Source organism: Mustela nivalis (genome assembly GCF_964662115.1).
Source record: "Mustela nivalis genome assembly, chromosome: 8".
In the NCBI taxonomy this organism is placed as follows: Eukaryota; Metazoa; Chordata; class Mammalia; order Carnivora; family Mustelidae; genus Mustela; species Mustela nivalis.
The window spans coordinates 14491820-14777471 of record NC_139027.1 but is presented as its reverse complement, the minus strand read 5'-3'; the positions used below and the strand labels follow the sequence as shown (position 1 = coordinate 14777471).

Sequence of the window (285652 nt, the reverse complement as noted above, 5' to 3'; positions counted from 1 at the left end):
GTTCTGCCCCGCACAGCCCCAAGCCAGACCTCGAGCCCACTAAAGCTCCGTGTCTGATGTCCAATGTCCAGAGAAGAGCTGCTGGTCACCCGAGCCCGCAGCTTTGTGTGTCCACAGGGAAGGATGAACAGCCTCTCGGGTTTGGAGACTCTCGGTAATGGCTAATGTCCCAGTGGTCCTGCTTCCTTGTCTGCAGGTGGTCACCGTGACTCCTGGGATAGCCGACATTTTCTCCTTGGACATCCTCCAACAGGCCCTCAGTGGAGAGTAAACAGAACAATCTGAGGATTTATGGGTTCTTTTGGAGGGGACTTCAGATCTGGGGGCTTTTGCTACATTGTAGAGATTTTAAAAGACCTTAGTCATCCCTGCTCCCCAACCCCCAGCACCAGTGGACGATTAAGCCTCAGGAAGCAAGAACAGCTTATTCCACTTGCAGCTCAACTCCTTCTCCAAGTGAAGTATAATTCATTTCCACTCACAAAGAATTAATGTCTAATTATTCATTAACCCCTGCTGGCTCCTTTACTCCTGGTGCCAAATGCTCTCCACTCTGGGCCAGGAATTTGGGTATGACCTCACTTACCGACCCTTGGTTTGCCTCGAGCTTCTGGCAAGGATGCGGTTAACCAGGGAGATCTCTCCCAGTAGGAAAGGGGCTCATCCTAGCCCTACATCTCCTGGGGGCGTGATTGGTGAGGATAGGTCCTGTATTTAGCAAGTGAGGGTAGACCTCCCCCTAAAAGGCCAGGAAGAGTCAGGTTTGGAGGGGGTTGCGGGGGGAACCTGGGCAGGTCCAGACTCTGGGGCCCACGCCAGTGTTGGAAGACCATAAAGGGCCATTTGCCCGGCTCCTTCACTGTTCAGTGGGGAAACTAAGTCTGAGATGACAGAGGCAGGGCACTGGCCAAAGCTTAAGAGTAAGGAGACTTAGGTTTTGAGAATGTAGATGTAAGCTCTTAAATAGAGGGCCCTAAGAGAATAGACTCTTTCCTCAGAAAATGTGTATGTGCCCATATACTCCAAAATGTGCATAAACGACAAGGGATTCAGGCTCCTTGAAGTCCATCTTTGTGATCTTAGCTACGAAGTTACGACCTTTACAAAAACAAAACAAAAACTTTTGAGTGACCAAAACCCACCATGAAGTAAAAAGGCAAATGCAAAACTACAAAAAATACTTGGAACTTTATTAAAAGAGGTTAATATCCTAATAAGTAGAGAGATTCTAAAACTAAAGGAGAAAGTGACAATCCCTTTTTATAATGGGCAGAATGGCTATTAAATATATTTTTAAAAACTACTCAACCTTACCCATCAAAGACACACATTGAAACTACCCAACACACCATTTCTTGCTTATTAATATGTTAGCAGAAATCTGTAAGTTTGACATCACACCCTTTGAGAGAGGCTGCGGCATTTTCAGACTTACAGGAATGAAAAGTGTTGCAAGCCCACGGAGGGCAAGATCCAGAAAAATTCCATGAGCATTTATCCTTTGTTCCAAGATTCCTGCTTAGGGACCTATTCCAAAGGCACAGAAAGACACATGCACAAAGCTCTCCTTCGCAGGACGATTTATAACAGAGACTCGAACCCACTCAGGAATCTTCAGGAAGGGGCTGGCTGAATGGACCTTCCCCCGTGCAGGATTAGGCAGCTGGGACAAGGAATGAAGACTATCTCCACTTGTGCTATTGAGTAATATGTGGGCCAGAAGATTAAGTGAAAACGCAAGGTGCTCTGCTGGGTTTATATTATGCTATTGTTTATCTGACAAAGGAAGGATATAAACGTACCTCGACTGTGATCTCTGAGTTCTCTGAATAACAGTTCCCACTGAAAGGAACCAGGGCCACTTGGAGAAATGGCTGATGGCAGGTCTGAGGAAGGAAATGGACAACAAAAAGCTTCTTGTCCTACCAAAGCCGAGCCACTGCAACTGTATCAGGACTCGAGAGCTAGCTTGAGTAAGCTCCCACCAGCTGAAAATGAGATAATTTGAGCATAAATGGGGCGGGGAAACCCCACAATAGATTAAAGCACAGCAAAGATGCTAAAGCCATGAGCTGTCATGGCTGGTGGCCTGATATAGGACTGCTGTGGGAGTTTAGGGACAGGGGAGCAGAGGCTGAGGGCAAGGACCCACACAGCACCAAGGCCCAGGAAGGACTCACTCAAACACTCTGTCTTCCCAGAGCCTCAGGGCATCAGGCAGGAAGACTCCTCACCTACGCTGAGAAGTATTTCCAGGCAACTTCTTGTCACATATCCCAGGTGTCCTCCAGGCCACTTGCAAATCTACTCCTAGGGGAGGGGACAGCCTTGAGCATATTGTGGCACCAAGGGCTGAGGACAGAAGGGAGCTAATGGAAGATGCCCTCATGCCCTTTCTACCACGTCCTTCCTCGTCCTGTCGGTACGGGGTCCCACCTGGGTCACCGGACAGCCTGCTGTGTGTGTGCTTCATCTGGCTTCCTGTGACCCTCCAGGAAGATTTGCCTCCTGATCTTGCCCTTACTCTGCTCAAAACCTCTCAATGTCTCCTCTGCACTCAGCTTCCCTAGCACCCCTGTTCCACACCCTATTCCGGCAATGCCTCCTGCGGGAAGAAGTCGGGCTTCAGGTACAAATGCCTAAGAACTGTGACCATCCTCCTCTCAGACCCCACAGATGCCATGCCCAGTGCCACCTCTGCACTTTTGCTCCCTTTGCCCTTCTCTTCAGACACCCGCCCCCGCTGCACCTGCTCAAAACCTGCTGCAGGGCTGAATGCCTGCCTGCAATGTAGCAGGGGGGCAGCGGTGGGGGCGGGGCGGCAGAGCTTGTCTGCCAGGCCCAGGGAGGGAGAGGCCATACTCAGACCCATTCTGGGGCTCTGCAGCTGCTGCCCTCGCAGCTGTCCCTGCTGCCCGGCTCAGGAATGTCCCCAGAACCCGCCCCCCACCCAACCACAAGTTGAGCACAGAGAAGTAGCCGCTCTTGCGAGAGCTCTCCACACACTCTCCCCACATTGCCCCGCCCTCTTGTACTCTACCAACCACCCAAGCTTTGCTCCAGGGAGCCAGGGAGCAGGATCATTGGCCTAGAAGCCCATGAAGTTCCAGAAGACCAAGACAAAGATTCTATCTGTAAAAAACAGCATTCTGCACGCAGAAATTGACAGACGATGTTATCACATTCCAGAGCAGTTCAGTGCTTTCCGAAGTGTGAGCTCCTGTCCCTGGAGGAGGGGAGTGTTTGTGCCAACTGTTTGACGAGTTTCCACGGAAGCCACCAAATGCACAAAGCTGCCTGGGAGCAGCCAGCTTCTCCACCAGGTACCACGTGAGGCTCCCTCGAGCTTCCTGGTGACCCAAGCCTGGCCTGGCTCTGTCGCCTGGCGGGGGACGTGTACTAGAACATGCTGCAGGAGCAGGCTGGGTCCGCTCCTTTTGCCGGGACATAAGCAGAGCTGGAGGGACACTCTGCTGTATTCCCTTTCTAGTCCAATGAGCTAGAAAGCGAGCAGGTAGTGAGGGAGAGAGAGGAGCTCTGCATACCATCTCCTGAATGCCCCCACCATCAGGCTGCTCCACATCCAGAATGTGCCCACTCACCCCCGAGCGGCAGCCCTCCCCGTGCCTGCAGACTGCTGGCATGTCACTGTGACCATTAGCTAGACACTAAAAGGATTAGTCTGTCATTCCCAACACCTTGGGTCACTGGGCGACAACTAGCTCCTCCACCACAGAAGGAGACCAGGGATCAGGAATTACCAGCTGTTCTTGCTCTAGTGGATGTCAGAATGCCCCGTGCATATTTCCAGTATTCCTCTCTAGAAATAGAAAATGGATGTTGAGAGCAATCGAGTCTCAGAGCCTATCCATTAACACAGGGTAATTCACAAACTCAGAAGTCAGAAGGTGTGGCTCTAACTCCACCTTTTATCTTTACATGCTGTGTGACATTGGGCAAGTGACTCAACTTCTCTGTGCTTAGTTTCCTTATTTGTAAAAGGGGGATGCTTAAGGTTGTCTCAGAATAATTAACATGTTAATATTTAAAGGACTTGGAATGCCGAGCATACAGTTAAGATACGTGTGTTAACTAGCATGGGGTAGGGGGAGGGTTTAGTATAAGAGAAGTCAAGAACACAGGTTCTCATTACTGGAATTTGGATCCTGGCTCTGTCCTCTTTTCGCTGCGTGACTTTGGGCCAGTTATTAAACGCTTTGTGCCTCAGTCTTCTCATCTGTAAAAGGGGGATGATACTAACTAATAAAGGTTAAATGAACTCATGTTTGCAAAGCGCTGAGAGCAATGCCTGACATTCTATAAGCTATGGTTATGGTTTCATGTTGACCGTTGTCATTATTATCATTATCCTTATCATTTATCAGCTGGGATTACTGACAGTGACTACAGGTTGTAACAAGTAGAGGTCCCCGATTTCAGTGGCTGCAGATTATCTGTTTGTGTGGATGGACAGTTCATACTGCGTCTCCTCTGTTGTTAGGCATCTAGAAGTTTCCGATGTCTTGCTTTTTTTTTTTTTTTAAGATTTTATTTATTTGACAGAGATCACAAGTAGGCAGAGAGGCAGGCAGAGAGGAGGAAGCAGGCTCCCTGCCTAGCAGAGAGCCCGATGTGGGACTCGATCCCAAGACCCTGAGATCATGACCTGAGCCAAAGGCAGAGGCTTAACCCACTGAGCCACCCAGGCACCCCCTGATGTCTTGCTTTTATGAACATTTGCCGTTGTGTCTCTGCGCACGTGTGCAAGCATTTCAGTGAGTGCTTCCCAGGAATGGAATTCCTAGACCAAAGGATAGGAAGAGCCACACTTCCCCCACGCTCAATCTCCTTTCCCTGCCTTTTTTTTTTTTTTTTTTTTAAACTCATAGCATTTACTACAAATTCCAGGATAAATTTATTTGCAGATTATCTGGCTTTCCCACAAAAATACAAGCTTCACAGGAGCAGATACCTTATCTGTCTGATTTACTGCTATATCCCCAACGGCCAGATAGTGTCTGGCTCGGAGTGGGGACTCAATAAATATTTGTTGAAGGAAGGAACGGATGAAAAGACATGTATATTTTCCATGTACCTTTTCCATGTTGATCGGTGTTGCCAAGTTATTTTCCAAAATAATTCGTACTCTACCAAGAGAGGAAGAGACTGTTCCCTACACCCCTGACAACAGCGAACATTATCAACTTTTAAAGTAACTTTTCCCATCTAATTGGGGGCAAATGCTATCTCCTCATTTACTGTCTTATTTTATCAATTCCTCCTGAGTCACGCCTGGCGTCTCCCAGTGATGGAGCCAGTCTGTTTTGAGAAGATGTTTGTTTGCGGTAAAGTGCAGGGAGCCGCAGACCTGGAGGTGTGCAGAGAGCCGGAGAACACAGGAGCAGGGGACAGGGCAGTGGGAAGGGCTGGGGACGATGTCACAGCCACCACCACAGCAGCTGTGCATAAATGACTCCAGCCACTCCACACAGGAAGCAGAAGAAAAGCTGTCCCAAGTCCTCCAGAGAGGACACCGAGGCCACTGAAGGGCAGGGCTGGGACCCCACCAAAGGGGATTGTGTGTGGGCAGGAGGCTGCCTGGCCCCAGCCAGGCCCCACGCTCACAGAGAGATCAGAGGAATCAGAGTGGCTGGCCCTAACGAGCTTTGAGTCCGTGACCTTCACCTTCAAAGGATCCTTACCAGAGACTCTGTGTGATTCTTTTCTCCCTGAGGGGCTGGTGGGACCAGAGGGTCTCAAAGCCTTTATTCTCATTTGAGGCCATCCCCTTTGACCCCTCTATTTGTCACAGTGACTCCCAAAGGAGGGACCGCTTCTCCAGGCTTCTGGGCTTCAAAACAGAACACTTGGAGCCCTGAGCAGCCCCGGATCTCTTCAGTGGGAAGTCTGTGGCGACTCCCAGGGCCTCTCTCCTGACACGCCTGCCCAGGTGTGATCTGTGATCGGCACCATCGCTGCAGACGGTGGGAAGGACGATGCACCGTGGGAAGGACGAAGCGGTCCTAGTTTAAATGAGACCTAAGAGATATAATGACCTAATGGGACTCGCGGATCCGCTCGAGCTCTGGTTTAAGCAAACCAACCCTAACATCCATTGCTGAGCCCGTTGTGGAAATCTGAATCCAGGCTGTCAGGCAACATCACAGAACTGTTCATTTCTGTGGGTGAGACAATAGATATTTTGGTTATGTAGAAAACCTTTATTTTTAGAGCTGCAGAGCGAAGTATTCAGGGTAAAATATATGTCAGTAATTTGTTTTAAAATACGTCAGCAAAATGTAGATGAAGCAAATCTAGCAGACTGTTAATCCCTGGTAAGTCTAGGGGATAGGTGTAAGAGGTCTTTTATAGAATCCTCTCAATATTGCCATATGTTTAGCTGTTTTCAGAATAAAAATTTTAAAATAGAAAGAAGAGAAAAGGGAAGGGGAGAGGAAAGGGCGAGGCTGGAGCTGAGCCCGTAGAGCCCGGAGTCAGCATCCGTCACTGAGCACAGTGAGAGCCCAGCCCCAGCCTCAGACAGCCCCCGTTGACCAAGAGAAGCCTCTGGATAAGGTTGCCTATTTCTCTACAAGTTGTAAGTAAACACTGGGAATTTGGAACAACAGGCCTGGTTTCCAGGACTACAGAGCTGGGATGGGGTCTCACTGACTTCGAGCAGAGTCCGCACTCTCCCGGGGAGAGAGGGAGACACCCCAAAGTCAGTCTCGGAGCTGCCATCTGAGCAGGGATGGAACCACAGTCCACAGCTTTGACTGCCTTGTTTCCACGAGCCCCAGCCAGCGCGTGACACAGAGGTGGGGCCTTCAGATGTCGTTGCATCGATCTGGGGCAGAGAAAAGGAGGACCTGGCCCGGCGAGCCCCCCCCAGGAATGCGGAGCCCACAACGTCCGCAGTGCAGCCATGCATGAACCAGCCTGTCTGTGTTTGCAAAGCTTGAGACTGCCCAACCCTTCTCAGAGGTCTTTGGAACTGGCCTGGGCAAGTGCAAGGGAAGTCATCTGCATCCCAGCCCGGGAGCAGGCTTGCCAAGCTAAGTCTTTACAGGAAAAGCTGGGGTACCCCCGACCAGGCCCTAGTCTTAGAGCTTCCTGCAGAGAAGAGGCACTCTCCCCCCACCTTTTTGTCACAGACTATTTTTTTTTTTTTTGTAGCAGGCTTAGTTTCATAGCAAAAAAAGAGAGGAAGGTCCAGAGATCTCATGGACCCCTGGTCCCCACAGAGACATGGCCTTTCCCCCACCCCCATCAGCATCCTCCGCCAGCATGGTCCATCAGTTACAGTCAATGACACATCAGTATCACCCGAAACCCAGGCTTTGCATTTGCAGGGTCCCCCTTGGTGACGTGCATGCTTCGGCTTTGCTCAGACGTACCATGACACGAACCCACCATCACAGTATCAGACACAGCACTTTTGCTGCCCTAAAAATCCTCTGTGTTCTGCCTATTCATGGCACCCCCATCCCAGACCCTGGCAACCACTTTTTACTCTCTTCATCATTTTGCCTTCCCAGAACGTCAGAAATGTGAAATCCTACAGTGCACAGCCTGTTCAGATGGGTTTTTTTTTTCACTGGGTAAGATGCTCTCAGGGTTCCTCCATGTGTTTTCATAGCTTGATACTCTTTTGGTTTTAGTGTTGAATAGCATTCCATTGTCTGGATGGACCACAGTTTATGCATCGATTCTCCTACTGAGAGACATCTTGGTGCACACTCCCGCCACCCGTCCCTCTCCAGCACACCTGTAAGCTGGCCTGGGCCTCCCTGTCTACAGGGCGGGCAGATGGAGTTCCATAGGGGTCCCTGTACAAAGAGCCTGAGGATTAGTGAGAGATTTCAGAGGGGAGGATAACACGTTGCATCCACTCAATAAGCATTCACTGAGCACCTTCTTACTGCTGGGACTGCCCGGTGTCAGGCTGAGGGCCCTAGAGATGACTAGATCATGGGTTCTTCCCGGGGGTCCCACAGCCCAAGGAAAGGACCGAGACAGGCTCAGACCATTCCAACCCAATATGGGAGGATCAAAGCCCGGGGTTCCATTCTGCAGGGCATGGCAGAGCAAGGTACCTCTGCAGCCATGACCGATATGGCCTGGCAGGTCCCCGGGGAGATCGAATAGACCGCATAGGACAGTTACACTCACGGTGTGGCCCCTAGACCAGAGCAGCCGCCACCCCGGGAACTTATTAAAAATGCAAATTCCCAAGTCCTGCCCCAAGCCTACTGAATCAGAAACCTGGGATGGAGCCCAGCAAACTATATCTTAACAAGCCCCCCAAGGAATTCCGATGCATGTTAAAGTGTGAAAACCGCTGGCATGAAGAGAAAGGGGAGTCCCGGGGCACCGCAAGGAAACTGCAAAGATGAGTTTCACCTTCTCAGGCTGGGCAACTGGGCAGTTTTGAGGGGACAGATTTCAGTTTGAGGGAAAAAGGAATTCTCCATCTGACAGGTGCTCATCAATGAACCCAAAAGCCACGGTCACGGTGAATTCCTGTTTCTGGAAGTTTGGAACACAGGCTAGGCATATATTTTTTTTTTTTTTAAACCATACTTTCTTCTTCTTTTTTTTTTTTTTTTTTTAAAGATTTTATTTATTTATTTGACAGAGATCACAAGTAGGCAGAGAGGCAGAGAGAGAGAGAGGAGGAAGCAGGCTCCCCGCCGAGCAGAGAGCCTGATGCGGGACTCGATCCCGGGACCCCGAGATCATGACCTGAGCCGAAGGCAGCGGCTTAACCCACTGAGCCACCCAGGTGCCCCCAGGCTAGGCATATTAAGCAATAGTTGGGGTTCTGGTACCAATTCCAAGGTGGGTGGGTTTCCCTTACCATGAACGAGCAATGCTCCAGACACTAGTTGGATGTTCTACAAGTCAACTCAGTTCTGATCCTATCTAGCCAAAAATAGCATCAGATCCACCTGTAGGGCTCGGACCTCCGAGACCACCCCGCCCCACCTGTGGACAGCAGCTGTCACCTGTACTCCTGACTGACCAGCTACAGACCGGTTTCAGGGAACCCCTCCCCTCTGGGTTCCATTAATTTGGTAGAGTGGCTCACAGAACTCGGAGGAGCATTTTACTTACTGGATCACCGGCTTATTACAAAAGGATACAACTGGGGAGCAGCCAGATGAAAAAGATGCATTGGGCAAGGGATGGAGAAGAGACACAGAGGCTCCAGGCTGTCCAAGAGCGTCGCTCTCCCTGAACCTCCAAATTCACCCACCCAGAAGCTCTCTGAACCCCATTATTTCAGGATTTTTGGACACTTCATTAAAAAGGCATGACTGATTAAATCATTGGCCATTGGTGACTGACCTCAATCCAAAACCCCTCCCTCTGCCCGGAAGGTTGGGCAGTAGGACTGAAAGTCCCAGTCCTGTAGTAGGATTGGCTCCACGGGCAACCAGCCCCCAACCCTGGGTGGCTCAAAAGTTGCCTCATCAACATAGCAAAAGACATCTTTAAGGCTCCATCATTTGAGAAATTCTAAGGAATGTAGAAACTCTGTGTCAGAAATGGGACAAAGACCAAATATACGTATTTCTTATTAGAAGTCCCAACATCACAACCAGGACAGGCCACACCACAGAAGGTTAACGCCCCCCTCCCAAACCTCAGCGAGCAAAGGCTGCTGTAGCTGCGACCCTGTCCTCCGTACACCGTCTGGAGGACCCAAGTGGCTCTGATCCGCGGCTCTGTCACCTCCAAGCAAACCTGCCCGCGTAAGTGCGGAGAAGGGAGAGAAAAAGGCAGAGGCTTTCACTGCCTCCACTCGGAACCCGACACACATGGCTTTTGCTCCTAGTTCACAGGCCAGAAATGCCACTCTGCTCTCCCTAACTGCAAGAGGACTGCAGAGTGGGGTTGCCCACGGCTGCAGGGAGGAAAGGAGAAGCCTGGGAACATCCACCACAAGGACAAGCTTCCTTTCGAGGAGATCATTGCAGGAACGGAATGCGGGCAGACCAGGCCCACCGGGCTGGAAAGAAGGCAGATTACTTTAAAAATCCTTTCCGAACTTGAGGTTCTGTTTACCTCTAATTCCTCAGTTCTGAGGATGCTTTCAATTGCCAAGGCATTCTGTTTCCAAGAGGTTCTAGGATTCCAAGAAAGTTTACTCAGAATACAGCAGCTGACACCGACACCGACGTCACTGCGCCCTGGGGCCTCGGAAACGCGGGGAGCCCTGGGGCGGAGAGAGTGATGCCCTGGGCCAGCCAGGAAAAGGCACAGGGCCTGACACACCTGACAAGGCCTGGCCAGAGCAGTCCAGAGCTGGAATCCGCCTTCTCCCAGGTCCGGCTGAGGACGAGCGAATCCCAGCCAACTCTGGAAACAGAAAAGAAGAATGGGACCCTTCCCACGTCCCTGGCCCCGTTCCAGCCCATGATTCAGGGGTTGTGGAGCAGGGCAAAGACAACCAGGGGCCCAGCGCATAGGTGCCAACAGCAAGCTAACTGGTAGAATGCGACCCCTTAGCCCCACCGCCATCCCTGCCCCCCATCCTTTCAGGGCGGCACCTTTAAATGCACCAAGGGCCCAGCAAACTCCGGGCATGGAGCAGGGGCGGGGGTGTCCTTGCAGCAATCTGGAGGGAGACTGGCGGGGGTGGGGGTGGGGAGCAAGCGAGGAAGAAGGGAGAGGTTAAGCCAATCTGCACAGGCTCCTCTCCTCCTGCCATCTCCGGTGAGAAGGAGGGGGTCACCCCTCGCCCAGCTCTGCTCAGCCCCTGGCTGTGCTGTGTGCCCCCTTACCAGCCCATTTTAGTTCCGATGTCGCCGTTATGGGAGCTCCCCCAAAGAAGACCCTAATGGGGTCAGGGCCCCACCACGGACTCAGAATGCCTCTTTTTTCTCCTGCGGACAGACAGCCCTGATGGCCATTGTTCTTAGGCTCGACTTGTTAAGTCACTGTGTGCTTTGCTGAAAGATAAATTGCATATCTGCCCCGAGGGAAAATGAATCACATCGATAATTCCCTTGCTTAAAGCCCATTTATTTAGGATCCTGCCTGAGGTTGTTTTTTAATAGATAGATTAGGGAGTAATTCAAAAAAGACAAAAGGGCACAGTAATTGGGTTTCCCCTTGGCCTACAAATTTTGTCCTCAGAGAAGTAATAAAAAGGGCCAGGGCTCTCCTCGGTGTGTTCAAACTGTTGCCTGGAAGTCTTACAATGATGAGAGAGAGAGAGAGAGACAAAGAGACCGAGAGCACAGTCCTGCAGCCCAGTGTCGGGCCCTCGGGCATCCATCCGCTCAACCCCTAAGCCAAGCCAGTAGGGGACTTGGGGTGCAGTGGGGGAGGCAGGCTGCCAGCCTCACCGAGACAGAACAGGGCCCCGTTGCCCTAGGCTGCCCAGGGCTCCACCTCCAACTGTGCAGCCCCTTTCGAATTTCAGAAGTATTCTGCCGGCGGCCTGAGCCCCCAGGTCACAGGGGACCCACAACTCACACTCAGAATCCTAGCCACCTTGTGTGCCTGGAGCAAGCAGACCAGCTGGACGGTGCAGTGGTCAAGGCTAGATCAGTGGCTCTCAGCCCCAACCCCGAGAGCTGGGGCAGCTCCACATCCCAGCGGTGGGCCACAGGCCTGGAGAAAGGCCCATCCTAGCAAAACATCCCTCCTCAGTAGCCATAGGCCCTGTGTCCAGCCCGGGAATCGCAGGGCCAGGGAGCTCCTACCCTGATGCGTGACTGTGGGCAGGACCCTTGGCCTCTCTCAGCCTTGGTCTCCCTAGCTGCACAAAACACAGGGTGAGAGGCAGTCTGGAGACGCCTGTGGCCCGCCCTCCCCCCCACCCCACAACCAAAAGTTGTGCCGTGAGATCAAGGTCATGCCTTCCCAACCCAGCCAGCCAGCATCCTCCGGCCCTGCACCAAGCATTTTAAGTGCAGCCCGATCTGCGAACACTTCCTGGGCAGCTTGGAGAGCAGACTCAGACCGGAGTAAGCTCCTCCTCACACAGGGAAGCATCTGCCCGGCCTGCGGGTCCCTCTGGGTATGCCCTCTGACAGGAGCCAAACAGGGAACGGGAAATGGGTATTTGTGAGCAAGGCCCAGTGGGCTGACCAGAGGGACAGGACAGAGGCCCCCCCACCCATGGCTGCAGCCCCTGGTCCAACGACTGAGTGTCCTCCATTTCCCAAAAGCTACCCAAAAACAGGACATCCAAATCCCCACCTCAGAAGCATAAAACAGGGGCTGCCCGGGTGTCCTCAGCCAGTCTTGGGCCAGATCCTTCTCAGATGTCACCATCTAAGCTTCTAGAATCTCCCTGCCTGACCCTTCTCTCCCTCTTCTCAGCTCCCCCCCCCCCCCACCCGCGGGCTCAGCTGCTACAAAGGCAGCCGGAAACAGCCAGCTCACACTCAGCAGAGCCGCAGAAAGTGCCTTCAGGGTGCAGATAGACAAAGGGGAGGTGGAAATCTGTTCCGCAGAGACAGGGGTTTCCATCAGCAGGGAGGGGATGCATCTCCGTATCCGCTTGGGTCAGAAATCCCACAGTGGCCTCCCCCCAGGCTGTGGGCTCCTCCAGGCTCAGTACAGCCCCGGCTCCTTATGGGTGGCCCTGTCCAAACTGCTTCTTTCCGTGACCCCTTCGTTGGAGACCAACTCAAACCCTGGTGCCGGGCCCTTCAGCCTGGATGAACTCATCAGCCAGAAATTCAGCTGTGCAAGAACCATGGGCTAGGGTGACTGGACTCCCCGACAAAGGCCCTGAGGCAGGTCTGACACATACCCAAGAGACTCCATTCATTTCTCCGCACAGCCCAGCTTCCCCAGGAGTAGGACTGAGAGCACGTATCCCCTCCTAAGGGGAAGGAAAGAACTCCAGATCCACTGAGCTGCTCCGTGGCTAGACACAGGCCAGGCGTTCCCACAGACGGAGAGCTGAGTGCCAGGCCAGACACGGGCCCAGCTGCCCATCACTGTTCATCCTTTAATTACACAATGGGAGCTAAAGTGCACGTCTGGACCCGAAATCACCACTTCCTCCGAAGCAGGTTGTCTGAGGAAGTTGCCTGTCTCGGCTAGTCAGGCAGGAGGAGGGGGAAGGCCCGCGACTCAGACGAGAGTCTGGGTTCATTCTGATCCCACCAGCAGCCCCGTCTGCCGCGGAGCCACCTTCCCCGGTGCTTCCGCCTCCCCACAGCTGGAACTCAAACCTCGGGCTCCCTTTCCAGAACTCAGGTCGGAAGACCTGCCCTGTTTTCTCCACCTCCCATAACAGACTGGGCAGCTGCAACAGCGGGTCCTTCTTCTCACAGTTCTGAGGCTGAAAGTCTGAGATCAGGGTACCCCGCAGGGTCAGAATCTGGTGAGAGCCCCCTCCTGGCTTCCAGAGGGCTGCTCAGAGCTCCAGCTGCACCAGTCCCTGTCTGTTTCCAACGGATGACAAGGTCAAGTGCAGCGTGATCAGACACTTGGACTCACATCAGGATATGGGGTACGCAAAGGCAGTTAGCTTTACACACACACACACATGCACACACGCACACACACATATGTACACACACACAAGTGTATACATGGATCACAATTCATTTTGCTAAAAAACTGAACTAAACAGAACTCAGGTTGGTAGGTCCGTTAGTGTTTTGAAAAACATTTTTCCCCGTTTGGGGATTGAGGCCAGATTACACTGTTCCCAGAAAACCAGGATAGGGTCATATAGAGGCTTTTTTTCTTCTTCTTGATTTATGGGTTTTTCTTAAAAAGAAATGGAATTTGGAGTAATTTATTCTCAACAGTGAAAAATACTACTTTTTCGCCCCAGAGTAACTGCCTTGGTTCTGTTCAGTATTTGGAACACCAAATGTACCAAATCTTAAACAGATAAAGGGAGGGGCGCCTGGGTGGCTCAGTGGAAAAGCCACTGCCTTTGGGTCAGGTCATGATCTCAGAATCCTGGGATTGAGTCTTGCATTGGGCTCTCTGCTCAGCCGGGAGCCTGCTTCCCCTCCTCTCTTCTCTCTGCCTCTCTGCCTACTTGTGATCTCTCTCTCTCTCTAAAATAAATAAATAAAATCATTTTAAAAAGAGAGAGAGATAAAGGGAACAGCTTTTCTTTTCCAGCTTGGTCCTATAAATCACATCCCAGAGGACAAGCCATGCAGCCCCCAAAGAGTCCTCCAGGACACTTCCTGGGACCCCAAGCCTGACCCTTCCATGTTCCGTCCTAGTCTTGCTAGCGAGCTTATAGACTTGCGGAACACTGAGTGCCAGAACACATTAAAATGACAGTTGAAGGCCACAATAAAGGACCACCACAAGTCATAGGATTTCTTGTCCTACAAAGGGACAGTAGAAGACCTCTCGGAGGTTAGAGTGATGAAGTCTCAGCCAGTCTCCTACTCCCTCATCAAGAGGTCCCTTCAAGCTGGAACATCCAGGGAAGACTTTAGAGAGGAGGTAAAATGGTGGCTGGCCTATGGGATGTGCACCAGGTAGGCTCGTCAAGAGAAGCATGGAGGGCTTTCCGAGAAAGGGGGTGAGCATAAACCAAGGCGAGGAGAGCAGACTGACCTGAAAGCTTCCCCGAAGTTAGGGTCCGGTGACCAGACCACTGTCGTGAGCACACTACGAAGGCACACGCCCGAGTTCTGTCTTTCCACAGTGTCAGCTTGATTCAATCATACAGCAAAATTAATTCACCATGACAGAGCAGATTTGGGATTCAAGCTCAGTGACAAGTCACCATGTGATTCAACTCGGCTTCTTACACAGCACGCAGAGCAGGACAGAAGACAAGCCGCAACAAACGAGATAACAGAAGGGGGCAGGAAGTGAACGGACCAAACCCGAAGGCAGTCTGTGGGCAGGCAGTTGAGATAAGACCTCGGTCTGGTCCCACTCAGCTCTCAGCACAGACTGCTTCTGATGTGCAAAGCTGGGAAGGCTCTCGGTTCTATTTGGAGATCAATCTGGCAAAGCCTTGCCTTTTTAAGTGGTCAGACATAGAGGGGTCATGTCTGAAGAGCCTGACAGTTTGCTGCCCAAATCCTTCCCTTTTTAAAGGGATTTCATCAGTCTTGGGTCCCTGCAGGTCTCCTCTGGTTCTGCTCGTTATCGGTTCTGGGTTGTCAGCTGACGTTGGTCTCGGGGATGTCCCCTAGCTGCGGTACCTTAACTGCTTGCATCATTGCTTGACATGAGAGACTCCATTTTGCTCTCGACAACCGCAAAGGAAAGTTTTCTAGGACGTAATGGGAGAAGAGGGGTTGGACTTCATCCAGGAGGCAAGAGGGCGGAAAGGGAAGGTGTTACAGATTTTTGAGTAGGAAAGAGAGCAATCGGCCGGTATGTTAGTGCAATACCTCTTAAGACATTGGCAGGGGGCCCAAGTCATGTGCAAATTATGCTCAAAAAGCTTTTCGGTAAAGATCCAGGGCAAATCCAGGGCAGCCCCAAGCCCTGCAGGCTGAGCTGGGTGAGGTCTGCCTGGAGCTGCAGAGAAAAGCGAGCAAATACCTCATTCATCCTTCTCTGTGGATTCGCTCTGGATGACGACGTCTCTTATTTGCCTGTTCGTAATCTTCAGTGAATTAAGTATGAAAATATATTGTTTACTATTTTTTTTCATATAACATTTTAAACCAGAATCTGGACCCTTGAAACTTACCATCATTATATTTTTTATTATGACCGGTTCGATGGCAACCTTGCCTACTAGATAAGCTCAAGATGCAGACAAGGTTTTCTTTATTTCTGTCCCCTTAACTCTACCAGCACAGAGGCTTGTGGGGGCACCTGGGTGGCTCAGTCAGCTGAGTGGCTCCCTTGAGCTCCGGTCATGATCTCAGGGTCGGCATGATCTCAAGCTCGGCATCGGGCTCCGGCTCAACACAGAATCTGCTTGAGATTCTCTCTCTCCCTCTCCTCCTCTCCACTTCTCTCCCTCTCCCTCCTAAATAATTTTTTTTTTTTTAAGAAGAGCTAAACAGATGATGAATTTGTACAACCGGGTAGTAGTATCTTTGTTACCACACTGTTTGCTCTACTCAAGGCATTGTAAGTGACTTACTGTGTTTTAGAGGTTAAGTTACAAAAGAGGGTATATTCCATTTACTTAAAAAAAAAAAAGGCTGTCAGGTCCTGTAATCTGGATTTTATTTTTTTAAAGAAAGTGTTAACTCCTGGATTTCTTGCTAAACATTTATTCAGCAGAGCTTGGTGGCAGAGAATTCTTTGAAATAGGTCAGGTCCTAGAGCCCACTGATTAGGTCCTCCACCTTCAGCCCACACTGACTGATGCCAAGGACACAGGAATGCCTGTCCCTCCTGCTGGGGACACCAACCTCCTCCCGATAGCGCACCTGCTGATAGAAACCAATACGTAAATCTGCAAGCCCCAGCTAATCTTGCAAAACAACCTCATTGCACTCCCCAGAAAGCAGATGGTGACAGTCACAGCACGCAGGACTTTTCCTAAGGAGCACCTTTGGGGTGGTCCTCTATGGGAGAAGGAAGGAAGCAGGGCTGGGCAGAAAGAGAAGGTGGGGAACATGCCAATCACAAGGTCTCAGCTGACCCCACAGGGAGCTCTGAAGTTGGGATGGCCATTCCAGGTTGTCCCCAGGGGGACAAGTGCCACATTTTTATACTTGCCCCCAGTGGCTGGATGTGGACCATCCCCTAGAAGGGGTATAATCTTGAGCAAGATTCCTGTCTTAGGGGGCGAGAGCTCCCAGAGAAGTCAGCTGCCACAGCAGCCCCAGCAACTGGGGGAGAAGTCCTCCTGTCCCGAGTGGGTGTCTCAGCAGGGGACAGCATCTGCCACAGTCTTGACTGGTCTGTGAAGGTACATGGGCGCTTGTAGCCAGGCACTCAGCAGAGAGGGGGAAGAAGAAGAGTGGTTCAGAGACAGATATGGAGCCACATCTCGTTCTGCTACTTACAATCATCAGCTGATAAATAGCAGCAAACTTTTTGAGTCTCAGTTTCTTCATCAGTAAAATGAGAATAATAATATCCACCCTAGAGGGTTTTTATGAAGAACCCAGAAATATGAACAGTTGTCCTGAAGCAGCAGACACTGCAAATGGTGCTGGTAATGGATGGCCACAGTCACTGTCATTATTTTAGCAGCTGGGACAACAGGGATGCTACCCTGGTATTGGTGGCAGATGCTCTCAGGTGGGAGCTATGCCAAAGTCTGGGTCATGGGCCATTGGGTTCATGGACCGCTGGGCTCCAGAAGGTCTGTGACAATGGCTGGTCCTTACATCTCAAGCCAGTGTCCTGCTGGGTCCAAGGACAATGCCACAGAGATAACACCAGAACAAAGAACAATACCGGGAAAGGGGTTTCAGCTGTCCTTGCCAGTGGAACACATGGAAGGTTCCATGTGCCAGGCACCAAGAGGCTGGGCCATGGGGGATGGGGGGGGGCAGTCACTCTGCAGGCTATGGGCATCCTCGTGCTGCTGGCCTGGCCAACGGGCGTGACCACATGACAGATTAGGGTGTCTGAGTTCACTCTTTCCTTGTTCAGTCAGCAAGTAGAAAGCCATCTAGTTGGGATGATTTCTGAGCATTCGGCAAGTTTAGAGTGCAATACCACAGTCTAAGCCACTGTGAGTGGACGCCAGGGCTCCGAGCCTCGGTCTGACTGGGCGCCTCCTTTGGGAGCATGGTTCCGTGCTGAAATATCTCGTTTTCACTGTCCTCCCAGACAGGAGGCCACCCCCCCACACACACCCCGTGGTAGTGCCCGGGCTCTGGAATTAGAAAAGCCTGATTCCTCAGGTTGAATCCTATCTTCATCCTTTATCAACTGTGGACCCTGGCCAAGTGTCCTCATCCTCTGGGAAAACCTCCCACATCACGCCGATAGTTAAATAAGTTGGGTTTGGGACGCCTGGGTGGCTCAGTCAGTTAAGCGTCTGCCTTGGGCTCAGGTAATGATTCCAAAGTCCTGGGATCAAGTCCCACATCCGGCTTTTCCCTGTCCTGCTCCCCCTGCTTGTGCTCTCTCTCTCTCTCTCTCTGTGTCAAATGAATAAATAAATCTCTTAAAAATAATAATAAAATAAGTTGGGCTCATTACTCATTGCAGTGAAGAAGAACACACACTTGGGGTGTCTCGGTGAGAGGGAGCTAGAAGGAACCAATCACGGGGTCTGAGTTCGGCGGGTGGTTTGGGGGAGGGCTCAGGAAGAGGGCGTCTCCTTTGGATTGGATGTTGTTAGAAAGTGGGGACAAGTCTGCAAGTGGGTGTCTCGGTGAACCAGTCTATAAGGAGGGCTGTGACGAAGACCCGGCTGTGAAGAAGCTACAGGCACTTGTTTGAGGGGGTGTCCTATTTTGTGGATGGCATAGTGACTCTGTCCCTGTGCTTAGACAAAAGGAAGTGGCCTTGCTTGGTTCCATCTTACCCTGGCTCAGGTGCCCTTGTGTACGGCTGCTCTCCTGTGAGAGTGTGTACGTCCCGCAGGGGAACACAGGCTAGCTATGAACAGAAGGCCAGGGTTTGCTCTGTTTTCTGTCCTTGTATAAATTCCTCCAACTGTAAAAGGGGAGCACGAAGATGTACCCAGAGGGCGCTTTTGAAGAATAAAGGAGATAAACACAGAGCACCGAGCAGGAGCTCATTCCAGGTCCGTTGCAGGTTACCCCGCTAGCCTATGATGTGGCAGGGCTCAAACACCCCTTTTCCAGCTTAGAAACTGGGTCAGAAAAGGACAGCACATTCTGGTGAAAATCAGAGGTGAAACAGCCATCCACCACGACTGCAACTCAGATCCCCACTCGGGGTCGCCGCTCTGCCCCTCAGGGCTGGCACTTTCTGCAGATCCTTCAGCAGCAGCTAACTGCTGGAGGTCAAAACCAACTTGCAGGTTCAGGCCGGGCTCCACGCAGTGGTGGAGTACTGCCCGGGACCTGGATGGGTGGAGGGGGTGGGGGGGGGTACGGCTGCCACCAGGACCTGGGCATCCCTCCAGGACCAGCGGGTGCAGGGGTCACTGTGGGGATCGCCATCCCTGCGTTTCACTTGGCAATGTCCACGCTGAACTCAAGGAGGGAGGCCTCAGACACCGCATCCAGGGCGTCCCCCCAGGGGGCACGGAGTGCAGCCTGAGGCTGAGCCAGGGACAGAGTCAGAACCAACCGCTTCTGTTTCCCACACATAATCTTGTCTGATAATAGCAGAGGTAATCACAAGTGAGATTTCCAGAATAAAGCCCACCCAGGCTGAGTTGCCCAAATTATACCCTCTCCCTGGTAATTGCAGGGTTGTTTGGGGCTTGCATCTGGCTCGTAACAGCATTTCCGTGAGGACCAGACCGAGTGCCCCCTCTCATTTGGAGGAACAAAGGGAAAATTCCACACTCTGATGGCCCGGCTTCCCCATTTAGGGCAGTAGAAAAGCATCAGATGTGGACTCTCAGGTCAGTTTCATCTCAGCTGTGTGGATCGGGATACATTCAGCCTCAACATGCTTAGCAGGAAAATGGGAATAACAAAGCTGTTCCGTCCTTCCTACCACCAAGACTATTGCAAAAATCGAATGCCACACTCACATGCGAGCACATACAGAGCTCTACAAAGAATTACAATGTAAAATATAAAAATGGTTCTGGGGCGCCTGGGTTGTTCAGGCAATTGGGCACCAGACTCTTGGTTTTGGCTCAGGTCACAATCTTGGGGTCATAGCATGGAGCCCCTGTGTCAGGCTGCACATTCAGCCAGGAGTCTGCTTGAGGATTCTCCCTCACCCTCTGCCCTTCCCCCCTAAAATAAACAAATCTTAAAAATTATTCCTGTATAATGATTTTTGTTTACCAGCAAACAAAACAGATTTGCGGCTGCAACGTGAGAGTCACTCTATGACTAGAGCTCCGTGGCGAACCAGCTAACGCTCTTCCTCGTTATGTGCTCCCAAGGGTCATTCCAGGACTCTGCAATTTTCTAAGTCATCAAAGAAAAGCTATGATGTCTGAGCTCTGCTTACTGAGCTAAAGAATTTGGGTGACTACATATTACTTGATCAATGCATTCAGCAAAGATACACAAAGGGTCTGCTCTGCCTGAGCCTCAGCTCTAGGAGCTGGGGAGTCACGTTGGGAAATAAGGTCATCAGAGAGCCCTGGAACCAATTCCTCTGGCTGCGCCAGGACTCCATTTACTCTGCTCTGGCCCTGACCATCTGTGGCCTAGGGGAGGCCTGCAGACCCGACCACCAGGAATCAATGACTCTGCACCTCAGCAAACAGACCCACTGACGGCAGCCTTGGGCAGAGGGTGGCTGGGATCCAGACAGAGCAGCCGCTCCCAAGAAGGGTCCCCAGACTGGGGGAGCATCCTCACTCTGTCTCAGGCAGGGTCAGAGTTCAGGGGGGCTTTTCAGGGTCAGAGTTCAGGGCTGCCCAGAGCTGGGCTCAGATCTACGGCTTTCCCTGAGAGCAACTCCACAGTTCACCTTCCACAGAGAGAATCTCCCTCCCGATTTGCCCTCTCCCTGAGCAGACAAAAGTGCTCTGTCCCCAGGACCTTCTGCCCCTTCCAGTGTCTCACGGTTACGGAATCTGGGAGAAACCATGATCTCTGGCAGTCTGTTCCGCCATCTGAATTATTTAGTGTCCCTCCAGCCCATGTCACTGCTGGCCCGACAGGATCGTTCAAGTTGGGCTGTTCATCAGCAGGATCGCTCGTGCGGGCCTTGGGCTCTGGAGCACAACATCTGGGGCGTCCCTAGGTCTCCCAGTGTACGGGGCAGACGGCCTGCCCATTCTCTTGGGTCACCAGATGGGTAATGATCAGAGCTCTCTCTCTGTCTCTCTCTCTCTCTCTCTCACACACACACACACACACACACACACCCCAAGCACAAACATTAATTCTCAGTCATTACCGTATGTTGAAGGGTAAACCGCATTTTCCTCCGTGCACTGGGCCTGCCCGATCCCCCAGCAGAGCAGGCGAGCGCCCTATTTTTCGTCCTGCTCTAAGACACTGCCCTGTTGGTGCATAAGAAACAGGACCCATTCCAGGGTCCCCCCCGCACCTGTCATGCCCACCACTTAATCCCCCAAAGACCTCAAAGACCCTTTCCTTTATGTTCCCCTGCACTCACTAGGTCAGGTCACATTCCTGAGATCATCTGTACTCTTGCCCCAGTAACCCCCAGGGGTTCCGCCAGTGCACTTACGCAGGCAGTAAAAGAGTCGTTCTTGCCAGGCTTACGCTGCTGAATATAAATGTTGCCAAAGGGCTGAAAGGGCAGAGCCATGTGCCTGGATGAGCTCATTAAGCAATGGTCCTGCAGGGTCCCCTCTGAAGCATCGGGGTCACACTCCTCCCCCCAGAGCTCCCCCTACTGCTCTGCAGCCCAGCCCAGCCTCAGCCTGGGAGTCTTATCCAGGCACAAGCCAGAGGACCCATGGTTAATGGTCGAGGCTGATAGGACACGCCCCGGGGACCCTACCCCACCCCAGATCTGTGTCTACTCCCACTGTTCACCCATCTCCAGGCTCCCGCGTGACCCACTGCCCTAGGCGGATGTGAGCCCAGAACACAGCGCTAAGTGAGCCCAGGCCTGGGGCCCTGTGCTGGAGCCTACAGCAGAGGTGGCTTGTACTCCAGCTGGTTCCAAAATACTGAGAAAATTCTCTGCCTCCAGCTAGAATTTAGAACTCAGAGAGGAACAGGGCCCAGCTTGGGGTAGGAGGGGGCGGTGCTAAGTGAACCCCTGGGGGAAGAAGGCATATGTCTGCAAGGTGGAGTTTTCAAGGCAGTAGGTAGCAAATCCCACACGCTCTGTGGTTTCCATGCTCCATGTGCTGGGAAGCGTCTGAGGCCTGGGAGAAAACAGCCCTGCTCAGCTTTGCTGTGGTCAGTCTCCACCTGGAGTTTTCGGCTTTTGGTTTTCCAGGAATTCTGCAGCTCGCCCTTTCAGGAGAGCCTCCTGCACAGAGAAGGGTGAGGGTTTTGCAGCTGTGTCTGGGAAGAAGGGCCAAGGCCTGGCCTATGGAGGACGGGCCCAGAGCACAGCAGACATCAGACTCCAACCTCCATGGGGCAACAGGCGTTACGGGAAGAGGCCTTTCCCCTACGAGAGCCCTGTCCGAAGCTGGAAATGGTGCTTTTGCAAGGGAGCATGTGTCCTGTCTCTGGAGGAATGCAAACAGGGGCAGAATATTCTGGAAAAACCCACCCACGGCAAGTTGGAACTGTGTCAACTTGAGGTCTCTCCCACTCAAGAAGCCCTGGGCTCCGAGTCTGGGAGTCTGGGGATGGGCGAGCTGCCCGTAGAGGGAGGGAGGGTCTCAGCCTTCCTGCAGCATCAAAGCCTCCTGCCCCTGCAGGGCATTCCTGAGCAGCTCTTACCGCCCGGCTCTGAAAGGAGAACAACCATCCAGAGCTTAAACCAAGACATCTTGTGGCGGAACCACAGGCTTTGAACACATCCTTGCTCCTGCCCGCCGCCCTGCAAGCTCCCAGGGACTCCCTGGGCTAGAAGATGGGGGGAGGCGGGGAGGCTGGTCTAGTCCCTGCGCCAGCCCCAGCCGGGTCGTCTCAAGCCTCTGTCAGAGGGAGCAGCTGGCATCTGGGACAGATTGCTTCGGCTCCCAGTCACTTCAAACCCTCCAGAACAGCCGTGACTTCCCGGGATTCTATGAAGGAACTACAGGAGACCATGCCACCTCGAGGCCCATCACGATGTCCTCTTAGAAGCCGTGACATTTCAGATGTCGTCATTCCTCAGGGAAGCCCCTTCCCATGTTTCAGTTCCCAAATAAACTCAAAGTTGAAGGAATCCTCTAGCGTTCTGGATTAACTAATTGTGGTTAAACTGCTCAGGGCCTTCATTTTCTCGTCTGACCCTTTATGGGGTGTGTGTGTGTGTGTGTGTGTGTGTGTGTGTGTGTGCACTTGTTTGTGATCTTACATACATTCATTCCTAGACATTTGCATAGAGGCCATCAGCCAACGGGACAGCGAGCTCAGGTCCAGCAATCTGCCTCTTGCTTAAGTTTAACATAAAGCTGAGAAAGACACCTCCGCCTGCTGTGTCTCCTCTGACTTCCAAAGTCTCAGCACGAGATCTCTCAGAGCAGGATTCCTAACTGGAGATGTTGATACAAAGGCCAAGTGATCTCTTATAAAGGAATCTACGGAGGGAGCTTCTAGCCAGAGGCGCAGGTGCACACACACCCACACACGGACTCCTGGTACAAGTTGTCTAGGAGGACGCACACCGTGTTTGATTCTACTTTGTATTCCTAGCGCTGAGCACGGGGCCTGGCACAAGGCGGTTGCTCAGTGAAGAGCCGGGGAGGAACGGATCATGAACAAAAAGAACAAGCAGCTATAAACCCTGCTGGAGCTACTGCCAATGTTCTGGAAACATATGCCCTTCCAGTTACGCCTCAGATCTGTAACTGTGAATGTTTAGTTAATAACTAAAGTATCTGAAGAACTTTTCGTTGGAGAGAGCACCGGGCGGGGAGCAGCCTGCGTTCTTACTTCTGCTCCAACTGAGCTATGTGATGCTGGGCAGCCCCCAGCCCCCATGGACCTCAGTTTTCCATCTTTAAAATGATGGGGTCAGGTTGAATGACCTCTGACCTCCCTCCCACATCCAGTAGTATAAGGGAATGAAAAACAACACCGTTTTACAGAAAATAATAGTAATTCTAATAACATCAGCTTCGATGTAAAAATAACATTCACAATCTTCTTTTTTATATTCCTTAACTTGAATTCCCTTTTTTTTTTTTTTTCCTGTTTGTTTGTTTGTTTGTTTGTTTCCCAAGAAGCAGGAGCAAAAGTAAAGAACTAGCCTTGGCCACCTTTAGAAGCCTGATATGCACCTGTCCTGTTAGAGAGGCCTACCTGAGCCAGGAGGAACATTGCCAGGAACTCATTCACAGCTGCTCCTTGGACACCCTGAGTAAACCTGGAAACTCAGAGAAACCACCTTTTGAGGAAATCGTGAGCCCTGCTTGGTCCATCCTGGGCTCCATCCCAGAGTACCAAGAAATAGAGCAACAGAAACTGAGCAGTATACATATGGGTTTTGGAGTCCCTTTTCCAAAGCCCAGCCCCCCTCCCTATCTTGTGTTCCAGAGGAGAGGAAGGTGGCATTTCTCAGGGTCAAATGTGACTTTACCAGTGTGACTGGTTCATGCTGAGAGACACCCAGCGGGTGCAGATCTCTGGGATGGAAAGATATTCTCCTATGAGACTCTACCACCCACTACCCTATGGGCCTAAAAACTTGGTGGCCTCCCTAAGAGAAATGAATTTGGCTTTGGGCCCCATCCCACCAAGATCAAAGTCCTTCAGCAAGAGGGAGAGAAAAATCAGCCCACCCTGAGAAGGTGCTCCGGTTCTCTGTAAAATCATTCTTAGCTAGAAGGTTCCTTGAATTCAGCCCTAAAGAACTGGAAAGTGATTGGCATCAGCAAAGGGTATTCTAGGGGGCACCACTTAATGTCTTCTAGCCAAGCCAGCAAAATGCCCTAAATTCCTTGAAAGGCTTGGGGCGGGGGCAGGTCATGGGAGAAGCAGGCCGATGAGACCTGTTTACCAAGTATGTCACAGCACGAGTGTCCAACTGGTAGGGAGAAAGCCCTCCCCAGACCAATGACCACATGCTGGCAGTGACAAGAGGTGTGAGGTCATGAGCTATGGCTGCCCCCCCGTCCTTGAAGTCACTTGAGGTCAGACAGAGCTAAGCAAGAGAAACAGCTATGGACTCGGATCAGGCAGGACATAGGAGACAAACCTGAACGGCTGCCCAGGGGTCCCCCAGGAATAGCCCAGAGGCTACAAGGCAAGTCAGTTTGCCAGGTGGGTTTCCAGAGCCAAAGATGCTTCCTTGCTTCTGCGGGTCCCTGTTGCAGGTCGACAGCATCCACTCCTGGGGGCTACATAGCTTAGGGATCCATCATTGAAAAACCTTGGGCTTCCTGTGCAAAAATTGAAAATCTCGAGATGGCCACAGCATTACATGCCCATGAAGCCGGCTCTGGCTCTGAGTCTGTGCAAGTCCTTCTCCTAGCAATTCAGCTTCACAGTCTGAGGACAAGTTAATCATCAATAGCATTTCCATTGGCTCTAAGAAAATGAACTCGAGCAACTGAAATGCTCCCATTCTGCAGATGTGTATGGAGCATTGACCTGGGGCAAGGCACCCAGCGGTGATCAAAGGCGGGGCCTTCAGGGCGCTTACATTCGAGCAGAGGAAGAAGCGTGTTGCTCCTGACCTCCCTAAACCTGCCAGAGATGGCTTGCTGGCCGGCAGACTCCGTGGGAGCTCCTTCATGAAACGGCTGTCCCTGAAAGTCATACAGTTCAATATGAGATTGTTCCTTGAAGGTTTCTCACATACACTGCTGGTCGTCTGCAGAGCAAAGCGAGCAGGTCTCCCATGGTAGGTCCTCATGGAGTCCGTTGTTCAAGTTCATTCAGTGCTTGGGCCAGGCCCAGGTTTGGGTGGCTTGGGTACAAATAATTATAAGATGCGTCCTTAGGCAAGAAACGAGAAATGTTGGAGAGGTTGTGGAGAAAGGGGAACCCTCTTACCCTGTTGGCGGGAATGCAAGTTGGTGCAGTCACTTTGGAAAACAGCATGGAGATTCCTTAAGAAATTAAAAATAGAGCTACCCTATGACCCAGTAATTGTACTTCTGGGCATTTACCCCAAAGATACAGATGTAGTGAAAAGAAGGGCCAAATGCACCTCAGTGTTCATAGCAGCAATGGCCACGGTCGCCAAACTGTGGAAAGAAACCAAGATGCCCTTCAATGGATGAATGTAGTGAAAAGAAGGGCCATCTGTACCCCAATGTTCATAGCAGCAATGGCCACAACAGCCAAACTGTGGAAGGAGCTGAGATGCCCTTCAACGGACAAATGGATGAAGAAGGTGTGGTTCATATATACAATGGAAAATTACGCAGCTATCAGAAAGGACGAATACCCAACATTTGCATTGACACAGATGGAACTGGAGGAGATTATGCTGAATGAAATAAGTCAAGCAGAGAAAATAAATTAACATATGGTTTCACTTATTTGTGGAACATAGGAATAACATGGAGGACATTAGGAGAAGGAGGGAAAAAATGAAGAGGCCAGGAAAATCAGAGGGGAAGACGAGCCATGAGAGACTATGGAGTCCAGGAAATAGACTGAGGGTTTAGAGGGGAGGGGGGTGGGGACGGTGAGCCCGGGGATGGGTTTTGAAGGCACATACGGCAATGAGCACTGGGTGTTACACACAAACAATGAGTCATGGAACACTGCATCAAAAACTAATGATGTACTGTATAGTGACTAACACAACATTAAAAAAAAAAAAAAAAAAAAAAAGATGGGTCCTTAGACTCCAAAAGATCACATTTTAGGTGGGAGTCATGTAATTAATTAAGACTCCACTAAAGAGGGATCAGGATGGTAGGAAAGGCAGAAACAATGTGTCTTGAGCAGAAGAGGGAGATTGAGGAAGTCAGGAAAGACCGATGACATTTGAGCTTTGCTTGGAAGACTGTGTGGGAACAAAACTCAAGCTGTCCCTTCATGGGGGTCTCTCTGAGGAGCACCCCCAGCTCACTCAAGACCCCCTCAGCCCCTGGGGACAACATCAGTGGGGCTTGCTTCCTGAGAGCTCCACCATCTGGTACTTGAAATCCCCCACACGTTTTGGCCCAGAGTCCTCCAGCTGTGGCATGAACATGTTCCACGACAGGGAGCTCATGACCTTTGATTCATGACCTTTTAGACTGTTCTGACTGCTGTAGTATTCTTTTTCTCTTTTGAGCCCAAATCTGCCTTTTGATTTTATATTGGTTCTGCCCCTGAGAATCCCACAGACTTGACCCATAGCTGTCACTCCCAGAAGCACACTGGACACCTTCAGCAACCCAGCCAGCGCGCTGGCACCGTCTCGGCTGCCAGGATCTCACAGGCTGGCACGTGGTTTCTGCAATATTGTGGATAAGTGTCGAGATAAGGATAAGGCGAGGTGTTAGAGGACACACAGAGGGGCCCTCTTACCCGGTCTTGAAAGGTCAAGAGGAGGCTGCCCATAGGAAGCGATGTTTACTTCACAGCCTGCAGTACAACACCCAGCTAGGCCCCAAAGGCCCAGAGAAGCAGCCACTACTCACAAGAAATGGAAAAACTAATTGCATGTTCATTATCCAGAAGCGAATACTAGAGCCTTCTAATTGTGGCAGCCCTGCCCCCTGTTCAATGAATACCCAGATGTGGAAAGGAGTGTCACCTCAGAGAGGTCCCAGGGGTGGGGAGGGTAGCAGGGTGCTCTCCTCTCCCCACAACACCTGCTCATGTAGGACCAGCACACAGTAGGTGTCCAATCCGTGTGTGTGGAATGGACTGCGCAGCCTTTGGGTGATTTCCCAAGCATGGTCCTGATGCTCTCCCACCAGCTTTGCTGTGAAAGTTTGGGGAAGCCAGGGTATGGTGAGGGACGATGGAGAGAAAGGGGAGGCACGGGACCTTCACTTTAGGAAGCAGATGAAAGAGAGTATGCCTTCACATGGTCGCCCTCGCACCAGATCTGGGCCCCGAGCAGCACAGACTTCGGAGGATGAGCTCAGTCAAGATGGGCTTTAGCTCCTAAGGGCACAATGACTATGTATAGGAAGCAGGAGGCTTCCCCAAAAGAGGAAACCCTGGTCATTCCTTGAGGAAGAGCTTTTTAAATCCTACTCAGAGCCTGTCTTTGGGAGGGATCCCAAAAGTTTTTCCTCAGGCCCTGAACCCCATTCCTGGTGGTCCTGACCAGTTGAGCCTCTAGCTCTCTGATTCCTGGACCACCAGGATCTGATAGGCTAGGCCACTCCCTCCAGGAGGCAAAGTCAGATCTACTCAAACTCAAGTGACATTTCAGTTCTTGGTCTGGTCACCAAGGAGGGGCCTGACAAATCTTCCTGTGGTTTGGAGAAGATTGCCCAGGACCCTTGGGGATATTTCCCAGAAGCCTGTTTCCAGCCCCAACTCTGAAATCGACTTTCTGCTTCCAAACAAGGTAAGCCAAGGGACCATGCCTGGCCTCGCCTCCTACCACTGACCACCACAGCACAGTCTCCACCAGCCTAGAAGCCACCAGGCCACAGATCCCAAGCGTGGCCCAGACTCTTCAGAACTTGGCACAGTTGAGTCGATTCAGACCTCTATTTCCAAGTCGCTCGGAGAAAACCTGCCAAAGCCAGCTGGCCAAGTCTCCACTCAGCAGCCAGCCCTCCCCAGGATACTGCCCCACGCCCCATCAAGGTCAGGCATGACCAGACACTCAAGTTTGGGGTCGGCTCTCTGAAAAACCTGAAATGTGGGGAGTTTACCTCTGAGTGACGATTTCCCTACCACTCCCCTGCCCTGGGCTTCTGCCCAGACAATACAAGTTTTGTTCTTATTTAACAAGAAAGTAAAACCAAACCAAAACAAAAACAAAAACTGGAGCCAACCCCAAACAAAGGGCCTCTCCTCTAGTCAAATCCTGCAGTCCAGGTAAGCTCAGCTCCCACCTCCTGCCCAGAAAACCAGTTTGCCCAGACCTAAAGCGATTACCAGCTCCCTTGGTGCACTGGGTACATTCCTGCAGAAACAGAGCTCTGGGCTCTTGCTCTCAGAGGCGCTGTGGTCAGATGATCAAGTCTCCTCATTTCTTTGTTGTGCCTTTCCATGCTGGAGTCTGTTGGTTTTGCTGAGCTCATAAAGGCAGGACCTTGCCTTCTCAGGTTACAAATGCAGCAGCTAACTCCTGGGTCATGCTCACACAGACACACACACACACACACACACACACACAGTATAATGGCTGGATCTTTCCAGCATACTTTCTTGATCGCATAGGCGTTATCAGCATTTTGCCCGGCATTTGCTTCACCTGTAAAAGTTACCAACTCCCCATCCATCTGTGGCCATCCATGTCAGGAAGGTGGGGCTGGGCAGGCTCTCCCTGGCTCTGGGCCCTAGCCACCCGGCTCTTCAGTCTATGTCTCCTTGGTCAACAGACTGATACAGGGTCCATCCAGCCTCTGCTGAGGACTCGTGAACACCGTGCTCCTAGGAAGAAAGCCACCTGCTTCCCTGACCTCCCTCAGCACTCAGGGGCTCAGTTCCCGCTACCGCGTCCTCTGGACCCCCAGTGGTGGGTGTTTCCTTCCTGATGCGCATTCACCCTGTGCAATCCGGACAACCTCCAGTTTATTCAAGCTATTCTTCAATCACTTAGCCAAGCACCTACTCTGTACCAGACCCTACTCGAGACGCTGAGGTTGCAAGAATGATGTGACACCTCGAGGAGGCTACAGTTGAAAAAAAAAGAAACTCTTGACAAACAAGAGTTACTATTATATACTCCCTTATGTAGGACATTTATTCCACCTCTGAATTGGTGGTTCAAGTGCTAAGATGAACCCACTAGAGGGAACGTAACCAAGATTTACTGAGGACTTAGGATAAGCTGGGCTCTCTGCCGAGTACTTGGGTTGATCTTATTTAATCTTCAAAATTATTTCCATCCTACAAATAGAAAACCTGAGGTGGTCGAGAATAAAAGCAATTGGCCCAAAAATGCACAGATGGAGAGTACCTGGGTGGCTCAGTCAGTTAAGGGTCTGCTTTCATCTCAGGTCATGATCCCAGGGTCCTAGGATCGAGTCCCGCGTCTGGCTCCCCATTCTGCAGGGAGTCTGCTTCTCCCTCTGCCCCTCCTCCCACTTGTTCTCTCAATCTCTCATGAGTCAATCTCAGGAGGATGCTGAGCCTTCTGAATTGTCTTGGCTAACTGGTGAGGCTGCTTTCTAGTTGGTCGCTGTGTCCCGGAAGCAGGCTGGACCACCTCAGCCTCCTGGAAAACTCATGGCTTTCTAAGTCTGATAGCACCCCTTTTGCCTTTGAGTTGCTTATGCCTTCCTTGCAGTTCATCTTTGTTCTTTCCAACTTGGCAGGGAACCAACTCTACAGTCTGTGATTTCTACCATTACCCATGAAGTAAACACTTTGGACAATTCTCCCTTGGCAGAGCTAAACACACCTTCTGAGAAACCAGGCTGGCTAATTTATGTTGCTGTTATCTTGTGCATGGAGTCTGGATCTTCATGTGGCCTACGATTCTAGACTTCCTTAGAAGAAATCTGTAGCCACAATATCGTTCAGTCTAGAGAAGGGGATGGGTAGATGGAGCCTCCCATTTAGGGTCAGCCTGGGTATGTGACCAGATATCACCCTTTCCCTTATTTGGCGACTGCTGAAGAATGTGTGTTTTACAAGTGACTTTTTGTTAGCACTTATATAAATAATACTTTTTATTCTGTCAGAGTCCCATTTATAATCTTTCTGCCATTAAAAAGCAAATGCATTCCTGCATTCCTTTTAGGTGCCTCCAGAAGGTTTCAACTGTTTACCCAAAGGTCAAACAAGTTCTGGAATGAAATGAAATCAATCATTAACCAAGTGATGAGAAACTTGCTTCTGGTAACATTTGTTTGTTCCCTTTTCAGGATTCAAGAGAGAAGAAAAACAGCTCTCAATGACAGCCAAGGGACAGAGGTCCTAGAGTCGTAAAAGCCCAAGGTCTGCCTCCATAGCCCTTCGAATTGTACTTTCAGGTCACAGTTTCTAAAATGGAAAACATGGGCCATTCATGCCAGGCTCCCAAACCAGGATCCAAAGCCACCCCTCTTCCTCCAGACCCCAATGCTCGGCCTGCAGTCCCTGCGGTCGCACACATCCAGCCATGCAGGTGGTCCTGGGGAGGACGGCCTACACCCTTGGAAACGCTCTCCTGCCTGCTGGTCCCAGGATCTCTGCGAGTACTTCCCCAGGCAGCTTGTTGAGCCAAGCTTCTGTGGGGGCCTCAGCTGGTATTGTCAGGGCCCAAAGCCCTGCCTTATGGGAGCACTTTCTGAACCTCCCCAGACTCAGCCCCTCCGATAAAAATTGCTCATTACTCGTCACCGCTGCGTCACACATAACTCATGTCAAAATGGCAGTTTCCCTGCTTCCTTCTTCCCAGGCACCTAAGGACCACTGGAACCTCTATGCAGACCCAGCCGTTCTGTAATCACCTCCCCTTGTTCCCCACAGCAGCTGTTCGAAATCTCTGTCATTTCCTCGGGTCTCTTAGAAGCTGGTGTTTCCTACGGAGCATGACCTGATAGCACACGCTGAGGTGGTTCAGTCAGTTAAGCATCCAGCTCTTGATTTCGGCTCAGGTCATGATCTCAGGGGCGTGGTCGAGCCCCACATTGGGCTCTGTGCTCAGTGGGGAGTCTGCTTGAGATTCTCTGACCCTGCCCCCAAAATAGATAAATAAATCTTTTTTTTTTTTTAAAGGAAGTTGGTTGTCCCTAAATTTCTGTCTTGTTTTTAATTTATTCTTTCATTCATTCATTCATTCATTCATCCTGCAGTTCTTTCCAAGCACCATAATGGGCATTAGGGACACAGCAATGGCACAGCAGACATGGCCTCTAGGCTCCTCATGGAGCTTAAGATCTGGCTTCCAGTCTCCTCTCTCTCCACATACTCTTCCTGGGGCATCTTCTCCCTTCTCCAAGACTTCCACCGCTGCCTGGGCCCTGACGGCTCTCTCTTTGCTCAGCTGGCCCATGAGTCCGTCCAACCATGTGCCAGGTGGTCCCACATGGGCATCCTGACTTGTGGCTGGCAATGAGGAAACAAGTCTCCATGCAGAGAAGGACAGTTGACCGTCAGGACCACAAATCTTATCCCAGAATGCTTTTTATCCTGGGGATGCCTGTTCCAATTCCAGATGAAACCACCATGCTAGGGTTCTCAGAAGTGCTGCTTCTCTTTCCCACCTGTCCAGACACAGATGATATTATTCGCAGCAGAGCTAAATCCTGGCTAGAACATTTAGCGAGACTTTATTGAAGGTTCCAAAAGAACAAAAGGGAATTTGAGGAGCTTGGGTGGCTGAGTTGGTTGAGCATCTGACTCTTGGTTTCAGCTGAGGTCAGAATTTCAGGGTCATGAGATCGAGCCCCATATCAGGCTCCATGCTCAGCACAGAGTCTGCTTGAAATTCTCTCTCTCCCTGGCCTTCTGCCCCTCCCCCCACTCATGCACCCTCTCTCTTCCAAATAAATAAATATCTTTAAAAAAAAAAAACAGATGAGAATTTTAACTCACCAGGTGTAACTTAACAATCAGCTGTTGGATATGGCTTCTCCTGAAGACCACTGTCCTGGATGGCCCTCATGGGGTCCCTGCCTAATCTGGCCACCCACCTAGAGCAGAAGTCTCTTCCCCAATCCACAGCACATCACCACCCAGCAAAATCTTAAAATCACCCAAAGCAGTTCTTCGGAAGACAAAGGAGCTCCCCTTCCCTGTTGCCTGAATGCAACTTTCTAAGACCGATCTCCCAGTACTTGCTTTTTCCAAGGAAGGTTGATCTGATGAATGTCTCCTCCCTTCAGGGGAGACTTTCCTCATCCATCTAGATTGCAGCCTTTCCCCAAGACCTGAACAGCACACACTAGTCTAACTGTAGAGGAAGTACATGGATTGTGGTCTGAGAAGGAAGATGAGAACCAGAAAGATGGTGTTCATCCAAAGGTAGCCCATAGCAGGTGCATATAAAACCATACTCAACACGGACTTCCGGAGCCCTGACTCCAGATCAGCCCCTCCTTGCTTATTCTTACCTTAAATAATGGCATCAGCATCCTCAATGTCACTCAAGCCAGAATCCTAGGGATCAGCACGATGCCCCCGACTCATATTCCCATATCTCCTACCTCCTGGATGCCTTTCCGATCTTCCCTCTCTTCCCCATGTTGGTGCCTTGGTTCAGGTCTGGACCAGGACTAGGAAGAAGTCTTCCTCACTGACCTTCCTGCCCCGGCTTCAGTCCCTCCTCCACACTGCAGTCAGGGAGATTGTTTTTCTAAAATCAGTAGCCCACCATATACGTAGTTGTCATCCCAGAGCCAGAGAGCCTGGGTTCAAATCCGTATGAGTTCTGTGACCATGAGCTAGTTGTCTAACATTTTACGGCTCAGTAATCCCATCAGGAAGTAATGATAACAGCACCGCTCTATGTGGTCATAGAGATTATGGTATACTGCTTCTAAAATGGCTCACCCCAAAAGAGAAAAAAACAAAATGGCTCCCAATAGTCCCGCCTTCTGGGGTGCATGCCCTTGGGTAATGCCCTCCCATTGACTGAGCACTGGACCCAGTTCCTCGCTTCTAATAAAGAGATTACAGCCAAAGTAATGGGATGTTACTTCCAAGATTAGATTATGGAGGATTTGCACGGCTGTCTTGCCCACACTCTTCCTTCCTCTGGCTCTCCTCTCTCACCGGCTCTGATAGAGCAAGCTTCCGTGTTGTGACTGCCCTACGGAGAGGCCTACATGGCAGGGAGCTGAACGTGGCTTCAGCCAGTGAGAACGGAATCTTGCCAGCAGCCAAGTGAGGGAGCTGGAGAACAGATCCTTCCCCAGGGGAGCCTGGAGATAAATCGAGTCCCAGCCAACATGTTGCTTACAATTTTAGGAGAGACCCTGAGCCAGACCCTTAGCCACAGCAAGCTGTAGATTCCTGACTCACAGAAACTGAAAGATAATAAATGTTCTGAGCCACCAAGTTTTGAGATAATCTGTTATGCAACAACAGATAACTAATACAGAAATTAAATTAAATGATACAGATGAAGAGCTTAGAATAGGACCTGACGCAAAGCCAATAAATACTAGGTCTCGTTATCATCGTTATTATTACTTGACATCCTGCTAGATGGAAAGCTCTAGGAGGGGATGGAAGATGCCCGTCTACTTGTCTACTGGGTCCCGAGCTCGTGGTATAATGCTAAGCACAGAGTGAGTCTTTTAGCCAACAGGAAATACTGATGAGTAAAAGAATGAGCAGGAAGGAATGAACTGGGTCCTCCAGACTCTCACCACTCAGGCCAGAAAAGGGGCTACTGAGAGCAGCACGAGTGCCCAGGTTTTCCCTCCAGCCAGAAGATGGACCAAGTAAAGTGGTAAGGGACTGTCCCCCAACAGGCTAGAGTATAAACTCCCTTTGTGGTATTTCAGCCTCCTGGAGCCCAGGCTGTATGTTTTCCAGGAGCACAGTCAACACAAAGCTCCCCCTTGTATCCACTCTGCATCCCTGGAAGGCACAGAGAAAACAATGAAACCATCATCATCCAACTTCTCTCCTGGCCTATGTGTAGACAGGGAGGGCAGGGGAGCGGCTGTGTTTGTCTTGGCTGCGTAACATCATTTTTCTTCACTGAAGAAATATATGCCAGAGGGTCTAAAAGTAGAAGGTAGTTCTCACCCAAGTGAACTTTTTTCTGTAGAGGCCAGGCCCCACAGTAATACAAAGAAGCTGTATCTCCTACCTTCACATCACTGGGCCCTGCTTTTAGACTCAGTTAAAATGTCCCCTCCCTCCTCCATGAAGCCCTCCCCAACTTCCCAGGTTTCTGTTGTGCCCTGGGCCTCATGCCTCGGTCTGAGCATGCTGTATTCAAAGCACTAGTGAATGCGTTCCCGGAATTGCCGGGCCCACCAGGCCAAGGATCTTGCCCTATTGGCTTTTGTATCTCTCATCTCAGCAGCGCTGGACAAAGTAGGTGCCAATGTTGAATGAATTACAGAGCGCTATAAGCGGGTTCTGTGTAGTTCATCTTAGAAGGGAGGCTTTTAGCAAGTGCTGTACCCCCTGGGGTAAGGAAGTCAGGACTGTGGGAGAGACCCCCTTCAGTCTGAGGAATTTCAGCTACTTTCCTACTAGACGGCTTCCCTCCCTGTGCATGAGCAAGGACTCTCCCTTATTCTGATCCAGTGGTTCTCAAAGTGTGGTCCCCAGTCCAGCAGGATCACTTAGGACCTTGCTAGAAATTCAGGTTTTTGGACCCCACCTCAGACCTACTGGATCAGAAACTCTGCAGGCTAGGCCCAGCCATCTGAGTTTTAACCAGCCCTCCATGTCACTCTGATGCATGTGTAAGTTTGAAAACCACGATTCCTAAGTACACTGAAAAAGAAGAACACACATGTGAAAAAGAACTTAGAAATACAACCCAGATCAATTTAAAATTAAACGAGAACCCAAGCCAATACCCCTTGCTACCAAATGCCCAGGATCAGTGAAACACCCCACTATTCTCTACAAAACAGCTCAACAGGCAATTAGATGAACTCAGCACATTTATTTTAAATGTGCAAAATGAATTTTCATATCCTAAGAGTAACACCAGATGTTTTACCTCTTTTTCCTAATTGATTTTCCAGCCTACAGCAATTCGTCTTTATATTTTCCAGTTGGATCCGAACGCAGCAAGAAGAGTGTGTTCCGGCAGGATTTAGTAAATGCCATGCATTTTAAAACAAGCATAACTCAAGCCGCCATGCGTCATCTCGGTGGTTGTCTCCCCAAAATACAAGGAAAATTTTAAAAAAAACACAGAAGCTATAGGTACCAGGCAGATTTGAGCAGGCAGGAAACCCAGAAAAGGCCCTTTCAAAGGGCCGGGTCTCCAGGCTCTTGGCTGGTTACAAAGCTGAGTCCTGGGCAGCGAGCCCAGGCCTGAGCTCTTCTCCACAGAGTCCTGCACTCCCTGGTACAGAAGGATTTGCTCCTTGCAAAACCTGCGAGTCAACATTTTGTTTCTCAATGGGAAGTTTTGTCTTTAAAACGGAGAAGAGAAAGTCTGAAGGCCTATTCCCCTCTGTGGGCTGAGGGCCTGGCTGCTCTGGAGGCCCCGATCTGGGCAGGTTGAAGTGGGTGAAAGGTCACCAGCAACCAGGTTTGCCTCACACAACAAAAGCCCTTGGGAGTCTGGGAAAAGACCAGGAATTAAAGCCACAAGCTTTATAGCAAATGACTTCAAAAGGAAACTTCTCTGTCTCTGTGGGGGGTAGGGGAGATAGGGAGAAGCAGCAGCTGAGTGCTAGGAAGCCAGAAAGTGATGATTGCAAAAGAAAAAAAAAAAAAACAAAAAACACATCTTAGGTCATCCAGAGAGGGGGGCACTATTAGCCGCTTTCCCTAGCAGCTGCTGAGAGCTGGCAGGTCTGAGGATTTCAATGTGGTCTCCAAGTAAAACTCTGACTGGACCCCTGCCCCCACTGGTTCTGAGACCCCCTGCCCTGGCTAAGTGTCTGAAATTGGAGCTCATCCTGCTTAAATTTCAAAATATGGCTGCCCCAACTTTAAGGAACAGCCACCCCAAACACCCAGACTTCTGTCCATGATGTGCCCAGTTTCTTAACTTGGAATATAGCATTCTAGCTTCCCTGTAGACACACAGATGAAAATTGGATGATCGAAGGATCAAGTCATGATTTCGACTCTCCCCAGCTTCTACCCCAGAGCTCTGGCCCAAAAGTAACAACCCACAATCTTATGGAGTGCTGTGGAACCCTCTGAGGTTGTAAAGGGAAGCCAGTAACCAGCCTCCTAGACAGAGAGCTTAGCCTCACACCTGTGATTAACAAAAAAAAGGTTACCTAAATTTAAAATGCACAAATGACAGCTTTCTAAGTTTCAAGGAGTAGGAAGCAAAGGCCCCACAGACTAAGACGCAGTGTCTTAAAGACATACACACAGTCCAATTAGGTCAAAAGTTTGGGCACTGAGTTCCTGGGTACACCAGTCATCTTCTGGGATGGGGATAGGACTAACTTGTCCCCCATGCCCACCCAAACCCCACACATCGCCCCAAAGGATTTCAGCTTCATTTACCACAAATGCTATCAGGAAAATGGGAGTAGTGGCAAGAAAGGATCTTGTCTAGCAGGAGTCTCCCTTTGCCCCAAATTCAAGAGGATAAACTTTTACACGCTATTAAATCACAGGAGCCATTTTATAAACGTCATCATCATAGTCTTTTAATATTTTACATAAAAAACTGTATACACAGCTTATAGAACTTTTATGTAAACATCATAAGCTCACCACTTTGTCATTTGTCAGTTTATTTAAAAAATAAAAAAACAAGACAACAATTTAGTAGAAGTACCACTGGGTGGGGAAGGGAGGGTGAGAAAGGCGAGACTAGGGGCAGGTTCATTCTCTGTACAAAGATGCAGAGAAAATTTCACATAGCTTTTTGAGACTGCCTTGTGAAGAGGGGAAAAAAGGGGGGGGGGGGTTAAATAGGTCCCAATACTTGTTACTGCCCTTTATCAAAATAGTGTGCATCCGTGCACAAATAAAATCCCAAAACAGTGTTAACACTTTTTCAAGAAAACAAAACAAAAATTAGTGGTTTCTTTTTCCTCTTTTTTAAAAAGTCAACATCTTTAAAAAAAAAAATCAGAAGTAGATGAGGTTACAGCGTACAAGGGTGGTCAGAATGCTACTGTCTTATGCAAATGACAAGTGCATTAAGTGTCAAACAATAAAACAATTGTGCAAAGAATTATTTCCAAAAAAAAAAAAAAAAAACAAGTTTTAGTTTTTAAATAAATCAGATAACATCAGTTTCTCGGACTGAACAATTTCCACTTGTATGACAGGCACAAAGTTCGCTTATGGCAAAAAAACGACCCAAAGCACTCTCTCCCTCCTCCTGCCCAGGGCTGGTGAGAGGCTCGCCTGGGGCTGGCCCGCGGGAGACGAGAGTCTGGAAGCTGTGTCCACTCAGCCCCGCGGCAGTTGCAAATGTCTTCCCCGGGGGTTGGAAAGAAGGCCAAGTCCTGTTCATGCTTGGATGGGCGCCCGACCCAGGGTGGGCCGGAGCTCTTCTGGAGCCCTGTCACTCCACCCACCACCACCATTAAATAACACCATCCTACCTTCGAAAATAAAATTATATCTATATTTATATAACACCCCATCCTCCCCAGCCCTCCCCTCCCGCAGTTCCCGCGGTCTATGTTACAGACAAGGGATAGCAGGCGCTCGCTGGGTTCCGGGCGAACATCCGATGGGGCGCGGCTGCACCCCGGCGCCAAGCTGTTCTCCAGGGACCAGAGGCGGGGGTGGGGGAAAGTGGGGCGGGGGACTCGAACAAACACAGTCACACGCTCTGAAGAGGCTTGGCTCTTCAGAAATGGGTGCTCAGGGGACCCTTGGCACTCGGCAGGCGCCCGGGCCTGTGCAACACAGCCGGACGCACACAGACACTGGAAAGGGGGCGCCCGGTGCCTCCCACGCCGATTCCCGGCGCCAGGGCCGGAGCCGGGTCACAGCTGCCGGGCCGAAAGGCAGACGTCAGGCAGTCCGGTGGGGTCCTTGGGGGCCGCGGGTCTCCCCTTCTTCGGGCTCGAGGGGGGGGGCAGAGGGTCGGGCCCGAGAGGGGGAGCCGCGCCGGCCGGCGGGGGCAGGCAGGGCGGCCGCGGCCCTCATAGCACCTTGCAGCAGTTGATACAGCCGTTCTGGGAGCCGTAGCGCTTCTGCAGCGCGGCGCGCGTGGCCGTCTCGAAGACCTCGCGCACGCCCTCCTTGGTCTTGGCCGAGCACTCGAGGTAGTCGTAGGCTTGGATGCGCACGGCCATGGCGCGGCCGTCATCCGTGCGCACGGGTTCCTGCTTCATGCGGGCCAGCTCCGTGCGGACGTGCTCGTCGCTGCGCAGGTCTTTCTTGTTGGCCACCAGGATGATGGGCACGTTGGGGCAGAAGTGCTTCACCTCGGGCACCCACTTCTCGGGGATGTTCTCCAGCGAATCGGGGCTGTCCACGGAGAAGCACATGAGGATCACGTCGGTGTCCGGGTAGGAGAGCGGCCGCAAGCGGTCGTAGTCCTCCTGGCCCGCCGTGTCCCACAGCGCCAGCTCCACCTGCTTGCCGTCCACCTCGATGTCGGCCACATAGTTCTCGAAGACGGTGGGCACGTACACCTCGGGGAACTCGTCCTTACTGAACACGATCAGCAGGCACGTCTTGCCGCACGCGCCGTCGCCCACCACCACCAGCTTCTTGCGGATGGCCGCCATGAGCGGGCCGGGCCCGGGCAGCAGGAGGGGCCCCGCGAACGCCTCGCTGCCGTCCCGCTCGCCGCTCACTGCTCACCTCGGGCTGCGCGCTGCGGGCGAGGGTCGCTAGCTGCACCCGGGCCCCGCGGCGGCGCGTTCTCTCGGGGCGCTCCGGCTGCCGCGGCGGGGGCGCGGGGGCATAGGGCGCGCCGTGCGTCTCCGCGCTGCTCCCGGGCGGTGGCCGCTCTTCTCGCCCCGGGCCCCGGGTCCGCGCCTTTGTGCGCAAGCGGCGGCTAGAACCGCGGAGCCGGCCTGGTCCCCTCCCCGGCTTCTATGGGTCTCGCCTGAGTACAGGAGAGCGCTCGACTACAGCCAGACTGCGGTGGCAGATGCGGGCTGCGGCCCTAGCGCCCGCTATTTAAAGAGTTCGGCCACTTTCTTAATATAGCCGCCCAATGGGAAGCGAGCCGACTGAGCTCATCGCTGCGGAGCTTCGCTCTGATTGGGCACCCGCTGCAGCCCAGGGGCGGGGCCGGCCGAGCTTGATTGACGGCCCAGGCCGCGGGGCTGGGAGAGGCGGCGACTGGGGAGTCTGCGCCTCGGCTGGCGCTGCGGGGCTCTGGCCGCACCAGCGTTCCCTCCCTTTGCCGCGTCTGCTGCGCGCCCGGCCGAGGCCCCGAGCTGGCGGCCTGGAGCCTGCGGGGCCTGGGCGAGCGGTTCCGGGAGAAGGCAGCACTTTGTGGGGGCGTTGGCGACTCCCTCCCACTCCAATTGTCCCGCTTGGGTGCAAACTCCCGGCGGTGCCGGACCTGCGGGGGAGGGAGCGGCTCCTTTAAGCGGTTTTGTTTTTAAATAAACACAGGCACACACGCAGACACACACGTTTGTTTCCGGGGAAGGTTCTGTTCTTTTCTTTCAGAAACGGCCCTTCCCTGGTCTGGTCCGCCCCTCCCAACTCCCCCACCCGGGGCTCTTCCTGGGACAGCTCTAGATTTGGACCCCTAAGGCCAAGAGCTGCGTGTGAGCTGGGTGGGCCTGGGTCTAGCCTCCAGCTCTTCCAAGTCCTCTCGCCTCCCCTCTTCCTCCCCACCCTCCACCCACGCCCCCTACTTCTCTAGGGGAAGATTAGGGGCAGGAGGGATGGTGAAAAAGGAAGGTTGGGGCTGTTTGCTGGACTTCAATCCATTGGGAGGAAGTCACAAGGCAGAAAACCGCATCTTCAGCCCAAGATTGAATGATGAATTCAGATCCTGGTAGTCAGGCTGCGAACTGCCTGAAGTAAATTGTACAATAAAACCCAACCACCTCTCACCCCATTGGGCAAGAAGAGGATGAGGCCTGAGGCAGGGGACAGAGAGGGGGGCAGGGGGAGCTTCCAGGCGAGGACACAACAAATTCGTGTCTGGTGGGGTGCTAGCTCTTCTCCTACACACCAGGACTTGATTGATCTCTCCCAGAGTCTGATCTAGAAGGATCTCAGGCAAAGGATTTCATAGGACAGAAGAGGGAGGAAGGGGACAGAGGGAGCGCTTGGCTGGAAGAAGGAAGAGCTTGAGAACAACAGAGAGGTGGGAAAGAATAAGACAAACTCTAAAATCAGGGACTCAGTGTGACTGCCCTTGATAGGGAGAGAGAGAGAGCGAGAGTTGAAACTCAGGTTGAGGCCAATCATGGAGGGCTGAAGTACCAACGACACAGACTGGGCTATATCCATTACAAAGGCAGAAGGATGCTTACTGGTTTTTCAGCAAAGGAGAGACTCCCACATCATCATGAGGTTATGGCCTCATATTTCTGCCTCCCTCTCTAAGACTGGAAGCTGGTGGAGTGCCAGGATTCTGTCTTACCTCAGCATCTTGAAGCCCTAGCACAATGCCTGACCCTATGAAGGAATCAGTAAAATGACCGTGGAGAATTCACCTAAATGCTCAGGAACTCGGAACTTTCTGGGGTCTCCTACCTCCGACTCCAGGCTCTGCACGAACAGCCATCCAACCAAGCCCATACAGCCGGCTGTAACTAAGCTGTGGTGTTTTCACGTGGAATTCCTATGTTGAGGTCTGGGTCTCTACATGAACATCACAGACATAACAAGTCAGATAAGACAGTAGTGCCAAAATCCCTAGAGCCTGTCCTAAAGGGACAATATTGAAATGCCCCAACACCCTTCCCTCATACTGGATAAGCTCCACTGGTTTTGTTTTTCTGAACTAAGGAACTAAATTGTCAACAAGTAAATAATTTTTCCACAGTGGGATCCCACAGGAGAAAAGAAAGTTTTTTTTGATCATTGGTTTAGGTTCCCATCCAGAAACTTACCTTTTTTCTTTTTTTCTCTTTTCTTTTTCCCTCTTCTTCTTCTTCTTTTTTCTTCTTCTTCACATAGTCTATTAGAAAAATCTTACCTAAATTTTTTGTTTTAGTCAAAACCTTTTATAGCTTCATTATTAAAACACAGCTTTCCTTTATCTTAATATAGCTTGGGAAACTTGGCTGTGTCCTTAAGCTTCAAATAGTAAGAAAATATCAAACAAAACTTTGTACCATGTATTTTTTGAGAAACTGAGACACAAAGAATAAGGAAGAGGGATTCAATTCACTCATTTCCTGACTCTCAGACATAATATATGAGTGTTCCAAGCCTGGACTTCAATATCGCAATATTTCTAAAAATACTCGGTTGGTAAATATGCCAAAGTAAACAAATAGAAAAATCCGTGTTCTGCAGCAAGTTCTCTTCATGCTGTTCATTTTTATGTCTGGGATTCGTTGACAAATTCTGTGGAAACGGACTACTTTGAAGACTGCACCACTCACAGGATAAACTTTTCCAAACTAGGTGATGTGCCCGACAGGCTCCTCCCTGCGTCCCCTCTCCCTGCGCAGGACACGCCCACTGAAGGGCAAGGGCCGGGATTGGTCCGTGAGAAGAATTCATGTTACAAATTAGCTTTATTAACATATGGACTCGCTGTGTGACAGACACCTACACCAGTGAGAGAGGGAAATGATATGATCCCTCTGACAAAAGGAAGATGTTAATCTATCTCCAATCTTCAGTTTCGTTTACTTGGGGTGTTTTGTTTTGTTTTGTCCAGTGTTTCCTACAGATCCTGTAAATCACCCCCCAGCGGTTCTCAGACAAGACCAGAGACTGGAATGTTCATTAGATTTTAGTGCCACCTTGTGGCAGTCTTAACAGGGTTTGTTTGTTTTCTCCCCTTTGAAAAAAGAAAATGAAAAAAAATATATATATATATATATATATATATTTATATTTACATTTATATATACACACATAGTATATGTGTGTGTATATATAATGAAGATATGATTATAAAAAGTCTTATCTAGTTAAAAGGCATGCATTTTATGACTATTTTTATTTTAAGATTTTTTCACAGGATGTCAAACTCTAGTTTTACAAATAGATTCTTTAGGAATTCTTCACATATATATTTATATATATAGTCACATAGATATTTATTCATACATACAACTATTTTCATATACACTTAAGAAAATTCTTTCCCAAATAGTAACTTTTTTTTTTTCAAGCAGGCTCCACACTGTGGAGCCCAAACCAGTGCTTGAACTCATGACCCTGAGATTAAGATCTGAGAGGCTGAGACCCAGGAGCCAAAGCTGAACTTATGAGCCACCCTGGCGCCCCTAACTAGTAACTTCTAAAAGAGATTTGAAGAAAGAGATTAAAAGCTATTGAATCTCACTAATTTACATAATAATAGACTTCTCTTACCCTAAATATAATATACAGGAATGTAAGACAACTTTAACTACAAAAATCTTCTTTTTTCTTCAATTCAGAAAGGAATTAATGGATATTCCATTATAATTAGAAGTAATAATAATTTATTTACCAATAAGCCTTTACTGGGAATCAGCAACGCCATAGACATTCCTGACAGCATTTGATTTTAAAATTTGTTTCCACTTTAAGGAGGAGTTTGAAGTGTCTAGGACTATTGTCAACCTTCCATCTCAGTGCAATGAGTTTTGAGAGGGAAAGGCTCTTGGAAAACCACCCATGCAATTGCACTGGGAAAACCAAGGGGGTCCCCTTTGGTCCATTTGGGCCCATTCAGCTGTGAGTTACACAGCTGAGCCTTCAGGCTGCTTTCCAAAGTCTCCAGCTATGAGCAACAGCGGGTGAAACATCCCTCTCCCGCCCTGGGATTGTGGTCCAGTGGGACCCAGGCCTAAGGCAGGGAAGGCTGAGCTCACAAGAAAATGACCACAGCTAAACTGTTAAACTTCAGAATGTGGGCACTGAGCTCAGATCAAGCGGACACCTGTCTGTCCAGCCCAGGGCCGGGTCAAGGGGAGTAGGCAGTGGGCAGTGGGGCAGCTCACAATCACTCTAAAATGGTGCTTTGTTCCGTCCCAGTAGCCGTGAGCTGCACGTGCCTGTTGAGAACTTGGAATGCCGCTCAGGCCACTGAAGAGCTAAGTTTTTAAAGTTATCTGATTTTAATTAATTGAAATAGAAATTGAAATAGAAAAGCTGATATTCAGGGTGGAGGAAACAGGGAGATGTTGATCTAGGAGTATGAACCTCCAGTTATAAGATAAATAAGTTTTAGGGATCTGCCAGGCAGCATGGGGACTGTAGTTAATAATACTATATTAAGGAGCGCCTGGGTGGCTCAGTGGGTTAAAACCTCTGCCTTTGGCTCGGGTCATGGTCCCCGGGTCCTGGGATGGAGCCAGGCATCTGGCTCTCTGCTCGGCAGGAAGCCTGCTTCTCTTCCTCTCTCTCTACTGGCCTCTCTGCCTACTTGTGATATCTATCTGTCAAATAAATAAATAAATAATCTTAAAAAAAAATAATAATAATACTGTATTAATACTTGCAAGTTGCTCGGGGAGTAGATCATAAATGTTCTCACTACAAAAAAGAGGCGGCAATTATGTGACATCATCAGGGCTTAGCTAACATGGTGGCTGTGGTCATTCTGTAATACATAAGTTTATCATATCTATACTTTAAGCCTGTCCACCTAGAACTTACCCAACGTTTTACGTCAATTGTATCTCAATAATGATGGGGAAAAAAAGAATTGCACGAGTATGGATATAAACCACAAGGAAATTAAAAAAAAAACAAAAACCTGATACTTAATTCGGTTGTTAGGAAACTTTTACATATGTTTGAAAAAACTTGCGTATGTGAATCTACTTTTTCCTACTGGAAATTTTATAGAATCTAAATACAGATAGAGTAATTTCAATAAATATTTAGCACCCGAGTTAAGTTGTAAACATGTAAAAAACATGTAAAACAGTCCATTAATAATTTGTATATTAATTATATACTGAAATGATAATATTTTAGATATAGTGAATATATTTTTAAAGACAGTAGATTTAATGTGTTGGATATACTTAGGTATATAATTCAAATTAATTTACCTCTTTTTTAATGTGATAACAAGAAAAAAATTTTTTACTATTATAAAAGTTCATTTAACAAAAAAGTTCAATATGAAAATGCACACGACCTGATTTTTATATTGCAGTAAAACAGGTACTGTGGAGAGGGGACATGTGGAAGCAGTTGATCTCTTCTGATGAACATACCCATTGTTTATACTCGTTCCAAGGCTTCTAACATGATCATACTCTTTCCTTGTATTACCACCATTCCAGTTTTGTTCTGTTGCCCACTCTTTGCCATCTCCACACATTCATCTGTCACAAGATTCATAAACGGATCGAACCCCCATAATATTCCTTGGCCATGTCTGCCACCATTTAATTTCCATGATAATTTCTTGTCCATAAATTCTTTCAACTCAAGAGGGTAAGCTTTGTTCATGGTGTCTACTCGGCGAGCTCAAAGGTGCCTCCAAATGTAATTTGTGGCATTCCTCTCAGCTGGAAAATTTTAAATCACACACATGGAGGTCCCTGTCTGGCTCAGCATTTGCCTTCAGCTCAGGTCATGATTCCAGAGTCCTGGGATTGAATCCTGCGTTGGGCTCCCTGCTCAGCGGGGAACCTGCTTCTCCCTCTCCCTCTCCCTGCCACTCCCCCTGTTTGTACTCTCTCTGTCTCTGTGTCAAATAAATAAAGTAAAATAAAATAAAATAACATATCTATAAGTCCATGTGGCTCCCTGAGTACTCCCTCATTCATCACCTCAGGAAGTCGCTTTTGTATGAACCCCCTGAAGACTCTTAATCTTCCTATGGTATAATTTCCTTTTATTTGTGTCAAACTCACTGCTGGGTTTTGTGTCAGAGAGCCCAGATACTCTGCTGAACACTGGTTGGGACAATCTGGAGCCTCCCAACCCCTCTTCCCTCACTGCTGTCCAGCCCAAGCACCCCCATGCCCTTCATCTACCCCCCCCCCACTAAAGCAGAAGCCCCCTCCCTAATATGTCTAACTCACATCCCAACACCGGGAGGCTGTTTGGCCTTCCTGCGTGGTGACATATTTTCCTTTCCAAAAAAGAGAATCAAAATCTAGTCCTTTTCCAATTTTGGTAGTAAAGTAGGGGCTGTTGGTTGTTCTCTGGAACTCTCATGATAAACCTCAGTCCTCTCAATTTAATTCAGCAAACATGGATTGGGGAGGGGAGAAGTGGAGGGGAAGTAAGGGCACAAGAGATAGGAAGGGCATAGAACCCTCTTGTAAAGACACAAAGACATACACACACACACACACACACACACACACACACCGTGGGTTGCTCTAATATGTAAATGAAGGGTGGAGATGACTTCACACAGGAGGTGACATTTGATCAGAGCCTTGACTAGCAAGTAGGATTTTTCCAGAAGGAAGAGATGCCCACTGACACCATCGAAAGCACTGACTGTGTAGCTATTCTGTGCATAAAGCTTCCAGTCAGAGCCATTTAATGAAAAAGGAGAAACAGCAACAGGCAGAAGTAGAACGCTCCTCCTCCTATGTGGGAGATTTGCCTGATGGCAGCAGCCGTGTGAGGTCGGCCTCGCCCTGAGGACCGGAGGGCAGAAGGGAAGGAGAAAGGTCACAAGAACATGCCGTTATCGGCCGCTGTCATGACAAAACCACCTCAGCAGATGCTTGCGAGTTCTCTGGCAAGCGCTCTGATTGCACATACCTGTGTTACTTTAGCGGAAGCTCCGGGAAAGTGGTGTGGAGATGAAGTAAGCCAAAGGGAGGGGAGCCTCACACCAGGAGTCTGGGGACCTGTTTGCAAGGCTTCCCAGCGACTAGGCAGCCAGCCTTGGGTAGACCCTCCCTTCTTGGTCTCAGTTTCCCCATAAAACACAGAACTCCAAGGCTGGAAACTTGGGTGTCACCAGGGGTCTCGCAGGTCATATAACTGCGTGTAACATGGGGTAGTGGTGGAAACGGGGGGGGACCTGGAGAACATGCTGTATCTGAGTTATCAAAGTCCAAAGTTGAAAAGCAAACTACGGCATTGCCCCAAGAGGGCAAGCAGAGCGGCTAGATTTGGCCGGCAGAACCAGTTTGTGAACCCTGACTAGATAAATTTCATTTTTAACAAATCAAAGGGGCTCACCTACAGAAAAATAATATTATTAATCCTCTCATAAAGTAAAAAAAATGTATAAAGAAAAAATATATTTATTTTTATTATCCAAGACCTTATTTCTTTGACTTGCTTAAAGTGAGGTTCAAAAGATGAATATTCCGGAGTGTGGACTCTAGGGAAATGTGGTCTTACATAGAACATTCTCACAGCTGGAAGGGGGTTAGCATTCGGTTGCGGGGGGGGGGTGTTACCCCCTTATGTCAATCCAGGGGGCAACAACACCAAGTTTTTTTTCTCTTCCCTGTTTTCAGTCTGGAAAGCAAATGACCTAATCGAAGTATTTATACAGAGATGAGTCACTTCTTGTGTTATCTTATGATGTCAGAATTTTGCAATAGGGCGGAGCTGAATTCACAATGGATCTCCACACTCCACTGTGGCTCCGATGAAGATGTGCCTGGGGCTATTTCTAGCATGAGATTGTATCAGGAGCCACTGCTCAGACCCGCAGTCTGGGGAGCAGACGACACAGTCGTGAAGGTGATGGCTGTGTTTCACCCGCCCTCCCTGGACCTCAGTTTCCACCCCAGCCACACAGGTGGATGGAACGTGGCTCCACAACAAACACCCTTCTTCTAGAGGGTCCTCGATGAGAAAGGCGGATGGGAGACTCTGTCTGTTAGATAGCTCTGCTGCACTGCTTCGTCCTTGGAATGTGGAGTTGTGTGACTGCTATTCCACGCGGTCACAGAGGATGCTGAAGCAAGCCGTTGATGCGTTTGTAGTTGGGGAATCTCAGTGATATGCCCACGAAGCGACTGAACTTCATTTGTTGCACTAACATGTGCTGGTTGCCTCCCGCCTGCCAGGACCTCAGTGTGGGACCCGCCTGCCAGGCTTTGAGGAGCTCAGGAGCTTAGCACATGTGGTGTCTCACAGCTGTTGAACTTCCGATGCCTAAATGAGGTAGAGGCAGGGCTTGACGCTGGCAGATAGGAATGGTGACGGCCTCCGCTTTCATTCAATCATCTGTTCTGTGAACATACTTGGTGCTACCGGTGGGATGCAGGAGGAATCAGATAGAGTCCCTGCCCTCAGGGGGCTCTAGCCCACAAATAGGATGGCAACAGCGTGCAAAAATTATAACAATGGAATGGAATACTTCAGTTTAGAGTGGTGAGTGCTACAGCGGGGAGGCACAGGGGACGGGCCTGAGGAGGTCAGAGAAGGCTTGACCTAAGTGGTGTGTTGGCACTTTGGTGGCCTTCAATGAACCACAGCCCTTAGCATTCCTCTCTTGTGTGGTCCCCTCTTGTGATGAGTCCAAGATTGGGCTGTGACTGGATTAGGCCAATGGCACATCAGCAAGAATGCAGGTGCTGCTGGATGAGTGCTCACGCCTTCCTCGTGGAGTCTGGCTGCCATGCTTTAAAGAAACTCCACCTACCAGGTGGACAAGCGCACATGGAAGAGAACCTGCGTTCCAGACCTTGCCTCAGCCCAGCGCCACCTGGTGGTCAGCACCAACTGCCAGCTCTGTGGGTGGGGCCATCTGAACCTTCCTTCCTAACCCCTCAACCAACGCCATGAGGAGTAGAAGACCAGCTTGAGTCGACCCAGAGAATCCTGAGAATCATGAATCGTTACTGTTGTAAGCCACTCTCTGTCGGGAAGGTTCGTTCCCATCCCCCCATGGATGACCAAAGCAAGCTGAGTCTCGATGATTGCAGAGAAGTTAGCCAGGCCAAGGGAGGAAAAGGAGGGCATTCTAGAGTATTCAGGTAGTAGGCAGATTGACATGGCCGGCATATGGGGCATACGGTAGAGAGAAGCGATTGCGGGAGCTGAGGAGACTGGCCAGGCTCAGATCGGAGCATCTGCAGATGAGTGAGGAATTCCCAAACCACCGGAGGTTCAGTGATGCACTAAGAGGGCTCGCTGCGCTCAGCACAGTTGTACTCACAGCTGTGGTTTATGAGAACAACAGGATGCCAAGTGAGATTAGCAAAAGGAAAGGCACATGGGGCGAAGTCTGGGGAAACCCAGGTGCCAGAGAAATCATCTTTCTTGAGGACGCTGTGTCCTCTCCCAGGGAGTCACGCAGGACACACTCACTTCCCCCGGCAGTGAGCTGTAACAACACATGTAAAACCTTGCCAGCCACGGAAGCTTGTTCGAGAATCAGCACCCGGGATTTTTACCAGCAGCCATGTTGCGTGATTTTTCATGTCAGCCCGGCAAAGCTACGGTGGCCAGTTGTTTGCTCAAACACCAATCTAAACATTGCCATGAAAGTATTTTTCAGAGGTGATTAGCATGTAAACCAGTAGATTGTAAGTAATGTGATTACTCTGCACAGTGTGCGTGGGTCTCATCCAACCAGTGTCAGGCCTTACGCACAAGCCCGAGGCGGCCTGAGGAAGAGAGATTTGTAGAGACTGCAGCATGGATACCCGGCCTGTGTTTCCAGCCTGCTCCCCAGCAGAATTTGGGCTCCGCTCTGAATTTCCAGGCTGCCAGTCTGCCCTACAGAATTCAAAGTTGCCAGCCTCCACAACTACATGAGCCAATTTCTTAAAATGAATCATGCACTCTCTCTATGTATGTATAGCTCATCGGTTCTGTTTCTCTGAAGAACTGTGCTAAGTATTTTCTGTTCAGCATGTGCCCAAATCCCAGACTCCCAGAAGAAACAGGGTATTTATCATGGGTATAGTGTTTGCACAAACGGTTTAGGTAGAGTAAGCTGCTCTTCTCGGTTCATGGTGGGGACCCTCCTAAAATCTCAGTTCCCAGATGCCTGTCAAGGGCAACCGGCTGAGCAGCCTTTTTTTTTTTTTTTTTTTTTTTAAGATTTTATTTATTTGAGAGAGACAGTACAGAGGGAGAGAGTGAGAGGGAGAAGCAAACTCGCACCGAGCAGAGAGTAGAGAGCCGACAAGGGACTTGATCTCACGACCCTGAGATGATGACCTGAACTGACGGCAGACGCTTAACCGACTGAGCCACCCAGGCGCCCTGAGCAGGTCTTTCTAAGAATAAGCTGTATGGGGGTGCCTGGGTGGCTCGGTGGGTTAGGGCCTCTGCCTTTGGCTCAGGTCGTGGTCCTGGTGTCCTGGGATCGAGCCCCGCATTGGGCTCTCTGCTCTGTGGGGAGCCTGCTTGTGATCTCTGTCTGTCAAATTAAAAAAAATAATAGGGGCGCCTGGGTGTCTCAGTGGGTTAAAGCCTCAAAGCCTCTGCCTTCGGCTCGGATCGTGATCCCAGGGTCCTGGGATCGAGACTCTGCATCGGGCTCTCTGCTTGGCAGGAAGCCTGCTTCCTCCTCTCTCTCTGCCTGCCTCTCTGTCTACTTGGGATCTCTCTCAAATAAATAAAATCTTTAAAAATAATAATAATAATAATAATAAATCTAAAAAAAAAAAAGAATAAGCTGTAGTTGGGCGCCTGGGTGGCTCAGTGGGTTAAGCCGCTGCCTTCGGCTCAGGTCATGATCTCAGGGTCCTGGGATCGAGTCCCACATCGGGCTCTCTGCTCAGCAGGGAGCCTGTTTCCTCCTCTCTCTCTCTCTGCCTGCCTCTCTGCCTACTTGTGATCTCTCTCTGTCAAATAAATAAATAAAATCTTTAAAAAAAAAAAAAAAGAATAAGCTGTAGGTTTGCTGTGTTAACTGCTTTCTGTACAGAAGATAAGTTTACATGGCAGGCAAAAGGGAGTTATTGACTTTTTTAGGTGTAAATAAATTATTCCACCAAAGATTCTAGGTGTGCGTGAAGGAGATAGGGAAGGATAACACACGTTTTATTTCATAAGGCCATGCCGGCAGCATGCGGGGGAGGGCCCAGAGAAGGGGCAAGTAGGGAATTAGGCCTCCAGCTCACAGGTCTCTTTGATCAACCAGGCAGAGCAAGGATGGCGAGAGCAGCAGGAGCTGTGGAAGGCGTGTCCCCGCTTCCAGGCTGTTACCTCCCCTCCCAGTCAGTGAGAGCCTCAGAGAGGGTGAGGATGTGTGTGTGTGTCTGTCTGTCTGAGTCTGAGTCTGTGTCTGCTCCCACACCGGTTCTCCGGAGAAGAGGCAGGAGAGGGCTAGATCTGCGGCCGTCTGGGAGGAAGAGTCATCTCTCCAGAACCCTGAGCCCCCATTCCCACCCCAGTGCCCCTGCCCTGGTCTCTCTCCTCTCCTTGAAGCACCGTGAATGCCAGCAGGGTCCAAGGCCCACGGAGAACCTCAAAGCAGAGAGTGATCCTAGGAGTAGAGCCCTAGGCTGTGTGGTCCGTGGACCAGCAACAGTTGCATTTCTGGCAAGCTTGTTAGAGACCGAGAATCTCCAGCCCCAGCGCAGCCCAGGCCTCTAGAGAATCAGAACCCAGAGCTCCACAAAGTATGATCAGTGGAGTCTGAGAAGCACCTTCCTATGTCCCCCGCCGACTGCGCTGGAGGAAACTCAGCCACAGAGGTTCAAAGGAGTGTGTGCTGAGCAGCTGGCCGGCAGCGTTCCCTGGGCCCACGGCTATCGGTCTGTGTGGTCCTGGGTATCATCGTCCTCCATGAACCGGGCACTCACAGTGCCTCCCTCACTAGGCTATTGTGAGTTAAATGAGTTACTGCATGTAGAGTATTTAGAACACGTTATGTCCCCGGAAACTGTTAGCTGTCCTTCCAGAGGGCTCATCCAGCTTCTGCTCGTCCTGCTGCCCCCCCCCCCCAACCATCAACACACGAGCACACACTCCCCCACCACCAGGCAGGGGAGCGGCCATTCCTCCCTCGCACCTCCCTGATCGGACAAAACCCCTCCCGGAGCTCCTAGAGGCCGGGTCTGAGGTGCCACAGAAGGTGTCTGCTCCCATGTCCTAGGATAGCCCTTCAATTCGTGGGAAAGGACTCGCTCTCCAAGTCTGCTCATCTCCAGGCCCTTCTGGTCCCTAAGATCGCTTTCCACAGGCCCTGGCTGCCTGCCTGGGAGCCCGCATCAGTACACAGGGTGTTTTGCCTGTGTCCTTCTTAAAGGACCCTCCTGAGGTCAGGTCACGACTCCTGAGGTCAGGTCATGACTCCACGGAGGGTCTCACCCAGCCTGTTCAGACCTGCCGGTGTCGCAGGGCAGGCCAGGCAGGTGGCTATGGGATGGGGACCCCTGCAGGGGCGTTGCCACCAAGGTATCCCTGGGGAAGTGGCTTCCAAGCTCCCAGCAGAGTCCGCACGGAGCCAGGAGAACATGGAACATTCTGTCACCCTGGCCAGCAGCTGCGGGGAGACCCGGGGAAAGGCAAGGCCCTCCATTGGGCTCCCAGAATCATGAGAGGGTGGCCCAACTGTTCCTCCCATGTGTGGGAATCAACTTCAACAATGTCCCCTGTTACTCTTAGGAGAGGGCAGAGGGCGGTGCATCTCAAATGGGGAATGTGCAGCAATCCCTCTCTCTTTTTTTTTAAGATTTTACTTACTTATTTTGAGAGAGAAAGAGCACGAATGAGGGGGAGGGGCAGAGGGAGGAGAAGAAGCAGACTTGACCACCCAGCAGGGAGCCCGATGCAGGGCCTCATCAAGGACCCTGGGATCATGACCTTAGCTGAAGGCAGCCGCTTAACCACCTGGGCCACCCAGGCGCCCCGCAGTTGCATTTAGAACTTCCTTTTCAACTTTTGACTGATGTCCTTGAAATTTAAACAAAGTAAATTAGCCCCTAGGAATAATAATGCCAGTGATGATTATTAACCATAGGTAATATAACTAACATTTTCGGGGGACTTAGTGTTAGCTACCATTAAATTCTTGACATGCATTATTTCCACTAATCATCTCAACAAGCCTGAGCAAAGTGTGACAGGGACAAACGGTATTAATACTGGCAGCCTATTCACCCCGCTTTGCCCCATTCTAGAGGATTCTGGGTTTCCCTGCTGAACAACAGGCTCTTTCCTATGATCATTAGTGGGGAGGAGAATCACAACGAGCTGAAAGTCTGATTTGACTTACATTTTTGAAGGCTCTGGAGCTTCTCCAAGAAAAAAAAAAAAAAAACTTGTCCAAAAGGCCAGAAAAGTGGTCAAGAGAGAAGTGGGGGTAAGAGAGGAGAATCTGGGGGGAAACAGCCTTAAGGACAGGACTCAGGGGAATTTGCTGAGTTAAAAGGATGTTTGGGGAGTGTGTATTATGTGTTTAATGCTATAGCTCCCCTTGGGTACTTCTTTGGGAGATTAATATAAATGTTTATATTTCTTCTCAAAAAATGTTTTGAGCTGGAGTTACGTGTCTTCTAGAAGCAACACAGAACGGAGCTAGATCTGAGCCAGCCAGTTTTATTTGTGTTACGCTATTATTATCCCCACCACTTAGAGATAAAGAAACAGAGATGAGAGAATTAAATAACTTGCCTGAGTTGCATTGACAGTAAAGGTCAAAACCAAATTCCACTGAGCAGCCTGTGTTCCTGGATGGCTAGCTCCTACCACAGTGGCTCAGAGGAACATAAAGACTCTGTTGTTTCTAGGCTCGTCCAGGTCAAGGGTTTTCTAGTGGCCCAGATCACGCTCAGACGTGACTCCAGAACTCCTGGGTTGTGAAATACTGTTTTGTTCGCTCCCTTCCTTGAAGTACGTTTCTGGACGTTTCCCGAATTGTCTTCTCACCTTCCTTCCCCTCCATGACCCACCCCTCCCTCACACTTCCAGAAGCCAGCCTCTGGATGAGCTTCTCCAGCGGGGCAGACACTGCCTGATGTCTTCATCAAGCCTTGACCTTGCACTTTACAGCCAGAGGCTGCCATGGCGAAGGAGAGGCTGGCAGGCCTCGCAGGGCACAGCGGGTACAGGAAGTCTTGCCAAAACCACCCACTCCCTCCCTAATCATTTCTTTTTTTTTTTTTTTTTAAGATTTTATTTATTTATTTGACAGAGATCACAAGTAGGCAGAGAGGCAGGCAGAGAGAGAGAGAGAGAGGAGGAAGCAGGCTCCCTGGTGAGCAGAGAGCCCGATGTGGGGCTCGATCCCAGGACCCCGGGATCATGACGGAAGGCAGAGGCTTTCACCCACTGAGCCACCCAGGAGCCCATCCCTCATCATTTCTAGAGCCCACACTGGGAAAACAGCCCTCCCTGGAGGAAGTTCTCTTTCCTTTCTCTCTGAAACTCTCCCTGACTTAGAGCTCTACTGTCATAAAATAAAACTAAGCACACCTCGGGCCTCTTTCGGTTGGATGACTTTAGCCCACATGGTGGCCGAGGGCTGCCAGGAAACCAGTGTCGAAGAGACTGGACTGTAGAAAAGATGGACCCAAGGGCGCCTGGGTGGCTCAGTGGGTTAAGCCGCTGCCTGCGGCTCAGGTCATGATCTCAGGGTCCTGGGATCGAGTCCCGCATTGGGCTCTCTGCTCAGCAGGGAGCCTGCTTCCCTCTCTCTCTCTCTGCCTGCCTCTCCATCTACTTGTGATCTCTCTCTGTCAAATAAATAAATAAAATCTTAAAAAAAAAAAAAAGAAAAAAAGAAAAGATGGACCCAACCAGTGAGAAGAGGGAAGGGGAGACTTTTTTATTTTTTTTTTTCTTTAATCATATAATGGTTCAAGCATAAGAAACATATAAAGAATAATATCTGCTACCAGCTCTGCCACTCTGTGAACTTCTCATATGCATTTCAAATCACTTTCATACAGATGAAACCATTGTGTATCCCTCCCCAGTCCTGCTCCCTGGCCTCACTCTTTTAAATCTGTTGTTCGATATCCCCGTGCATGTATGGGTTCACTCAGTACACACGAATGTGTCCTAAAGATACATGGTGGTGTTTTGCATGTTTTAAATTTTTATACAGATAGTGTCATGCTTTACAGAACTTCTGCAGCTCGCTGCTTTCATTCAGTGATACATTTTCTGAGGTTTGGCTACATTAATACATGTAGCTCTTGCTCATTCACTTTACCGTATGGTATTCTGCTTTGTAAATATTTATGCATTCTCATGTTGTTGGCATTTGGGTTATTTCCAAGCTTTTTCTGATATAAATGTTTTTAAAAAGAGACAACAGGGGTACCTGGGTGGCTCAGGCGGTTAAGCATCCACCTTCGGCTCAGATCATGATCCCAGGGTCTTGGGATCAAGTCCCACATCAGGGTCCCTGCTCAGCGGGGAGCCTGCTTTTCCTTCTGCTTGCTGCTCCCCCTTCTTCTATTCTCTCTCCCTCTTTCTCTCTCTTTGACAAATAAATACATAAAATCTTTAAAAAGAGAGAGACAACAGCTCTAAATGGAGTTACTTGTGCTAAGCCCCATGTCAGCAAACCAAGACTTAGCACCTAACCTAAATGTAATTTCGACCTCTTCCAGGAATGTAACCTCTGCATTGATCTGGAATTACCTGGTTAGCTCTAGTGAGGTCATCTGCTCAGTAGACCCCTTCCACCTCCATAAGGAGGTGACTTTGCCTGAAACAATCCACTTTTTGCTAGAAACCTCCTTTTCCAGGGCACCTGGGTGGCTCAGTCGATTAAGTGTCTGCCTGCAGCTTAGGTCATGACCTCAGGGTCCTGGGATCAAGCCCTGCGTTAGGCTCCCTGCTCAGTGGGGAGCCTGCTTCTCCCTCTCTCTCCCTCTGCTGCTCCTCCTGCTTGTGTTTGCTCACATTCTCTCTGTCAAAAAATAAATAAATAAAATCTTTAAAAATAAAAAAAAAAGAAACTTCCTTTTCATGCTGCTTTCTGCCTATAAAACCCTCTCGTTTCTGTACAGCCCTTCAGAGACTTCTTCGAGTTGCTAGAGGAGAGGCTGCCTGATTCATGAACTGTTGACTAAAAACCAATTAGATCTTTCAATTTACTCAGTTGAATTTTTTTTTTTAACACAAACAATGCTAACTAACTGGATAGGTCAATGTGTACACCCAGAAGAGTTCCTAGGAAATAGGCCTTTGTCACAGGAAGGAGCTTTTCATAGGACATGCATCTTAGGTTACACTTCAAGTTTAGAAATTGCAGCCAAGGGCATATGAAATGTACACAATGACTTTGCCTCCAGCTTCCACCCTGGGGAGCCTCACGTCCTAGGTGAGTGAATGTGGCCATCTCTCCAAGAATAGAGTTCCTGACTACACCCTTATATCCAGACTCAGTGAAAGGCACACATATAGACACTACAATGAATCATTTACCTTGTCTTTTTTCTCGTTGGATTTATACTTGGAAATAGCGACATTCTGGAATGTTCTGATGATTCAGACTGAGTGTGACAGTGAGAGAGTCAGGAGGGAGGGCATGACTATTTAGGGAAAAGGAAATGGGATTAATATGCAGAAGTCAGGAGGACTGAGGTTCTACTCAGCCACTTCTGTGTAACAAGCCACCTAGCAAAGATCTGATATTCTCCCAATTACGTGGGTTCCTCCGCTGGTCTCTCCTGGGCTCTTTTAAGGCAGTCAGTTTCAGCTGGAGGAGCTGCTGAGCAGGAAGGCTCAAGAGGGTCCTACTCACATGTCTGGAAATCGGTGCTGGCTGTCAGCTGGGTTCCCTTGATTCTTCTCCATGTGGCCTCCCCCTTCAACAGGCTAACCCAGCTTCCTTCCACAGTGGTTGTGGGGCAGCATTCCAAGACAGTCAAAGAGGACACTGTAAGGACTCTTGCAGGCAAGGCCTACAACTCTCATAGCGTCACTTCTGCCCAATTCTATTGGCCAAAGCAAGTCATGAAGCTAGTCCAGACTTAAGAAGAGGAAAAGTCGACACCCCTCTTCTTAGAAGGAACAGCAAAGTCCCGGGACATGGAAAAGAAGCATAGGACAAACTGCTTCAGCCATCTTTGAAAACAATCTTCCACAACTGAGCAACATGGGCAGAGATGAACTTTTAACATTCACCACGGAGCTCTTAGCTAGATTCATCTGTGCAATTTCCAAAATAGGTCAGTCTGATATAATTCCCATCAGCCTGACTTTCCTGGCTAGAAAGAGGTTCACAGAGGAATGGAGTTATAAAATTTTTGATGTTGCTGATTCTTCTCTTCACCTGAAAGTCCAGTAAGGAATCTACCTTTCACTTCTGTGAATTAGTTCTTTAAATAAATATTTTTAAAGCACCTAGCATGTACAGTACACTAGCTAGCTGTTAGGGATACAGCAGTCAACAGGACAGGCATGGTCCCTATTATCTCAGAGCTGTTTTTCTATGGAAGAGAAAAAAAGGCATTAAACAATGATTTATGCAGTCAGAGATTTAAGCCCCATAGGAGGAGTAGAAGAGAGGAAAAGCAGAGAGAAAACAGAAGTGGGGACCACGTCAGGGCTCGTGGATACTCCTTGAGGAAGACATGTGAGCTGGTGTTTGGGGAATGAGGAGGCATTACATAGGCAAAGGATGGGGGAGAGTGGTAAAAGGATATTGCAAGCAGACGAAACAGCATGTACTGAGGTCCCAGAGAGGGAAGAAGCCCGTGTGTTTGAGGAACTGAGAAATACACAGAGAAAGTGGGAAAGTTCAACAGACAGAACTGGAGAACAGGCAAAAGCCAGACCAGGCAGAACCTGGTAGACCATGTCGAGGACTTTGGTGGGTCCTGGACAGAACTGTTTCACTGGCAACTTCATATGTTGAAGCTTGAACCCCACAGTGTGACTGTATTTGGGGACAGGGCCTAAGGAGGTCATTAAGGTTAAATAAGGCCATGTAGCTCATAGAGAATGGGCGTTCTTATGAGGAGGAAGAGACACAAGTAGAGCACATGCACAGAGGAGAGGACACACAGCAAGAAGGTGACCATCTGTGGGCCTAAGAGAAAATCCTCACCAGAAACTAAACGGCCAACACCTTGATCCAGGACTATGGAAAAAAAAAGTTTCGGTTTAAGCTACCCAATGTGTGGTATTTTGTTATGGCATCCCTAGCCGACCAACAGAGCATGTGAAATACTGAGATGTGTGCTCTTTTTTTTAATTTAAAGATTTTATTCCTTTATTTGACAGAGAGAGAGATTACAAGTAGGCAGAGAGGCAGGCAGAGAGAGAGAGGAGGAAGCAGGCTCCCTGCCGAGCAGAGATCCTGATGTGGGGCTCAATCCCAGGATCCTGAGATCTTGACCTGAGCTGAACATAGAGGCTTAACCCACTGAGCCACCCAGGCACCCTGGGATGTGTGCTCTTAAAAGATCATACTGGTTGCTATACAGGGATGGGCCCAATGAACAAAAATGATTACTTGAAAGAAGTTAGGAGTCTATCCCAGTGCTCCTGTAGGAGGTAAGGGGGGGCTTGTGTCAGGCTATGGCAGCGGTGACAGACGTAAAAGCCATTTAGAAAGATGTTATTTGTGCATATGTGTGTGTGTGTGTGTGTGTGTGTGTGTGTGTGTGTTTACTTAGGTATTTACAAACCCAAGATATATGTCAGAAAATGCAATGTATAGAACTTGTTCAGATTCTTATCCAACAAGTGAATGTTAAAAATCTTTTAAAATTCAGTATTCTAATGCCAACTAGATATTTGATATTAAGTGATTATTTTTAAATATTTCTAAAGTTAGAATTATTGTGGTTATGTTAAAGTAGGTCCTTGTATTTTAGAGATGCAGACTAAAATAGTCATAAATATGTCACATCTGAGATGTTTCAAAATAACCAATTTAGAAATTAAGGATACAAATGACACAAGAATGGTCTTGAATTGATTGTTGTAGCCACGTGATGAATACATCGGAGTTCATTAGAATATTCTCTTTATTAGATATTTGAAACTTTCCATGACAAGAGTTTTTAAAAATGGATGCACAAATATGACCAATAGTGTATTAAAAAACAACAAAGCTGTGCAATGTCCTCATCTTATACAAATAAAATTGATTTTAATAACAGAAAAAAAAAAAAAAAAAAAAAGAGGGACAGCCGTGGAGGCCTGGCTGGACGCGAGGGGTTGAAGCGGAGCGAGGAGGTGAGAAACCGAGACAGCAGGTGTCCATTCTTTTAAGAAGTCTGTCCGTCAGGAAGGGAAGAGAGACAGGCAACAGATACAGGGACAAGAGGAGTTATGTTTTTCCTTTTTCTTGTTTTCTTCTTTCTTCTTCTGAGAAAGTTTAAGTTTTGTTTTCTTACAAGATGAAAGAGACGACAGCATTCTTCAGTGCGGGTGGGAGGGGCCTCATGCAAACGGAAGTGCTAGAGACGCGCTAGAAAAGAAGAAAAATAAATGTGTCCAGTCCTACTGGAAGAGGCAGAGGGATCGGGGACAAACCACAGGAGACAGAATGAAGGGATGAAATTCACATGCAAATGAGAAAATGACGGAATGAAAAGCTATCTCCTTTATGCTTTAAACGATCTGGTTGGCTAGAGGTGGTGGCGTGGTGGCCATCCATTTCCAGCTTACACCCAAGTTACCAAGGGAACTAACCCTACCGTGAGCACAGGCCTGCCTCTTCCTCTGCCCTGCGAGGGCTGAGTATCACTTGGGAGTCTCCCCACAGCAGAGGGCAGGAGCTGAGGGACGGCGCCACTGCACTATGGGGGGGCGGTCATGGAGATTCGGGGCTCGCTGCTTGCTGGGCCCTCTGGTCCGGCTCCCACTCTGCTTGCACCTCTTCCGTCCAACCTCCCCTTCCCCCCGCCTCTCCCGCAGCTCCCCTGCTTGTTGCTGCACCTGTTCTACTCACCGTGTGGTGGCTCTGAGGGGACTCAGTTCATGGTGGGTCCTTATGGCTGTGTGGTCACTTGGTGTCCTGTGCTCAGGCGTTCCATTTCTTCCAGGGCCCAGAAGCATGCCTGAAATTGTTTCTCAAAAGGCATTTAGGGGCGCCTGGGTGGCTCAGTGGGCCTCTGCTTTCGGCTCAGGTCATGATCCCAGGGTCCTGGGATCGAGCCCCACATCAGGCTCTCTGCGTAGCGGGGAGCCTGCTTCCTTCTCTCTCTCTGTCTCTCTGCCTACTTGTGATCTCTGTCTGTCAAATAAATAAATAAATCTTTAAAAAAAAAAAAAAAGACATTTAGTTCTTGGGGCATCTGGGTGGTTCAGTGGGTTGAGCCTCTGCCTTCGGCTCAGGTCATGATCCCGGGGTCCTGGGATCAAGCCCCCCGTCAGGCTCTCTGCTCAGCGGGGAGCCTGCTTCCTCCACTCTTTCTACCTGCGTCTCTGCCCACTTGTGATCACTCTCTATCAAATAAATAAATAAAATCTTCTAAAAAATAAAAAAAGGCATTTAGTTCTTAACCCCAGAGGCCATGGCCTTGCTCCAGAGTCCCGAAGATCAGCAGTGTGATTCTCCCGACTGAGACAGGCTGCAAACTCCACATGGCCTCTTTTCCCAGCACTGACACCTTCGCCACCGAGGGTCTCCTGGACCACACGGCCCACATGGCAGAGGTGCTTGAGGCTTCAGCCAGGGCAGGGCCCTTCCGTGAGGTCTGGTGTGCAGGGTGGTGGCCTGGGCAGCCCAGCCAGCCTTTCCCACTCGCCCCTCCAGGGACAGGCAAGCCTGGATGGAAGGGGCCTGCAGAATGGAGTGAACAGGTACTTCTACGGCCACCGCCCAGGCGCTCAGTGCTCAGAACCTTGCTGAGCACATACTTAATTCCACCCTTATGACTGCTATGGGGAGCAAGACTGAACCTTCTTGTCTTACAGACGAGGAAACTGAATCACAGAGCAGTCAAGAAACTTGTGCAAAAATACTCCATAGTGTGAGATAGAACCAGCAAGAATCCGAAGCACACCCAACCTGCTGAGGGTTTGAATGGACCAAAGGATGAAGGAGGAACACCTGGGTGGCTCAGTGGGTTAAGCCTCTGCCTTCGGCTCAGGTCATGATCCCAGCGTCCTGGCATTGAGCACCACATCGGGCTCTCTACTCAGCAGGGAACCTGCTTCCCCCTCTCTCTCTGCCTGCCTCTCTGCCTACTTGTGATCTCTCTCTGTCAAATAAATAAATAAAATATTTAAAAAAAAAAAAAAAAAGGAGGGTGAAGGATAGGCAACTTCCCTCTTTCCTGGAACTGAGACATCCGTCTTCTCCTGCCCAAAAACATCAGCGCTCCTGGTTCTCACGGCTCCAGACTTGAACTAGGACTTCCTGGTGCTCAGACCTTCAGGTTTGGATTAGAGCTGCACCACTGGCTTTCCTAGGCCTGAAGACTGCAGTCGGCTGATCGTGGGCCTCCGTAATCACATGAGCCAGCTCCCCAGAACAAATCTCTTCCTGTGTATCTATAGATCTATATCTAGGTCTGTATATCTGTGTCTCTCTCTGTATCCTATTGGTTCTGCTCTGCTGGAGAACGCTGGCTAATATAATGGCCCCATAAATAAAAAAGCCAGTCCCAACCTGAATTACTGGAGGGAAATATAGCTTCAAAATGGAACCTATTAAACCGGAGTCAGTCCTTAGCACACAGAAGTGGATGGCCTCTCCCTCTGCGTTCCCACCCCCCCCCCAAAAAAAAAACACACACCCCAATCCAGGATATTTAGAAGCCCCAATGTCCCGGATCCAAATATAGGATAATCAAACCAAACAGAATGCCCAGTGAAATCTCCGAGTAACCCAGGAGCAGGTAAAAGAGCTCAGTCAAGGACTTGGAGCACTCTCTTCTACCCGCAACGTTTGTGTTTAGAGCAGCACTTCTCAACCCTCAATGAGCATCCGAGCTTCCTGGAATTTTGCTTAAAAATTCAGGCTGATGAGTCCCACACCAGGAGTTTATGATCCACTGGGTCCCATTAGAGACCAAGGAAATGCATGTTTCTCACAAGGTCCAAAGTGATGCTGTGTTAGAGTTTTCCAGAGAAGAACGTATAGGAGAGATACAGAGCTATTAACGAATATAGATATATAACAAATAGGAGATACGTATCTCCTGTTGGTTCTAATAAGTCCCTCCCGTCTCTCTTCTATATGAATAATAAGAAGAAATATATATGCTGAGACGTTCCGAGGTCTGTAGTCAGCAAGCCAGGAGAGCCAGGACGTCATTCCAGGCTGAAGGCCAGCAGACTGGATACCCAGGACGAGCCAATGTTTCAGCTTTCGTTCAAAGCAGGAAAAACCAACAACCCGGCTGGAAAGCTCTAGGGTGGCCAGAGTTCTCTCCTACTGGTGGGAGGGGTCCGCCTTTTTATTCTCTTCAGGTCTTCAGCTGACGGGACGAAGCCGCCCCCATGAGAGCACAACCTGCTCTGCTCCAGGGCCACTGACTCAAGGGCTGATCTCATCCAGAAACACCCTCACAGCCACACCCAGGATCGTGTTTGACCGAGCGTCTGGGCACCCCATGGCCCGTCAGGCTGACACAGGAAACTCAGCGGCACAGAGCCGGTTCTGCGGGACCCTGCCGGTCCCTCTTGCTGTGGCAGGCTTCCATATCCCCACAGCTACCAGTAACCTCAAACCTAGAGGGGAGCAGGGGCTCCCCCCAGCTGGGGAACAGGAGCCACAGGGGGGGCCACGCTCCACGGCGCGCAGGCCGTGCGATGCAGGGAGCCCTGCGCTGAGTGGCCGGAACCCCGTCCTGCCAGTCACAGGACCCACGCAGGCCACCTCACTGCCTGGGCTGGAGCTTCTAGAGTTCACAGATAAAATACAGCACATCCGTACATGAAAAAGTATTCGTTTATCTGAAAATTCAAAGTTTATTCAGCATCCTCTTTTTTATTTTATTTTTCGAAAACTGGCAACCCAAGTTTCTTTCTTTGTGAAATGGGCTGCCCCCGCAGCATGGGGATGTGAACAGCTGTGGGGCAGGCCACGGCTGCTCTCCTCGGGCCACAGAGAGGAGCAACGGAGCGAACCTGGGCATCACTTACCTGCCCGGCTGCAGGGAGCACAGGCCCCAAGCCCTGAACCGGGTAGCGGGCGAGGAGGACCCCAAGGGGAGGACATCAGCCCAAGGGGAGGCGGGGAAATGTCAGGGCCCACATTAACCACAGAAGGCTGTCGCTCTCAGACCATCCCTGACACCCGCCGTAAACAGGAAGTTCCCTCCCGTCACAGGCTCCCAGCTCTTCTCGCCAGGGTTAAGAAGATTCTAAACTAGGATTCAGAGTAGTGGTTGGGCCTGGCATGTGGTAATCCCAAACTGGACTGCCAAGCTCCAGACCAGAGGTGCCTCTGGTTTTCCAGCCCCCGGGCCAGAAGAGGCCCCCACACCCACTTCCTGCCCGTGCTAGGGCCCAGACCACAGAGGGAACCCCGGAACCCCAGATCTGGTTTGGCAAGAGGAGGAGCTTCCCCAGGCCCTCAGGGTGCCCGGGAGGGGGTGAGGCACTGTGCAGGTTGATGGCCCAGCTCTGGGGGCAGCTGTCCGCTGGGCCCCCGTGCAGCTTGGCCGCATGCAGGCCGCTCTGCCCCTGTGCCCGCTGTACCCAGTCACCTCTGTCCCACATGGCCCTGTGAGCTCCAGGGCAGTCTGTCATCCCCTGCCCTGCAGAAACAGGCTCCCAGCCCCGTAGGCCCCACATGGAGCAACTAGGAAAGGGAGGAGGCAAAGGCCGGGTCAAAGCTACTGAGAGACAGGTGGGGCCGAGCCCCCTCCATAGGGCTCCCTGGGAGCACAGCGTGGAAGAGTAGACAGACCCCTGCCCCCGACTGCTTTGCCAGCTCTACCGTTCACTTACCGCTTGGCATTCACTTAGCTGCTCCCAACCTCAGTTTCCCTTCTGAAAAATAGGGATCTGATTCTTACCTCGCTGCCTCCTCAGGCCAGTAAGAATCAACTATCTGTGAAACGGTGTTAGACACTATAAGCTGCTATTAGGGACCTTCTATTCACAAGCGTGAGAAACCAGACAAACTAGATGACGTCCCAGAGGGATTTACCAGCTCAGAGCCTCAAGACTCAGGGCAGAGAATGGAGGCACTCTCCTTTTCCCCATGCCGGCGTCTCTCTGTGAACCGGCTTCTTCCTCTGGGAGACTAGCTTCTCCCTCAGCCTGGAGCATCTCCTAGCTTCACCTGCCAAGAGCCACTGCCTCATCTTTTGGTGCCAACCTGAGAAATCCCAGAGAGAGTTATCATTGGTCCCACCTGGGTCCCCCATCCCCTTGGTGGGTATCAATACGATGTTCCACAGCCTTTTCTAGAACTTTATATTTGCAGAGTTAGGAGGCTCAGTTCACCAAAAGAAGGGAGATATTATTTCCTAGAGAGAAGCAATGTGATAGAACTCGATTTACTATGGAAGTAATGTTTTATCAAGAGTATGATAAAGTGGGGCGCCTGGGTGGCTCAGTGGGCTAAGCCGCTGCCTTCGGCTCAGGTCATGATCTCAGGGTCCTGGGATCGAGTCCCGCATCGGGCTTTCTGCTCAGCAGGGAGCCTGCTTCCCTCTCTCTCTGCCTGCCTCTCTGTCTACTGTGATCTCTGTCAAATAAACAAATAAAATCTAAAAAAAAAAAAAAAGAGTATGATAAAGTATATAAAGTATGATATTGTTGGGGCACCTGAGTGGCCCAGTCAGTTAAGTGTCTGCCATTGGCTCAGGTCCTGAGATTGAGCCCCACGTCAGGCTCCCTGCTCAACAAGGAGTCTGCTTCCCCCTCTCTCCCTGCCCCTCCCCACCATTTGTGCTGTGTCTCTCGCTCTCTCTCTTTCAAATAAATAAATAAAATCTTTTAAAAAAGAGAGAGTATGATTGTTACCATTGTCCTCAGCATAAGTTGGCCACATTTTCCTAATTCCCGTCATCCTTGGGCTATATTATTGTAAATAGTGGCTAAGACCCCAGGCTCTGGAACTCAGACTGTCTGTAACTTAAATTCTGGTTCTAGTACTTTCTAGCTGTGTGACCTTAGACAAGCTGCTTAACGTCTCTGTGCCTCAGTTTAATGTTTGTGAAGATTAAATGAGTTGATTCAAGGGGAATGTGAAGAAGAGCACCTGGTACCTGCCAGGTGCTCAATAAAGATTAATCACTATTGTCGGAGAAAAGAATGGCAGCGCCAACTGTTTGAGGGGAACCTATATGAGGGGGAACTGGGAATAAAACCAACACCCTCCACTTACTCCCTAGCTTTCTCCCAGGAAGCACTTACAATCTTAGGAACTACAGTTCAACAAAGACTTCCCGGGAAGTTTACAAGTAGTTACCAGACAAAGGCTCTCTCCTCCAGAAGCTTGCAGCCGAGTAAGGGTGGCCGACAACCAAACAGAGGGCTTTCCCGCAAGCTCTCTTGTGCTGGTTACAAGCAGGCACACGGCTCTGTGAAAAACCAGGAGGACACTGGGTCCAGAGGAAGCTGGCTTGAAAAAACCACACCTGAGCGAGACCCAGGGACAGGCAAGAGCTTGCCAAGCAAGGAAAGGCAGCAGGCCATGGTGCTAGGCAGTCCTCAAGCTAGCGTGTCTCAGCTCCAGACGCATGCTTCCTCACTTCGTGCCGCTGGGGCTAGAGCCTTGCAAAGTCCCTGTCCCCTTGTCAGCTGCTTTCCTGCAGGGCCTGCCAACAGAGGACTCTAGAAGCGGACCGGCATGCAGGAGGACAGAAGGGACGTGCTCCTTGTCTGTTCACTGTCCTGCCAGCTTCTCCCCAGCAAGAGCCCGACAGACAGCCCGGAAGCATCTGGTGAGGCCTCCCGTGCTCTGTAGCCTCAGAGCAGGAAGCAACCAAGCAAACCAGTGGGCAGGAAGCGTCCGAAAGCCCGGTGTGCAAATGGCCCTCGTGCCTAGGACCTGGTACCAGAGAGGAGCGGCTGGGGACAAGAGCCAGCCCCGGGGCAGTTCAGAAACAAGACCCCAGGCCCTAGGAGGTGTGGAGCAACCAGGAGGGCCTGGGCCACGGGAGCTGTGGTGCAAGGCAGGGAACCAAAGCTCCCACGCACTCCAACACCCCCTCTGCCTTCTAAGCACCGGTTTGTTCAGATGTCATCAAGGCCAGACCCAGGGCCAGGACTCTGAACATAGCAGGTTGGGGGATGGGGTGGCTCTAAGGAAAGGGGGTGGCAACCACACCCCCCAGACAACAGGGGAGCCGGCTGTCCTCTGAGTAACTTGGAGGTGGCATGGGCCAAGTCCCCACCCCTATTACTAAGAGGAAGTTCTCTAGGAGCTCCTCTGAGATTCTTCAGCAGGAGCCGTGAGTGTTGGGACCCGCACGTGAGAAGTACATATGGGAGAGGTAGAGGGGTGCTATTACAACAGGCCTGGGATGGGGCGCCTGGGCTAAGTCGTTAAGCGGCTGCCTTGGGCTCAGGTCATGATCCCAGGGTTCCCACTCAGCGGGAGGCCTGCTTCTCCCTCCCCCGCTGCCCCTGCTTGTGTTCCCTCTCTCACTACTCTCTCTCTCTCTCTCTCTCCCTCTCTCTGTCAAATAAATAAATAAGTAAGATCTTTTTAAAAAAATTAAATAAAACAGGCCTGGTAGATTTCTAGATAGAAATCTAGGAGGTTGGTCGGTCAATAGCTGATTTATGGCATCGAAGACTTCTGTCTTCAACCTTCTTATTCTCTCCTGTGGCTTGTATTTCCACCTTTCCTCTCTAGCCAAGGCCTTTGGGCTCCAGATACACAAACTCACCCAACCATCTCCACGGGAACACTTCATGGCATTCTAAACTGAGCAAAATTAAAGCCTCCCTTTCCTCCAAATCTGTCCCATCTTCCCTATTGCCAAGAATCATAACACATTCACCGAGTTACCTTAGGCTCAAACCCTAAGGGTCAAGGCCAACATCCCCTTTCCCTGACCCACAGCCCAGATGACCAGGCCCGTCTTGCCCTGCTGAAGGACTCAGACCCATCCGCACCCCTCACACCTGCTCTGCCCGCCCCCACCCCGCTCCTCCCAGCCCACCCCACCCCGCCCCGCCCCTGCAGAGCCGCCCTCATCCTCATACCCTTTCAGCACCAGGAGCCCCACGCATCTCCCGAGCCCCACTCTCCTCTCCAAAGCTACGGTTGATCTCAGGCCCCATTACATGGCTCAGACCCCCTTACGGAGCGGGAGGCCCCGCGGCCTGTCCCTCCCCAGGCTTCCCATCAGGCCTCGCCATATTCCCGGAGCAGCGGCCTCAGGGCTTCCCCCCCACACCCCGTGTTGGAGCTTGAGGCCAGGGACCCAGACGTCAGCACCAACCAGCGGCCTAGGAGAGTGGCTGGAATCCCACCCCCACCCCGCTCTGAGGCAGCACTCCCGGGGCCACTCCCTGGCGGTGACAATAGTCCTGAGCAGCGCCAGGATCCATGAATCCCAGGTGGAGCTGGGCCCCTGCAGCAGGGTCGCCGTGTGACCGCAAGAACTCAGGGTCCCCCAGGCTTCTGTGTCCCTCTCACAGCCCCCAGGGCCCAAGGGAGGGCCCGGGACGTACCGGGGAGGCCCAGTGACCGGTGACCTTTCTACTGAGCTCCCGTGTCCCCACCGGCTCCTCTGCCTTTTCATCTCTGACCGGATCACCAGGCGCCGATGGACTGATCTGACCACCGGGAGCAGGAAACGCTCTAAAGAGACCATTTGCTCTTACATTCAGAAACCCGTCTTTGCTGTTCTACTTTTGCCTTATGTTTTAAAGAGAGCTTTGTTTCAGGCCTTTTTTCTGAAGGGCTTGAAGAGGCCTTTGGACTAAAGCAATAAAATTCCGACCTTTCTTTTATATATAGAACATCACATAATTTTTCATCTTAGAAATTGTACAACGTTTCTGGGTCTAAAATGAAAAGCATAGATATACAAATCTAAACTTCATTCCAAAAAAGATGTTTCCTAAAGGGACATAGAGATGACTTGCAAAATATTTTTCTTTAGTTTTATTTATCTGTTTTCAGGGTTCCCAGATGCTTTATACTCACTCCCAACAGTCCTGATTCCATGACACACTCTGCAAGTCAGTGTGAGAGATATTTTAAAGAAAGTTTTGAGGTTCTTCATTTTACAAAAAGTTTCAAACCCAAATTAACATAAATGAAACAAATCAATAGCGATAATTTAAGAGCATCTATGTCCCACAGAAACTCTGTAGTCAACAAAGTTCATGGTCTATGTCGCAATAACTTTATGGTTTAAATGTATATTCCTACACCTAAAATATAGATTTCATTTGTAGAAAAAAATAGTGGCAAACACTAATTCAGGAGGATAACTAGAACACAGAGGAAACTGATGATTTGGGAAGAAAGAGGGTGCCTATTTTGGGATCATCACTTTTTTATACAGCAAGGTGACCCCTCTAGCTTTGCTTATAATATGACAAAGTAGAATCAACAGAATATCCATAAACAATAAGGCAATAATACTAAGCATCCATTACAAAAGAAATGTGCTGGGGCACCTGGGTGGCTCAGTGGATTAAGCCGCTGCCTTCGGCTCAGGTCATGATCTCAGTGTCCTGGAATTGAGCCCTGCATCGAGCCCCACATCGGGCTCTCTGCTCAGCAGGGAACCTGCTTCCCCCTCTCTCTCTGCCTGACTCTCTGCCTACTTGTGATCTCTCTCTGTGTCAAATAAATAAATAAAATCTTTAAAAAAAATTTTTTTTAAAGAAATGTGCTGATAAAAAATAAGGCTTATATAAAAAAGCTCTCCCACATTAACTGTTAATGAATTTTTAGAAAAATCTAGAGTATAGTCCATTGCTATTTTAAAGGGGATGGTGTTAGTGTTTATCTGTGTGCATCATGGTGATGTCTGAAAGTAACCATCTGCTGGCTTTTGTATGTGTATTTTACCTCCTTTTGTCTTTCTTACTGCTACCCAAGGGCTGGACTGAACAGTTTTCTTTCTTCAGTGCACACCTGAGCAGGAACAAATATTCAAAAGCTCTCACTAGCAAAATTTCTTTTAGGCCTATTTGCAGAACCAGTTTTTCTTCCCCTAGAGGCAAAATAAGACTGCGGGACTGTGGAAAGTAAAGGAAGAAAATGTGTTGGGGGTGGAGACAGGAGAAGGGTGGCCTGGAGGTGAAGGACAGGGAAGGCAGGTGAGGAATAACAGGAATGATGTGAGAGGGAGGAGGAGACCAGCAAAAGAATGAGCTCACATCACCTGTGCTTTCCTTGGCACTCTCAAACTGAGGCCTGGCTCAACTGGTCAGCAGTCCTGGGTACTTGTAAGACACATGAACAGAGGAGGGATGAACAGTCAGGATGGGCTAGATTCTGCTGCAGTAACAAACATCCCCCAATCTCAGTGGTTTAAACAAGAAAAGTTAATTTTGCTCACACTACATGCCAAAGTAGGGTTGACTGGGGACTGGCCCTTTTCCGTATCATTGTTATGTCAGGACCCAGGCTCACAGAACAGCCATGAGGACACTGCCAGGCTCTAAAGCAGAGGGAAATGGAAAATGCAGAAAATTGTGCACTGGCTCTTGAAACTTCACCATAACAGAAATGTACATCATTTCAACTCACAGTTTATTAACCAGAACAAGTCCTATGGTCACATCTAACTCCAAGGGGACAGGGAACTGCAATCCTACCATGTGGTCAGAAGAAGAGCTAAAGGATAGTGAACAATATGTATGTATGACCACCACAGTAAAGGACTCAGCCCCTGGTCTGGGGACAGACATAAGGAAAAGAAAACTGTTTCCCCTCAACAGGAAGAACTGAATAGGTTGTGATTATTCTAATAAGCGAAGCAGCAGTGTACTCTACCATGGTTTACATACGTGTGCAGAAGCTTTCTGGAAGTAAGCTAGGAAACTGATCGCACTGGAAATGGGGAGTGTGGAGTAAGAAATGTTGACTTTCCCTTTGTACCTTTTGTAGTGTTTGAAAATTTAACCATGACATTCATTTGCATGGATTAATTTATGAGACTCAGTTTCCCCCATTCTAAGTATTCAGCAGAAGACAGTGTAAATGGTCTAAAGGAAGTCCAAAGAATTGAGTGCTTATGACTGGGAGTAGACAGGCTCTGCCCTAAACAGAAACATCTAAATGCTGTTGGGTGGACCTAGGGTTAAAGAACACTGCCCTGCCCCAGGAACCTAGCCAACACCTGCCCCACACCTTTCCTGGAACTTATTGCTTCTCTAGAAGGAATAAAGAGGACTTCAACCCTGGCCCCAAGACTCAGAACATTCTTTCTCCAATCCGAAGGCCAGCATCATGACACTATGTTATCTCTGATTATAGAAGATAAGTAACAATAGAAATCATGCTCTTGACTCAGAGCAAGGAAGTTCAATATACTAATTTCTTAGGAAATCTCAGATTTCCACTGAGGATCACTCCCTACTGCTACTCTGGGGCCTACTAAGGGGTCTGGGGCAGAACAGGAGATCAGGGAAGATGTCCTGGGAAACTGCAAGGAACAAGATGCTGCCTTCCAAGAGCCTGACCTGGAGGACCCTTTGCACCATCACAAAAGGACTATGAGCCAAAAGGAAGCCAGCTATGGAAAGGATGAGAAGACTGAGTCACAGGGACACAGCCTAACTGGAGTGCATGATCCAAGGCCAAGGTTGTGGGACTTTAGCTCCTCTTTCTGCTTTCCACCTCTAGGCTTGCACCCACTGCCAGCTGCATGTGACTGCTCAAGATCTGGGCAATGTCTCTCCCCCTTAGAGAACATTCTCAAGATAGGGCCTGGGAGCCCAGGGCAGAGCAGGCACTATCGGGAAGCAAACCAGGCTCACAAATCCTAAAAAAAATATAAATCTCATACATCCCCTCATTGTTCAACAAATATTTCATTATTTTGATTCACCAAATGTTATTGGTCAGCAAGGAGCCCAGGAGCATGATAGGAAATGAGGGATGTACAAACATGTGTAAGAACAGCCCACCCTCACCAGACCCACAGCCCAGCAGGGAGCATGAAACGCAACCAAACACTAGGGTACATGGCCCGGTGAGGCTCAGGAGAGACAAAGGCACAGTTTGGTGGGAAACTGAAGAGGAAAGAACTAATTCAGAGCTTTTTCTGGGAACTTTCAGCCTGATCCATGGTCTCCCTTGACAAGGAACTGGATAGACCCAGCCTCTTATAATTTTCTTTTCTCTAAGGTAGGCTGTGCTGCTGGGGTAAGGGATATGAAGTTTCTCCTAGAATTTCACAAGCAACATGTCCTCAGGAACAGCACTGACAAAGAGTTCACAGTTCAGAATGATGGTAAAACAAAAGATGAATATTAGGTCTTTGTCCCCAGTTCCCTGTCCACAGCTCCCAAAGCATTGGATTCTCCAAGTGATGAGTGTCTTTTGTATGCTAACAAGATGATGGTGGATGGGAGCCCCCGATAGCTTCTGGATGGGGACTGGTTTCCGGACAAGTCCAAGATGGATGAGCAGGATGGAACTCTCCAACCTCTGGGGAGATCCCAGGAGCTGGAAATTGAATTCAATCACGATGGCCAATGATTGATCCACCTACATAAATGGAATGTCCATAAAGACCTCCAAATGACAGATTTCAGAGAGTTTCCAGGTTGGCGTACACATCAGGGTGCCAGGTAGGTGACATATCCAAAGAGAGCATAGCATGGAAGTTCCCTATGCATCTCTCCCACCGGACTCCTCCTGAGTTGTATCCTTTGTAATGAGCTTATAATAGTAAATCAAGTGTTTTCCAGAGATACCGAGTCATTCTAGCAAGTGATTGACTGTGAAGAGAGGGGCTTAACCAAGTTGGGCAGAAGCATGGGTATCCAGGGAGCCAAGAGTTGAGACTGAAGTCTGCCCCTGGTGCCTGAGCCCTTTAGCTTTGAGAGGTCTGCATCAACTCATAATAGTATCAGAATTGAACGGAATCAATGGACACCCATTTGGTGTTGCAAAAATGGAGAACTGGTCGATGTGAGAAGAAAACTTAACAGAAAGATCTTGTGGGAGCCTTCTCCATATCTGGGCGATAAAAGGAAGGCCATACACAGGTGTCCCACGGCAGCTGCGGGAGGAGAGGTGCTGAGCAGTGTCCCTGCCCCTCCTCTTTTTGACCACCCCCCCCCATGGACTCAGAACCTGCATCCCCAGTCTTTCTAGGCACTGTCATCATCCTTCCTGTCCCACATTTTCCCCTGGGCAGCCAGATATCTCTGCCCCCTTGCCTCTCTTTAGTTCTATCACCGCATTAGCCTTCTGAGGTCTGTTCTAACTTTCCACCCTTTCTTCTAGAAATTCGACCGTCCTCCCTTTCACCCAAAGCCAACAAAATCCCTCCCTCCCAGGGATCTGTCTCTTGCTTCTTTCTTTGTTCAAGCCAGTTGGAGGCTTTAAATAGGAACTAAAGTCTCATGTCTTCCTGAAGAAGGTTTGTCAGACCCAGATCTCTTCCATTTGCGAGAAATAAGAACTCACTCAAACCCACCTGAGCCAAAATTGGAAATTTATTATAAGGTATCACGTTGTCCCAGACAATAAAAAAGCAGGAAGGACAATCAGATGGCAGTTGGGCCACAGAAGGACAGAGACCAGAACTGAAAAGCAGCCAGGGACCAAGGCTGCTGCCTGCTCAGGTCATACCCCCAGCTTTTAGGCACCAAGGAATTTCTCAACACCACTTCTCTGTGTATCTTCATTCCTCTCTCCATGGGGGCTTTCTCTACTCTGCCCACATAAGAGAAGACAGCCCCACATAGCCTCCAGAATTTACCGTTCCTCAGATGAGGCAACCATCAGAATTCTAACTCCAAGATCCCCAGAGAAGGGAACGTCAAGTAGCTATACCCAGGCAGGCAGCCACATAATACCAATGTGACTGTGAGATCCGCCTGCACTGGAGGCCCAGATCTTAGAGAAAGGGGGATGCTGTCCTGGTTGGATACCCCCCAAAGCTTCACAGTAGCTGTATTTAGCCTTCCATTCACTCATTGGAATTATGCGCAACCTACAGAAAATCTGGCAAGGCCACCTGCGTGGGGACAGACATGTCTGCAGCAAGAAGGGCAGTGCTCACCTGTCCAGTCCTTTAGTCCACATTTTTAACAGTTGGAGCAACTTCCAGGAGCAGCTGGAGATACAGGGTGGCCATCTGCAACCACTTGGGCTGGCATCGGAAATAGACAAGCAGGAAATAGACCGGGATGCCACTGAGCAGGAACAGGAAGATGTACAGGAACTCAGTCTGGGGGTGCTCGATGATGGGTGCCAGCACCAGGTAGAAAGAAGCAAGAAGCATGATGACAGGGATGACGGTGGGGACCTGCCAGAGACACAGAGACTGGATGATGGAGAGGCACGGGACAGGGTGTGTGGCCCCTGGGCTCTGTCCCTCCCACCTGCCTGCCTGCCTGTTGCTTCCACCTTCCACCAGCTCCCCTCTTCCTGTCCCTGCCATCATACCTTGCCTAGCCAGAAAAGCCACCTGCTGGGTTACGGGGGCCATCCAAGGAGCCAAGGCTTTGGGACCCAGCTTGATCTTCTCTGTGCTTTGTGAGTCCTACTGTGTGTGAGCCTCCTCTGGGCACGTGTCTCTCATCGTTCTCCCTGAGAGTCCTCCAGAGGAGAAATGAGTCCCCAGCAAGCAGAATCAAGGCCCTAGGACCCAGCTGTCCCTCATCACTCCCCCCCCCCCCCGGAAATACAGACAGACATCTTCTACCAAATATGACAGTGGCCACCCCGGATGAGGCTGTGGACCAATGATCTGCCTCATGCACAGACTAAGGTTGAAGAAAGCCCAACGTTTATTCCAAAGTCTACCTTGTAAGGTCGAGGAAGATTCTTGTTCTTTATCCGCAAGTACAAGAGACAGCCAATGGTGGTTCCATAGGTGATCCAGCCAAGGAAGCTGAAAGGCAAACAGAAGCCACTCGCTACCAGGCCCTGCCCTGGTTGGGTCTGCAAGAGGGGCTGGCCTTGTTGGTGCAAACCCGGGGCACAAGTGCAAGCTCACCAGAGGCCTTTCAGCCACCCCCAGCCCCTTATCCAAGGAGGCTAAGGGAAGAAGGCAAGGCTGGGGCACCAAGGACAAGAAGGCATTGGGGGGTATTCCCTCCTCTTTCATCTTCCGTCACCAAGTGACAAGTACACGAGCCCAGGCCCCCACCTGGCTTCAGATCGGACCTTTCTTGCCTGCCCCTGGCTGGACGGAAGAGGACAGTTTTCAGAGGGAGGGAAGGGAGGGAAGTGCATGTGTGTGTCCAAAAGAAAGAGTTTGGTGGAATCTCAAGGAGCCTGTGCTCTCCGCAGGGACCACACTCTCATAGCAGATCCTCCTACCTTAGAGCTGGTGACAGGGTAGGCCGTGGAGCACCCAGACCAGCCCCTGGCCTCTGTCTTTGCCAGAGTGGGTAGCTGAGTGGCTGATGAAGGTCTAATGAAAACCTCACCTGCCCTTGGAGCCCGGGTCCAGACCAGGCTGTCCCTGGAGGCAGTCAAGATGGGGAGACATTGTGTCCTCATTGGGATGGGTCATCCTAACATTCTCACTCTGTGCTGGAACATTCTCGGTCACATCCCCCAAATCTCAGTCTAAAGAAACCCTGGGCTCACCATGGGTTTGATTTATTCTTGGTATATCATGAATTTAGCCTTTCTCATGGGAAGAAGATAAAAAGAAAAACCAGGTCTGTTACTCAGTGTTCTGAAGAAAGTCACATCAAGCACTGTAGATCCTGTTCCAGGAAATTAATTATACTTATGACAACAAAAGAGAGAGCACACGATGCGTGAAAAAATTCCTCAGAGAACTCCCTCTGCACCCAGATGCCGCGCTCGCCTGTGGGTGTGAGGACACCCCCCCCAACCCTGCTTCAGATGAGGGCATAAAGTTATGGCTGGATGGCTAGGCGGCACAACTGCCCGTCACTTCTGCCCCAGAGAAGGTAATAAAGGGGGTCAGAACATCTCCCCACTTTAATCCAATCACGGACTATACCCAGTGTGGCTGTGAGTCTGCCTTGTGTTCACTAGAGATATGCTGGGCCAGAGTCCTGAGCACAGATCAGACGACAAAGGGGAAATCATGCCACAGCCAAGAGCTGGAGGTAGTGGGGAGTAAAGCCTGATGATGGCCTCAACATGATCTCGGCGACGGAGGAAAGGAACAAGGAAGAATTACAAAATAACAAAGACAGCACAAGCCTTTTGCTCATCTGCCTCTTGGTGAAACCCTTGTCTCATTGAATTTTGGGAAACAGGGCAAGACAGGAGGGAGACACACTTGAATTTGGGAAACAGGGAGCCTGGGTGGCTCAGTTGGTTAAGCGTCTGCCTTTGGCTCAGGTCATGATCCCAGAGACCCGGGATCGAGTCCCGCATGGGGCTCCCAGCTCCACGGGGAATATGCTTCTCCCTCTGATCTTCTCCTCTCTCATGCTCTCTCTCACTGTCTCTCTCTCTCTCAAATAAATAAAAAAAAGTCTGGAAATACAACGGGGAGGGAATGGCTGAAATGGCTGAGCTCAGGCTTCCAGAAGCGTGCGTGCACATATGTATGTATACATACATGCATGTATGTGATAGTTACACATCGGGGCTTCCAGAAGCTTGTTATGTATATATACACACACATGTGCATGAGTGTGCACACACAGAGGACTTTTAAATATGTGAATGAGTGTATGTGAGCATGCACACAAAGGCACCATGAGATACCCACACGGGAGGAGAGTCTCACTTGCCTCAAGAAGTTCACGATGGTGCTGAAGTTTCCTGGGATGACCAGGACCAGAGCCACTGCGGTGGTAAACATCAGGGCCGGAGTTGGTGTGAGGCGATGCACATGAACCATGGACAGAAGTTGGGGCTGGGAGCAAAGCCAGGTGTCAGGCAGCCCCCCAGGGGAGCCACAGCAGCTCTATGCCCTGGGAAGCTTCCTGTCCTCTTCCCCGGCAAATTCACTCTGGACACCAGTGGGCCCAACCTAATAGTCCCCAGTCTCCACTGCTTCTGGGTATAGATCTCTGTGGCCTACCTGGGGTGAAACCAGGCCCAGGATGCAGAACGGGGGAACCTCTCCCTCCAAGCCAGCCAAGACCCAGCTGGGAGAGAGTGTAGAGAGCTGAAGCAGGTGCCTGGCCAGGTCGTTCAACTTTCTATTGCTCATCCCGAACACAGGAAGAGGGACCAAGGGTGGGAAGACAGACAAAGTGGGAGGAAAGGGTAGGGCAGTTGCCGGTGGAGCATGGAGTAGGACTGTGGGTTATTGTGGTAGACTGTTCTATTACTCAGCAAATAGTCAGTCTCCCCCTCCCAGCCCTATGGACAAATACTGTCTGGTTCCCCATCCATTGGCGCTGGGCTTGGCCAATGAACTGTGAGCAGGAGTAACACAGCAGAGGCTCAAAATACGTTTGTGTGGTTTGGCTTGGTCTCTTCAACCCCTGCCACCTGCTCCTGAGACACAAACAGACTCGGAGTCCCAAAAGAAGAAATCTGAACACAAACCCCAGCCTGAAGCAGAGCCATGGGGGACCCAAGGACTGATGCACAATATGGAATGTTTGCTGTTGTCAGCCCCGGACACCTGGGAGCTGCCTGTTAACCAGCATCATTGCTGCAAAGGCTAACAGAGGGACAGTCTCTGGGGGAAGGGCCTCCGGGCATCCACATTGGCTCTACTCCTATGGCTTCACCCACTGCCCCCACACCCCCAAAGTGTGCAAACATTCCCACCACCTACAAGCTCCACAGTGACCCTGTATGATGATCTCCCAAAACCCGGAAGTTGAAGGATTGGAGTTTAAATGGAGAGGCGTGGGATGCTTGAATCCCATTCTTAGAAAGAACAGGGCTCTGTCTTACAGGGGAAGGCCTGGCTTAAGCTCAGAGCTAAGTTCAGGCAGGAGAAACCTTAGCCTCTGTAGTCCTTCCAGTGCCCTACTGCAGCACCCCCACCTCGCCCGGCCGGGACCCCATCTCTCACCATGTGGCCCTCTCTTGCCGCCACATAGCACACACGACTTCCACCGAAGAATATCCCATTGACGGAGCCAAACGTGGAGAGTGTGACAGCCAAGGGTACCAGCCAGGCCCAGGTTCCCAGCACCTGGTTCCTAGGACAACAGAGGAATCCAAGGAAGGAACTCCATCAGCAAACTGGAGGCCAACCACCAGGAAACAGAGCTAGCAAAACATCTAGAGGCAAGCTGAAATGCACAAGGGGCACTATCCCTCCCCAGGCTGGATGGTCTGCCCGGCGGCCAAGGATCGCATCACCTGACTTACTCACCCCCAGCTCACGGCCACAGCATTAGAGGAGAGGATCTCACTGGATGACAACACTAGCAGGTAACTGATGTTGACCAGGAGGTAGAGGCTGGTGACCAGAGGGATGGCGATCAGCAGCGCCCACACCAGGTTTTGCTGCAAAGATCCGGGAGAAGAGGCCCCATGTTAGCGGGGGTAGGTCCTTCTCAGGCCCTAGAACACGCTCGTCCGGGCAGTGCTGAGCCTATCCTGGCCACAGGGAATATGCCGGACCCTGGGTGTGCCCCTCGTCCATGTGCTCACAGCCCCACAGCGTGGACACACAAAGAACAGGTGTCCTGGGAGGCCCTGAGGGGCACTAACCAGTCAGAGCAGTGGAGGTACAGAGGGGCTGACAGGAGTGGGGTGGGGAGAGGCGCTATCACCAGAGCTTCCAGAATGAGCAGAAACATATGCCGGGCTCTCCTGGAAGAACAGGAGAGATTCCCGCGGGTGGGGGTGGGGGCATTCCCAGCAGGGGCACCCGTGAAAGCAGAGGCACAGAGAAGGGACAAGAAAGTTAAAGATCTTCCTTCTTGGCTGTTCATTGATCTTTCCAGCTGGAATATTCCAAGCCCACCACGCCAACCCTGCCCAATCTCTGGGTCTCCAGAATGCAGGCCCAGACCACAGGCCATGACTCCCAAGGGTCCCACTCTGCCCCTCCATCTCCTCAACTGGAAACTGGGGGTCACTGGGGATCTGTAAAGTGGGACTCCCTACTGCTCTGCCTCTGTGAGGTGTGAGGGTCATCGAAGAGGACAAGAAAGAAGGGCCTGGACAGAGGGGCCGAGGGAGCTCACAGCAGGCTGTACTGGGAGCTGAGGGCCGCTCTGACCCATGGTCTCCCAGGAAAGATACTGAGGGGCTGGGTGGCTCAGTCGGTTCAGTGTCCGACTCTTGGTTTCAGTTCAGGTCATGGTCTCAGGGTCGCGAGATCGAGCCCTGCAGCTGGAGACTCTGTCTCCCTCTGCCTCTGCCCCTCCTGCTCATGCTCACTCTTGCTCACTTGCTGTCTCTCTAAAATAAATAAATTTTTCAAAAATAATAAAAGAAAGGGACTGAGCAGGCATCCAGTAAACATGGAGGATTCCATGAAAACTGGGTACATCAGTGTGCTCCCTCCCACGTCACACCCCCAACCCTGGCCATCATCCTGGAGCCAAGAGCAAATGGAAGGAAGGGGTCTCCCTTGGGGCCCACGGAAGTACTCAACTTTCCCCAGGCGTAGGCCACCCTGGATAGACATCTTTAGACTCCAAAGTAGGAGGAAGGAAAAGCTTTCTCTAGGTGTCCTTTGACTTACCTTGTGAGGGGCAGGCAAGCACTGAGGAGCCCAGGGCCTCTCCCCTCCATACCAAACGGAACACCAGAACCTGGCATTGCTGTTACCGACACTTACAATGTGACACAAAATGAAACAGAGAAGTGGTCATGCTGTACCAAGAGGCAGGGAGTTCTCCTCCAGACTCGGCACAGCGCCGTCCGGGGGAGAGTTATACCACCGTCCCACACAGACCTCCTTGTCCACTGTAAGGTAAGACCTTCCCCACATTTAAGACTCTCTCCTGGTTAGCATATTTTCTGCTCTTCAACGTGATATAAAAAAAACAATTTCCAGAGCTTTCTTCAGGCCCACAGAAAACTCTGGAGGGAAGCAGGGGAGGAAATGCATTGGGGCACTGAGGACAGAGCAGTGATCTCGGGGACTGTCTTCATGCCTCCTTCACATGTCCTTGGGACACAAACGTGCCCTGTTCTTTCGGGTCTCTGGGTTCCTGTTCACACTGCTTCTGCATGGCTGTTTTGCCACAAACCTCATCAGCGCTTCGAGGTTCAACTCTAACCCACCACATATGGAAGGCCTGCTTGACCGCTCTGCCTCCTGGGGATCTCTTTTCTCTGAGTTGCAGCAGCAAGCGGAGGCAAGCTTTATTATATCCAAGCCTCTGCCCCATCCTGTCCTGTCCTCTAAGGGCGGGGGCCAGATAGGTGACCGATTCAGCCCAGTTTGCCTGAGACTTTCATGCTTTCAGCCCCAGAAGTCCAGCGTTCCTGGGAACGCTTCAGCCCCAGGCAACCGGGAAGGCTGGTCCGCTGACCTGGCAGGTCACGTGACAGGTATGTGCGAGGGAAGCCAGGAGGATGGCAATGGAGTCTCATATAAGATGGGTCCTTCCACATCCCCTCTAGCTCTCAAAACTGGGGACCTAAAAGCAAAGGAAGATGCCCCAACCACCACAGAGGCATGAAAGCAAAATTCCTCATCTTTCCAGTCCTGAAAGTGTGTTCTGTCTGGTCCAGACGATGCCACTTGTGGCAAAGATGGGCTGGGGGAACAGAGTCCTGGGTTGCCCCCCACAACGGGCCTCGTGGTGGGGGACCCTCAGCAGGCAAACACCCACCATGCATGACCCAGCCACATGCTAAGTCCCAGGGAAGTGGACCTCATGTGCTTTTAAACTGAACTCATCTTGGACAGTGCACCTGCCAGCTGATGAGCTATGACAGCAAAGCCCCACCGTGTACCACAAGAACAGTGAGATTTCCTGGCTTCGTTCCTGAACCCCTTAACTCTTCGCTCAGATTCATAAGACTGGCCCAGGTTTGGCACAGGTTCTGCAGTTTTTTTGAAAAAAAAAATGTGACACGAAGATACACTTAACATGTGCTTCAGAGGGCGGAGTGAGAACCAGCCTTTCGAATGTCCAGCATTCAGAGCCATGGCTTTGTTTTTGCTTTGAAACCCTCATTTGTCAAAAATGCTCCATACACACACCCGGGGTCAGTGAGCTACAGCCTGTGGACCAAATCCAGCCTGCTGCTTGTTTTTGTAAATAAACTTTTTGGAGGCCATCACCACACTCATTTGTTTACCTATGACTGTTTTCATGCTACAACGGACTTGAGTAATCTTGACAGAGACCTCGTGGCCTGCAAAACCTAAAATATTAACTCTCTGATGTTTTACAGGAAAAAGGTGGCTAATCCATGCTCTATGGCATGGGAGCTTGTCTCACTCATCTTTGGGCCCCTTGCTCTTTCCCTCAACCAGCTCTGAGCTCAGGGCCTGAGTTCAGAGAGAATAGTCTACTCCCCATGAGCTCCCTAGAGCTCCCACCCCACCCAGAGCCAACCTGAGCACACACTAGCCATTCACCTCAAATTACAGCTGTTGTCTCCATGCACAAGTGGTTATGCTATCTGACACCTTGAAGCCCCGTGAGGTAGACAGGGCAGCTATGAAGATCTTGTTTCACAGGCCAGGGACTGAAGCACAAGGATTTACATGCAAGAATAAAAACTGGGTCCCAGAACTCCAGCCCTCACCCCACTCTCTCTCTGCTCTTGGACTTCAGCCTCCAACCTCCTTGTCTCAAATTCTCCCAACACTCGCCTCCAGGGAGCTTTTATCGAGAGCTGAGACATGTAAAGACCCCTTAGCCAGCCTCAAGGGGGTAGAGGAAAAGACTCAGTTCTCATCCTCTGAGAATTAAAGATTCCTGCAGGAAATTTAAAAAAAAAAAAAAAAAAGGAAATGAAAACAAGTAGCAACCTAAGCAGATATATTTACAGCAAAGAGTTAATTTCCATAATAACTCAAGAGTCCGCATGTTCCAACTATCAAGATAGAGAACAAGCTGAGTCATCAAGCATGGCTTCTTGCTAGTCACATGACCTCAGAATCACTTCCCTCTTTCTAAACCTCAGTTTTCCCATGTGAAAAATGGGGAAGAGTACCTACCTCACAGGGCAAATGAGACCTCAGGCGTGGTCCTATAAAGTTCCGTGCTCACTTGGGAGGTTATTACTCATATAATTCCATACACAAATTAAGGTAGACGGTGGGCTGGCATTCAGAACTGCAAAAAGGGAGCCCCCACTTTCAGCTGATGTCTCATGGTCTTGTGAGCTCAAATAACAATAATTGGAACTGCTGATGTCTGGAGATCTCATGCCCTGAAGAAGTACGGACTCACCTTCGGATTCTTGAGCTCTTCCATCACGTAGTTGACATTATTCCAGCCATCAAAGGACCACAGTCCCTGATAGAAGGCCATACCGATGCGCCCGGGCTGCTGCGTGGTATTGTGGAAGGCAAACAGAAAGCCGTCCGTGTAGCCACGGCCCTGGCCCAGCACCACAGCCCCACCCCCCACAATGACCAACAACGAGAACACTTTGGCGACCGCGCACACATTCGTCAGCATGGTGGCCAGCCTCGAGCTCCTGCAGTTGACCAGCATCAGCGACAGGATGCAGATGGCTGCCACACCCTTGAGCACAGCCTGCGGCAGCGAGGAGCAGCCAGGGTAGAACGGAGCCACTGCATACTCAGCAAAGCTCAGAGAGATGGCCGCGATGGCGGCTGGTCTGACCAACAGCACAAACGTGTAGATAACCAGGAAGGCTGGCAAGGAGCCAAAGATTTGCAGGATGTAGGCATACTCCCCCCCAGATTTGGGTACCAGAGCACCCAGCTCAGCATAGCACAGAGCGCCCATCATGGCCAGGAGACCACAGACTGCCCAGACCACAAGACTGGCCCCGGGGCTGCCTATGTAGACCAAGACCCCCTGTGGTGACATGAAGATACCAGAACCGACCATACAGCCAGCAGTCAGGGACACAGCACTCCACAAGCCAATCTCCCTCCTCAGCCTTAGCCCCCTGCCACCTGGCTCCAGTCCTGACACCCCCTCACCGCCATCTCTCTCCTGCCTTCTCTCCATCTCAGGACTTCACTAGTTGCTACGTCTAGTTGAGCAGAAGCAGACGCTCTGAGAGATAATCTGTCTTGTGAGCTTCCTGCAGGAGTTAATGATTACAGCGCCTGAGGACGTCTGAACCAGAGACCAGACAGCCAGGGTATGGCATTTAGAAAGGACTGAGCCTTCACGGATCTACCAGTCCAGTAGAGGCAGTCTGCAGGAGCTTTTTGCCACAGGAAAGATCAAGGGAAAAAAAGAGGGATTTAGCAGAAATCCCTGCTGCCCAACCCCCCAACACTGTGTGTGGGCTAACAGTTGGATGGGTGCCCCGTGCCAACAGTAAGAATGGTGAGCAACTGAACATCAGGAACCTTAAAAAAAAAAACAAAAACAAAAACAAAAAACAAAAAAAAAACTGCAGTAGTTTTATCAGTCAAGCAATAAAATCCCTATTTTATCGGGATTCCAATTAGAATTGCACGAGCCCTTAAAGGAAGAACCAGTATGATTAAAGAAGAGAATTCAAATAGTATAGAACAGAACTTATACCTCTAGCACGAAGGGAGCAGGTGGTTAAAAGTAAGGTACAGGGTCAGGAATGGGATCCTGCACTCAAATCCTAGCTCTAGTCCCCCACAGTTGTGTGAACTCAAACGAGGTCTCTGAACTTCACCCTACTCACCTGCCCATTAATTACAGTACCCACCACATAGGGTAATTCTAAGCATTAAATAGCATAGTCCATTCAAAGTAGCTAGAATAGTAGATAAAATGGAGTAAGCTTGCCCTTTTTATTTTTAAAGGGGTAGCATAGTGTTTTGGTTTTTTAAGATTTTATTTATTTGTCATAGAGAAAGAGCACACGCACAAGCCGGGGGAGCATTAGGCTCCTCACTGAGCAAGGAACCCTATGTGGGACTCGATTCCAGGACCCTGGGATCATGACCTGAGCCAAAAGGCAGATGCTTTATTAACTGAGTCACCCAGGCATCCCCAGGCTTGCCTTAAATGTTAGCTATTACTATGGACCTAACTAAGAGTTTCATTAGTTCCCTATTTTCAGATATATATATATGAACATTATATATGTATATATATAATTATATGTGAACATTGTATGTATATATATATGAATATTATATATGTATACATATTTAAATATATATTTCAATCTTGGGTTATAGAACCTTTACCAGTGTTGTTATGGAAAGGTCAGTGAAACTCACTAGCATTTGGAAAAAAGATGCTGATACCCAAAGTGAGCAGAAAGCTAACTGCAATCTCCCAAACAGGCAGATCTAGGTCAAGGCAGCCATATGGCCTACTTCAATCTCATGTGCATGTTTAGTTAATAAAGCTCTTGACAGATGCAGGAGCTTTGCTGTTACTGGTTCCTGGCGTGTCCTTCCTCCCCTTGCTGCATGGACACCTGCTTGACACAGGTCCTCTGAAAGGTAGAGACATCTTCAGAAAATTGTGAGGAGGGAACCCTCCAAGATTCAGAAGAAGGTCCTCCAAGATTCCTACCCAGCAGGAAGGTAGGAAAAAAAGGCAGAGAAGTAATTAAGAAGAAAAGGACCTAGAAGAATTGGAGGGAAAGAAGATAAGATAGAATAGAGCCCTGGAAGCTCAGGAAGGAAAAATCCGCTTCCTTCCTGGCCATAGCAAAGCAGTAAATAACACCCTCAAATGTCACCCCTCTTCTTCTCCAGAGCTGTTGCTAGTGGGTGCCAACTGCAGAGTCAGAGGACAGTCCACAAGACCAACCTAACCTCTGATACCAATGGTAAATTTGGAGGTTCCCAACACTATCCTTCTGTTCAATAATTTGCTAAGAAGCTTCACAGAACTCACAAAACGTTTTCATACTCAAGTTGTGTTTTATTACACTTAAAGGATCCAGATTAATGTCAGCCAAGGCAGGAAAGACATAGGGCAGAATCCAAGAGAATTCCAAACATAGAGCTTCTAGTTTTCTTCTCCCTGTGGAGTCAGAACAACATTATTCTCCAGGCGTTGATGTGGGACAATAAGCCCATCATACTGTCAACCAGGGAAACTCACCCGAGCCTTAGTGTCCACTCTTTATTGGGGTCCTATAACATAGATCTGGTTGACTGTTCATGTGGCTGACTTCAGTTTCCAGCCCCTCATGAGATCAGGCTGGTATTTCATGACCCAAAGCCCCTATCCAAAAATCACATTTCTACTAGCTGGCTTGCCCAAGGTCCCCAGGCAAATAAAGACAGGGCAATCAGGTATGACATTCCAAAGGCTTAAAGATTACCTCCCAGAAGCTGAAGGCAAGGGCCAGGCCTCTCTTGGGGCGAGGTTAAATTCTTTACTATAAAGATGTGAAGGCACCTGTGACCTGAAGAACATTAGGAGAACATAAAGATTGTTTTGAATAACTCATCTTGTCGAGCAGTGTGTCTAAAGAGGAGGACCCTACATGCCAGGCTAAGGAGCTAGAACCACCAGGAAGAGAAGGAAGAGGACAATGAGTGGAAGCCTCAGGGATTTCTGAATGGAAGGAACTAGAAACTCTGAAGTTCTAGGGGCTTCAATGAGCAACTCCTGCTGCCCTTCCAGAATCTGACAGGTGTGGTCTTCAGCTCCAGGGTCAGACCTGCCTGTGAGGGAGGGACCTCTGAAGCAGAGCTGAACCTATATGTCATTTCTCTGGTGCCATCACAGGTGATGGGGTAGCTGATGGACCCAGTCTGAGGCTCAGTCAATAGATGTCTTGGGAAGAAATCCCGCACCCAAGAGCCAGAGAACTGGGTTTTACATCACTGTGCATTTGATGAAATCTTTATTAGTTTCATTTCACATCAGGAATATGGGGCTGCCGATTCTCCCACAAAAGGGTTCATGAGAATAGACCAAACACCTTCATGTCCCATTATCCTATGGAGATGAATGGAGTTATGCTAACTTCTGTTCAAAGAAATAATGGCTAAAAACTTTCCACATTTGATGAGTAAACATTAATTTACATACCCAAGAAATACAACTCCAAATAGAATAAAGAAATACACAGAAACCTCATAATCAAACTATCAAAAGTCAGACCATGAGGGGCACCTGGGTGGCTCAGTCGTTGAGCATTTGCCTTCAGCTCAGGTCATGATCCAAGGGTCTTGGGATCAAGCCCCGTGTCGGGATCCCTGCTCAGTGGGAAGCCTGCTTCTTCCTCTCCCACTCCTCCTGTTTGTGTTCCCTCTCTCCCTGTCTCTCTCTGTCAAATGAATAAAAAAATCTTAAAAAAAAAAAAAAAAGTCAGACCATGAGAGAATCTTTAAAGCAGCAAGAAGGAAGCAAATCATCTAGTACAAGTACTCCTGGACAAGTTAATTTCTCATCAGAAACCATGGAAGCCAGAAGGCAGTGAGATGGTATCTTCAAAGTGCTGCAGCAAAAGCTCAGCCAAGGATCCTATTTCTAGTAAAACTCTCCCTCAAGATAGAAAAGAAAGGAAGAGGGGCACCTGGGTGGCTCACTGGGTTAAAGTCTCTGCCTTCAGCTCAGGTCATGATCTCAGTCCTGGGATCAAGCCCCGCATCGGGCTCTCTGCTCTGCGGGAAGCCGGCTTCCCCCCGCCCCCACCCGGCTCTCTGCCTGTCTCTCTGCCTAGTTGTGATCTCTCTCTCTCTATCAAATAAATAAGTAAAATCTTAAAAAAAAAAAAAAAAAAGGAAGGAAGGAAGAAATTCCCAGATAACCAAAAGCTGAGATGGTTCATTTCTAGCAGACCTGCCGAGTCCTTCCGGCTGAAATGAAAGTAGCCTCGACAGTAACTCAAATCCACACCAAGAAATCAAGAACACTGATAAAAGTATCAACATAGACAAATATAAAGACAGTATTAGTGTCTTTTTTTACCTCCTCATTTTTCCTATCTAATTTATTTATTTTTTAAAGATGTTATTTATTTATTTGAGAGAGAGCTCACATGCACACACACGCACGTAGCCGGTAGGAGTAGCGGGAGAGGGAAAGAGAGTTTCAAGCAGACCCCATGCTGAGCAGGGAGCCCAACTCGGGCCTCAGTCTCATGACACCGAGGTCATGACCTGGGCCGAAACCTACAGCTGGACACTTAATAGACTCTGCCACTCAGGTGCCCCTTTCCTATCTAATTTAAAGGAAATCCAGAAATGCTGCTGGAGCACAAGTTCATTTGCACCGCTGTCTCACATTATATATAAAAATTAATTGAGGGGGCGCCTGGGTGGCTCAGTGGGTTAAAGCCTCTGCCTTCAGCTCAGGTCGTGATCCCAGCGTCCTGGGATCGAGTCCCGCATCGGGTCTCTGCTCAGCAGGGAGCCTGCTTCCTCCTCTCTTTCTCTCTGCCTGCCTCTCTGCCTACTTGTGATCTCTCTCTGTCAAATAAATAAATAAAATCTTTAAAATTAAAAACTTAATTCAGAATGGATCAAAGACCTAAATGAAAGCTTTAAAACTACAAAATTCTTAGCAGGAAACATAGTTGCAAATCTTTATGACCTTGGGTTGAACAATGGTTTCTTAAATATGCCACCAAGAGCATAAACTAGAAAAGAAATATAAACGGGGTTTCATCAAAATTTAAAACTTTTGTGCATCAGATGGTGTCCCAAAAAGTGAAAATAAAACCCACAAAAAGGGAGGAAAAAACTTCTGCAAAACTTGGACCTGGCAAGAGTTTGGTATTCAGAAGATATAAAGAACTCTTACAACTCAACAACAACAACAGCAAAAACCTCAAACAACCCAATTTAAAAATGGGCAAATGACTTAAAAGACATTTCGCCAAAGAAGACAGTCAAATGGTCACCAAGCACACGAAAAGATGTTCACTATCATTCGTCATTAGGGAAATGCAAATCAAAACCACAATGGGATACCTCTTCATGCCCCCTATGAAGGCTATAGTTGAAAAACAGAAAATGTGACATTTTAATGAGGATGTGGAGAAATGTGAACCCTCACACATTGCCATTAGAAATATAAAACAGTGGGGTGCCTGGGTGGCTCAGTGGCTTAAAGCCTCTGCCTTCAGCTCAGGTCATGATCCCAGGGTCCTGGGATCCAGCATCAGGCTCTCTACTCAGCGGGGAGCCTGCTTCCTCCTCTCTCTCTGCCTGCTTCTCTGCCTACTTGTGATCTCTGTCTGTCAAATAAACAAATAAAATCTTAAAAAAAAAAACAAAGATTCAGAGCATTCTAATTTGCAGGGCATTTGCTGAAAGAACATTTGATTTAAAAAAAAAAAAAAAGAAAGAAAAGGGAAAAGAAATGTCAAATGGTGTCCCCACTATAGAACAATTTGCAGCTTCTCAAAAATTTAAACATAAACTTACCATAAAACCCAATAATTCCATTTTCAGATACATACCCATAAGAACTAAAGACATACTCACACAAAAACCTGTACACAGATTTGTACAGGAGCATTACTTTTCATAGTCAAAAGGTGGAAGCAACCCCACATCCATCAGTTGCTGAGTGGCTAAATAAAATGTGGTATATCCGTACATATTATTCCACCATAATATGGTGGAATATTATTCCACCATAAAAAGAATGAAGCATTGATATATGCTAATACATGGATGAGCCTTAAAAGCATTATTTCAAATGACAGAAGCCAGACCCAGAAAGTCACATATTATTCTGTGACTGTGTTTCAATAAAATGTCCTGAACAGGTCAATCCGAGGGACAGAAAGTGGATTAGTGGTTTCGAGGGGCAGCTTCAAGGGAATGGAGTTTCTTTCCGGGGCAATGAAAATATCCTGGAATTATATAGTACCGATGATTGTCCAATATTATGGATATATATTAAAAAACCACTGAATTGTACCTTTCAAATGGTTAAAATGGCAAATTTTATGTTATGTTAATTTCATCTCGATTTTTTTTTTTTAAGATTTTATTTATTTATTTGGCAGATATTACAAGTAAGCAGAGAGGCAGGCAGAGAGAGAGAGAGAGAGAGTGGAGGAAGCAGGCTCCCTGCTGAGCAGAGAGCCGGATGCGGGACTCAACCCCAGGACCCTGAGATCATGACCCGCGCCTAAGGCAGAGGCTCAACCCACTGAGCCACCCAGGCGCCCTCATCTCGATTTTTTACATAAAAAAAAAACAATTAGCTGCAGGGCTTGGGAAGAATTGAGTGCAGGTGGGAGGGTCAGTCTCAAAGTCTACGTTCTGTGGCCTGTAAGGGGACTCTGACTCTGCCCCCCCACACACACACAAGGGACCAAGAAGGCCAGTCTTTCCCCATGCTTCTGCTTCCCCAGGATCCCCAAGGCTTCTGGGGGCTGCTTACACTGCTCTGTAACCGAGGTGTTCCCGCTAATCAGTGGCTCCTCTGGGAGCGAAGTGCAGATACGCCCCTCAAGGCCAGACCCAGTGATTCCTAGCTTCTAGAGAGCCCCATCTGCTGGCCTTGGCCTCCTTCATTACAGAATGTTCAGAGTGCCCAGAAAATCGCATGCTGTGGAGACACAGACACTGTTTATAAATGCAAACGTTTTATCTGAAACTAGCTAAATATTAACCTATCACGAAAGAGGTACAAATGGACCCCTCACTGAGCCACTGAAGAAACAGGCCCTAGAGACGAATGGCTCCAATACCATCCTGCTTACTGCTGAGGACACAGAAGGGCAAAGCAGGGCCGTAACATGGTCAGCTAGAGACTCCAGCCAGGCTGAGCCATGACCACAGCCTCCACGCACCATAGGGAACCTTGCTCCCAGGAGAGCAGGTCAAGACCAGAGCCATGCCAGTAGCCCTTCCAGAAATTTCTCTCTCTTCTGAGCTTCAGTTGCCTCTGTACCCTCTAGGGCATTTGTCAGCTTCTCTTTTGTTTTCTTATTATTTACTTGCTCACCTCTCACCACGTGAGCTTCTGGGAAGTTAGAAACAGGTTTCCTTTGCTTCTTCATAGTTTACAGTTGAGAGGAGCAAAAGGGATCAGGAATTGTTTTCTGGAGGGATGAGAGAGTAAATAAATGAATGAGTGAGCAAATAGGTTAGACACAAGCCAACAGACGAGTAGAAGCATGAATAAGAGGTGTGAATGAACAAACTCCCACCAAGCTCTGAATCCGGAGATCAGTGTGAGGACCAAGTGATTGGCGCCCACGGTCTGGCTGGGATTTTACAATGAGGGTCCTCTGGGCATGGTGGGATGTGCCTCGGAAAGAACTTTTAGCACTACACAAACCATGAGAAATTCAGAGTAAGGAGACAGTAGAATGAGCCCCCGGGCAGAACCCCCAAGGATGCTGCCTGGAAAAGTCTAGAAGAGGCTCAGCTGGTCATTCTGATCACAGATTCAACACTGGGATCTCCTCAGAGCCTCACCTGTGTTGTCCCCGGTCTATGCAGCATGGCTGACCTAGTCTGCCCATCCATGAGCTCCAGAAGTGTCCATACCCGGTGCAAGCTTGAACAAGGCTCTTGGTAGGTTCTTGCACACAAGCACAGACCTCTCTTCCTTCCTGACTGTCAGGGGTCCTGATCTCTGCTCCTCTCAGCCTCCAGATGGACCCACCCCTCTTCTCTTCCATATGTGACCGCAGCTACACAGAGCCCATAGGTTGACCTAGTTGAGGGAACCCGTCAGTCCTCACGCCTCTGCCTGCCCAGGCCCCTGTTCGTCCATTCCAGCCCCAACTTAACATAACACTTTAGTCTGGCTCCGGCTAGTGCTCTGGACCTTCCCAGAAGGAGCATAAGAACAGGTAAGAAAGATGCTAAAGCCATCCCACATCTTCCACTTAAATGCATGGCCAGCTACGCAGCTGGCCTGTGGACCATCTATAGGAGGGGTTGATGAGAGGAGGCAGGGACTGAGCTGGGGCCTGACTCTGGGCAAGCGCTCTGGTCCCCAGCCTACTATTGTAGGGGTTCCCTCCCACGTCATCCCATTTTTCTTCTCCTCAAGCTGAAGAACAGCTTTTCTTGGCCTACCCATGCCTTCAGAAACACAGGCCGGGGCCCAGTGCTCAGACAGTCTCTCGGAGCTGTGGTCTCAAGGATCCCTGCAGGAATCCGTGGGACTCACAGACCCAGGCAATGAGACCCCAGGTGAGGCTTCTGGGGGAGGTGGAATGCAGGGGCCCAGGGACCAGCACTGGGTTTCCGACACCCTGGACGGTATCAGAGCCTGTTATTTTCAGGAAAAACCCTTTCAAGAGCACCCGGGGACACAAATAGTAGGACTAAGGTGTAGCCACAATTTCTGAAGGCTCTGTGGACCCACAGCCTCACGACAGAGGAGGTGGGTGTGATTGTCATTTCAGAGATCTCCAGTAGGCCTGGAGGTCCCCGTCCGCCCAAAGGAGTCCAGTTAGCACCATGTCTCTATGCTTCAGCAGAGCAGGGCAAGGAAGAAGCAATTCCTGCCCTCCCTGCTGAACGTGGCGCTTCCCACATGACAGCCCTGTGAGTACAAGCCTGACCCAGGACAGGAGCCCCGGGGAGCCCGGGGTGTAATCTTGGTGCTCGCTCCGCCCACCATCTCCAGCTTGCAGAGCACCGGCAAAGCCTTCCCTGGACTGTGAGCTGCCGCCCTCTAGTGGTCCCGGGGGGAAGGAAGGAGAGAACCCCACAGAGGAGGAGGAGAGAGGAAGAGAGAAAAGCCTCAAAGCGGAGGACAGGCAGAGGGAGATGGAGGGGGGAGGGCATGGGAGAGGGGGTGAGCTGAGGGGAGATGACCCCGGGTGAGCATCCTGTCCCACGGCGGTTCCCCACACAGTCACTGCTCCCACCTGATTTGTACATCAGCGCAGGGAGCTCCCTGGGGGGGAGTGGGAGCAGGGCTCTCAACTCCAAGAACTCTCACCGAGTTGGGATTCTTGAATTCTCTGGTTTTTGCAGATCTTATCCAGATGTCTCCTCTTGGGAGGCCCCTGTGAGGACCCGCTGCCAGACAATGAGCTCAGGTTTCATCCTTCCCTGACTCCAACGGCCCCAAAGATTCTTCTGATCTCTACTCCTTTTTTTATGGCTTCACTGAATCTGTATTTCTGTCCTTGACCTTCCTCCGAAGCTTCAGACCCTGCACACCCAGCAGTCCACTGGACACCCCACCTGCCTATCCCTTCAACACCAAAAACACATGTCCAAAATGGAGCTCATCACCTTGCCCAGACCCGCTCTTCCTGAAGCTTAGCACATCTCCTAACTGTGACAGACCCGGTGAGGCCCCTCCAGAACCCCCTCGGGAGTGACGGCATTACTGCCCCAACTGCCCGGAGTGCGAGTGCTGTCAGCCTCCAGCTGCAGGGAGCACCTCCCGACCCATGTAAGGGCACTCCTCCCAGGGAGGTCCTCACCCAAAGACCCATAGCGTGGGACACAAAGCCCAACCCTGTTGCCTACATTGGCCCAACTCTGCAAGGTCCCCATGTAGGGCCAGCCGAGCTCTCCACTGACGCTGTGTTGCGGCTCAACGGTCCCATCTTCCTGATCCTTCCATCTTCCCCGCCTCCGGCATTGATTCCGCAAGAACCAGCCGCCTAGTCAATCTCCGGAATGAATCTCTGCCTCAGACTTCCAGCTGGGAATGCAGACTGCGACACCCGGGGTTCCAGGACAAACCCTGAGGGTCACGGCCAGCATCTCCTTTCCCTGACCCACAGCCGGGGAGACCAGGTCCATCTTGCCCTGCTGCGCAACTCAGACCCATCCTCGGCGCCCACACCTGATGCTGCCCCCCCACAACCCCCTCCTCCCACACCCCCACCCCACCCCGCCCCTGCAGAGCCTCCCTCATCCTCACACCCTTTCAGCACCAGGAGCCCCATGCATGTCCTGAGCCCAAAGCTGCGGTTATCTCGGGCCGATTGCCTGGCTCGGGCCCCCTTACCTGAGCCGGAGGCCCCGCCGCCTTTCCCTCCCCGGGCCTCCCGTTAGGCCGAGCCATATTCCCATATTCCCGGAGCAGCCGGCCTCAGGGCCTCCTGCCTGTTGGAGCTTGAGGCCAGGGACCCAGGCTTCAGCACCAACCAGCGGCCTAAGAGACGGGCTGGAATCCCCCCTCCCCCGCTCTGAGGCGGCACTCCCGGGGCCACTCCCTGGAGGTAACAACGAAGAGTCCTGAGCAGCGCCAGGATCCATGAATTCCAGGCAGAGCTGGGCCCCTGCAGCAGGATCGCCGTGTGACCGCAAGAACTCAGGGTCCCCCAGGCTCCTGTGGTCGCACAGCGGCCAGGACCGGAGGGAGGGCCCAGGACAATGAGAACAAGGCTGGCTCCCCACCAAGTGGCTACCTTTCTGTTGGTTCCTGTCTCACCCTCTAGACTTTTCTTTGTCTTGTATCACTGAACGACAGTCTGACTCAGTGACGTGGACATTAATCTCATTAGCCTCCCTGTGAAAGCAGGCCCAGGAAGGCCATTGATTGACTCTTAGATTCAGAGGCTTTTCTTCCTCTTCATATTTTTTAGATTTTTTTCTAAGTTTCTAGCTTTGGGGCGTTTTTAAAATTTTGTTTTTAGTTTTGCTCTTCACACTGCATTTAAAAAAAAAAAAAAAAAGACCAATGCAGGGCTCTGTCTCAGGACCCGGACATCATGACCTGAGCCAAAGGCAGAGGCTTAACCCACTGAGCCACCCAGGCGCCCCACACTGCATTTTTTTTTTTTTAAGATTTTATTTATTTATTTGACAGAGAGAAATCACAAGTAGATGGAGAGGCAGGCAGAGAGAGAGAGAGGGAAGCAGGCTCTCCGCTGAGCAGGGAGCCCAATGTGGGACTCGATCCCAGGACTGTGAGATCATGACCTGAGCCGAAGGCAGCGGCTTAACCCACTGAGCCACCCAGGCGCCCCCCACACTGCATTTTTAAAAGAATGTGTATTTGCTCTTGGCTCTGTCAGTTTTAAAATAGCATTTAGACAAAATTCTAAAATTCCGCCTGCTATTTTTTCAAATACTTTATTTATTTATTTGACAGAGAGAGAACACAAGCAGGCAGAGTGGGAAGAAGCAGGCTCCTGCTGAGCAGGGCACCCGACATGGGGCTCAATCCCAGGACCCCAGGATCATGACCTGAGCCAAAGGCAGAGGTTTAACCAACTGAGCCACCCAGGTGCCTCTGAAATTCTGCCCTCTAAAAAATTAATGAATATATGTTTTCACCTTCATAAATTATAGCTTTTGTTTTGAAATTTAAAAGATGTGTATATACAAATCCAAACTTTACTTTCAAAAGAACACTTCATTTTGAAGTGATTTTCAAAGAATTGAGTGCCTCTTCCATTATTCATTTAATTCTTAGTGTTGCTCCTAAATATTTCACATTTATTCCTAAGGATCCTTGTTCCATGTTAAAATTAGGGACCAGAGCGATTTGCTTAAGAAACCCAGTTGCATTCTTTCATTCTTAGGAAAGGCATCCAAAGAGAGATCGTTTGTATCAAGTAGCAACTAGACCAACATTTGGTGTGATCCTCTTTGTTTTACATGCAAGCGCGCGCGCACACACACACACACACACACGAGCATATATATTTGTGTATGCTTGGAAATTTTCTCGAAGGATACAGAAGAAAATAGTAACCATGGTTCATTTTCAAGCATGAGATTGGTAAGTGCTTACATGCTTCTATGGGGGCCGACCTTTCTGCTAGCAAGCAAAGTCAGGGAGATACTCGGTTTTCCTGTGGTTGCAGAAACAGAAATCTCCATGGCTGGTGCTAGCTTTGTGGTTTCAAAGAGACTAAATATGGGGCATCCAGTGGTTGCATGTGAATCACAGCTGGGTGGTTTATCCTCAAACCAGCCGCTGGGATAATGATTTCCTTGGCAGGCCAGCTGCGTGGTGCTGTTAGAGGGGACCATTCCTAGACGCTGAGCCTCCAGGCCGCCCCTCCTGGCCTTCCAACAGTTTTGTAATCACCTAACTCCCTGTATTTTTTTTTTTTTTTAAAGAGGTTTTTTTTTTTTATTTATTTGTCAGAGAGAGAGAGAGAGAGAGAGAGAGAGAGCGTGAACACAGGCAGACAGAATGGCAGGCAGAGGCAGAGGGAGAAGCAGACTCCCTGCTGAGCAAGGAGCCCGATGTGGGACTCGATCCCAGGTCGCTGGGATCATGACCTGAGCCGAAGGCAGCTGCTTAACCAACTGAGCCACCCAGGCGTCCCCTAACTCCCTGTATTAAGACTGTTTCTACTTCAGTTGTCTGGAGTCATTTCCACGATCTGCGACCACACCTTGAAGTGACACAGGGCAAGGAGTTGAAGGGATGGAGAGAAGTACAAATCTCGGAGGAGCTCTTCATGCCATACTTCCAATGTCCCCCATGGTCTAGTTCACCGGCTGGGGAGGAACACGATCCCCTGACACAGATCCTGTCTCTGCACAGCAATACTCACCCTTTTTTGGTCCTGGTTTTTCTGCCTCTTCAACAAGCTCTCGGTGTTCCTGTCTTAGAACTATTTGGTTGCGAGGGACAAAACTGTTCATTCAATCTTCTTTAGGAAGGTTGATATAGATAATATAATATAAAATTCGACAATTAAACACAACCAAAGAGTAAGAGGGACTGGGATGAATTTGTCTTCTCCTCTCTCTCTCTCAACTCTTTTTTTTTTTTTTTAAGATTTTATTTACATATTTGAAAGAGAGACTGAGAAAGCATGAGTGGGGAGGAGCAAAAGAAGCAGACTTCCCACTGAGCAGAGAGCCCGATGTGGGGCTTGATCCCAGGACTCTGAGAGCATGACCGGAGCCAAAGGCAGCCGCTTAACCAACTGAGCCACCCCGGTGCCCCTCTCTCTGTCTCTTTCATGCAAATTTCTGTATGTTAGCTTTTCCCTCTTAGACTAGCTGCCGTCATAAGAGTGTGATTATGACGACTGGCAGCTCTTGGCTCTTCACAATTTGTTAGAGAAAAAAGAGGGACTTTCCTCCCCTTACTTCAGTGTGAAAAAACCCTGGGGAATAATTCGGACTAAATTAGTTTGGTTCATGTATTTGTCCTTTAAATAAACCACCATGTCATGACAGTGGCTTAGCTTGATTCGAGCAGGGTCTGTTACTAGAAAAGACTTAACCACCCCAGTGTGAACCATCGACACTCAACACCTACACAACACACGCGTGTGTGTATATGTAGATACATACACAATTCAAATAATGGTTGTGCTTAAAACTGATTCTCGGGGTGCCTGGGTGGCTCAGTGGGTTAAAGCCTCTGCCTTTGGCTCAGGTCATGATTTCAGGGTACTGGGATCAAGCCCAGACTGGGCTCTCTGCTCAGCGGGGAGCCTGCTTCCCTTCCCCTCTTCCTGCCTGCCTCTCTCTGCCTACTTGTGATCTCTGTCAAATAAATAAATAAAATCTAAAAACAACAACAACAACTGTGACTCTCAAATAAATTTTTAAAAATTCACTACAATAGTTTCTCCAAAACCAGCTGCTGTCATTCCTCTGTGTGGCCGTGTCCTCAGACAGTGCTAGTGACATACTGGTAAACTACCTCTCTGAAAAGAAAGGAACAAATCCCGGCTTATAACATTTGCCAATTTCTATGGTGTAAATCATTCGCACGGTGGGGCCAATTTCAAGCTAGGTGCGGCTTAACGAGTGGCTTGCAAAGTTCCTGGAAATTTAACAATTAACTTTCAAGCTGTCATACCACTGTCCCCTCCTAGACTAGTGTGGGGTGTGGCCTCGTGTCACTTCCTGTGAGCAAGCAGAAACTTTAAAGGTGCTTGCATTTTTGTTTTTTTATTTGTTGTATTTTTTATGTAAACTCAATTGATTACCATATAGTGTATTATTAGTTTCAGAGGTAGAATTTAGTGACTCATCAGTTGCATACAATACCCAGTGTGCATTACTTCAAGTGCCCTCCTTAACGCCCAACCTCCCTCCCATTTAACCCATCCCCCACCCGCCTCCCCTCCAGAAACCCTCAGTTTGTTCTCTACGGTTAAGAGTCTCTTATGGTTTCCCTCCCTCTCTGTTTTCATCTTAATTTATTTTTCCCTCCCTTCCCCTATGCTCTCCTGTTTTGTTTCTTAAATTCCACATATGAGTGAAATCATACGATAATTGTCTTTCTCTAACTGACATATCACTTAGATCATACACTCTAGTTCTACCCATGTCATTGCAAATGGCAAAATTTCATTTTTTATGGCTGAGTAATATTCGTGTGTGTGTGTGTGTGTGTGTGTAGAGGTGCTTGCATACTGAAGCTTACCCTCTCATACTCCATGTAAATGAGCCAGATGGGGAGAGACACACAACCACTTTGCCCCCATTGACTCCAGCCAGTGGCTAGAAATGTGAGGCACCATGGACCACAAGGCTCCCAAACTGGAGGAAGGCCAAGGAAACTTGAGTGAGCACAGCCAAGACCAGAGGAACTCTCCCTGGGATCCAGCCCAAGTTGCTAACCTACAGAATCACAGGCTAATCAGTGATGACTGTGACCCGCCACGGCATGTGAAGGTAATTTGTTATGATGCAAAAGTGACCTGGTACACTTACCCTCTTCTCCACAGGGAAGCAGCCAAGGACTATGTCTAGTCACTACACTCCAGTGAGTTCCAGATCTCTTAGTGATCTCTGTTTTTCCCTGGAAGTTTAAGATGTGGCTCATCATGCACCAACCCATAGAGGGAGAAATTGGGTCACCTCAAAACACCTGGTAAATGATGATGGAGTAAGAACAAGGCAAAAAGTCCCTCTCAGATAAGGGAGCAAGAAAAGTAAACCCTCTGGGACACCTGGGTGGCTCAGTTGGTTGAGCAGCTGCCTTTGGCTGGGGTCATGATCCCAGCGTCCTGGGATCGAGTCCCACATCGGGCTCCTTGCTCAGCAGGGAGCCTGCTTCTCCCTCAGCCTCTGCCTGCCATTCTCTCTGCCTGTGCTCACTCTCTTTCCCTCTCTCTCTGATAAATAAATAAAATCTTAAAAAAAAAAAAAAAAAAAGAAAGAAAGAAAAGTAAACCCTCTATCTAATAACATTGCCATGAGTTTTGGCTCCTTAGCATTTGAACTCCTCTTTACACACAAGGAGGCCTTCACCTTATGAAGCAGTCTCTATCCTGCTACTGAAGTTCCAGAATATTCCTCAGACTCCCTTCCAGCTTGGTAGGGGCACATGGACTCGGTTCTGCTGATCAGATGCATTTACATTCGAATCACAAAACTGCAATGTGAAAAAGCAGAAAGCCCTTTTCGTGAGTGAGTGGTGGCTGTTCTAGGGACAGGGGCTGAGGTCAGCATCAGGGCTATAAGCAGGGCAAATCTCATGGCTTCTCCGTGTCTTGACCACATCGTTTGTATGTTCTGATCTGGAATATTGTTCCTGATTTAATATCCTTCAATCTTCCCCCTCCCTAACACGCACAACGCTTCTACTCCCAGTTCTACAGAATGGGCAGCAGAGAATCTCTGGGGCCCACCCGCAGGGGTTTAAACCCTGACTTTATCAGCCACGAGCTGTGCGACTGGGGGAAGTTCCTTAACTTCTCTGAGCCATCTCCCCACCCAAAATGTGCAGTTAATCACCGACTCAATCTCAGAGGGACTATTCTGTTGTCCTGAAGTTTGTGAAAAGGACTGTGTGAGTTCCATACACAAAGAATTTCAAAGAATGCTTGGCAAAGTGTAAATGTTTAATAAATGTTAACTATTGTTGTTACTACTTATGATCATATGAATATGTTCCTTTTTCTGTGTAAATCAGTCCCTGATGCTTGCAACTAAGATTGCTGCCAGATACAATTAGTTACCAATCCAGAGGGTAGAACTGCTTAGTAGGAATTATAAGGCATATGTAATCATGAAATTTCAAAGGAGCCACTTTGGTTACTGAAGAGTCCATCGACCATGGGGATGCATTGGTCCTCCACGGCCATTGCTGAGGTCTATACCACCTTAACAACCAATTTGCTTTGGGGATAGATGCAGGAGCATGGGGGATGTGTTGATAATCTGAGCCACAAGAGGCCAGAGAGGATGTCTTGAGGCACAGTATCTGAAGAGGCCACCACACCAACATTTCCACATTTCTATGCTAGATTATGCTGCCTTGCATGGTGGCAAGGTTCTGTCCTACACCATGGGGAACTCTAGGACCTGACATGCTTTCTTGGGTCTTCTCCTTAAAAGATCCCCAAACCTGTCTGGAGGTTCTCTGGCATCTATGTGACTCTTGTCCTAACACGTGTACACCTCTCACTACATGTATGTTACTGTGGGCCCTACAAGGAGCATACACCGAGATAAGATTAATTGTGCAAGAAATGTATTAGGGGAAACTCCAGGAAAGAAAGAGGGGGAAGGAGTCACAAAAGGCTGGAAGATATGTCAGCCCATGCCACAAGTCTGGCCTTGAGTGGAGGGGAAAGCCAAGGAAGCTAGAAGGCAAGTGGACTGAGGATGTTGAGGGATCCTCAGGCCAAAGTCGCCTTCAAAGGAGTCCCAGGTGTCCCAGGAATGGAGTTCCTGCCACACTCAGTGACTGGCTGGGAGCAGCTGGGAGTGACATGGCCTTGGTGGAAATGCAGAGATAGATTTCAGAGGATGAAAGGGCTATTCAGTACATGATGTTGGTACACTTAGCTATACACGATGAAGAAAAAACAAGTGTCCTTACCTTATGTCAGTGAAATGATGTTTTTACATGAGAGATCATATTAAAAAAAATTATAAAAGAATGTAAAGAAAATATGAATGAACCAAAAGACAGAATTGTACTCATGTAGAAAGAAGAAGTCTAAACACTGGCTAGCCTGCGTCACAGCTTGGTTAAGCATCTGATTCTCGGTTTCAGCTCAGGTCATGATCTCAAGGTCATGGTCTCAGATCCCTGAAACCCCTGCCTGGGGCTCCCTGCTGGTGGGGGGGTTGGAGAGGAGGTCTGCTCAGAATTCTCTTCCTCTGCCCCTACCTCCACACACCCACATTAGCTTTCTCTTTCTCTCCTTCTCTCTCAAACTAAATAAGTCTTTAAAAACAAAACAAAATAAAACTCAAAAAGAAGTCTAAATGTCAGAAGAAAGAAGAGAAAGTGGTAATCTCTGGGATAGAAGAAAGGAGTGGGAAGGAGTAGAACTGGAATCTATTTTAAACAATTAAATACAAATAAAGATAAATCAAAAAAGGAGAGTAAGAGAACACTATGTACTCCTTTTCCTGCAAATCTAAAACTTATGGGAAAAGTAGACAACTTGTATGCTATTATAACCATTAAATAAATTAAATCGGAAGTTAAAAATCTTACAAGGGAAAAAAAAACAGGCCCAAGTGGCTTTATGGGAACATTCTGCCAAATGACAAGGAACAGATACTCTAATATAGTGCAAATTTCTCAAAAGAAAAATGGAAACACTGGCCAAATCATTTTATGAAGTTAGGATCGTCTTACTACCACCAGACAATAGGACAAGAGAAAAAAGTTAAAAGTCAATCCTATTTACTAATATGGATGCAGAATTTCTGAACAGTCTTCAAAAACTGAATCCAATAATGTATTTTTTTTTTTTTAGTTTATCATGGCAAAGTCGGTTTATCTCACCAATGCAAAGATGCCTAACTTTTAGAAAAACTACTAATATAAATTATTTACCCTATTAACAAATGAATGGAGAAAAACATCTCAACAGCTGCAGAAAAAATGTTTGCTAGTTAACACTAACATGAAAACAACTGAAAGTAGAAGAGATCTCCTGTAATTTCATGTCAATCTACAAAAAACTACAGTAAACAATGTACTTAAAAAGTAATGTACTTGGGGCGCCTGGGTGGCTCAGTGGTTAGGCCGCTGCCTTCGGCTCGGGTCATGATCTCAGGGTCCTGGGATCGAGCCCCGCATCGGGCTCTCTGCTCAGTAGGGAGCCTGCTTCCTCCTCCTCTCTCTCTGCGTGCCTCTCTACCTGCTTGTGATCTCTCTCTGTCAAAAAAAAAAAAAAAAAAAGTAATGTACTTAAAAAACCTAATGTACTTAATAACCGAATTCTTTCAAAATCAGGAATGAGACAAGAATGACTACAATCACTGCTTCTGTGAAACATTGTGCTGGAAGTCTAACCACTGCAGCCAAGCAAAAATGAAAATAATGATAATTGAAAGTGGAAACACAAAACAGTCACCATTCACAGGCAATATGATTATGTATATAGAATCAACAATTATTAGAATGAAGAGGGTTCAACTTAGAAACAAATCACATTCTAGTACACTAATAACCAGATTAGAAAGTGTCCTTGTACTGGGGTGCCTGGGGGGCTCAGTGGGTTAAAGCCTCTGCCTTCAGCTCAGGTCAGGATCCCAGGACACCGGCATAGGGCTCTCTGCTCTGCAGGGAGCCTACTTCCTGCTCTGTCTGTCTGCCTGCCTCTCTGCCTACTTGTGATCTCTGTCTGTCAAATAAATAATAAAATCTAAAAAAAAAAAGTTTAAAAAAAAAAAAAGAAAGTGCCCTTTTATAAAATGTACTAATAATATCAGTAAGTGATTGCCACAGTAATGCTGTGTAACAAATCATCTCAAACTCAGGAGAGTTTTAAAACCAGGATTGTGTATTCTTGTTTGCACATCTAAAGGTACTTGGTGTTGAGCAGCTCTGCCCCTGGCTTGGCTCTGTTTCAGGTTTTGATTGGCCGGGACAGCTCTGCCCCTTCTGTCTCTCACTCTTCAGAGACCAGGGGGCTACCCCTGCGGTCTGAGAACATGCCTAAGAGGAAGCACACGAGGACAAGCAGGAACTCACAGTTCACCCTAAGGCCTGGTCTCTATATTCACTGTATCTTCTGTATTGTTGATGCTCTGGCGTTTGAGGGCCTTCCAGACTTGGAGAAGAGACTACTATTCCAGGAGCTAATTCCTAAAGACAGTAAACAAATTAACTAGGAACAGGCCTCATAACCAAGGTGACCAGCACCTTTATCTAAATCGCCCAGGAGCCAGACACCAGAACGAGACACCACCCCCATAGCCCAAAGCCGGCCAGGATTATTCCACATAGCCAGTCCTAAACTGTTTACCCTGACCTGCCTTGCCTTTCCCAGGGAAACCCCAAGAAAAGCTGTGGTCTGTGCCTTTCCCTCACTCTTTTCTGCCTCCTGAGGAACAATAGAAATGACCACTGGGCCTTTCAGCCTCCCCCCAGCCCCCCCCCCACCTTTCCTTAACCCTTGACTCTCCTGCCAAAAGGATGTATGCCCAGGGCACTTCTCCATAGGTAATCCGATACCTATGCAGGAAACAAAAGTATCAGGACCCCCCCCACCCCATACCCTCCGATCACCAAATACCCTACCATATATGGATGTGAGCTCACGCCCTGTGTTGGCCGGATAAAAGACCCCCTGACGACTCCCTCCTAGTGTGACTTCCCCAGCTCATCTTTCCAGAGTCCCAGAACCTCGCCTGAGGGTGCCCACCTCCTCTGTGCACAACTTTCCTGGCTTCCCTTCTCCTGAGCCCTGAAACTTCACTGGAGAGTGCCTTTAATAAATCTTGCCTAGTGCCTACCCCGCCTGGTGTCATGTTTATCTCGCCTATAAAACCTTACATGGTCCTTTCTCCTGTGGTCCTAAGTGGCATGGCAGGTCCACTTCTTCTGGAAATATAAAGCATTCTTCTTTCAATGGCATTGGCTTCTCCACATCAGCACTAAGTCATCACCATAAATTAACTCCAACAGGGGGCAGGGTGGGGGGGAATACCTGGGTGGCCTGGTGGGTTAAGCCTCTGCCTTCACTCAGGTTGAGATCCTGGGATCAAGCCCTGCATCGGCTCTCTCAGCTCAGCAGGGAGCCTGCTCCCCACCCCCACCCCCTGCCCCCTCTACCTCTCCATGCCTCTTTGCCTACGTGTGATCTGTGTCAAATAAATAAATAAAATCTTTTTTAAAAATTAACTCTATGGGTATGATGAGGGAACAGGAAAGTTGAGGACAAAGCAGAAGCTGATACCTCACAAAGCCTCCCTCCATGGGATATATGTGACATTCCTCAGGCACTCCTGGCTGCCCTACAGGGAAAAGAAATAGTTAACTTGTAAAGACCACAATCCTGCAAGACCCCAGTCCCCCTCAGATTACACACAGAAGCTTTAGCAATAGCTTCCAGAAGGAAATGTAGGTACAATTAAATGTCCTTATAATCTGCAGCCCATTGCCAGATACTTGAAGCCAGTAGAGTGTCATGTTCCTCCAGGAAGTCCTCAACTACCTTCAGGTTGATGCCTTGTTAGAGGGAAAGCAACCTTAACTGGACAATGGCAAGCCCTCTGGTATCCTGTGAGTCTTCTTTAACATATGAAAATCCTTTTGAAACCTCCCTTTTTCCGAACCTCCCCTACCCCACAGTATATACTCAGCCGCCCTTCACAGCCCCATGGCAGAAGCTCTGCTCAACAGGGAGTCTGCTTCCCTTCCTTTCTCCCTGCCTGCCTCTCTGCCTCCGTGTGATCTCTGTCTGTCAAATAAATAATATCTTTTAAAAAAAAAATGCAACTCCTAAAGTTTTAGCATGTTAATATAAGGTCATCATCACTTGTTGTTTTGGCTATTGACGTGTTGTATGTCACAGGAATTTCCTTGCCAGCTGTATCATACTGGCTAGTAACTTTCATCAACCCTTCAACCATGGCCATTCTTAGTTTGCTATTTATAATTGTTCTAATTCTCTTATAAAAGGAGATTCATCTTAAAGGAAGTTCATAAAAAGAACTCTAATGACAAATACAGGTGTTCGATATCTTTAAAATCCTAAAATTGAAATAAATGGCTGAGGATTAGCTAACCAAAGCCGCATTCAAACTGAGCAAGAACTAGTAATATGAGACTAAATGAACTAAAAAGACGATTATAGTTTGTGATCCTTGTTTGGAACACTGTTGGTTCTCTAATGTTTACTCTTCCAGATTAAGGAAATTTTTTAAGATATCATGACTTGCAGAAATGTGAAAATATCATTTGTAAGCAAATTAAAGCACTTAACTTTTCTCTACACCTGAACCCCCTAATTCAAAAGGTCTCAGTAAGTATTCTTTCTTCCAAGACAGTCCTAGTCATTTGCATAGGTTCAATAAGACTCTGTTCTCCGTGTAACAGGACCCACTGGAAACATGGGTTATTTTACTAAGGCTATGACTGGAATGTCATATTTGAGAGAGACATGTGCAGAATCGATATGCCCAAACAGCTTTAAGGAATTGAAGTTGGCTTTATGAAACCTAGAGCCATAAATCCCCTTGGAACTCTTGGTCTGATACCTCGCTTACAGAGGTCCCAGCAGCCTCACCAGATGGGTAATGAATGTCTCTTTCTGGCAGGTGTGGGAACCTCAGGATACATGGGAGCCTCATGGGGAGGAACCGGCCCAGATCTACAGGTGCTGCAGGCGTGTCTGATGGCAAGGACTTGGCTTGGCTCTGGCTTCAAGAGGCTACTAAAAGTTCAGCCTAGAGATTCCTTACAACAGTTCCAGCAAAGCAGATTCTAAAAGAATGATATGATCGGGGCACCTGGGTGGCTCAGTGGGTTAATAAGCCTCTGCCTTCAGCTCAGATCATGATCCCAGGGTCCTGGGATCAAGACCCGCATTGGGCTCTCTGCTCAGCGGGGAGCCTGCTTTCCTTCCCCTTCTCTCTCTGCCTACTTGATCTCTCTCTCTGCCAAATAAGTAAATAAAATATTTAAAGAAAAAAAAAAGAGCTATATGATGAATCACTATTCTTGATAAACTTACGTAAATAATTAGACAAAGTTTGTTAAAACGGGACTTGTTTTTCAAATAAATTACTCCTGATTTGGCTATTTCTGGAAATGACGGTTATTTTAGAAAGAAAAATTATGTTTAAATAACCCAACTTGGTAGATGCTAAATTCTAGATCTGATTGATTGTCCTTGAATGTTTATTTACCTAAGCTAGACAACCTGAGGTAAACAAAGAAATTACCACAATAGCTCATATGGACAATCTTCATGCTTTTTATTCATTGGGGATAATAACAGGACCCTATGGGCATATGATTATTTAAACAGCTGGAAAACAGGATTGATTCCCCAATGACTGCATGACTTAACTATCACCTTGACCAGTTCGAAGTGGCTGAGATGACAGATCCTTCCCTAAAAGCCCAAGCATACCCCACTCCATAGAGATAACAATGGACAGAGATAATGGATGACCCCACTTTCTTTATGATTGGATTGGATAATACACTTGAGAATGCCCTTATCTCTCACTTGCCAGTGATTCCTTGTAATTAGGATATAGTTATGGCTGGACCTCAAATAAAAAAAGCTTCTTAATGGTTTTGTCCCTCATTGTGCTATTTATACTACAAGCCACCTCTATTGGGGTACAGTTGCAAATGAAGGCTGTAGGTAGGCATCCAACAGCCCTCCTGGTAAAAGGAGCCTCAAAGCTCACTATGGGACAGTCTTAACTGTAATGACTTCACATCGAGTCCAGAATGCCTTAGAGACCAAAGGCCACCAATAGATGGTAGGAAGCCAGCTTATTAAATACCAGGTTATGCTTACAAATAAGCCTGAAATTATACTAGAAACCTGTCAAACCTCAAACCTAATTGCCCTTATGCCAGTACCTGACCATTGTACTTCTACAGAGCATAACTGTTAGAGGCTATTGAGTTGACCGGATTTAAGACGCCCCTATTAAAATTACAGGTGACAGCTGGTTTACCAATGGCAGTAACTGTCTCATGGAAAAGGTAGTTTAAAAAACAAAACGAAAACAAAAAACAAAAACACTGGGTATGCTAAAGTCAGTCTAACTCAGACTGTTGAAGCCAAAGCCCTGTCAGTGAACATGTCTGTCCCCAAAGCAGAATTAACAGTGCCCACCTATGCTTTGCAATTGGCAAAAGTCTTAAAAATTGATATTTATACTGACTCCAGATACGCCTTCCTGGTTCCGTATGCCCACAGAGCAATTTAAAGAAAAGGGGATTATTATCAAGCTATAACTCCCCAGTCAAATATGGGCCTGAAATTATTATGTAAATTCAAAAGATGGCCCTCCAAAACTGATGAGCCCCTGAAATCCTGACTGCTCTTGAGGAAGGGCCCAGTGTTCTATAACCATCTCCTGGCTGAGGCCCAATGGCTCTGTGACTCTAACTTACAGCCCTGGCTTCCCCCAGGCTGGATAGGCCGCTGTACTTTGGGTTTTGCCTGGATGTATGGACGCATTATTAAAACCATTACCAACCAGGCCAAACATCCGAATGTAAATAATGGTGGACATGTTCTGTGTCTTACTGGTATGACCACCTAGCATCCATCACAGAGCACCATATCATTTTATAGTGTAATTTTTAAAAAGATATCCAGGAATTACTCTAATAAAAGATATTTTCATGGCCTTTACAGAGATATGTATGCAGATTTATTCAAAGAATTTTAGAATCTACACAAATGGAAAAATAAATCATGTAATGACAAGAAAAGCTCAAAGGTTATAAAAACGTCCATTTTCCCCCAAATTAATCTATGCAATTTCAAGCCAAGAAAATGTGGGGAGACCATAAGCTGAGGAGTCGCAGCCTGAAGCAGTACTTACAGTCATTAAAGCAGCGGGGTACTGGTTAGCCCAAGAATAAAGACAGTGAGCCAAGAGGTGCATATGCACCTGCACACACTTAATCTGTCAGCAGCACATTTTCAACTTATTGGTGCTGGTCAAAAGCTTAACCATGTTAAAAAATAAAATATAATCATACTTTATATCATATGTAAACATCAATTCTACATGGGAAGCACTAAATATGAAAAACTAAATTTTAAAACATTAAGGGAAAATGCATAGAAGAAAAATCTTTCCAGCCCTAGGTTAAGAAATTTTTTCTTCTTTTTCTTTCCTTTTCTTTTTTTTTCTTTTATTTCTTTCTTTTTTTTTTTTTTTTAATTTTAAGGAGGCTCCACATCCAGTGTGCGGCTTGAACTCACAACCCCAAGATCATGAGCCACACGTGTGTTCCACTGACTGAGCTGGCCAGGTGCCCCCAAAATATTTTTTAAAACAGGACCCCGAAAGCATTAACCAGGAAAGGATAGATGGATAAATGTTATTATATTTAAAAACTAAAGTTTTTTTTTTTTAATTTGAATGATTTTATTTATGGGGGTCCTGGTTGGCTCAATGGGTTTAAGCCTCTGCCTTGGGCTTAGGTCATCATCTCAGGGTCCTGGGATCCAGCCCTGCATCAGACTCTCTGCTCAACAAAGAGTCTGCTTCCCCCTTCCCCTCTGCTTGCCTCTCTACCTACTTATGATCTCTGTCAAATAAAAAAATAAAAGCTTTAAAAAAAAAAAGATTTTATTTACTTAAGAGAGAGAGAGACTGAGAGACACAAGCAGTGAGAGCAGCAGGCAGAGGGAGAAGCAGGTTCCCCGCTGAGCAAGGAGCCTGACATGGGCTCCATCCCAGGACCCTGAGATCATGACCTGAGCTAATGGCAGATGCCTAAACGACTGAGCCACCCAGGCGCCCCTAAAAACTAAACTTTAAAAAAAATCAAATGGCACTACTGAAAATAAGCGACAGACTGAGAGATTTCATGTAACAGGGAACAAATTGGTATCCAGATAAGTAACATCTTTAAATCAACATTTATAAATGAGTAAAAAAAAGAAAAATAGCCCCTGTAAGACTTTGGTAGTAAATTCTAATTACACAGGATAGACAGTTCGCAAAATAAGGGGGAAAAAAATAAATGGCCAGTTAAAATACAAAAAAGTTCTCTCCATTAACAATGATAATAAGAATGCAAAATAACCTTTAATAAATAAGATTCATTTAAAAAGTTTTTAAACTTAGGGCTCCTGGGTGGCTCAATCAGTTAAGTGGCTGCCTTGGGCTCAGGTCATGATCCCAGGGTCCTGGGATGGAGTCCATGTCAGGCTCCTTGCTCAGTGGAGTCTGCTTCTCCCCTCTCTTCCCCCTCCCTATGCTCTCTCTCTCTCAGATAAATAAAACCTGTAATAATGATAATAATAATAATAATAAATAAAAAGTTTTTTTTTAAGATTTTATTTATTTATTTGACAGAGAGAAATCACAAGTAGACAGAGAGGCAGGCAGAGAGAGAGAGAGGAAAGCAGGCTCTCTGCTGAGCAGAGAGCCCGATGTGGGACTCGATCCCAGGACCCCGAGATCATGACCTGAGCCGAAGGCAGCGGCTTAACCCACTAAGCCACCCAGGCACCCTAAATAAAAAGTTTTTAAACTCTCTTAATGGAGACAGAAGAAAAAAACCCTAGAACAAATGGAAAGTCAAACCAAGATCTAGGTTTGGAGAGTAATTTTTCATTAACTAGTTAGATATGCTGATTCTAAAGTTCTTATTAAAATCAATTATGTAAGAATGGCCAGGGAAATTCAGAAATAAAAGAGTAGAAGAGAAGATTAGTCCTACAGGAGATGAAAATACAAAATTGAAATAACTTAGTGTAATCCTGGCAGAGGCACAGACAGGAAGAACCATGGAAGAAAATTAAAAATCCAGAAAGAGACCAACATGCAGATAGAAATTAGGTGATGATAAATTATTTCTTTCTTTACTGCCTGTGGCTCTGTGTCATGCCCCTTGGAAGAATGAAAGCGCTGGACCAGAGCTAGAATGGCCGGCAGCAAAGCAAAATTCATTGAGCAACAGTAAACAGATAATTCAAAGCCCCCAAAGAGGGAGGGCACCGGAGAGGGTAGCCACCATAGTTCCTAAATCTCAGGGGTTTTTAGGGGCTTGCTGGAAGGCTGTTTCAATCTACCTAACCTCCCCCCCATGCCTGTCATCCAATCAGGTTTTTGTCATCTGTCTACCACTTAGGGAAGCGGGGAGGGCTCCTCCCAGGTTGCCTTGAAATCTTTTTAAGCGTGGTTTCCTTTTAGGGAGGGGAGGGGCAGCCTTGTCCCTGCAAGCTTAACCATGTTAAAAAGTAAAGAGCACTAAATACAAAAAACTAAGTTTTAAAATATTATATCAAGCCAAAAGCTGGGCGGCTGAGTGGCCAATTGAGCGTCTGCCTTCAGCTCAGGTTATGATCCCAGGATCCTGGAATAGAGCCTCAGATGGGGCTCCCTGCTCAGCAGGGAGTCTGCTTCTCCCTCTTCCCCTGCCCCTCCCCCCGGCTTGTGCTCGCTCTCTCTGCTGTCTCTCTCTCAAATAAATCTTTAAAAAAAAGAAAAAAGAAAAAGAAAAGAAAAGCCATATATTTGCCTAAGCCCAGTCAGGTGACAAAAACCACACAGCAGTTTTATTAACAGGAGGAAGTTAATACAAAAATTATCAACTACGGGGCCTGCGTGGGTGGTTCGATGAGTTGCAGCTCAGGTCCTGATCTCAGGGTTGTGAGTTGGAGCCCCTCATTTGGCTCTGGGTTGGGCTCCGTGTTGGGCATGGAGCCTGCTTGAGATTCTCTCCCTCTCCTCCTGCCCCTTCCTACCTCCCACCCCCCCATTCATGCACGCAGGCTTCCTCTCTCTCAAAACATTGAAAAATAAAAACAAACAAACAAAAAAAGAATTGTCAACTGCATAAAAGCATTGAAATGGCAAAAGAAGAATGATCTGTTTGAAATAATGGGAAATATCAAAATATCTGTATCAGTCTTTTCCTCTGGTTCCTGCTGATATTTGGTCATTGAGCCCTGGCTCCCCACAGAGAGCTACTAAAATTCTTGTAATTTCCTAGGGGACAGGATAATCGGAGTCTTCACAAGGGGTTTTTAATCTGCATTTTTTGTTCTAATGGAGATGAACCCCAGGTGGTTGGGAGCACTAAACAGGATAGAAGCTTGGAACTTTCAGCCTCACCCCCATCTTCCCAGGAGAGGTCAGGGGCTAGAGATTGAGTTAATAATTGAACATGCTCTGTGAGGAAGCCTCCATAAAAATCGTGAAAGTACAGGATTCAAGGAGCTTCTGGACTGGTGAACACTCCAACATACCAGGAGGGTAGAACACTCCCAATGTCACGCATATGGAAGTTCCTGCGCCCGGACCCCTGCTGGACCTCGCCCTATGCACCTCTCCACCTAGCTATCCAATTGTATTCTTCATTATATCTTTTACTTAAAACCAGGAAACACACAGTGTCTCCCTCTCTTCCGTGAACCATTCTAGCAAATTACCAAACACAGGGAGAGGATCTTGGAAAACCCCATTTTATGACCAGTTACTCAGAAGTACAGGTGACAGGCTGGGACTTCTGGAATTGGCTTCTGAAATGGGGACAGCTTTGTAGGACTGAGCCCTTGACCTGTATGGCCTTTGCCAACTCCAGTCAGTTAGTGTCAGAATTAACGTTAAATTGTAGGACACCTAGTTGCTACCTCCAAAACTTGGAGAATTGTTTGGTATAGAAAATCCCACGTATGGTATGAGATGTCGTATGTGTGTTAGCAGAGGAAACGAGTTTTCTTTTAGTATAAATCATGGGGGTTGAGGGGATTTATGTTTTCAGTCCAATTAGGAGACAGAAGATCCATAGACTCCAAGTATGCATACAGGCTACCAAAAGCTGCAGAGTCCCTTCATAATTTTTATGAAGGTACAATGTGGAAGCCCCTTGGGGTAGAATAGGGAAATAAAATGCAAAACAGCCCAAAGACTGTAAAACTAAGAAACCCCCAGCATGAATACTTGCTTTAGGTATGACGCTCAGCCTGAGAGGATTAACCAGTACCCTTTTGCATACAGTAAGGGCCATGTCCATTAGGGAGACCAGCAAATATAGCTCATTGGCAGAAGTAAAACCACGAATGGAAGAAACATTAGCAAAAATCTAGCCTGTGAATCAAACTCTAACAAGTAGGTAAATCAGGGGCATTCAAAGGCAGCCAGCATTCATACAAAATAAAAAAGAAGGCCAGAAATTACAACCAAAAAATTTCCCAGGTTCAAAGAATCACCCCAAAAAGCTGCCATGAAATTGATGAAAATCCCGACCAAATATTTGGCCATGACTTAAAAAGACTTAATGAGAGGGGCGCCTGGGTGGCTCAGTGGGTTAAGCCGCTGCCTTCGGCTCAGGTCATGATCTCAGGGTCCTGGGATCGAGTCCCACATCGGGCTCTCTGCTCAGCAGGGGGCCTGCTTCCCCCTCTCTCTCTGTGATCTCTTCCCTTCAAATAAATAAATAAAATCTCTCTGTCAAATAAATAAATAAAATCTTTAAAAAAAAAAAAAAGACTTAATAAGAAAATAGACTTAGTGAAGAAAAAAATACAGAAGAGACATCTCTCATCCCAGAGAAGATGGCATGAGAAAACAAGAGAAGATAAAACTTAATCTTACACATTTGCAGAACTCAGAGCGGATGTGCAAGGGGAAAAAAGAAACATCACAAAAATCAAGGCAAAAGCCTGGGAGCACCAGGGGGTATAAACTCAGTGGAAAACACAGGAGAAGAAGCAGAGTATAGACATGAAACAGGTGTAGAAAATGAAATGGAAATAGAGTTTTAAAATAAGTCTTAACGACGCTGATACACAGAGATCTCTGATAGGCAGTGGAGAGGCAATAAACACAAAGGAAGAAAACAAACCCAACAGAACCCAGCAAGTAATATGATACGATGTTCCCGCAATAAAGGCAACTTGACATACTGGGTCCCCGGGAGATGGACAGCACATGGTCACTGCAAAGACATAGGAGATGTTAAAATTAAAGGAAAGTCCCTCTTCCTCTTTCACTTCTTCTTTCTTTGTCCTGTCCCCTCTAATCAATTCAGACAGAAGTCATTTGGTGGCACCAGGCGGAATTGGCATGCATGTCAGGAGGGAGAGGAAGGGCGGAGGCAGCCCTAGAAGTAACAGTTGTTGGAGCCTAAGCAGAGGAAAGAGCACATCTGGAGACAAAAGTACACTGGATGGAATGTTCGAGTCCCCTTCCAATTCATACATTGAAATTCTAGTCCCCAGTGTGATGGTATTAGGAGGTGGGGTTTTTTGGAGGTGATTGGGTTGGGGGGGTGGGGAAGCTTTATGCAGAGCCCCCTCCCTGGCTTCCCACCACATGGGGACACAACAAGGAAGAAACCCGAGAGAGGGGCTCACCCCACCTCGACCCTGCCGGCACCCTCATCTCAGACATCTGGTCTCCGGAACTGGGGGAAATCATTTGCGTTGTTCATACACCACCCCTCGCCTGTGGTATTCGTTAGAGCCTCCTGAAGTGACTAAGACAAGAGTTACCCGTCCTAGGATGTCGCAGCTTACGTGGGGTAAGGCAGGTACCCCATGGGGAAGAGCAGGCTGGCACAGGGTGTCAAACCCAAGTGGGGTGCAGAGTGTCCTGGCTGGAGGGTAGGTCCCGGACTCAGGAACCAGTGCTCAGGTCAGCATGGCACACAGGGCCAGCATGACCAGCCCTCCCCCAGACTGTGAGGCTGGTCTCAGGGCTCTGTGTGGGGATCCAACACATGACCGTTGATCGGGGACCGACGCAGTGCTCTGCAGGATGTTTCCATCCGTCCCTGGTGCCCCACTACCAGGCTCTTGCCTGCCCCTCTCTGACTTCCATTTCTTTGCTTCCTTCTCCCATCTCGGGACCTCAATGGAAGCGACCGCTAGTTGACCGGAGGCAGATGACAGAGAACTTCCTGCAAGAGTTAATGATGACAACAGCCCAAGAACATCTGAACCAAAGGACGAGCAGGCCCCTCTAAAGCCCTTGGTTCAGGTCCTCGGCCCTGGGTCTGGTACCTCACTGACCCAGGCTTAGGGAAATGCAGAGCCACCAGCTCCCAGAACAACTCAGCCCTGGTCCAGTAAGGAGAGCTCACAGTGCGAACTCCCGGCACCCACTCTCCTTAGTCAGTGCAGAGCTAGTCAAAGAAACTTCTGTATTTAAAATGTAATCTCGGGTGCCTGGGTGGTTCAGTGGGTTAAAGCATCTGCCTTTGGCTCAGGTCATGATCCCAGAGTCCTGGGATTGAGCCCCACATCGGGCTCTATGCTCAGAGGGAGCCTGCTTCCCCCTCTCTCTCTGCCTGCTTCTCTGCCTACTTGTGATCTCTGTCAAATAAATAAATAAAAGGGGATGCCTGGGTGGCTCAGTTGGTTAAGCAGCTGCCTTCAGCTCAGGTCATGATCCCAGCGTCCTGGGATCGAGTCCCACATAGGGCTCCTTGCTCCACAGGGAGCCTGCTTCTCCCTCTGACTCTGCCTGCCTCTCTGTCTGCCTGTGCTCGCTCTTGCTCTCTCTCTCTGACAAATAAATAAATAAAATCTTTTAAAAAAAAAAAGTCATAAAAATAAATAAATAAATAGATAGATAAAATCTTTAAAAATAAAATAAAATGTAATCTCCAGGGGTGCCTGGGTGGCTCATTGGGTTAAAGCCTCTGCCTTCTGCTCAGGTCACAATCTCAGAGTCTTGGGATCGAGCCCCCTATCGGGCTCTCTGCTCAGGAGAGAGCCTGCTTCCTCCTCTCCTCTCTCTGCCTGCCTCTCTGCCTGCCTCTCTGCCTACTTGCAATCTCTCTCAGTCAAATAAATAAATAAAATTTAAAAAATAAAAAAAATAAAAAATAAAATGTAGTCTCTAAGCGGTTGCAGATGGGAAGACCCCATTCGTTGTAATAGGGGGTTTGATCAAGATACCGAGAGGCGCTCCTCCCAGGTTAGATGGCATGGGGCAAGGGACACGGGTCAGCAAGCCTCCGAATCAAGGGTGAGGAAGATACAAGAATTAATGCCAGAATGACACTAGAACACCACTGAGGTAAAACCGTCGAGGATGCTAGAAACATTCTTTCCCTGTGCTAATACAGCAGCACTAGTGACTTGTGGCTACTGCTAGTGCAACTGGAGACCTGGATTTTTTATTTTACCTAATGGTCATTAATTAAAATAACTGAAATAGGCACATGTGGCTAGTGGCTCCCATAGTGACCAGCACAGCTCTACAGAATTTGTGGTCGTTCTGTAATTGACTGCGGGTGAACTGGGTGAAGAATTCTGGCAGTTTTCAAGTGTCTCAAATAATCAAAAAGGATTTGGGGGAGAAGGTGCCTGGGTGGTTGAGTCATTCGGTGTTTGCCTTTGGCTCAGGTCATGGGTTGAGCCCCACATCGGGCTCCCTGCTCAGTAGGGAGCCTGCTTCTCCCTCTCCCTCTGCCATTCACTCTGCTTGTGCACTCTGGCTCGCTCTCTCTCCGTCAAATAAATAAATAAAATCTTTAAAAAAAAAAAAAAAAAGCCTGTTAGACACACGTCAGAAGAAGTACCATGGTTTTCTTCAGACCAACACCCATGTGGTTTCTTATATATGAGAAGTAACACAGGGAGGGTAACAGATGGGGAAAGAAGAAAACGGGTGGGAAATGGCGGAAATGAGAATGGGATCAACAGGAAAGGAAAGTTATCTTCTGTCTGAGGTAAAAAAACGAGCAATTTCTAAGATCCATTGATGAGGATTTATTAATGTGTAAACAAGATGTTCCCCTTTCAACCCCAAAGACTCAGAAGTCTTCTGGGGCCAATAAACCTGCAGGAAGATGGGGTTGTGAGGTGGGCTGAACCTCTAGGCCAGTGGGGCCTGTGCCCTGAGGAGACAGGGAGAAAGAAAGGTTAGAGCTTAGAACCACCAAAAAAATAATGGGGAAGGGGACAGAGCCAGCTCAGGTTTTCCTTGGTCTCAAGGCCCTAGGAAGGCTGAGGCCTATCCCCCAGCTATCTCCCACCTGCCATACCTAAGTGTCCCTCCGCTGCAGTGGGGACCCCTGGGAGGCCCTTGCTGGTTACCATCATGTGTGAGGGGACAGACCCTGCCTGTAGCCCGTCTGCTCAGAACAGTGGGTGTGGGGAATGAGCGTCTGAGGGTCAGGAAACGTTTGCTCTATGGCTGCTTCCCTCCCTCTAATGTCCTGAGTGTCTCCCAGGACTCTTCCAAGCATAACCCAAAAGTCCCCATATCTGTCAGCCTGTGGATACAAACAAAATGACATTTGCATCAGGAGCTCGTGTTCCCACTAGCTCACTCTGGGCTCCAGGGTCTGCCACATTTCCCTCAAGTACTTTGGGCAGTTCTCAGGAGGTGTGTCCCGTGTGCTCAGAAACCCATCTGTGGGCTACCAGCAGCGTCAAGCGCTTTCGCCCTGTCCTCTCCCCTGTCCTGCTTCTCTCTGCCAGTGTCCCCCGTTCACAAGCCTGCAGCAGTGGCACATCATCTGGGCCTCAGCATAATGGCCGCTTGTGAAAATGCAGTGTCTGTCCCACGAATGCTCTCCCCTGCGTCCAGTGCTTTGATGGAGGTGCCAGGCTCTAGGCAGAAATTTCTCTGATTTTGTGAAATTTTTACAACCCTGCTCGTTGCACCCAAATGACCAGACCTCAGGAACCTGTGGCTGCAGGAGGAGGTCATTTAAGAAAACAAAACCTTAATTTTGAATAATAATAATGAGCTCCCCTTCTGCCTCCCAGCTGCCTCTTTCTGAGGTGGAGGCCCGGTTCAGCAGCTCCTCACTACGGGGATTCTGAGGCCTCAGGATGCTTACACTGTCCTTGATTTGCAGTAATGTCGCCGCTGCTTGCTGGTTCCCTTGCCTGGGGAACTGCTGTTCAGTCACGGCCCAGTGTCCAGACCCTCTGAATGCTCTGGCCAGCCCTGCAGCAGGTCTGGGTTCTCTCAGAAGTATCTCGTACAAATAAGCCCTGAAAAATAGGAACCACTGCACTCAGAGCTCGGAATGTTCTTACATAAAAACTGGAAAGTTTACAAGTCCATAAGATGCATCTTTTTTTTTTTTTAAGATTTTATTTATTTATTTGACATACAGAGACCACAAGTAGGCAGAGAGGTGGGGGGTGGGGAGCAGGCTCCCTGCTGAGCAGAAAACCTGATGCGGGGGCTCAATCCCAGGACCCTGAGATCATGACCTGAGCTGAAGGCAGAGGCTTAACCCACTGAGCCACCCAGGTGCCCCCATAAGATGCATCTCTTCTCTGATTCCGACAACAGCAGTGCAGGAATCACCCCTGGAGATGACCCCCAAGTCATCGTGCTTGTGAGGATAGCCCTGATCCCACCGGGCTGATGGTGACAAGAGCTCCCTGCGCGGGACAGATAGTGCCAAATTCTGGAAACCAGGTCACGTCAGCCTTTGCGTGTTCTTCGCCTCACCCAGCTGCTTCAGAGGTACCAGGTGACTTCACCGCCTCCAGCTGCCAGGGAGAAGACAGCCATCAGCAGTTGCCACTCCCAGAGTCCTACAGGAAGCCGAGCTGGCCCTGTGGCCCAGGCCTAGGCAGGAATGGATTAGGCCAGCCTGTCTGTGAGACTTCGGGGTTAGCGTGTCCCACTAGCGTTCAGTGGATGTTCCATTGCCCTCCAGGCCTCGACAGGGTGAGAACTGGCCTTGAGTGTCAGGGACTGAGGTCCATTCTGAATTCCCAACATGACCCGCTGGCTTAGAGTCTGGCCTTCTCTTATCTCTACCAGAGACCTCTTCACTCGCCAACATCCCTAAAGAAACGCCCCTAAAGATATGCCCTGAAAAGACCTATCTTGCTCCATTTCCTGCTGCTTCCCTGGGCCCAGCCGGCTTCCTTGCCCCCGACAAGCCACACAGCCTGAGCCAGCAGCAGGCCCTAGGGTTCCCCCCTGGAGGGGGAATCCATGGGCAGACCAGGCTCTGGGTCTAGAGCACAGAGCAGCAGGTTGTGGAAATGACCCTCTGTCCGCTGGGGAGTTTGCAGCAGTTAGAACCGGGACCTGAGGTTCTAACTCCTCACAATGAGGAGCTGTGGTGGGAACCTCCAGGGGCTGCTGAGTGCCTCCAGAGTCACCAGCCCTCGGTGACACAGGCCACACTGGTCCCTAGTGGACGAGGTGAGGCAGCCCAGCGTCAGCATCCAGGGAGAAAAAAGGAAGACCCGAACTGAAGGGGGAGACGTCGGCGCTCTCCTGAGCAACCTGGGCCCCTCCCTGTGGCCTCCTCAACTTCTGGAACTGTCCTCTGAGGACTAAAATCCTGCTTGGCCCACAGCACAGGCTCAGTGAACACCTGCCAAGTGAAGGGATGAGTCTGAAGGTGCAGCCTGCTCGCCCTCAGAGGCTGCTCCCGTGGCGGAACAGCTCGCAGTGTCCAAATCCTTGGTCAGGTTGTCCCCCTGTGCCCTCACCGTCTAAGCCCCTGTTCCTCAGCGAGCGTGTCCCTTTCACCCGTCTCACTCGGCGTGGACAGAGTCGGGGCTTGGGAGGCCGCCATGATTCTCTCTTTTCTACTAGTCTGGGCAGAATCCTGCACTCACTCCTGTCGGACTGGTTTGGATGGCTCCATGTCACCGGGCCTGCGCTCCCAAGAACAGGGTCATGAACACCTCACAGTGACTTTTCTCTCTGGCACAGCTGAACCAATGTCACTTTCCCGGGACCACGGCCGCTGTGCTGAGGGCAGAAGCAGGGCACCGTGTGAGGGGCTGCGCCCTCCTTGACCCATCTCCTCGAGCTCTGGAAAAAATCCTTATAAACTCCTTTTTTCCCCCCAAAAAAATGCTTAGGCAAGTATGAGCAGAACCCTCCTGTGAGTTCATTCCTTCATACGCTGGCACGTGTGTGTGTGTGTGTGTGTGTGTGTGGTCTGAGGGAATGTCTCCAGAGAAGGTCTTCCTGATGAGGTGAATTTGAACAGAGACCTGGAGAAAGGGAGAAAGGGAGCCGTGTATTTGGGAAGAGTGTGTCTGTCCAGAAAGCAATTCAAAACACAAAGACCCTGAGGCAAGAGTGTCTGGGAGGTTTGAGGAACAGCCGAGTATCCGGTGTGGCTTCGGGGAGGGCGAGAGCAGTAGAGTTCAGAGGTAGCAGGGCTCTAGATGTCATGGTAAAGATTTTAGATTTATTCCAAGTGACCTGGAAAGCCATTACAGGGTTCTGAGGGTAGGAAAGACACAGCCAACTTCAATTCTTAGACAGTACACTACATGGTTGGTCTTTTATAGAGAGCTCACCACGGAGCTTAAATCCTTAACATCTCTATTGATATTACCATTGAGGGAAGACTAGGGATAACACCTTCAAAGGCCCACTTCCTTTTTAGGGTCTGGTTATTCTTTGTTGGTCACAGGTGATTATCATAAAAAAGCCGCCCACCATGCTCGCCTCGGGCAGGGTGGTCCTGTTTGTTCCCTTATCTCTGGTTTCCCAACACCTCCACATTTTTGGGATTTCTGTGAGCCTGATCACAGAGCCCCTTATCTCTCCCTCCCTAGCCCGACCTGTCCTTTACTCAATTGTTTCACACATCTGTTAACCATTCTGGTCTAGGCTACACAGTTTTGGCTTACGTTTGTATTTCAAAAGAGGATTTGCTTCTCTCTAATACGCTTTATGAAATGCTGAATGCTGGCTGTACTTGTCAACCCAAGAAGACTACACGATGGGGCAGTTCTGTTTTCCTGGCTATGCTGTGTTTTCTCTATAGGAGAAACTTTCTCTGTGAAATTCTGCAGTGGGAGGGATATTTTAAAGCCCTTTGACACACACAGCTCACCGGAGACCGGAGACCCGGGAGACCGTGAACACTGAGGGTGAGTGAGTTGGAAAGACTCATTTCCTCTGCTACAACAGCTGGAGGGAAAACTGTTTCTTCATCTGCTACCCTTAATACTTCATTCTGGTCACCAAATATGGGGGAGAGGGGTTCCCCACACCAAGCAATTCTCTGTAGTTAACAGCTGGGTGTCCTACAATTCAGTTCAATTCTGATATGCCCTACCTGGAGTTAGAGCATACCCGCTGGTTAAGGGCTAGTCCCAGAAGACTTCAGCCCCTCCCCCACTCCAGTTGCCAATTACAAGTCCACCAGTTGCTTGTCACCTGTACTGGATATAAGTCACACCCATCTTGGATTTGATAATTGGCTACAGCAGCTCACAGAATTTACGGAAAATGGTTTACTTACTAGATTACTGGTTTATTATTAAAGGATACAATTCAGAACAGCCAAATAGAAGAGGTGCATAGGGCAAGATACGGGGGAAGAGGTGTGGAGTCTCTTTGCTCTCTCCAGCTCCCCCACATGTTCACCAGCCCAGAAGCTCTCTGAACCCCATTGTTTAAGGTTCTTATGGAGGCTTCGTTATATAAGCATGATTGATTATATCACTGTCCACTGGTGATTAATTCAACCTCTTGCCTCCCCCAGAGATATGGGGATGGAGCTGAAAGTTCCAAACTTCTAATTACCTGGATGGTTCCCCTGGCAACCAGCTCCCAGGTTAGAGGTTTTCCAGAAGTCATCTCATTAACATAAAGTTAGATATGATTGGATGGGACTTCTTATGAATAACAAAAGACACTTTATGGGGCACCTGGGTGGCTCAGTGGGTGAAGGCCTCTGCCTTCAGCTCAGGTCATGATCCCAGGATCCTGGGATCGAGCCCCACATCGGGCTCTCTGCTTGGTGGTGGAGAGCCTGCTTCCTCCTCTCTCTCTGCCTGCCTCTCTGCCTACTTGTGATCTCTGTCAAATAAATAAAGTAAAATCTTAAAAAAAAAAAAAAAAGACACTTTTATCTCTCTCAAATCATGAAATTCCAAGGATTTTAGAAGCTCTGTGCCAGGAATGGGGATGAAAACCAAAAATACATTTTTCATTATAATTCACAGTATTGCACTAAGCCTGGTATACTTCTAGGAGGTTTTCTTTGTTTCTTTGTTTCTTTTTTTTTTTTTAAGATTTCATTTATTTATTAGAGAGAGAGAGATCACAAGCAGAGGAAGTAGCAGAAGGAGAGGGAGAAGCAGACTCCCCCCTTGAGCAGGGAGCCTGATGCAGGGATTCTGTCTCAGGACCCTGGGATCGTGACCTGAGCAGATGCTTCACCAACTGAGCCACCCAGGCCCCCTACCAGGAGGTTTTCAATAATATTTTGTATATATTTTTCCTGTGGGAATCCATCTCTAGTTTAATGACAAATGGGAAAATCAACTTTCAAAATCTCTATTTCCGGCCATCTTATAAAGTAGAAGATTTCAGTAGATTTTCCTTGACACTGGAAATGGACTGTGATAATTTATCTTTTAATTTATGAGCATTTTTTGGACTCCCTGACTCACCACACAGCCTGAGAATCACCCTAATGGCATGCGAGTCATACTCTGGGAATTATGGAGGTGTGGCATGTCTGAGACACTAGGGAGTCTCCTGGTCCAGTTTTGCTCTTGCCTAAGTCAGAGACATTGGACAAAAAGTCCTAGAGCTCCCTGTGTCCAGGATCTATTCTTTCTTTTTTTTTTTTAAGATTTTATTTATTTGACAGAAAGAAAAATCACAAGTAGGCAGAGAGGCAGGCAGAGAGAAAGAGGGGGAAGCTGGCTCCTTGCTGAGCAGAGAGCCCGATGTGGGGCTCAATCCTAGGACCCTGAGATCATGACCTGAGCAGAAGGTAGAGAGGCTTAACCCACTGAGCCACCCAGGCACCCCCAGGTGCACCCCAGGATGCACCCCCAGGCATCCTTGTCTTATTTTAAGACAAGGAAGCCCTATTCCCTAGTATGTCCAAATGCAAGAACCAACCAGGTCTCCCCCTGAGAAACTATAACTATAAGGAAGACCTCACTCTACCCAAGAACGCTCCTATTCAGGGAAATGCCTCTGGCCTTCCCTGTAATACTCAGTTGGCTTCTCCTTTGGGGCATGGCACATACAAGGCTATGACAACACTGGCCTCACGCACAAACATTCAGAGAAGATAAACAAACCAGCCCACAGCTGCCACAACTTCCTCCAACTAGAACAACTGTTCCTAGAACGCCAAACATACTGTGATTCAGATCTCCACTGTTTTACTGCCTGTCATGGAAGCAGTAATGGGTAGTTAAGATTTAGCTGACAAGCGGGGTCTTTATTTTGTGTAGGCTTTAGAGCCAAGGTGGGGATTCAAGCCTGCACTGGCCGTGTTGTTCCTGACAATACCACAGAATGGCAGAAGGTAAATTTGGAAATGACTTTGAGACGGGAAATGGAAGCTTTGGAGAAATGCTCTCCTTGAGACTGGAGGCCTCACTTGGAGAACAAGAGATGACTCCATGTTATGCGAGGTCACCCGCCAAGACTAACTAAGACAACTTTCCTCACAGTTTTGAAAATGAGGAAGTGATATAGGCCAATCTTCCACAAATACACAGTTCTTAAGAAATTGGTCCTGGAAGGGGAAAAGGAAGGAAAAGAAAGCTTACTGTGGTCGGGACTCTGGCGTGGCTTTCCTACTGAGAGAGGGCTCTCACCAGACTGCTAGGATAGAAGAAGACAGGAAGCTTAGTTGATGTTGCCATGGTCTGCCATCTCCCGGGCGCTCTTAGTGGACAGATCAAGCTGAACAGCATGAGGGTAGAATGAAATCCTTGAATGGATACCATGGGCTTTGGCAAAGAATGTTCAGGAGGATCTCTACCGAGTGACCAGAATCTAGGTCCTCCAGCAAGAATCCAACTTCGTGCTGAATAAGCTTGTTCCCTCCTCCACCATGGTTTCCTTCGGCTACAGAAAAGTGGCATGAAACTAAACCCCCTGCTCATGGATCCCAGATGAGTGAGAAAGCTCACACTTGCTAAACGAAAAAGAAAGTGTGCCAGGTCTGCCTGTGGTGACCTTGAGCAGCGAGAAAAATAAGTGGCCTTTCCCCTAGGGAGTTAGGCCAACGCATGACAAGGGGGGTGAGGGAAGGACACCTCATACAAAAGGCAGAAAACCCGGTCTGAGAGAAACTACAATCGAAGAACAAAGGCACTCTACCAAAAACTTGTTCAGGAACATTCACGGCACCATTATTCATAATAGCTAAAAGGTGAGAACAACCCAAATTTCCATTATTTGCTGAACGAATAAACAAAATCTGGTATATCCATGCAATGGAATATTATTTGGCCATAAAAAGCAATGAGGTACTGATGCGTGCTCCAGCGTAGGTGAAACTTGAAAGCATTATGCTAGCGACGCCTGGGTGGCTCCGTTGGTTAAGCATCTGCCTTTGACTTAGATCCCAGGATGCTGGGATCAAGCCCGTTGGGCTCTCTGCTTCTCCCTCTCCCTCTGCTTGCTGCTCCCCCTGCTTATGTTCTCTCTCTGTCAAATAAATACGTAAAATCTCTTAAAAAGAACGCACTGTGGTAAGTAAAAGAAGCCAGTCACAAAAGATAACATTTATATCATTCCACCTACACAAAATATCCCGAAGAGGCAAACTATATAGACAAAAAGTGGATTGATTAGTGACTCTTTAGGACTAGGGAGTGGGAAGATAGCAGAGTACTATCCAAAGGGTACGTAATTTCATTCTGAAGTGATGAAAATATTCTAAAATTGTGCTGGTGGTGGCACACATTTGTGGATACCCTAAAACCCACTGAATTGTGTACGTTAAATAGGTAAGTTTTGTGGCATGTGAATTATAGCTCAAGAAATCTGTTTTCAATAAAATAAGAGCTAGAGCGGTGGCTGGGTGGCTCGGTCATTAAGCGTCTGCCTTCAGTTCAGGGCATAATCCCAGGGTCCTGAGATCAAGCCCCACATCAGGCTCCCTGCTTGGTGGGAAGTCTGCTTCTCCTACTCCCACCTCCCATTCCCCCATTTCTGTTCCCTCTCTGTTGCCTCTCTCTCTCTCTGCCAAATAAAATCTTTTTAAAAATTTTTCTTAAAAAAATAAATAAGAGCTAGTGATGTTGTCAAAGAGACTCATTTAAATCAACCACCACCCCTCCAAATAGCTGCAGAAAAGATGCAGTAAAGGCATGGGAAAAGATTTTTCTAAAAAAGTCACATTTTCTGCAAAAGCTTATGCGGTACTATTTCATCACAAAACTTTAAGAAAGTCCTAGAAGGTGATGCATCAGTTTAGGACCTGTCAGGAAAACAGAGACCACATGGGTTAATTTAACAGAGGGAATATAGGAACTGGTCAGGCTGAGGAGACCTGACAAAACAAAAGGTGTGAGGAGAAGCATGAGGAGGGAGTCGAGTTAGTCATACAGTTGCCATCCCTGGGGAAACCAAGAAAAGAGGGGGATGTTAGCTGAACTTAGAAACAAAGGAGGTGGCCCACAGAGTTGGGACTTGGACCTCTGGGGAGGGGGCACCCTGGTTGTTTCTACTACCTCGGGATTTGGAGAGGAGTCCTCAGGGGAACAGGGTCTCAAGTCCTCTGAGGAGGGGGGCAATGTTCAGCCACTGCTCAGCTTTCCCAGGGAGGATCAGCAGCCTGGTTCTGGAAGCAGGCAAAGAAGTCAGAAACTGGAACCAACTCCTGCACTTGGGCAGAGGTGCTGCCTTGGGATTCTGCTAACAGGAATAACAAGTGGAAAGAGCAAGAGGCTTCTCTTTCCCATCTTCTCATCTCTTTCCATGTGCCCACTATTGACAGTGTTTACCAGGTTGTCCACTGGTGAAGAAGTGTTTGCAGAATCCCAGTCTCAGCACCGCAAAGTTTGGAGCTGGGAGACAGTAGATTAAGAGCACAGATGATGAGGAAATGTCAAAATGAGATGAAAGGGATGATTGCAGAGCTAAGGAAACATCAAGACCAATGGTGACATTGCACCATTGACATTTTGGCTGAAAACTGAATTTATCACATGGAGAAAAATGCTTGATGTAATCATAGAGAATTCGGAAGAAAAAGACAAAGATAGTAAAGTAATTAGCAAGGAGATGATACATGTGGGGGACAAGATTTTTTTTCCCCCAATTTCTTTTTTTTTTCTGAATTTATTTATTTATTTGACAGAGAGAGAGAAAGAGACTGAGAGAGAGGGAGCACAAGCACAGAGAATGGGAGAGGAAGAAGCAGGCTTCCCACAGAGCAGGGAGCCTGATGCAGGAGCTGAAGACAGACGCTTAATGACTGAGCCACCCAGGAACCCCCAAATTCTTTTTTTTTTTTTTTAAGATTTTATTTATTTATTTGACAGAGAGAGATCACAAGCAGGCAGAGAGGCAGGCAGAGAGAGGAGGAAGCAGGCTCCCTGCTGAGCGGAGAGCCCAATGTGGGCTCGATCCCAGGACTCTGAGATCATGACCTGAGCCGAAGGCAGCGGCTTAACCCACTGAGCCACCCAGGCGCCCCAACACCCAAATTCTTTTTAAGAGTGTCTTCTCATTGGCTTTAAGTTGTACAAGATGTTCCAAATAAGAATAATTGTTATCCATGAAGTAGGAACATCAAAAGTCAGAAAAAAAATATTCAGGGTTGTTTTGCAGAAATATTTCCCTGAAATGATTAAAGAACTTAATTTCAAATATCAGGGTTATACTGTAATAACAAGAAAATCTGTTAGGAACTGATTGACAGCAAGATACGTTGTGGTTAAGACATCAAACTTCAAAAGTAGAGAAAAAAACTCTTAAGTAGGTTAAAATCAAATCAGCTGAAGACTTGATTTGTAGAAGTTAAGAGTCAAAATCAAATCAGCTGAAGACTTGATTTGTAGAAGTTAAGAGTCTTCCATAAGCACAGTGTCCACAAAGTTCTGGGTGTGAGGGCATTGGAGGGTGCAGGGAGACAGCAAGACTCGAGAATAGTCGTTTAAGTTTAAATAAAACAGGAAGGCATTTTAAAATCTTCTTTTATTTAAATTCAATATTAACATACAGTGTATAATTTCAGAGGTAGAGTTCAGATCAGTCTTTTTTTTTTTTAATATTTTATTTATTTATTTGACAGAGAGAGAAATCACAAGTAGACAGAGAGGCAGGCAGAGAGAGAGGAGGAAGCAGGCTCCCTGCCGAGCAGAGAGTCTGATCCCAGGACCCTGGAATCCTGACCTGAGCCCAGGGCAGAGGCTTAACTCACTGAGCCACCCAGGCGCCCCCAGTGATACATCAGTCTTACACAACACCCAGTGCTCATTACATCACGTGCCCTCCTTAATGTCCCTCATTCAGTGACCCCATCGCCCACCCCCACTTCCCTTCAGCAATCCTCAGTAGTTTGTTTCCTATTTTTAAGAGTCTCTTATGGTTTGTTTCCTTCTCTGATTTCATTCTGTTTTATCTTTCCCTCCCTTCCCCTATGATCCTCTGTTTTGTTTCTTAAATTCCAAGTATGAATGAGATCATATAACTGTCTTTCTCTGATTGACTTATTTCACTGAACATAATACCCTCTAGTTCCATCCACATCCTTGCCAATGGTAAGATTTCCTTTTTTGATGGCTGTATATTATTCCATTGTATATATACACCACAGCTGCTTTAACTGTTCATCTGTCATTGGACATCTGGGCTCTTTCCATAGTTTGGCTATTGTAGACAGGTCAGCTATAAACATTGGGGTGCAGGTGCCCATTCGGATCACTAATTTGTATCTCTGGGGTAAATCCCTACTAGTTCAACTATTGGGTCATAGGGTAGCTCTATTTTCAACTTTTTGAAGAATCTCCATACTTTTTACCAGAGTGGCTGCACCAGCTTACATTCCCACCAACAGTATAAGATCTCCCCTTTCTCCATATCTTTGCCAATATCTGTCTTCTCCTGGCTTGTTAATTTTAGCCATTCTGACTGGTGTGAGGTGGTATCTCGTTTATTCATTTGACAGAGAGAGAGAGAGCACACAAGCAGGCAGAGTGGCAGGCAGAGGGCGAGGGAGAAGCAATCTCCCCACCGAGAAGGGAGCCTGATGTGGGGCTCAATTCTAGTACTCTGGGACCATGATTTGACCTGAAGGCAGAAGCTTAACGACTGAGCCACCTAGGTGCTCCTTTCTGCCCATTTCTTGATTGAATTATTTGTTCTTGGGTGTTGAGTTTGATAAGTTCTTTGTAGCATTTGGATATTAGCCCTTTATCTGATAGGACATTTGTATATGCCTCTCCCATTCTGTCGATTGTCTTTTGGTTTTGTCCACTATTTCCTTTGCTGTGCAAAAGCTTTTTATCTTGATGAAGTTCCAATAGTTCATTTTTGCCTTTGTTTCCCTTGCCTTTGGAGCTTTGTCTAGGAAGGCATTTTCAAAACTTCAGGAATATCAGGCTTTCAAAAGATTGCAAATACACTCAAATTCTTTGTAGCTTCTCTCATCAAAAGATAAAGTCTGTTTCTTCATCTTTTTAAAATCTGGGCTGGCCTTATGATTTGCTTTGGCCAGTGATGCAGCAGAAGGGCCATGACATGAATTCCAAGCTGGCAGTTTCCATTCTCACTCTCTGCCACCGTGCAACCAAGCCTAAGCAAGTCTCCAGGAGGGGCTGTGGGTGTCTTGGTTGACCACCAGACCTGAGCCGCCTCACAGCTCCAGCCAGCCTCGATACCAGCTGGCCAGCTGCTCAGGTAGTTCCAGAAGAGATCAACTGAACTTCCCAGTTGAACCCAGCCCAACTGACCAACCCATAGAACTGGGAGCGAGGAAATGATAGTGGGGCGTGGTTTGAAACCCACGTAAAGGCTAACTGATAAATGATGAAATCCATGTAACTGAATCAAAATCAAATCAGAAATGAAGAAGCTATACATGACAAATACATTTAAATACTGAAATTAAGAAAAAGCAAAAGAAAAATGGATAACAATAGAATGTAAATGGTATAAACCCTGACATGATGAAAAATAATACGAGTCAAAAATTAGGAAGTATGGGGAAGAGGTAGAAGGAAGCGAAAGAGTGTTAATTTCTCTTTCATAGCACGGAACACACTACTGAGCAATGCTGGAGCACATAGTTGAAAAAGTCCCTCTGTCCTAGTATGATTTTTTTTTTTTAATCAAGTTAACCTTTGAGAAAAATCTTATGAATCAGTCTCTCTGAAAATGAAAAAATATGCATCTGAGCAGTTCCTTCACTTCTTTTGTTAAATTCAAGTAAGACTGAGTTCAACACTGTATTTTATTTTATTTTAGATTTATTTATTTGACACAGAGAGATCACAAGTAGGCAGAGAGGCAGGCAGAGAGAGAGTGGAGGAAGCAGGCTTCCCACTGAGCCTGAGCCAAAGGCAGAGGCTTTAAACCACTGAGCCACCCAGGCGCCCCTATTTCTTGAAATTTTTATAAAGGGCTTATTTACTTTTTTTAAAAAGAGATTTTATTTATTTATTTGACAGAGGGAGAAAGAGCACAAGTAGGCAGAGAGGCAGGCCGAGGGAGAGGGGGAAGCAGGCTCCCCACTGAGCAGGGAGTCCAATGTGGGGCTTGATCCTAGGACCCTAGGATCATGACCTGAGCTGAAGGCAGACGCTCAATTGACTGAGCCACCCTGCTTATTTACTTTTATAAAGACCACAAAGTTGGGTGCACCTGGGTGGCTCAGTGGGTTAAGCCTCTGCCTTCAGCCCAGGTCATGATCCCAGGGTCCTGGGATCAAGCCCCACTTTGGGCTCTCTGCTCAGCGGGGAGCCTGCTTCCTCCTCTTTCTCTCTCTGCCTGCCTGTGAGCTCTGTCTGTCAAATAAATAAATAAAATCTTTAAAAAAAATAGCGAAGTTGTAAAAAGAGTTTACAAGAAGTTTCATTAGCAGTCCCAATGGAAAGCAGTATTTTCATAGAGAATATTAAAATGGCATTATGCTCCAAGATTAGTCTGTCTAAACTAGAGGTATGCAATGGCTACATGTTATAATCACCAGGGAGCATTTAAAAAAATATCCATATCCAGGCTTCAGCCAGACCAGAACCATTCAATCAAAATAGCTGGGAAGGGGCCTGAGAATGATACAATTCAGATGTTCCCCCAGGAGATTCTGATGTGCAACTCTGGCTGAGAACCACTTGTCTTAACAGGCCATATAGAAACATTCCTAAGACTCAACGTGTGTTGCTTGGAAATCAGGCTACTCCTTCCACCCTGTGCCTTTTCTAGCCCACAGGGACATCCAGAGGATCTATTACTAAAGAAGACAAGGAGAATGAATACTCTGGGTGAGCTACTAGCAGATAGAATTCCTGTCAGCTTGAACTGGGGGCAAGATGCTTTCTTGTTTACGTACAGAAGTAGAGAGAGCCAGGCTCCCCCCACACCCCCTTGCTTTGAGTTGGCACGTTTTTGTGTCCCACAGGCTCTAAATGAAAAACACACCCACGACAGAACCAGTTCCTATCAAGTGAGAGGGAATTTTTGTGATTGATTTACCAGTGCTTCTTATACTTTATTAAGTAGAGAAATTGCCCAGGAGTCTTGTTAAAATGCAGAATTTGATTCAGTAGTTCTGGAATGGGGCCAAGATTCTGCATTTCAAACAAGTTCCCCGGGTGATTAGAATGGCTGTCAGGCATCAATTACAATGTCCACCTTAACTATCAGGCACACCTGATATTTACAGTAGCTGAGGAATGCATTTTTTTCCTTGTAGGTGAATATACGAGAGAAGCCAATTATAATCAGAAGGCGCCTAATGAGCAAAGCCAGATTGCAAAGCGTGTGTGAAGGCACAGAAGCAAGAAACTGCTCACGTGCCAGGTGAATCAGGAGCTGGAGGTAGGCGGAGTCAGGCCGCTGAAGAGTTGGACTTTGATCCGAATTCTGCAGAGCACAAAGCCTCGAAAAGAGATTTACCGGAAAGAAAAGTCTTCCATTGTTAAATTTGTTTGGGAAGTGCTATACACACTACGTCCCTCACTTACATATTTACAAAGCATAATTTGTTTTCAAAGATACTAAGAAGGCTTTTGTCAAATAAAGATAATACCTCATAAACAGTACAGGTTATATAATTTATGGAGCCCAGTGCAAAATGAAAATTTATCTTTTCCTATTAAGACTTTCTGGAAGGCGATGACAGAGCATTAAACCAATTGTGGAACTCTCCTAAAGCTTCTAAAGCTTCAGGCCTTGTAGGACTGCACTGGTCACATGCCGGTGAAGCTGCCCTGTTCCTGGGGATATTGGGAGCATTAAATGAAATAATGTATGAAAAGTGCTTTAGGGGCACCTGGGTGGCTCAGTGGGTTAAGTGTCTGCCTTCAGCTCAGGTCATGATCTCAGGGTCCTGGGATCAAGCCTCACATGGCATCAGGCTCCCTGCTCCGTGGGTAGCCTGCTTCTCCCTCTCTCTCTCTGACTGCCTCTTTGCCTACTTGTGATCTCTCTCTGTTTCAAATAAATAAATAAAATCTTTGGGGGGATAAAAAAGTGCTTTAGTGCTTACCTACTGTTAGCACCACTACCAAAGCTACAGTTGGGTGTCAAGCCTGGAATCACCACTACCAAAGCGGCTACCAAAGCTTATATCCTGTAAGCACTAAATAAATAGTAAGGATGGTTTTCACACAGCTTTTAGTTAGGACTCTTGGTTGTATTAGAAACTGACTTCATTTAGCTTAGGCAAAAAAAAAAAGCAGAATTTGTTAAATGATCCAGGAATGTGTTTCAGAATCCAAGGGTAGAAGCTGCTAGCGAGGTACAGGAAGAAAGGGCTCTCTTTTTCTCTCTCAACTCCAGTTTTCTTTATGGGTTCCTTGTCCACACTGTGGGAAAAATCAGCCCAGAGGTGCCAGGTTCAAGAGACTTCCCGGAGGGATACTGGGGTCTCTTAGTCCTAATTCCACATGCTGAGGGAGGGCTCTGATGGCTCCATCAATTTCCACCTGGATGAGGCAACTGTACATAAAGACTCTTCAGCTATTATCAGCCCAGTGGAAGGGGAAGGAGGCAACGTATGTACATCTCAGTGTCTCCCATACTTACCTGATCATGAGACATTTCTTGAAGGAACATCTATTAGTATTGAATAGAACATACTCGGGAAATGCTGTCGTGGGTGATAGGAAGCAATGGAATGGCTAAAGGAGAGGCGAAAGAGCCAGGAATCAGATGTTCATTTTAGATGGCAGGGAGCAGAACTGACTAGACCAAACAAGACTGAACACAAGAAAGCAAAGTAAGAGCTCGCTCTAGATATCCAGACCCGGGAAGCAAGGCTAGTATTAATGAGGATATACGAGGAAAAACCGTCTCCAGAAATATTTGGGAAGTGAAAATTCGATATGGGGAGAAAGGTATAAGAGAAACAGACAAGGATGTATCAAAGGGCTAACTTGGGGTACTCAATCGGTTGTGGTATACCAACTGTTGAGCTAACACAAGAATTGGGCGATGGGTCTAAGTTGTTTCTGTTTGGTGCCAGGAAGAATATTCAGCTGGAAATATCTAGAAGCCTGAAATGTGGGCCACAGGTAAAAGTCTTGAGGCAGATTCAGATATCACATGCTTTCAGTAATAATTAAAAACCGAGAAGTTCAGGCATTCAACATATAGTCTTTGAACACTACTATGGTCCAGGCCCTGGGACACACACACGCGCGCGCGCGTGGATAAAACACTCATCCTCCTGCAAGCCCATCATGGAGCTTACAGTCGCCCAGGAAGAAAAATTACACAGCACTCCTTTTCAGAACTACAGAATGTCAGAGAGTTGTGCCAACCATGGAGAACAACACAGTGCCGGTGCCCCTACCACATGTCGGCTGTGTGACAGGGCCAGACTACAGTTGGGTCTCAAGCCTGGAATCATCACTACCAAAGCCACAGGGACAGGACGACAGCGCGGGATGGGTCCCTAACTGCTGCGGTGGGGATCGGCGTGCCGACCTGACGGTGCACTTGGCGAGCGCGGGTGATGAAAAATCGGGCGGCGAGTGAGAATCACTAGCCCAGCAGAAGGACCTGGGTCTCCTTTGTGTTTACCCCGGCCAAGCACTGCGCACCGGCAATGTGCTGAGCTGGGTCCACTTGCCTAGGAGGCAACTAGAATGACAGTCCATTTTAAGGGGTTCACTTTCCCACCCCAAATGCGTCTCCATCGTCTTGTTGCGGGGAGAGGGGAAGGATGAACCCTAAGGGCCTGGATTACTGTCCGGCTCCTGTGGGTGCCAGCACCCCAGAGGCGAAGTTCGAGGAGTACTGCGCGGTCACAGGCAACTGACATCCGCACAGGCAGCGGCGAACAATGAGCTACCAGGGAGGAAGCGAAGGGTAAGCGAATTCGGAAGTCGAGGCTGCACGCGGGAAGACAGAGGCGAACGCGGAGCTCGGCGACACCACGCCTGCGCCGGTCGAGCTCCCGCGCGCGTCCCCGCCTGGCGCACCCGCGGAGCCTAGCACCAGCTGCGAGCCCGCAAGGTGAGGGCGGGGGAGCGCACGCCTAAGGGACGGTCGAAACGCGCGAGCGCAGAGAGCGTGCGCACGCGCAGAGCTCCCGCCGGCCGGGGCCAGAAGCGCGGGAGAAGCGACGAAAGCCACTGAGAAGAGCCGCACGTCGGTGAGTGCTCCCCCCTCCCCTTTCTCCCGGAGTGCCTTGCGCGCGGCCGGTGGGCGGGGGGGGAGGGGAGGGGAGGCGGCGGTGGCAGCCATGTTGTTGTGAGTCTCTGTGTCTCACCCTCGGTACTTCGGTGGTTCGGAGGAGGAGGGGGAGGAGAAGGAGGAGGTGGGGTGGGGGGGAGGGAGGTAGGTGGAGAAAGAAGATATTGCCGCCACCGAAGGCGGAGGAGGGAAGGACGGCCAAGAGCGACGCCGCCGTGTGCCCAACGGTCGGTGTCTCCGGCTGAGGCAGCGCGGCCGCAGCAGCCCCGTAAGTCAGTCCGCGTTTGCTCCCTCTCCCCGTGCTCTGGCGCCACAGAAGCTGGCTTCCTGGGCTTTGTGTGGCCGTCTCGGCGGGAGCAGCCCGCAGGGCGGGAGGGCGGACAGGCCTGGGGGAACCCAGGGCAGCTGCGGCCTGGGGCCCGGGGCCCGCTCGCACAATGCGGGGGGAGGGGTGCCGGAAGGGGGTGTGCGCCCGGCGCGGGTGGGGGGGTGCTCGGCTCTCCCGCTTCCTTTCCTCCCCCACGCCACTGCCTTGCGGCGCTGGGGGGCCCACGCCACTAGTCCTGGGTTTCTCGGCGCTGGGGGTTAGGGACCGAGCTGTCGGTTCAGCCCATGGTCGTGAAGAGGGGGGGAGGACGGTAGATCCAGAGAAGTGTGCGAGTTGGAAGTGGGCGAAGAGGAAGGAGTGGGTTTATGAAAACAAATACGGGAATTCTTGGGGGCCCGAGTGTGTCCAGGAAAAGCTTTCGGCAGACAGGTGTGGATATGAAAGGAACAGCGACTTGGGTTAGTTAGACTCTTAGGTGCTATTATTAAGGAATGTTATGTTCGTTCCTGGAACAGGCTTTGACACTCAGATATAGAAATTAAAATGAAAGAAAAGATTAGAGGCTTCAGACATTTTAGCAGTAGTTAGTTTGGGCCAAATTTGCGGATAATTGTTAAAAGTTTTATCCCAAACGCTTGTAAAAGTTAGGCTGCTTCTGAGAACACAGCTAGGGAAAACCCTATTTCTTAACTTAGGTTTTCATTCTAACACATATTTAGACATCATGAGGGTTAATATTACCAGCATATAAGGTGTAATAAGACAGTAATGTCAGTTAAAATCAGGATTTCGGGTATTGTGAGATCTTAAGAAAAGTGGTGATGGGTTTTTTTCGGTTTTTTAGAGAAAGCTTTATTAGACAAATGCTTTTAAACGCTTAAGAGAACTGTAATATTTGTAAAGGTATAATCAAGAAAACAGTTTTAATAAAGGAAGTTACCTAAGGATTTTAAAAGCTTGTTTACTGCTTAGATTTCGTGTTTAATAGGTGACTCACCATGTGACCTGGAGTATCAGAGGACAATTTAAGGAATTCTGGTTAGAAATCCTATTTAGAATACAATTACAAATATTTTTAATGGGCTTACGTTTCTGTTCTTATTCTTTTAATACTTTTTTTTTAATAGAGGATTTGCTTCATTTGCACAGGCATAGTGAATAGTTGTTAATATTTCCCTTTGCATGAATGTCTTTTAAAGTTCAATTTTTGGTGAACTTTATTTATTTAGAATTGTCTTTTGGTGTCCGGAAGGGCGGTTTTTGTACCCAGCAAAGACTTACACTGATTTAAAAAATTAGTTGTATTTCAGAACCCTGGTTTTTAAGCTTTTTAAGTTCTTTTTTCTTATTTGTACAAGTCTGGCTGTTAATCTTCAAGTTAAATTTGCTATTAACAAACTTGAACATCTTCAAGAAAATTGAAACTGTTTAATTTTTATACGTAGTTTTCTTAATTTGAGTGTAAAGTTCCCTTAGACGTTTTAATATTTAGTAAGGTTTTAGCTTAAAAGTATAAATTACTGCCGTGTTTAAATTGGTCTTACAAGGTTGTCCACTTTAATAGACCAACTTTTCTTTGGCACTACAAGCATATAAGCCAAACTATGCAGTCTCAACAAAGATAATACTAGGATTTTGTGTCCCTTAAACCTTCCATACTTGTTTATAAGTCCTCCTGGTGTTGAAATAATAATTTGTCTTCCTGTGTATGTACTTAGCAGAAGCAGCTATGATCAGGGATTTGGGCCAGGTGTGACATCAAAGCCAATCTGGTCAGTGACCAGATAGTCTTGCTTTCTATGGATATTGATAAGATTTTCATAATTTCAAGTGGATGTTGGTTCCTGTCTCCCGGACTCAGGTTCTTTCAATTTGTTGGATTTCTAACAGAGCAAACTATTCTCTTTTTTTTTTTTTTTCATGTTCTTAAGATTTAGGGTTATTTTAAATACCTGAATTTAAATACCTGGCTTGAATTCATAGTTTGTGGCTGTTTCACTGGTAGGTGTATGATTAATATAAAAATTGCACTAATAATTAATAAATTGGTTTGTGATGTATTAGGTAGATTTCTTGCTGTTTTTGAGAAGGTATTAAAAATAGTCCGGCTTGGCCCCTCTTGTCCCGCTTTTTTCACTCTGGCCTGATGAATTTGTAAGAAGGAACTGTTAAGACTATGGCTTAGCCTCTTTCCTCTCTTTCTCTTTGGAAGTCTGCCCCCTGCAGAAAGTGCTTTGTTCTGCTTCTTGAGGCCAGCCACCATGATAGACTGCCCCTTTTTGGAGGACCATCAGTTGTCCAGTGCTATCTGTGACCAGTTTAGGATAATTAAGGGGCGTGGTGGTAGGAACCTCTCTGGCCTAGGTCTAAATTAGTCATTCGATTGTAGCTTGGTCAGTAAAAGGAGAAACTTAAATTGCTTGCTATCAGTCTAGTTCTGTGTCTCTCACTTCTGAATTCTGATGTGGTGGAAAAGTTTCCCTTCAGACCTCATTATTTAGGAGCTAATTTTTTTTTAAGATTTTTTTTATTTATTTGAGAGGGAGACAGAACATGAGCAGAGGGAAGAAGACAGAGGGAGAAGCAGACTCCACACTGAGCAGGGAGCTGGATGCCAGACTCGATCCTAGGACCCTAAGATCATGACCTGAGCCTAAGGCAGATGCTTAAGACCAACCCACTGAGCCACCCAGGTGCCCTAGAAGCTAATATTTTAATAATGATATTTATATTTAGGAATATAGATAGACCTTTTTCACTTGAAATATATTGTTTCTGTATTGGGAAAGTGAATTTTTACAGATTACTTTTGAAGCCTTTCCAATGAAACAGTATAGAAGTAGTACATAGGTAGGTTCATGGTAAATGCTTTTTTCTTCTTAGAGTTTCAGGTAGCGGTATGTTACCAGACAAAGTTAGTGTATTTTTTTCCTTAGTGACTTTTTTGTCCAACTCAGCTACTTTATAAATGAAAGCTAAAACTTGTCTAATTAAACAGTGTCACCTACTAGAGAGTCATTTTATTTATTTGTCAGAGAGAGCGAGCAAGCACAAGCCGGGGAAGTGGCAGACAGGAGTAGCAGGCTCCCCATTGAGAAAAGAGCCTGATGCTGGACTCAGTCTCAGGACTTTGGGATGACAACCTGAGCTGAAGGCAAATGCTGAACTGACTGAGCCACCCATGCGTCCCAAGTCATTCAATTCTTAATGAAATTGTGGACATTTTTGTCTTCCCTTGACTTTTTTGGGGGGGGGGATTTTATTGATTGATTGATTGGACAGAGGGATAGAGAGAGAGAGAGAGCTACAAGTAGGCAGAGGGAGAGGGAGATAGATACAGGCTCCCCAACGAGCAGGGAGCCCAGTGCCCAGTGCGGGACTGGATCCCAGCCAAAGGCAGCAAAGGCAGATGCTTAACTGACTGAGCCACCCAGATGCCCTTGTTGACCTTTTAAAAAAAAAATTTCATTCATTTATTTTGACAGAGATCACAAGTAGGCAGAAAGGCAGGCAGAGAGAGAAGGGGAAGCAGGCTCTCCACCGAGCAGAGAGCCGGAGACACAGGGTCTCAAGTTCTGAGTCCCAAGACCCTGAGACCATGACCCGAGCTGAAGGCAGAGGCTTCAACCCACTGAGCCACCCAGGCACCCCATGTTGACCTTTTCTTTTTCTTTCTTTCTTCTTTTTTTTTTTTTTTAAAGATTTTATTTATTTATTTGACAGGTAGAGATCACAAGTAGGCAGAGAGGCAGGCAGAGAGAGAGAGGAGGAAGCAGGCTTCCTGCGGAGCAGAGAGCCCAATGCGGGGCTCCATCCCAGGACCCTGGGATCATGACCTGAGCCTAAGGCAGAGGCTTTAACCCACTGAGTCACCCAGGCGCCCCTGTTGACCTTTTTCTTAAATGAAGTTTTACTTGACCATTTCCTGGCTCCTTTCTGTATTTTTCTAAAGTGCTTTAAAGAATTAAAAAAGTGTGGGCTATTCAAGCACATTGGTAAAGTCATGGTTTCTTTAGTATATTTCACCTCTGCAAATGCAGCTACTGTAATCCCATCCATTTTTAGTTTACATATTATAGATTTTTACTTCTTATTCACTTACTGTTCTCTTCTGGGAGATAAAAGATGTTGGAGTAGAGTACTAGAAAAATGGAGTAGAGTAATAGAAAAACATACAAATGGGTACACCTTACGTTCATATCTCAGGATTTCACTGTAACTGGCAAGCATAAAAAAGGGGAAGAAGTGTGAAGGGAAAAGGGGTAGGTAGTACTTGGAATGTCAGAATACTTTGGACTGACAATGGGATAGGGAAAGAAAAAAGGCAGTCGTTATTGCCTACCTAAGGTGAAAGGTAACATTTGAACCATAAAACTTGCATTCCAGGAAGGGATTTGGTGAAATTGACTATAAAATGACACTTCAAGACCATCCTTGAAGATAGATTTTTGTGATTTTTTTTTTTTTAAACATACATTTATTTGAGAGAGTGAGAGAGCACACAAGGTGGGCGGGTAGAGAGAATCCTCAAGTGGACTCCCTGCTGAACATGGAGCCCAGTGCACTGCTCCATCCCAGGTCCCCGAGGTCATGACCTGAGCCGAAATCAAGAGTTGGTGCTTCATTAACTGAGCCACTCACGCACCCCAGATCTTTGTGATTTCTACTGTATCTATCTCATATAAAGAGCTCTAGATCTCAAGGTGGTGGTCTTGTGATTTTAGGCAGTGGTTTTGAAAGACTTACTTAGGGATCAGTGGAATACTCTCTCAGCTGTGTAAAATGCTACTGGTTTTATTCATTCAGATATTAAAAAGGGTGAATAAATAGTAGAAATAAGCTGACCTTAAGTATAGGTCTTTGCTAGTCAGTCAGATAAGATAAGGCAAATTGTAGGTAGAGAAAAATATGGATGGTTTTGTTAAATACTAAAAATGACATTTTTAGTATTTAGGTAGGAGCCACTTGTGTTTTCCATTTTGGTGACCAGTTCATTTATTACCATCTGTTTAGTATCTGTCAGCACTTTGAAGTTTGAATAAATGTAAAATACTAAATTTTCTGTAGTACAGTCTGAATCTTTACAATCTGATATAAATAAGATTTGAAAGTTTGAGAAGATGGTAGCTAAAGTTTTCTCTGGAGATGTTTTCTTGGACCACCTTGCAGTTCAAGTGTAATAGATTGCTGAAAATGAATCCAAGGGAAAGTCTTAACGTCCCTTTGTTCACTCCTACACTAGTAGAAAGGGGAGTACTGAGTCTAGGAACTTGTCAAAGATAAATTGTTTGCTAGTTTGTTGTTGTTGTTGTTTTTTAAAGATTTTATTTATTTATTTGACAGAGATCACAAGTAGGCAGAGAGGTGGGGGGGTGGGGGGGTGGGGAAGCAGGCTCCCCGCTGAGCAGAGAGCCCAATGCGGGGCTCAGTCCCAGGACTCTGAGATCACGACCTGAGCCAGAGGCAGAGGCTTAACCCACTGAGCCACCCAGGCGTCCCCATTTGCTAGTTTTTATTGTGAGTCTGTTTGAGAAGATAGTCATGGATTATTATTTGAGGAATATTCAGTCCCATTTGTTACCCTGGATGTTGAAAGTTTTATTTTCTTATCAAGGTAGACTACCAGAAACTTGGACAATATTTTTGAGATTTGTAGGCCTTTGATGTGCCAGACTTCCTTTACTTTTTTTTTTTAAAGATTTATTTATTTGAGAGAGAGAGAGATACCACAAGTAGGCAGAGAGGCAGGCCGAGGAAGAGGAGTAAACAGGCTCCCTGCTGAGCAGAGAGCCTGATGCCCAGCTTGATCCCAGAACCCTGAGATCATGACCTGAGCCAAAGTCAGAGGCTTAACCCACGGAACCACCCAGGCACCCCCAGACTTTGTTTAGATATCGGAGGTACCAGGTCCTTGTTATTGAGTGTAAAATTAAAAAAAAAAAGACTTGGAGAAATGAACTTAGTCAAGGGATAGGTGAAATGGCTTCATCGAGAGGGATTAGTGTGGGTAATGACCCTGATAGGAGAGAATGGCAGAACTTGACGTGGAAGTAGGGAAAATTGAGAAGATATGACTAGACAGGGCGTCTCTGTGGCTTAGTAGGTTAGGCATCTGCCTTCTGCTTTGGTTGTGATCCCGGGACCCTGGGATTAAGCCCCATGGTGTAGGGTACCCTGCTCGGTGGGAGCCTGCTTATCCCTCTGCTTGTGCACTCCCCCTGCTTGTGTGCATGCATGCATTCTCCCCTCCCTCAAAAATTTCAGTTTAGGAGCACCTGGGTGGCTCCTTTGGTTAAGCATCTCCCTCAGGCTCAGGTCATGATCTCAGGGGTGTGGGATCAGCCCCATGTTGGGCTCCACGCTCAGTGGGGGAGTCTGCTTCTCCCTCTCCCTCTTCGCCTCCCCACCCCTCGTGCTTTCTCTGTCTCAAATAAATAAAATCTTCAAAAAGATTTTTATTTAAGGGGCGCCTGAGTGGCTCAGTAGGTTAAACATCTAGTCTTGATCTCAGGGTTGTTGTGAGTTCAGGCCCTGAGTTGGGCTCCATACTGAGCTTGGAGCCTACTTAAAAAAATTTTTTTAGACTTAAATGCATATAAATTTCATTTAAATTCTGCTTAGGAATATTTCTTCAGAGGCCTTTTTTTGGTATATAATTTAGGTAATCCTCGAAACTTAACAGATTTGGTTTCTCTTTTCAGACATTTGTTTGAAATGTCTGAATTTCTAGGCATTTGTTTTTTTAAGTTATTTATTTATTGTTAAGGCTTATTTGTTTATTTGTCAGAGATAGAGTGCGCACAAGCCGGGGAAACCAGGCAGAGGGAGAAACAGACTCCCTGCTGAACAGGGAGCTTGATGCAGGACTCAATCCCAGGACCCTAAGATCAGGACTTGAGCTGAAGGCAGACGCTTAACTAGCTGAGCCACACAGGCACTTGGAAAAGTTTTTTAGACCTCCAACATCTTTAAGAAACTGATTAGGTTAAAAAAGAAGGAAAGAAAGAATGAAACTGGTTAGGTCATCTCGCTTCAAGTTACTGGGAAAAAAGTAATCACCAGTTCAAGGCTTGTTCATGAATATTTGAGGGATTTAAGAGTCACAACTCATACTTACGACCTAAAAGATTACTCTTATTTAATTGAAAAGTTTGTACAGCTCATATATTTTTTTCATAGACTACCCATAGTAGTCATCACAGACTGAACATATTCTAAAACTTAACTGTTGTAAGTTTTGGCTTTTCCTAGACAAAAGTTAAGGGAGTTGAAATGTTAACATTTTTTTTTCCTTTTTCTTAGAAATGACTAGAAATACTGCTCAAAATAACTTCTTTTGCATTAACATATTTACGGAAGAAAGTTATGATAATACTGGATTAAAGTTAAGCAGTTTTAACTGTAGGACTTACTGTGTGAGAATGAATTCTGGAATGACCATGTGCTCAGCTTGCAAAAGAACAAATGGATACCAGGGAGCAGTGTATCTTCAGTGTATTGGACAGGGAACCTTATTTTAAAGAACATTGTGAATTGGTGATTAGGGAAAACACTTTGGAAAATTGTGGTCTAAAGAAAAAAAGTACCAGACTCCAGGGTGACTGAGTCTATCTAAACTGTATTCCTTTTTTTTTTTTTTTTTTTAATTTTTAAAGAAGATTTATTTATTTGTTTGTCAGAGGGAGAGCTTGCACACGGGAGCACAGGCAGACAGAGTAGCAGGCAGAGGGACAAGCAGGCTCCCTGTGGAGTAAGGAGGGACTCTATCCCAGGAGGGTGGGATCATGACCCCAGCCGAAGGCAGCAGCTCAACCACCCGAGCCACCCAGGCATCCCTCTACTAAGTGTTCTTAAGCTCAGGTCTTGAAGTCCTGGGACTGAGTCTCTTATCAGGCTCTCTGATCAGTGGGGAGCCTGCTGCTCCCACTGCTTTTGTGTTCTCTCTCTCTCATAAGAAAAATAAAAACATTTAGGAAAAAAAAATCTTAAAACTGCATTCAAGTCTGCTGCTTTGAATGGTTTTTATTTTTTCTCAGTTGTCTCAGACCTTGCACTGAAATGACTTCCTTTAGTTCTGTTACAGCCTTTTCTTTAGGATGTTTCTCCTTGGTGCTATATTGGTTCTGATTGATTATTTGTAACAGTTGAAAATTACTAGATAACTATTTGAGCATTTGAGACAAGTCTTCACTTGTTGGGCATTCAACCTAGTACTAAAGTGAATTGAAAATAACACAGGATCACTTACTTGTACTTTATTCTATGATAAAGTCTCTGAACTGTAATACATTTAAATAGTATTAATACAGGACCTTTAAAAACAAAAACAACTTGGTTTTGCTAACTTTAGTGAGCATTACAACACAGAAAAAATGTAAAGATAAAGCCAGTAGTACCTCCTCTCCTATCAGAGTTCAATTCAGTGCTTATTTTGTCATAGTCCACACAGATACAGAATTGTATTACTCCTTTCTTTTAAACAAAAATGGCTTCATATGATACAACTTAGGTGATTAGGTATTTTTATTTACTATCACAGACATTTTACTCTATTTGTACCTGTATCTTAAAACATTCAGTACATAGATTTTTATTTTGCTAAACCATTTTTCTGTTGAGTTTATGTTTTTATTTTTCATTTAAATTCAGTTGATTAACATATAGTGTATTACTAGTTTCAGAGGTATCTTGTTCAGTTCTTATTTTTAACCACTGCAAGCAGTGCTGCAGTAAATGTTCTGTAGTTTATTCTTTTCATGTTGGTGTTTATGTAAAGTTAATTCCTTAGTTAGAAGATTTTATGTTGATTTTTTTTTTTTAAAGATTTTATTTATTTATTTGACAGAGAGAAATCACAAGTAGATGGAGAGGCAGGCAGAGAGAGAGAGGAGGAAGCAGGCTCCCCGCTGAGCAGAGAGCCCGATGCGGGACTCGATCCCAGGACCCTGAGATCATGACCTGAGCTGAAGGCAGCGGCTTAACCCACTGCACCACCCAGGCGCCCTTATGTTGATTTTTTTTTTCAACTTTTTTTTTTTTTTAAAGATTTTATTTATTTATTTGACAGAGAGAGAGATCACAAGTAGGCAGAGAGGCAGGCAGAGAGAGAGGGGGAAGCAGGCTCCCTGCTGAGCAGAGATCCCGATGTGGGGCTCGATCCCAGGACCCTGGGATCATGACCCGAGCCGAAAGCAGCGGCTTAACCCACTGAGCCACCCAGGCGCCCCTTATGTTGATTTTTTAAACAAGAAAATAGTCATTCATTATGGTAGATCATTAATACTCTAGAAAGCACTTATATTTTAATTTCATATATGTATATTTTTAAAGATTTTATTTATTTATTTGACAGAGAGAGAGATCACAGTAGGCAGAGAGGCAGGCAGAGAGAGAGAGGAGGAAGCAGGCTCCCTGCTGAGCAGAGAGCCCGATGGATGCGGGACTCGATCCCAGGACCCTGAGATCATGACCTGAGCCGAAGGCAGCGGCTTAATAACCCACTGAGCCACCCAGGCGCCCCTTAATTTCATATATTATTTCATTTATTTTTCATGATAATCCTATGAGGGAGGCATATACTCATATGCAAGTGGGGAAACACGACCAGTGTTCAAGTGTTCTGAGATCATTCACCTCGTTTAGGACAAAGAAAGAACTATATTCTGATCTTTTGATTGAGATTCTTCTGTTACATCATGATAAATGATTCAGAATTTTTTATTTGGAAAAGCAAGAGGGTGTTTGTGGATATATTTCTTAGCTCTATAATGTATAAGGGTCTCAGTCCTGGCTGTACAGGGAACATCATCTGGAGAACTTAAAAAACAAAACAGTAAAAATCTGCACCTGTTTCCCTGCCCAGACTAACTCAAATAAGTTTTATATAAGTGGGAACTGAGTGTGCAGTTTTAAATCTTCTGCCTGGATTCTGATGCACTGAGGGTTTGAGAACCAGTGGCCTTGAAGTTGGGGTGCTTCATGACAAATCTTAATGTGGTATGTTTTACTGATGGTTAAGCCTTCAGGGCACAAAACTTAAAAAGTTAGCTTCTTTTAGTGGTTAATCTCATTCAGTCATAACTTGTTCACATTGTTGTTAGGAATGAAAACATAGAACTGGATGGAGTATTTTGGCTTTGGGATTGAGATCAGTGATAGTCTTGGGCAGTAGGAGTAATAGAAAATTAAAAACAAAACAGCTCACTATGGGGTGTCTGGGTGGCTCAGTTGGTTGAGTGTCCAGCTCTTGGTTTCAGCTCAAGTTATGATAGGGTCATGATGGAACAGAGCCTCCATGCTCAGCAGGAAGTCTGCTTAAGCTCCTCTCCTCCTGCTCTGCTCACACGTGCACTTTCTCAAAGATCTTTTTTAAGATTTATTTGAGGCAGAGCGAGGGCAAGTGGAGGGAGGGGTAGAGGGAGAGAGAATTTCAAGTAGCCTCTGCACCGAGCATGGAGCCAACCATGGGACTCAATCCCAAGGCCCTGAGGTCATAACCTGAGCCAAAATCAAGTCAGGTGCTTAACCAACTGAGGCATCCAGGCATTCCCAAATAAATCTTTGAAAACCAAAATAAAAATATCTAAAAAACAGTTCATGTTTTTTCTAAACTTTGTCAGTACTTACTCAGCAGAAACAATACTAGGAGATTTACTTTTTTGAAAGCAAATAATATTGGGGTGTCTGGGTGGCTCAGTTGGTTAGGCATCTGTCTTCTGCTCAGGTCAGTGATCTCAGGGTCCTGGAACAGAGCCCTGCATTGGGCTCTCTGCTCAGCAGTGAGTCTGCTTCTGCCTCTCCCTCTGTGATCTCTCTCACTTACACTCTCTCAAATAAATAATCTTTAAGAAAAAAAAAAATAGAAGTATGAAAGTCAAATACATTGAGGGGTTTAAAAGGTATGATTTGGTTGGTTCCTTTTTTTTTTTTAACACTTTGAGGAATATATCAAAATTGTAGGGTAGGACTAACTGAGATAAGTGGTTGGAAAACTAAGTACTAGCTACATAAGTGCAGTGCCTTTAAATCAGGTGATGAGACAATATTTAGATCTACAAATATTCTGCTTTTTTATTTTTAAACATTTTGTTTATTCATTTCACTGAGCCGGGGGTGGGGGTTGTGGAGGGTGGGGAGGTGTACAAGCAGAGGGAGCAGCAGGCAGAGAGAGAGAAGGGAAGAAGCAGGCTCCCATGCAGGACTTCATCCTAGGATCTCGGAGCTGAGCTGAGCTGAAGTGAAGGCAGCCAACTTAACAAACTGAGCCACCCAGGGATCCGTAGATTTCTGCTTTTTTAAAACCCAACGTGTCATGAAGGTGTGGCTAGAGATACTAACTATAGTTGGTATTGGGTATGCATGTAAATCCTTTATACTTCTTTAAAAACCCTTAAAAGTTTACGAATAAGACCAGAATTTTTTTTTTCCCCAGAATATTTTTCTTTTAAGTGATGGCCTAGTTTATGGGAAAGATGTCTTTCTGGTATGTTTCTTTGTAAGTCATATATAGCTTATGTATATTTATTTGACACAGTGAAGGGGGCAACACAAGCAGGAGGAGAAGCAGGCTCCCTGCTGAGCAAGGATTACTCCCCCCCCCCCCCTTGTGGGGCTCCATCCCAGGACCCCGGGATCAGGACCCAAGCCCAGGACAGTCACTTCACCAGCTGAGCCACTCAGGTGCCCCATGTATAGGTATACTTAAAAAATAGTTGATGGAGGGGCACCTGGGTGGCTCAGTGGGTTAAAACCTCTGCCTTCAGCTCTGGTCATGATCCCGGTGTCCTGGGATCAAGCCCCATATCAGGCTCTCTGCTCAGCAAGGAGCCTGGTTCCTCCTCTCTCTCTCTGCCTGCCTCTCTGCCTACTTGTGATCTCTGTCTGTCAAATAAATGAATGACATATTTAAAAACAAACAAACAAACAAAAAAACTTGATTGACTTCTACCATGTATAAGGCCATTGATTTCCAAGCTCACTTGACAATAAGAACTAATGTGTTAAGTGATTTCCAGCATGTGTATATTAAAGTATCTTCGAAGAGATAAGTAGTGAGTGGGACGTATTGAAGGAGTAAGTAACTCCTAAATATACAATAAAAATTATACATTCCTTTTTCCCAGATGTGTTACTAATAACAGTTGTGTCACAGTTTCTGGTCGTTTCCTCTGTACATACACATACGTATGTTTTTATCCTGTTTTTACAAAAGTTGAATGGTAGACTGCTTTTCACCTTACCTTTTCACTTATGTCCTGGATTTTTTTCCCCATATATGCCTAAATTTATCTCATGTTTTTAAATAGACTCATAGTTGATAATGTTATCAGTTTCCCTTCTTGTTACACACTATCCTTAGTGTTCTTCCTTTGATCCCCTCCCCCATTTCATGGAACACTGGCGTGACCAGAATAGTTTGCATAATTGTGCTACATGTTTTTTCTATCCTAATTCTGATAATAGAGAAGTTTTAAAGTCTTAACAGGTGGGCACCTGGGTGACTCAGTCGGTTAAGCATGTGCCTGTGGCTCAGGTCATGATCCCAGGGTCTTTGGAATTGAGTCCTGCGTCCAGATATCTGCTCATGTGGGGATCCTGCTTCTCCTTCACCCTGCTGCTTCCCCTGTTTGTGCACTTGCTTGCTCGCTCTCTCTGTCAAATGGATAAATTTAAAAAAAAAAAAAAAGTCTTAACAGGTAACAAGATATTAGTACATTGAAAAAACAAATTACATCCCATGGAAGTTAAGAAAAAGATTGTTTGGGAGTAGGTTTGATGGAGAAAGTGGCATTTGAGCCAAACTTTGAGTTTGCAGTATTTGCATATGAACAGATAAATGGTAAAGACCTGTTCAGGGGACTTGAATAGTAAGCTAAAGGAGATTGGGGTGGGGGGCTTAAGAGAATTGTATAATTAACAGATAAGCTGACTTTCAGTTTATGCTTGGTTGATATGGAAAAGAACGTGGAACCCTTGGAATCTTGACAGTGTAAAATCTGCCATTTTAGTAGTTTTGTCTATTAGGATATGGAAATTGGCCACAGTTACCTTACTTGCAAAGTAAGAATACAGTATCTACTTTGCTGGATAGTGGTAAGAATCAGTTATAATGTGCCTAGTACAGTCTCTGGCATCACATGGAGTGTTAAATAAATTTTGTTCCCTGGGGGCACCTGGGTGGCTTGGTTGAGCTGCTGACTCTTGATTTTAGCTCATGTCATGATATTAAGGTTTGTGAGGTCAAGCCCCATGTTGGGTTCCACACTTAACAGGGAGTCTGCTTGAGATTCTCTCCCTCTCCCCACATGTGCATGCTCACTCAAGATTTTTAAATAAAATTAAAAAAAAAAATTGTTCATTTTGGGCACCTGGGTGGCTCAGTGGGTTAAAGCCTCTGTCTTCGTCTCAGGTCATGATCCCAGGGTCCTGAGATCGAGGCCCGCATCGGGCTCTCTGCTCAGCTGGGAGCCTGCTTCCTCCTCTCTCTCCTCCTCTCTCTCTGCCTACTTGTGATCTCCACCTATCAAATAAATAAATAAAATCTTTTTTAAAAAAAATTGTTCGTTTTGGGGGATGGTATTTGCTAAAAATAGTCCAAAGCTGTTTGTGTTCATTTGGAAATCAATTTGGCGGGGGGGGGGGGGGTTTCATTGGCCACTTGTCAAAAATATGGTTGAGAAAGTAATCAGTGATACTAAGTTTATACAATAACTTAGACCCTAAGTCAGTAAACCTTGTGGAGAGTAATTACCTTTGTAAGCTGCAGTTTATAAATGTTTTGTTCAAAAAAGGAGGACTGGTTTCAGATTGTACTTATCCCTCAGGGTCCTGCTTGAATACCACCTGCTTCACATGGTCTTCTGTCGTGTTGTTATATATAAATTTTATTAAGCTTTATTATGGAACTGTTAAACTCAGAAGAAGAAGAATACATTGCATCTTCGGGTATCTATCACTGATATTCAACCTTATGTGAAATCTAATGTTTTACTTTTTTTTTTTTTTTAAGATTTTATTTTTTTATTTGACAGACAGAGATCACAAGTAGGCAGAGAGGCAGGCAGAGAGAGAGGAGGAAGCAGGCTCCCTGCCGAGCAGAGAGCCCGATGTGGGGCTCGATCCCAGGACCCTGAGATCATGACCTGAGCTGAAGGCAGAGGCTTAACCCACTGAGCCACCCAGGCGCCCCTAATGTTTTACTTTTTATAGAAGAATATTTCAAAGCAACTCCCAGACTCGAGGCCAGTTTAACCTTAAATTCTTCAGGGCGCTGAGTGGCTCAGTCAGTTAAACGTCTGACTCTTGCTCTCAGCTCAGGTTTTGATCTCAGGGTTGTGAGTTCAAGCCCCTCATTGGGCTCCACAGTGGGGATGAAGAAAAAGATTATATTATGTATATATTTGCATAAATTCTCTTCCTGATAAAGACTCACTAAAATATACATTTCACGGGGGCTGGGTGGCTTAGTCTGTTGAGCGGCTGCCTTCTGCTCAGGTCCTGATCCTGGAGTCCTGGGGTTGAGTCCTGCATTGCCCGCTCTGCTCAGTGGGGAGTCTGCTTCTCCCTCTGTCCCTCACTCCCCTCTCATGCTCTCTCTCAAATAAATAAAATCTTTTTTTTTTAAAGATTTTAAAAATCTTTTTTAAAGATTTAAAAAAAAAAAAGATTTTATTTATTGATTTGACTGAGAGAGATCCCAAGTAGGTAGAGAGGCAGGCAGAGAGGGAGGTGGAAGCAGGCTCCACACTGAGCAGAGGGCCCAATGTGGGGCTTGATCCCAGGATCCTAAATTATGACCTGAGCTGAAGGCAGAGACTTAACCCACTGAGCCAACCAGGTGCCCCATAAATAAAATCTTTTTTTTTTTTTTAAGATTTTATTTATTTATTTGTCAGAGAGAGAGAGAGCGCGTGCGCGAGCGAGCACAGGCAGACAGAATGGCAGGCAGAAGCAGAGAGAGAAGTAGGCTCCCTGCCGAGCAAGGAGTCCGATGTGGGACTCGATCCCGATGTGGGACTCGATCCCAGGACGCTGGGATCATGACCTGAGCTGAAGGCACTTGCTTAACCAAACTGAGCCACCCAGGGGTCCCAAAATCTTAAAAAAAAAACAAAAAACAAAAAAACACTTCTCTTGTGATTATTACCATTAACAAAATTCATGAATATTGTATATACTGATTTTGTATTTATATTTCCCTGATTTTCTCAAAAGCTTTTTTTTATAGTTGATTTACTAAAATCATGATTCAGAGAAGGTTTCCATAATATATTTGCCTTTGAACCTCTTAGTCTGAATAATACTCTTTTCTGTCCTCTCCCTTTTCTGTCCTCTCCCTCTCCTCTGGATTAGATGATTACTTGTGTTATCTGTTGACTTTGTGCTTTTATATTGCTCATGTTTCTGAGAAACAGTATTTAGATCTGGTGACTATTAGATTAAGGTTTAGTGGGTTACTTTTTTGAGACAATTTTTCGTAGGTGGTGATGCTGTTTCATATTTTATCATGGGACATTTATTTGCTTATTTTACTTTTAAGATGATAGCATATTAAATCACATAAAATGTTAATTTAGAAATACTCCCTTTGGGGGAGCTCATTTCATAATATATCTTTGATATTTCACTTGTATCTTTGACTCTTTAGGATCACTTTTGTGTTATCTAACAGTTTTTTCTAGCATATCGTCTTTACTTCATGTTAATTTGACCTGCTTCTCTCAGGTGTTACCTAAAAGTGTCAAAAACCAGGATTGATTGAGGTCCATTTATTTTGGAGATCTTCTAAGCAGTATTTCATATTTCAAAATAAAAGGATTTCCTTAAGCAGTATTTTATTTCTCCAAAAAAAGCAATTGTAAGAACGCCTTGTAAAACAAGAGACTTCATAAGGTCGCAGATACATGGTAATTTTCCTTTGAGAGAATTTTAAGGAAAAAAGAATATTGCTTCATATTTGCATATATGTAAGTTAAATATTTATTCTATTTTGCCTCTTTGGAAATATGTTCTCTGTGAGATTTATCCTCAGAGCTAACACAGGCTTGCATGGAAATACTTGATAAATTTGTATTTACTGTCTAAATGCTGATGTTGGAATAATCTAATTTTTGATCTTGCTAGAAGATTTGAGGTAGGGTCTTTGAAGAATTCTGGTTTCTGGAATCTATATTAATACTCAAGTGTATGTGTGCACGCACATGCATGCCAAATTTCATTCAAAATGTAAAACTTGACTTTTCCTTGGTATAGTTGAGTCAGTAATACTGACTGGGGAAACAAGCCTATATAATTACCCCATGAAGTATGTGGACAAACAGGTAGCAAATATTAAAAAATGTTAGTGTGGTTCTTGGCTCAACTACTAGACGAGCTAAGTGACTTGTTCAATACCATTAGAAAGTGTATGATTCAAGGCAAACAAAAGCAAAAATGAACTTACTGAGACTTCAAGATAAAAAAACTTACACACAGAAAGGAAACAGTCCACAAAACTGAAAGGGACCCTTGGAGAAGATATTTGCAAACGAAAGGTTAGTATCCACAGTCTATAAAGAACTTATCAAATTCAACACCCAAAAAACAGTTAATGCAGTTAAGAAATGGGCAGAAGACATCAATAGACAGTTTTCCAAAGAAGGCTTCTTTCCAGATGACTAACAGCCACATGAAACAGTGCTCAACATCATTCATCATCAGGAAAACACAAATTAAAACCAAGATGACATGCTACCTCACACCTGTCAAAATGGCTACAGTTAACAACACAAGAAACAAGAGATACTGGCCAGGATGCAGAGAAAGGGGAACCCTCTTGCACTGTTGGTGGGAATGCAAACTTGTGCAGCCACTGTGGAAAACAGTATGGAGGTTCCTCAGAAAGTTAAAAAAAGAACTACTGTGTGATCCACCAATTGTACCACTAGGTATTTACCCAGAGGATACAAAAATACTGATTCGAAGGGTATGTGCACCCCAGTGTTCATAGCAACATTATCAACAATAGCCAGACTATGAAAAGAGCCCAAATGTCCATCAACTGATTAATGGATAAAGAAGAGGTATATATATATGCAATGGAATATTACTCAGCCATCAGAAAGAATGAAATCTTGCCATTTGCAACAACATGGATGGAGCTAGAGTATATTGATGCTAAGCAGAATAAGTCAGCCAAAGAAAGACAAATACCATATGATTTCACTCATGTGTGGAAGTTAAGAAAGGAAACAGATGAGCATATGGGAGGGGGAAAAAAGAGAGGGCAACAAACCCTAAGAGACTCTTCATGACAGAGAACAAACTTAAGGGTTGATGGAGGGAGGTGGGTGGGGAATGGGCTAGATGGGTGACAGCTATTAAGGGGGGCACTTGTTACAACCAGCACTGGTTGTTGTACGTAAGTGATGATCACTGAATTCTATTCCTTGAAACCAATATTGCACTGTATGTTAACTAGAATTTAAATAAAAAATTTTCAAAGCCTCAGCATTTAAAGTTACACCTAATAAAACATATATACACACAAAAGAAAAGTGTTATGATTCAGTTCATGCCTCCAGAAAAAGTAAATTACTAGGTGTTGATGGTGATTAGCAGAAACTTGCAATGTTGGGGTGCCTGGGTGGCTTCGTTGTTAAGTACCTGCCTTCGGCTCAGGTCATGATCCCAGGGTCCTGAAATTGAGCCCCCGCATTGGGCTCCGTGCTCAGCGGGAAGCCTGCTTCTCCCTCTCCCACTCCCTCTGCTTGTGTTATTTCTCTAGCTATGTATCTCTCTGTTAAATAAATATATTTTTAATATGTTAAATAAATAAAATACTTTTTTAAAAAAAGAAAGAAACTTGCAATGTAAAATCTTTGAATGTTAATGGTCTACTACAGATACTTAAGCCTGGATAGGTTTACCTTTCTCATGGATAAGAAAAGGTATTACTAAATAAATTTGTTGGTAAATTTGCCAGAGTGGTTTAATATGCTGAAGAAATGAAGATGCTCTTAAGGACTTTAGCTCCTGTTTGTTTGCAGTGGATACCATTACAGCTCAATGATTATGTCTATTAAAAACTATCCAGGGGTGCCTGGGTGGCTCAGTCGGTTAAGTGTCTGCCTTTGGCTCAGGTCATGAACACAGGGTCCTAGGATCAAGCCCCGCATCGGGCTCCCTGCTCAGTGGGAAGTCCGCTTCTCCTTCTCCCTCTGACCCTCCCCTTTGCTCATGCTCTCTCTCTCTCTCTCTCTCTCTCTCAAAATAAAATCTTTAAAAAAAAAAAAACCAGGAAGGATGATTACTAAGAATATTTCATAAGCCTCTTAAGTAACTATTCACATTGGCTTATAGTTAATTAAGTTTTCATGTAATTTTGTGTTTTTTGTAATCGAAGCACAAGTAGCCTTCAAGTGTTACAGGACTAATATGGAAAAGTAGTGCCATTGGGAAGTTGTTATCAGACATTTTATGTTGATAAATGTCTTCTTTGTTGCAGAAAGTCTGAAGAAGAGCCTTGTTAACTATCCCATTAGAATGAGCATTGTGTATTAATATATATGAAGGATTTTTAAGCAGTTACTATCCAGATACTTGGTTTTGTGATCTGAATTTGCATTTCGTACCATAAAAAATACTAGTTTTTATTCAAGATATATTGAGCATGTATAGATAGCTAAGACACAGTTCCTAGCCCCTTTGACCCCAGAGCTTAATTTCTACTATCGCCTTAAAGTAGAACTAATTATAATACTATGAAAATGTGATTAGTGTCCTGTGGTAGTAGAAAGTGCTTTAATACCATTTATTATAGCTGTGAGTGGTTTTCCCCAACTTATTTTTTATAGTAGGCATGTGGTGAGGAATTGGATCAGATGTCTGAGAAAAATTAGTACTTTTAATCATATAAATGTACTTAATAAGGCATATTCTTGGTTTTTTTAACAAACTTACTTGAAAACCTTTTGACTTATGTGTTAGTAAATATAAAAACTCAGAACTTAACTAAGTTGTTGTTTGAGGTGCTTTATCTGTTTTTCTCAGTAATTAGCAATGATGCTGCCTACAAAAAGTTGGCTTTTTTGTTGTTAAATTTTGGAATTTCATGGGACACTGTTGTTATTTTAAGGAAACAAAGAATCAGCCTCAAAACTTAACTTTTTAATTGAGATTTACCTAGGATTACACAGTGTCTCAGCCATAGAAAAGTTTCTGTCATGTATCTTTTATAGAAACCAGATCCAGTTATTTGTTAAATAATATTGGGGTAGTTTCATGGCTTAATGTCGCAAACAAACAAACAAAAAAAGTGAAGACAGACTTTACACCCCAGGCAGTACTATATACCATAACTCTTGGATACATTTTCTTCAGATTAACATAGCCTTTTCGGTATGCGTGTCTGGATGCTAGTAGATACTCTTGTTGCTTGTTAGAAGAAAAAAGTGCTCTTTCATCCTAAAATCTAACCATTCCAGATAAAGTTGTTAAATTCATGTCCAAATTTTTTTTCTCTTACCACCAAGTGATACCAAGATTTGTAACTGCATAGGACATACAAGATTGGCATTTTTCAGGAATTTTGAGAGTCCCACTTAATGGTATATGTCACCCCCCACCCCCTAAACTTTATTCTGTTACTGATACGGAGATTATTGGCCTGAGAGTTTGTGTTTACTTTCTGTCCTGTTGTTTTGCCCACTTTCTCCTCCAGTCTAATTCATATATATTAAAATACACAGTGTCTTTCATGGTAGCACCATAACCTGCAAATCTGAGTTCGAGTGTTTATTTTGTTTTCTTTTGTATTTTAAAGTCTTTTCCTCATAACCTACTGAGTCACCTCCATTTAAATGTGACCTATATCATTCATTAGAAGAAGAAAATATTCCTGGGGATAGTATAAATGAAAAAGCTGGAAGCAAAGCCCTAATGTTTAACTTTTGGCTTGCTCATATTTGAAAGTGGATTATCTGCCTTTGATTTTTTGTGTGTGTGAAGCAGTCAAACCGAATCCACTAGAGCAAAGATCAGCAAACTATAGTCCAGATCCAGCCCACAACCTGTGGTTTTTGGTTCACTTTCTAGAATTGGTTTTTAGATTTTTAAGTGGTTGGGTGGAAAAAGAGCAACATTTTGTTACACATAAAAAATACGCGAAATCCAGATTTCACTATTCATAAGTAAAGTTTTATTAGGACACATTCATGCTCATTTATTTTGATATCTGTGGTAGCTTTTGTGCTACAGAGGTGTCGTTGAGAACAGAGGTCATATGACCTGCCAAAGCTAAAACCATCTGGCTCTTCACTGAAAGTTTGTTGACCCCTGCCCTGGGGCATGATTCACCACAAAAGAAAGAATGGATCCTTGAGACTACGCACATTTATCTGGAGGTTCTTTAACTCACAACCTCATTTACTTCGACCATAGATTAAAACCTGGAAGTAACCAAAGAAAGGCTTCAGTAAATCTCAGGTCCTTCTTTACTCTTGAGAAAATTTCTTGTTTTCTACTCTGGTGTTTTCATTTTTCTTTTCTTTTCTTTTCTTTTTTTTTTTTTTTTAGTTTTATTTATTTATTTATTTATTTGACAGATCACAAGTAGGCAGAGAGGCAGGCAGAGAGAGGGGGGGAAGCAGGCTTCCTGCGGAGCAGAGAAACTGATGCAGGGCTCGATCCCAGGACCCTAAGATCATGACCTGAGTTGAAGGCAGAGGCTTTAACCCACTGAGCCACCCAGGCGCCCCTGTTTTCATTTTTCCTTTTTTTTAAAATTTTTATTTATTTATTTATTTATTTATTAAATATTTTTATTTATTTATTTATTTGGGAGAGATACAGTGAGAGAGAGAGCATGAGAGGCGAGAAGGTCAGAGGGAAAAGCAGACTCCCCATGGAGCTGGGAGCCCGATGCGGGACTCGATCCCAGGACTCCGGGACCGTGACCCGAGCCAAAGGCAGTTGCTCACCAACTGAGCCACCCAGGTGCCCTGTTTTCATTTTTCTTAATAAAAATCTCCCTCTGGGACCCCTGGCTGCTGAGCCACCCAGTCAGTTGAGCGTCTGTCTGCCTTTGACTTTGGTCATGATCCCAGAGTCCTGGGATCAGGTCCTGTGTTGGGCTCCTTGCTCATCAGGGACCTTGCTTCTCCCTTTGCCTGCCATTCTCCCTGGCAGGGTTTTCTTTCTCTTTCTCTTTAATAAATAAATAAAATCTTATAAACAGATTCCTCTTCTTTCTCTCATGGACTTGTAGAAAGGTAATACAATACAGATAAATAGATGAAAAAAAAATGGTGTACTCTGATCACTTAAGGAGTGTATGAATTTTGGGTTATTTCAGTCTTTTTTGTGTTTTCAAATACTTACTTGAAAGCACACAAGTGAGTGTGAGTGGGAGGAAGTGCAGAGGGAGAGGGAGAAGCAGACTCCCCTCTGAGCTCGGATCCCCAGCACCAAGCTCGCAGGACTCCATCCCAGGACCCCCAGATCATGACCTGAGCCAAAATCAGATGCTTCATCGACTGAGCAACCCAGCCTCCTCTCCTTTCAGTCTTTCTTAATGTTACCATCTAAGCATTTTCTTAATTTCAAATTCAAATATTTTTAGTAGTTACATGATACTCCATTTTATAAATGTGTTGTATGGCGGTTATGTGGTTTATAATTTCAGAATTTCTGTAATCTGCAAGCACCACTACTGCAAGCATGCTTGTAATAAAGCTTTATATATAAATAAATATATAAATATATTTGTCTTTACAGGTTGTTTCCTTTTGGAGACTTCTCAGTTTCCAGCATCTCTGGTTGCCCCAAAGTCTGTCCTTTGGTTCTTCAAACCTTTAAGACTGGATTCTTTATAGGAAATTTGGCACCCTACCTCCAAACCCAGGCCTGTCCTCAGGCAAAAAAAAAAAAAAAAAAAAGGCCAGGGGCACCTGGGTGGCTCAGTTGGTTAAACAACTGCCTTTGGCTCAGGTCATGGTCCCAGAGTCCTGGAATCGGGTCCCACATTGGGCTCCCAGCTCCATGGGGAGTCTGCTTCACCCTCTGACCTCCCCTCTCATGCTCTCTCTCACTTTGTCTCTCTCTCTCTCTCTCTCTCAAAATAAATAAATAAAAATCTTTAAAAAAAAAAAAAAGGCCATTAAAAAACTCACTCTATGCCAGTCCTTTCTTTTAAGTGTAGACTCTCTTCCAGTTTGGTTTTTTGTTGTTTTCTATTACCTTCAGGTTTCTGTTTGTCCAGAGTATATAGATATCTGCAGAGGATTTAGGTTAAAGGAGCTATACCTCCAATTACCGGGAAACCTGTGCGATTCATTTTAACTCTTTTTTAAGAACAGTGACCATATTTTAACTTTTTTTTTTTTCTTTCTATAAAATCTAACACATTGAAGATGTCCAGTAAAAGCTTACTGAGTAAATGAAAGGGTGAATAAAATACTCATTTTGTGAAAACCATTAATGAATCCAGCTTTTCTAACAAGAAAATAGCTTCTCTGCCATCCATATAACTTTTTTGATATAGTATCTGTTCAGATCTTTTGCCCATTTTTAAATTGGGTTATTTTTAAAGATTTAATTTATTTATTTGGCAGATCGCAAGTAGGCAGAGAGGGAGGCAGTTGGGGAGGGAAGCAGGCTCCCCGTTGAGCAGAGAGCCCTTTGTGGGGCTCCATCACAGGACCCTGAGATCATGACCTGAGCTGAAGTCGGAGGCTTAACCCCCTGAGCGACCCAGGCGCCCTGGGTTATTATTTTTTGAGAATTTTTTTTGAAGAGTTTATTTATTTGATGGAGAGACAGTTCGGGAACACAAGCATGGGGAATGGGAGAGGGAGAAGCAGGCTCCCCACTGAGCAGGAGCCTGGTAGTGGCTTGATCCCAGGGCTAAAGGCAGTCACTTAACGATTGAGTAGTCACCCAGGCTTCCCAAGAGTTTTTAAATACATTCTTGATACAAGTCCTGTATTGGGATATGTGATTTCCAAATATTTTTCTCCTGGTCTGTGGTCTTTTCATTATCATCAGTGGCTTTCGTATAGCGTGTTTTTATTGATGAAGTCAAATTTTTTAGACATTGGTTTTTCTTTTATTGACTCTGGTTTTGATGTTAAAAATCATTACCAGATGCTAGGTCACACAGCTTTTCTGTTGTTCGAGAAATCTTATAATATTAGGTGTTACATTTAGGTGTATGATCTATTAGTTAATCTTTACATTAAGATGTAAGGAATGTGTTGAGGTTCATTTTTTGCATATGGATATATCATTGTTCAAGTATCATTTGATGAAAAGATTGAAGAGCTTATTTATTTATTTATTAAAGATTTTATTTATTTATTTGACAGAGAGAGATCACAGTAGACAGAGAGGCAGGCAGAGAGAGAGGAAGGGAAGCAGGCTCCCCGCTGAGCAGAGAGCCCTTTTTTAAAAAAGATTTTTATTTTCATGTTTTTATTTCACAGAGAGATCATAAGTAGGCAGAGAGAGAGGGGGAAGCAGGCTCCCCGCCAAGCAGAGAGCCTGATACGAGGCTCGATCCCAGGAGCCTGAAATCATGACCTGAGCCGAAGGCAGAGGCTTAACCCACTGAGCCACCCAGGCACCCCAATAGCTAACTTTTAAAAAAAATTTTATTTTTATGTAAGGTCTATACCTAACGTGGGACTTGAGCTTACAACCCCAAGAACAAGAGTTGGATGTTCTATGGACTGGCACTTTAATAGCTCAGTTATGAACGCTTATGTACCCAGCACCAATTTAAGTGTTCTTTGTTACCTTTTTCAGCTTTACGGTAAGCCATGTGGCAGGTGCTACTGTTACCCTCCCATGAAGAAACTGGGAAAAAAGTTTAGGTTACTTGTCCAGAGTTCTAGAGCTAGTAAGCTGTGAGAACTATAATTTGAATACAGTTGTGTCCCCTTGTAAGCTTAGGAGTTTGACCTTTATAAGTCAAGGATTAAAATATATGAGTTACATGAACAAAGTATAATTCAGAAAGATAAGTGATTACACTTTGGAGATTAGATTATATGATGGGAATATGGGAGAGGATCATCATATTTTAGGTAAGAGATGGTGGTAGTCTAAACAGTCAGACAGCTGGTGGGGCACCTGGATGGCACAGTTGGTGAAGCGTCCACCTCTTTGATTTTGACTCAGGTCATGGTTTCTGGGTGGTGAGATCAAGCCTTGTGCAGGAGCTGAACCCGGGGCAGGGAACTTGCTTCAGATTTTCTCTCTGCCTTTCCCTCTGCTCCACCCCCCCCCCAAAAAAAAACCTTAAAAAAAAAAAACTCATAATAATAACCAGACAGATGGAAAATAGTTAGATATAAGTGAGGTTGATATTAGTGATAGGATATTGGTGTAAGAAAGGAAAGAATTAAGTTATAAGTGGGGAAGAAAGAAGAGTAAAGTTGAAATTTTGCCCAGGGAATGGGAGGAAGGAGATAATTGGAAATTTTTATGAGGAGAGAGATTTTTGTTCATAAATAGAAATGTTAGAACCAGGGTCCTAAGCATATATGTAACAGTGAGAGTGGATTAGATTGCACAGGATAAAGGGTAGAGAGGAGACCACCATGGATAGAGTACTAGGAAACACTAACATTTAAAATGAGTTGAAGAGACAAATGGAAGTCTGGGAAGAAGCCTGAGAAAAAGCAGCTGGGGGTGGGGGGGCAGTGTGAGTAGAAGAATTTTAAGAGACAAAGTGGGAACAAAGAACTCCTCCCTTACAGGAAGGACGGAGTGCTTTGTAATGTCACATGCTATGGATTTTTAAAAAGAAAGAGACTGATTGGGGGAAATAATAGGATTATATTGTAAGACCCAAAAGCTCAGAAAGCTAAATTTGTAGTGGCCTCAGTGTTGAGTGATTTTTCCGCCACAGTGCTTAACTGTAGGAGGTAAGGGCCTCTGACTCTAGAACACATTGTCATGTGAATGATAAACTAAACAATTAGAAAAGGAAAGACAAAATACACTTTAGTTTTAGTGTAAGGAGAAAGGAAAGGAGCACCTCTTAAGGAAATTTCAATACGTTAAGTGAAATTTTTTTTTTATCATTGGTATCAGATCTACAAATAATGAAGTGCTGAGAAGTTTTGAAAAATGTTAACTGAGGTAAAAAAGTAATTTTGTAATTGGAACTATAACAAAAAATAAACTATTTTAGTATTTGAGCTTGCTTCTTTTCTTCTTTACTTTCCGTCTATTTTGTTCAACTAGTAGGGGTTTCTCTTGATACACAGACTAGCCCAAGAACTTTTGACCCCAGGGTTTTAATTTTAATATAGATTGCTATTATGTGCTTTCTTTAGGAAAATCTGTCTTCATAGAGAAATCAGTTTTTGCCCGTCTCCGCTCATGCTAATAGCAGTAATAGCAGCAATGTAATATAAAAATATTTGATGCAGTCTATTTAAATTTTTCTTTTTACTAATTTTTGTTTTTGTTATTCAACAGGTTTGATCTGTGGATGAAATGAATCATGATTTTCAAGCTCTTGCATTAGAATCTCGGGGAATGGGAGAGGTAAATATTTATTAATACTGAGAATGTGTACATCACATTGATTATTTGAGCCATTGAGACTTATTCTTGAAAACCATAAGTATTCTTGAAAATAGTGGTTATGTCTTCCACATGTGGGTTTTTTAAAATCTTGGATTATATAGTTTTATAGTTGTGGTGATTTCAGTTTTTGTTTTTTTAACCCCTAGTGGTAATTTTTAGTGAGATTGTGTCTAGTTGATTTGATTGACTTGGTTTAGATCATGTTTTATATTTTGGTAATGAACAATAATTACTTTGCTCTGAAAAGAGCCTTTCTTTATCCTTGTCCTGCTGTTTTATATATGTATGCTGTTTGCTTTTGCCATACTTAATTGTTCACTATTCTCTCTTCTAAAAAAAAAAAAACTCTCCTTGTTCAGTGTTTGCTTAATAAACTTCTAATCCTCTACAAGACTGTACTGAGAAATGAGTCTTATCTATTGTCCCATTGCTATCTGTAGAATTACTTCCTCTTCTGACTTCTCATAGATCTTTGTACATATTTTTATTATATTACTTTGTTACAGTTTTTATATTAGTCTCTTATATAGGTTGTTAGCTTTGAATGACTGACCATAGTGAGCATTCTGAATTTTTTAACAGATTTTATCAGTCCTGTTAAATATATGATTTTCATTGGGGCATTCCATTTAACTGCACCATTACATAATTTAAGGCATGAAAAATGCTTAGTTTTTCATAAACCTAAAGAATATTTAGAAAACTTTAATTGCTTATAAAAACCCTTGTGGTCACATCTTTATTTTGTCGTGTTCTGTAGTACTAACATAGTTGGACTTTGCTAATAGAACATAACCATGAACAGACATAAGATGTGTAATAACTGCTTGCTCCTGGAGATTATTTTACTTTGGTAGATTAGAGACCTTCCTGAGACTCACTCCATCCAATGCTGTGCTCTTCAGATGCAGAAAAAGAGTCCAGTCACTCCTCTGGGCCACAAGAGGGCACCCTGCAGCTAGCTAACCCTTCCCTTCTTCAGAACAGCGTTTTCCAAAGAGTTTGTCATTTTCAGAGGACTGATTTAAGGGTGAGTTAAGGTGCTTAAGCATAAGTATTGCCAAAGTAAACTTGTTAGTCTAGTGCATAAGGTAAAATTATGGTCCCTAAGAAAGATTTGAAAGAGGGAATAATTTTTTAGTCAAACAACAACAAACTAGAGCTTCACTGCAGTACAGTGGCTACTTAGGCTTTATTTACGCTATGGGCGAATAAAAAGAAGCAGTTGAAAAGGGCTTTTTGTTTCCTTCCCTGCTACTTGTTTTCTTAGGTTATTCTGCTTTCTAAAGAAGACCAGTCTTAAAAGCAGGTTTGAACAGTGTTTCAGCCAAGTCTGTGACAAACTTGAACTTGTTTTCTTTTTTAAGATTTTATTTATTTGACAGACAGAGATCACAGGCAGAGAGGCAGGCAGGGGGTGGGGCAGGCTCCCCGCTGAGCAGAAAGCCCTTTGTGGGGCTCTATCCCAGGACTCTGGGATCATGACCCGAGCCAAAGGTAGAGGCTTTAACCCACTGAGCCACCCAGGCACCCCGCGAACTTGAAAGAGCAAGTGAAGTCACACCATTAACTTAATTCTCTTAGACCGACCCTCCCCTCCAAGCACTTTACTTCCTACATCTACATTGTATGTGTATTTACCGATTGGCTTATTTCCCCCCTCCCTTTCCAAATAGTTGATAAAGGTAAAGACATCTTTGCAGGTAAAAAACAAAGTTATGATCAGAAACAGTTGGAAGAGTTTCGTTAGTTATTTGGGGGTGGAGGAAGTATACTTGAGGTTTTTTGGGAAAAGAAGCTGGGTTGGAATAGTATGTTAATCTAAACTTAAAGCTAGGCTTTCTTAATGGAAATTTCAGATATGCCGAGTAAAAATGGCTAGGATAAAAGTGGCTAGGGTTAAGACTGCCTGCTTTTTTGGGCAGATAGCAGTACATCAGTGCTTCTGTGAACTTCATTCAGTAGAAATGTATTTTTAAATAAGCTGTTATCACTAATTATTTTTTCTTAACAGTTTACCAGCTAATTCTGTTACCTCTAAGAGATAGCTAAGAAACCTCAGGTTTCTGTCTCTGGGTTCTCTCTCCCACAAGCCTTTCTATCTTTCCTCATCTCACAGGCAGCAGGGAACCTTCTGGGATTTCCTTCTTTGCCTGTCTCTCTCTCACCAGTCTTCTCCTCCTTTCCTGACAGGTGAGGTTTTTTTTTTTTTTTTTTTTTTATCCCAGAATTCATTCATTTTAATTAATTAAAAAATAGCCCTGAGTTTCTGGCTCTTCAGTTTTCTAAAATTGCTTGTTTATTTTTTTAATGTGACATCTTTTTTTAAAGCATTGCCCTATTCTTGACTTTTTCTTCAAAAATAAAGTTTTCTTTATTATATCTTAAATTGTTTAGATCTTTAATGTAGGAAGCACTGCATTATGTATAGGACTGTTTTCAAATGTACTGGGTTTTATAGATTGAGATACTTTTGCTGGCCCATCATCAGAAGGGCAGTTTTTCTATTTGGTCATCCAGAAATGGGAACAGATCTGTATTCATCCATTCATAAACTCATTCTTTCCATATTTTTCATAGCATGTTCTTGTCAAAAAACACTGATTTGTATTACATCATATTGCTTAAAAAGAGCAAAGGTAATTCATAGGAGGTTGGACTCAGCTTCATTAGTATCGTATATTAAAACCACACTGCAGAGACACATATCTGTTATTTTATATGCACGCTTTATGTTCCTGTTTATTTTTTTTAAATAGGGGGAAAGAGGCCTCTACCTGAAATTTTTTAGGAAACCCAGAATTTAACTTTAAGTCACTGAGTTAATGTGTTTTATTTGGGGAATATTCATAGCTTAGTATGATAAATAATGCTCCCTCTTTTCTTATACAGTATGTGTGTATGTATGTATGTATTTATTTATTAAGGTTTTATTTATTTATTTGGCAGAGAGAAAGAGAAGTCACAAGGAGGCAGAGAGGCAGGCAGGGGGCGGGGAGGAGCAGGCTCCCTGCTGAGCAGAGTGTCTGATGTGGGGCTCCATGCCAGGACCCCAGGACCATGAACTGAGCTGAAGGCAGAGGCTTAACCCACTGAGCTACCCAGGCACCCCAGTACACAGTAATATTTAAAGAAAATTATGTGCCAAGATCCCAGGTGGTGTGGTGAAGTGGAATACTGGATAGGGAAGTAAGGAGACTTCTGTTTTCCCTGATCTACCACTAGTGCTATGACCTCAAGTAAGACGGCTTCTTTGAAGACAGTAATAAGAATTACCTTTTGTATGAATTATATGTATCTCAAATGTTACAGCTCTGACCTGAGCTTTTAGGGATGACTGGAATGGAAACCAGCTACTTGAAGACCGATCATAGTTTTGTCTACATAAATCTTTATCTTAACTATTTTACCTTAAACTTTATCCACTATAATGAATACCCACATTATATAGGCTGAATAGCTTGATAATACCATTAAAGTTTATTATATCTAGTGGTATTCTACTGAGAATTTTCAGAAATGCTGATGATTTAGACTGATTGAAAAGAACCATCTTCTGTGGTAGTTACGTGTAAAGAGAATGAGCCGTGTAATTATACAGATTGATAGATTCACTTCCTGATGCTGCCACTTACTAGTCACATGTATAACGTTGGTTCTGTTTCCTCATGCAGAATGGGACTGTATTAGGCATCTGTTGTTTATTTCATGATCCACCTATAATACTCAGATGGACTTGAAAATATAATGAATAATGACAGTTCTTAAATCAGCCAGTTAAATGTTGCTGGTTAGTATGTAACTTATATTTTACAGTATTAGAAGATTACTAATTTTTAGTAGTAAAGATATCTAATACTTATGTGTCTGCTGTGTGCTAGATACTGTTCTAAGCAGTTTACATAAGCTATTTCATTCTAGCCTCAAGAAGCTCATGACAGTTGCTTTGTTATTATACTTAGAGATGAGGAAACTGAGACTCAGAATGGTTAATTAACTGGCCCAAGATGATGTATAGTAGTGATGGAATGGATGCCTTGACTATTTACAATAATGCTTCCTATTGGAAGTGATGACGTCTACTGTTTTCTGTTAAAGCATATTAGGAATGGAGAAGATTTGGTGAAGTTGTAAGATTTGAAAAAATGAAAAAGTATTGCTTTCTTTTATTAACAGAAGAGATTAAAGTCTGCAGGAGCACTCTTCTGGGGTTCTAAAGAATTACCTTGTGTTTTTTTTTTGGTGTCTACAGATTTAGTTATTAACATTTGTGCCCCTCTTTTCTGAATTTCCATTTATAGAGAGAGTCATCTTACATCCTGATTTGCCCAGACAGTCCGGATACATATCTGTTGTCATGGCATAATTATTATTATTACTGTTTTTTTAAGTTTTATTTATATGACAGGAAGAGAGAGAGAGGGAATACAAGCAGGGGGAATGGGAGAGGGAGAAGCAAACTCCCCGCTGAGCAGGGAGCTTGATGTGGGGCTTGATCTCAGGTGCCCTTGTCATGGTATAATTATTAATAGCACCCCCTTCCTCAAAAGTGTCCCACTTTGGATTTTTATGAACACCTTAATTTAAAACACCATATTGCAGACATAAAGCCTTTCAAATTTTTTTGATTCTTAGGATTATGTTAATTTGGTTGGTTATGTGATTTTTTTATGTAACAATTTGCATTTAAAAAATCAAGTGTACCTCTAAAATTCTAGAGGAATTTATTACATATTTTGAGGCAGCATGCTAGGTTTTGAGTGATTTCTTTGAAGATGGAGAGGGCAAGCCATAAATGCTTCTTGAAAGAAAGAACTAATAAAATGGTGGACAGTTGGGGGATGAATTTGTATGTTCACCCTGTCGTTTCTGACTTGGGAGGACAGAGTTGCAAGTTGACAAATACTGAATTGATTGACCTTGGTTTAAAGCTTCTGTGAATTATGGAACTAATACAAAGTGGTAGTGGATCATGTATTGTACAGATCTTTAAGATCTCTTAGCCCTTGTTTTCTGTAATATTCTTCCCCATTTCTACTGTAGTAAAAGAGTCTCCAGGGGCAAATCTCTATTGCTATTCCAACCAGCATACTGCCTAAAATCTTTTTTTTTTAACTGTTCTATCCTGAATTATTGCCTTCCCCTATGTTTAGCTCATTTTAATTTTATTCTTGATCACAACTAGTAGTTTCTGAAAGTATTTGGAATCATGTCTAAACTGTCACAAAAAGTTGTTTCTAGAAAGCACAGGCCTCAGTCAGAAGAAGTGTTAATTTTATTAACTACCAAATTGTTTTCCTGTGCATGATAACTTACACATATTTGCAAAATGAAAAGATATTCTTAGTATAGTGCTTGGCAGAAAGTAGGCATATTGGATAAGTGCTTAACTTTTTTTTTTTCCTGGTTGTATAATTTTGTATTTTAAAGCAGGGATATATGAACTTTCTCTACTAAAGCACTGCATGGCACTTTATCACAAAGGCTTTGGAATGGTCTCAGAGTTTCTATTATTTCTGCTACCTTAGAAGATTAGTTTTAAGTCTTAGAAGACTTCTGTGTCTATGATGACTGCTTCTATTAAGTCAAAATTTTATTCTCAATCCTTATTTGTTACTGTTACTTTAATATGAGTCTTTTCATGATGTATGAGATAAGTTTATTTTCTCAGGAACCATAATTTTAAGGATTAAGTTGGGTTTTACTATGTTCAGTTATTTATATCAAGTATAGTGTTTTAGTATTATATTAATCAGCTTTGCATTTTGTTTGACCTTTTATAGTGAGATTTAAAACAACAGCAACAAAAACCCCGAAGGAAGAGGTTGCAGATTATTGTTTAAAATGTCTGTGCTTTAAATACAAATCATTTGCAGCCCAGGATGTTCCTAATGTGGAAAAATGATTCTTTTTAAAATAGCAGAAGTTGCTTTCCTTTAAGATCAAATCTATTTAGTTTAGCAAAAAATCTGTAGATTAGGAACATGCACAAATTGAACTTTCCCCCCTGCCTTCAAAGCTGCTTCTGTAGTACTACCATTTACCTTATTACCCAAATTTAAAATTTTATCAGTCTCCTCCCCATTTGTAATCAGATTCTATTGACTGCTACTAAATACAGATAACTCTCAAACCATTTTATTTTTCTAGTTCTTTCTGTTACTACCCTATTTCAGTTCTTACCATCTTGGCCCTGTCATAGTTCTGTTAAACTGATTTCCTTGTCTGTAGTCTAGAATATCCATTATTCTTATAGCTTACAACTTGAGTTGTTTTCTGAAATGTAATGTCACTCTTAACAACCTCTCTGGATTCCCTTTACTTCAAAGTAATGTGTACTTTCTTTAGCTTGTCTTTAAGTCTCCTCAGGATCTGATCAAGAAAGCTTTACCAGCATCATCTTTGACATGCTCTCATCTGTTCATCCATCTCATACCTTGTTGTACACACAGTGCAATTTATTACGTTGGGCCTTTGTTCATGATATGCTTTATCTTCCTCGCCTTCCACTCACACTTTCACCACCCACCACCCCCAGTTTTATTTCTCAGATCCAGTTCAGGTTTAATGGAGTTGGTTTTATTACATTTAGTATGTTTGTGAGCTCTCTGAAGATAAGGTTACCAAGACCCTAAGGAGGCAAACACAGGTAATTTAGTGTGATAAGTGTAGTGTAAAAAGTATACGGGTTTAATTATGAGCACTGAAAGACAGGGTACCTAATTAAGGGCTGAGAGGGAGGAGGTCTTAAGAATGCTTATTTAAAATGCCAAATGCATGTCTCAGAAAACCAGTCTCTTGTTTTCAAACAGACATATCCCCAGTCCATCTTCTCTGAGTTTCAGGGAAGGTTGAGAGGAGAGGCTTGGATAAGTATCATTAGGAATTAGCCAGATGTACATTTTGAATAATCAGTGAATCATTGTATCAGCACAGTTTTAATGTGCTGTGTGTGTCATATATGTGGTAGATAAAGCATGGGGCTTTTAGATTATTTCAGAAGTATTTGAGGTTCCTTTCTGTGTGTCTTCCACCATCCATAGGTTCCTGATTTGGAATTGATAGATTGCTAGCATTCCAGACCTAGGAAGAGTCATGAAGTTAACTTCCATTGAATAAGTGAAGATGAATTTTCTATCATGGAAGCTGTGGCATAGGAGGTGATCCAAGGGCAGTCCTTGGAAGTAAAGGAGAGGTTTTCATCTTTTTATATAGATGTTTTTATTTATATTGAGTACAAAATTTAGTAAGTTTTTTGAAAAAATTTTACAAAGAAAGTCACATGGTGGTAAAACCATTTTAAATATATAGACAAGTCAGGAGGGGACTTTGACTAGGGTTCAGGTTTTTAAATTACTAGAGCCAGTCCCCAAACATTAAGTTGGGATTATTTTCTTTTTAACAAAACAAAATAGAAAATAGTTCTCTCTGAATTTTCCTTAGTATTGAAAACTAATTTCATATTGGTGGTAAGTTTGCTTTCACAAACCACGTAGAATTAGAATAAATTTGCAATTAGAATGAAACTTAAATTAATATTTTTTCCCTCCCGAATAGCTTTTGCCTACCAAAAAGTTTTGGGAACCTGATGATTCAACAAAAGATGGACAAAAAGGCATATTTCTTGGGGATGATGAGTGGAGAGAGACTGCCTGGGGAACTTCTCGTAAGTTATTGCTGTTATGTGTGAGAATTACGACTTGATTTGAATTTTTTGAAACCCTGCCTATCCCGAGACAGTATTTAGAGCAAATTTGTGATGTCTTTGTTGAAAATTGTTTAAGTCATTATAATGTATATTTTTTAAATATAAATTAACCCTTATCTAATGGTCTGCTTGATAATTAGAAGCATTTGTCACAGTAAAATACTACTGGATGATAAACTAACCTTAAATTTTGAGTGTAAATTACCTGGGTGTTTCTTTATTCGCCCTCTGCCCGCCCCCCCTACCCTTGTGCTTTCTCTTTCTCTTTCAAAAATAAATTTAAAAAAATTTTTTTTAAGATTTTTTTTTTTTTTTTTTTTTTTAATTTGTCAGAGAGAACAAGTAGGGAGAGCTGCAGCCAGAGAGAAAACAGGCTCCCCACTGAGCAAGGAGCCTGATGTGGGACTCAGTCCCAGGATCCTGAGATCATGACCTGGGCTGAAGGCATACACTTCACTGACTGAGCCACCCAGGTGTCCCAAATACAGTCTTTAAAATAAAATAACGTGTGCTTGAAAACTTGACTGGCAGAAATGTTTTGATTTTTATTTTGAAGGTTGAGTGCTTAATTACTTTATTTACTAGAACCAACTATTTTTTAAAGCATCTGAAGCAAAACATCTTGAGCACAACATGGTAATGAGAGATTATTTCTAAGATGAATGGTTGGGAAGTATTTTTGGTATGTTATATTTGGAGGACAAGCAATAAAACATTTAAGCAACATACTTACACACTTCTTTTAGTGTCAAGTTTGTATTTTGAATTTCTTGTGCCACTTCCTTTTGTAACTTAACTTTTTTTAGTTGTAGGGATAAAATTTTACAGATAAATATTAGTCTTTACCCAGAGATATGAGGAAGTTAGGAATGAATAAAAAATAAGTTATTTTGTTTATAGAACAAACATTTATTGAATGCCCAGTATGTACAGATATGAGTAAGATATTCCTTGTTCTAGAGGAATTGTTCTAAAGAAGAGTCTTTCCATGACTGCAAGAGACTTTATCATATAGTTAGTTTCTCTAGATGAAGTTACCTTTTCACCCTCATGTTCATCTGTTTTTTTGCTCACTTTAACTCTTTACCCTTCATATCACTTCCTTTGGAATTCACTCTAACACTGGGAAGGATTAATGCCCCTTATTTCTGTTTCCATAGTATCCTGGATCATTTTTAATGATGCACTTTTACTCTTTTATGATTGCCTTATATTAAACCCGTGATCTCTTTGAGGGCAGGAACTGTCTTTTTCTTGGATTCCCCATACAAAGTACAATGCCCAGCATACAAGAGACTATAAACCAACATTTGAAGTATATTAATGAATGGGTGAATGATTGAATGAAATATAATAATGACTAATCCCTTGTGGATAAAGGTACTACAATGGAAATGTTTTAATATGCCTTAAAAAAGTAGTAGTCACTTAAAAACATAGGGTTAATGAAATGATGACTGAGTACCACTGTGATAGTTCAGCCTCTTTTTTTTTTTTTTTAAAGATTTTATTTATTTATTTGACAGAGAGAAATCACAAGTAGATGGAGAGGCAGGCAGAGAGAGAGGGAAGCAGGCTCCCCGCTGAGCAGAGAGCCCAATGTGGGGCTCGATCTCAGGACCCCGAGATCATGACCTGAGCCGAAGGCAGCGGCTTAACCCATTGAGCCACCCAGGCGCCCCTGATAGTTCAGCCTCTTAAGGACTAGACTTAATATTGAGTATTAGATGTGATAACAAATGAACCAGAGTTAGCTTACTGGTGCCTTAAAAAAATTTTTTTTGGTAAGTCTATTTGAATGTTGCCTCAAATGTTTTATATTTGTATTCCATTTGTTCTCTAATCTTAAACATTGTTTTTTTTCTTCTTGTTATAAAAATGTAGAAAAGGGAGGCAAAGTGGGGGGCTTAGGAGGGTAGAGAAGGGAAAAAATGAAACAAGATGGGATTAGGAGGGAGACAAACCATAAGAGACTTTGTTGTTATTAAAAGATTTTTATTTATTTATTTGAGAGAGAGAAATCACAAGTAGGCAGAGAGGCTGGCAGAGAGAGAGGGAGAAGCAGGCTCCCTGCCGAGCAGAAAGCCTGATGCCGGTTGTGATCCCAAGACCCTGGGATCATGACCTGAGCCGAAGGCCAATGCTTAACCAACTGAGCCACCCAGGTGGCCCTCCATAAGAGACTCTTAATCTCACAAAACAAACTGAGGGTTGGTGGGGGTAGGTAGGGAGAGGGTAGTTGGGTTATGGACATTGGGGAAGGTATGTGTTATGGTGAGTGCTGGGAAGTGTATAAGCCTGACAATTCACAGACTTGTACCCCTGGGGCTAATAATGCATTATATGTTAAATTTTTTAAAAAGCGTACAAAATGTATAGAAAGGTATTCATACCAGAGGAATAATTTTTTTGTTAAAAATGAAACCCTTTAAACTGGGAGGGACTTTTATTTATTTATTTTAAAAGATTTTATTTATTTGAGAGAGAGCAAGCTGGGGGAGCTGCAGGCAAAGGGAAAGGAGAAGAAGGCTTCCTGTCAAGCAGGGAGCCCAATGTGGTGCTTGATCCCAGGGCTCTGGGATCATGACTTGAGCTGAAGACCCGATGCTTAACCAACTGAGCCACCCAGGAGCCCCTAGAAGGGACTTCTAAAAATAATGTTTAGGTGACAGTTTTTACACCAAGAATAGAAATTCTCTGATATTAACTGATTTTTTTCCAAACTTGTTTGTGTTTATAGTTGTACAGCCATGTGTTCTGAATCCATCCAGTATATATAACTATGAGCTTGATGTGTGCCCCTTCCAGTTTAGGAGTTACTTTTATTCTTCTAGGTTTCACTTCTAAAGATTTTTGGTTTGAATTATAATGAATCATTAAGAAAGCTTTAACATTTAACAAGATGCTTATTGGCAGCTGAGCCTTCAGGTTAACGTTTCTGTCTCCATTGACCTTTCTGGTTTGACAGCTTTTTACTTTTTTTTTTTTTTAAAAACCAAATGACTTGCTTTCTGTGTTGCCAAGAAGTGTGCCCAGGCCAGCGAGTCTCAGCAGTATGAAAGCTTTTTTTCAGGATCATAATAACATTCAAAATAAAACAGGATGCTGATTTTTTACCTTAATATGTTAATTTATGTAGATACATTTTGATTAATTTAAAAGTACAAATGTATAATTGTGTTCTTCCTTCCAAACAGACCATTCAATGTCCCAGCCTATTATGGTACAGAGAAGATCTGGACAGGGTTTTCATGGAAACAGTGAAGTAAATGCAATACTGTCTCCGCGATCAGAAAGTGGAGGCCTTGGTGTGAGCATGGTAGAATATGTATTAAGTTCTTCTCCTGCTGATAAATTGGATTCTCGATTTAGGAAGGGAACTTTTGTAAGTATTTTGAATAAAGAAATATTTAATAATTAATCTGGTTGTTTGGTTATCTTTAAGTCCATTTATTTTTTTTTTTTTTTTGGCTCTTCCCAGAGCAAAGAAAATCTTGGTGCTGTTGGAGCTCTGGTTTTCTTCTCTTGGCCACTTCTTGAAATACATGAAATAGAGAACCAATGGGAATATAATCTTTTAGCCATGTTACAAATATCAGCCATATTAGTTAAGAAACATAATTTGCAAAATTACAGTTGTTTATTCATGGTAGTGCTTCATGTGGAAGTAACTAAACAAAATCATATGCCTTAAGTAGAATTTTAATCTTGTCTGTGGTGTTACTGCTTTTCCAGCACCGCTATAGTTAAGGTTGCCTTAGCCCTTCTGTTATAAATCACTGTTTTGTGCTCAGTTTTTTGGCCTTTGATAAATTAGTTGATTACAACATTAAAATAGATACAATGCTTTTATTGTTTACATGCACTATAGTGTAGTTTTAGGTCACCTTATGGTGCCTTTTTTTGTGTTCTATTAAATATTCAGAATCAAACAGATTCTTTTTCCTCAGGGCACTAGAGATGCTGAAACAGATGGACCTGAGAAAGGAGATCAAAAAGGCAAGGCTTCTCCATTTGAGGAGGACCAAAACAGAGATCTTAAACAAGGAGATGATGATGATTCTAAAATAAATGGCAGAGGTTTGCCAAATGGAATGGATGCCGATTGCAAAGATTTTAAGTAAGACTTTAACTTTCTCAAGAAGAAAAGCATATCTTCAGGGATGGTACTAGTAGTTGATGTGATTGATATAGATATTTTCCAATTTTGGTTTATTTTATTTCCCTTTGTATCTTGTGTTAATCTAGTAGATTTATTTTTTTCATAAGGAGTATTAGTTGATTATGCACCATTAAAAAAAAAAATTCCTCAAAATAGTCTCAAACCGTGCATTTCTTTAAAGGAGTAATGTTAGAAGTTGCTGTTATCTTTCTGCTAATATGATAGTCGAAATTTTAACTGTTTCCTCCCTGCTAAAATTTAGTGAATTTTAGGCTTAATCTGTTTTTTCTTGGCAGACTCCTTTGGGGTTGCTCTTGAGCAGCTTTCTGTGGAGTTTCCTCTTCCTTCTATCCCTGTATTGTATCCCCCACCCAATCTAACTCCTAATCTCAGAAATGAGGAAATATTTCAGGAGCTGTGACCTTCCTTATTAGTGTTCCATTATTAGAATTTATGGTAATACTTAATATTTCTGAATTTAGGAGGTAAGGAACATATTCGAGACTTTTAAAAGTTAGCTTTGCGCTTAGAATTCTTTAAGTTGTAACGTTTCAGTTGTTTCTTTATGGCAGTTAAATAAGTCTTTTCTTCTAGCTTTGATCTCAGATTAGGCAATATACATTTACCTAGATAATAGGGAGTTGTTTTCTTCATACTGAATTCCTACATTTTACACTTCAATAGTCAGATGCTTTGGGGCTTATACCTGAAAAATGAGCTGTTTCATTGAGATCCTGTGAACCATGGAATCTCAGTTAACTGAGTATAACCATATATGTGGATGGTATGCTTTTAAATTTATTGCCTTTAATTATCAAAAGCAGAGTAACAATGCTGCTTAAAACAGTGCCATTTGTGTCTGTTGTAAGTGCAAAAAAGCATCCAAAACCAGTAAACCTCTTTGATAAGAAATACATTTTAATGTTTTTCAATTTGTTTTAGAACCTTACCCTGATTTTACTTTTCTGCAATTACCTAATCTTAAGTTTTAGTCAAGGGCATATATTTAAAACTGAGTTTATGAGCCCTTCACAGTATGCATTTATAATTGAAGTGTTAATACACCATTAACTATAGCAAGAAAATAGCACCACTTAGTAGCGCAATGCCTTTTTTCTGTTATATCCTCTATTTATTGCTATATTAGAGTTGTTTGTTTGAAAGGCTATGCTTCTCCATAATACGAACTTTACTACATTTATTAGCATTCCAATTTTACTCCACTAAGTTTGGGGTATGCATTTAAAGTTGTTTGTGAAATATTCTAGATGTAGTATTGTGCTTGATAGGGTAAAAATGTTTTGGGCTAATAGCTGTGGCTATATGGTCTCTATGCTAACATATCACTAATCTGTACATTAATTGATACAGCATCAGTATATAATCACTGGAGTGTAGAACTGAAAGGAAGTGAAGAACTATAGCAAGCTTTATTTTAAAATTAAAGAAGAACCTTTTAGGTTTTTTTACCTTCCCATATATATATTTTGAAAGAAAAACCTTCGAATATTCACATGAAAAATTAGGTATGGTTAAAATGGGAAAGAAATTAGAAATTTCTTCTAAATATTGCAAGGATAGTGGTTGATTTTTAAATAAAATGTAAGTTCACCTAAATACCTGGAAACCAATTCTTAAAATTAAGTAATTTCGTTAAGTAATGACTTTGTAAAATGTTCCTTGCATGTTAGGAAATTTATCTCGATGTGAAGCTTCTGAACATGGGGGAAGAGTTACATAAGTGTTAACAACTGGCCCTGAAAGCCAGGTGAAATAGTTACTGTTCCTTACTTAATGTACTTAATGTTCGCATATACTGTGAGCTCATGTTCTCAGAACAAACTTACTTCTTGTGACTGAAAAGATCTTGCCTAAAATATTTCTGCAGAAGAAAATATACTGTAAATGAGGATAGATTATGTCTAGGCATAAAGTAAAAATAAGCTTTAGACCATGAAAGATGTTGATAAAAAGGAAAAAGCCGATGCTCAATAAATTTTTTGAGAAAATTAAAAAGGCTTGTTAGTAGGGGAAATTGCTGTTTTAATATGAAGTATACTCTTTTCTATTGTTATACATACTTAATTCTTGGTAAATATGTTATAAATTTCTATTTCTGGTGTTTTTTTGTTTGTTTTTGTGGTGGTTTTTTGTTTGTTTGTTTGTTTTGTAAAGATTTTATTAACCTAGTTGATAGAGAACAGGAACACAAGCTGGGGGAGTGGGAGAGGAGAAGCAGGCTCTCCACTGAGCATGGAGCTCAACTCGGGGCCCTATCCCAGGACCCCGGGATCATGACCTGAGCCAAAGGCAGATGTCTATCGACTGAGCCCCCAGGCGCCCCTCTTCCTGATGATTTAAACTGTAACATTTTTGTGGATAAAGATGGTTTTTGGAAAGTTGTCATAGAGGCTTTTCACACTTCCTTTTTTTGCCCTTACTTGAAACAATAAGCACAAGAAGGTTATGTCTCTAGTCTCATTTAAGAAACTAAGGCCTGGAAGATGAAATGATATGCTCAAAATCCTATTTAAAGACAGACTGGAGTCAGCTTTCATCTTAGTTCATGTCCTTTTGCATTGTATCTCATTTTACACTCTAAAGTCATGAAAGCCATCCTTTATGGCCAGTTTTGTTTTTTTTCTGAACCATTATTAAGCAGGATATCGTGGCATAATTTTATGCTGGTGGAGAAGACTGGAAGTGTGGTAGATGGGTTTTGGTTTTGCGTCTTCCCATATTTTTCACTTGATAGTCTGCTATTCAAACTTACCATTCATTTTGTCTGATTTGAAAAAAGTTTCAGGTAGTCTAAGCCTAAATTGTGATATTGGCCAATTTTCTTAAGTGTAAAATTGAGTTACATCTTTATGCTATTCAAATTAGGGAGAGTGATCGTTAGTAGTGTGAACAAAGCAAAACCATGTCTGTTCTTAAGAGGAAGTTAAATTAGAAAAAAATGCTGAAGTGGAGTACGTTAGTGACCTGGTGTGCCTGATTTGCCCTCTGTATTTTACCACCATTTGGTTTTCATGATTTTCTTACTTTTCCATTCCAACTCTGACTGACTACTTTTACTCATAAAGCCTTTCTGTTTTCTTTATATAGTCGTACTCCTGGAAGTCGTCAAGCCTCTCCAACTGAAGTAGTTGAGCGCCTGGGCCCCAGTACTAATCCCCCAGAAGGATTGGGGCCTCTTCCTAATCCTACAGCTAATAAACCACTTGTTGAAGAATTTTCAAATCCTGAAACTCAGAATCTGGATGCCATGGAACAAGTTGGTCTGGATTCCTTACAGTTTGACTATCCTGGTAATCAGGTACCCATGGACTCTTCAGGAGCTACTGTAGGCCTTTTTGACTACAATTCCCAGCAGCAGGTAAAGTGTGACCCTCCTTTAAAGAAGCTCCTCTTAACTGTGTGTTGGCGTAGCCTGAACTGTGTGTTGGTGTAGCCTGAAGTGCATTGACCTGAATAACCGGAGTATTCTTAAATACTTGATGTTTTAGAAATAAAATGTTTTTATGGTTGAGAAAGTGATTGAGATCAGTGTTAAAATACACTATTCACAGCTTTCTAAATAGAAATGAAATGCTTTGAGACTAATCTTGGTATTAAATATTTTCTCTAATAGCTCTTTCAGAGGACTAATGCGTTAACAGTTCAGCAGTTAACTGCAGCTCAGCAGCAGCAGTATGCGTTAGCTGCAGCGCAGCAGCCGCATATAGGTGAGTCCAACCACTTTGATGAGACTGTTAGAAAGTCTTGTGTTAGTGTTAATTAGAACGCTTCATTTTTCTTTTATTGAATGGTGTTACATCGTGATGTTTCAAAACATCTCGAGTAATTAATTACATGGCAAAAATAAAGATTAACTAGGAAAGAACCATTTCTGATTATTGTATCCTTGATGAAATGAAAATCTGTATAACTTGATGAAAGCTGTCAGCACGTAAGTTTTTTTCTCAGTGTGAAGTTGAGTCAGACACTTGAAAGTTCAAATGTAGGTCTGTCTATTATCAATCAGAATGTTTATTTATTTTTTTAAGATTTATTTATTTATTTGACAGAGACACAGCGAGAGAGGAACACAAGCAGGGGGAGTGGGAGAGGGAGAAGCAGGCTTCCCACTGAGAAGGGAGCCCAATGCGGGGCTTGATTCCAGGACCCTGGGATCAGGACCCCAGCCTAAGGCAGACTCCTAAGCCACCCAGGCGCCCCCAAAATGTTTATTTTAAAGAATTACATTCCCAGGAAATTTCCTTAAAATGTTTTCTTCATTAAGTTATTTGGGTCTTTGGCCATTAGCTTTCAATGTGAATTACTATAATTATGCATTTGTTACTGCTGAAGCATTGGTACATGTTGTCCATGTTGGGGTTTTATGTTTGTGTGTTTTTTTTTTTGTTTTTTGTTTTTTTTTTTTTTGAAATAATTATAGATTCTCATGGAGTTGCAAGGAGAGTACAGAGAGGTTCCCCACCAGCTTTCCCTATATGGCTACATCTTACATAATTATAGTATAGTACCAAAACCAGGAATATGACATTGGTAAATGTATATATATATATGTAGTGTTATTTTATCACGTGTAGATTTACATACCTGTTTTTATGCCTGATTTTAGCTTATCTTAATTTATTTTCTTATTGGAGAAGGTGTGACTGTATTCCACATAATCTATGGAAGCAGGCTGGGGGCAAGGTGGGGGGAGGTGATAGAAACTAAGTTGATTCTCTTCTCTTATCTTTGTATTGTTCTTTGTCAATCCAAGAAGGTCTTCTAGGTCCCTGTTTTATTTTTGGTTTTAATCAAAGGTGACCGCACGTTTCTAGATGGTTTCTTTCTTTTCTTTTCTTTTTCTTTTTCTTTTTAGGATTTTATTTATTTATTTGACAGATAGAGATCACAAGTAGGCAGAGAGGCAGGCAGAGAGAGAGGAGGAAGCGGGTTCTCTGGCTAAGCAGAGAGTCCAGTGCAGGGCTCTATCCCAGGACCCTAAGATCATGACCAGAGCTGAAGGCAGAGGATTTAACCCACTGAGCCACCTAGGCACCCCTTCTGGATGGTTTCTAATAGCAGCATACATTCTTTGCCCCCAGCTTCCTTTATTCCTATACTTAAGTCCTCCTCATTAGAAATGTAGTGATTCAGGCGGCATCTGGGTGGTTCAGTCGCTTAAGCATCTGACTCTTGATTTAGGCTCAGGTCATGCTCTCAAGGTGATGAGATTGAGCCCCTTAGAGGGCTCAGCACTGAGTCAGTTTAGGGTTCTCTCACCCTGCTTGTGCGTGCATGTGTGGGTGCTCTCTCTCTCTTTGAAATAAGTAAAAAAAATTTTAAGAAAAAAGAGTAGTGGGGCACCTGGGTGGTTCAGTGGTTTAAAGCCTCTACCTTCGGCTCAGGTCATGGTCTCAAGGTCCTGGGATCCAGCCCTGCATTGTGGGGTGCTCTGTTCAGCAAGGAGTCTGCTTCCACCTCTCTCTGCCTCTCTGTCTACTTGTGATCTCTATCTCTGTCAAATAAATTTTAAAAATCTTAAAAAAAAAAAAGAGTAGTGATTCCTGTTTTCTATACAGATGGTATAACCCTTTTTTATTTCTTGAGGCTTTATGGTATGTTTTAATATGTGACAGGCTAGTATACCCATTGCTCTGCCTTTTTGAAGTTTTACATTTTCTTTTGTTAATTGCCTTCTTATATGCATTTTAGTAATTTGCTTATTTATTTACTTCCAGAGATTGGGTTTAAATTTTAAATTAACTTCTAGAAAATCTACTTTGTTATTACATTAAGTAATAAACCAGGACATGGTGTATCTTTACTTTTGTTAAATCTGCTTTTGTGTTGTTTATCAGTACTTTAAAGTTTTTATCACCTACGTTTGCATATTTCTTGATAAGTATGTTTTTAGGTATTTTGTCTTTTGCTGACCTTGTAAATGGCCTTCTGTCTTTTATTAAATCTTTAAATTGGTATCTATGGAAGCTCTTGGTTATAGCAGATATTAAAGTTTATAAGTATTTTCTAATTGAATCATTCTTGTGTTCATGGAATAAAAAATGCATATAATCTCTTAATGAGCTCTTTTAGTTTGCTCATGTTTTATTTAGGATATTTGTATCAGTAATGTGTACATAAAATTAATCCTTAAGTTTGCGTATTTTATATTTTTCTCAGATTCTGGAATATGATCACTGCATGAAAAGAATTTAGAACTATTTCCCCTTTGAATACCTTAGAGTATTTCAAGTAACATTGGACTCCTGTTGTCTTTAAGTCTTGGCAGAACTTTGTGAAGCCATCTGGGAAACCATGCACATAAATTTGAAAACCTGAATAAAAATGGAACTATTTCTAAGCATACTTTACAAAATTGACTCCACCTTTTAATCTTTGTTCCATTGTTAAATATATTGATTGTTGACCATCAGTCTTAGTATCCAAGTTTGCCTAGTCATCTCTTGTCTGGCTGAAAGCCCATTTTGGAACAGCATTGTACAATAGAAATGTAATGTGTTCCACATAGAATTTTAAATTCTTTTGTAGCCACATTTTTAAAAACTAAAAGGAAATAGGTGAAATTAATTTGAATAGTCTATTTAACCCATTATATAAAAAAATGTCATTCTAAATGTGACCAGTATATAACTTACTATTGAGAAATTTAAATTCTTCATATGAAGCTTTCCAAATTAGGTATGGATTTTTTCACTTTAAGCTGATCTCAATAGACTAATCACATTTCAAATACTCTGTAGCTATATGTGGTTTTAACGTAATAGACAGTGTGGCTCTAGAAGATTCTTCTAGAGTGGGGATTGACAAACTTTTTTATAAAGGCGCAGATAGTAAATATTATAATTTTGGAAACTATATGGTTTCAGTCACAACTACTCAACTCTTGTGTTAGAGCACAAAAACAACCTTAAATGACATAGAAATGAGTATAGCCGTATTCCTATAAAATTCTACCATGGACACTGTAATTTGAATTTTATATAATTTTCATGTGTTAATAATAACTATTATTATTTTCAACTACTAAAAATGTTAAAACTATTCTTAGTTTATCTAAAAATTGGTAGCATCCTGGCCTGGGCCAGAAAGAGATAATAAATATAGTATATTTTTATTTTTTCCTAAATAGCTATCTACACTGAGAAGGGAGAGAAAGAGAAAAGAAAAGGGATTGTTGAGGTGCTTTGGAAATTTTGTAGTATAGGAAATTGTGAGTAAAATTGAAATAAACTGTATTGCCTGCAGAGGGCTGTAGGGGGCAAATAAATAGAGGGCCTACACACACCAGGATTGCAGTTTGAGTCATGCTAACCATGGGTATAGTAAGAGCACCCAGGTCACAAATATAAGTAAGACTTGGTTTGGAGACTTCATGATGTGTAGTTGGCAATCTTGATACCACCTGATGCACAGGTGAGCACAAGAGAATTTCTCCAGTAGTATTGCAAACAAAATTCACAGTGCAAACAAGAAAGATGACCCAGAAAGCAGCCAGTTGTGTAACAAACAGTAGAATTTACACCCAAAATGTAGAAATAAGGGAACCTTAAAGTTTCGGAAAGAACTTTCAAAGGTGACTCATAATCTTAGGAGATAAAGAACTTAAAGCCATCAAAAATCAGCAGTCTTGAAACAACAAAATGGTGTGAAAATCAGCCATTTCAGAGTCTTGTAAGTAAAAAGACCTAGGTGGGCTTCATTATTGAGTAGCTGTCACCTAGGATGAAATGTACTGGAGAATGAAAACTTAGGAAATCTCCAAGAACACTAAACCCAAAATGATCAAAATGATTAGTACTTAGCAGAGACAGAGAAACTAGAAGCTAAGGATTGGAGTCAGTAGTAACTAAAGATGTGCAAAGCATAGCTGACTATACCTTTTCCTGAAGTCTCGAATAAAAGTGGACAAAGACCTTTGAAGAAAACTCAGAACTTTATAGTTTTGATGTCCCTTCATCTAAATTAATTTGTAGATTTAATGTATTCTTGGTTGGAATCCCAGTAGGATTTTTTTGGAACTTTAAAATTTGTTTTTAATGTTTGTCTTAGAAAAGTAAAACAAGAAAATTAATGGAAAACTAAAGTGAAATAAGGGGGACCTACTCAACCATATGTCAGAAGTTACTGTTTTCAGTGATTGAAACAGTGTGGTACTGACCTAGGTATATACAAGTAGATAACAGAAAAGAACACTTCACAGTAGACACATGTGCAAGGGTGTCTGTTTAGTGTGCAGGATAGATTTTAATTTTTTTAAATTTTATTTATTTGACAGCACAAGTAGGCAGAGAGAGAGAAGAAAGCAGGCTCCCCACAGAGCAGAGAGCCCAATGCGGGGCTCGATCCCAAGACCCCAAGATCATGACCTGAGCTGAAGGCAGAGGCTTAACCCACTGAGCCACGCAGGCATCCTGGTAGATTTTAATTTTAATTGACATCTCAAATTAATAAAAGAATGTATTTGGAAAACAGCTTGGATATAAGTGGGTCCTCTTCCTGGTAGATATAAAATTTAAATGAGATTGAGCCTCAGTGGCTTAGCCGGTTAAGCATCTGCCTTTGGCTCAGGTCATGATCTCGGGGTTCTGGGATTGAGCCCCGCATTGGGCTTCCTGTCAGTTGGGAGTCTTCTTGTCCCTCTCCCTCTGCCCCTCCACACCCCACTCTCTCTCAAATAAATGAATAAAATCTTTATTTTAAAAAGTTTTTTGTTTTAGACTCTAGTTCTTTGTCTGTTAGAGAGAGAGGACTTTATCTTAAATTTTATTTATTTATTTATTTATTTATTAGAAAGAGCCAAAGAGATCACAGAGGGAGAGGGAGAAGCAAACCTGCCTCTTAGCCCAGAGTCCAGTGCAGGGCTCAATCCCAGAACTCCAAAAACATGCCCTGATATGAAGCCAGACACTCAACTGACCGAGCCACCCAGGCACCCCTAAAACAAAACAAAAAAAAATTGTTTTTTTAAGATTTTCATTTATTTATTTGACAGCAAGCCAGAGAGCACAAGCAGGTGGGAAACAGCAGAAGGAGCAGGAGAAACAGGCTCTCCTCTGAGCAGGGAGCCCAATGTGGGGCCCCAGCCCAGGACCCCAGGATCATGAACTGAGCAGAATGCAAACGTTTAACCATCTGAGCCACCCAGGTGGCCTAGATTATCTGTTGACATAGAAAGGGATCTGTGGTTAATTGGCAAGTGAAAACATATTAAAGTATCATTATAGTCTACAGTATAAAATGTCTTTGTGTGCATTTAAAAATGTAGAAGGACGTATGTTTTTATTTGTGTGCATGTATAAACACGCAGATACAAACACATTTGTGTATATATATGTGCAAACATAAATAGGTATGTATTTATGTAATACACAAGCATATTTGATGTCTAGTACGTTGCAAATATTTCTTAAATGAATCGTGAGCTTAAAACAAGTAAGAAACTTCTTTCAGTGGAAGGTTCAATATGTATCCGTTAGGTAGAACTAATTCCTTGTTTTTCAGCTATCTGAAATTTCACATCTAACATAAATGTAGAGAAAGCTATGTTAAAATTATTTCTAAGGGCGCCTGGGTGGCTCAGTGGGTTAAAACCTCTGCCTTCGGCTCAGGTCATGATCCCAGGGTCCTGGGATTGAGCCCCACATCGGGCTCTCTGCTCAGTGGGGAGCCTGCTTCCTCCTTTCTCTCTGCCTGCCTCTCTGCCTACTTGTGATCTCTATCTGTCAAATAAATAAATAAAATCTTTTTTTAAAAAAATCATGAAATAGGGGTACCTGGGTGGCTCAGTGGGTTAAGGCCTCTGCTTTTGGCTCAGGTCATGATCCCAGGGTCCTGGGAACGAGCTCCGCATGGGGCTCTCTGCTCAGCGGGGAGCCTGCTTTCCTTCCTCTCTCTCTGCCTGCCTCTCTGCCTGCTTGTGATCTCTGTCCGTCAGATAAATTTAAAAAATAAATAAAAATAAAATCACAAAATATGAAATACAAAAAAATTACATCTTGGTTTTGGGGTTTTGTAGTGGTATGAGATGACATGAATATCATTGCATCCATTGTTTTCTACTTTGACAAAGATAATTTATGGTAGAGGAACCAGAAGGAGATCTTGAAACCTTTGCCCTCAGGTGTACTTAAGGATCTAATTCTGAGGAAATGATTTTTTAAATAGTGCAGGGATTTTTATTGGACCCTTTGATTCTTCCTCTGTTAAAAGCAGATTTTTCAAATGGCTTTTTGTGGCTGTGCATGAAATCAGTGCTATGGGCTATGGCCACTATTTCTAGAAATGAAATAGATTTATAGAAATTAATGAAAAGGAAAATTAAGTAAAAAAAATAGAAAATAGGTTATGGTAGAACTTTATAAGGATAATGTTTTGGAGATTTCTGTGGCATGTTTATGTATATATGGCCACCAGGTCGATGTAAAATATATTTCATACTGTGGGTCACCGTCAAAACATTTAAAAACTGCTGTAATGTAGAATGAAGTTTCTGAATCTTGATTTTAAGGTATAGATTTTAAGATAAGTGTTTCTTTTAAATACGTTTCATAAAGTTAATTATGTCCGCATGTTTTTATATTCCTATGCCCCCTTCTTAATCATACTTACTTATTAAAGATTTTATTTATTTATTTATTTGACAGAGAAATCTGAAGCAGGTGCGGGGTGGTGGGTAGCAGGCTCCCTGCTGTGCAGAGAGCCTGATGTGGGGTCCAGGGGGCTCCCAGGACCCTGATCTGAGCAGAAGGCAGAGGCTTAACCCCCTGAGCCACCCAGGTACCCCTATTTATTTATTTTTAAAGATTTTCTTTTTGGGACACCTGGGTGGCTCAGTTGGTTAAGTGTCTGCTTTAGGCTCAGGTAGTGATCCCAGGTCCTGGCATTGAGTCCTATTATCTGGCTCTTTGCTCAGCAGGAAGCCTGCTTCTCCCTCTGCCTGCCACTCCCCCTGCTTGTGCTTGCTGTCACTCTCCCTCTAACAAATAAATAAATAAAATCTTGAAAAAAATAAAAATAGTTTTTCTTTTTAAGTAATGTCCTCACCCAACGTGGGGCTCAGACTCAATAACCCCAAGATCAGGAGTCATATGCTTTACCAGCTGAGTCAGTCAGGTACCCCAGTAATCATATTTTAAAATTGAACCTTTTTGATTACTTTTAACACGCCCCTTTTATTATCTCCTCACCTTCAACTCGTCTCCATTATTTTCCAAAAGACACGCCTCTGGTAGTTAGTACCTTATGGTAAATATTACACACAGTGATTCCTTGATACCAGCAGTTCTCTTGTCTAATAGGTATTGCAAATGAATATTTTAAAATTTTTCCTAGCCTTTACGAAGTTTACATTGGCATACATTAGATGCAGAAGTTGCCTTAAAGTCACTATACGGCTGAAAGCCCTTCATTTTTCTTCTGTTGCTTTTGGGGTAAAGTCCAAACTACTTATGTTAACCCAGGAAGATCTTCATGGGTCTTCCTTCTGATTATAACTTGTTTTGTCTTCTCTTGCCCTAGAGCCACGCTTCATCCTACCTACTGCTTCTGAAGCTTAAGTACCCCTTCTCTCTGTGCCGATAGCACTTACTGTACTTTTACACTAATTGCTGATTTGCTTGCTGTTTTTTCTCATTGGATGGATTGATTTCTGAGGGCAGATCATATCTGACTTCACTGTTGAATCCTTAGCATATTGTACAGCTTAATAAAGATTTAATGAAAAACTACTGTTGAACAATAGTAGTTCTAGCTCTCAACATTCATTGTGTGCCTGTTGTGCTAGTTCTGTGTAGTCATTTCATATTCAGTATCATTTAAATTCTCACAAAAAATCCTCTTAAGATGCGGTGATACAGCTGTTCATAAATGAGGAATCTGAATCAGGTTGTGTTAGTTACATGCCCAAGCTCATTCAGTTAATCAGAATTTGAACCATTACATACTCTCTCCTCCCCACTCCAGATGAAGTATAGAAATGATTTTACCTAATGAAGAAAATCATGCTTTTCATTTTCACTCATTATTTCTCCCTTTTTATACGCAGCTGGTGTATTCTCAGCAGGCCTTGCTCCAGCTGCATTTGTGCCAAATCCATATATTATCAGTGCTGCTCCTCCAGGGACTGACCCATACACTGCGGCGGGATTGGCTGCCGCAGCAACATTAGCAGGTACCTCACTGTCCAGCCTTGTTGCTTATTATGGATTTAGTTTTAATTCTGGTATAAACTTTGTTTTTGTCTATTTGGTCAATTTGAAGTACCTAGGAAATGAAACATTTATCTGAAATGAGCTGAAGTTTCCAGAGTTAGTTTACTATTTTTCCTATTGTAGTGCTAGGAAAAAGCCTCATGCATAGTTGATGTACATTTTAATTTTGTAGTTTTGGAAATCTTACATTGTCAACTGCAGATCTTCCCTTTTGTGACCAGTGCTATTAACCACAGAGACCTGGCAAAATAACATCACTTCTCATAAAATAAATGGGGGCTAGGTGCTGTAAATACCCATGTCAGGGAGAGTATGAGGTAAAGGAGCTTCAGCAATCTTGAGAGAATGAGTATTTAGAAAGTAGTTAGTTTTTTTAGCTATTTAAAAATGTGCAAGCCAACTGAGGGGCAAAATGGAGAATTGGAGTTGGAAAAGAACTAACTGCCAAAACTGAAACTACCACTAAAAATCTAAAATGAAAGCCAAAACTATACAATGTTATGTGTTAGTGGTATAGCCATAAAGCTGGGGGGGCAAATATTTTTAAACCCAAAACTATATTTATTGCAAGAGTTATGTGCTGGTCAGGTACCATCCTGTTGAGCAAAGCAATTTGTTGATTTTCTGTACGATTATGAGGAGGTTATTTTAGACTAAGTTGGGTATAGAGACAAATTAATGAGTCTAAGGTATGGGTTATTATGTTGGTCACAGGCAGAAACAAGGTAATATCAGCTACAGAGATGTATGTTCACTGGAGTAAGCCTGCCAGTTGAATTTCATAACTCTAGACTACCGTGTGTTGTTTTTTTTTTTACTTTGTTCACTGATACGAATTGTCACTGATGAATAAGACCGTTTTAAACACCACTGCTGATAGTTACTATCATGACCAAAGAACAGTTACTCTTTTCTTGACACTTTGGTACTCTTTATTTATACTCAAGACTTAAAATATTAAGAAGTCAGAAAATAAATGTTAATTTCGAATTTTTGTTTGATAGCTTGCTTAGCAGACGGGAACTCATCTGTCATACTTAGTAGTTTCTCGTATAGATCTGCATGTGATTCCATAAAGAAGGGATGAACTGTCTTGGTGCTGGTTAACTGGATGTTAGTATGTAAAGTTTTGGTTTATCATACAATCTATGGAATCTAAAGAAACTCCTTTAAGAAATTGTTAGTTTTGAGAGTTAGCATTCTAGGCATTCTGGACTTAGGCAAAAGACCAGTGCTACCCAGTAGAAATACAATGTGAGCCAAATAATGTAATTTAGGTTTTTCTAGGGGCAACCTTAAAAAGCAAGTAAAAAAACGTAGAATTAATTTCAATATTTGATTTAGCCAAAATATCTAAAATATCATCTTAATATAATTTTAAGTTACTAATAGATCTTTTACACATACACACACAAAACCACTCTGGGAGGAGTCCTCAAAATCTTGCATATGTATCATACTTCCAGCACATCTCAGTTTGGGCTATCCAGTTTTTTAATTCTTATGTAGCCACAAATGGCCTCTGGCTTCTGTTTTAGACAGAGAGGTTCTAGGTAGGTGTCTTGACTTTTGTTTTGATAATGTATTCTTCCTTCATAAATCCTGTTAATAGTTCTCATTATAGATTGGTTTAAATTATCTTCAGAAATATATTTTATCTAAATTTTTTTAATGCTTTTTACTTTAGTTGATTCAGTCAATTGTACTGGGGTTTATTTTCCTCCAAAACAAAGTAAAACCAAGAGTTTAACTTTACAAAGTGTTAAAATATTAAAATCAAAATCTGTGGGATTTTAGGCCCTCTTTATTATATCAGTCAGTAATGATGACATCTTACTCATTAGCTTACTAATGGTGGGCCATGTTGTGTACATGGTCTTTTCCTCTCCTAGAAGCAAATATTACCTTAAAGTAGAATAGAACAATAACAATTAATTCTATTTTTCCTACTTTGCTTTCACATGTCTGTGTCTCTGCTTTGTATTACCTAATTCTTTTTTGTCTTTTTTTTTTTTTTTAAGTTTTTTTTTATTTATTCATATTTGACAGAGAGATCACAAGTAGGCAGAGAGGCAGGCAGAGAGAGGAGGAAGCGAGCTCTCTGCTGAGCAGAGAGCCTGATTTAGGGCTCCATCCCAGGACCCTGAGATCATGACCCGAACCGAAGGCAGAGGCTTAACCTACTGAGCCACCCAGGCGCCCCAGTTCTTTCTTGTCTTGACTCACTAGTCCATTTTCCTAATCATATAAACACTGAAGTTTCATTTGTTTTCATGTGATTTTCAGTTGTTTTAGGAGAATTGTGACTAATTCTGTTCCAGATGTGAAAAATATGTTTAATAAAAACTTAATTTAAAAAAGAATATTTTTAAATGGAAGATTTACAATTCAAGTAACAGTTGTAGTGAGCTTGGTACCAGAATGTTTCCTATTTTTATGTTGTAGGTTGCAGATAAAAAGATAAAGTGTTTTTTATTGTTTTAATTCTTTTCTGTAGTCAGAAAATGACCTTTTTAATAAAGAGAATTTGAATTGAACATAGTAAACCCTACAATTTTAAGAAATCTAATGTTTCCTAAAAATACTATATGTTTTCTAGTATCAAACCCATCAGCTGGCATTCAGTAAATGTTGCATAGATTGCTAAGTGTCCTGTCAATTCATTGGCTCTCTTGACTTTAGCTTTATCATCTCCATTAAGGCCATTGCTGTCACTCCTGAATACTTTGTCTTTTAATAGTCATATCTGAATGAAACTGTCCCCCTAATAGAATCAGAAAAAAAATAGAAAGTATGTAGCAGGTGTTAAGTGAGAAGAGAATTATAAGGACATTTGCTCTAAGTCTTAATATACTGTTCCTTTTTATGATCTAATGGTAACTGACTTCATTTATCTATAAAATGTAAGTAACTCTTTTTTTGGGGGGGTGGGGTGGGTTGTGGGGTTTAGGTCCGGCAGTGGTTCCACCTCAGTATTATGGTGTTCCGTGGGGGGTGTATCCAGCCAATTTATTTCAGCAACAAGCTGCAGCTGCGGCAAACAACACAGCAAATCAGCAAGCAGCATCACAAGCTCAGCCTGGACAGCAACAGGTATAGGCCTGCCTTCATTAAATTAATACCTGGAGAGTCTTGAAATTCCAGGAGTTCTTTGTTTTCAAGATCTGTGTCTTTTCATCTTCTTCAGTGTGTAATATAGTACCTAGTATCTAGTTGGTATACAAGTATATGGACTATATTTTTTTCTAATTATATGAATATAAAGATTTGGCTGTATTCTATTTCTGTGTTTCTGTTATGAAACTGTCTTGAAATTTCTAGCAATTTTTAATTTTCTTTTCATCCCCTCTCCAGGTGTGCTAATTTCCCTATCCAAGTAATTATCACTTTATTTTCTTCTCGGTACTTAAAGTACTATTTTGAATATTACTATATATCTGATCAGGAAAAGATTCCTGCATACTTTATATTTTTAAGCAAGAGGAAAATATTTTCACTAAACATTAGATTTAACTTCTTAAAATAGAAAATGTTTATTGCACAGGTGTCCCTATCCCTCCCCAATCCCCCGCTTTCCTGGAACTATTTTAATAAATGTGGAAACACTATTGATTTCAGAATTCTGGTTGTCAGATTCTTCATAATTACACCGAAGAAGCAGTTTAATGCCAAGTACAGGGTTTACTTGACAGCTAAATTTTGTCTAAATTTCCTTTATATATTTGAATACTATATTGATGTTGTATTGAAACTGTCCTTTGGCTCAGTTCTTATAGATTATACTACAGCGTGATTTAATAAATTCTTTGGGCAAACATGAAAATATGCTACCTGAACAAGACACAAACCTATGTGTGAGGCTTACACAGGTGGTGTTAACAATGAATCCCCCTTGTCCTGAATTGGTATCTGTCTTTGTGAAATAAATATGATCTAAGATTTTTGCCATTCCTCCCTCCAAATAAATTTCTTATTTTAATACTACATTGGTAAGTTAAAGAGCACAAATACTAGAAATAATTTTTCCCAAAGGCCTTCTAAAATCTCCATATTACTTAAGATTGTTCTAGTTGTCAAGAGCCAGTGATTGTGTTTTTGAATTTAAATATTTTACATTTTTTCATGCTAAATCAGCATTTCATTGCACATAATAAATATGTTCAAAGACTATCCAGAGATCCTTTATCCTATGTACAGAGTTGCCTGGGATAAATTTATGTATCTGTTATTTGATAATTTCATTTTTAAGGAAATCATTTGTCCTTTGTAGGTTCTCCGAGCTGGAGCAGGTCAGCGCCCTCTTACTCCCAATCAGGGCCAACAAGGGCAGCAGGCAGAATCACTCGCAGCAGCAAATCCAACTTTGGCCTTTGGTCAGGGTCTTGCTACCGGCATGCCAGGTATATAGTTAGTTAATCGTAGAAGTTTGCATAGGTTTGAAATGTTAAATGTAGACACTCACATTGAAGAGTGAAAAAAATCAAGAAGTGTTTTTAGAATCTTGCTTACATTGTAGTTAGTATTTTAGAGCTCAGATGTCAGTAGTTGAAATCAGTACTATTGTGAGACTTAGCAGGGATGGCATACATGTACTAGGGTTCTTAATGTGTCCGTTTTTTTCTTCTGTTTATGGCATAAGCTGTGGCATTCTCCCAGCTCACCACACAGAATTCTGAAGCAGTCCTTCAAGAAATAAAATCAGTTTAGAGTTGGCATGTAAGATAAATCTTGTTTCTCTTTGCCATTGCAGCCAAAGAAAGTCATTTTGTTAATACTGAGAAGTTTGCAGCTAAAATTTTCCACTTTGAACATTGTTCCATTGTGTTCAGCTCATTTTATAGTATTGTATTTTTTTTTTTTAATATTTTATTTATTCATTTGAGAGAGAGACAGTGACAGAGAAGAGAAGGTCAGAGAGAGAAGCAGACTCCCTGTGGAGCTGGGAGCCCGGTGCAGGACTCGATCCCGGGACTCCAGGACCATGACCTGAGCTGAAGGCAGCCACCTAACCAACTGAGCCACCCAGGCACCCATAAACTGTTGTTACTTATAACTTGGACAGTGTCTTTGAAAATATGCCTATGAAAGCCTAATACAAAGAAAGTTACAAAAGTTTCTTCCCATTAACAGACTACAACTCTCAGAAAGGGCCAGCAAAATACATGTTTTTGTGAAGTAGATTTTTTTAATACAAAATTATAGATACAAATTTACTACTTTAGTAATAATGGAAAGAAGGTATTTTTTAATCCGAAACAAGCAGCACTTGTTACATTTTCAAAGTGAAATTTAAAGCTGCATTTGAATATCAGTAGGTAATAGGTCACTTCCTATTCTACATTCTCTTCACTCCTGAAGACTCACTTTCTCTTTTAAGTATGCTATTTTTTCAGTCTTAGTATATAAGTAGTTATATAGATTACTTATTAATGAAATGTGAGTTCTGGTAATGCAGTTATATTTTCTATTCATATCACTTAGGAAATGTGTTTAAAGTATGGGAACATATGTCGTTGAGGGTTTCTTTTATGTGTTCTGTGCTGCTGAATACTTCTGTATGTTACTTTTAAGGATTTCTCAATTCATTGCATTCATTCTATTTTCTCATTTTATCATCTTGTCTAGCCCTCTGGATAAAGAGAAGATGTTAGTACTGCAGTCCCTGAAGTACAAATAATAGAATGGATGTGGTTCTCATTTTCTTTCTTTCTTTCTTTCTTTCTTTTTTTTTTTTTTAACCCCAGCCATGTACTTGCTTCAGGGAAGCTGCTTTCCTGGAGCCATTGTGGATTAGAGACCTTTGAGAATGTACTGGGAAGCTGAAGTTGTAGATATGGAGAGACATGGAAACAAGGCTAAAGGGAACTGAGCTGAGAGTTTATTGAAGACACTGCTAAGACTACTCTGAGCTCCTCTTTATTTCTTTCTTTTTTTTTTTTAAAGATTTTATTTATTTATTTGACACAGATCACAAGTAGGCAGAGAGGCAGGCAGAGAGAGAGAGAGAGAGGGGGGAAAGCAGGCTCCCTGCTGAGCAGAGATCCCGATGCAGGGCTTCAACCCAGGACCTGAGATCATGACGTGAGCCAAAGGCAGAGGCTTAACCCACCGAGCCTCCCAGGCACCCCTGGGCTCCTCTTTCTACCCCTCACTTAACTTTTAAGCGCTGCTTCCATGATTCCTTTGCAGTAATCCTAACATTAACTCAGTAACAATTGCAAATTGTGACCTCCTTTCCTCCATTCTTAATTTTCTCAGTTCTTTGTTGTATTTGATCATATTGACGATGTCCAACTCTCTACAACTCCTTTGCTGTTATCTACCTCCTGTGATATTTTATTCTCCTGACTTTCCTACCTTACTCATGCTTTTTATCAGTCTCACTTTCCTCTGTGTATAATGGAAAGTATCTTCCTTAAAAATGGAAGATAGTCTGGCTAGTGATTAGACTTTCTGGAATCAGGTCTACCAAATTGTTGTATCCCTTAGTTGTGTGACCTTGGTCAAGTTACTTTCCTCTTTGAACTGAACTTCCATTACTGGGACAGTAGATACTTTACTTTTTTGTCAGGAAAAGTTTATCTACTTTGACCTTTTCAGCCATCATCCTGACACCAGTATACTAAATGAGTTTATGTCTACATCTTGGATTCTTTGCTGGACACTTAACACATTTCTGCTTTCGTATAGGACATTACGATGTGTGCGTTTCAGCCACTCCTCAAACTGACAGTGTCAAAAAATGAACTCTCTCCCAGATTTACTTACCTTTCTGTGTACTCTATTTCACTATTAATTCCACTATCCTCTTTTTTCCCCAGTACCCAAACTAGTTTTATTTTCAACATTAACTAAGTTTAAGTTGTCCCAATTTCTGATACATACAAATGTATATTCACTTAACTAGATATACACACATATAAATACATACAAACATAATTCCTATCCATAGTAATACTTTTGAGTTTTATCTATACAATTAATTTCAAGTCGGGTCAAATATTTCCTCTTTTACAATAAACCTAATCTGTTCATGAGACTCTTCATTCGGTATGGGGTAAGGAGTATAATCCTGGATAAAACTGGGATGGTCAGAACTGCCCCTAGCCCATACAGGGTACCTTGGTACAACTTAGAAAATGAGCCACATTGTCTCAGCCTGGTGAGTGGAGCCCTACAGGATTTCAGCGGTCATGGGTTATTTCAGCAACGTACCCTTGTACAGGGCACGATCTCCATGTAGGTGGCCATCCTGGGGGGGCTGCTCAGTGGTGGGGCAAGCAGAAAGGAGTGGTCAGGCCACCTTTGTACAGTTTTACTCTTGTTCAGAAAGACTGATTTAATTTGTCTGGCTGAATTTGGTCAGATGGGGGGGTGTCTCTTCTTCAAACCATTAATGTTGATTGAGCTCAAGAGAAAGGTCTCCTTGATGGCAGATCATATTCACACTCAAGTTTGCACATGGTTGTGCTACATGTAAGTGGACTTTGAAGGTTTAATCTTAAGAAAATAACCCAGTGTTGATTCTGGACTCCTGAAAATTATGCTGTCCATCTGGCTATAGTGTTGAAGTACAAACTAGAAGGTAGGCCTATTCCACAACTATTAAGATGAATTCACACTTGGAGTGGGAGCTCAGACCACTGCTCTTGAAGCCTCGGCTTGGCCGCCTTTACCTAGGAGTAGTGTGGAGGGGTTGAGGGGAGGAGAGAGAAGCTAGCAAGCAATCTCTGCTGCGCCCTGGCCCCAGGCCCATGGGCCAGAGAACCAGGGCCATGGACACCCCTATCTGCATACCTCAGTGAGGCAGGTGCACTTGGTTCCACACCCTCAAGGCTGTCCACTATCCTCTGGAACTAGAAACTTCTGGTTTCAGCCGCAGTATCATCTTCAACTCTTGATTCTCTTCTGTGCTTCACATTAAGTAACTTGTCTGTTCTTACTCATTCTGTCTCCTGTTCATTTCTTTTATCTCTGCTGTTCTTGTGCAGCCTTTTCCTTATCCTCCCACTAACTCTGCCTCCAGGCTTTTCTCTTCATCTCTTTATTCTCCTTTCACTTACCATTCAAAAATACAGGTTTATACCATTCTGGTTCTTAACAGTTTTAGTGATCTAGTCCCAGACTGATTGGTAGTATCCTTCTATAGTCCTATGCTTTAACACACTAGATCATATTCTGCCCCTCAAAAATACTTGTACTTTTATGCCTCTAGCCCTACTAACTAATGGCTTTTCACTTAAGTAACCTTTTGTACATTTTAAGCAGAATTGAGATGTAGAGTTTAACATTTTCCTATTTTTAACGTAGGTTAATAAACATTTTGTAATTAGCTTTGCTTGTCATTCTTTTTTTTTTTTTTTGCTTGTCATTCTTTAAAATCCTTTCTATGATATCTTCTTAATCTCTTTACCAGTGCTTTTTCATTAATAATTACTCTTCCTTTTCCCATCTGTAGCACATAACTTGCACCTTTCTTTAGTACTGCTGTCTGCCTTGCATTTCATTAGCTATATTTGTGATTTATTTTCTTTAGTCTGCACTTACTACCATGTTGAAAGGTAGAAAATGTCTTAGAGTGGAACAGCTTTTTCTATTTCTCCCTGAAAGGTAGTTTAGTAGATCAGTGTCATGTCTTCAAATGGCATCTTAGAATTAAGGAAATGGTACATTACCTCCTCTACTATACAGTTTTTGAATGTGGAGACCATGACTGGTTTTTTTGTTTGTTTGTTTTTGTTTTTTAGCTCCTGTGTCTTTTTACACTTGCTCAGTAGTAGAAAGATAAATAGAAATTAGAAGCTTTTGAACTGAATGATCATGAAAATGCTAAAAATTTAAGCTTATGAACTACACCTAAACCAACATAGAAGTGGGGACTATAAGAGGCTCAAATGCGTACAGTAGAAAGTAAGTTTCTATAGGAACTATAAAAGGAAAAGAATAAGCCCAAAGATTTGAAAGAAGAAAACCAAATGATAAAGGTGAGAGCTGATGTGAATGAAATCAATGGCAAATCTACAGTAAAGAGTCAGGTTATACCAAAAGTTACTTTCTTTGAGAAGACTTAATAAAATTGATAAAACTCTGACTTATCAAAAAAATTAGAACAGACATAAATAGCCATTATCAGAAAAATTTAATAATCATTGGAAGGTATTAGGAACAATCTCATATTAACAAATGGAAAATTTAGACCAAATGGACAAATAACTAGAAAAATGTAACTTACCAGACTGGAGGCTATATAGAAAATCTGAAGTCCATTACCATTAAGAAAATCAGTGGAGTAACCAAAATTTTCCCTCACAAAATCTTAAGGCAAACATTAAGTGCTGAATACTAGGTATTTGAGGAGGAAATCATTTCTATTTATTTTATTTTTATTTTATTTTAAGATGTTATTTATTTGACAGAGAGATAGCGATAGAGGGAACACAAGCAGTGAAATGGGAGAGGGAGAAGCAGGCTTCCCACTGAGCAGGGAACCTGGTGCGGGGCTCGATCCCAGGACCCTGGGGTCACGACCTGAGCCGAAGGCAGACACGTAACGACTGAGCCACCTAGGCACCCCTAATTTCAATTTTTAAAATTCTAGGGAATAGAAAAAGAGGGTTTGCTTCCCAAGTCATTTTACGGTACTAGCATAATCGAAACACTAAATAAATAATAAGTGTGTACAATGTCAAAATACTACTGGCATTTTCATAAAACTAGAACAAACAATCCTAAAATTTGTATAGAACCAGAAAAGACCCCAAATGGCAAAAGGAATCTTGAAAAAGAAAAGCATAGCTGAAGGCGTCACAGTTCTGGACCCAGACTATATTACAAAGTTGTAATCGTCAAGACAGTATGGTACTGGCACAAAAATAGATGCATACATAAATAGAACAAAACAACCCAGAAGTGGACCCACAACTGTATGATCAGCTCATTTTCAACAAAGCAGGTAAGAATATCTGGTGGAAAAAAGTCTCTTCAATAAATGGTTTTGGGAAGATTGGACTGCTATATGCAGAAGAATGAAACTGGACCAATTTCTTATACCACACACACTAATAAATTTAAAATGGATGAAAGACCTGTATGTGAGATAAACCATCAAAATCCTGGAGAAGAACACAGCAGCAGCCTCTGACATCAGCCATAGCAACTTTTTACCAGACAAATCTCCTGAGGTAAGGGGAAACAAAAGCAAAAATGAACTACTGGGACTTCATCAAGATAAAGTTCTGCACAGCAAAGGAAACAGCAAAACGAAAAGGCAACCTTCAGAATAGGAGAAGATGTATGCAAATGACATCTGGTAAGGGGTTAGTATCTAAAAATCTATGAAGAACTTAATCAAACTCAACACCCAAAAAACAATCCAGTCGAGAAATGGGGAGAAGACTTGAATAGTCATTTTTCCATAGACACACAGTTGATTATACTAGACACATGGAAAGCTACTCAACATCACTTGGCATCAGGAAAATACAAGTCAGAACTACAAAGAGATACCACCTCATACCTGTCAGAATGGCTAAGTTTAACAATACAAGAAACATGTTGGTGAGGATGCAGAGAAAGGGGAACTCTAATACACTGCTGGTGGGACTGCAGACGGGTACAGCCAATGTGGAAAACAGTAAGGAGGTTCCTTACAGTTAAAAAATAGAGCTACCCTAAACAAACAAACAAAAAAAAATAGAGCTATCCTGTGGTGCAGCAATTGCACTAACTAGGTATTTGCTGAAAGGATGCAACAATACTGATTCGAAGGGTACATGCACCCCGATGTTTAAAGTGGCATTATCAACAATGGCCAAACTGTGGTAAGAGCCCAGATGTCCATTGAATGATGAATTAAAGATGTGTGTATATATACACACACGATGGAATATTACTCAGCCATTAGAAAGAATGAAATCTTGCCATTTGCAATGATGTGGTTGGAGCTAGAGTGTATTATACTAAGTGAAATAAGTCAACCAGAGAAAGATAAATGCCATATGATTCAATTATATGTGGAATTTAAGAAACAACAGATGAACGTGAGGTAAGGGGAAAAAAAAGGGAGGCAAACCATAAGACAGACTCTTGTTAATAGAGAATACACTGAGGGTGGGTGGAGGGATGGTTATTAAAGACAGCACTTGTAGGGATGCCTGGGTGGCTCAGTGGGTTAAAACCTCTCCCTTTGGCTCATGATCCTGGGTTCCTGGGATCGAGCCCCACATCTGGCTCTCTGCTCAGTGGGGAGCCTGCTTTCCCCTCACTCTGCCTACTTAATGATCTCTTTCTGTCAAATAAATAAATAAATCTTAAAAAAAAAAAAAGGCAGTCAGGCTGAGTGCTGAGTATTGTATGTAAGTGGTGAGTCACTAAATTCTACTGAAACCAATATTACACTATACGTTAACTAGAATTCACATAAAAACTTGAAACATAAAACGTACCTTCAGTATTAAGTAGAAATAAAAACGTAAATTTACATTGATTGGAAAGTAAAAATCATTCTACCGTAATACTTCTTAGTCTTCATCTCTTCATAAAATCTGCTTTAAAATTACAAATCCTTAAACATAGCCAAATATTTGGGGGGTCACTTGGGTGTTTCAGTCAGTTAAGAGTCTGCCTTCGGCTCAGGTCATGATGCCAGGGTCCTGGGATCTTGCCCCAAGTCAGACTCCCTGCTCAGAGGGAAGCCTGCATCTCCCTCTCCCACTTCTCTTGCTTGTGTTCCCTCTCATTGTATCTCTCTGTCAAATAAATCTCCAAAAAAAAAAAAAAAGTAAAATCTGTCAAGGACCGTATAGAGAAAAATTACAGGCCAATCACACTTAGAAATAGGATTTAGGGAAAATTTTTTTTTTTTAAAGATTTTATTTATTTGTCAGAGAGCTTGAGCACAGGCAGGCAGAGGCAGAGGGAGAAGTAGGCGGACCACTGAGCAAGGAGCCCGATGTGGGACTCGATCCCAGGATGCTGGGATCATGACCTGAGCCGAAGGCAACCGCTTAACCAACTGAGCCACCCAGGCATCCTAGGATTTAGAAATCTTAAATTACATATTAGCAAGTCAGATCTCGCAGTATATAAGCAGAATAATACACGATGAAGAAGTTGATTTTATCCCAAGAATTCACAAGGAACTTCAGGAAGTCACATTGTGTAATTTGCCACATTAAAAGATTAAAAAGAAAGCAGTCTCAAGGAAGGAATTCTCTAAAGATACAGGAAAGGCATAACAAAGTCATATATTGATTAAAAACAAAAAGCCTCTGGCAGGTTAGAACTTACTTAATATGCTAAGGGGGGAATTGACTCCCCCCTCCATGATTAACTACCTCTTTATGGGAAATATTTTGAAAAGTTTTCTTTAACATAAACAGTCTTGAAGCACTGAAAAAATAAAATTAAATTTAAAAAATAATTTAAAAAGTTTTCTTTAAGACTGGGAACAAGACCGGTTTCAGCATGTTAGAGACCCTAGCAATTGCTATAATATGGGAGAGAGATGAGAAAATTCTGTAAAGGGAGAACTAAAACTCACTATGAGAAAATAGAATTGTCTATTAAATGATAAAGTAGATAAAGTATTAGGATTAAAGTGTTAAGATTTTTGGATATGAAAATCAGTTTAAAAATCTTTTACTAGCATATTGTTTGAAAAATTTAAAAAAAATTTGGGGGAAGTGAGTAAGAGCATGAGGGGGGGTGTTGGGGTGAGGACCAGAGGGAGAGGCTGAAGCTGACTCCCTGCTGAGCAGGAAGCCCCATGCGATTTTCAGGATCCAGAGATCATGACCTGAGCCAAAGGCAAATGCTTAATCATCTGAGTCACCCAGGTGCCCCTGAAAATGAAAAAATTTAAAGCTGGTTACTTAGAGCAGTAGCAAGTACTTCCGGCTAAATTTAAAAAAAAATTAAAGATTTTACTTATTTAGGAGAGAAGGTCAAGAGGGAGAAGCAGACCCCCTGTGGAGCTGGGAGCCATATGTGGGACTCGATCCTAGGATTCCGGGATCATGACCTGAGCCGAAGGCAGTTGCTTAACCAACTGAGCCACCCAGGCACCCATAAATTTAAAAAAAAAAATTTATGGAAGTGTGATTTCTATGAGAAGCAGGTTTGCTGAGACATTAAAGGATGCCTGAACAGAGATACATCTGAATAGGTTGATACTTTAAATACGTCACTTCTCCCCCTGTTAACTTGTAGTTTCAGTCATTTCCAAACAGAATTGCTAACAGTTCTTCCTATGGTATTTTGAAAGCTGGTAGGAAAATTTAATGAAAATGCAAGGGGTCAATCAAGATAAAGCCACACAGATTTAACAAATAAGTAAAAGGACTTGCTCTGTTCTGACTTACTCTAAAGCTGCAGTTAAAATTACTGCATGGAGAGAGAAACAGACCAGTGGAACAGAGTAGAGACCCCAAAGGTGAGCTCCCCAGAGAAATGACACCTAAGAGCAAAGAAACCCTACAAAGCTTTAAGGAGGGGAATAACTTGTTTTACAAGAAAGGTGAAATACAGTTGATTGGGAAATAAGATGAAACTGAACCTCAGCCCTACTTTGTGTTAAATAACCAACTCCATTTGGATTTTTAGACCTATATATGAAAAGTGGAATTTTAAAGCAATTAGAATATAGGGAACTTATTATAAAAATAAAGGAAATAATAAATTTGACACCATTACCGCAGACATCGCTGTAAAGAGAATAGGAGGTCAGGCTAGGAATGGAAAAAGATATTTGCCACATATTAAAATAGTGAAAGACTTAGATACAACATAAAGAATTCTAAACTACTAAGATAAGGCAGCCCAATAGGAAAATGGGTAAAAGACTTGAACTAGCCCCTTCCAAGAGAAAATCCAGATGTCCAGTTGGCATTTGAAAAGTTGCTCAACCTCCTTCTAGGAAGAAATCAAAACCACAACGGATTACTTCTGTTTATCTTCCAGATTAGCCACATTTAAAAGTCTAAGAATATAAAGTGGTGTTAATGTCACAGAGCAGTTGAAATACCAAAGTATTAAGAGTGTAAATTTGCACAATCATTGTGTCAACTCCTTAGATGACATACCTTGGAGTAGGAAAATCTGCATACTTAATGTACCAGGATACATGTACCACAGTGCTTATAGCAATACTATTGGCAGTGTCCCCAAATAGGGAATGGTGTAAATGTAGAACAGATGAAGGCATTGTGGTATCGATCCAGTGAGGTGCTATACAATAATGGAAATGTATGTGTCTATACATACATGCAAATTTTTAAATAAACCAAAACAAATGATGGTTAAGGAGGGAGTCATTTATGGGTAGTAGAGTAGTGTGTAACATGAAGAGATTATGGTAGAGCAGGGACATGAGAGAAAGAGTTCTGGGCAGTTTTCTATTTCTTAACTTAGATGGTGGTTACAATTATTTTGTTGTCATTGTACTTTTTGGTTTTGTACTCTTTATGTGTTTTATTTCAAAATAACAGTAAATTCTTAAACACAAAGTATTGTGTGCTTTGTCAGTAGAGTACATTTTCTGTACTTGAAAGAAAATTAACTCAGCATCCACTTTCCCCCTATGGCTCTTTCTACAGCAGAACTCCTCAGAAGCATTGTCTGTCCTTGTTTGTAGTTCTTCCATTCTTGACTCAATTTACCACAGTTTGGCTTTCATCCCTTACTGTAATGACATCCATGTCGCTAATCCCATTGGTCCATTCTGAATTCTTAATAGCTTTTAGCAGCATTTGACATACTTGATCATTGAGCCTTCACTGAAATTCTTTATCCTTTGGCCTACAAGAGGCCACATCTCAAATTCTTTCATCCTTACTGGCTATTGCTTCATGGTTTCTTTCCTGATTCCTTCTCTCTCCAACCTCTTAATGTGAAGTTCTCTGTCCATAGATCCCTTTTGAATTTTCTTGGTGATTTCATCGTTTATAGCTCCAGCCTGGTCTTCTCTTCTAAAGTCAGGACTTTTATTTATTTATTTATTTATTTATTTATTTATTTATAAGATTTTACTGATTCATTCATGAGAGACAGGGTGGAGGGGGGTGGAGGCAGAGGGAGAAGCAAATTCCTTAGTGAGCAAGGAACCTGATGGGGGACTCGATCCCAAGACCCATGGATCATTACCTGAGCCGCAGGCAGACACCCAGTAACTAAGCCATTAGGCGCCTCTAAAGTCATGACTTCTCTTTGACATCTCCCATTGGATATCGAATAATTTCTCAGATTATCACCTTTATTCTGTGAGGAGAGGACTTGAAAGCTCTGCATTCCCTCCTAGATTTGCCCTATATGTCTATTCATTTATAATGAAACATTGCAAAAACAGTCAGAATTACTTACTTAATTAAAAACAACCTTTGCATGTGAAAGGGTTGTTTGAACTTAAAACTGTCAGAGGTTGCCAGTGCCTTTTTGCAAATGGTTGTCAGACTGCTGAGCCTGAATCCTTGTTGCAGTATAAGACAGCCTTTTTCAACTTGACTTCTGGGAGGGGAGAAGCTTTCCTGCTTAAAGTATCTTCTGTATGTAGTTAACTTCTCTCCTGTGCCTCTAGAGTGGTACTTATTATATGCTATCTTTGGGAGAATTGGCAGAGTAGTCACTTTTCTGAACACAATAGTTCCTTTCTGCTCTGTAGTAAAGATAAGGAATCCCTACTTAGAAAGGCTGCTAAGATGTAGACCTCACTCTCCTGTAGTTCTGAATAGCGCAAATTGTCACCTGCCTTGTGCTTAAGGCTATCCTAGAACTAATGCCTCCATGATTTTTAGCAACATTAGCTTGAGAACCTTTACAAAAAGAGTTACCGTACAATTTTAAAGTATCTGTTACATCATGACTTAAGTTTTTAAATGGATGCTTACAAATGAAAGTCTTAATTGAATGCTGGTAATGAGGCACTTGGTTTAGAACTTCATTAAAATTGCATAATAAACAATTGTTACAGTGTTCTGCCTTGCATGCCTTAGTTTTTCCTCTTCCTCTCAGAACTATTAGGTAATATTTTTCAGGTATCCGTGCTTGATAGCTGGTAGTTTCTGTATCGAAGGTACCTCAAAATTCTGTGGTCCATAAATGGAAGGCAGCTCTTAAAATTTAGAGAAAACAATTTTACTTTCACTGTATCATGTTTCCATATATTTTAAATAATATCTTCCCGGATGTGTTTGCTTTTCATATTATAACTACTCAATGATTTTATATTAACAGTATGTAATTATATTTTCTGGTTGATAAACACAAAAGCAGGGGTAAACAAACATGCATGTTTCTATAATGTTTTCATTAGTAAACATTTATTTTAATATTATCTAGGCTATCAAGTACTAGCTCCAACTGCCTATTATGATCAGACTGGTGCCTTAGTGGTTGGCCCTGGAGCAAGAACTGGCCTTGGAGCTCCAGTTCGTTTAATGGCTCCAACACCTGTTTTAATTAGTTCAGCAGCAGCACAAGCTGGTAAGTGTAACTGATGTTTTCAGGGATAATCTTTTTGTGGTGTTCTTTTGAAATCATTTAAAAATAGAGAATAGTCTTTTGAGCAGTTTCAAGAAGTATCTGAAATTTATTTTCCAGCAGCGGCCGCAGCAGCTGGAGGGACTGCAAATAGTCTTACAGGCAGCACAAACGGTCTCTTCCGGCCCATTGGCACTCAGCCACCACAGCAGCAGCAGCAGCAGCAGCCGCCAAGCACGAATCTGCAGTCTAATTCATTTTACGGGAGCACGTCTTTGACTAGTAGCTCCCAGAGCAGTTCTTTGTTTTCTCACGGACCTGGCCAGCCTGGAAGTACATCTCTTGGCTTTGGAAGCAGTAGCTCTTTGGGTGCTGCTATAGGCTCAGCCCTCAGTGGATTTGGTTCATCAGGTAAGTTGCCTTTTAAGATGAGTGTACTCTGCTAAGTGGACATGAGGTATACGTGTGTGTTGAATAATAAATATTAATAGCTTGTAGCGTAGAAAGGACAGGAATATAACACTGGTTTATTAGTTTAATTTTGTAGCAAAAAAACTGCCTCCTGCAAATCTTTTAAGCATTTATGAGTGTTTAGCTCATTTCAGGCAACCCATCTTTTACTAAGCTATAGTCATTTTTCCCTGGCTTTAAGAATTGTATTATTGAAATTTTTGTTTTAGGAAGGTTTGTTTGGAGCAATATATATTATACTAATGACTAGCTCTTCCTTATTCTCTATATAATGAGTGAGGAAGTAAATATTTTGCCATCTTAAATTTCTGGTATTTTAAAATAATTGTCTTTGTGTGCTTATCAGGTAGTTTATTCTTACTAAATGCTAGTGGTTCATTATGATTTTCTTTAGTTGGTATGACATATAAAAATAAAATGAAATATTCTAAACAGAAGCCCCTAGGAAACTACCAATGTACTTATCTTTTAGACTAAATAATTGGGCCTTTATCCCTAAAATTTCATCTAAAAGGATGTTTCTTCCCATATCCTAGTTTTATATATACTACTTAAAAAATTAAATTTGAAGTATCTTCACAAAATAATTTCCCCACAGCAAAGTGATTTTGTAACTGAGGAATGACTACCTGAAGTCAGAAGAGGCCTGCATTGACTCCCCAGTGACAGACCTTGTGTTAGCATTCTCTGAGGTTTCCAGAGTAGTCAGGAAATATGAGAGGAAAAACAGTGTACCCTAGGTCTGATGGTACAGTGAATTCATAGCCTTTTCTTCATGAGGGACAGGGCAGTTTATTCAGACCTCAGGAGATTTTCCATTTTTGTTAAGTTCTAGAATCTATAATACCTGCTTCTTACCTATTTCCCCACCACCTTAAACTGTATGGTTTTCTGGTGAGGAAAATGGCAAAACTAACATGGGCCAGTTTTTATTAAGTATGTTTGCCTATTTTCTAAGAAAGGATCTTCTGAACTTTCAGCATTCATACTTGCAAGAGGAATGGTCTAAAACAAGTAGAAACTTTTAGATGGAGGATGCTTTTTATAATAAAGTATAATAAGGAAGTAATGACAGTTGCAGAACAAAAAGTTACCCAGAGAATGGGCACAAGAACTTCTAAGGGAAAATCAAATGAACATGGAGACTCTTTAATCTTTTAATTTTCCTACTTGAGTTTTTCATTTCTTTTGGAGTTCAATATTTTACTTCTTCCCAAGCACTCCCATAGGACTCATTTTTTGTTTCTAATACACTTGACAAGCAATTTCCTCAAGTATCCAACATGCTAAAGAAAACCAAAAGAACATATAACTTAACTTTGTAGAAATAACTAGTTTCTAGAGATTATAGAGAACAGAGAAGAGCTTTGATAAATCTCCTGTTCCCTTTTCTTATAAAATAACGTCACTGATGGTCTGGGATAGATTTGTAGGCCCCATTAATCCAGTTCTTTTAAATTCCCATTTGTCTCTTAGCTGCCCCCAGCATTCAGGAACGGTTGGCATGAACACTTGTTCCCTACAGATAGTCCTGCAGATGCCTCTGTCCCAAAACTGATCTTCTTCATGCCTCCCTTATTTATAATCATTGCTTACACAATTCTGACTGCTAGTCTGGGTGCCTCTGTTTACCTTGCTTCAGAGAGCATGAGCAGGTGCCGCTCCTGGATGCCAGTACATAGTCTGTCATCTTCCCCTTCCTCTTGGACATTTTCTGAGAATTCATTGACGTGCTGCACGTGTGTACTCTTAAAACAGGTCTACCCACGGCGGTTTCACCTTATGGCAATTCCATATCTCTGCGAAATTTAAAATGATAGTGCGGTTATGTGCACATACACACACACAATCAGACACATTCTCCTACCTATATGAGGAAATTAATAACACTTACAGTATTAAATACCCTAGCTTATAACACAGTCGCCTAGGAAGCTTAGCCATTATAATATAGTAATTAAGTCATCCTTTCTATGACCCATTATTTAGAAAGTATTGCAAGCTTGTAATTTAAAATTTTGTGCACAGTTGACAAGTGATTAGTGACTCCACTGTTGGTCTAACCTTCTAGATATTTTAGGTATACTTCGTTTCGTATTTCATAGTCGAAGTGTTGCAGAAAATTTAGGCATATAGTAAAAGTTAAGGAGCCAGATTGTTTAGGTTTAAAATAAAGCTATTTCTGAATTACTTTTAAATGTTTGGCTTGGCTTTTCCTTTTTGGAGGAAAATAATACTGCATGTGTCAAAACTATGGGGTTTTTTTGTTTTTGTTTTTGTTTTTTTGCCAGGGGACTGACAGAGCTACTGCTCTCATTAGAGAGCTATTGTCTTTTCCTTGTCAGTTAAATTGTTTTCTGAAATAAATAGGAATTTTAAATTTAGCATGTTCTGGAACAATCACTTTGACAGTGTCCTTTTAAATTAAATTAGCATAGTTAATGTAGCATATGTTTGACAATTTTGCCAAAAGCAACTCAAACAGAAGTATTTATTCCATTAGTGTTTATATTTGGTTTTGCTGTTAGAATGCATAAAGTTAAATAGTATCCCTGGTACAGTATCTTAAAATGTGCAGTTTTCAATAAAACATAAGTCTTTCAGAAACTGTACTGTCTGGTATAAAAGGTTGACTTTTTGTTTTAATATTTTGCCTCATAAGTTATGTGAGCCTGGTATTTTTCTTTTATAAGAATTCTCAATTTGGCAAAACCAATGTAATTGTTTTCTATCTGTATTATTAGCTTAACTTGGTCTACCCATCATGTGCTCTGCTTAATTTTTCTCTTAATTTTTTCATTTATACCCTAATGACCTACTTATAATTGACTTGTGATTAGAAAACCAAGACCTAATAGAAACTTTAAAATTCTCTTGAAAAATGTTAACCATATTGGTCCGAATATAGAGCTTATTCTTCAAAAACTTGACAAGGAACGTAATATCAAATTCTCTCAGCTGTAAAAGGCATTTAGTTAAAAAACAAACAAAAAAAAAGGCCAGTGTTCAGAAATAGGAAAAAAGCACTTGAAAATGTGGCCTCTAAGTGAGACTTCAGAATTGGGAGTTTTGGACAACCCTTTTAAACACTTGGTAAAGAATTTGATTATCCAGATGTGTTGATTAACAGATCTTGGGTTATTTTTTTGAGCATTCATCACTATATATGGTAATGAGATTCTACCATCGTTTTATGATTTTGTGGAGTACAAAAGGAAAAAAGGACTAGAAGGTTGAATTTGGAATTAAGTAAAAAGAATTTAGTATGTAGTTCAGTGAGAGATGTATTATGAGAGAATTGTATATTAGCTAAGGGGAAAAAAAGGTTTATCAGTCTTCACTTGAGTAAGGGGCTCATAAAACTGGTAGTAGATATTTAGGAATGGAAGATCCCAAGGGGTAAGTGAAAGCATGTCTTTGGTGTGAGAGCTATTAGTTTTCTAAATGGAAGTTTAGTTTTTCCTACCTATCTATTTTGTAACTTGTTGAAGGATAGGAACTATGTGTAATGTGAAAAGTACCGAAAAGTTAGTTGTCATCTGTATTTTGACTGATATTCGGGCCAATATGGACTTCAGGACTATGGTTTGAACACAAGCTAGAAGCCAAATTAAATGTGAATGGTGAGGGAAATGTATTAATAATCTGTTTATCAGTGTAATCCTTTCTTGGCATTGAGTTGAAGTCTAAGAACTTGATTCCAGAGATTAGGACACTACCAAAATTTAACCTTACTGGAATTTAATCTCCAGCATCTCCTAAAGCAGACACCTTACAATTTCAGGGTTTATAAATCATACCAGGGTATTAAAGCACAGTAATCATATGTGTCAATGGTAAATATGTGTGAAATAATAAACATATGAGTGCTCTGTTAAGTATTTGGTTACTTTATTGGGGTGCATTTATACCCTTTTATGATTAATAAGTTAGTTTATATAGTTATCACAGTAATTATCTTCTCCATAATGTTTCTAAAAATAATTATTGTGATCACTTCTGTTATTTCCCAGCAAGAGTTGGGGATAGGTTTTATTCAGTTAACACATGTATGTAATTAGGGTTTTTTTTATTTCTTCTTCAGTTGGCAGTTCTGCAAGTAGTAGTGCCACAAGGAGAGAGTCTCTATCTACTAGCTCTGACTTGTACAAAAGATCTAGTAGCAGCCTAGCACCCATAGGGCAACCATTTTACAATAGTCTGGGATTTTCCTCCTCTCCAAGTCCAATAGGCATGCCTCTGCCAAGCCAAACTCCAGGACATTCACTTACGCCACCGCCATCACTTTCATCACATGGATCCTCATCCAGTTTGCATTTAGGTAAAAAAAAAAAACCAAAACCCTTTTTATTTGTATGTATACATGTAAGTGTGTTTGTGTGTGTGTTTATAATATATGTAAAATATTTAATGTTGGATAAAACATGCCAAATTGCTTTTGCTTTTAGATATTAGCCTTTTGAAAAAGTTCTACTTTTGTGAAAATTCAAAGTGAGGGTCTAATGTACAGTAAGGTAAAGACCCCTGTGTATCTTATGTTTCTTTTATGAAATACAGTGGTGTGTTTTTTCTTGTCTGTGCTTTTGATTTGTGTGTGTTTTAGATCATCTGAAAAGTCAACTGTTTAAACATGATAGTAAAAGAAATTTCACTGTTGCAAGTTTTTGCACACCTAAGGAAAACATTAGTCACATAGTTACTGAAATCCAAATAATTTAGTTTAGTACAATGGTTTCTGCTTTGGCCTTTGAATGCCTGGCGATTTTACCAAAGGTTGTATCAGGGTATATGACTTAATACGTTTGTGAGTTAGAGTCTTAAGGGTTTGGTCCATATGCTCTTACTTTTGAATATGTCTTTTAAGAAAAACAATGTTTTAGGCTTGTTATATCCTTGAATTTGGAGCATTTAGAACTTTTGAATCTTTCTGTATGTTAAAATTGCCCCCTACCCCAAGATTATTGAGGTGGTGGTTACCCTTTTCCCTCTCCAGGAAATATTTACTCATGTAGTTAACAGAATATTTTTAAGAGATTTTGGATATCAGAGGCTATGTATGAATCTGTGTCTCTTTAAAGAAAGTATTTGATTAAAATTAGATTTCGAATTTTTGTAATTTTAGTTAACTCAAAACTGAGATTTGTGCTTGGAAAGATTAAATCAGCTTGTGATTTAAAAAGAAATGTTGCTGTTGTTAGCAAAGATAAGTTAGTGATTGTATTTGACCCCTGTCCCCAGTCATAAGGGTATAGCAGTTTTTTCCTAAAGTTTGTTAACGTAAGTGTCCATGTAACAAAGGGATCTTTTGCATCATTTAGATACATCTCAGGGTGAAGTGGCCTAGATTTTTAAAGGCCGGTCCTGTGCCCCAAATTCTGGGTCCTTGCTCTTTTGTAGATATTAAATATATACAACTATTTATTTGGGTGGGGCCCTAAGATCTCCTATACAGCACTATTTGTGTAAACTTAATCAGTTTTTAGCCTGACACCTTTGTTCATTTACCATCTTTTCTTGATCATGGGAGCTGCTTAGTTCCTGATCTATATTAATACTCTACTCGGACCTACTCATTTTCACCACTCCCATGTAAGACATGCTTTTGAAACTTTAAAATGTACACAAAAATTTGGAACATAGCAAGCCTAAGGATAGGTCTTTCATAATAGTTTTGTGTTTTATTTGTTAAAAATTATATTTGTCATGTCCTGTCCTTACATAGGTAAGTTCCAGATCAGATTCCTGTCAATTGTTATAGCTTATGTTGTGCTTTAGGGCCTGTAAAAATGGCATTAATTATTCTACATAGCTTATTTAGAAATTAGAAATATAAATGACTTTTTAGATGTATCTATAATTAAATAGCAAGCAAGGTATTTTTCTTCAGACTAAAGAATCCAGCTGTGTAGGTGCTTAGGAAAGAAATTCTTGTTACTTAAGAGAAATAGTCATCACTTGGGCCAGCATTTCTGCATTATAGCCTGATACTTCTGTACGCAAAGTTAAACGCCTTAGTTTAAACGCATTAGCTGGAAATCTGTTATTTTAATACACCTCTGATTGGAATTATCTGTAGATTATTTTCTTTTGTATTCTCCCAGTTTCCTTTAGTTTTAGTTGTTGTATGGCTGACAATGTTAACAAGGACCATATGGATTCTGGCAGGTTGGAATAATTTAATAGATTTCATAAATTTGCTCTTTATGTAGTGTTCATATAATCTATTTGCTTTCATCTGATTGAATCACAGTACAAGACTTACATGCTCTCTGGTCTAAGAACATAATTTTAAGTTGTATGTCCTTTAGTGGATTTCATCATGAATCAAGTCATCAAAGCAGATAATTTAGAAAATACCTATGGAAATGAATTTGCATATCTATTTTTAGAAATAATCTTCCTCAGATCACATATTAAGAATAGAGTATCATGGGGTAGGAGTTCTCAATTTCATTATAATTGGTTGGAATTAATTGGGTCCATGTTATTGTCTTGAGAGATTTTCAGACAGGTCACCATTATAGTTATTGATAGGCCTTCCTGATACCTACATTCTAAAAGTCTTGAATGACACCTTTTTTTTTTTTTTTCTTCAAACCAGCTCTCCGTTTGCTAGTTAATTGATTCACAGAAAGGGCCTAATAGCAACATTGTTGTGTGCTTCTTTCCAAAAAAGATGTTTACTTTTTTAAAGTAGTTGTCATTTGATCCACATAAGTATTTTCAGTTTATGACTACTATTCACTTTTTCATTAAAGAACAAATATTTCAGGGGCACCTGGGTGGCTCAGTGGGTTAAAACCTCTGCTTTTGGCTCGGGTCATGATCTCGGGGTCCTGGGATCGAGCCCTGGATCGGGTTCTCTGCTCAGCGGGGAGCCTGCTTCCCTTCCTCTCTCTCTGCCTGCCTCTCTGCCTACTTGTGATCTGTCAAACAAATAAAATCTTAAAAAAAAAAAAAAAAGAACAGATATTTCATTTGAAAGGTTTGGGTTCATTTTTTATGAACTAAAATATTTCTGATTCGCAACCTTATTTTTTAAGATACTGAAGTCAGAAGCATGAAAAAATTTTATTCTTCCATTTCCTAGTACAAAAGATAAAATTCCTTTTTTTTTTCTTTTTTAAAGATTTTACTTATTTATTTCACAGAGAGAGAGATCACCAGTAGGCAGAGACAGTGGGGAAAGCAGGCTCCCTGCTGAGCAGAGAGCCTGATGCTGGGCTTGATCTTAGGACTCTGAGATCAGGACCTGACCTGAAGGCAGAGGCTTATCCCACTGAGCCACCCTGGTTCCCCAAAATACCTTTTTTTAAAAACAAAACTAGACTGTCATCATATCCTTTTTTTATTTTTTTATTTTTTTTTAAGATTTTAAAAAATGTTTTGACAGAGCACAAGTAGGGGGAGCAGTAGGCAGAGGAGGAGAGGGAGAGCCTGGGATCATGCCCCAAGCTGAAGGCAGACGTTTAACCGAACGAGCCACCCTTGCGCCCCTATCACATTTTTAAAAATTAATAATATCTCATTATTCTCTTTTCCCTAATTGACTTAAATGTCTTTTTGATGTGCCCTTCAGTCTGAAGCCATTTCCCCTTCCTCTGTTTTTTCTTTGCATTTATTTTTGAAGAAACTTTGTCCTGTTGAATTTCTCACATTCCTAACTTTGTTGATTGCTCCCCCATAGTAGTATTTAATGTGTTCCTCTCTTTCCTGTATTTCTTGTAAAATGAAATTACATCTAGAGGCATGGTTTTATTGTTTGTTGTTTGCTGTTTTTGGCAAAATGGGTTCTGTATTTTCTCGGCTGGCACCATATCAGAAGACCCATCTCTGGTTGTCTCCATTCTGGAGCTTGTCAGCCTGATCCACCTAACGGCGTAGCAGCCTTGGATCATTGTCTGTTTTTTCAGAGGTTGCAAAGTGGTAATACTCTAATTCTGTCATACCTTCAGCATTTATTAGATGGAAGTTCTTTATGAAAAAAACCGTTAGGATAATGCTTATTTTCTAACTTAAGAGAATAACTTTTGAGAATGAGTTGATGCCCTAGCATTTTCTGAATGTAACCCCTGTTCTTTTAATCATCATTGTTACCTGTAAATTGATGACTTAGGGTAGTGGATAGCTTTTAGTCCACTGCAGTCTGAGAGGTACCAATTTCATAGCATTTTTTTTTTTTAATCTTGAAATTTTAACATCTGGGGTGCCTGCGTGGCTCAGTTGGTTAAGCGTTTGCCTTTAGCTCAGGTCATGATCCCAGGGTTCTGGGATTGGACCCTCTGTCAGGCTCCCTGTTTGGTGGAGAGTCTGCTTTTCCCCTCTCCCCCAATCCTCCCCCCAATTGTGTGTTCTGTCTCTCTCTCAAATAAGATTTTTTTTTTTAATTAAAGATTTTACTTATTTGTTTGTCGGAGGTAGAAAGAGCCAGAGCACAAGCAGCAGGAGCAGGAGAGGGAGAAGCAGGCTTCCTGCCGAGCAGGGAGCCCGATGTGGGGCTCGATCCGAGGACCCTGGGATCATGACATGAGCTGAAGGCAGACTCTTAACTGACTGAGTCACCCAGATATCCCTCAAATAAGATCTTTTTTAAAAGATGTACCATCTTTGGCCATTTGGAGCTCTTAGGATGGACCCCTATTTGACTACAGGTTTTTAAAAGCAGTGTTTAAATACTGGGAATCAAAAACAAGTGGGAAAGGAACAAGGAAAGAGAAGAAATTTAAAATTAATGGCTTTTATCTTGAAATGCAAAGAGCAGTGTCATATTCTGTGCTTCAGGTTAAGTGTTAAACATTAAATGAATTATTTTTTCATGCTATCTTAATCTGTAGAGCTGGGGGGAAAAAATCTACCTGTAGTTGTTTCTTTAATCATTCTCTCTGTTAGAAGTCAGTATTTTATTTTGAGGTACTTCATCTTGGAAAAAACATTAAGTATTCCCAGTATTATTTTGTTCTTCTTGGAGCTAACAAATTCTTTCTTTCTCTGTTCCTTTTTCCTTTTTAAAATAAGCTTTTAAAATGCGTTAGTGATTTCTGGTTTATTCTTACCTTTGTGCTTTTAGTAATCAGGTTGATACGCAATTTCCTGGGTATAAAACAACATTCTGTATTTTTATTTAACTTAGGACTTAATGAACTGATGGTTTATTCCTTGTACCTCTTCTTTTTTTTTTTTTTTTTTTAAGATTTTATATATTTATTTATTTGTCAGAGAGAGAGAGAGAGAGGGAGAACACAAGCAGGCAGAGTCAGAGAGAGAAGCAGGGTCCCTGCTGAGCAAGGAGCCTGATGCGGGACTCAGTCCCAGGACCCTGGGATCATGACCTGAGCCAAAGGCAGCAGCTTAACCAACTGAGCCACCCAGGCATCCTGAGTACCTCTTCATTTTTGAACTGGCTTGTTTTTCTTAAGAAAAAGGTACTAAAAAGTGTAATTGAAGCTTTGAGGTCAGTCAGTGAAATTAGTTTATTAAAAGGTAGCAATCGGTTCTTGACAATTCATTGTCTTAGAGTCAGTAATTAAATTCAGTACTTTTATGGATTAGGAGATTTTATAACCTATTCTCTCTAAGATTTTATTTGAGAGAGAGAGAGCAAGTACGGGGATAGGTAGGAGGAGAGAGAAAGGGAGAAGCAGAGCTGAGCAGGGAACCTGAAGTGGGGCTTGATCCCAGACCCTGAGATCATGATCTGAGCCGAAGGCAGACGCTTAACCAACTGAGCCAAGCAGGCATCCCACCTATTTTTCCTCCAATTGCAGAAAATTTCATATTAAAAAATTAACTGTTGGGGAAAAAAAAAAAAGTCAACTGTTGGGATCATTTTTCCTATTAAGTAGAAGTTAATGTCTATTAAAATTCCAGACTGACCGATTTTGTCAGTTCCTTCTCTTAGAATGAAATGTTTAAAAATTAAAACAAGTATGACCAAGTTGGTTGTATGGCAGTGTAGAGTTTTTCTAAGTGTCATATGTGGTCCTTAAAGCAGGAAATAATAAATTACTTTGAAGCTTTCATTAAAAGCACTGTTATCCTGGGATGCCTGGGTAGCTCAGTTGATTAAGCGTCTGCTTTAGGCTTGGGTCAACTGAGCCCCACATTGGGCTCCTTGCTCAGTGGGGAGTCTGTTTCTCGCTCTCCCTCTGCTGCCACTCTGCCTGCTTGTGCTTTCTGTCAAATAAATAAAATCTTTTAAAAAAAAAGGTACTATTACCCTTTGAATAGCATTTGAATAGTTTTCTAAAGCACCTTCATATTTATTATTTCATTTTCATCCTAATTCTTAATGTAGACTGGCTGAGCAATACGGCCATTAAAGATAAGAAAAATATAGGTCATGGCACCTGGGAGGCTCCGTCATTAAGCATCTGCCTTTGGCTCAGGTCATGATCCCAGGGTCATGAGATTGAGCCCCGCGTTGGGCTCCCTGCTCAGCCGGAGCCAGCTTCTCCCCTGCTGTCTGCTGTCATTGTTGTCCCCACCCCCACCCCACCTGTGCTTTCTCTCTCTCTGTTAGATTAAAAAAATAAAACCTTTAGGGGAGCCTGGGTGGCTCAGTGGTTTAAGCATCTGCCTTCAACTCAGGTCATGATCTCAGGGTCCAGGGATTGAGCCCTGCATCTCTGCTCCGTGGGGAGCCAGCTCCCCCCCGCCCCCCGCCTGTGTCTCTGCCTACTTGTGATCTCTCTCTCTGTCAAAACAAACAAACAAAAAAAACTTTAAAAAAATAGTTTTGAAGGATAAAAGTTTATAGATGAGAGAAAATTTTAAAAAGTCTTTTCTTTTTGTATGTGTTCTTTTTTTTTTTTTTTTAATTTTTTTGTTTCTTTGTTTTAAAATGCTCCCCTTGCCCTTGATAGGAATTTTACAAATTGGAGCTTCTTTAAAATTTTGCTGATTATATGTCATTTGCTGTCATCTTACTAGTTTCCTTTTTATTTGTTGGCCCTCCCTTCACATTTGCATTTCAGCTCCCAGTTCAGTTATTTACCTTTTTCTTTTTATTGATGTAACAAATAAGTCCTCAAGTGCCTTAAAAATTCTTTTAATCTACCAAGATTTCACCTAGAATTTACATCATTTTGTTGTTCATACACTAACCAAATGTACATTAAGTAAACAGGATCAGAAATCCGGCTCTTAAAACGTATGCACATGTACTTCAGGAGAGATCTGTAGCTTTAGCCAAATACTCTTTGAAAATGAAAACAGCATGTTCATGGGGTGACATTGAAAATTGACACATACAGTGAGAATATTTCCATGTGTGTTTGTTTCCTTATAATGTATCCAGGAATAGATCCAGGGGAGGAAGGGTGAAGAAGACGGGGCACCTGGCTCTCTCAGTTGGTTTAGCATCTGCCTTCAGCTCGAGTCATGATCTCAGGGTCCTAGAATCAAGCCCCACATCAGACTCTTTGCTCAGCGAGGAGTCTTTTTCTCCCTCTGCCTTTACCCCACAGCTTGTGCGTTTACTGTCTCAAATAAATAAATAAAATCTTTAAAATCTTTTTAAAAAGGAAAGAAGTTAAAGAAGGCAAATAAATGGATGAACTTAGAACGTTTGGGGGTTGAAGAATTCATTATTATAAAGACAACACCTTTCTTAGGTTGATGTATAGATTTATCCCAGTCTCAAGAATTTTTCAGGCTTTTTAAAGAAATTGACAAGCTGATTTAAATAATGTAAATGGAAAGACAGCCGAGAACAGTCAAGACAATCTTGAAGGATCAAGTTAATATCAAAATAATTACTGTAAATTTACAGTAACTAAACTTGTGACATTAGCACAAGGATAAGTGGACTAGAATAGTGGATCCAGAATAAACCTCATTTGGTTACCTGATTTGGGCCCACTGTGCCACCCTGACATATTTGGGAAGGACGGTCTTTTTAGTAAATTGGACTAGAGCAATTGAATATCCAAATAGAGAAAAATGAACTTTGACTCCTCTTACACACTACACACAGACAGACACACTTTATTCTCAGAGAAATTAAATAACTTGCTTACAGTCACAGACTTAATAAAGAACAGAAATCTTGAACCCAAGTCTATCTGGTTTATTCCAGGATGTCACACTGCTTCTCAAAGAATGCTTTTATTTCTGTCTAGAATCTATCTAAATAAATATTCCCTAAGTTCAGAACTTTACTTTTAAAGTTCAGAACTTTTAATAAAATAGTGGTGAGTTGGTGGGAAAAGTGAGTTTAAATATTAGTATATTGGCAGCTTTATGGCTTTCTGCTTGTTAACAATTGACCTTTAATCTGAATTAAGTAATTTTTACCTCAGTCTCTTAAAAACATTTATAACTAATTTTTAAATTAAAACTGATGATACAGGGTCTTCTTTATGTGATACTTTATATAGAACAGGAATTAGCTTAATTTATACTGAGATTAATCCACATTTTATGTTAATCTTTCGTGGGTAGTTTTATTGACCTCCATTTTAGAATTTTTGTGTCTGATCAGAAACTTTACTTATTAGTTCATTCAACCAATAAAGAACACCTATGTGCTATACTCTGCTTGACTAGAGATGCTTCTTTAAGGAAAAAGACATCATCCTCACCCACATCATGGAGTTCGTAGTGTTTGTAGTTCATAGTGTTGTGTTGAATGTAGTAGACATGTATACCAGCACTGAAAATACAATGATTGTAGTGCTCTTTCCTTATTGCACTTTAATTCCATTTTATAAAAACATAATGAGTCTCTCCATTAGAATTACCATCTTTCCTTCATATAAATTTACCACAGACTATACTTCTATTAGAATTATATTAGAATTCTGGCTTTATTTTAAATAAGAAGCAAGAAAGCCCAGGCCTTTCTCCACAGCTTTAAAAGTAGTAAGATCTTAACAGAAATTTGGGTAACTGAATTTGAGGGATTTTGTTTCTTTGTTATTTTATTGATGAAACTGTTCTTGGACATTGGCTGCTTTCTTTTTTCAGAAATTATTTTACATTCTACTTGGATTTCTACACTAAAGCATCATTTGGTTGTTCATTCACTGTGTTTTCTGATAAGTGTGTTAGGATCATCTCTTCAGAATACTGCTCTTTGAAAAGCTTCCTGACAGGAATTTTTATTTGTGTGTATGTGTGTTCTGTGGGGTTTTTTGTTGTTTTGGTTTTGGTTTCTTTGGAAATGAGTTTAGGTCTAGGTTTTTCTGGGTTAAATGTATCTTTCACATTACATTCCCAGTTCAGCCCTCTTCCCACCAGTGTAGCATCATGAGAGAAAATTAGTGTGCCTGTGTTTGTCTAGGATCAAAAGTTTTTGTTTTCCCCAGTAAGTCAGGGCAGCTGACCATGAAATCACAACAGGAATCTTTTAAAAGAAGTATAGATGTTGTATGCAACCTGATGGTTTGTTAACTGTCACCAAAGTTATTAGCCAAAGAGAGGAATTGAAGTCAGTTCTGAAAGGGTGGTTTGGATCAGGCAGTCAATGAAGTTCACCCCACTACTTAGGATTTGGGGCTTATAGGCAGTTTTTATTTTATTCAATTAATTTATTTTTTAAAGATGTATTTATTTATTTATTTGACAGACAGAGATCACAAGTAGGCAGAGAGGCAGGCAGAGAAGAGAGGAGGAAGCAGGTTCCCCTCTGAGCAGAGAGTCTGACTCCGGGCTTGATCCCGGGACTCTGGGATCATGACCTGAGTTGAAGGCAGAGGCTTTAACCCACTGAGCCACCCAGGTGCTCCTCATAGACAGTTTTTAAAGTGTCCTCATTTTCAACAGAGAGGCAGCTTTTCCTAAAGATTAAGGTGCAGGCAGTTTTTGAAACCAAACAAAAAGTAGCCTTTTTGTTGGAAAAATGGGTATCAGTGAGTGAGTTAGTGATAGAAATTATGTAATACTAGTCTGAAGACTATAGTTCATATGTTAAAACGCCAAGTCTGTTTAAATGCTCTTTTTTAAAGGAGGGAAGGTTATCAAATACCTTGTCATGATGGTCTCCCTCTTTATATTTTTAGAAAGTTTACACCTAATTAGAGGCTAAAAGGTAAGGTTACTTTTAATTGCTTTAGCAATTACAAGCAGTAGAAATGGAAACAACAGATTGTTATTTTGGCTTGTAGTTTGCACCTAATGTTTGCTTTACATATTGTCATAAGATGTACAACTTTAATGTTGCATACCAGCCATGTTCATGCTTTTTGCTTTATATATTAATCTATTAAAAATGATGTGGAAGACTGTGCCTTTTTTTTTTTTTTTTAAGATCTTATTTATTTATTTGACAGAGACAGAGAGAGAGGGACTGCAAGCTGGGGGAGTGGGAGAAGCACACTTCCTGCTGAGCAGGGAGCCCAGCCAGCGTGGGGTTTGATCCCAAGACCCCAGGATCATGACCTGAGCCAAAGGCAGACGCTTCATGACTGAGTCCATCCAGGCACCCAAGACTGCTTTTAACTAGAATTGTATTGGTTTTGGGGGCACCTGGGTGGCTCATTTGGTTGAGCATCTGACTCTTTCGTGTCAGGTCATGATCTCAGCTGAGGGAACAAGCCTAGAGTCAGGCTCTGCGTTCAGCAAGGAGTCTCCTGGAAATTCTCTCCCTCTCCCACTGCCCCTCCTCCCTGCTTTCTTGCTTGCTCTCTAAAAAAACAAGTAAATAAAATCTCTTTTAAAAACCATATTGGTTTTTAAACTCACTGAAGCCTCAGTCTTTCTCCAGTAAATTTTTGTGTCTTTATATGGCAGATATGTAATTAATAATGATTAGAGAAATTTTATGTGATTTATTCCCCTTGTAACTTGAACTTGAAGCATATCCCAGATTTTAAGAACATCATACAGCATTTAATGTTCTTCATGAGGTATAGAAGAATGCTTTAAGTGAATTGCTAAGACATAATGGTTAAAAAAAAAAAAAACCTCAGTCTAATTACTATTTATGCATCCTTGAATAAGGTATTTAGTGTCTCCAAACCTATTGTGTCACAAGTAAAATGGAGATTATTTTCTTGTCCCATAGGGTTGGTAAGAAGATAGCATATGTATTAGTTTTCTAGGCTGCTGTAACAAACTGCAACTGGGTGGCTTAAAACACAAATTTATTGTCTCATACTGCTGAAGGGTAGAAATCAAATCAAGGCAGGGCCATGTCTTTTTGAAGACCAGAGAGGGCAGTCCTTGCCTTTTCCTAGTTTCATGTAGTTGCTGGCAAACCTTGGCATCCTGTGGCTTATTAGCTACATCACTCTCATCTCCGCCTGCCTCATCATGTGACATCTCCCTATGTGTCTCTGTCCTAAATGTTCCTCCTCTTAAGAGAATACTAGTCATTGGGTAGAGGCTCAGCCTAATTCAGTATGACCTCACTTTAACTTGGTTATAAAGACCCTATTTCAAAATAAAATCAAATTCACAGAAACCAGGAGTTAAGAATTAAACGTACTTTTGGGAGACTCAGTTCAACCCTATATAGGCTGTCCTCTGGCTTCCCCGGTTCATGTTTTGCCCACGTGCAGAACATAATTCACCCAAAACCAGCAACCCCAGTAGTGGGAACCTATCCTCCCATCAACTAGGAGTTTAAAATCTCATCTAAGTAACTCAGAACTAAGTCCAAATTTCATCTTCTCTGTCAGGTGAGACACTGAATATGGTCCATCCTGGATAGAGAAGAAAATTCTTCTCTATCTGTGGACCTATGAAACCTACAAAACGAGTTACCTGCTTCTAAAATACTATGGTAGCTCAGGCATAGGATAGATAGTCCTATTGCAAAAGGGAGAAATTGGAAGGAGTGAAGCAAGCAAGTGTGAATGCCAGCAGGACAAATCCTCTTTGTTACAAGGCCGGAGAAGAATCGTCGGTGGCTTCGATGCTCTGTCCTCTAGATCTCCTGCCGCCCCACCTCTCCAGCCTCTGCATCTGGAGCTCTGTGCTCAGAGTCATTCTTCATTTTGTCCAATCTCTGATCCGATCAGGCCAGGCTGGCAGTATTTTTGTTGTTAGAAAATTCTTAAAAACATTGCTAGTCTGCCATTAATGTCAAGAGATTGTCCAGCCACACCCATTGGCTCTCTGCTGTCAGCATTCTATCTCAATTACCTAAGATTTTTTTTCTGTATCATCAAATGCTGGTTTTCTTTTGCTTAACAGTTCTTTTGAATTACCTCTTTCTCTTGTTTTACCATAGGCAATTAGGAGAAACCAGAGCACACCTTTAACATGTTGCTTGGAAATCTCAGCTAAATATCCATGCCAATTCTGTTTTCTACCCAACAACACGTTTCAGTGTGTTCCCCTGTTTCCTGTGACATGTTTTTCATTTTTGCGAGACCTCACTTGCAGCATCTTTAGCATTCATATTTCTACCAACGTTCATGACAAACATATGTGTTCTCGAAGACGGTAGCAGCTTTTGATAGGTGCTCATCACATCTATTTGAGTCCTCACCAGAATTGTCTTTAATATCCACATTTGTGCCGTACCTTTCAAGGCAGCTTAGCCTTTTTGTTAAGCACCCCCAAATTCTTCCCAACCGCAGAATCACTTCATTTTTAGCGCTTTTTGTAGTAGCACTTTACTCTGAGTACCAAAATCAAGTTGTGTTTCCCAGGGCTGGTAGGGCAGATTACCCCAGCTGAGTGTCTTAAAACGAAACAACAAACTCAGGGAGGCACAATTTCAAGACCATGTAGCATTTTATGCAAAGTTAACATTCTCTGTACAAGAAAGAGTGCTCAATAAATGGTTTCTGCCTTTTTAAAAGGACCCTCATGGACCGTCAGAGCCTAGCGCATAGTATCAGTTAGGAATATTAAGCTATTAAGTGGACTTTCTAAAGTAGGTAAAGAAACTGATTATGTTGAACACGTAATAAACCCTATTTAAAATGATGGCACAACTTAGGACAGAGTTCTGACCAGTGTGTCCTTCAAGAAGTTTTTAAAGTTAGGAATATGTAACCAACATCCTAAAGTAATTCATGTGCATATTGAGAAGCACTGCTCTGAAGTCATTTTTCCTACCAAAGTATAATATATGCATATAAACATAACAAGTCAAATTATTCATGGCTGTTATCATCTGCTCTAAATGTTCCATGTACTTCGTTTAAAAAGTGATCATAGAAAACATACTGAATTGAAAGTACTACACTTGATCTTAGCCAAAAGGGCGAGAAGCGATGAACTGAAAGTACTAAGCTGAGCTGTTCATGGGGTTGAAGTAACTAAAGTTAATGTCATAAAGTAAAATGGACTGTCCTCATTTTAGATTCTTTCTCCCACTCTGTATCATTGATTGTTGCCTGCTCCAATTAACTGGTCATCTTTGGTTAACAGCTTATGATTTCTTGAGCTTTCTAGAGCCCTGTCTTCTGAAACAGGCACTGTCTAGTAGCTTATATATAGTTGTACCCCTTTTAGGGCCCCAGATCTACTAGAATTACCATATTTATTTAAAATAGGGGTTGACAACCTGGTATAAAATGAAACCTTGAATTATCTCAAATTATAATTCATTAGCCTCCAAACTCTTCTATCAGAATAATCTTCAGATTTGATTTTTTCAAAATTTTGTTTTATTTTCTAAGATTTTATTTTTTTATTTGACAGAGATCACAAGTAGGCAGAAAGGCAGGCGGGTGGGGGGAGCAGGCTCCCTGCTGAGCAGAGTGCCTGATGCAGGGCTCGATTTCATCATGACCTGAGCCGAAGGCAGACGCGGTTTAACCCACTGAGCCACCCAGGAGCCCCTCAGATTTGATTTTTTTAATAAAAATTACCCACGGAGAGTAACTCAGTAGGTCTTGAGTAAGGCTCATAAATCTGTATTTTTAAAAGAAGACACAGATCTGATAGGGTGAGGAACTGCCATTCCAGGTCCTCAGGAGGTAGAAAATCATGAAAAGAGTAGTCAGGTTTATTTACTTTGTGGTGGTTTCAGTTGTTACACTGTTTTTCTTCTTTGTTTTTCTTAGTATTTTATAATCTTACATTTTTTATTAATAATAGGATTCTGAAACAACAGACTTCTCAAGGAAGTTAATGAAAATTGATAAAATCATATTATTTCTACTAGGATAATTGTATGGTGTTTGGCTTACTTAGTTTTAATGAATGAACTTGAAAAATTCTTATGTAAATAGCGTGTAAGGGGCAGCACACTGTTGTTTCATAACCTCAAGCCAGGAGTCCTGGCTGACTAGCTGCATGTCACCCTAGTGACTTTAAATAATAAAGATTATTATAATAATAATATAATAATAGATTATAGTACAAATCTCCATGTCTCATAACCTTCTTATCCAAGTAGTGATTAAGAAGTGGAAAATAAGGGGGGATGTCAGAGATGAATTGAAGGACTATTCTCCCTTTAACACATTTGATGCAGAAACATATCTGCTCAGAGACTATCACTAGCAATGGTATGAATATAGATAGCCTGTTTGTGTGTTTGTCTTAATTTTGGAATAATTTTAGACTTTCAGAAAAGTTGTAACACTGATAGAAAAACATTCCAATTCTAACCTTCACCCAGATTTTCCTAATGTTCTTTTACCACATTAACTTTATCATTCTTTTCCCCTCTCTCTGCATAATCCTTTCCCCTCACATCCAGTTTTTTCCTTGATACTTTGGAAAGAATGTTGCAGATACGTTGTCCTTTACCCATAAATAGTTCAGTATATGTTTTCTAAAATAAGGACATTCTTTTATGTAACCCCAATTATCAAAGTCAGGAAATTAACAATGATACAGTACCACAATCAGATCAACCAACTTATTCAAACTTTGCTCTGGGGAAGGGAAAGAGTAAGGATTGGGAAGGAGATTGAATAGGGGGCTCACATACAGCAGCACTCACTTGTCATGGCTCTTTATTCTTCTTCAGTCTTGCACTGTTAGTCCTCTATGACTAGGCATTTTTGAAGAATATAGGCCAGTTTTGTAAAATGTCCTTCAATCCCATAATTGGTTTTGGATGGCACGCTTTCATTGTTTAGATAACTAGATTTAATGTGTTTAATGTATATTATCAATTGGGTTTTAAATGCTTATTCCATTTGTAAAGAAAGAAAAGTGTCCTGTCCTGACAGAATTTTTTTCAATTTTGCAAAGGAAATACTAATTAAGACTTTCAGGACTGAAATTCTGAGGTTTTTAAAATTCAAGGCAATTTAGCATTGTTAAACCTTTTAAGTTGGCAAAGAGTGTATTAGGTGTTTGGTGTTAGGGAGCTGAGAGGATATAATCAAAGCATATCTAGACATGGGAGAAATTTCTGTTAGATATTAGACATACCAGATAAAATTGGCAGTCATTATTCCTGTGGTACTGTATCGTGGGGGTATCATAGAGGATAGGTATGTATTTTGAATTTGGTGTTGAAAATTTTCAGTTCATTAAGGTCAGAGAGATGTAGGATTGGGCCTTACGTTTGAGGTAATAATAAGCAATGTATTGAGGTAATAGGAGGAGAAGTGAACAATTAAATTAGGATACTACTAGGAAATGTGTGTGGGAAATCGGTTCAGAATAATGACTTGAAAATTAAGCTGAAGATTTTAGAGAATGTACTCTAGCAGGATGTCTTAATGTAAAGTGACATCATCAAAGTAGCTTTGGATGAGACATTGTAGTTGTTTCTTTGTAAAAACAGATTAGAATGAGAAGCTGAGCACCCCTATCCTACAAAAAACTGTTAGAAATTCGAATGGGCTAGTGAATAGTTCATGGCACTGTATATTCATGGAACTTTATAAATAGAAATAATAAGAGCTAGAGGGTTAAGAGTACTGAGGAAATCAGTCAGCTGAGGTCACAATCTCGGGGTGGTAGGATCAAGCCCTTTGTTGGTCTCTGCACTGGACCTAAAGCCCCACTTAAGATTCTCTCTCCCTCTTTCTCTCCCTTCTCTTCTGCCCCTCCCCCCTAAAAAAAAGAGTGCTGAGGAAATCAAGACAGTATAAAAACACTGAATTCTTTCACTTTTTAGATTTTTTTAATATATCAACACTGAGATAGTAATACAGACCTTGAGTGAATATGCGAATTTGATGTTAGTGGCTTCAGTGTATAAAATGGTTTGTTAAATTAAACACTTTTAAGAAAGACAGTACAGAACTGGACTTTGGGCAGTTTATGTTACATAAAATACTCCCGAATATCATTGTGTAACCACTGTGTGTCAGACATTGTTTTAGGTGCCAAGTATCTAGCATGTAGGTAGGTGAATGTAACTTTGTAGCACTTAACTTTGGAAAGGGGACTGGAAAGTCATGTAAATCATAGTATGTATAATTTGGATGGTGGGAAGTTCAACCAAAAAAAGCTAGAACAATGGGGACTAAAAGTAAAAGAGGAAATGTGCTAACACAATTCACTCTCCAGGATTGTAACTCTCTTACTACTCCTTGTCCCTATAACTCTTTTTGCCTTTAAATGCCTCTCTAACTTTGCAACTTTGCACTGACAGTGTGTCCTTGGTATCATCTCTGGCTTGTCTGGGTTGTATACTTAGCACTACTCTGCATTGAGATGGTCTATAGTAGCGTAAAGCTAATGGTAAATTTTGTTTGAGCTACTAAATCTGCACTTCATGGTTTTCTGTACATTTTTCTTTTTTAAAAGGACACTGTCAAGTACTTTTAAATGGTTATTTGTAATATCAATTTTCTTCTCATATTTTTTGTTTGTTTCTATTGACTGCCCTTCCTTTAATTTTCTTGTTTGAAATGGAATATTAGTTAAGGAGGTTTTTTAATTTGTCTCAAATGATCAAGATTAAAGTTCTAGGAAAAATAAATGTTTATTTCTATTTCTTATTGTAAAATAATAGTATTTTATGGAGAGTGTTCCTTTAAAATTTTAAAAGTATTTTAGAATAAGATGTAATTTGGATTTATTATTATTTAATACTGTGGGTTTTGTTTTTTTTTTTTTTTTTTAACTTCAAAAAATAGTCAGTGTGTTAACTTCTTTAAGAAATCGTTTTTCAGGAGCTCCTGGCTGGCTCAGTCAGTAGAGCATGCAGCTCTTGATCTCAAGGTTGTGAGTTCAAGCCCCACCTTAGGCATAGAGTTTACTTTAAAAAAAAAAAAAAAGAAAGAAAGAAAGATTTTCTTCACCTAGAGGTATATATGATTTAATGCATCTTTTTATATACTAGTCCAAAAAAAGTATGAGTTTAGCCCTCAGTGCTTCATTAACACTGCAGATAAATTTCAACCCAACTCTCAGTGACTTAAAATCTGAGTTTGCTAGCTATTGTAACCTTGTTAATACTGGAAATTTTGTTGGTGGTTTCAGTGTTCTGGTATTGATACTAGTATGTATGATATTAGGTGCGATAATTATAAGTGTGTTTTAAACTAAGCTTCCAAGAACAAATAAAAGTTTTGTGTATGACATTAGATGTTAAAATTATTACTTAAACTGTCAAAAACAAATATAGGTTTATTTTTCTTATGTTTTCTAGTCTTTTCCCCCCAGATCCTATAGCCACACACAACATTAAATTAAAATGTGTGAGATTTCTCTTTCAATTTTAATTTCCTGTTATAACATATAGGAATTGTTAGTGGAATGAATTTTTTTTTTTTTTATGAATTTTTAGTTAAGTAACTCTTAACTTGAGGAATGGCCTTGTCAAAAATATTTGCTGACCACAGCTGCTTTGTTGTAGGAGGCCTGACAAATGGTAGTGGTCGATATATCTCTGCAGCACCTGGAGCAGAAGCAAAATACCGAAGTGCTTCAAGCACTTCCAGTCTGTTCAGCTCCAGCAGCCAGCTCTTTCCTCCTTCTCGACTTCGGTATAATAGGTCTGATATTATGCCTTCTGGCCGAAGTAGATTATTGGAAGATTTCAGGAACAACCGTTTCCCAAACCTTCAACTTAGAGACTTGATTGGACACATAGTTGAGTTTTCTCAAGACCAGCATGGTTCTAGGTAGGTGATTATCATTTATGATACTCTGCACTGTATTTTTGCTTTGAAAATTACTGCCTTGTAAGAGCATATTTTTCTTAACTGGGGTCATTTAATCTGCATGAAAGTTGGAAGTTTTTAAAAAAATAAATACCTGATAAGGATTTTTTTTTCTTTGGTATTAATACAAATGATAAATATCAAGGTTTTTAAAAATTATTTATGGTTTCCCAGTTTTCTGTAATAAGAATATTTTTATAGTGAATATATAGCAGTGCCTTTTTATTGGATTATTTTTATTACTTTGACTCACTTTAATTTTCCTTTTAAAATAATGCTCTGAAGTACATCTCTGGACTTAAGTATTTGTCCCTGATGTAGACTTTGTCTAAAAAAAAATTAAAAAGAAAGTTAAGTGTTTGTGCTCCTTTATAGATTTGTATTTGATGTGATGTGGGTTGAGACATTTCACTTGTAACACATTTATTAAATTTGAATTGTGTTTTCCTTTTATAGTTTTATTTTATCTCCCTGTGGTTGAAAATTCCTTAAGAGTAGCACATCAACCTTATATCATTCATAGTGGGTAGATTTTATTTGTAAGAGCTTCTTTTATTGGGGCGCCTGGGTGGCTGTCATTGAGTGTCTGCCTTCGGCTCAGGTCATAATCCCAGGGTCATGGGATCCAGCCCTGCATTGGGCTCCTTGCACAGTGGGAAGCCTTCTTCTCCCTCTCCCACTCCCCCTGCTTGTGTTCCTTCTCTTGCTCTCTCTCTTTATCAAATAAATAAAATCTTTTAAAAAAAGAAAAAAGAGCTGCTTTTATTATGCTCTAAGCCTAGATATTATTTAGTAATATTATGAGAAAATATTTGAATATCCAATAAACTATCATTTTTCTTCATTGATTATAATGCAGCCAGGACTAACTTAAGTGTTAAACTTCTTTATGTCCAGACTTTTTACCTAACTAGTAGTTATTTCAAATTAAGCTGTTAAAAAGGAAAAAAAATAATCAAGAATATATATATATAAAGAAATGTTTCATAACTTTTGTCTTTTTTTGCTTTAAATTGACTGTTCACAGTACTCAATGCGTTAGTACTATTTCTGGAAATAAATTTATGTGTATATATGTGGGTGTGTGTAATAATACTCAAGTCAGATTTTTACAGAAGCTGTTTCCAGTGTGTTGTCATGGCTTTTGAAATTTTTTCTACATAGATTCATTCAACAAAAACTAGAGAGAGCTACTCCAGCTGAGCGACAGATGGTATTTAATGAAATTCTACAAGCAGCCTATCAATTAATGACAGATGTTTTTGGAAACTATGTTATACAGAAATTTTTTGAGGTAAGCACACATACGTGTTTTTATATCTATCCAACGATATGTTTTTAATGCTTAGAAAGGTCCAGGAAGTTGGGTAAGAGTCATATAAAAATATGTGTACTTGGGGGGCATCCTGGGTGGCTCATTTGTTTGAGGGTCCTTTTTTGGCTTGGGTCATGGTCTCAGAGTCCTGGAATCAAGCCCACATTAGGCTCCCTGTTCAGTAGTAAGTATGCTTCTCCCTCTGCCCCTCTGCCTGCTCATGCGCTCACTCTCTCTCTGAAATAGATAAAACCTTCAAAAATAACATATTTTATATATATAAAGCTTTATATATAAAGCTCATTATGCGTGCGCGCGCACACACACACACACACCCCTATATAAAACTCATACATATATGATCTTGGTAGAAAGTATTTGCAAATGCTCTATCTGATAAAAGATTTTATATCCAGAATATATAAAGAACTCCTAAAACTCAACAGGAAGACAACCCAATTTAAAAAAATGTACAGGAGGGGGTGCCTGGCTGGCTCAGTCAATAGAGCGTGCAATTCTTCATCTCAGGGTTGTGGGTTCCAGTCCTATGTTGGGTGCAGAGATTACTTAAAAAATCTTTAAGAGGACTTGAATAGAAGATACACAAATATATCTCTATAGAAGATACACAAATAGCCAGTGAGCAGCACATGAAAAGAAGCTTACACAGTTAACATCAGAATATAGTTGAGAATTACCTGGTTTGAATGTATGACTCAGAAATTAAAGGAGATTTTGTTTGTTTAAAGTGAAGACGGAAGATGTTTAAAAGAATAACAGGTGGTTAATGTATTAGTAACAAGAAAATTATAGATAGTGAGACTTAACCCCCCAAAAAAGTAATACAGTTATTTCAGGCAGCTATGGATTTACCTTAATTTTTCTTTTCTTTTTTTTTAAGATTTTATTTATTTTAGAGAGAGAAATCACAAGTAGGCAGAGGCAGGCTGGGGGTGGGTGGGGAGCAGGCTCCCTGCTGAGCAGAAAGCCCGATGTGGGACTTGATCCCAGGACCCCGAGATACGACCTGAGCCAAAGGCAGAGGCTTAACCCACTGAGCCACCCAGGCGCCATTAAATTTCTTTTACTCAAATCCTCCTTCCTACATGATTACCAAATGTGATATTTTTAAAATAGAATGAATAGGCTGCAAACTGGGTTTTTCAGGTTTAATGAAATGATATTATGGTTTATTTTAACATTAATTTCTTTTCCATCAGTTTGGGAGTTTGGATCAAAAATTAGCCCTCGCTACTCGTATCCGGGGTCATGTTCTGCCTTTAGCCTTGCAGATGTATGGCTGTCGTGTTATTCAGAAAGCATTAGAGTCTATTTCATCTGACCAGCAGGTAATTGTAAGTTAAAACAAAATTTTTGTATTTTATTTTGGTTTTTAAATTCTTACTTTATAATCTTGGAGTAAAAATTAAATATTTCCACAATTAGAATAAAATACTTTAAAAAAATCTGTCTCAAACAGTACATTATTGTTACCCAGTAGATCTTTGATCTGTCCTTTATTTGCTTCATCTTTTCATCTTTAAGTGAAGATACTTCAGTGCCTCCTGTGTGGTAAGCAGAATACTGTATGATGGGTATTTTTGCTATACTTGCTTATTTGATTTTCTGTAGTACTAGGAATACTGTTCACTATTTCCAAAGTGTACTTGGATTGTACTTAGTTCTACCATAAGAATAAAAAAATGTTTCATTGAGTAGAGTGCTCTTTATTTTTAAGTTTTCTTTTAATTCCAGTTAACATACAACTGTGGAGCACTTCACAGATTTGAGTGTCATCTGTATACAGGCGCCGTGCTAATCTCTGTACCATTCCCGTTTTAGTATATATGCTTCGGAAATGAGCACAAGGATAAAAAAAAAAATTGAAAACCAATTGCAGTCTTATATGCCACTTAAAAATTACATAAATAAATAAAGTTCTTAAAAATTTCATTTAAAAAGTTATTTAAAAATTCAGTAGGAAAAGTACCTAAGAATTTTATTAACAAGAGTCACAGTTTTTAAGGTAAAGAGGGAAGAGAACACATACAAATTAAATTGGAGGGGAGGTTGGGTGGCTCAGTGGGTTGGGCCGCTGCCTTCGGCTCAGGTCATGACCTCAGGGTCCTGGGATCGAGTCCCACATTGGGCTCTCTGCTCGGCGGGGAGCCTGCTTCCTCCTCTCTCTCTCTGCCTACTTGTGATCTCTCTCTGTCAAATAGATAAATAAAATCTTTTAAAAATAAATAAATAAATAAATTAATTAAATGGGAATATACTGTATTCTTGATGAAAAAAGTCTATTAAGATTTTATTTTAAATTTTAAAAAGATTAATGTGAATTCCCATCATGTGCTCATGGGAATTATAACTGATCAGAATAGACAGGAATATATTAATAGGATGAGGATAAATGCTCATCTGCTAGATTTTTAAATTGTGAAGCATTATCACTAGTGTGGTTCTTGTAGGAGATTAGGCAAACTTTAGAAATGGAATTCATAACCCCAAATAGATACCATTATAAATAAAATGTGTGTGTGTATAAAACTAGTTTATGTAATACAGTAAACTTAGAGTAAAGGAAATAATTATTTCTTAAAGGGCATTGGTAATTAGTATATTTGGGAAGAGATTACATTTGATTCTCCACCCATATATATTATTATATAATAAATTCCAGAATTAAAAACAGTAATAACGCATACATGGATATGTGTGTGTATGTGTAAAAATTAGTGAGAAAATAGTATTACTTCGTGGAGGAAATCCTGAGTTCTAGAGTAATTGAAGATACATCACAATGGAAAAGATCAACAAATTTTAATTATTGTAGATGCTTACATAACTGCTCTACCATAAGTCTCAAGCTCATTTAGATACTTTAAAGAATGAGATCTTGGGCATCTGCGTGGCTCAGTTGGTTAAGCGTCTGCCTTCGACTTGGATCATGATCTCAGGGTCCCGAGATTGAGTCCTGAATCTGGCTCCCTACTCTGGGAAATCTGCTTTTCCCTCTACCCTTCCTTTGCTCATGATCTCTGTGTGTCTCTCTCTTTCTTTCTCTCTTTCAAATGGATAAATCAAATCTTAAAAAAGAATGAGATCTTGCCACTAGAAATAACATGAATGGGTCTAGAAGGCATCATACTACGTGAAATAAGTCAGAGGAAGGACAGATTCCTTTGATTTCACTTACAGCATGGAATCTGGTAAACAGAACTAACAATAAACTCTTAAATACAGGGAACAGACTCTTGGTTCCCAGAGTGGTGGTAGGTGGCAAGTGGGGGAAGCAATAGGTGAAGGGGGGAGTAAGAGGTATAAACTTTCAGTTAAAAAATTTAAAAATAAAAGATAAAAAAAAAAGTCATGGAAATGAAAAGTACAGTGTAGGGAATATAATCAGTAATGTAATGGTGTTTCATGGTGACTGTATCTTTTGTGGTAAGCAGTGTGTAGGGTGTATAATTGTTGAATCAGGTGTTGCACACCTGAAACTAATATAACATTGTATGTCGATTATACTTCAGTAATAAAGATATCTTTAATGTCTTTAATATTTGAAAATATAAGTCAGTGAGAATAAGCCTTATGTGCACCTGTTAATGTATTCTTTGGAGACTTTAGAATATTTTATTTTGTTACTTAGTTTATAGCTAAATATCTGTGTTATGTCATAGCTTAACAGAATTCCTGTAGAGTTACGTCAGTATGTAGTTGAGAGTTCTTTGGGTGAGACTTTAAAGTGATAACTCTATACACTGTTTGTACTCCATTTCTTCACAGCACTGTTTCCTGTTGGCACTAGTAAGGGATACTGGTTATCATGTGGCTGCCTGTGTTTTTCTCTAAGGATTAAATGTTTATTTAATAAACGCTTATAGGGCGCCTGGGTGGCTCAGTGGGTTAAGCCACTGCCTTCGGCTCAGGTCATGATCTCAGGGTCCTGGGATCGAGTCCCGCATCAGGCTCTCTGCTCCACAGGGAGCCTGCTTCCTCCTCTCTCTCTCTGCCTGCCTCTCTGCCTACTTGTGATCTCTCTCTGTCAAATAAAAAAATAAAATCTTTAAAAAAAATAAAAATAAAAATAAAAAAAATAAAATAAAATAAACGCTTATAATTTTATCTTAAAAAATGAGGATCACTCGCTGGAAGAAAATGCAGTTAGTCAATAAACCTTACTGTAAATAAGCTTAACCTTACTGGTAAGCAAAGAAACAAATGAAGGAAGTTATTTTTGCCAGTTAAATTTAAAAAATCTAAAATTTCTCTAGAATTCATTTCCAGAGAGAGACCTAGGTGGCTCAGTCAGTTAAATGTGTCCAACTCTTGATTTCACTGAGGTCATGATCTCAGGGTTGTGAGATCAAGCTCCACGTCGCTCCCTCACTGTCTGCCCCTCCCTCTGCTTGCATGTATTCTAAGTAATTTTTTTTTTTAATTAAGAAATTATTTTTGAGGGAAGGGGGTTTCTAAGTAGAGAAAAAGTATAGAATTCTGAATTATATATATTGTTAGCTGAGAAAGATGATATAGAAGGTATATACAGTGAAGAGAATTGTTTAAATATGGCAGATTTAACATCACTAGCTTATTTTTCAGGAAGTGTCATTTACATTACAGTCCTGTAAAATGTTTTGATCTCACCATCAATGACTTGGACAGGGGCAGATTTTAAACTTTGATACCTAAAAAACTGCAAAGAAATTTTGAGTATACTTTTGTACTCTATATTGTTAATCCTGATATCTTTCCTGATGAGGTAATTTTGTAAATGTCATCTTCTTTTTGCAGAGTGAAATGGTAAAGGAGCTAGATGGTCATGTTCTCAAATGTGTGAAAGATCAGAATGGAAACCATGTTGTGCAAAAATGTATTGAATGTGTTCAGCCACAGTCACTACAGTTCATCATTGATGCTTTCAAAGGACAAGTAAGATTGATTTTTGCTTGCTAATCAAGGCATTCTTTTAGAATTTGAATGTTCAACATATTTCTCATAAGTCACAAGATTACAAACATATAAGACGAAACAGTAAATGTACAGTGATTTCTGCCTCTTTCATAGAGTGCATCAGTTACCTTCATTTTTTTTGAAGCTGAAAACTATAGAAATAGTTTAGGATTCCAGCTCTTCAAATTATAAACCCAACAGTGTTTTCCAAATTTTTAGGGAGAAGGAAAGGAAGGAAGACTTCAGATCCTTTAGTAAGACACAGAAAATAAATACCAATAAGTAACTAATACATAGTAATAAATAGCAGCTCTTAGGATTCCAGCTCTTCAAATTATAAACCCAACAGTGTTTTCCAAATTTTTAGGGAGAAGGAAAGGAAGGAAGACTTCAGATCCTTTAGTAAGACACAGAAAATAAATACCAATAAGTAACTAATACATAGTAATAAATAGCAGCTAATTATATCATGACTACCCTCACCTTGTAGTCTATATTCGTTATTACATGCCCTTCATCTTCTGGTTTGGTACCTTTTGTTCAAAATGTCCGTTAGCTCCTGAGGTGCCTGGGTGGCTGTCAGTTAAGCATCCTACTCTTAGTTTCAGCTCAGGTCATGATCTTGTTGTGGGATTGAGCCCTACATTGGCCTATGCTCAGTGTGGAGTCTACTTCAGATTCTTTCTCCCTGTTCCTCTTATTCTCTCTCTCACACTCTCTCTCTCTCTCTCTCTCTCAAAGAAATAAAATCTTTAAGAAAAAGCTCTCTCTCAAAGAAATAAAATCTTTAAGAAAAAGGGGAGGGCTGGGTGGCTCATTCGGTTAAGGGTCTGCCTTCAGCTCGGGTCATGATCCCAGGATCTTGGGATCGAGCAGCATCAGGCACCTTGCTCAGCACGGAGCCTACTCCTCCCTCTACCTGCTGCTTCCTCTGCTTGTGCTCGCTTTCTGTCTCTCCAACAAATAAAATCTTTTTAAAAAGAGAGAAAAGAGAGTATCTGTTAGCTCCTAAACTGAGCACCCCACTTTCCAGTCTTTACTAACAGGTTGATGGTCATACTGAAGGTGACTCCCCACCCTTCTAGTTTAAATAAATTCTGCATGTCCTCAGGAACCTGTCTGTCTCATAAAACTTTCCAACAATGTCAGATAATGAAAATGCATTTCTTCCGATTGTTTTAAGGTGTTTGTACTTTCAACTCATCCTTATGGCTGCAGAGTGATCCAGCGCATCCTCGAGCACTGTACTGCAGAGCAGACCTTACCTATCTTAGAAGAACTCCACCAACACACAGAGCAGTTGGTGCAGGTATCAGTTCCCTAATAGTCTTAAATGTTTGTGTTTTTGAAAATGGTTCAAAACATAGGCAAATATAATGTATTGCTAAATGTAGAAACACATAGTGAGACAAAAAACCTGGTATATTCTCCTGCATGTATACTGCTGAATTTTTAGAAAAAATAATTAACATCTTTTTAAAGAATAATCATTATTCTTAAGGAAAATAATTTTTAAATTTTGTACTTAGGATCAATATGGCAATTACGTTATTCAGCATGTACTCGAACACGGGCGACCTGAAGACAAAAGCAAAATTGTTTCTGAAATCAGAGGAAAAGTGTTAGCCCTGAGTCAACACAAATTTGCCAGGTATTGCAATATTTTCTGATTCCAAGGGTCAGTTCTTCTAATTCTTCGGCTTTCTTTACTAAACAAAGTAATACATGTAGACCAGCATTAGAATATATCTTTCTTGGGATACCTGGGCGGCTCAGTGAGTTAAGCGTCTGCCTTTGCCTTGGGTGTCCTGGGATGGAGCCTTACATCAGGTTCCTTGTTCAGCAGCAGGCCTACTTCTCCCTCTGCCTGCCGCTCCCCCTGCTTGTGCTCTCTCTCTCTGACAAATAAATCTTGAAATAAAATTTTAAAAATAAAAATAAAGTAAAAAACTTAAAAAAACATAATCTTTATTTTAGGAGAGGGGGAAAAGCACATACCGAATGTTGCTTTTATTCTCACATGACAAATTTGTTTGCCCACAAATAATCCATTTTTAAAGTCTCTATTCAGAAAATGATTTGTCTCCCCAAACCTATAAGTGCAAATTGCTTAGTGCATGTTAATGAAAAATCTCAGACCTTACTGATGACCTGGATTCCTCTTTTTTAAATTATCATTATTTTAAGAGGCATATAATTAAACGTGTGGGTATCCAGAATGGGTTCTTCTATGATACTAATTTCTGTTTTAAAAGTAAAGGATAAGAGAATTACAAGGGAATATTATCTTGACTTACGTCTTCCGATGTGTTGAGCAAATTCTTTCAAAACAAGGATATTTCGCTGAAAGAAAAAAGTAACAAAATACAGGGTGCCTAAGTGGTGCAATTAGTTAAGCATCCAACTCTTGGTTTTGGCTAAGGTTATGATCTCAGGGTCAAGATTGAGCCTGGAGTTAGTCTCTGTATTTAGCCAGGAATCCAGTTGGGTTTTTTTCTCCCTCTGTTTCTGCCCCTCCTGCCCCTGCAGGCATGTGCACCTTCCGGCTCTCAAATAAATAACTCTTCAAAGAAAAAAGTAAGACTGGGTGGCTCAGTCTAGGTGTCTTCCTTTGGCTCAGATCGTGATCCTGGGGTCCTGGGATCCAGCTCTGTGTCAGGCCCTCTGCTCAGTGGGGAGTCTGCCTCTCCCTCCCCTCCTGCTTCTCCTCCCCACTCTTCTCCACCGCCCCTCGCTTCCTCTCAAATACGTAAATCTTTTAAATAACTTTCTGTGTATATACTTAATTTTCAGCAATGTAGTAGAAAAGTGTGTTACTCATGCCTCCCGGGCCGAGAGAGCTTTACTGATTGACGAAGTTTGCTGCCAGAATGATGGTCCTCACAGTGCCTTATACACCATGATGAAGGACCAGTATGCCAATTATGTGGTTCAGAAGATGATTGATATGGCTGAACCTGCTCAGAGAAAGATAATCATGCATAAGGTAATACAGTTTATAGCACTTAAAATAGATGATTCGTTTGTGTGACTCAAGGCTACAATTTTAGCTTATTTCCTCTTCTGTTATAACTGGAGGGGGAAAAAAAATCAGTGGATAACCTTTGAAAAATGTAGGTATGGTGTACCATTTTCATTAAATCCCTAAAGGAGTCTCAATAAAATTGCATTCATTCTTATCTTTTTACCTGTCTTTAGCATTGCCCATCCCTGTTTTATTTAAATATATTTGGTTTGCTATAATACATGGGTTGAACATTAATTTTAAAATCTAATTAGGTTTTCTCACTAACCTAATACATTTTCCTAAAGAGAGAATTTATTTTGATTGGATTTTTTTTTTTTAAACAAGCTAGTTTCTCCCTAGAATCTAATAATTCTTATATAATGCATTGATTTCCATGGGAAAAGTGCTAAAAAGAATCTGGACGAAATGCTACATACTGAAATCTTTTTCTAAATCAATTCATTTAAGAAACAGGTGCCTAGGGGCGCCTGGGTGGCTCAGTGGGTTAAAGTCCCTGCCTTCGGCTCAGGTCATGATCCCGGGGTCCTGGGATTGAGCCCCGCATTGGGCTTTCTGCTCCACGGGGAATCTGCTTCCCCCTCTTCCTACATGTGATATCTCTCTCTCTGCCTACATGTGATATCTCTCTCTCTCTCACTCTCTGTCAAATAAATAATTCTTAAAGAAAAGAAGAGAAACAGGTACCTGTTGGCTTGGTTCAGATAAATGTCTGCCTTCAGGGGCGCCTGGGTGGCTCAGTGGGTTGAAGCCTCTGCCTTGGCTCGGGTCATGACCCCAGGGTCCTGGGATCGAGCCCCGCATTGGGCGCTCTGCTTGGCGGGGAGCCTGCTTCCCTTCCTCTCTCTCTGCTTGCCTCTCTGCCTGCTTGTGATCTCTGTCAAATAAATAAATAAAATCTTTTAAAAAAAATAAAAATAAAAAAATAAATGTCTGCCTTCAGCCCAGGTCATGATCTGGGACGAGTCGCACATCAGGCTCCCTGCTCATGCCCTGGCTTTCTCTCTCTCTTTCAGATACATTGATAACATCTTCCAAAAAAAAAAATACAGGACATATAACTTATTAGGACCTCTTGTCATATAAAGAGAAATATAAGATCATAAGTTTTTTGCCTTTTTAAAAAAGTAATACTTCTGCTTAAAAATACATACTTGTTCAGTCGTATTTTTAAGAACTAACTACATTATTTAACCAATACCATATTTATGACATTTGGATTGTTTCTAGTTTTATAACTATCATAAGCAGTGCTGTATATAAATGTCTTTGCATAACCATCTGTTTTTGTGGGATGAATTCTTAGGTGTGGAATTGCTGATGCAAAGTATATGAGCATGTTACATGTTGATAGATATTGCCAGGTTGCACTCAAAGAATCTGTACACGTTTGCACGTCTACCAGTGTATAAGAATGCTTGTGTTGTCATGATCTCATCAGTACCAGTTACTGTTCCTTAGAAAATTTTTGCCAGTGTGGGCACCTGGGTGGCTCAGTCGGTTAAGCATCTGTCTTCAGCTCAGGCCATGATCCCAGGGTCCGGGGATCGAGCCCCATGTAGGGCTCCCTACTTAGCGGGGAACTTGTCTCTCTTTTCCCTCTGTCCCTCCCCTGATTGTGCTCTTTCTCTCCCCCTCTCTCTCTCTCTCAAATAAAATGCGTAAAATATTTAAGAAAAGTTTTTTTGCCAGTCTGTGTAGAAAGATAATGATATGATTCTTTTCATTTGCATTTTAAAAACTATTAGTGAGGTTTTGAACAATTTAAATGTATTAGCCATCACATATCTGATTGCTTATTCATGTCTTTTGCTCCATTTTCTATTGAATTTTTATCCAAGAGACTTGAGCTAGAAAATTCTGTCTTCATCAACTTTAAGAGCTTAATAGTTCACTAGCGATGCTTTCCTGCTGTGTTTAGAGCCCCTCTGCTGTTTGCATTTGTAATAGTGTAGAAGTAGTGGTTTATTTATTCATTGAACAATTGTGAGAGTAGAAGTTTGGAGAGATTGACTAGAATGAACTGCCTTTGCAAACAATTTTTGTTTAAAGGATTTGAACATTAAAATCCGATTATTCTTCTAAATCACTGAAATTTAGGAGTGCTTTTTTAAGATACCAGAAAATAGGATTTACTAAGGAGATTATTTGTTTTTCAGATTCGACCTCACATTACTACTTTGCGCAAATACACATATGGGAAGCATATACTGGCCAAGTTGGAAAAATATTATTTGAAAAATAGCCCAGATCTAGGGCCTATTGGAGGACCACCAAATGGAATGCTGTGAAGGGAAAAGAGAAAGAAGATGATGTAACCATGTGAAAAGAACGTTTCTTTTGTGAATTATCAAAACACAACTCAACTATGAATCTTCAAAATTTTTTTTAAAGCAAAACTATTTATTGACTTTATTCATCCATTTGTAAATTTTTTAAGGTTCTTGTGTATATTTGGGGGGTGGGGGTGGTGAATTATAAATTATATTCAGCCCTGAGTGGAGACCTATCAGATTGGATTGCTGGCAAAGCACAGAATGCCTGTATATGATGTAACTATCAAAAAAAAAGCTGTCACATATTTTGTAAATTTTTACCTTGTAAAGTCACAAAAATAGTTTTTAAAGGAAAAAGTACAGTATTCTTTTAATAAACTGGCTTGCAGTCTGGTAGGTCTGTGGACCCCATAGCACAACAGGTTTATAGAGATGTATATAGAAATATAGTCCTTAATTTTTTTTGTCCTTCGTGTGAAGCCTTTTATAACCGATTAACAATCAACTGCATAAATATTATTAATATTTTAAAAAAAAAGTTAAGTTGTATTTTGGTAATTCACAAACTATCATGCAAATAAAAAAGCCGGCAAGTAAGATAAGAATTAAATGATTTGAGATGAAAAGAACTTAATATTATTTACAGGATGTGATTTTAATACAAATACTGCCCTAAAACGTCTCTGGCAATGTACAGATGTATTGTATATACTCACATATGTAATTGTTGTAAGAGGTAGAAAAAAAACAAAATCATGGTGACACTTCCATTCAGTTAAATGCACTAATTGAAAAGTTAAGTCCCTTTTTAACTTTTCAGTTTGGTTTGCAATCTGAGAAAGAGTGGAAATTTGTATATTGTTTTTCTTATAGAATACAAGGACATGTTGAGGAAGTGTTGAGCTTTATTTTGCTTTTTCATAGTAGATTTTGAGAAGGTAGGAACCAGATAGAGGTGAAAGGGGCCACTGAAAAGTGAATTCGATAGCTCAACATTTAAGCATGACTACATATTCAGATAGCTTTTTTTGCTTCCTATAAATATATGCATTGTGTGTGTAGTAATAGATGTAAGTTTACACTTTGAAAGCAAATCTTGTTTCAATGTTTATTATAAAAGCCTTGCTAATTTAGTAGTGATGCTTTCCTTGGTTGTACAGGTGTACATTTGTAAACCTTCATGCTGTAAATGGAATTCGTTTTCTCTCTTTGGGAAACCTTTGCATTTTAGTGTACATTTATGTCCCTGCCCTCTTTGACCTGGCATATAGTGTTGTATAATGTAAATTTATTTCTCCAAATTGAGAGTGATTTTTTAAAAATTTTTTATCTTTATATGGTTTCAGAAATATGAACCAGCTTTCTTTTTATTATTGTGGGAAACATTTTCTTTTATAACATAGTTGTTGACTCTGTTAATATGGACATACTAGGATTTGGATCACTTTCAAGAAGTCAGGGTATTGTGCATAACAGAAAGTATTGGACTGAGATATTTGGTTACCATGGAGGCCAATGCTTTTTCCATCTTATTAAATGTGATGTGATTTTTTTTCTTTGTACAGAAGAGTACTGTATTTTTGAATAGCCTATTCCCAAGTAAGAGCAAATCTGTATGATAACATTTTTTTCTCTGGACATAAGACATAACAGTAACATGATGTACATTTACAAGCGGCCTTATGTACATTTCCCAACAATCTTTTTAAGGCAAAATTGTGACCATATGTGTATAATTAAAATCGTTTTTAATCCTTTGCCTATGAAAATATTTTGGAAAAAAAACTTGCTTTGTATATTCAGTTTCTGAAAGATAAAAGAAAGTGCTTTGTATTTTGTTGAAGTCAGTATTTTGTATAAAACCATTTATGTTGACCCACTTCTGTTTAGTGCTGAAAACTAATGAACCATGCTATCTCTTTCAATTGAACATGTAAGGGATTTTTTATTAGAAGTCTGCAGAAGAAAAGCATTCTTCTGAGCACAATATTGAATAAAAAGGTTTTATCATTTAGCTGTTCATATCATGAGCCTAAAAATAATGGCATAAAGTTTGGGGTGCCAGGCATACTTTTTCATGTTTGATGTTGAGTTATTCTAATTTTCTAACCCAACATTCCGTGTTGAGTCCATTAAATCCAGCCACTTGTCACTGTCCCCTCTCCTAGTCATACTGGTTCATAGCGTGTCCCGGTCACAGTGGCAATGCTTTCCCCCCACATGTAAAGCTGCTCTCTCCCACCCCATCCTACTTTGTTTTGCTAGCCGCAGAGTGTCTTGGCCCCGTGTTGAAATTTGTTCCCAGTATCAACTCATGATTGTGAGCTGATACCCAAGTTGTTCTTGCTGGAGATTGGTAAGTGACTTTGCTGGATTTGCATAGTTGAATTCCTGGTTTTCCTTTTTCCTACCCTCTATTGGCACGGGCAGTTACCGCTGCAAATTTAGAAAGCCCTAGGGGATGGCTGGGAGATGGAACCTTCTTAGGGTTTTGCTGTTTCCGTGTATCCCAGTGTTGACACCCCAAACTTCCCAATACTTTGGGGCCTATTCTAGAAGAGTGTCTATTACTGTAGAAATTTTATGGTCTGCCATTTTGGTGCCCACCTCTCTGATTCCATTGTAAGTTGGCTTGGAGTTTGCTAAAATCGGAACATCACATTTCAGAATAAAGAAACTTTAATTGGGCAGAACCACTTAGACTTTACTCTTGAGTGTCTCCTTTTGATATGGATTGTTTCTGGACCAGTTTGTCTAAGTCCTGGCTCTTCTTGGTTCATATGAAATAATGTTATCTTCACTTTGTATATTATGTATAAATTAGAAAATGAAAAATGTGTGAATAACATTGTATGAAATAAACCTGGTCTTGTGTTTTTCTCTAGATAAAACACCCTTCTGTACCTCAATTATAATTGAGATTGCCCATTCAAGTTTACTCTGATTTAAGGAAAGGCAAGTATTTTTATCACATGGATGCAAATCTGGGGCTACTGATTACTCTGATGGTATTTCTATCTTTTGATTAGTATTTAGGATCTCTTGTCTAATTACATAGAGTGATTACACACTTCATAGGATGAAACTTTTAGCCTGTTTCCTTGATAAAATGATACTCAAGGTTGTTTTGAGGATTAAATTAAATCACTTACCTTTACCTATAGGTGTTTGTTTCCTTTCCACACGAACTTCGAGAGACTGTTGTCTAAAGGAAAAAACAGTTTGGGTTCAGGCTTGGATTTGAAGTTTACCTTGCGACTTACTTTGTGACCTTGGGTGTGTTAACTCAGCCTCAGTGTCACCCCCGGTACCATGGATGAGTACTATTTAGGTCATTGATTTTAAGAGTTGAGAGTATCTTAAAAAGATACGTAGAACATAGAATGCTAATATATAGAATGCTAACACTATTTCTGTTCTCCTCTCCCTTCTATAGCTATTCAGTTTTAGGTTTTTTAAAGATTTCATTTATTTGACAGAGATCAAGTAGGCAGAGAGAGCAGGGGAAGCAGACCCCCTGCTGAGCAGAGACATCCTCCCCACCCCCACCCCCCATGCGGGGCTTGATCCCAGGACAGGCAGAGGCTTAACCCACTGAGCCACCCAGGTGCCCTGCTATTCATTTTGTTTTAAACCATACAGATAATTTGATATAATCCAAAGTAGAGATCGACATAAAACTACAAGCATTTGGGGCGCCTGGGTGGCTCAGTGGTTTAGGCCTCTGCCTTTGGCTCGGGTCATGATCTCAGGGTCCTAGGATTGAGCCCCACGTCGGGCTCTCTGCTCAGCGGGGAGCCTGCTTCCTCCCTCCCCCCCCCCCACGCCGCCTCTCCGCCTACTTGTGATCTCTCGCTGTCTATCAAATAAATAAAAATCTTTAAAAAAAAAAAAAAACAGTATGTGCATTTTCATCATACACATTTTTAATTTTATGCCAGTTTTAATTTCATCTTGTTTTGTTTCTGTTCTAAGCTGAAAGCAACCCTTCACATCTTAGAGATGAAATTAAGGGACCCTAGAAAAAGTAAATATACATCGTCCCATCCTAGATTACTAACCTAAGAAAGTCAAGTTTCCTAAGGTTACCTGGATAGTAGTAGTTTTTTTTTTTTTAAAGATTTTATTTATTTATTTGACAGACAGAGATCACAAGTAGGCAGAGAGGCAGGCAGAGAGAGAGAGAGAGAGAGAGGGAAGCAGGCTTCCTGCAGAGCAGGGAGCCCGATGTGGGGCTCGATCCCAGGACCCTGAGATCATGACCCGAGCCGAAGGCAGCGGCTTAACCCGCTGAGCCACCCAGGCGCCCCGATAGTAGTAGTTTTAAGCGCCCTCCTGACTGATTTCCCAGGAAGGTTGTGGTTGGCGGTGGGCCAGGGGGAGGGCAAAGAATCCCCAGGGGAGCAGTGTTCACTGTCTACCTTACTGGCTGGCTTTCCAGGTCCGATTTAACATCTGATGGGATTTGAATGCTCCAGACAGGGAACGACTGAACACAGGTGAGAAGCAGGGAGCACTGTGGCAATGGGTGCTCGCCTCCAGGAGGCTGCCGTGCGCAAGAGCGCCCAGCTCCGTTGTGTGATCCCGGCCTGCTAGGCCTCAGGGTTACCCATCCGTAAAGTTGGAACACTGTCCGCTACTGGAGTGGCTCAGCCGATTAAGCCTCTGCCCTCGGCTCATGTCATACTCCCAGAGCCCTTGGATGAGTCCCACATCAAGTCCTATGTTGGGCTCCCTGCTCAGTGGGGGGTCTGCTTCCTCTGCCTCTGCCCTTCCCGATGCTCACGCACTCATGCTTTCTCTCTCTCAAAATATTAAAAAGTCAGAATACTCGGCTGCACACAGAACCTTAGGTCTGAGTGTTTGGTACTAAGAACCTAAGAGACCTACAGACAAATCCTACAGAAGGCTCACAGTTTGGTAACATTTTTATTTAACTTCATTACCTCCATATCCTGTAGATAGTTTCTCATTTCTTCAGTGTTTCAGTCACAGAACTTTTTTTTTTTCTCTAAATATTCACCAGGAATTTAAATCAAATGAAATGGGCCTGTAGTTTGAAGAAAAAATGGCTAGGTTGAGCTTAATTCAAGTTTTCTTGGACATCAGTCTTACGGTTCAGAATCAGGACTCTGGGATCAGCCGAGATTCCAAACCTTTAGCTTTACATCATTAGGTAAATGGTTTCAACTTTTAAGCCTTCCTCTCTTCATGTGTAGGCACGGGAAATGAGACCTACCTACTAGAATTGCAAATTGCAAGGATTAAATGAGATATGTGGTGAGTGACTTCTGTTACAGTGAGTTAACAAAAGGTTGGGAGAGGGGTTTTAATTTGCCTACATGCAGCCTCAAAACAGGGAGATTGGAGCTCATTCATGTTGCATATGAGCCGATAAATCTCAAGTCGGTAGGAAAATAAAGATATGATTAAGGAATTTAACAGCATTTTAGTTATTGGTACATTTAATCTTTTGGGGGGGCGGGTACTAATACAAGTAATAGCTTTGCCCTGATGGCTGCCAGGATGTGAATAGGGAGTTGCCCGATGTCCGGGAGCAGTGGAGTGACCTGTCTGCGTGGTGGGCAAAGCCTGGAAGTAGCAAGAATCTGGAGGGAGGGCAAGGTTGGCCCTGCAGATGACACGTCCGCATCGTGACGTCCAAGCCGGTCTCACCTCAGTCTCTCCCCAGGTCTTTCATGGGAAGAAGCCCTGAGAAGTTGGGTCTCAGCTCCTGGTGGGTCCGTCTTACACCAAGGGTCAGGGGGGAAGCATGGGGATCACCCTGGAGGAGAGGAGGGATGTTGGGGAGCCTTCCCTGCCCCCACTTTGAAAAACAGTTCTGACATCACCCGGGACACATTCTATTGAGTAGAATGCAGTAGGTTTCACCGAAGAGAATTAGAAAAGAAGGCCAAAAATACACCTTTCTAGTAGTAGAAATACTACTAGAAATATATCTTAGAAATGTTTGAAATACATTTCCTTATAACTCCTAGGTTAGAGATAATCTCATCTGGAATAAACCATTTGGGCCAACTTCAAAATGAGTAGCCGTGCTGTGTATCAAAGCTTGGGGTATCAAAGGCTACTCAGAGAAAAACATCTCTGCAAGAAAGTCTGAAGATAATTTAAGAAGCTAGTAAGAGGGGGACGGACGCCTGGGTGGCTCAGTTGGTTGGACGACTGCTTTCGGCTCAGGTCATGATCCCGGAGTCCCCCGGATCGAGTCCCGCATCGAGTCCCGCATCGGGCTCCCAGCTCCATGGGGAGTCTGCTTCTCCCTTGCTCATGCTCTCTCTCACATAAATAAACAAAATCTTAAAAAAAAAAAAAAAAGCTAGTAAGGGGTGCCTGGATGGCACAGTCAGGTGAGTGGCTGACTCCTGGTTTCTGCTTGGGTCATGATCTCAAGGTTGTAAGAGCAAACAACGCCGAGGCTGGGGCCCGCATGCTCAGCACAGAATCCCCTTCAGATTCCTTCATCTTCTGCCCCTCCCCCTCCCTAAAACAAATCTTTTTTAAAAAGGTAGTAAAAAATTACAAAAGAAATAGAAAGGATTAATAATAAACTCCACAAAAAAGGAATGGGTTTGACTGGTTAAAAAGAAAAATGAGACATACTCTTGGCAAATCAGAATTTTAAAAAATAGGTGAAAGACACAAATGGGATTTATGAAATTGCAAGTTTTTTTTTAAATTATAGAACATTATATAAAAAGTCTCCCTATAAGGGCGCCTGGGTGGCTCAGTCAAGTGTCTGACTCGATTTTGGCTCAAGTCATGATCTCGGGGTGGGGACACTGAGCCCCGCACTGAGCTCTGTGCCCAGCAGGGAGTCTGCTTAGGATTCAGTCCCTCCCTCCGCCTCTCCCCCTATTCAATCTCCCTCTCAAATCTTTTTTTTTTTTTAAGATTTATTTATTTCACAGATCACAAGTAGGCAGAGGCAGGCGCAGAGAGAGGGGGAAGCAGGCTCCCTGCGGAGCAGAGAGTCCGATGCGCGGGACTCAATCCCAGGACCCCGGGATCATGACCCGAGCCAAAGGCAGAGGCTTTGACCCACTGAGCCACCCAGGCATCCATCAAATAAATATTTTAAAAAACAAGTCTAACTATAGATTAAAAATCAAGTTTCCTAGGGAAATATCAAGTTCCAGAATTAAGGAATAATAGAAAACATAAATAGACTAATAACTATAAAAGTAAAAAGCTAGTCAAAAGAATCAAGTTGAAGGTCTCACATTGCTTGATGTCAAAACTTACTACAAACCTACAGTAATAATACTGTAATAATACTAATAGTAATAATACCTACAGTAAAACTGTTTGCGGGGCGCCTGGGTGGCTCAGTGGGTTAAGCCTCTGCCATCGGCTTAGGTCATGATCTCAGGGTCCTGGGATTGAGTCCTGGCATCGGGCTCTCTGCTCAGCGCTGAGCCCACTTCCCGCTCTCTCTCTGCTTGCCTTTGCCTGTGATCTCTCTCTCTCTGTCAAATAAATAAATAAAATCTTAAAAAAAAAAAAACAGTATTTGGATGTTAATGACACATTGTGATCATTTTACAATATATACAAATACTGAATCATGCATGTTATACATCTGAAACTAATACAGTGCTATATTTCAATTATACCTCATTTTTTTATTTAAAAAAAAAGTGTGGTACTAGCACATGTTTATAGCAGCATTGTTCACAATAGCTAAAAGAAACAATCCAAGTGCCCATCAATAGATGAATGAATAAACAAAATGTGGTCCATACATATACTGGAATATTGTTCAGCCTTAAAAAGAAAGGAAGTTTTTTGACACATGCTGTAAGGTGAATAAACTTGACATTATGATATGTGAAACCACAACAAGGCATACTATCTGATTCCCCTTAGATGAGGTTATTTAAAGTAGTTAAAATTATAGAAACAAGAGTGGTTTCGTGTTTAATGGGTATAGAGTTTTAGTTTTGCAAGATGAAAAAGTTCTGGATATCTGCTGTGTAACAATTGAATTACTACTGAACCATACACCTAAAGATGGCTAAGATCGTAAAAAAGGAAAAGGAAGGGAGGGAGGGATAAAAAGAAAAAGAAGGAAAGAAAAGAAAAAAGAAGGTAGTCAAAGATGTATAAGATCAGGAGCCCAGACTGTTTAAGGGATAGGTTGTGTAAATCTTTTTTTTTTTTTTTTTTTTTTTTTTAGGATTTTTATGTATTCATTTGAGACAGGTAGAGAGAAAGAGCATGAACCAGGGGAAGGGGAGAGGGAGAGGGAGAAGCAGACTCCCTGCTGAGCTGGGAGCCCAATGCAGGTTTCAATTCCAGAACCCGGAGACCATGCCTGAGCTGAAGGCCAGTGCGTGACCATCTGACCCACCCAGGTACCTCAAGTTCTGTAAATCTTTAAGGAACATACAATGCCTACCTAGTTTATGTACATTTTACGGAGCATGGAAAACAATGAAAATTTCCCAGGTTATTCTACAAAACTCTAACAACCTTGAAAACAAAACGGAACTAAAGTGCACACAAACCATAAAAGTGGGCCATTTTCATATATCATAGATGCAAGACTTTTAATACGTAAATCAGTCCAATGCGATTGCATTCCTGTATTATGAGATTAAAAGGCAGTCTTAACATTTACCCAATCATTACATTCCTACGTATTTACCCAAATGAGCTGGAAACTTAGGTCTACACAAAACACTGCACACAGACTTTTATAGCAGCTTTAATCATAATTGCCCACTTCAAAGCAAACAAGATGTCCTTCAGTAGGTGAGTGGTTAAGCGAACTGACACATGCAGACGACGGAATATTATTCAGAGATGAAATGACCCATCAAACCGTAGGACAAGGAAGAAGCTTAAATGCATATTGTTCAGCAAAAGAAACCAATCTGAAAAGGCTACATACCATATGATTCCAACTACATGACATTCTGGAAAAGGCAAAACTAGACGGTGAAAAGATCAGGCGTTGCCAAGAGTTGGGAGGAGATAGGAAGAGATCAGAGGGGCAGTCGGGATTTCTGCATGTCTTACCACACTGTGGTTATGTGGCCTGGGGAGAAAACAAACGTCCAAATCAAGGCAGGCCCTTTCCAGTCTCCACAGAGGTCAGTTTTGATCCTGAAATCATGAGCTGGTACCAGAAGCAGTAACAGCAGTAGCTGGAAAGTACAGGACACTTACTAAGTGCCAGGTGTTAAGTGATTTGCATATATTCTCCCATTTCCCCCCAGGACAACTATGTTAGGATGGGACTGGTCTCTCTCTCTCTCTCTCTCTCTCTCTCTATATATATATATATATATATATATATATATACCTCAAGTTCTCTCTCCCTATATTTATATATATATATATATGTGTGTGTGTGTGTGTGTGTGTGTGTATGATTTGATTTATTTATTTGAGAGAAAGAGAGTGAGCAAGAGACAGAGCACAAGCTTGGAGGGGAGGGAGGCAGAGGGAGAAGCCAGCACTCTGGGATCATGACCTGAACTGAAGGCAGACGCTTAATCCACTGAGCCATCCAAGCGTTCCTTCTTTTTATTTGAGAAAGAGAGCTGGGGCGCACCAGTGGGGGGGGGGGGTAGCGGGGGAGAGGGAGAGAGACAACCAGACTCCCTGCTGAGCCGGGAGCCTGATCCCAGGTCTCTGGGATCATGACCTTGAGCCAAAGGCAGCCACTCAGCAGACTGAACCACGCAGGTGCCCCAGTTAGGGACTAGTCTTATACACCTTTTACAGATGGCAAAGCTGAGGCTTAGAGGGCTTGGATGACTTGTCCAGGGAGACAGGGCCAGAGCCAACCCACTTGGAGGCTGTGCAGAGGCTCTCGGAAGTCAGCCTCCCGCAGGGCCCAGGGGCAGCTGATGTGGGGAAACACATGATGCACTCCACGAGTCGTGGCTTTAGCTGGTTGCGGCCCTGAAGGGTTGGGGGTCCTGGCTTACTAGCCCTTTTGATTCTGATTCTGCTAGAAAACCAGAAATCTGGATTCCTATATACAATTTCCTTACAGAAATCTCTCCTTTTTAAAAAAACACTGTGAGGGCAAAACATTTCTCCAAGCCAAATGCCGCCTTGGGGGCTGTTGGTCACCTCTGCCTAATATAGTCCCAGTACCGGGAGGCAGAGACACCTTCTGTCTGTGCGGTGAATGCGCCACGCGCCCGGGTTCCACGCTTGTACCTGCAGCCACAAGCCTTCTGCTGCCTGCCTGCCTGCCTTCCCCTTCAGAGCCCACCTGAGAGTCTCCCCGGGGGCCTTAGAATGCCTCACTTCTCTGCTAGCTCGGTTTACCAGGCCTGCCCCCAAGAGCTAAGTGCTGTGTGTGTGATCTCTCCTGTAATTGTCACAACAATCCGAGTTCGGGAGGCTTCAGCACATTGGTCCAGGTCACAGGGGAGAGGGCTGCGAAGCTGAGGCTCTACCTACCTCTCCCAGACCCCCGTCCTGTCCTCAGCATCACTGACATGCAGGCCTGCTGTGCCCAGGCTAAGCCCTTGACGGTGCTTATCTCATTTAGTCCTACTCCTCTGTGTAGGTACTGGTAGTTCCCCAGTTTTTAGAGGAGCAAATCAAAACACAGAGAGGCTAACTTACTGGCTCAAGGTCACACAGCTGAGGCCCAAGCTAAGAACGTGCTGGAGGAAATTGCATCTTGCTGCTAGCTGAGACGGCAAGGGTGCGTGAGACAGACACGGTGTGCCACTTTCCCCACTCTGAGAACATCAGCCCCTGAGCCTCTTGCCAACAGGGGTCTGAGTCAGGGAAAACCCGGCGGCATCTCAGATGCCCGGTCCCTGGGAAGTAGGGACAGGCTGCCATGGGCCAGAGACAAGCAGCCCCACCCCAGGAAGTGGCTCCAGATGAATCAGTCTGACGGCACCTGGCAGGGTGAGGCTGGCGTTGGCTCACCTGCCTGCCTGCCAAAGAGCTTCCTGTCCAAGCTTCCCACAAAGGCTGCTCCCGAGGTGGAGCTGGGCAGCCCTGCAGCTCTGGACACGTTTTATCAAATGAACGAACAACAGTTCATCTTCCTCCAAAAACAAAAAACAGAACCCCAAAATGCTCAGAGACAAGAGAGTCCTCAGGTCTCCTTAGGGTGGCGGGATAGGCAGCATCAGGTGATAAACACAATCGCCCCCCAGGGGAAGGCTTCAGGGAAGTAACTCTGATTTGGATGTGTGGATGGCAACAGAGAAGCAGCATGTGCAGTTCAGTCCACTTTCAGTGCCCCAGGCACTGGCGGCTTCAAACATCCCTGAGCCCAGGAGTGCAAACAGACCCATGTAAGTTACACAGCTCTGGCTCTCCACGAAAACAAACGTGCAACAACCCCCCCCCCCCCGCGCCTTTCATTCTTCACGGATCCCCCTGGACTCCAGCAGAGCCACCTGCAGACCAGGATGAAGACCTCCTGTGGAGCCCCCCGTAGCATGTCTGCCACCCCGTGAGAGTGGCCCCAGCCATGTGAGCAGAGCAGAGGGACTGCATGGAAACACCCCATCCCTCCAACTTCCTTCTCGTCAAGATTTCTTTTGGGGAAAGGTTGTTAGGGGATGTGAATCAAATCCAGAATTTAATACAGTCCAGGACTGGGGAGCTAGTGGGGTCACCCCACCACCACCCTGGGGACTTATCAGCAGCACCTTCAGAAACATCCTTCTCCCACCTCCCCACACGCAACTGTCCTCCCCACACTCTTCTGGGGCAGGTGCAGAAGGCCAGGTTGACCAGTGTATTGTCAGGGTTAGAGTCCCTGGCGAGGGTAGAAAGTCCAGATAACCATGTCTGAAGAAACGCAGAAGTCGATCCCTCCATCATGCACACAGCTGCGTGGGCAGTCCCAGGCTGGTGTGCTGCTTCGTTGCCTGGGGACCCAAGCTCCTTCTACCTGGGCCTCTGCCATGCGCGGTCTCGGTTCTCAAGTTTACTTCATGTCCAAGATGACTGCTCCAGCTGCATCCATCATATCTGCATCCCAGCCAGGAGGAAGGAAACACAGGGAAGGAGAAGAACCTGTTCTTCCCTTTGACACCTCCCTCAGTGTATGGACACCATCTCTGCTCCTGTCCCACTGGCAAAATCCTCATGGTGCCAAAGATAGTCTTTATTTCTAATGGCCAAGAGGCCTGTTAAAATGTAGGGGTGCTGGGGCGCCTGGGTGGCTCAGTGGGGTAAGCCTCTGCCTTCAGCTCAGGTCATGATCTGAGGGTCCTGGGATCGAGACCCTCATCAGCTCTTTGCTCAGTGGGGACCCTGCCCCCTGCCTGCCTCTCTGCCAACTTGTGATCTCTGTTAAATAAATAAAATATTTTTTAAAAATGTAGGAGTGATTTTACTGAAAAAAAGGGAGAAAAAAACAAATATGGGGAGCAACCAGGAGTGTCTGCCCAAGCAGCCATCAATAAAAGGCTTCAGTAAAACATTTCATAATAATAAGGGTCGGTCAAAATCAAATGACAATGAGATATTTTACTTGCATCAGACTGACAAAATATAAAATGTCCAATAAATGCCAAGTTATATAGAGGATGTGGAAAAACGGGAGCTCTCATAACTGCTGCTCAGTATAAATTGCTATGGACCCTTTTGGAGAATAATTTGGGCAAATTAGAGCAATTCCTAAAAAGCTGAATACAGTTGTATCTAAAACCCAGCTGTATCTACCTTTAGAGAAAGTCTCCCATGCACTCCTGGAGAAAGGTGCAAGAACTGATGGCAACATTGTATATAATACTGAAGAGCTGGAAACAACCAGATGTCCTTGGGTAAACAAACTGTGATATAGGCATCCGATAAATACTAACACAGCAAGGAAGGCAAGCAACCCAGAGGCGCAGGGATTAACACGGGTAATCTCAAAAGGTAAATTGGGATGACTCAGTGGAATCGATAATGTTTCATTTCACACGAAAATAATAAAAAGAAAAGAAAAAAAGACTATGTTAAGATTTGATAAACTGAGTAGTCATTGCATAAGTTTTTATTATGTTATTATTTTGGGAGGTAGGTATTGCAAGTGAGGTGGAGTTTTTTTCGCATTCTTTTTATTGTAAAATATATGTAATGTAAATTTTACCATTAAAAAAAGATTTTATTTATTTGACAGAGACGGGGGCAGGGGGCAACAGCACAATCGGGGGAGTGGCAGGCAGAGGGAGAAGCAAACTTCTCGCTGAGCAGGGAGCCTGACGCAGGACTCCACCCCAGGACCCTGGGATCATGACCCGAGCTGAAGGCACACACTTAATGGACTGAACCACCCAGCTCTCTCTCTATATAGATTGATATATCTGAAATTTAAAAACTGAATAATACTATAGACTTAAAAATTCTCCTACCCTGTCGCCATCCCATATTCCTCCCCTAGAAGAAACATTTTTCCATACATACATAGTCACTGTACATTACACAGGTTTTGTGTTTAAAAAAAAAAATTGTGGCCCTACCATATAAAGATCACTCCTTTTTTTCACCTAAAAATAAGCTTTGAAAAATTTTGCATGTCAGGACTTAAACACCTGCTTTATTTTCAAGACTGTTGTACAGGGATGCCTGGGTGGCTCAGTCCGGTCAGCCTGTGCACTGGGCTCAGGTCCTGATCCCGGAGTCCGCTTCTCCCTCTGCCCCTCCTCCTGCTTGTGCTCTCTCTCTCTCACTCTCTCTCTCTCTCTCTCAAATAAATAAATAAAATATTTTTTTAAAAAATAAAAAGTGTTTAATAGTTTTCCACAGGGTGGGAATACTCACATTTATATCACCTTTCTTTCTTCTTTCTTTCTTTCTGTCTGTCTGTCTTTCTTTCTTTCAGATTTTATTTATTTATTTGACAGGTAGAGATCATAAGTAGGCAGAGAGGCAGCCAGGGAGAGAAAGGAGGAAGCAGGCTCCCTGCTGAGCAGAGAGCCCGATGCGGGGCTCAATCCCAGGACCCTGAGATCATGACCCAAGCCGAAGGCAGAGGCTTTAACCCACTGAGCCACCCAGGCGCCCCTATATCACTTTTCTTTTACTGATGATTAAGACATGCCCGTTGGACCCTGGGGAAAACTCTTGGGGAGAGTAAGCTCACCGAGGCAGAGCTCCCGAGTGGAGAACTAAGAGCATTTTAAGTGTTGATAGATGCCGACTTGCTTGAGGACACCTGTGCCAGTTCAGGTGCCTACTCAGCAAAGGGCAGCCCTGCACCCAGGGTCCCACAGACACCCACGCCCCACCTCTTGTGGTCCGGCCCCTCCCCGCCGGCCGCCCCCTGGGGGCAGCCGTGTGCACCCCGGGAAGAATGAGAGGAATGAGGTGCAGGAGACACTGGCCCTGCCTTCCTGGAACTTTCTTTCTCTTAGTGGGAAAGGGAAGAAACATTTAAGGCAGTTAGGGATTCACCAGGGATGCTACGGAACGTATTTCATAACCCATGTTAGGAACACAGATCAGGATGAGGACCCTGCCTTGGTTCCTCCAGGCAGGAGGCTAGAGGCCCCGGGCCCAGTCAGATATTAACTCTTTAGTTGCTAGATTTATGAAGGTCTTGGAGGGTGTGGGGGTGGGTCCCAAGGTAGGGACCTGATGAGCACAGCGGGGGCGGATGGCTGTATCTGTGCATATGGGCTCATGTCAGCTGCTTTCAAAGAAAAGGCTAGTTTGTTGACATCGGGCTGGAGAAGAAGCAAGCAGGCCAGGGGGCAGCTGGGCCAAGAGCGAGTTCTGACCCTCTACTTCCCTTCTTTCCGTCCATGCCCCCTTGTGGCTTCTCTTTTGGGTCCCTCAGTCTGCCCAGAGAAATCCACCTTGATCTGGGGCAAATGTACTGTCAGAAAGAAACACTAAACTGGTGGTTTTTGAAAAGACCATCAACCTCCCACCCCTCCTTCTCTATTTTATGCAGAGGGAAAAGGAAGATTCCAAACTGACCTATTTTTTCCTCCACATTGGGTTAAAAGGACTAGAGAACTAACTTCAGACCATGGAGCCAGCTCCCAGGAGACACACAGTCTTTCTACTGAAAGGGCTTTTTAACCCACCGGGACTCCCAGAGCTCCCAGAGAGACCCTGCCTGGTGTCATGCTATTGGGTGACCCGTGATACCAAGGCACTCAGGGACCACACATTAGGTCCCCCAAGCCCTGATGAACATCTATCATCCCCATGGCAGACCTGGGGAATCAGACCCCAAAATGGGGAGTTGCCAGGATCACCCAAGGTCTGTCCCTCCAGAACAGGGACAAAAATAGGGCTGAGTGCTGTTCGGAGGGCATCTATCTTTTAGTGCTCTGGCTGGGGAGTGCAGCTGCATGGGTCTGGACGGGCCTGCTGGGAAGGAGGAGAACCCAGCGGCCCACAGCAGATTGTCTCAGCCTACCTGTATAAGCAAGACTCAGGAATGTTTAAATGGCTTAAAGAGAAATACTGGGGACTGCTGAGAGGCCAAGCCACTTCAGAAGCCCTTGTTGGTTCCCAGTTCAGGCCAACGGAGGCCAGCCCTGCCAGCTGCGGGGAGAAGATGGGTGAGGACACGCCATCTTTGATCTGCTGGTCCAGGTACGAAGGTCATTTGGCACCATGACCACCGCCTACTAGATGCCATGCAGGGCCGGCAGGTTCTTCCCCTTTTCTCTCAAGGCCCGTTGCACTACACCCACAGGCCTTCCATAACCTTTTTGCACAGAGGTTCCTGAAGGGTGTTGGACACACTGAGAGGGGCAGCGCCTCTCCCGGAATCACAAAGGATCACAACTCAAGTGGTTCTCCTCAGATCTGAGGAGAAGGTAGTCTTCTACATAAAGACACAGAAAACGTTTTTTTTTTTTTTTCCTTCCCTTTTACAGCCAGTCCTGAGCATGTCCTGCTGTTCAAAGTAAGGCCCCAAGTTTTCAGCACTTTCTGGAGTGCTGCCAGAAGGCGAGGGCATGTGGGAACCTGTCCTTGGGGAAGTGGGGACGCTGGGACCCCTTCCGAAGCCGGACCAGAGGATGGAGGAGGGCTCCATCGGTTTAAGGCCCCTTCACCCCGAGGCGCCGCACAGCCCGAAAATGTTCCCGCCGCCGGGATCTGGGGAGTCTAACGCACCTGGAGAACGCTCGGTGCCCACGCCCAGAGGGCGCTGCAGACTGGCGCTCAAGGTCGGAGACCGACGCCCGCCTCTCCCGCCCCTCTCCCGGACAGCGCCCCACTAAACTGGGTTGGGGCGAAAGGGGGTGCGCCCCGGGCCCCGCCACCCAGGAGCAGCACAGCTGAAACGCCGGGCACAACAGCCTGTGGGGGACCACAGCTCCGCAGGAAGGCGAGGTTCTCCTGTTTCGCGCAGCGAGAGGGGGCGGGGTCGGGGGCGGGGCCAGGGCGCCGGGGGTGGGGCGTTGCGAGGAGGCCGGGCCGTGTGGCTCAGGGGGCGGGGTCCTAGGGGGTGGGGACTGGGGCTGGCCGGGAGACCTGGCGAGCTGGGGGTGGGGGGCTAGTTTTTGCAACGGCTAAGGGCCTGTGGGTTTATTATAAGGCGGAGCTCGGCGGGAGAGGTGCGGGCGGGAGGCGAGCGGAGTCGCGCGAAGAGGAATCCAGCGGCAGAGAGCGGACTGTAGCCGGCGGGTCCCGCAGCCCTCGCCGTAGACAGCTGTGCGCCGGGCAGCGCCCGAGGGTGCAGAGCGCAACGACCCGGCGGAGCCGGCCAGGAGCCCCGAGCAGTCCGTGCCGCGCGGCGCCGCCCCGATCCCCGCAGCCTGCCGCGCTCCCGCCGCCGGTCCGGGCAGCATGAGGCGCGCGGCGCTCTGGCTCTGGCTGTGCGCGCTGGCGCTGCGCCTGCAGCCGGCTCTCCCGGTGAGTGCGGCCCGGGGCCGGGCGGGGAGCGGCGGGAAGCCGGTGCTTGCAGACCCGCCGATGCCGCCGGCGGCACGTGGAGGGGGAGGGGAAGCGGGGACTTTCCTTCCCGCGCTAGCCGGGCGGGCCCGGGACCGTGACCGCGAAACCGGGGCTTCCGCCTCAATTGCCTCCGCCGTCGGTGGGCGCCGCGCGGGTTCCGCCGCCAAGAGCCGGGGGCTCGGGCGTCCCGCGGAGAGGAGCCTGCGCCGGTGCCCCGCGCTCAATTATGTGACCCCGCTCCACATGCGTCGGAGCCCGCCAGCCTGCGGCGGCGCGGGGGTCGCAGGCTCCCCTCCGCTCCGCCCGCGACCTGAGAAGATGCAGTGACCGCGGCCACGACGCCCCGCCCGCACAGCCTAATTTAAAGCAGACTCGCCGAGCCCGGGCGCCCAGCCCCTTCGGCGGAGACGAGTTTGGGCGCAGCGGGGCGGGCGCGTTGGCCGAGGAGCCGGGGCCAGGGCTGCGCCGGGGTCGCGGTGGCGGCGGAGGTGGGGCCCTCGGCTTCCAGTCGGCTGCCCTGAGGGAGCGGGGCCGAGCTGGCAGCGAAAGGTTCCGGGAAGTTGGCCCCCGCACACCAGAGCCCCGCAGGAACCCAACTTCGGGGCTGCTGAAGTTGTGCGGCCCGCGGAGGGGCGCGAGCGGGGCCGGGCACGGCCGGCGCGGGCTGCGGCTTCCACGCGAGTGGACCCCGGAATGGCTCTTCCCCTCCCCCGGCCTGGCTTTGTGCTGGAGCCGCGCGGAGGGAAGGCGGGTCCCTTGGCCCGCCCAGTGGAGCCGAGGGGAAAGAGGGACAAATGTGGAGCCCGTGGCTGAGGGAGGAGGCCTTCGGGTAGGACTCCAGCGTCCACCTTTGGCGAGGGGGTGGGTCCCCCTTTAAAGAGGGACCTGGCCGACCTAGAGCATCCCGAGGGCCCCCAGAAAGTGATCTCCCGCCCCCGCCGCCGTCCGCTAGCCCGCCTTCCCCAATGGGGGCGCTTTGTTCTCGGCCCCTGTAACCCTTTCCTGGGAACCGCCCCGCCGCGCCGGCCCTGCCGTGGGCCAGGACGCGGGCGGCCGCCAGGTGTCAGCGCTGGCCGCCGGGTGTCCACGTCCACTCCCAGCCCCCACGCCCGCTGCGGGGGTCCCGGGGCCCTCCCCGCGGACTGGCTCGGCCATCCCCCGGGATGGAGAGGGGAGGTGCGGACGGAGCGGGGGGCTCTTCCCCTTCCGGAAGTGGCGGTCTCTCGCCACATCTGGACCGCTCGACTTCCCTAGCTCTTGGTTAGGGAGGCACGTGGGCAGAGAAGGATCGCGGCCGGGTTGGGGGTGGGGTGGGGGGAGGTGCCGGGTCTTCCCCTGGTAATGTGGCATCTGCGCAAGTCTCGGCAACGCCGACCGTCTGGAAGCGGGTCCCTCTACAATGATAGACACTACCAGCTCCTGAGAGCTGGCGGGTATTTTACAGGGTCTGGCTCAGGTGAGGTGTTTCCCAGGCTCATCTGGGAAGGCTCATCTGCTTTCCAGGCGATTGTTGTTTCTGGAAGTATTTTGAAGAGTAGGGTCCCCGATGCTTCTGGAATTGCTGATGAGTTGGAGGTGGGGGGCCGAGGGTGCCAAATCTGAGGGAGCCATGGGAGACTCATGGGATTTCTGAACTCCGTCTGCGGTGCCTTCCTGGCTTTCAGGTCCAGGAAGTTGGCATCTGGCTTCTTCTCTCTTCAGGACTGCAGTTTCTGTGGGATTCAGTTGGTGCCTTGAATCCTAGTTAATATTCGGCAGAAGAGAGCTTACTCCCGTGGCCCCTCTGGCCTTACCTGGCTGCTGCACGCTCTCCAGGTCCAAGATGGGGCCTCAGCAAAGATTGCTGAGGTGGGGTTCTCCACCTATTTCCAGCAGAATCGGGGGGAGTGTGGGTGGTGGTTCTTTTGCCCCCCTTGATTGGGGCTGGCATTCTCCTGAGCTGGGATCCCAGGGTGTCTGTTGACATGGGGGAAGGCATGGGATCTGAGGCTCTCTGTGGAGCATGTTTCCCAGTCTCCTGTGCACTGGGTAAGGGCAGATGCTGCAGTAGGAGGCATTATGTCTTGCCTGGAAACTTTGACCCAATACAGAGGGAGACACAGGACTGGGAGGCAGTTGTGTCTCAAGGGGGAAAGGATGAAAGGAGGGAGTCTCCTTAGAATGTGGTGGTGGGAGGGCTTCCTGGTGGCTGAGTGGAGCCTGAAAGCACTAAGCTTTGGAGTCAGACCTTGGCTTGGAGTTCAGGTTTTCTTTTTTCTTTTATAAAGTGTAGCGTGTTTTCTCTTGCCCAGCCCTGCTTTTTCCTTTTATAATGGATGTCCATGTTGAGTTAAAAGTGGGGACATAAAGTGGCATAAAGTATCCACCCCTACCCCCTTCCTAAAAGAAGTAAGGCAGTGGGGTTTGCCTAAAATAGGAGGCGGGGTCGACAGGTTGCAGACATCTGGTCTACTCCCAGGGTTCACTTTGGTCCCAGTGGGAAAGCAGGTCAGAGCCCCCCTGGGGACCAGTGAGGTAGGGTATGATCCTGGGCACCTGACTTTGAATGGGCAAAGGAAGGCTGCTAGGGCAGAAGGTTGCTTGAAACCACTCCCAAGAGACAAGAACAGGTTTGCCTAAAAAGGCTTCGGAGTGTGTGTTTCCCGTGGTCTTTTGTTTCTTCCATGCCAGGAAAGTTGCTTGTTCTGGAATAGTTACTTGTTGTTTTTTTCTCCTTCCCTTTTCTCTTTCTTGAAAGGCATAAAATCCCTTTTTGCCCTAATTATGGGGGCCAGTAGAGACATTTCCCAAAGGCCTGGCAGAGTGGGTGGGGGGTGGGGGAGGCCTTAGCTGCCTCCTCCTGGGCTCGGAGCCTTCTAGAGGTGATGTCACTCCTGGCTTCAGCTCTTCCAGGAGGGTGGAGCTGGTTTTCATCTCTACCTGTGGCTCATGGTGGGTTCCAATAAAACCTCATTAACCGAGGCTGGTGGGAGACGGATGAGAGAGAGGCCTGGAAAGAATTAGAAAGAAGTGAAAAGCTTGAATTTTGTAGTATTTTTCTTTTTTTATAGAGGATTGTTTCCTATTGCCAAATTTTGGATCCTGAAATCCCTTGGGAATGAGGTATCCTTGGTATCCAGGTTTCCTTAGTGAGCTAAGAATTCACATTAGCCTCAGAAGTATTCTTACTTTGGGCAGGACTGTCTGCAGTTTATTTTCCTTCCTTTAGTAACAGAAGGATACAAAGCATAATCTAATCCAGGGAGTCAGGGGTCCTCACTTGTCACCGTGTTATGTGAGGCATTTAATCTCCTGGGTTGTTGAGCTCCCAAGACTACTTTGCCTCCTGTGCTGGGTGCCCCCGGTTGGTGCCTTTTGAATTCTGGCTTGTTCTTCTTCTTTCTCCATCTCTTGATAGCAGCCTGAGGTGACAGTCATGGTCGTGCAAGTGCAGTCAGCAGCTTTTCTGTTCATTTCTAACTTGCACTTTTCTCCAGCAGTGCTAAGACACTAATCAGAGTTGGGAGAACCATTTCTCAGAAGACCAGATTTCCGTGCTGAGAGTTTCGATTGTGAGCCACGTTCGTGATCCGTGACACGTGCACTTTGTGCCTTCACGGGCCCAGCTGGGGCCTCTGCAGTACCCCTGACGGTACCTAGAATAACAAAGGCTGTCAAGGGTGAACAGGTGTGGATGACCACTGGAAGGAGGCCCCTGGTGACCCCCATGTTTTGAGTTCCCCCATCTGGCTTGAGTTGTAAGCGACTCTCTAGTCACAGAGGTAGCCTGGACCAGGCGAGGCTAACTCCTTGTAACTCATAATCGGAAGGGCCCTTGTTCTCAGCATGGGTCCTGTCTCTTCACCATGTTTTAATTGGATCGAAGGACATTTTCTTAGTGCCGGTACTGCCAGGCAGGCCACAAACAGCTTTGGATTAAGTAGAGCCCCAGGACCGAGTCTCAACCCTGCCACTGATTCACCGTGTCATCTTGGGTGAGTCACTTCACTTCCAAGTCTTGGTGTCCTCTGAAAAGCGGACATCATACCTGTTCTCCCTGTCCTCTTTCTGTCATTTGCGTGTTCATTTCATAATGAGCACTTGAAAGTGTTTGGAAGTGAAAGTGCCAGAGGAGAAGGGAGCTGTGGATAGAATTACGGGGCCCTTCGATTGAATGCCTGCTGTCAAGCGCTCACTGCTTCCCTTACATTCTTTGTGTGTGTGTGTTTGTTTTAATTTTTAAATTTTAAAAAAATTTTTTATAGCCATATAATATATTTTTATCCCCAGGGGTACAGGTCTGTGAATCGCCAGGTTTACACAATTCACAGCACTCTCCATAGCACATACCCTCCCCAATGTCCATAACCCCACCCTCCTTCTCCCAACCCCCCTCCCCCCAACCCCCCTCCCCCCAGCAACCCTCAGTTGGTTTTGTGAGATTAAGAGTCACTTATGGTTTGTCACCTTATATTCTTATTTCATTTTTTCCCCAAACCTTTACAAGATATGTCATTGTCCTCATTTTGTGGGTGAGGCCTCTAGAAGTGAGCCCCTCCAAGGGACTGGTGTAGAAGAAGCAGGATTTGTACAGATGTTGGGCCATATGTGTATGGCACAAATGAGTTGCTGGACTCTGACGTCTCCCCAGTAAAGCCCAGTAGAGGAGGCTGCCTGACACTTACTTGCAAGGCCCTATGGGTGATTGCTCTTCTGTCCCAGAGAACTGTGCACGGACATGCTTTGAATGGAGAGGGCATTGGGCTGGGCAGAGCTGGCCTGAACAGTGCCTTTAGGTGAACCCTGACCATTGGCAATGTCCTGGGCTTGGGGACAGGCAAGAGTTGCTCCCAGGAGTCTCAGTCAGGAAACAGTGGGACCCGGGAGAGCAGGGTAGGATGTACTCCCAGGTCTGATGCCCATGGAGGGACCATATGTCCTTGGCTTGGTGCAGAGTGGCCTGATGGGGCGACTGTCCCCATGTTTGGATGGTGCCTGTGTGTTTGTCCCCAGGGCACCAGCCGGTCTCCATGGACTTTTATCTTAGGCACCGGGGAAATGTTTTTGGAATTAGTGGACCCATTTTTAAGCTTGGGAGGCAGGCACCATGGTACCAGCCAGGTAACCAGACACCCAGGACTCCTGGCTCCTGGGTTGGGCTCCCCTGCTGGCCCCCTCCAGCTCCCGCTCTGGCTGCAGAAGCAGCCCTGTGAAGAAATGGTCATTCAGTGCTTTCTAGTCCTGGAACCTTGCTAGTCTTAGGGAACAAACGATTTCCCGATTTCTTCCTTCTTTTCAACAACCAGTCTTGGAATCGTGGGTTGAAAGCTACCCCTCACCCCCACCCCCCACCCTGAGGGCCTGCCTGAGTGTGTCTAGAGAGAAGGAGTGGGATTAAGGGAGTCTGTGGAAAGAAGGCTTTTGGCGCCAGGTCCCTGCGCCCTGGAACAGACTCAGCAGGGTGTCATTTCCCTCTCAGCTGTTCCAGCAGACGTGGGGCTTTAGATGGGAGTGTGCCTTCTGGAACCTCCCTCTGAGCGGGCTGGGGAGTGCCGAGGGAGGGCAGGCAGTATCCCTCAACACAAGGAGGCCCATTTGAGGCCACAAAGGCAAGACCGTGTGCCCCACGGTCACCTCAGCAACTGTGACTTCAAGACATGGGCAGCATCCACACAGCCGCTGGGACGGCGAGTTCTGTCTGCGTGATGGCATGGCTTTGTCCTGGCCTCACGAAGCTTACGCTGGGTGGGGAGTAGGCTCTAGAAGTTCTCCGGTATTTCTGGGCCTGAGATGGGGGCATCTGGTCAGCTCAGTGCTCTGGGGCCCAGAGGAGTGAGCCGGTGACGGGGGGTGACCTGAGGGAAGGTGAGCTAAGCTTCCTCTGGAAAGTGTCCTGCTTCCTGTCCTGCTGTGCAGGTCTGGGGACCCAGGGTGTCTGGAGGGGCGCAAGCTCGGGGAGGCAGGCTTATGGGGGAGGGGAGTGCAGTTGGGCAGCCTTGGGGCTTGGGACCACCGGCCAGGAGAGGGGAAGGCTGGTGGCTGGACCTGCTCCCCGACGCAGTCGTCTGCCCACGAGTGTTTCCTTGACTTGTAAAGTTGGAAGCTTCCCGATGCACCCCCTTCTGGTCTCTTTGGGGGTCTCTCTCCTCCTGGCCTCTGTTTATGGCTCTAAGGGCTGCATGGTCCTATGCGGAGGCTGCTTCTCCTCTGGCCTTCGGTGCTGGGAAAACTCCGTGACTCCCCCGCCCCCACCAGAGGCTGCGCACGTGCGTGCGTGTGTACGTGTACACACGGGGGTGGGGTACTGGACACGCAGCGTGGGTTGAAGCCAAACCTAAGCTTTGCTTGGGGCATCCTGACTCTGTTTCCCCAATGGGCCTTTGTACTGAGTAGGCCGCAGTCTGTTTGGGGGGGAACCTGGTTCCGACCCGTCTATAGCTTCCTCTCCAGAAGCTAGCAAGTGGTCTTCCTCTCTCTCCCCTTTTCTGGTGGGCTTTTCCCTCTTTAGCTACAACTCTTGACGCTCCTCTGTCACTGGCGTTATAGGACTTTGGAAGTTCTTCCTAGAGAAAAGTGCAGCCAGGACACTTGTCCTTCCTAGTCCTGGTTTAGCCTTTGACTGGCCTGTGCAGGTCTTTCCGTCTCTGTGCCTCAGTTCTCCCATCTGCTCAAGGGGTTTCCTTCCCCGTCTTTAGCTCTGATGGTCACGTGGTTGCAGAGTGACCTGTCCTGGGGACGGTGAAGGTGGCAGTGGGGAACATGGCAGGGGTTTAAGGTCCTCTGCTCTTACTCTTCTGGATCTTGAAGGGACTCTTGAAGGGACACTCACTGCCTGAGAGGTCCTCTGTGGAGGGCCGGGCAGGCTGCTTGGAGGAGGTAGACTTAGAGCTCAGAGTGGGAACCAGAGGTGGACGGGGGACCCTGGGCAAGGTCAGACTTGGTGATGTTCTGTGCACACACCCAGGCATCCTGGCCCCGCGCCCCAGGTCCGTTCATCAGCAAGAACGGAAGCCCCGTCGGGCAGGTTGGGGCAGTGGGGCAGGCGGGCGTGTTTATCGCTCCATTTGTCAGCTGAGTCATGGTGCCAGGCCCACAGATCCTCCCCTGACACTCACCCAACCAGTTTTGACCATGAGCCCACGATGTGCCAGATGGGATGGGGAACAGCCCAGTGTGGCTGACTAAGGCTCTGCTTGCCTGGCTTCAACCCTGGCCCTCCTCTTTGCTGCGGAGTGACTTTGTGCAAGGGCCTGTCTTGGCCTCAGTGAGCCCATCTGTGAAATGGAAGGAGGGGGCAAAGAAGCCGGTGACCATCATGCATTGGGGTGTTCATGATGTCCTGCTGGGTCACGGGACTGGGGGCGGGGCCTACCTCTGTTCCCGCTGCCTCGGTCCCTGAGGGTCCTGAGCCCTTCCTGGCTTGACCAGATCTAAAGCCCAGAGCCTGGGCACCTGCCATGTACGCAGCCCCATGGAGGTGGGGAGCGCTCTACAGCCGATCGGGGGGCCCACGCAAGAGAGGGTGGCCATGGCGGACCAGACAGGAGGCTTGATCTGTGCAGATGGGCCAGAGGGGCCGTGACAGTAAAGGTCCTTCACTGGGACAGGGTTCCTCCCAGAATCCCTCAGCGGTACCTAGTCAGGAGCTCAGACTGCAGCTTGCAGGTCATTTTCTGGCCATGCGAAGTAAGAGCGGAGGTGGTGCCCTGCTGAGGGCAGTGGGGGTGGCCGAGGCTGCCAGTCCTGCTCCGGGACCATTCACGGGCACCGTGATCTCCAGCGGTGTTAAGAGTCCTGTCCCATCGCAACCACGTTGAATTCGTCTTTCCCACTTAGGGCTGCCCAGCACTTTCTGTGGCCACACCCACTGTCCTTGGTGGCCCTCTGGCCCTGGGTGGGTGCAAGGTGTGGAGGTAAGGAGGGGCCTTCTGCAGGCCGGGGTGTGCTCATCTGCTCCAGACCCAGCAAGTAATGATCGCGGGCGGTCCTGGGGGACTCGAGGACGCTGTTCCCGTGCCCCTTGCCCTACAGTGGCCGCTGATGTTTGGGGCCTCGCCAGCCTGCTTGGGGCCTGGACTGTGTCGGCAGCACCGGCTCTTCTCTCCGTGGCTTGTCAGCGTCCCTGCTGCCCAGGGGACTGTCCCGGGCCTTGGAGTCCCATCTCTGGCGAGTGTCCTTGACGGATGTGTGATCAGGTTTGGGCTCGCAACGCCCCAGGCTGCGGGTGTTTTGGGAGGCCTCTGAGACTGGCAGAGGCTGACGTCACTCCACCTTTTCCCAGAGGGAACTGCAGGGGTGCGGCCCTGCTGTCTGTGGGGACCGCACCTGCTCCAGGGTGCCTTGTGGGGACCGTCAGGGCAGTGAGACCTCCAGGCTGGCCAGGGCCTGCGGGCTGTGGGCTGGACTAGGAGAGTGGGCCACCTATTCAGGGGAGCTCCTCAGACTCTGCCCCGCCTCCCCCCACCCTCCCCCCGCAGGCATCTGGGGGTAGGGGTGGGGGAGGAGCATAGTTGCTGTGTTTTCCTGGGGTCATCCTGGATGTTGTAAGGTCCTGGGAAGGCCCTGAGGTCTGGGTCCTCATCCTGGGAATTGTGTGAGGAGCAGAGAACCTTTGACCTTAACACCCACCCCCCGCTGAACAGGGGGCTGGGCGTCCAAGGGACATCCTGATCCACCTTTCCCCCAGTATGACAGCAGCAGCCTGAGCCTGATTGTTTGGGTCTGTCTACCTTTGGGGTGGGTTCTGGAGTCCGGATGCTCTGAAGGCTGGGCAGGCCAGGTGGGGTCTAGAGCTGGTGGGCTAGTGGGCATAGGTGAGCATCCCTGGGGACTGGACCAGGGAGAGGCGACCTGTGGAGGCTGGGACAAGCACTGGACATGGAGTTACCAGGCTCCGTCATTACCAGGCTCCCTGGGTACCTCCGGCCTGTTTCTTCACCTGCCCCTAAGCCTCAGTTAACACTTCTGTAAATTGGGGGTTTTCATCTGCCTCAGAGGGCTTGGGACAAGGTCCCAGGAAGTAATATATGTGGCATGAGTGAGAGCCCTTTCCTTGCCTGGGCTCAGAGGAGCAAGTCTAGCGGGGTTTGGGGGTGCCATGCCCTGTGGAGACGCCCTGCTGGCTGTCTGACCTGTCCCGGCGTGCTGTCCCTTCATGTCAGTGGCTGTCTGGTTTTACTCCCGTGTGCTGATACTGTAGGGTCTGAAAACAGGGCTTTTGCCCCTTCTTGGAAACTGGATCCTTCCCTGGCAGGCCAGACTCTGCTCACCTGTGCCCGAGTCTCTGCCAACGGCAGGCCCCTGACCCCAAGGAGGTATCGGCTGGGCCGGTGGGTAGTGCGAGGAGGCCGGACACCAGGGCACCGGGGTAGGGGCGCAGGCCAGCTGAGCAGGGACCCCCAGACTGTGGGGGGACAGTGGCTTGTCCCTAGATCTGCAGACTTAAGGTCGCCCAGGAGAGAGAGCTGGGCTAGGCTGGGCTGCAGGATTTGGGGGGAAGAGGGCCCCACTCCTACGGTCCTGACTTCTGCACTTTCCCCTTTGCCAGCTCCCATGGAAATGATGGCTCCTTCTTCCTGAGGGCGGGGGAGCCACGTGGTCCTCACTGAAGGGTGGCTCACAGCCTGCGTGCCGGCCCGCCTGCCCCTGCCCGCAAACCCTCCCCCTGGCCCTTCGCTGGCTGTGTGCCCTGGGACTAAACGACTTGTCCCCTTTGCCTCCGTTTCTTTATCTGGAGGATGACTATGGTACTAGAATCTAAGGTTATTGCGAAGATTAATTAATTCAGCCAAAGTGCTTAGATCAGTGCCAGGCATAGGGTACACAATAAATATTAGCTGTTATAACTGTTCTTTCCCCCTAAGGCCTAGTTCAGGTATTTCTGTTTGTCGAGTAACCCCCAGCCCAGGTTAAATTCCAAGATTCTTACTGCCACCCCTGACTGTCCTTGAGCCCTGGGGATGGTGTTAGGGCTACTCCCCCTCCTGGGTGCCTCCTAGGTGCCTCCGAGCTCCTAAGACTGGGGCTGCGTCCAGTCTCCCTTCAGATGCCTTAGGACCTACTGTGCGCCGGTGCTGCTAGTGCCTGGGAGGGCAGGGCTGGGCGTTTGAGGCTCGGTGGGCCTTCCAGCCATCAAGAAGCCCCTGGCGGATGGTATGCTGATGTCAAGGGACCCAGGCTACTCTGCTTCTGTGGAGGCGGGAGCCCACCAGATACCTGGGGAGCAAGCTCAACCTATTCAGACCTGGTCTTCATGGAAGATTCTGCCACATCTTGCTTATGCCCCAAACTCCCAGTTCCACTCTGCTACGGTACCCTCGTGGGACTCCTTCAAGGACGCTCTGCCCTTCCTGTGTCTTTGTCTGGGCTTCTAGCAGCCTCAGTGCCTAATCAGTCTGAATTGTACTTTATTCCAGAGGCAGGTTCCCAGGCTAGCCCATTCTTCTGCTTGTGGGAGGAGAAGCCATGTCTGTAGCTCAAAGTGGGAACAAAGAGAATTTACTCTTTCTTAGGTGTGGGGTTGGCTGGCAACCATATTCTGACACAGGTTAAAAAATTTGTTCTTGGCATCTCCCAGCCTCTCTTTTGTAACCTTTCCCATCCTCCATAGCTCCTACCCACCCACAGTGCCTCACTTCCAGAAGGAGCACATACTTCTTATAGAGCTGCTTTATACTCTAGTGTGAATGACTAGCACGGGCTAGCCTTCCCAGAGGCATTTTAATGGGGATACTCTGCAACAGCAGGGACACCAATGGGGTAAATGGGTGAAGAAGAGCTCCCTTTCCCTGCATACACAGCTGGAGCCCTGACTGGTTGCAGGTGTGTCCAAAGCTACAAGTTTCTGCCTCTGTGAAACTTGAGGATACTTTATTTAGAGCAGTGGCGGGGGGGAGGGTTTGTCTCTAGAGGCTGGTGTGCCAGAGGTGTCAGGCCCCCAAGCCTGGTGGAATCTGGGGGTTAATCAGCTAGAGAGGAGTGCAGGGGGCCCCTGTGAGGGCTGGTGGGGTAACCTACACCGAGCTTTTGGTTTTAGCTGTCTTGTTTGGATAGCCAGGGCTGGGGAGGGACAAGGCTCTGGAGGCCTTAGCTCCTCCCTCTGTCCTCATGGATTGCCAGTTGCCATCTCAGAGTCCCCTTGATTTGGGACATCCTGCCTGGTCCATAACCCTCCTCAGGAAGCTGAGAGCAATGACCCCGAGTCCCTGTGACCAAGCGCCCTTATCCCCACTAGCCGCAGTGGGTCCTCTGCCCACTAAGCACCGTGTTTGCGGTACACCCCTCGGTGGGCAGTCTGCTGCGGCTGCTGCACCTGCCTGCCCCTTGAGGGCGGGTCTCGACCTCCCAGCCGTAGACTGGGAACTCGGAGCCCCCTTGTCCTCACTCGTTGGACAGATGGGGAACTGGAAACAGTGTGTTTTCCAAGGTCATCCAGTAAGTTGGGAACAGAGCCCAGGCTCTAACCAGGTTTTCCTGGTGTCGGGTTTGGTCACTTTCCCCTGGCCGTCCCTTGTCTGGCTCCCAGGGCAGCCCTGGCCACAAAGGCTGGCAGGGCCAGGCTGGGCAGCCTTGCTCAACGCCCAGCCTGGGGCGCTCACGGGCGGGGTTGGGGGGGCAGGAAGCTGAGGGACTGGTCTTCCAGCTCCGCGGCCCCACACCCAGCCCTCAGCTGGGCCTGTTCTGAGGCGAGTCCCAGCACGTGGGCTGTGAGGCCGGCTCCAGCTCTGGGGAGGGGTGGGTCTGGGGGTGCCGGTGGCAGCTCTCACCTGGCTTGGGCATCGGGCCTGGGGCTGGCTGCCAGGATCCTCCCTCCCTCAATGCAGCCTTGTTTTCTCTGGGTACTTGACATAGGCAGAATGCGCCAGGGCAAAGGGCTCTGCAACCTTGACCTCAGGTTTCCATCTGGAAAGCCCAGCATTAGTGTTGTGGGAAATGCTACCACAGGGCTGGCCGGGGAGGAGGGGGTGTTTCCAAGGCCGGTATGGACATGCCCTGCCTCGGAACCCCCCACGTGGTGAGGCCTGTGTCTGAGTGGCAGGCTGGGGACAGGTCAGGTGGGTTGTGTGTGTGAGTGGGGGGAAGGGTACACGCGTGGGAGGTCCCCTGAAAGGCGCTCCTCCTGATAGAAGTGCCGATGGGGGCTGGGGCCCGGTGACCTTGTGGCTGCTCAGGCTGAGGGCAGAGTAAGTCCCCTGTCACCCAGCTGCTGCTGCCTGGGCCCCTGCCGCCCTAGGCCAGGCCCGTCATGCCCTCTGCAAGTCCTAGCTTGACCTGGTTCTGGTAGAGAGACACTGAGCTGATAAATCAGGGTGCCTGTCAGGCCGGAAATGCTGGGGTGGCTCTGAGGCTCTGGGGGGGCCCCCACCTCCTGGGAGTGTCTTCAGTGGCGGCAGGTTTCAGGGTCTTGAGGCCAAAGCTGGGAGACTGATGCCTCTCACTCTCCTAAGCACGTCTCCCCGGCAGAGAAAGTGATTTATGTGCCACCACTGGGATAGCCAGGGGCAAGAGGGAGCCCGGTGTCTTCCCTGGGCCCTGGCCTGTTGTCCTGCCCCTCCTACAAACCCTGGTGTGGCAATCTGCGGCCACTGTGTCACCTGCTGACAAGGAGCTGGGGCTCCTGCTCCCATGTCCCAGCCTCGCCTGTCCGAGTCCTATGGGAGCTTGGGGGACTCTAGCCTGGCCCCTTCTGTTGTCTGGAGAGAGGCAGAGAGCTGCCCAGGTCACCCAGCAGGGGACCAGTAGGGCTAGATGCGCCCCGGGGCAGCCACCCTGGTCAGGTTCCCTACCCCCACAATCCTGGTTCTGGTGATTTCCCTGCGACCCCGGATCCAAGGTGCTTTGGGTGTGACCTGCCTGGCCCTTTGGGTCCGTGCTCAGGCCATGTTGCCCAGGTGCTAAGGGAGGGGGTACAGATGGTGTCCCGGACAAGGAAAGTAGGGCCCCAGGGTGTTGGGTGAGCCATAGGAGTGGGGCTGCGTGTTCCACAACATTCCCCCCCCCCGTCTCTCACCCCATCCTCCCCCCCAACCCCGGGAAAGCAGGTACCCCTGAAAGATTGCAGGGGGGCTCAGCGGCCCCTGCTCCCCGCCCCGGTGGGCCCGCCCCGAGAGACCCCGCTCTTCCTGCCAGGTCAGTGCCGAGGATCTCAGCACCGAGAGCCGGCAGCCCCGGGCCGGCAGGGCGGGCTGGAGGGAGGCTCCGCTGTGTCCCCTGTAGCTCGTGCTGTGAGCAGCCAGAGGGCCCAGGCCTCCGAAGCTCAGGGTTTCCTCAACTCCTCGGTGAGGCTCTTTCACAGACCAGGCCGGCACTACGGTGCACTGTTTGTAGAGAGTGGCGGCATCAGAAATACAGAGATTGTTCCAGAGTCCTCTTGGATCCCTTTGCCGCTAGGGCTTGTTTATGGGTCCCTGTTGCCGTTTGGGACCTCCTTCTTGAACATGACCAGAGCGAGGGTCTTGGGACCTTCTAGGGGTTTGCCTTCCCCGGCGCCCAGGCCCTGGGCAACTCCAGGCTAGAAGTTTTCCTGTTGAGATTAGTGTTCTGCAAGAATAGGCTGCATCCCTACTCGAGTGGGGACTTTGTTCGCTGTCAGAGTCCTGGGCCTTTGCCCTAGACCCACTGAGTCAGCTTCAGGGATGGCGCTCAGAGGACTTCATCTGGTGATTCTCGGGATCCTGAGAAAGAGAGCCCCGGGCCCGGCCAAAGGCGATGGTTTGGATGTCCCCTTGGGTCAGTTCTGCATCTTCATGCATAGGTGGGGGTTGAAGGCTGGGGTTCTTTAGCTCTGAGATCTCGGGACCCAAGAGTTAGGAACTGTGGGGGGGTTGGGGGTGGGAATCTTAGTTCCATGGATCTGACCAGGAAACTGAGGGAGTAACAATTCCTAAAGAAAATATGAATCTCTTAATGCTCCCAAGAGTGTCTGCTGCCCCGTGGAATCTCAGTGGGTGGGAACAGTGGGTGTTTGTCCTGGCAGGTCTGTGGGGCCCGTGTTGCGTTTGGCCCCACAGCTGGGCTCCTGGAGCAAGTTGGGGGCCCCTCCAGTCAATAGCCCCAGAGCCAGCACCCAGGCTGGCTGCCTAGGAAGCGCTGCCGCCAGCCCCTGTAGCTCTGAAGGAGACCAGGAGGGCTGTGGACTCCGTGACTTGGTCCTACCACAGCAGCCCGGGCTTCATCGTCCCACTGGGACAGATAACGGTTAACGGATACCTGAGCCTCCTTCCCTGCGGCCGTGTATGCCTGCCACACTCCTGAGGTTCCCATGTCGCCGAGCTTAGTGACTTGGGCTGAGTGTTGTCTCCAGGTCTGCCTGGGGGGTTTCAAGGCCTAGCTTCAGTGTCCCCTGGAGGGTCACCCTCTGTGCCCCAGCCACTTGTTTGGAAGCCCGAAGTGGGGCTCCTGGCTGTGTGCCTTGGGAGCTTGCTGGGACCAGACCATGTCTTTTCTCTCCAAAGCCCCTGGTGATGGCTGGATGGTGATCCCCTGAGTGTTGGTGTCACGGGCCCTGTTTAATATCCATCTGTGACCTCCTTACACGATACTGTACTTTTAGCCACGTGTTGGTTGAAGAGCAGCAGCTCAGTGATGCTTTCTAAAGGCTTCGTGCTTTCTCCATCACTAAGTCAGGCAGCCGGTGACACATGGGTAGTGTGCTGCCCCACGACTGCACTCTCGGCCTGCCAGGGTGGAGGTTGCACAGGTTGCTGTCTATGGCCAGTGCGGGGTGAGAGCGGGCTGGGCTTGGCTTGAGGCTCTGCCTTCTTGAGGCTCTTCTGCTGGCCTCCGCCCACAGACCCTCCGATCTGTTCTCCGGAATGGCAGGCAGCAGCCCGATGCAGACTCCCAGCCCTTGGCAGCTGTGACTCGTGGGCTGGCACCTCGGTCCCCTCGGCTGCTGGGGTAGGGGTCAGGCATTTTTCCTCTGTGACACTCTCATCCTGTAGCTCCGGGTGGGGGGGTCGAGGGTGGCGGCTGTGTTGACGGGATTTACATCTTCATGTATGTGTTGCATAAGTGTAGATGGGCCCCTTAAACCGGATGGGCCTGCCAGGGGGTCTTTTGAGGGCTGGAGGGGGAGGGACAGAGCTGGGTAGGTGAGGGGAGCACGTGCAGCCACAGCCCATGGCCTTGGGCAAGTCCCTGCCCTTGTCTGTTTCAGTTCCTTATCTGTGCAAGATGCTAATCTCAGGCCTGCCTGCCTCAAATAGAAGGGTAAAGGTGGAAAGAGGTAGAAAGTGTTTCTAGTGTGCGAGAATGCCTCAGTTTCTCGTACCATCTCTTTTCTGCTCTGCTGGAGCCCTGACCCTGGGTCGCCGCTCTCAGTCCTTCCGTGCAGCCCGGGTGTGGCCAGCAGCTCTGAGATGGAGATGGGCTAAGCTCCTCTCCTGCTCCCTGTCCCCCAGCCTCCGTGTGTCTGCCCCATGACCTGTGCCCTTCACTGCAGCCAAACCTGGCTTTGGTCTCTTGGGCCGGTGGGCTTAAAGGTCTGGAGCAGATTGGCCCTTCCTCTGGGCAAACTGAATGTGCAGATGTTTAGATCTTCCTACAAGGATTTTGGTGTGTTAGAGGAAAAGCTGAGCTTCTTAGGATTCTGCAGAGGTTAAAGAGCCCCATTCAAGGTGTGAACTGGCCTGCCTTAACCTTCCCAGGCTACTTGAGGTGGGTTCCAAGCTGGGCTACTCACCTGTCCCCCAGCAGCCCTGACCTGTGGCCACGTGGTGGTCTCTGAGGGGCCCTAAGCAGAGACAAGGTTGCCGAGAGCCCCCCAGGAGGCCTTGGGGGCAGCTGGCCACAGACTCTTAGCACAGCTGCCTAAGTGAAACTGGAAGTCTCACCCCAAAATGCCAGTCCTCTGGCACCTAGTGATCCAAGTTCAAACTCAGCAGTTTCTGCTCATTTCCTCCCCAGGGAGTGGAGGCCCTCACTAAGGTTCACACCGGAGGGGATCAGGAGGTCACTGCAGCCCTTGCCCTGCTGGAGACCAGGCCCTGAGAGGGGAGGGGCTGCCCCCGAGGTCAGGGAGCTGGTTTCAGCAGAGAAAGCGTTTGCTTAAGAGCTTGTTGTGTAAACAAGATCGCACAGGGATAAGCTGAGCGGGAGTTGAGGGAACAAATTGTTTTTAGGGACTGGGCAGATTCACAGTCTTATCTGGTGGTGAAAGAGGCTTGGGAAACGGGCTAACCTGTTGGGGCTTCTCTGGGTAGGTGAGAGGTTGGGCCTCCTCAGCGTCTGCCTGCCCTCACCTGGGCCTGAGACTCCGGCTTCTGCTAGAAGATTTGGCCCAAACAGTGCGGCACGGCTGCTCTGGCTGGCGCCCTGACCCACCCCCGAATGCTTGTGTCTCCCCCTGCACCCACGCCAGCTGCCCTGTGGGTGGCAGTCTGCTGTGGGCCTGGGGTGGGGCCGTGCTGGGGTGGGGGCACCTGCTCGATGCCTGCCTGGGGAGCAGTATTCTTTGCTCCCTTCGGGTGCAGGTACAGGCCTGGTGGAGGTGAGCTCCGCGGTGACAGGCCCCATGTGGGAAGCACCACCTGGGGACAGCCTAGGCAGGAAGTGGCCTGAGGGGCGGGTAGAGGACAGGGACCAAGCCAGTTGGTGTAGGTGGGCCACGAGGGCCCAGATGGGCTCTTCTCGGGCCAGAACCTTTTTCTGGGGGGGTGGGAGGAGAGGTAGAATTTGGGTTTTGTACTTTCAGAGGAAGCTCAGTGATATTTCTAGCCTGGTGGTTTCTACACGTGTCTGAAGTGTCCCTCTGACCCGAGGGTCTGATGGGGAGCCTCCACCTGGCCCAGCGGTGCCCCAGGCGGCCTCAGGGAGGCCAAAGGTCTTATCTGTCTCTTCCTTGCTCTGCTCCACTCAAGAGCGAAACCCCAGGGCCTGTGGCGGGGACCCAGGGAGGCCTCCGGGGCTGAGGAGGCCTCATTCCCTGGAGCCCAGCCTTGGGTCTCCCGTGACCTGGCTCTGTCCTGCCTCTCTTCTGACACCCCACCACCTCCATCCCAGTTCTCCCCCAGAAGGCTCCAGAATCCTTTTATCCATGCTAAGCAGCTCTCACTCCCCAAGTTAAAGCAGCGGCTGCTGTCGGTGCATAACCTCAGTGAGTTTCTGTAGCAGTCCTGGAATGTAGATATTACTACTGTCCCCATTTTACAGATGGAGAAACTGAGGCCCTAAGAGGTTTAGTAATGTCCCCAGGGCCACTCATCTAGTAAGTGGCTAAGGTCAGGGAGTATCCTACCCCATGTGCTCTGAACTGTACTGCTCTGCCTCTTTTTTTTTTTTTTTTTTTTTAAGATTTTATTTATTTATTTAGTTGACAGAGAGATAGATCACAAGTAGGCAGAGAGGCAGGCAGAGAGAGAGGAAGGGAAGCAGGCTCCCTGTTGAGCAGAGAGCCCGATGTGGGGCTCGATCCCAGGACCCTGAGATCATGACCTGAGCCGAAGGCAGAGGCTTTAACCCACTGAGCCACCGAGGCGCCCCATGCTCTGCCTCTTTATTCATGTTTTGGTGGGGCCCCTGACATTGGGGCCCTCTAGAGATGGAGATGTCCCGAACTCCTCTGGGTCAAAGGCTTGTTGCTGAACAGGACACTCATAGCTATCCTTCCTGCCACCTGGCTGTTGGGTCTCCCCTTCTCCGACTGACGTTCTGGAACTAGTGTTGGGGAGCCCTCCACACCCCCACATCGCCAGGCTCCAGGCTTCTCTGCAGCCTGCTGGGCTCTCTGTGGTGTGTCTTGCCTCCTCCTGGACTGCTCACTAGTCCTGCAGCGGCAGCCCCTGCCTCGAGAGTCACCCTCTGGCCCCCGCAGCCGCTTTGAGCTGCCCTGGGCAGGCAGTGTCCTGGGACTGCTGTTTGCACACAGGGTCCCTACCAGGCCCATAGCCCGTGTGTTGGTGCCTCCTGAGTGCCGGGCCTCTTCTAGATCAGTCTCATCTGTCCCTAGCCTAATGGGCACCCTGTCTTTGCTTCCCCAAGGGGGCGTGGACCCAGTCCTTCCCGTTGGTGAGAAGACAGGCTGTGTGGGAGGGAGCACGGCCAGGCCTGGGGCTGTCCTGTGTGGCTATGTCCCATACCCATCCCTGATCTTTTCCCCTGTGAGACCCTTGATGTCCATACCCTGGTACCCAGCATGCCTCTCTGGAATCAGGTTACTGGGGGATTATTCCTGGGGCTCTAGAAAACCCCAGTCTTGGACCCTGAAGCTCCCTGGCCAATGGCCCCATTTTCAGTGTAGGCTGAGCTGATGGGGTCCATTGGGGCCACAGTCTCTCTTCCCAGCAATGATATCTTCTGTGGCTTTTCTAAGAGGTCCAGGGCCCCCTTACCAGGCTGAGTTTCTTGGGGCAAAGCCTGCCCCCTCTGGTGTGTTTTTGTACCCCCAGCACCTGGTGCAGGGCTGGGTCATAGCATTCGGGGGTGTGTGGAGGACAAGCGGGCTGCCCCGAGCTGAGGGTCCTGGTACCACATACGAAGGCTTCTTTCCTGTGCTGTGTGTGTGTGTGTGTGGTACAGGAGTTCAGCTGTCTAGGACAGGGACCTCAGAGCAGCAGGGCCTTGGCCAAGCTTCCACTCATACCCTTTTATATCCTTTTCCAGCAAACTGTGGCCATAAACGTGCCCCCTGAAGATCAGGACGGCTCTGGGGATGACTCTGACAACTTCTCTGGCTCTGGTGCAGGTGAGCTGACACGAGGGACCCCCAAGGTGGCCATCAGGCAGCAGGGTCTGGGGGGTGATGTTAGGGAAGAGAATGAGGTCCATGCTGCAAGGAGAAGGCATGTGTGGGTTGGTGGGGAGTGAGTATTGGGGTTCTAGAAAGCTCCAGGGGCTGTCTGCTTCAGACAGACTTGGGCTCATAGTGTCCTAACTCTCTGGGCAACCTTTGGAAAGGGGGACTTCTCCAGGCCTCTCTTTCTTCATCTGTAAAATGGGAATATATCTTGACTTCATAAGATTATTGGGGGCTATAAGGTAACACAGAGCCTGGTGGGGTGTAGATCCTCCATGAATGTCCCCTTATCTTCTCCTATTTCTCCTTTTTCTGGGGGAGTGAAGTCCTTGAGTAGGAGGTGACCAGGGAAGCCTCCCAGAGGAGGTGCTCTTGAGCAGGATTTTGGAAGAGGGTTGAGGCCATCTGTGGGGAAAGTGGCCGAAGTAAGGGCCTGAGAGCTGGAAGTGGGACACAGGCCTCTGTTCTTGGTGGGGATGTGCTAGGCCTTTCTGGGGAGAGGGCAGGTGAACAGGGAGGGGGCCAGGGAGGTGTGTGTGCAGGGGACAAGGCAGTCAGGCTCCTGAGAATGCCTCCACCCAGGTAGCAGGCTTCTGTGGCTGCAGAAAATCTTCCTTCCCAGAGGGCCTGGTGTGTCATGCCTCGAGACACCACGCTGTCCCCAGGCACGTGCAGCAGAAAAGGGCAGCTTTCCTCTTCCATTTTCCAAAGCAGAGTTTCTCCCCTGGGGAAACCGCTTCTCAGGGAAGGGTTTGCTCTGCCGGCCGGGGAGTCTTGGGGCGGCCCTTCCTCCCTGCAGGAGCTTGGCCGGTCTGATGTCCTGGGCCTTGCCTGCTCCAACAAGCTGCTTCTGGGCCTCCAGGTGCTCTGCCAGATACCACCTTGTCGCAGCAGAGCCCGTCCACGTGGAAGGATATGGGGCTCCTGACAGCCGTGCCCACGGCTCCAGAGCCCACTGGTGCAGATAACCCCACGGTCTCCACCTCCGTCCTGCCCACGGGAGAGGCTCCCGAGGAGAGGGAGGCCGTGCTCCTGGCCAAGGTGGAGCCTGGCTTCGCCGACCGGGAGGAGACCACGCACCCACCCGGTGAGACCACGCTGCACCCGACCACTCACCGGGCCTCGACCGTGAGAGCCACCACGGCCGCGGGGCCGGCCACCTCCAATCCGCACAGGGACATGCAGCCTGAGCACCATGAGCCCTCGGCGGGACCCAGACAGCTCGACCCTCACACTCCCCATGTGGAGGACAGAGGTCCTTCTGCCACCGAGAGGGCCGCGGAGGATGGAGTGTCCACTCAGCTCCCAGTAGGCGAGGGCTCTGGGGAGCAGGTGAGTGCCCCCCGCTGTAGTTCTCTGTTTCCACGGTGCATGGTGCCCACGGACTCTGGCTCAGACATCGGGCGCCCCCAGCACCCTGTGTCCTGTAAGCATGTCCCATCCCCCGCCATGAACAGAAGGTCACAAGGTCCCACCTTCCCCCTGCCTCCAGGGCCAGGCCCAGGGCAGGGCAGACTAACTAGGAGACCAGAGCAAAGGAGTCCTTCAAGATTGCCTGTGAGAAGTCTTCCCAAACTTAAGAGAGTATAAAAATTCTACTCGATCTGACTGTCTGTCTTGCAGTCATGGTAACTTTACACTTGACATTAAAATGACGGTATTTCTTTTCTTTTTAAAGATTTTTATTTGTTTATCAGAGAGAGGGACAGAGAGAGAGGGTACGCACGTGCATGTAAACACACGTTGGGGGCAGGGGCAGAGAGAGGGAGAAGCAGACCCAGTGCTGAGCAGAGAGCCCGATGCGGGGCTCCATCCAAACACCCCGAGATCGTGACCTGAGCCGAAGGTGGACACTTAACTGACTGAACCACCCAGGGGTCGCCCTGTCTATTTTCATATAAATACATGTGCTTTGTCTCACTTGCTGTGATGTCTCTGCCACAGTCCAGCCGGGGTCTGGTGTGATAGGATGAGCTTTGGGGGTCCAGGAGGTCTGGGTTGGGTGCATCTGAGCTGGTGGCAGTGGTGACCCGGGAGGCCTGAGCTGCTTCTGGGTTGGGAAAGAAAACTGGATGCTGCTGCCAGAGGTGGCCCACCCCAGCCTGAGGTTGTCCCTGCCTCCCGTAGGACTTCACCTTTGACCTGTCCGGGGAGAACGTGGCCGGGACGGCGGTGGAGCCCGACAAGCGGAATCAACCCCCAGTGGACCGTGAGGCCTCACAGGGCCTCCTGGACAGGAAGGAAGTGCTGGGAGGTGCGTTTCTCTCAGGTGGGGGGTGGGCTCTGTTTGTCCCTGGAGCGGGGCTGACCCAGGCCGCCTTGGGGGCCCCTCCTGGTGTGGGGGGCACTGCTGCTTAACCCACGCTGAGCCGGCCTGCCTGCCCTCACAGGGGTCATCGCTGGAGGCCTCGTGGGGCTCATCTTGGCCGTGTGCCTGGTGGGTTTCATGCTCTACCGGATGAAAAAGAAGGACGAGGGCAGCTACTCCTTGGAGGAGCCCAAACAAGCCAATGGCGGAGCCTACCAGAAGCCCAGCAAGCAGGAGGAGTTCTACGCCTGACGGGGACCGTGCCCCTCCTCCCCCTGCCACTCGCTAGGCCCCCACTTGCCTCGTCCTTGAAGAACTGCAGGCCCCGCCACCACGCCCCCCTCCCAGCGCCCTGCCCGCGGACTCCCGGGGCACGCTGGGGGCTCTCGACTCTGCTTCTCTGACTTCTGCCTGGAGACTTGGGCGCTGGGGCTTTCTCGCACATGACCTTTCCACCACAGCCAGCACCTGGCATCTCCTCCTCCTGACTCGGTTTCTCCAACCTGGAGCAGCCCCTCCCCAGGTCCAACTCTGGAGGGAAAGGGGACCCTGCCGCTTTGGCCCTGGATGGGTCTGCTGGCCGGCGGCGGGTACATCTGTAGCACTTGCCGGCGAGACCCCTGATCTGGGGGCGTTTCCTCCCCCGAGGGGCGAGGGGTGGGGGAAAGGAGTTTGGAGCTCCGGCAGATTCCCATTGTTTTGTTAGGGGGGGTCTCCTTTAGATACAACTTTGTTTTTGCACATGTTTCCTCTAGTTTCTCTGTTAGTAGCCCAGTAGACTTTGTTACTCCTGAGGTAAGTTAAGTAAGTTCATTCAGTTACCCCCGTCTTGCTTCCCCTCATCTATGGCAAGGAAACAGCATCAGGGTTCAGACTTTTCTGTTTTGTTTGTCTTTTTTTTTTTTTTTTTTTTAACTAGGAGAACCAAATTGGGAAAACAACATAACAGGCCTAGTTTGAGGGTTATCTCTGAGTTGTCACTCATGTGTACAACAGGGTATGGAATGTCTGCCCAGTGGCCCTTGGGCTGGGCTGGCTGATCGTGGGGGCCCATGGGCAGACGCCGCTGGAGCAGCCGTGCCCTAGGCCTTGGGGCCGCCGCCGTGGCCAGGCTGCTGTGAAGCAGAGGAGCCGGGGAGAATGGAATCCTGGCACCTCTGGCTGGGGACTGAGGAGAGAGGACTGTGGGCCGGGAGATGGGGCAGTGGACCCAGAGAGTCTCCCGCAGACTGAGCCCTGCCTTGGGTGCCCCAGAAAATGTCTCTGGGGGACATCTGCTTCTGGAAGGTGGTGTGAGGGGCCTGGGCATACCTGGCACAGAGCTGTTCCACACAGGACCAGGTTCCCCTTCAATGTGCTTCTGTGGCCCTGCCCTGGGCTGGAATCAGGAATGTTCCAAAGAGTGATAGTCTTTTGCTTTTGGCAAAACTCTACTTAATCCAATGGGTTTTTTCCCTGTACAGTAGATTTTCCAAATGTAATAAACTTTAATATAAAGTAGTCACGTGAACTCTTCTACCTTTGCTGCTTCTCTCTGTGTTGGTCGTGTGGACGTGACCAGCCTTTTCTTTAAACACAGATGGTACTGAGAAACTTGGCCAAAAACTCTGTGCCTTTGTCTTTCCCGTGAGGAGGGATTCTGGGACCAGAGTCCCTCTGGTTGCTTTGCTTCTCATTTTTTTGTCTTTGCTCAAGTTCTTCTGGAGGTCAGTAAGTCCAGCCAAGGTTATAGAAGGCCTGATGTAAATTTCTGTTGCCAAGCTCGAAGCATGGTCACTTCAACGGCTGGAGAAGCTGTGGCGCCTCCAGCCCAGCCTTCGGCGGAGGCCACTGGCTCCACAGCGCCCTGGAGCCAAGGCCTGCCTCTCAGACACCTTGGACGGACCTCCTCTCACACCTTCGCCAGGACCCGAGGCCCCCAGTGCAACCCTCCTGGGAGCCCCTGTGCTTGCCTATTTAATTTGACACCGTTCCAGCTGCTCTGTTGGCTGTTCCAGGAGGGGGGCCGTCTGTGACCCAGAGAGGTGCGCCGCCAGGAGAAGGGAACCTGTGCTCAGTACTGGGACTTTCTGTCCGGAGTGTGTGACCGGACACGACTGGGGGGGAGGGGTGTGGGGAGAAGGGTGGGGAAGGGTCTGTTACTGCTCATCTCTGCTCATCCTTGGGATGAGGCCGAGCCTGTGGCTGGGCCCGTTCGTGTAACTATAATAAACAGCACTTGTCATTTTGGGCTGTGGTGGTGGTTGAGTCTCTTCTTGGCCTGGCCGGGCCCTCACCTGTCCTCTTCTTGGAGGGATCCCGGCTCTGGGCTGTGCTGCCGGTTGGTGAGGAACACGGGACCAGTGCCGGGCCCTCTGCAGTAAGGGAGGGCTGTGTCCCTGCTGCCCCGGATCTCGCCTTTGTCATCTCCTCTCCTTCCAGGACTCTTGGTCTTACTGTCTCCTGCCCAACCCGCCTTCTTGCTCTTCTAGATCATTCCCTACCTTGTGGATGTGAGGGCTCTCTACCGACCCGAAGTTTAAAAATGTGCAGTGCATTGTGGGAGCCCTGGTGTTGTAAGGGCATCTGGCTGCCCTCCCCTTACTCGGTCCCATCCAAGCTGATGCCCCCCAGCTGTCCCTCTGTGGCAGATCTCTCTGCCTATGGCCCTTGTCATCTGCCCCTCTAGTCCTGGGTGCTGGCGGGCACCCCCGGTGTGTTCTCGGAGCGCAGGACAGGAGGGACCATTCCCTCCAGGGCCCTGCCATCAGTGGGTGGGTTGGGGAGAGCAGGCTCCGGGCTGCTTTACAGAGTGAATTGGACTTTCCCTGACAATGCACTTGAAGGGTTTGGAGGCGGAGACAAAACCCTTAGCTCACTCGCTGGTTCAGCATCGAAAACCCTGAACGCCCATTGGTCTGGACGTTGAGGCCTCGATTGCAGAACAGGCAACTTCCTACTCTGACTGAGCTCACTATGGGCCAGACGCTGCTGGACACCGCCTCCACCCCACCATTATCTCCTATTTCCTCCACTACGGACTTCTAACCCGTCTCAGAGACGGCGCCACTGTTGCTATAACCACTTCACAGACAAAAACTGGCCCAGAGAGGAAGCCGCTTGCCCACAGTCGCGTGCCCGTGGGCAGGGGAGCTGGGCTTTGGAAGCAGGCTGCTTGGCCCCTGAGCCCACCCTGGCCGTGTACCCCCCAGAGGGCGGCACTAGGACCCAGGAGGGTTGATGGCCCTTCCGCATGGGACCTGCAAGGTTCCAAGACCCAGTGTCCAGGCCACCTGCTCCCTTCCTCTCCAAAGGGCGAAGCTGTGCCACTACCCACAGCTTCTCTTGCTCTGCTAAGTGCCCCTCCTGATCTGAGCCCCCGCTGGAGTTCCGCCCCCCCCCCCAACGGAGGGCACTACCCCTACAGGAAGGGGCCATAAAACTGGCTTCACTGAGGAGCCTAGCAGGGAGAAAGCTGCAGTGTGAGGGGGTTACACAGCATCTCCATGTGCCTCAGGCCCCCGAACTTCAAGGAATTTCTCTGCCGCCCCCTTCTCAGGCCTCAGCTTGCTGCCCTACTCCCCACGACCTTGACCTGCTTCTCCCCTATCTTCTGCTTTCCCGTGACTCTCCCTCCCCGCTCCTGGGAATGGAGCAATGGAGCGCGATATCCTTTTCTCCTCACCTTTTCATCATGTGCCTGTGTGCACCTGGTCACGTGTCCCTGCGTTGTGTGGGGGTGGGGCACTCGTGGAATTTTTTGCCGAGAGTGCTTTCGAGCTTTTTCTAAACTAATGAGCTGTCTTCTCTTATATTGGTGGTGTTGCCTTCTTCGTTTAAGCCAGTTTCTGCTTTAAATGGCACTTTCTGCCTAGTTTGCCTCTCAGGTTTGGTTCGGGCTCCCAGGCTCATCCTGTGCTTTCATTTCCAGAACAAAGATGCACAGCATTGCTCTCAGGGGTGTCACGGTCCAGGGGCGCGGTGTGGGCTGCTGGGGGGGGCACCCAACCCAGCATGGCGTCAGGGTCAGGGGAGGTGCCCTGGAACAGGGTCTTGAAGACCGTGGGATGAGGGGAGGCATTCCAGGCAGAAGGCAAGGCTTTGGCAAAAGTAGGGACTCAGGAGACTCGGTATTGAGAGAGGTGTGGGGAGAGTCACCTGCAGCTTCTCTGAGCATCTCTGAGGAGCAGCTCTGGGAATTGCACAGGGATGTGGGGCCGAGGCCCAGGCCAGTAGAGAGATGGGGAGGAGGGGCTGACTTTGAAACCTGGTTTGGAGTAGAACTGGCAGAACCTGTGAGGCCTGTCCCCACTTCACTGGGCCTCGCCTTGCCCTCCCCCGGGTGCACTTCTCCAGTGGAGCCTGAGGTTGTCCTCTGGGCTGGCCCATCATGGGATGGGGGCAGGGTAACGGGCAGCAGAAGGGACAGTAGTCCCACTGGTCTCATGCTCCCTCCTAGGCTAGGCTTGTTGGTAGGGGGACCCCAAGCAGCATCTAGGGGAAAAGCCTTCTTTTAAATGGGTCTGCAGAGGGCTCCCGTGCAGAGAGGAGTGTGGGGCTGTGCTCCCACCTCTGAGGGATCCCTGTCTTCTCTCCCCATCAATCCTACCCCATCCCCCATCTCTCCGGCCTGGAGGGCAAGATAGAGGAGCAAGGCGGGTGGGCTGCCCTGGAAGAGGCAAGTGCTGGTTCCTTGAGTTGCAGGAGCTGGAGGAGAGGGCCCTGAGCCAAGGGACCCTAAAGGGACTTGGGATCCTGCCGGCTCTGCCTGCCCATGGGCACAGCCCTTACCTGGCTTTCGCGCTTCCTCCCACTCCCGAACACCATTGCACCCTGTCCTGTCACCCAGTGCTGTCTTTGAGCCTTGCCAGCTCTACACCCACTCGCAGAATGTGCGTATGAGTGTGAACACACCCCCAAACGGGGCCCTTGGCTGGGCTATCACCTGCTTCACTTCAAGGCTGGGCTCACAGCTCAAGGGAGGGGCCCTGTGTCCTCTATGGCCCTTCACTTCTGGCACCTCTCCCCGTGTCCCTGAGGTGTTTGCTTCCACAGTGGCTTTCTGCTCCCCTGGGTGGCTCTCGAGGGCAGGCGCTTTGCTAAGACCCAGCGTGATGCATGCGCTCGGCGCACATCGTGAGTCTTAGCCTTTGAGATGCTCACTGTAGCCGCCTGGTGCTGCTGTCTTGCTCTGAAAGTTGGGCGCCACCACACCCCCCACAAAGGCTGGCATTAGAGATGGACGATAGTTTGCGGGGGGGCGTGGGGAGGAGTGTGTCGATGGATGAGGGCACGCTGGAGCCGTATCTATTGAAGACACACATATGCTTTCCAAATAATCCAAGCGGAATGAGAGCGTGTGTGTGCTGGAATCTTCATTCAGCACAGCCCAAGCCTGGACACAACCCCCGAACAGGACAATGGGGGAAGCAACAGATTCATTCATACCACGGAGTGCTACTCAGCAGTCAAAAAGGACACACTACAGTTTCACATACAACAGAGATGAATATCACAGGCAATGTATAAAGCTCCAGGAACCAGACGCCAAAGAGCACCTACCACATGACTCCATTGGGAGAAAGCTCAGGAATAGGCAAAGCTGATCGATTTTTTTTTTTTTTAAGGATTTTATTTATTTATTTGACAGAGAGAGAGATTACAAGGAGGCAGAGAGTTGGGTGGCGGGAAGCAGGTTCCCTGCTGAGCAGAGAGCCCGATGCCGGCTGGATCCCAGAACCCTGAGACCATGACCCCAGTGGAGGGCAGAGGCTTAACCCACTGAGCCACCCAGGCGCCCCAGAGCTGATTGATGTTGACAGAAGCCAGGGGTGCCCCTGCTGGGGCTGTGCGGTTGGCAAGGCAGGGACATGAAGGAACCTTCTCTGGCAGTTTCTTTGGCTTGATGTAGGTGGTGATTACAAGGGTGTCTGCGTCTGCACGGAAACCGTCAGGCTCTACACCAGACCAGTGCACTCTGTTTGTTATTCTACAATAAGAGAGTTAAAGCGGGTGGCGGGGGGGAGGGGGGGAGCTTTTTAAAAGGGCTTCTGAGATTCTAATTAGTTCCTTTAAACCCCACTGTAGCTTTTTCAGCAAAAACGAGGGAGGCCCACATGGCCTACGTTTTCTTCAGGATCCCAGAGGATTCTAATTTATGGGCAGAGAGGCCCAAGGCAAAAGCCTTCCCCAGTCCTGAGCGGCACAGAGCAAGTAGGCTGCTACCCGGGGGGTGGGGGGAGCGGCGGGGGGGGGGGGTCGCGACGGGCTGGTGGAGTGACCTGTCCGACGCCGGCCTGGAGGGCGGGCACCGGGCACAGAGGGCCGCCCCGAGGACCCTCCCCTCCCCTAGCTGCGGCCAGACCCCACTCCTCCTTGGGTTCCTGGAAGCTGCCCGACCCAGCGGGGTTTCCAGCACTCAGGGCTGGGAGCTAAGCCGCTCCTCCACTCCAGGAAAATATTTGTTCAGGGCCTTGGCACCCGCCGGAGAGGAAATAGAAGCCAGCGTGGAGCGGGCGGGCGGCGCTGCTGCGGGTGGCTCCGTCTGCCCCTGCAGACTGCATCAGGGGACCCCGAGGCCCCGGGACCCCACTGCGCAGCCAGGCCGGCCGGGGGTGGGGGTGGATGAGCCTGGGGGCCTTCAATGTTGTGTGTTCCTTCCCCTCCGGCGGTCACCTGTCCGATCCGCCCGCAACAGTTCCTGAAGTGTCCTGTGTGCCAGGCACAGTGCTGGGCCCTGGTCGCTGTCGGTGACACGGGCCCTGTCCCCACCTTCCAGGTCAGGGTGAGGAAATGCGGCCGGCAGAAAGGCCTTCCCCGCCTGATGGGAGCGCTGGGTGGACAGCGCTGAGGCCAGGGTGCTGGGGAGCGGGCCAGGCCAGGCCAGGCAGGGCCACGCTGCCAGTGGGGGGAGGGTGGGCAGGCGCCTGGCGCCAGGCTGGAGGAGGAGGAAGGCGAGAGGGAGAGGCAATCAGAGGGGCCGAGTGTTCCAGGTAGAGGGAACAGCACAGCCAAAGGCCCGGCGTTAAGAGAGAGCAAGGGGCTCTGGGGTGTGGAGAGCAGTTGGGGTTGGCCGTGGCAGGGACCCAGGAGTCGGGAGACTGGAGAGGAAGCAGCCGCTGACGCCGAAGGACCTCCCAGGGTGAGCTCAGGAGCATGGACTTTATCCCCCGGGCAGCGAAAGTTTTTGTTTGTTTTGCAACATTTAAACACATTGATTTTGATTCTTTTTGATATAGAAAAGTACAAAGAAGAAAACCAATTGGCCTCATATCCCACCCCGCAGATACTTCCCGATGACATTTTTAAAAAATCAAAGTGCTCTGTGCCCACGATTAGAAATCCAGGCAGAGCAGCAAAGCACACTAGGAGAAGGGAAAGCCTCCTCCCCACCTGTCTCCCTCGCCAAAGGCAATTTCATGTCACAGGGTTTTTGGTGCGTGCCTCCAGACGTTTTTCCATGCATAGCCTTGTGAGGATAAGCCCATGCTTTCAAGAGTTGCAAGCGACGGAAAGGCTCTCACTGGGGAGATGGGCAGCTCCTTTCCCTGACCAGACTCATCTGGGCCCTACTTCTTTCTTGTTAACGTCTGGGGAGCATTTTGTTGTCTGGACAGAACATGACCGACTCAACTCTCCCCTCTTGATGGGCATCTTATTTGCGGGCTCTGCTCTGGCTGACGGAGGGGGAAGCCGCCCCGGCAGGCACCTCCCACACACGGCAGGGGACACGGACCGAGGACACCATCTCTGGATGGAAGGAGGTGTCCCTCACGGTGACCCTCCAAAATGTCACCACTGGGCCACGGCTGTCGCCACACCCAGACGGCATGTGAGAGATGCCGGACACCCCCTCACGGGTCACCACGCACACCAGCCACGGGTTCCATCCTCCTTTCCCCAGGAGCTGGGGGACGTAGACCGTGTCACAGGGTGGTTTTGATTTCATTTCTTTAATTCTTTGAATAGGTTTTTGCTGTTCACCTTTCTTTTTTCATAGGGCAACTGCTTCTTCATGTGTTTTGGCCTGTTTTTCTAATGGGCCTTTTGTCTTTTCCTAGTGGATTGGCGTGGGCTCCTGGGGTACTGGTGATTTCGAGGGAGCAGCCTGTCAGGTTCTGGGGTCCCTCTGGCTGCAGGAAAAGGGGGATGAGGGTGTGGTCAGCTGGGAGGCCGGCGCAGGGGTCCCTGTGAGAGGCACACGGCCTGGAGTGAGCGGTGCTCTTGGGGAGGGGAGGTGTGAAGACCTTCAGACAGGAAGATCCACAGGACGAGCCAGTGAATTGATTTTTTTTTTTTTTTTGCACAACAATTCAGGGCACTTTGGGGGTCAGTAAAAAAAAAAAACCCCAACATTGCCAACTGCCCTCCTCCAAAGTTGTGACATAGGTAGGATTCACACCGATAAGCCACCATGTAGGCCTGAGCCCCCTGCCCGCTAGTTTGTGCCCCTCCTTTCCTGACTGTGTGGGCCATGGGAGGGATGGGGTGACAAGGAGAAGCGACGTGTCAAGGATGATTCCCAGGTTCCCACTTCAAATATTATGGTCCCATAAACCATGGAAATGTCTCGGAAATTCCAGTATTTCAGCACAGTTACCGACTGACCCATCAGTCAGCATGAGGCTGAAGCCATCCAGAGTCCCCTAAGAGGGAAATAGGGGTGCACTGGGCCTCAACACGCATGTTGGGAGGTGTGGGAGGAGACACGAGCTGAGGAGGAGCAGGGGTGGGGAGGTCCCCAAGTGAGTGCAGGCTTCTGGGTGCAGCTCCCTTCTGTGGGCAGAGCAGAGGGCCTGGCCCGCAGGAGACACGTTGGAAATATCCACTAATTCAAATTCGTTGTTACTCAAATTTATGTGGAGATCAAAATGAATGGAAAGGGACAGAAAAGGAAATGTAATTTTCTTCCTGTTTTTTTTTTTTTTTTTTTAATTGAGATCTATTTTACATACAGGAAAACTTGTTCTGATTGTCGTACAATTCTTTGACAAACGTGGACTGCCGTGTACTGCCCTCCCCAGTACAGCCCAGAACAGCTTCAGCACCCTGAAAAATCCCCGGTACCCCTCTGTCGCCCAGACCCTCCTCGGCGCCTGGCCCCTTGGCGACCACTGATCTGTTTTCTGTCCCGGGAATTTTGCCTTTCCCAGATGTCTTAGGAACGGAATCATATAGCATGAAGCTTTTTGAGCCAGCTTCTTTCATTTCGGAGACTGCCTTTGAGCCCCAGCCAAGCTGCTGGTGTATCAGGAGTGTGCTGCTTTTTATTGCTGAGTTGTATTCCGTGGTACGGATATGGTGACTTTACTCAGAATCGCCCCAAACTAGAATGAACCACATGCTCTCCAACTGTGAGGATTTCCTTATTTCTAGATTCATACATCAATACTGCCTTTGTCCGAGTTCAAGTCCTGATTTCAGACCAGAAGGCATGGTCCCTGTTGCCTGAAGGAGAGATCAGTGAGAGCCTGCGGAAACTTGCAGGCCCCTGGGAGGAGAGAGACCCGGGCCAGAGGGCAAGACAGGAGGCCTGCTCCAGGGCTCTTGGAGGAACTGTCCCCCCTCCTTTGAGCAGGCTCACGCTGAGCCCATGCAGCACCTCTGGTGAATTAAAAAAGACTGTCCATTTGGGGCTTGGCTCAGCAGATTATAAGAGCAAGAGCCTTTTCCTCCAGGCCCATGAACCTTGAACTTGGAAATCAGGATATTGGCCCCTCCTGGTCCGTTGACTCAGGCTAAGGCTGCACAACCACAGGGGCAAGCCAGATTGGGGCCTCTCACCCTTATAAACAGCAAAATGCTATATTCTGCAGATCCGGGAGGCAAGCAAGCATGAGGGCCTGTGTAAGCCTCAGAGGAAGCCGGCGTGGTGTCCTTGGGCTGCCTCAGGGCCTCCCCCTCACCCGGAATGGGAGGTCTGGACCCCAGAGACCTTGGCAGGGGAACATCTTCAATCCTGGGTCTGTAGAGCCCTTCCTAGGCCAGACTGGCCAGGACCCACACTGGCTGGCACGCCTGCTGCACCAGCCCCAGGTGTGAGGGCTTCTCAGGATGGGGACTCCCAGGGCTCCTGTTAACACCCGAAGTGAAGGTGCTGTGGGGGCACAGGAGAGGTGGTCATCCCTCCACAGCTCAGGGAGAAGGCAGAAGAGCGTGGAGGTTGAGGGGAAGACTGGAACCAGAGGCTTGGCCTTAGAATCCTGGTGGTTCCGTCTGCCAGTCACGTGATCTCCTCCATGGGGCGTCCTGAGGACTCCGTGAGGTACTAGGTAAATGGCATTTGGTCTGCTGCTGCCTTGTGGTAAGTAACAGATGCTGTGGTTAAACCCGGGCAGCACCACGGACTAGCAGGGCATCCGGGGCCCCAGCGTGGACATCCCCAGCCAGTGTTCTCTCCCTCTGGACACCGTCTCCCCATCTCCTAGGACATAGACAGGGTGAGATCACCCCTCACACCTTCCAGAACCCTTGCAGAGCAGGGTGACCAGACCTGGTGCTAACCAGGCCCAGGGGCTTTGATGAGGCAGACCCTGGGAGTTACCTTCCTAGGAGGGGGGGTGTCCCTGCAGCCTAAGGGTCAGGGGCAGAAGGTCTACACCAGGCCCCAGGGGTCCCCAGTGCAGAAGCTGCCGCGCCCCTGGGTTGGGTCCAGCCTGGCTATTGCCAAACCAGAGCAGAAGCTGAGGCTCCACTACTGGCCGGCTGTCCATAGTCTGCAGAAGGAGGAAGAATTTTTATCAACTGCTTTTCTCTGTACAATGCGTCCTCAAGGCTATATGAAATGTTTATATACTTTTCTCTCTCTCCTTTTTAAAAAATATTTTATTTGTTTATTTGACAGAGAGAGCCACAGCAAGAGAGGGAACCCAAGCAGGGGGAGCTGGGGAGGGAGAAGCAGGCTTCCTGCTGAGCAGGGAGCCCAATGTGGGACTCGATCACAGGACCCCAGGATCATGACCTGAGCCGAAGACAGACACTTAAACACACTGAGCCACACAGGTGCCCCCTTTTTCTCCTTTTAAATTAGGATGTTTTGCCATAGGAACCCAATGTGCTACCGCTGGAAGCCATTAGGGAAGTCTCTTCTCGTGGTGGGACAGACAAGCCGCTGTCAGGCTCCAGAGTGCAGACGCCGAGCGGGTGTGTCGCTGTGGGCAAGGTGGGCTGAGCCATCCCCATCCCAGAGACGTGCCCTGCCCCTGCGGCTCAGTGCAGGCTCTCAGCCCCGCCCCAGCCCCCCCCCCCCCCCCCCCCGGAGCTGGGCTCCCACCCACGGGGCCAGGCCAGGCACCACCATCAGCCTCTCACGTTCTCCGGACGTCCTGGGACTGGGCGCTGGTGCTGGTGTTATCATCATTCCCATTACCCAGGTGGGGACGCAGGTCTGGAAAGAGAGACACGCCCAAGGTCCCAGGGCTGGAGTTTCAGGTGCCCCATGCCTCCCCATCCCCATCCCAACTCAGTTATGTGGCCCAAGATAGGGGCAGAAGAGAGGGTGGTGGAGGAGGTGGGGAGCCGGCCTGTCTGCCCGCTCTCCGTCCCGGCCCAACAGCCAGCCCTCTTCAGCCCTGTCTTTCCAGCCTTCCTCGCAGCCAGCACCCGCGGACACACCAGGCTTCTCCCAGGAGCCGCTCGCCAGCCCTTCCCCTGCAGAGCACAGGCCCGAGCCTTGGACCTGGTGCTCAGCCCAGGTCTTCGGGAACTAGCCATGGGACTGCGGAGAAGCCCACACAGCCTTGGGTCTCTGTTTTCCTCATCTGAAGCCCAGGAGCACAAGTGCTTACCTTCAGGTTCAGGTAAAACTTTGAGAGAGATTTTTAAGAAATTCCATCACAGTAGGATTTTGGGTAATTATTAATAAGAGCTACCACCTATCATGGGCCTAGAAGGTGCCAGGCCCGACACCCACAGGCCCTCAAATGTGATAGGGACACAAGGTAGCATAGCGGTGGGAGCAGAAGCTTTGGTGTTAGACCTCACTTGCTGTGTGACTATAAACTCCTCGGAATCTGTTTTCTCATCTGTGAAATGGGGCTAACAGGTCTGCTGCTGTAGGGCTCTGGGGGGAATCACACAGATAATGTGAGTAATGTGAGTGGGTTTTGCTGTGGATACTTTGCAACGACTCCATACACAGTGGATGTTACTCTGACGTTCACAAAAGCCCTGAAAGGCAGGCATAACTACATTTCACAGATGAGGAAATCAAGGTTCCACATCGGGGCTTTGTAGAGCTACTGAGCGTCCACGCTGACCTGCAAATTCAGGTCTTTTTCCCTTGGAAGCCCAGAGCCCTCCCCGTGCCACTGCTGCTTCCAATCTCTCCCATTCTGCTCACAAAGGACCACCTGGGCAGCACTGGGTAGGCGGGGCTCTTCCAGGCCCCGGGCTGCCCCAGCCACCCCCGAGGCTATTCCCAGGCACGGGAAAGGGTGGCCTCCCCAAAATGCCTGGATGCTGGTGCCAAAGTCAATAATGATAGCCCGCCCTGCAGGAAACCATGGTCACCACGATACAAACAACTGGGAGGGACGGCAGGTCACTTGGGCCCCAGCACCCGCCAACTCTGTGTCCCTCTGTGCCGGAGGAGGGCAGGCTGGGGCTGGCACCTGGTGACTCTCAGACCCAGGAGTGGGGAGGGCGCCCCTTCCTCCAATATGGGCCGTGTCCCCTGTCCCTCTCCGGCGGCTCTCCTAGAAAGCTGGCCAAGAAGGCGGCAGTGGGCTCAGCTAGGAAGGATCCCAGGGAGGACCTTGGGTCCCTGGGTAGCTCCTCCCATGGAACCCTGGGCCCCAAGCTTGCTACTCCGTGCCTCTCACTGCCTCAGCTCCGTCTTGAGGCCTCCTCTGGATTAGGGGCTGAGACCCAGAGACCCCAGAACATGGCACTGGCCTCTGCAGAGCCATCAGTTCTGTGACAAGGACGGGCATGCTTTATTAAATACTATAGATGTCCAAGGGCAGTTGTTCTAGGGTCACAGAGGAAAGACACTAATCGGGCTTGGGGAGTTAGAGAAGATAGCTTAGAGGAGGGAACATCTGCTTTGGGTATTAACAAAGGAGCTGGCCAGGCCACACAGGAGACGGTGTTTCAGGCGAGTGCAGGGCGCACTCGGGGACCTACAGGTGCCCTCCCGCGTTCAGTGTCTTCGTGGGGTGTGGGAAAGCAGTGAGAGATGAGCCGGAGGGACGACGGGGGCCGGGAGAGGAGGACTTTGCACCCTGGGTCAAGGGGAAAGGGGTAGAGATGACGGTGTGCTGAGGTTAACAACTCCTGGCTTGTGTGAGCGCTGATGGGGCACGACCTTATGCTGTTACTTTGAAATCAGCTGGGGTGGGAATATTTACACCGGGGGACCTGGTCAGTGCTACAGACCAGAGCCAGTTGTTAACAAACACACACACACGGCAGCCTTTGGTGGGTGCAGGGGATAATTAGCTCTGGCTGCTGCTATGTGAAGGACGGATGGGAGGAATGGGCCCGGAGCCTGGAGATGGGCCCTGGGTGACCCCCCCGGGGATTGTGAGAGGCTGCCCCCAAAGGGCTAGGTGGTGGAAGACGGGCCCTGCTGTGTTGGCGCAGCCTGGGGTGGGGGGCGTGGCGGAGTGGGGAGCTCCTTCAGCCTGCTTCAGCCAGAGCCTGAGAACCCGGAATAAAAGCCTTAATGGGAAACACCTGGGCTCTGCCCGCCCTGCTGAGAGCGGGGGAGGGGGGTTAGGGACCGAGGCTGAGCCTGGAGGACTGGCTCCCCACCCCTTCCTTCGCTTGTGCTCCAGCTCTTGCTTGCGCTGGACGGGGCCCCCTGGGCCTGCGCTGGCGAGCTTGGCGAGGTGCGGAAGGAGGCGCGGCAGGGGTCATGGGCACGGGCCCCTAGTGATCGCTTGAGCCAAAGGGCTGGTTGCGTGGGTGTCTGTACTATGGAGGCTTCTAGCGAAGGTCCTATGTGTCAGAGCCACAACCAGCCTAGGTCCTGGCTCTCCCCTGGCTTCCCCGCAGAGGCCTGGAGGTGGGCGGGGTGGGGGCTCCGCTGGAGAGAGTACAGGGAGGAAAAGACTGAAATGCGGGGAAAGAAGTTCTGGCCCCGAGAGGACGCCACTTTGTTAACTGCGCTCCCACCTGTTATGTGCCTTCCAAACCCTGCTCCTCGCTCAAATTCCCACCCAGGGACCGACTCCCAGCCCAGGTTCAGGGCATCAGGGACAAACAGAGTATCTCTGCGCACATTAGAAACAGCGCCCCCTCTGGACAGGTCCAGCTCTGTGGGACGGGGGACTTTGGTGAGTGGACATGGCCTTGATTGTTCTTAGAAAGGAAGACACTCGCTTCAAGCCTGTCCCAGAGGAGTAGACTTCCCTTACACACACGCAGCTCTGCCTGCTCTGCCCTTCCCCCACCCGTGGGCCACCCCAACCCTCCCTAAGAATGACCCTGAAAAGGCGGGGAGGGAGCTGCAGGGCGGGGAGGAGGGCCTTGAGGGCAGAAGTCCTCACACACTTCAAGGGCTGGGGGAGGTGTAGCCCACTCGAAACCCCACTGGCTAACCGCCCACCCCCTGCTGACAGCCCTGCCTTGGGCCGCCTCCAGGAGGGGAAGCTCCGCACTCCTTCTGCGCACCATGTGGGGAAGGAGGCCCCGGCATTTGGAGATGAAAGGCACAGGGCCCGCTGCAGGGTTTCCCTCTGGAGCCATGTGGTCCCACCCAGCGCCCACCCTACCTCCAGACCCACGGAGTCAGCCGTGCAGCCATAAACGCTCTTGGGTAGAGGAGCTGGCCTTGCCTTGCCAGCCGGGCTGTGAGCGGCGCTGCTATCATCCCAGGCCTTGAACGCCGAACACCCCTGCACATCCTGGCCCTCTTTTAGAAAGCTGACCCTTCAGGGTGAGTCTGTCCTCTGGGGAAGACGGGGAAGGAGCCCAGAGCTGTGGGCCAGCAGGCTCAGGGACAGGCTCACGATCTTGGGGACATTCGTTCCCTCCTGGGGCCTCAGGTCTCCTCATCTGTGAAACATGGTCAGAGAGTTGGGTCGTGGGCCAGTGACAGGCAGAGCTAGGGTTGGAACCCCACAGCCAGGGCTGCAAGCTTCCTTGCGGCCAGAGGGACAGGCCGTGCTGAGTGGGACACCCCTCGTGGATCCTTTAGGACGTGGCCACCCCTCAGCGCTTCTCCACACAGAGGAATTTCTGGAAATCACGACATGGAGGATTCTTAGGGTTCTTGAGGCCATAGTCTTGAAACTGAGGCTCAGAGGTTCAGAGAGCCTGGCTCATCAAAGAGGGAGCCAGTTGCTCCCAGTACAGTGTCTCTCCACTGTTCAGGTGGTCGTCTTGGTCCCCGGCCGGGGACACTGCGTGCACGTGGCACCTGGATTGTGACTGGGGCCTCCTTCCCGCCGGAGGAGACAGTCTCTCTGGAGAAGCAGAAGCAGATGCGCCTTCCCGCGTGACTGTAGCTGTCACATGAGGCCACCCTTTCCCTTTGTTCCCAGTTACTGACTCACGGAATAGCCGTCAGTTCCTTGAAGAGAAAGGAGCTTTGGCCGGTGACCGGTGCGAAGTTGCTGAGAGTTCCCTGGGCAGGTCGTTTGCTGAGACCAGGCCCTGAGTTTGCGCAGCCTGGAAGGAGCCACGCTCCTGCCTGCAGAGCCTGGGGCAGGGCTGCCCCCACAGGCAGGAATTCCTGAGGCCGGCGGGTGCGGGGACCGGGGAGAGGGAGGGGGCCAAGGGGCTACCGCTGAGGATTCAGTCCATTGCTGAGTTCCCACGGGCACCTACAGGAAACCCAGCCCTAGGCTCCCCAGTGGAATAGGCCATTAGGGACCCCAAGGTCCTGCTGGGAAGACACCCACCAGACTTGAGCACTTGGCACCATGAGTTGTCTTCAGGCCCTGTAGGAGCAAGGGGAGGAGGGAGAAGCCTGCTGAGGGCTGTGGGTGCCAGGGGTGGGGTGGGGGTGGCTCTCAGCCTGGTCTAGAGATAAGAAAAAATAAGGAGCTAAGAAACCATGTCCGGCAGGGGAAGTGGGGCACTCCAGTCTTTCTGGGTGTTGCTGAAGTGGGTGCTGGTTCTCCAAGAATGGTTTCCCTGTAGCAGGCGCCACAGTGGCCAAAACAGACCACCCCCCCCGGCCCCCCAGACATGACGATGCAGGGATGGTGATGACATGAGCTCCCGCGAGTCAGGGTTCAGGAGTGGCCCCTGATTCCCAGCATGCCCTCCTTGTTCGGGGAAGACTTCCTGTAGGGTTCAGGATGAAGCGGTCAGCTCTGTGGGTTCCCCCAGGTGGGGAGCTCAGACACCAGAGTTAGTGTGACCCCTGCCCACTCAACACCACCCCCTCTGGGGAGGCAGTTTCTCTCTGTGGCCTTCTGGATGCTTTTTTTCCCCTGTCCAGGAAAGTCTTCCCTCTTACATGCTGTCTCTCCTCACAGTGCCACTTGTGCCACGGGCAGCCACTTGGGAGAAAGATCCTCGGGAGGTGGGGCCACACAGCCCTGGAGCCAGCCTCCTGGAGACCAAGAGCCCCGGATGGACCTTGTGGCTTCTCCTCCCTCTCCTTCCTCCTCGTCCCACATACTTTTTTGGCCTCTGCTTCCCTCCATTACATTCTCAGCAGCTGCCCACTGATTCTAAGACTGCCCACATTCACAGGGCAGGCTTCCAGGAGGAGGTGTCACTGAGCTGGATCCTGGAGTGCTAGGAGGATCCTTCTGTAACTCTAGAAACTTCCAGCAGTTTCTAGGAGCCTTCCAGGACAAGGCTGAGGCTGTGAGTCGAAGCAGCTCTGTCTTCCATTACCCACCCTTACACTGACCCACAGATTCTCCTCAAGCCCCGTGGCAGTGGGGTGCAGGTTTGAGGAGTCCTCAGTCCATGGGACAAAGAATTTTGTCTGCCTCGTGGGATGTGCAGAGCTGGGGCAGCTGACTGGGGACAGAACGGGAGGATTTAGAACCCTGAGGTGGGGAGAGAGCAGGAATGGGCACAGAGAGAGAGAAGGGGGTGAGACCATCTCTCCTCAGTGTCTCCACCCTCCTGAACGCAGGAGTGTCCGACGCTCTCACACCAGTGTCTTGGGGTGTCTTTGCCAGTTTCTTGCTGTAGCTCCTGGCAGTCTTAGTTCAGGGGCCTTGTCCCTGTGCTGTGCTGTGCTGTCGTGGATGCTGTGTGGAGAGCCGGCCCTGCAGCCAGGTGCACAGACAGGAGGGACAGCTAGATACTACCTACTCGTGACAGTTATGCTACCCCTCCCCTCCCCCACCCTGCCACCCAGACTGATGACTTCCTGAAAAGGGGTTCAATGGGGGATTTGTGACATGGAACATTTGATGTGACCTGAGAACTTCCTGTTCAAGTGACCCCTGGGGCTCCTGACCTCTGAACGTGTCCGTGCGGTCAGAAAGTCAGAATGAGGCCGGGGGTGGGGGTGGGGGGGTGTCACAGTTTCCTAAACAGAGCTGTTGGCAGGCCGCACTTGCCCTGGGCCCCAGAATCCAGACTCCCCTGCTCTGTAGGCTCATCTGACTTTTTGCCACAGAAGCTGCTTGGTGACCTTGAGGCTCAGGAAACCAACCGGGGAATCCCAACAGGAAGCAAATCTTCCCATCTGAAGGTGTTTCCCACACCCACCCCCTCCCCAGAGCACTTAGGAAAATGGATCCTGAACTGAGCCTTGGGAGCTGGTACCGAACCCCGGGCCTTCAAGGCTCCCAAGTGTGAAAGCGACCCAGGCTGCTCCTCAGGGCCCCTCGGATTTCCTGATTGCCCGTGGGTTTCCTGAGAATGCCTGATGAAGCCCTCACTCCACAGGGACTCCTATGGCACCACTGCTTACACGGAAGGGACTGGGAGGGATGTTTGCCTTCATACCAAGGAGTCCTCGAGAAGCCTTA

At 45.8% G+C, this 285652-nt stretch overlaps 4 protein-coding genes, 5 long non-coding RNA genes and 1 pseudogene across 33 annotated transcripts; 3 read left to right on the top strand and 7 right to left on the bottom strand.

The window, feature by feature from the left end:
* Positions 1 to 36862: 36862 nt before the first annotated feature.
* RHOB (ras homolog family member B) lies at positions 36863 to 39317 on the bottom strand. Its single transcript, XM_082744214.1, has one exon. The coding sequence runs from the start codon at positions 38936 to 38938 to the stop codon at positions 38348 to 38350; it is 591 nt and encodes a 196-aa protein (XP_082600340.1). The 5' UTR covers positions 38939 to 39317; the 3' UTR covers positions 36863 to 38347.
* Positions 39318 to 44525: 5208 nt separating this feature from the next.
* On the bottom strand, positions 44526 to 44756 carry LOC309871130 (small nuclear ribonucleoprotein G pseudogene; annotated as a pseudogene). The gene has a single exon. The product of its transcript is annotated as a small nuclear ribonucleoprotein G pseudogene (transcript).
* Positions 44757 to 58108: 13352 nt separating this feature from the next.
* On the bottom strand, positions 58109 to 63533 carry LOC309871363. Its single transcript, XR_014315239.1, has 2 exons — positions 59056 to 63533; positions 58109 to 58561 (listed from the first exon to the last, which is right to left on the bottom strand). It is a non-coding gene; the product is annotated as an uncharacterized lncRNA (long non-coding RNA).
* Positions 63534 to 71636: 8103 nt separating this feature from the next.
* On the bottom strand, positions 71637 to 91189 carry LOC309870739 (b(0,+)-type amino acid transporter 1-like). 7 transcript variants are annotated; one of them, XM_082743115.1, is made up of 7 exons: positions 91038 to 91189; positions 80439 to 80537; positions 76442 to 76575; positions 76136 to 76265; positions 74892 to 75016; positions 72970 to 73057; positions 71637 to 72469 (listed from the first exon to the last, which is right to left on the bottom strand). In XM_082743115.1, the coding sequence occupies exons 1-7, from the start codon at positions 91092 to 91094 to the stop codon at positions 72236 to 72238; spliced, it is 867 nt and encodes a 288-aa protein (XP_082599241.1). In that variant the 5' UTR covers positions 91095 to 91189; the 3' UTR covers positions 71637 to 72235. The 7 variants fall into 7 exon arrangements, with proteins under 7 accessions (XP_082599241.1, XP_082599242.1, XP_082599243.1 ...); XM_082743116.1 differs by having other exon boundaries at positions 80439 to 80534; XM_082743117.1 differs by lacking the exon at positions 91038 to 91189 and adding an exon at positions 81164 to 81188.
* Positions 91190 to 129387: 38198 nt separating this feature from the next.
* Positions 129388 to 232787, top strand: PUM2 (pumilio RNA binding family member 2). 16 transcript variants are annotated; one of them, XM_082744205.1, is made up of 21 exons: positions 129410 to 129668; positions 155193 to 155261; positions 162861 to 162969; positions 166209 to 166396; positions 166962 to 167131; positions 170282 to 170552; positions 170808 to 170901; positions 179238 to 179363; positions 182354 to 182496; positions 183674 to 183803; positions 195736 to 195879; positions 196000 to 196287; positions 200432 to 200668; positions 218018 to 218285; positions 219489 to 219618; positions 220860 to 220988; positions 224437 to 224574; positions 225779 to 225904; positions 226125 to 226246; positions 227389 to 227581; positions 229780 to 232787. In XM_082744205.1, the coding sequence occupies exons 2-21, from the start codon at positions 155211 to 155213 to the stop codon at positions 229909 to 229911; spliced, it is 3189 nt and encodes a 1062-aa protein (XP_082600331.1). In that variant the 5' UTR covers positions 129410 to 129668; positions 155193 to 155210; the 3' UTR covers positions 229912 to 232787. The 16 variants fall into 16 exon arrangements, with proteins under 16 accessions (XP_082600324.1, XP_082600331.1, XP_082600329.1 ...); XM_082744203.1 differs by having other exon boundaries at positions 220860 to 220994; XM_082744204.1 differs by having other exon boundaries at positions 195997 to 196287.
* Positions 185105 to 195729, bottom strand: LOC309871309. Its single transcript, XR_014315198.1, has 2 exons — positions 191854 to 195729; positions 185105 to 191784 (listed from the first exon to the last, which is right to left on the bottom strand). It is a non-coding gene; the product is annotated as an uncharacterized lncRNA (long non-coding RNA).
* Positions 232788 to 241470: 8683 nt separating the features above from the next.
* LOC309871083 lies at positions 241471 to 246216 on the bottom strand. Its single transcript, XR_014315020.1, has 2 exons — positions 245980 to 246216; positions 241471 to 241884 (listed from the first exon to the last, which is right to left on the bottom strand). It is a non-coding gene; the product is annotated as an uncharacterized lncRNA (long non-coding RNA).
* Positions 246217 to 246327: 111 nt separating this feature from the next.
* SDC1 (syndecan 1) lies at positions 246328 to 270014 on the top strand. The gene is made up of 5 exons (XM_082745417.1): positions 246328 to 246720; positions 265342 to 265423; positions 266337 to 266806; positions 267602 to 267728; positions 267865 to 270014. Exons 1-5 carry the CDS (start codon positions 246655 to 246657, stop codon positions 268032 to 268034), a joined length of 915 nt encoding a protein of 304 aa, XP_082601543.1. The 5' UTR covers positions 246328 to 246654; the 3' UTR covers positions 268035 to 270014.
* A 3650-nt stretch (positions 270015 to 273664) lies between these two features.
* On the top strand, positions 273665 to 275397 carry LOC309872669. Its single transcript, XR_014316046.1, has 3 exons — positions 273665 to 273740; positions 273849 to 273974; positions 275189 to 275397. It is a non-coding gene; the product is annotated as an uncharacterized lncRNA (long non-coding RNA).
* Positions 275398 to 276674: 1277 nt separating this feature from the next.
* On the bottom strand, positions 276675 to 283640 carry LOC309872415. Of its 3 annotated transcripts, none has more exons than XR_014315854.1 (3): positions 282479 to 283640; positions 278810 to 279147; positions 276675 to 278184 (listed from the first exon to the last, which is right to left on the bottom strand). It is a non-coding gene; the product is annotated as an uncharacterized lncRNA (long non-coding RNA). The 3 variants fall into 3 exon arrangements; XR_014315855.1 differs by having other exon boundaries at positions 276675 to 278054; XR_014315856.1 differs by lacking the exon at positions 276675 to 278184 and adding an exon at positions 278207 to 278721.
* Positions 283641 to 285652: the final 2012 nt, after the last annotated feature.

What these genes read in the sequence shown, in the direction of transcription:
- RHOB (XM_082744214.1), bottom strand. Translation starts at nt 38,938, where the DNA reads ATGGCGGCCATCCGCAAGAAGCTGGTGGTGGTGGGCGACGGCGCGTGC.
- LOC309870739 (XM_082743113.1), bottom strand. Translation starts at nt 81,191, where the DNA reads ATGGAGAGAAGGCAGGAGAGAGATGGCGGTGAGGGGGTGTCAGGACTG. An exon ending in CGGCAAGAGAGGGCCACATG is followed by an intron (nt 75,017 to 76,135) that starts GTGAGAGATGGG and finishes CTTTGCTCCCAG; the next exon opens with CCCCAACTTCTGTCCATGGT. An exon ending in ATCTTCCTCGACCTTACAAG is followed by an intron (nt 72,470 to 72,969) that starts GTAGACTTTGGA and finishes TGTCTCTGGCAG; the next exon opens with GTCCCCACCGTCATCCCTGT.
- SDC1 (XM_082745417.1), top strand. Translation starts at nt 246,655, where the DNA reads ATGAGGCGCGCGGCGCTCTGGCTCTGGCTGTGCGCGCTGGCGCTGCGC. An exon ending in GCCTGCAGCCGGCTCTCCCG is followed by an intron (nt 246,721 to 265,341) that starts GTGAGTGCGGCC and finishes ATCCTTTTCCAG; the next exon opens with CAAACTGTGGCCATAAACGT. An exon ending in CTTCTCTGGCTCTGGTGCAG is followed by an intron (nt 265,424 to 266,336) that starts GTGAGCTGACAC and finishes CTGGGCCTCCAG; the next exon opens with GTGCTCTGCCAGATACCACC.
- PUM2 (XM_082744202.1), top strand. Translation starts at nt 155,211, where the DNA reads ATGAATCATGATTTTCAAGCTCTTGCATTAGAATCTCGGGGAATGGGA. An exon ending in TTATACAGAAATTTTTTGAG is followed by an intron (nt 219,619 to 220,859) that starts GTAAGCACACAT and finishes CTTTTCCATCAG; the next exon opens with TTTGGGAGTTTGGATCAAAA. An exon ending in CATCTGACCAGCAGGTAATT is followed by an intron (nt 220,995 to 224,436) that starts GTAAGTTAAAAC and finishes TTCTTTTTGCAG; the next exon opens with AGTGAAATGGTAAAGGAGCT.